Genomic DNA, 263,993 nt, shown 5'->3' on the forward strand with positions numbered 1-263,993 from the left:
TTCATATTGTTTGATTTATTTAGGACGATAAGTATACGCTGCAGAAACAAGAAGGGCTCCATGTGTCGCTATGTTTACTGAAATTTAAAGTAGATCTACTGAAATTCTAGTTGCACTCCTACTGTCCAGCAAGAACTTCTTGGCTACATGTTAAAACTGTGAACTAACTAACTCCTCCCATTAAATCAACGACAGCGCCTTTGGCTTGTGCCTAAATCTTCTTGTTGGACAGTACTTTCACTGTAGACTATTGTTGCTCTAGTGTACGAATACAATATACTATTACAGCAATATTGCCGGGATATACTCACCCTGACATTGCCCAAATATATGGGTCCTACAGTATTACCGAAAATCTTTTCGACAACGTGCAATTTTTTAGAGTGAGTGTAAGTCCAAATGGGCGTTATTTTGTAAATTATTATAATATGATGCCGTTTAACCCAAGCAATGACTCAGTGACTGTTATGTTTTTATTTATGTTTGTATAATTGTCGAATATTTAATGTGATGTGGCTAGAGTTGACAACAACATTATAACATCGGCATCACGAATCGTCTCTCGCATATTTTGGAAAAAGATATAAAAATGAAGTTGTTGGAAATTATTTCCGCTGAGTTGGCAACAGAAAAGTCACCAATTTACCTCAATAATCCATTAAAATAATTTATAATATAATAAACTATGATATATTTTATTATGTTGACACCTTTGTTCCGTGTGCGTACACGCCTTTAAGTTTAAAAAAAAATATTGTTTTCATTTTTTTAATTACCTTTGGTTATGCAATTTTCGATATCCAGGTTTTGTATCACAGAAAGAAGCGTACTAGAGGAACAATATGGCGGAGACAAGATATTCTCGGAAGTGAAGTTGGAAAAGGTGGCGCTTGTCTGCTTCCCCGCAGACGAAGAAGCCTTCCTCTCATACACCGTCATCGGCATCTTGATCTTCATATCCATCATCTTTCTGGTGTTGACTCTGATAGTCTACGCAATAGTTCCACAGCTGAGGTAAGTCAATCTTCCATTATTATTCAAGTTTAGGACGCAAACCCCACATAAGGCGGCGGGTCAGCGGCGCGTGCGCCTATTTTTCGACCGGAGCGACTACTCAGCCAAAATACGATATGGTATAATACTGTTTGGCAGGTCTCGTAAAGGGACGAGATCGCTTTAGGAGGTGAATGGCATGGAGATGACAGTTAAATTGGAGGTTGCTCCGATGAATGGAGGAGCGAGTTGAGATCTGACTGAGTCATTTGTTGATATAATTTACAATTGGGAAATATGCCGGCCTCTGCACTATTGCAACTTCGAGCGTTTCGATGACCAAGCCCGAGGCAGTCGAATCGCATCGAAGAATGGCACGCGTGTAGTATATGCTGACTGTAGATGGAACGATTGTGCGATAGTTAAATGACTTGCTAATTCTTACATTGTCTAAATAATGCTGACAAGACCCGAGGCCATTGACCGCTACAACTGCAAAGTAAGGCAGGCAATATTAAGACTGTTGCACTTAATGGCGAATTACGATAGTAGTGCCAGTTTTGATGATCTTTGAATGCGATGCGGTAATATGTTCGAAATACATGAAGATTTTAGATTGCATATTCCGTTGAAATCATTAGTTTTTATTTCAATGTCCAACAATCATCATCATCTACAAACAGTTGAGCATACCTATTGCATTTGAAGTATGAGCCACAACTAACGCTAACTTCGAAGTTTAAAGATTCGTGTAATGGCCTGACCATAGTGGGCCTTGGGCATAACGCAGGCGGACCACAAGAGGAACTAGTTGGTGATGCATAACAAAAAAATCCATGATGTTATTTATATCGCATAAATGGCTGAAAACCAATAGGCCGGGACATAACAGGACGATTTCCGTCTTGTGGTATTCAAGAAGGTACTTACTTACTTACCTTGAAGGTCGAGAAACACCAACCGCAAAATCAGGTCAAAATCAACTGAAGAAAAATACGAACGCTCCCACAGAATATTTAAAATTCCACGCACAACGAACATAGGGACCTGTTATGCTTTTTGTTTTGTTGGTATTGACACTATAGATAGACTATATAGTATACAGTATAGACTATAGATAGACCGTATTTTGCGGCTGGTGTGTCTCGGCCGTAAATTCCACTGTTAATATGTTGCAGAATAAACTAACGACCTAGATGAATGGAGGAAGTTAGTGTTCTAACCAGCGAACTCAGAAATAATGGGAACTGAAATACCTAACGGGTGTGGAGAAGCAGGCAACCTATCTCGAGTGTGGAAGAATATGGGATCAACTTAAACAAGTGTAAAAAATACGCTTGTCGTTTGTCGTAACTCCTCTCGTTTTATGCACTGACGCTCATTCAATATTGGTGTATTTGGAGTTTCAGCTTCACGTCTATAATAAGTGGCTCATTTTCGTGGGACACTCACACATTCAAAACCCTGCATCTAAGTGTAGTAGGTATATTGGGGAATAGCCAATCGGAATTATATTTATTAATCTGTTCTGTGGGTCTAGCCTTCATATAATACAGCTGGTAATGATTTTAAACGAGCAATTAGAGATTGATAATTCACATGAGATTAAAAAGGGGCGTTGATCATTCAAATAAATATTTTTATGTACCTATTTCAGTCAAATGTGTACGGTTTCAATTTCCCACCTTTTTTTCATAACAAAACTAATACCTAAGTATAATTATGTTGAATGTTCAATACCAGTCGGTGATTCCCAACCTTTTCTAGTTGGAGGAACCCCAATATGACTGGTACATTATCAGGTACGCAATCGCGTGTTGCAATAGTAATATATAGTAATTCTAGTATGTATATCTTTGATTTAAGTTTATTTAAGAATTATGTACCACTTTGTTGACAGGGATCTGCAGGGGAAATGCATCATGATAACGGCAGGATGCCTTTGTCTAGGGTTCGCGCACCTCGCGGCTGCACAACTGTTCCTGGAGGGGTCTAGCTCGATGTGTGTATACAATGGTAATGATAATAATCCATATTGATCAGTGGCGTGCGGTCTATAGATGTTGTAGTTGCGAAGCATCCCCAGAAATAATTGAAAAAATACTATGTAAAAATATTATATAAATATATTACCCATTTCTATTTAACTCAGTGGCGAAGGGTGGAGGTAGGCTGTGGAGATTCGACATAAATAAATCACACTACACATCAGTCATACTAATTATTTGTTTTCATTTAACTGAGAATATAAATTGCAGATGAAATTGGGTAGTTTTTAAAATTAAATCAAACCCTGCATAAAGCAAACCATAATAGATATTCTCCAATACATGGCCCACAAATAAATAGTCAGGCCGTCACACGAAACTATAAATTTCGATCGTATTGCTAGTTATTTCTAACCAATAACTAGCACTACAATTCGAGGACTTAGTGTCAAACAACACTATCTACAAAAGTGCAACTTTACAGAAAAGCCAAAAATCGTTATTTTAGATTCTTGTAACTTAACAAGGGAAATGTTTATTTAAAACCTAATGTTAATATTTTATAATTTATTGTGTATTGTACGAGTACATTTATCTTGCTTATGATGATGTTAAAATTTATAGGGATAGTTTGTAAAAAATATGAAAACAAGGGTAACTTATGTAGTTAGCGTTAAACTTTAATAAGAAATTTGAAAAGATTGACATAACGTTGTTTGACTATCATGTAGCCGTAAATGTAAAATAACGTTATCTCAAAAAAAAAATTTTTTTGTAGATAACGTTGTCTAACTTTATGCACTCGAATTGTAACACGAAATTCAGTTCCCCGGCCTGTCTATAGTCTCCCTTGACGTAGATACAATGCTTACTTTGTCTTATATACATTTTAAATGGGTCTTTTATCTATAATGACCTAAAATGAACGATTTTATAAATAAACCGATAAATAATATAATTATTACATAAACATAAATATTGTTTTGTTACTACATCATAATTAATTATTATGTCTATCCATTAAATTCAATTTGATATGTTTACATAAATTTCAATATAGTCGCCAATTAAGGCTATCATCGCATAGCAATAAACAATTTATTTGCTACTAGCGTTTATAATTTGTATCCAGCTTCGTCCGAAGATTTTACTTGGCACTTGTGTATTTTTATTGTTCCATATAACTTTATAAATACAAAATATCGAATGTGTCGTTAGTTCTCTTACCCAGGGTGTCAATGATTGGCCTGCTCGAAATATGCTGTTCATACTTAATTTTTTATAAATTATTCAAGTTTTGGAGAAATCAGGCTGTTCATAATCATCTCAAGAAACTTTCAACTACAAAGAGAACAAATACCAGCCTATAATAGTTCTTCACTGATAGGTGTAGATGACCTTATAAATTCGAGTAACCTTTTGACATATTCTACGTTTGTGGCCCGATCAAAGTTAATATGTAGGGACATTATCTGGTCCTTAACCCTTTGGCTGCTACGATGTTTTGCAAAATCCGGTCGAGGATTGCTACCAATAATTGTCGATAAATTACAGTATTGTATTATTTTTAGACACCTTACCACACTAATTGATTATGCGAAATCGGAATATTATGAAAACACGTTTCGTAATTAATTTATCGTTTTGAATAGATAATGAGGCAATTAGATATCAAAAGATAAAAGATCTCGTACAATATACGTGATTTGTGAAAAAGATCTTTATGGTGTTTGTTTATTGGAACATTTAAAATATGTATCGCAAATGATTTTATTTCATTATTTTTTTATAAATGAAACTGTTTTTATATAGCACAAATCCACTTTACTTTAAACACTGAGTTGAGTAAAAGACTTTCCCATTGGTTCAAATCCATAAAATAAAATAAAACATTGTCCTTCCACCAAGAATTTGACTGTAAACAAATTTTTATAAGTATTGTATACTGAAATTTGTATTTGGAATTGTTTTTATTATAAAAAGGGTGATGCCATGAAAAAAATATACAATAGTTATAAGCTCTAAACCTACCCAGTCATAAAAGATATATGAATCGGGTTATATTACACAACAATAAAACTAAATAGATAAAACAATGTTTCGTACCACTGGTGCAGTAGTGTGTTCCCAAATTAACTTAACATTTCAGGCATGAAAAGCAAAACGACGATCATTGTTAGCATTTCTGGCCATTATCAAAAACAACGATATATCGTTGTGTAGCATTCTAAGGGTTAAGCGACAACGCACACAGGACGACGCCGGGCGGAGCGCGCTCAAGACTTAAAAGAGCTTAAAAGCGAGTATTGTTTTTTTATACACCTACACACACCGTCTTTTGGAATGATATCTCTTTGATGATTTAATAATATAATCCCAATACAATTTGGGAATGTGTAGAATCATTAAGAAGGTTTTGGACGAAATGAGATAACTTGGTGCATAGTTACCTACTTTAATTTTGTCAGCCACGTTACCTCTTGAAATGAATGGCAATATCTTCACTAAAATCACCAGCAAGAAGGATAAGAATCAGGCCAATTATAATATTATATTACAATCGCTTTATCGAATGTCATACTATAAAATCGCCTTCATTCAAGATCTTGGCTTTTCCAGTTCATAGAATAATAATAACGTAGATTCCTGCAATTTCCAGAATATCATCATCTATCATTGATTGATTATAAATTTGTAAATATTATCAGTGAATTCTGATTTCAAATCGATATATTTTTGACATTGAATCATTAAACAATATCGTTGTTCTGTTACCTAGGTTACCGATTACTAAGAAATTCAAAATTAAGTAGGTACCTGAAATTTGTTTATGTTATAATTAATTTTATCGCATTTTTTCTCCTTCTGTAAATGATAATCACTCATTTTTCTTGCGTTGATCCTAGTTTTGGTCAAGGCATCTTCAATATAAACAAAATCAGCAGTCTTCACGTACAGAACCTTTAAATCACAAACATTTTTTTAATTAAACAAACAAAATAAGGTAAATATATTTATTTACTCCTAAAATTTCAACGATTGGCATCACCATAATATCAAGTGCAATAATTATAAAGGTATATTAAATTCAAAATCCGTTTTCGGACCAACTTTTCTATTAAAACAACTGTGCACAGATCCAATTTGTATTTTTAATTTAAGTTCGATTTTGCCAATATGAGTCAAGTGCCTGAGAGTACCTATATGTATACGACTCAGGTTTCGCCTTTCGATATGCGAATACGTTTGAGCGATACAAATAGAAATCCACAAAGGGCTTAAGGCCAGCATTGCAGTAGTAAATATTGTCACGCAAGTAAAAATATGTAACGTGATTTGTTTCAGGTTACTCCACCTATTTCTGGATGCTGACCACATTTTTCTGGATGAACGTGGTCGCCATTAACGTCATGCAGTCCGCATTGTAAGTTATCTAATCAACATTTACATAAAATGAAAACATACTGGAAAAGTTTTTTCAATTCGAAATGAATGCGACGCCCAGTGGGACTCGAACCTACATCCACTGGATTCGCGGCAATGTTTTTTTTTATATTAAAACATATGCGTGCAATCTAATTACGACGAAATTAACTAGTGGTATTTACATCTCGATCCGCTCAAAAAATGCTTTAATTTTTGGCAATTTACTTCAATCAAGGTATCAAATCGAGGGGTTGGTGTCAAACAACACTATCTACAAAAGTGAAACTTTACAGGAGAGCCAAAAATCGTTATTTTAGATTCTTGTAACTCAATAAGGGAAATGTTTATTTAAAACCTAATGTTAATATTTTATAATTTATTGTGTATTGTACATTTATCTTGCTTATGATGGTGTTAAAATTTAAAGGGATATTTTTAAAAAAATATAAAAACAAGGGTAACTTATGTAGTTAGCGTTAAACTTTACTGACGATTTAATAAGAAATTAGAAAAGATTGACATAACGTTGTTTGACTATCATGTAGCCATAAATGTAAAATAACGTTATCTCAAAAAAAAAAAACCTTTTTTGTAGATAACGTTGTCTGACTTTAAGCACTCGAAATATATTAATCACTAACCGACGTCTGGATCTTTCTATAATTTAGTTATAGCGTACTTGCACTTACTGATAATTTAATAAACTATATATTTGTATTCAACTAATAATTCACAACGATGTTGTATCGGTTTAATTCAGAGAAGTCAAAGAAAACCGTTATTCTATAGATATTCAGATGGAGCCTATACATATTATGAAAGTATTGCAAAAAAAAGGACCACTGTTCTACTAATTTCCATATAAATCTTGAAGAGTTTAATTTTAATTACAAAGAAAAATGACACGACAAACAGAAACTTTCTTCGGTGATTTTAAACCGGCGCTCACATCTGAACTTGCCTCGTCTGCGGCACACCCATAAATCAAACTTTCCAAGAACGTTGATCTGGTGTTGCATATGAATACCGCGCACATCTGCCTAGCGACAGTCGCACGTAACCTTCGAAACGTATAGATATTTGAATGCGGCGATCGGCGAGCCGGTATAGGAATTACCAATTCATAGGTCTTCGTATGCGTTCTGATGTCTTCGACTAACAGCCCGAGAAGCAAACGACTTTCGCATTCGACCAATCTGTGGAATTCCATTTGGCAATGTGTATTTTGTGAATAACGATGAAGTCACATCGACGTATTCGACACGTTGCAGGCGAGACGAGTTTTGATGTGAGAGCCGGCTTAGGAAACGTTTCAGGATCACCGACAAAATAAGAATAGTTTAATGCAGTTACTATTGTCTCCTAGAAGGTTCCTAGTCAATAGCTAATTCGCATGTCACATCATGCATCGAAACTATAATAATAAAATGTGACATAATATGTATTTCGTTAAATATTTTTCTTGTGTAAAAAAACGATTATACCTTGTTTTACTTGACAGAGCTATTCCATTTCGAATATCTGTTGAGAGAATATCCAAAATAAATAAGACGCAATAAAATTGACCTGTCGCGTATTTTTGTTTTATAAATTAATTACCTATGTAGGTATGTATGTATATTTATTACATCACCCATGAATCCTTTTGAAACTTGTTCATTTCAATAATGGAAAAAATCATCTCAAAATATCCTGAATATCGTGGGTCGGCAACATGTACAAATCAGACACCGGGTTGCTATTTATTTTTAAATTAATTTATTGCGACTATGCCCTTGCTTTTCCGTACAAGGCGGCTCTGTAAAGACGTGTCCGGAAACTTGTACGTATGAAGTTCGCCGTATCACACTTCACAGTGAAATGTTATATTGGAAATATATCTCTTCGGGTCGTATAGTAGGTGCTGACATAAAATTCTGTGTAAATAAAACATGGTTCTTGTCGGTTTACACTTTACAGGACGCCAGCAGTAAACAAATTTTGAAAATAGCTGATATACTGGGTTATTTGTTAGGTTAGGTTAGGTTTTCATTCTTGAATTCATGCCAAAATCAGCTATGAAAATTGAATGAATGTTCGTATTGAATCTAATAAAATTGGAGACCGTTAATTAATCGGTCAACTCTTTCCGATAAGGAAGCTCACGGCGAACTGTGCTACGGTGAAATGTTTTACGTACAATTTACAAGTAACTGTAGCTGCATAATAATAGCGATCAGATATCTATTGTTTAGTGTATCAAACTACTCTGCAGTAATATTATTCTAGCGAATCAATTTCCAGCAAACAACTCTTAGCTAGGTCAGCAAGTTGATTGGCGAAATTAGATACGGTATATTATTACATCATATCACAGCACATTATATTATTACGGTATATTAGCCGAATAATCATTTTTCATGGTATCATATTTTCTTACGACTGTAAAAATAAATAATATTTCATTTCGCTACTCGAGTTAAAACGCTGACTCTATAATTAGTCCAATATGATTATGTAACAGAATTTAATGTTAATGTATTACTTTTTATTGTGTAAATAACGAAGAATAATTTATCTAAATGTCACTCGAATCCAAGTACCTAGCTCGTAACTATCTCAGTAGATTATATGTACTATCATTGTATAATATACTATTGTACCGATACGCTGCTAATAAATCTCACCCTGCTACATCGTAGACTTCATTATCATCATCCTCAACCCACACATCGAACACCACAGTAGTGACCCAACATAACCATGTAAAGATAATTGCATAGAGTTGATTAGAGATATTAAATGTTTTGCTAGATTAGAGTTTTACGTGAAGTCTGTAGTGAGTTATGTTCCTCCATTTATTTCTTTAATTTTTATAATCGCCAGAATTAGATATTTCATAGTGGTATTTTCTTGCTTAAATTTCATGAGGTTTTTAGAGGTAAATTTCGTGATTGCACAGAGTTCCGTGAGCCCGTCGCTCTTTTTCTAATATGGGGCAGTCATTAATGACATGCCAGACTGTTTGAGATGTTTCGCCGTCACATGGACAGCAGTTATCATCCCTCAATTCGAATTTAAAAATAAAAAAATAACGAAGACACAATAAAGCTATGGAACAGCAGATACAATATAACATCGGACACGGGATCAACAGCATGAAAATTTATTCCAAACATAATCTCTGCCACCACTCTTGCCAGGAACATAAAAAAACATCACACATTATTATACTAACAGGCAACAGAGCTCTTAAAGCCAATCTTAACAGATCGACATGCTATTGAATATGTTTTAAATAACTACATTTTTGTAAAACAGATAAAAATTGAAAATATTACACACGAAACAGTCGCAAAGGGGAGAGAGGTTTAAAAATATGTTTTTGCATGACAGCCAGTGTACGACCAAAATAAATATTAGTTTTTCATGCCCTGTTAATGGACACGATTTTTACGAAGTTCGGGTTATTTGAATAAACCGGTTCGAATCTCGGAGCTGGAAAATTCACATCCAATGTCTGTTTGGAACAAGAGTATAGGTTGAGCAAGTGCCTAACACCCATTTCTCGTAAAAACAAAACCTGTTAATACACCCTCCACACGTCCGTTCTTATGATCCTCTTAGGATCTAACATGGAAGGTCAGTTTAACTCTGCAATATAATAGTCCAGTCGATTGCGAGGTAGATTTTGGTCGATCACACTATAGCTAGAGGTATAGATAGATTATGCCCATATAAAATATGTGATTAATGTAGATTTTGAAGAAGAAGAATTAACCATTACTATTTGTATTTCATAACCAGCTAACGTAAAAATCATTTCAAATTAATCATAAGGAAAACTATGTAACACAATTCGTATTGATCATTCAGTCTGTCTCGGAAGTAAAAAAAAAAAAAAGAAGATTTTAACCACCACACTTTAAACTGGGGAGTAGTGTCCGATTGCCGTCGCGCAGTTGACTCTGAGTGCAATGAGTATCGACCAAAACTCACTAGGTATTTTCACAACGAATGTAAAACTGGGTATTTCTTTATAATGGCGAAAGTTTTGGCCAAATTTAATACATTTGTTTAAATTGAAGAATGATATTACGAAAGAGTGTGGTAGAAAACTGAAAGTTTCCATAGTGGATAGTCAGCATAGCCTACTTGAAGTTGGACATACCTGTTTAGTGTTTTATTGTATCAATGGCGTCATCTTTATTTCGATGTATTAATGATTGTTTCTTTGTATAGTTTCAGGGCGCGATGGTCGGACAAGAAGAGCTTCACGATTTACAATATATACGCATTTGGATCGCCCGTGCTCTTCCTGGTCGCATCGTTAGTGGCGCACCACGCTGAAGGCTCTCACATTAAGCCAGGAATCGGCGGTAACTCCTGCTGGTTTAGTGGTAAATATACTATACAATTATTATGTCCATGCGGCCAAAACTCGTATCTGACAGAAAACATGGGATGCTTCCACCAAAAGCAGGCACACGTATGTTTTTTCCAAATATCAAATGGCGAATAGAGATAACTGCTTTGACTCCAGATCATTACATCAGTAAATTCTTGACTGGGCATGGTGGCTTCGCTGGCAGGCTCTATGTCTCTTGGTCTTGTTACCCGTTTAACATTTCCATGTCGCGGAGAAATACGGAATGCAAACCACATCATTTAGGAATGTCCTAAAATGTGTACGGAAAGGGAACAGCTACTCAAGTCGGTTCAACCACCCGTTGGGCCCATCTAACGGTCCGACCATTTAGAAAATTTGCGGTGTCATATTGCCAACGTGAAGATCTTTTCATTTAGGTTGTTCGGCAGTTTCGTATTAGCTTTTGTTACTTACTAGTACTATGCGCTTCTCTCTCCCATGATTCTTCCATTCTCATCCCTCTTAACTTAAACTCGTGTAAATTCAGTCAAAAGCAGTGGCATTAATCTTTCATTGAATACTGACCTAGCAAATGCAGTATTTTAAATATTGTCCTCCAAAGATGTGGGGAAGGTACTGTAGGTAGTTTCCTAGTTTTAATACATACGAAACATCTGGATCCATTATCCATTTCCATTCATTTGCGAACATGAAAAGTAGTCACCATGTCGATCGGATGGCTTTTGTGTATATATAGCTACATCTCGAAGGCCTTAGCTATCCATAACTACTTATTATGTACTCAGACATCATATTTTGTACGGGGGTCAACGCGTCCGTATTTTATTGCGCAGTGCGCAAAAACGAAAATGACCGCATAATAATAGGTATGAGAATTCGAACACATTGAATAAGGATGCATTCTACGAATAAATCGCATACGTGGTACGCATTATCGTAATTGTCTATAACGCATCAGAGAAAATATATGAAAATATGAACGCAAACGGAAAAATCTTGAAAAATTTGAAAAATATAGAAATAAAGGAATCGTTGATTTTAATCGGGTCGTGAAAAAAATTACACTCTCATAATAGTTTGAACGATGCTTACAGTGCGGTAATATAATATTGAGTATGTACATTATATAGAAAGTATTAAACAACATTACAAATAATTCGTGACAGATGGACGGGAAGGTTTATAGAAGTATAATAATATGGTGTCGGATAGGAAACACGATTATGAAAAAAAATCTATATCTGTTTTATGTGTATCATTTTCTTTAAGATTATACTTGATGCAAATTAAAGAGATTTCGGGAAGTGGGTAAATCGAAGTGAAAGTGTTAAAAAATCAACAAATCAGCGTTTCGATAAGAAATTAATGTGTTATCCAAGAGGGTGCTGTAACCTACTGTAACCTTAGGCAACATACAATACCTATCAATGAAAAAATTAAAACATGGATGAAGAAGATTTAAAATACTAAATACACTACTCGAAACCCATATTAGGAAAACTTTTCTTGAATTATACTCCCATTACAATAATCAAGTGGCATACTGTGGCAAAAACGTAACACATTACAAGATAAAAAGAACTTTTTATATACAACGTTTTTAAATTTTCTATTGAATAGCATTTGAGCATATTGAGCATAATTAATAATGCTCAATATGCTCAAACTTGTACTTGATATGAAGTAAATAAAAAACAAACAAATATTGAATACTGAAATGTCATTTTGATTTCCATGGTAACGCATGTATATATTAATAATTTAGTTGCTAGGACCACCCTCTTAGCAACCAATAATAGTTTTTTACTTTTTACGGATTTTTCTGAAATAACTTTCAATACAAAATGAAATTAACTGAAAATGAATTCAATTCTGCTTAAAGATGGCTAAAAGTATTAAAAGAATGCATTGGGATCGTGTGCTGATATATTCTAAATGTTTCAAATGTCTAGCTAGTCGGGAAGTTATTTAAAAATCGATTGAAAGATTTGTACTGGACAAACAACCACCGGACAAACAAGAATACAAGCTAATAAAAACGTTGTAAAATATCATAGCATGATATACATAGCTTTCAGATGATAGTATTATATAAAACATACAATTTAGTGTTTGATAAATTGTTATAAACAGGTTATAAAACAAAAAGCTACACTAACGCAACGCAAAATAAATCAGTTTCAATGTTAAGTGTGAATAATTAATAGCTACTTAAATATAATGAAACAAGACCGGTTGATTCCGAAATATTGAACTATATGTACCTATTAATATTATTATGTGGGTTATTTTTTGTATCAAAAGTAAAAATGTTAAAATACAACGTCGTAAATGTCTGCAAAGCCAATCGGTTTTGTGTGCGGCGAACAATGACAACAGTTACGTCTTTCGGCCAATAATAAAAGTTGATAATATACTATGTAACTATATGTAACAATGGGTCAGTGGCGAAGGGTGGAGGTTGGCTGTGGGGATCCGACACAAATAAAGCACACTAAACTTTGTCAGTCGTAAGTACTTATTTGTTTTCATTGAACTAAAAACACACATTGCAGATGGTGTTGGTTAGATTTTAACATAACCTACCTCTACTATTACGGTTTGGTCTAGTTTAATAAAAACTAACCAATACGTCTGTAAAGTGTGTTCTTAGTTCAATAACAATTATTAATAAGTATGACTGACAAAATTTTGTGTTCAATATTTATGTCGGATCTCTACTACCTACCTCCACCCATCGCCACTGAATACTACTTAAAAATAGTAATAACGAGTAGGTAAAAATAACATTATTGCAAACACCTGTGCCATAAATATTTGATATATTTTCCATACAAACGCTAAAAACTATTCATAATATGGAATGATACAAAACGTATGTACCATAGACTATAGATACATCTAGACGCCACCCGTTGCATTGCTAAATGAAGCTACGTGCCGTGCGTTTGGTTTGTGGGCGAGCGAGCGCATTCGCCTACAAATGTTCGAGACCATAGACCATTTCGCTAGTGCTCGCCCAAAGTGCTCGCACTAGACGCTCAGAATGAAAATATCATTTTCTATTTTTTTACGTTATATAGTATTTTTAAGCGGTCAAAATGCAACCATTAGGTAAAGATATCCATAATTTAAGTTATTTTAAAGAAACACTAGGTCACTGATATTAAAATAAATAATAATATACAAATAAATTGTCACGAACATGTATCAACTTACCTATGAAACGTAATACTATCTTATTGCTTATCAGTACGGCTACCATATTTTAATACAACACGCAGAACCACCTTTCCTACTTAATTAACTAAAAATATATACCACTGACTTTATGTTTAACACAAAAAATAGCAAATTTAGCAACACGAACTCGTAGATTATCGATGCTACGTGAAGCGATTCACCACGATTTGCTAGCGATACTTTTGGAAACTGACTCAAAAATATGTAGACCTTTTATCTTACTCTAGCGCGTGTCGCAGAGATTATAAGGGTGCCGAATACTTTCTCACTCGCACTCATGCATCGTTTTTGTTCAGGCCTTGGTATGTACATAAATTAGAATGTATTATCTAGTGTAGTCTGTTCAGCCGTTACGATTAACAATAAATAATTATCGACATACGTATAGATTGTAAAATAGTAAGACTATTAACAAAATTTAAGGGTCCGGCTGATGTATCTATAGTCTATGGTCCGGCTGTAATTTCTAAATATTTGCTAAATTTTTGTTTATCGTTGTCAATTCCCATACACTGTTCGGCTTTTATATGAAGCGCCTAGTTTCAAAAGCCCCTAAAACGGTTTTTGAATTTTTTTGAGTTATATATATATTATGTATTTAGATAGATATTTTTGTTACCTATGTGATGGGCAAAAATTAATCTTTAAAAAATGCCAAAAACTGTCGATACGTATGATCATAAAATATTATAAAGTAAATTTCAAAACCCGCTAAAATGGTAGGGTGTGCTTTTCAAATACCTCTAAAATGGAAAGCCAAAATACTCTTTAGAATGTAAAGAATTAAAAAATAAATACATAAATTTCACAGATTTAATAGATATGATTTTTTCTCATTTTTTTCAGAACTACCTGAAATCGTTTTTCTCATTTATCTCAGAACTACTTAAAATCGTTTTAGGGGCTTTTGAAACTAGGCGCTTCATATATTGACATCTACGTCATGGCACTGTATGCGATGACAGTATTAGTGAGTTATTACATCACACGCTTCTCACATGGCTGGCGGTATTGCAACGGTTTTAGTTCTAAAAACGACCGCAGTGACGTAAAAGTCTCGATATAGAAGTCGAAGTCTACATAAGCACAAAAAATATGGTTTTGTTTTATTCTTGTATGTCTGTTAGTTCCGCTATAACTCGAAAACTACCAATATTTACGAAATTAACACAGCTTATAGACTACGTCATTATAGGTGGAATAAAAGTAAAACTAAAGGGACCGAAGTGAAGATAAAACTCGACAATAACACACTTAAAACAAATCATCACGATTAGACAAAGTTGTCAGATAGCAGCGGTGAATTGGTGAGGTGGGTGCGGGTAAGGGGTCGCGCGTCTAGATCCAACGGTTGTCTAAATCGCTGATTTCAAGACATTGCAGTCGACTGTTTATTCATTGAAGTCGATTGCTTATTCATTTTGTACTAGGTACTTTTGTTATTACATATATTGTTTTCGCTAATCGAGTGAGTTGTGTTGTTGTGCGATTTGCTAAAATATTACAATGTATGAAATTTTATGACGCCACCTACTGGATAACAAATTACTAAGTCCAATACATATTATGACTTGCGTTGTCAGCCCACTACAACGTCTGGCCGTCGTGTTTGAGTTTGACCCCACAGTTTTCCTCCGTAGGAAGTGTGGAAGAAAGACAACGACGCCTGCATGGGAAAAGAACTCAACGTCTTGTGGTTATGCGCGGTCGATTGTCATACAAATGCGGTCGCTATTGGATTGTTTTTATCTCCTCTAAAATAATGAATTCATAAAAATTCAGTCCATCTATTATTGCATTAGTATTACTTGACAGTCATGACCTCAAGACTAATGATCTGAATGTCTGATCGACAAACTCTATGCTATTTCTTTTCAGGACAAGTGGAGACGTGGGCCTACTTCTATGGTCCAATCGCCGCCCTACTGATCTGCAACATTGTTCTTTTCCTCGCCACGTCAATCAAGCTCTGGCGGCAGACCAGCTACGAAAATGTAACCAAGATGCGTAGTATGAAATACAAGTGAGTGAAGAAGAACACTTTTTATCTCTAAAGCGCCGGCCAGACGCTCATGCTTTACCAACCAGTATCTAGTAACAGGTAGGCGCAATAATAATTGTTGCACCTGTCGACTCGCACGTACTCGCGATTCCGACGTGCACGCGAGAGGTGACATGTGGTCAGCTCAATAAGAGCACCCGTATCTCGAAAGCGCGCGAGTCGAATCGCGTCATCTGGAAAGTCTCTTATCATACTTATTTAAGTAGACTTATGATGCCTGTATACGTGCATGGAATTACTGCAATTGAGCTTATTTTAAACTGTCATGACAATAACTGTTTACACGTAAAAGTGCTGACTGTCTCTCCAATCTCATTCTTCAAGAGTAAGCGAGGCGCGATGTTGTCATTTTATAGTACTATCTGACAGGTCGTATTGAAAATCGGTTAAGCTAAAAATGTGTAGTTCGTTTTTTTACCGGCATGTTCGCTCTACTGCGCAGGCGCAGATCGAAAATAATCTTACTTGCGCGTTGAATTCGGAACCTTCCAAACTTGTTTGATTCATACACGCCATCTTGCCAACTGCAGGATAATACATGTTTCCCCATACATTTTCTTACTGTGCACAGTAAATCTATGCACGTGTAAACGGGGCATTATACATTACTAGCTGAGCCAGCTGGCTCTCGCCAGTCTGTCTCGCTAGGTCTTGCAGACGGCTTGGCAGTGTTGGATTTTAATATAATTGATAAGTATGCATAGATGGCGCCATAGTTTTCTCTTCGGGATGGGTTTTTTATTCACGTCAGACAGTTTGACATTTCGCTAATAATAGTAGAATGAGGTTGCGGAATCCTTCATCCAGCAGTGGATTGATCCTAGTTGATGATGATGATGATAACGATATGAGTATGTAGATAAATATAATATCACCAATTTTGATAAATACAGCAATTCAAATGACAGAAATGAGTAGAATATGGGTAGGGAGGCCTTTATCCAGCAGTGGATTGGATCAGGTCGATGGTGATGATGACGATATTAATATGTAGATAAATATAATATCACCGATTTTTATAAATACAGCAATTCAAATGACAGAAAGGAATATAATCAGGCTAGGGAACCCTTCATCCAGCAGTGGATTTATCCTAGTTGATGATGATGATGATAACGATATGAATATGTAGATAAATATAATTTCACCGATTTTGATAAATACAGCAATTCAAAAGACAGAAAGGAGTAGAATCAGGCTAGGGAGGGCTTTATCCAGCAGTGGATTGGTTCAGGTCGATGATGATAATGACAATATGAATATGTAGATATATATAATATCACCGATTTTGATAAATACAGTAATTAAAATGCAGAAAGGTATAGAATCAGGCTAGGGAGGCCTTAATCCAGCAGTGGATTGGTTCAGGTCGATGTTGATAAGGATGATATAAATAGGTATAGTATCACAAATTCGTTTAACTGCTAGTAGTAGAATCAGGTTGCGGAACCCTTCATCCAGCAGTGGATTGATCCTAGTTGATGATGATGATGATAACGATACGAATATGTATATAAATATAATATCACCGATTTTGATAAATACAGTAATTCAAATGACAGAAAGAAGTAGAATCAGGGTAGGGAGGCCTTTATCCAGCAGTGGATTGGTTCAGGTCGATGATTATGATGACGATATGAATATGAGGATAAATATAATAACACCGATTTTGATAAATACAGGAATTCAAATGACAGAAAGGAATAAAATCAGGCTAGGGAGGCCTTTATCCAGCAGTGGATTGATCCTGGTTGATAATGATTTAAACAATATGTTTAACACCAATTATTGTTGAATACCTTTTAAATATTTTTGGGTTATATGAGCTAATTGAATGTATATAAGTTTCATTGTTTTAAAAAATTATCATTTAACAGCCATAAAAATAATGTTACGTTATCAAATTTTGAAATAATATTCTACGGTTGATCCAGTGTTGCCATGTCTACTGAAATTTCAGTAGATCAACTGATATTTTTTTTCGAAATTCAAGAAATCTACTGATATTTGTGTTTCTGCATAATTGTAAATTAACTGATGATTCTTTTAATAATAAGCTTGTAATGATTTACGCATGACCTTTTTTGATGTTATACACTTCTAAATTGACATAAAAAGCATTGTAACTCTACCCAAGAGCGCCATTTTACCCATTAATATCATCATTGCTTACAATAAATTAATATTATTAGTTATTGTTATTCTTATTAGTTTTAAATCATATCTAATAAACCACATTTTTCAAAATCTACTGATATTTTATGAAATCTACTGAATTTTTTGTCAAAATCTACTGAAATTTTAAATTTTGACTTGGCATAAATAATTTATTTATAAATATTTTATTTATATTTATAAAAATAATTGATTTGATATACTTAAATAAAAAGGATTTCAAGTTATACACATTTATATTTTTTATAAAAATCGATGTTTTTTAAAATAGATATAAAAAATATTAAAACTATGAATTAGTCAAAAATCGCTTTGGTGATGCTTAGAAAACTTAATAAAGTAAATTTTAATAATAAATATGACCATAAAATATATGTAATAATAGGGTGCGGTCCGATAGAACAAATTCACATTTTATTACATTTTTTACAATTGTAAGTTTGTCTTTGACTTAAAATAAAAAATATTTTTATTTTTAATGTTTTCAGATACATATTTATTCATTAATACAGTTGAAATTGTAAATTATCAAAAAAATGTCTCAAATTGCAAGCTTCGTATTTTTCCGCTAGGTGCCTCTTTAAAAAAGGCTCAGTGAAGACTTCGCCTTAAGTGCGAAGAACACGTGCTTGCACATATTTGTGCTGCATAATTATTCATTAAAGGTTGTCGCGTATACGCAACTTGCATTCAATATCGGTAATCTTTGAGGTATTCTGAGGGATTTGTATATTGCGACTGACATTTCTATCTTATTAATCCGTTCTGATTTGACTTACTGACTGACCTGACACATTTAACAGTGCATGTTGACATTTATGGAATAAATCGCTTGTCTGACCGCATTGTGGCAAAAATAAATATTTTTCCGAATTCATTATAATATCATTATCATAATAAGTTGGGGTCTCGTCGAGCAGGAGTCCCCCGAAAGCGTTCAAAATGTCATTTCATTTAAGTTACAGATTCGGTTATTTTTTTTCAGATTCCTTCTATACCTGAAACTGTTCATCGTCATGGGCCTGTCGTGGATCTTCGAGATTGCCAGTTTCATAGCAGACAACCAAATGATAATCTGGTACGTAAATCAATAAGCTAATACAATAAGGATGATATTTTTTGGATTATCACGCGCGTGCTCATAGTAACTGTTGTTCTAAATTCAAATATTGGGCGCAACTAATTATTTCTACTTTGCTACTTGCCGTAATAACAGCGTTGCCATGGAATATAAAACAACAAATTTAAAAAAATACATTTGGAACAAATTTACCCTCGATAGACGACCAAACGTTCCAAATTATATTACGTTGGTACACCTACATAATAATATATAGGTACTATTAAAGAATTGGTTTTCTTAGATGATTCCTGGAAATAAAGATCGTTATCTGATACTCGTAGGTATACTAGAACCATTAACTAACTTGGCGACGATTTCATAGCGCTGTATGCAGTGTTATTGACTATAATAGCGGGGAGTAAATTAGTACCTTCAAGTGCGGGGGAATCCGTAGTTCCCAGGATCACCGTTAGGACGTCCATAGCCAAGATAACAATATGATGGTCAGCATTATAGTACCCATTTATTTGGATGGAGGGCATGGAAATAGGTAACCAACAATTGGTAAAAAAAACATCAAGAAATGGTGCCACTTTCAAGTCAGGGTCTGGGTATAATACAGAGTGAATTTTAGTTCCCTTGGCTAAAAACCGTAGCGACGTAATCGCCATAAGATTCGATTGAAGTAGGTAGTCAAAAAATCTAAACCATTTTATTTAAATATCCATAGAAATTAGCACAATACAAAAAAAAATTAAGGATTTTGAATTCTGATTTCGATTTTAGTATAAAATAAGAAACGTTTAAATCTTTGAGGAAATTTTAAATATATTAAGTACCTATTTCGATTCGATTTTCAAAAAAAAAATGAATTACATTGTTATATGAAATATGTAGAAACCTAAAGAATTGATTTTAATTGACACATCTCTTGCAACGAAAAAAGATGTATGAAGGAATTTTTGGATAATTCCTATATTTTCACACATCGATATTGTGACAGCTCACTGTCGTCAAACAGGTCCGAAATAACAACAAACAATTTAATTTTCAGAAAAAAAATATGTAAGAAAAATAGACATGAAAACAAATAAATAATTATGACTGAAAGAGAATCGTTCGCCTGTTTTGTTGTAAAATTCAACCGCGCCGCTGTATAATCATGTCTAATAATGACACACCGAATAATGATTGACCCGTGGGTCATAAGAACTTTCGTGACCTCTTGCCGCTTGTATAATAAATGAATGAAAGTGTCATCATGGCGGATAGAACAAAGATTCTTTTTAACGCGCCATAAAAAGAAGTCGTAGATAAAACAGCATAGCAAATTTAATTGATAATCTTCTTCGCCATCAAGTTTAGTATTGGACGCCTGGCAATGAAAATGTGCAATTGTGTAGTTTCATTTCCTCTTGGTTATCTTCATCTTCCAATACACTAGACAAGTCCATTCTACTGTCCCCATGCTCGGTGGCGTATTGCCATTTTTTTCTTGTCACACAGCAGTGGTCACGGAACACATCGCTATACAACCCAATGACATATTAAATGGACATCTCACTTCATATCGGCGCGCACGAGAAATTGTGCATGAGAGTCATTCACAGATGTATAGGTAGACGTCACGTGACCATATGACGTATCCATTTCCATTATGCGATACAAGCTTCGAGAATTTATAGTCATATAACCTTTATTGTAATGGCGTATTAGTGTCATTACTCATTACGTTAGAAACAGATTCTAGGTTACTTACGACTTCTCGGAGATTAGACGCAAGTGACCCCAGCGCATCACAGGCGTCTGTCCAATGGTTTCTGTCATTCAATTGCATTGAATAAACATTCATCAATATGTATCTTAAAATGGTATTTTATCAATAATAAATAATACTAACACATGAAAAGTGATATCCCATCTTTCTTGGAGTGTTTAGTAGATTTTTTTTACAATTTTTAACTATGCACATTGGCATTTTGTAACACAATAATAACGGCGGAGTCGAAACCTGACAGTCAGAAATTTTGTATGGGCAGACCCAGCGGTGTCGCCAGACCGCTTGCAAGCAGAATGTTCATTTGAGCGTAGGATACCGATATTAAAATATGAATTTCGCCATCCGGCAGACCCGACACAAAGTGAGTGTCATTTTATTTTCCAGATGCTTCGTCCATATTAATGTCATTGATACAACCAAACTAAATTCGACGCCTCTGCATTGTCAAAACTCTACTTATACGGCAATGGTACGTCGCTGTAGACTTTGGCATGAACATTTCGACGTCGTCCAAATATAATGTAATGCCAAAACCTACTCGCGCGTATCGTAGTAAAATTAAATAACCAATTGAAGGGTACAGGAGAAGGAGTCACACAAATTAATGTCAAACTGAGAAACTGATTGAAGACTTTAAAGTCAATGGCTCTGTCAAGGGTGTCGGTTTTTGTCTGTCGTTGTTTATGGCGCTCATCTGTTCGTCCGGCATTTCACATGGGGTGACTTTTGGTTTATAATTCCTATGGACTATAAAGAGTATCAAGTTTGATGTGAATAAATGGACATTTCTTGTTTTTAGCCTGTATGATAATTTGTTTTATTGTGTTAACTGTCAATAATTTACAGTGGAACTGCATTGTATTATTAATTAATTTAATAAAACGAAAAAAAATAGTACTTACTTCTTACACGTTTATTATTTAATAAGTTTAGACCGTGGCGGACGAAACCGTCCAAATTCATTAAATAATAAAAGTGGAATAAATACTAATAAAAATGCGTTTTATTAAATAATAATGTATGATAATTTCCAATGCTCTATAATGCTTTGACTATACTGTTAATACCGAAATTAAAATGCCATCTTGTAGTACTCGGTTCGATCTACGAGACGACTGCATTGTCAGTTTAAAAAACAGTGACAAATTAACATGTTCTTCACCTGTACCCTTCAATTGGTTTCATTGTTATATTTTTCTCAATTACTGGACAAATTTGATTGTGAATTTTGGTTCGGAAATACACTCAGTATGGGAGGCGTTAAAGGTTTTGCAATACGCCATCCGTGTCACATATGAGCAGAACTGACCTCATGTTGATAGTGAGGCAAGGAGCAGGCCACACAATGGGCTAAAAAAATTGATGTCCTCATGGAGAGAAACGAATGTGATGTTCAGGAAGACATAACACACTCAGAGGTACAATGTCCCACCGACGCAGAGTAGAGCACTGTAGATCTCTTTGAGAACGTTGATGGATTGAAATGTGCCTGAAGATTGAGGAAGACGTAAGGTAAAATCATAGCAGAATTTTTTGGAGAGATCAGAAGAAAAGGCGATATGACAGCGGATCGCAGTCACGGCCTCGGAAAAATTGTAAAAAAAAAACTTGGCATAATAGGTATACAATAGAGTTAAAATGTACGACATTGAAAGGGCAATGACATACTATCTAATATCTAATGTCCCGCGTAATTGTAATAATCGATATACAAAAATTACGACAGAAAACAATCATTGCTTTTATCTTTTGTCAATATATACACGCACTCTATTGCGTAAAATACGACATTCGTTATTTTTACTGTGAAGTCAATAATGAGATAGTTAGTATGACATTTCTTGGATTACAATCTATAGTCCAGGGGTTCACAAACTTTTACGTCATAGGGACATAATTTGAAATCAAAAATAATTTTATTTATATATATATAGCGGGCCGCTCTTTCTTTTGTAAATATTTTCTGTTTTTAAAAAACATAAATAAAAAAATATTTCATTTTGTAAACTTATATTTTTAACTAAATATAGGTACATTATTATTACTCTTATTAATAGACTAAAAAATAATATTTTTAAACTATTTTAAACTAAATCCTGCAATCTAGGCTAAAATTTTGTGATGTGAGTACGCAAAACAGATGCGATAATATGGTCGTCTGTTAGTTTTGATCTTAAGTTTGATTTATTATTGCTCAATGTAGAAAGTGTTTTTTCACGAATATATGAATACACAAACATCAAAGTGTCTGACCATTCATTCTTGCCAGAGCATATTTAATTTGAAATGTAATTTTTAATATTCGATATGAAGAATAAAAAATAATAGATTTAATAAAAATCTCGAGGGACACATCAAAAAGACACGCGGGACATACTTTGTGAACCCCTGATTTAGACTCTAAAATAACAACATTTTATATCAAATGCGTTGTATGTATCTATATCGTGTGCACACTAGAGACAACGTGTTATCATATCATTCATTTTGTCGTCATGGTTACAAACATGACTCCCGTTTCACACGCGGTGAATATTATCGCGCGAGCATTTTCCGACAAGCGGTTGCAGTGGAGTGTGAATCTGTATGGAAACTTGCACATTTTAATTATAAACCGGTTTCCATTAATTTTGTGTCCCCTGGGTACAACGAAAACCCATTTTAACGACTATTTACTGAGACTTCCTCTAAGACTTCATTTTGTTCCTGTTCTAATTACAGGGTGATAACCGACATGTTCAACTGCCTGCAAGGACTAGTCTTCTTTTTGGTGCTGGTCGTGTTCAGGAAGCGTGCCCTCAGGGGGCTGGCGGAGCGGGGTCTCCGGATACCCTGCATTAAGTCGCCAGGACAGAGTGGCTATGATGACGAGGAGTGCGATGAGATTGTCGGAGAAGAAGAATCCCCGGCCATGAGGACAGACGCATAATGGCGTTCGTAACGAGTCAAGTGAACAAAAATATGTATTGGCTCTCACTTGACATTTTTCAGTAAGAGTAAAACGCTCGGACGCCTTGCACACAGACAATCAAAGCCGAACTGCCGAACGCCGACCTAATATGGCGGCTGGCACATAGGTACAACTTCGACTAAAACTTATCGACTTTTTCTACGTGATTTAGTTGACATTCACAAAACAGAAGTAACTTAATGCACGTAGAGTCGATTGCTGTTCGTTGAAAATTCCTTTGTTAGCGCTTGCAATAAAGGTAGAAGATGCTCGGAATGAATGTCACTGTCGGTTATAATATGTAATCCAAACTTCAAAAAGTTGCCACCACCATTTGATTAAAACGCACCAAATTCATAGTGACCGAGCAGGCGTGTCGCTTTCGGCTGTATTTCAGACCGCCAACGTCACACGAGTAAAAACTGCACCTTTTGATGAGAGCATCAAGCACCAAACTTTGGCATACATCATTTCCACACCCATCGTCGATATTTAGGAAGGGGAGCCACCTGAAATTCATTCCCCCAACAAAATGGCGGCCATGTTTCCCAAATTACCCCCCATAAAATTAAAATTATTTTAAAATTTGCAAGAATATCTTATATGTTTTTGGGGATGTTGAATTAAAAAAATGCTCTAAAATTTTGTTAGAAGTCGAAAGGACGAGATATCCAAGATGGCGACCAAAATAGCCGCCGTGTAAAAATTATAATACAATGGTGCTTTTTATTATTTTTCGGCTAACATATTTTAAGACAATCTTGCAATATTTTTTTATATAAGTATATTTAAAGTAGGGGATGGCTCCTAGTGAGAGATATCTAATAATATAATCTGTAAATGAGGTGGCAGCCATTTTTATAGAAATTTCATATTAAAATTACTGTTAATTGAATTAGTATTACTATAGGTAGTACAGTTAAAATAAACAATTAAAAATCTGTTTCTTCCATAATCATCTAAGATCATATTCGGAGCTTCTTTTTCCGTGAAAGAAAGAAAAGCTATTGCCATGGGAAGATACTGTGACGTAACGCTAGAATCCAGATGGATTGGGGCAGAGCCATCTTTAGATTAATAAAGCCTGAGCATATCTTTTTGTTCAAGCAACGAGTGGTACACTGTTCAGCTGTCAAAATCAGATCCCAGATTGCTTGACATATTGATTCGCCCTGTCTCGCTTCAAATTCAATTATAAAAAATTCTCAAATCAAATATATTAATAAATTATAAAAACTAATATACATTCCTGTTATTCATCAGCTGTCAAAGTCAGGCAAGTCCTTCACACAAAAACCGGTGGTAATATCGATTTCCAAAAAATATGTAGCATTGATATATGCATTACATTAAATTTGTAGAAGGTGTGTTAATGCTAGTATATTATTTATCATGTAACTTATCTATTCATATCAAACCATTCCCTGTGTGAACACGACATACGAATCAGTATAAGCAATCTATAGAAAAATGATAGGCAATGACAGGCCATCCTTAGACAACAATGGGAGGGGCGGAAGAAGTAGGACCAGTCGTTGTGAATGTATCGGCTTTCGTATCGTATGTATCGGCAATGATTGGGGTCTATATTGTAATAATTATGCTCCCATAGTGCACAATCCGTTTCGCATGGTGAGATAACACCTTCCGCGTTCGCTAGCAGAGCATGATGTTGACAGTGAGCAGGACCTTGCCCACTCGATCTGGGGATATATACTGAAATTCCTTTAATTAATGTAGTTATAACAGTACAAACACATCAGTGTATCTCGACACCGAAAAATAAGTTGAGAAGCACCGACGTCTTAATATAATGTATAATTTAAGTATCATTGGCATCTATTGTACCTATACTATGTTCAGGGTACCTAAGAAAGAATCTCTCCTAAACGATGAAGTCATTTATTTTTATTTTGTATTTCAAATATATTCGTAAATAAAATACTGTGTAATATTGAATATGAATCTACCCTTATTTTGATAGTACTTTGGTTAAGATATAATATATACCTATTACTATATCGGTAACTAAGTTATCATAATTTGTAAGGCCCACTTCACCTAACTACCTAGAGGCCGTCCATAGACTGAAACCGTATAGAACCGTGTGCCATACTAAACTTATGATTTCTGTTCATGAAAATACATTTTTACAAAGTATATTATAAGCATTTGATCGTATCCGTTTATACCATACACTTACACTTACAAACTTAGTGAAAATATATTTTCATGAACAGAAATCCTAAGTTTAGTTATGGCACACGGTTCTAAGCTGCATACAGTTTCAGTCTATGGATGGCCTCTTAATTTAGCTGTACGTATTTTATACACTGTTGTTACAATCTAAATAAATAAAAAAATAAATCCGTAAATACATTAACAATGGTATAATTATGTTTTCCCGAAAGTGTTTTTTTCTGATAGTCTAGCTCTCATGTACAGAATTATTATGGTCCATCATTGTATAATCTACATACATATTGTATTCTATATTTTTTCTGTCCCTATTCTCTATTTAAAATGACAGGATTATTAAAATAAATATTTCAATACTTTCGATACAATATATATTATACAATAAACAATAAACCTATCTACTCGTTTACATTAAATTTAAATAATCGTATTTACCTATAAGTTACCTATGTAGGTATAACAATATAATTAATTGATAACCAGTCTAAAATTATTATTTAGCATATAAAAATAGGTAGGTACAATTCAATATGCAGCAGAATATTTATTTAATAATACATATTCATATTACTTACATTCCACAAATTTAGTTCTTTGTTGATAGTTATTTTGGCTGTATCATATTATGTAGGTACCAATATTGCCATAAGCAATATTAAATCTTTTATTATATTGTCTATGTATGTATGTATATGAATACCTACGACAGTGGTAGTGAACCTTTGCAAAGCACGCGAATGTTTTATTTTGAAGAGAAAAAATACCTATAATAAGTGACATCAAATCGTAGATATAAAAAAATAGCAGGTAAATACCTACTCTTCAAGAATTAGCATTACGTTTAATGTAAATATATAATTGCATTGGTTGGGTGCTTGAGACCACTGTAGCGAGATATTGCCTCATATTATGATCAGACCAATTCTGGTGTCAATTTGTGTGTAAAGAACCTAACATAAGTAACACATTAACAAAAAAAATCATTTCTACTCACAAAATGACTGCACCAAATGAGAAACAAAAACTTGGTGAAGTTAGCAGTAGTAATTCTGGCAGACAGTTTCAAAATTAGTTGACCGAAATGTATGGCGCAAATGAAAAAAGTGATAAAGCTATATGTGTGCTATGTTCTGTAAGTGGTATCTAGAACAATCATTTTTTTAATAGAATTTTTAAAAACTATTTTTTTCAAATAACTGCTTTGCACGTCAAACAGTTGAAAAAATATATTTGGGAAATTTTGGCACGCGTCCGTAAAAAGGTTCGCTAACCCTGACCTACGACATACTGTATAGATAGTGTATACCAACGATTCTCAAAATGACGATATCAACAAAAATATGTTAAATGTCAATGCTACAAATTGTATTATACCCAACGTACAATAATAAAAAATGTATATAATTTGTAATAAATTCAATTTGATATTTGGTTTCCAAGTGCACAAGATTTTTATAATTAATAAGTATATATTTATACCTAATTTAGTTTAAGTTAACGGATTTAATGAAAATGGAAAATATTGAAAAAATATACTTAGATATTATTATGTAGGTACTTATATTGTAAGTAAAATTAAAAATAAACTAATTTTTTACTAACTTCAAGATAATTGTGTAACATATTGTGGAATCGTCGTTGGAACTGCAATACAACGAATAAACCAGTTTTGAAAAAGTTCATGGGAGAAAAAAAATGTTATTACTCGTACTTGCTTTTACGTAATTATATATAATGCCATTACGTGGAAGCATACCCGCATAGTAACAAAGTTTTTCGTTTCTATCGTGATGTATATGAGGTTATTATACAGTAAATACATAGGTTTTCCTGAGGACGTGCAATGCACGGGCCGGGTTTCTACCTGGTCGAGCGTGTGCAGACCAAATCCACAACCTTCGATGTCTTCTCCAGCAGAGCCATGAGCTGAACAGTCCGATGGCTTGCTGCTTTGTGGATTATGAGAATAGCGAATGCTGTGTCAGAATTGGAAACACTGTCACGGAATGGTTCGGGGTCATGACCGGAGTTAGACAGGGTTGTGTCCTTGCACCGTTTCTCTTTATCGTTCTCTTTGACTTCATACTACGGAAGTCAATACCACCCGACCGAGGCATACCTGTTACCCCCACGGTGAAGCTATGCGACCTGGAATACGCCGATGATGCTGTCCTATTCGACAACTCAATCGAGGGCATTCAAGAGACAATCGACAGGTTGCATAACAACTCCTGTCGCGTTGGTTTGAAAATCAACGCGAATAAAACAAACGTCGTGTGCAATAGTACCTGTCCTGATCTAGACTTCCCTCTGATTAGCGATGGACAAAACATCGAGAGCGTCGACAGCTTCAAGTACCTGGGGGTACACATCACGGGAGATGGCATTTTGTAGAAAGAGCTCACTATCCGAATGGGAATGACTGGAGCAACATTCAACTCGATGCGAAATGTCTGGGACTCACGATTGTACTCGGTCAAAACCAAATGCCGCCTATTCGACGCTTGCATTCTGACAGTGCTGCTTTACGGTAGCGAATCATGGCACCTTACGAAGGCTCAGAGCAACCGTATATTGAGCTTCGAAAACAGATGTTTGCGACGAATACTGGGTGTGCGGTGGTATGACTTTAGGAGCAACGAGGAGATAAGAGAACGTACCACCTCTCATCACGCTGAAAGTGAAGAGACGACGTTGGACCTGGCTCGGCCATGTGCTGCGGATGCCAGAAGAGAACTTTAACCTGGCTTGCCTGTTCTTCAAGCCGACCGGATTCCGGCGACCTGGAAGGCCGCTAAATACAATCTACAGAGTGTATACGGCGGAGCTACGGGATGCTGGTTTGACCTGGAACGAACCAAGAAGACTGGCGAGCGACAGGGATTCTTGGAGGCGCCGCGTGGTGTCCATATGCTCCAGCTAAGGGGCGGATATGGCAAAAAAAAAAGAAGAAGAAATAAATAGGTCCACTATATTCAGGCCGTGACACAAAACTGTAAACTTCGATGATAGTGCTAGTTATTGTTCATACTCCGAATTCAATAGTGTGGTAAACGGTATTATCTGTAGAAAATTGTTAAAATACGCACAAGACGGCCGATCAGCTAAACGCGACGACTTATGATGTCGTTGGTCCCAAGTTTGAATCCTGGGTCTGGCAAAAATACAGGTTTTGTTTTTAATTTTTTTTTTTGAGTCAAAGTATAGGCCTAATACGTTGAGTTAATACAAACTTCCACTCTGTGGTGGTTTGTATTAACTTTTTGTTCTTAGGATCGGACATGGTCAAAAAATTGAAATAAATGATAAATAATTTGAACGTAATATGCAATCAAAAATCTTCATGTATTACAAACAGGTATAATAACTAGCACTATCATCGTAATTCGCAATTCAGTGCAATGGCCTGAATATAGTCAGCCTTCATTAAGTACATATTAATCATGATTCTTTACTACGCGGTCAGTATTGATTTAAACGTATTAAAAATTGGCTCTTTCGCGGTTTTGCAGTTACAACGAATTAGTTTCGTAACATATATATTATATATTATATTATTACATATTATATTGTAACGTGGAAATAAAATAATCTGCAAAAAACTTATCTTATAATATTGTGTTCAAACCGAATGATTAAAAATACTACTTATCTTTTAATTAATTTAAAGGAATACTGCGTAGACTTTGTTGAAATGCATAAAGCTAAATAATAATCTTTAAGTATGTGCACTTTCATAATTAATTGTATCCAGGATATATATACCTAATAATAATAATGTTTAATTACGCTTATATGAACTTTGGTTTTAAGGTTTCTCAAAAAAAAAAAAACTAGTCACTCACTAATACCATTGCTTGATAATAGGAATCATCTGTGATGAGATGACTTTCCTCTATAATGGGTCGATAAATTAAAAATCATTATCTAGCAGCTAAGAATATTATTAATTATATAGCAATAATATCATTTGCCTATCTACATTAAGTGAAGAAATCTTGATATGATATGGCAACAGAAATATCCATAGAGAATAGACGAATAAATAAATCTGTACAATATAATAATATACAATTTGGCACATATTATAAATTATTACCTACCTATATATTATTAACGATATACAATAATAACTATATTCAATGTAAATATTTGTTTAAAGTGTCCGTGATTAACAATAAACATATCATTTTTAAATATACAAAGCATTTTTCTTTCCTAATTTCTTAATAATATAATTATATAACAGCGGCGAAGGGTAGGCTGATGAGATCCGACATAAATAGTGCACACATATAAATCATACATAGTATTATATATTTTATAGCTAGAAGATTTTTTATCTATTATGGTTTATTTTAGGCAGGGGGTGACATGAATTTAAAAAAAAACTAACTAACACCATCTACAATTACATTTGTACTCTTAATTCAATAAAAACAATTAAGTATGACTGACAAAGCGTACACTATTTTTGTCGAATCTCCACCGCCTACCTCCAATATGATGGTTTGGTATAAGCAAGGTTTAATTGAATTTCAAAAACTAACCAGCACAATCTGAAATTTTTATTCTTAGTTTAATAAAAACAAAAAAGTATGACTGACAACGTTTAGTGTGCACTATTTATGTCAGATCTTAACACCCTACCGTAACCCTCCGACACTGGTATGTACCTACACCTTACTAAGCTCAGCTGGTACCAACTTGATCAACCCATAAACCCGGAAACGAGTGGCTGGAATATCGGGATTCACTAGATTTTTACAACTACAGGATGAGCCAGAGAGACCCTGATGATTTTCAAATGATTATATTGTCTCAGCCACCATTTTAACTAGAATGGTGAGGGAAGCAATCAGTGGCAGTGGCGCACCCAGGGGGGGGGCCAGGGGGCCCTGGCACCCCCCAAAATAAAAATTATCAGAATGTAATTCACCAGCACCTTTATAGAAAAATTTCTTAGATTTTAATTTCTAACACAAAAATTTCGAAAATGCCGGGGTTTTTTAGAAACCCAATCCCTAATGGAACTGTCAAAAAATTCTCCGTGTCCACCCGAATTTCGGAGTGGTGTAGGTCATAGCTTGGAAGGGCTGACAGAGCTCTAGCCGGGGGGCCCGGGTTATGGGGGGCCCGGCGTGTCGGGTTGACCAGATAAGTGAGATAAACACACATCATAAATTAGCTTTAATAGTAAAAAAAATTCGCCTGCGGCGCTATTTTACTTCATGGCCATGAACATTTTCAATTATTTATATAATTGTGCAATATATTTTTTGATTATTATGTGTCGATACTCGACAGCTCCATTATTAAAGTAGATGTATTAAAAAACGCCAATAATTCACTGTATAATAATATATTTTTTGATTATTATGAGGCGATACTCGACAGCTCCATTATTAAAGTAGATGTATTAAAAAACGCCAATAATTCACTGTATAAGTAGGTACCCTTAATTTGAACTAAAACACAATTTGGAAAACGTTAATTTAGTGTTTCATACTGCCTTTAATCTTAGCGGTAGGTAGGGGGGCCGCCAAATATCCTAGCCTGAGGGCCCGTTTTAGGATGTGGGGACCATGGTGTAGGTACACCGAGTGCAATAGACAAAAGACCGATAAATGATAAATTAGGCTGTGAAGAAGAAAAAGAGCCTATGGGACTAATTTACATTCTCCTCCTTGCCCCCCCCCCCCCAATATTAAATCCTGGGTGCGCCACTGATCAGTGGTGTACATATTAGGGCTGGAGCGCTCCAGGGCGCGTATTGCAAAACGCTACTTATCAGAGAGCTGGCTGGGCTGAGGTAATTTTCGTGTCTACATTGATGTAGGTTTTGGCGACCCCATTTACATTACACCATATTACAGCTCCAAACCCTAAATCGGTAGGTAGGTATATCGCAGTAGCTTTTGACGCGAACGATGCTACGCGCTCATACCCGCTATAGGTATCAAATTATTAAAGTAGGTATCAGTAAAAGAGTATTGTTTCTTTTTTGACATTCCTAGTTCTGACTACCCTGCATCGAAAATTTTTAATTGAAAGGCGGCGCTCCAGCACTTCTCCAAACGGGTTCTAGGCAATATTATTTTAGACCACCGCCATCTTTAGATTAATGGTTACACGCAATAGTTTTGAATCATGTGAATGTTGCTGTTAATTTTAACTTGAAAACAATCGAAAACCAGTAAACTGGTCATAACAATGCGAGAGAATCGATTAGTCAGTTCAATTTGTAGTAATTTGTATTAAGTAGTATTACTTTTAATAAATGTACAAGTAAGGTGCACAATGGGTACTTTTTCCCGCGCGCAGGCCTAATGTATTAATTGTCTATGGTCGCTATCGCCAGCAGTGTTTACGCCGCGCATGTTTTATCGCCTTTTCTCGCTCGGCGCCCCTCCCACTTTATCTTGTTTTTGTCTAATAACTTTATTTAATAATTAAAGAAAATTTAGTTAGTATTTACGGTCGGTAATATAATATCTATGTACTTATCAAAGGAATTATGTTATTTTTGAAGTTTGCTACACAGAAATGGTACGTGTTTTTTTTTTGTTTCGATGGATCATACTCTGCTCCTCACAAATTATAATAACTTTCATAGCATTGTACTTATGTACTTGCATAATTATTATAATTCATGTAAACAATAGTATGAGCGTAAATATTAAATTGTTGTTTCATTTATTAAGTATTGCAAATATATTATTATAATAAACAAACTGAAAATAGCTGTTTTATATATAACTACTTTATTCCTATTCACAAAAATCACACGGTTGCAATCAGTCGATTTTGTATCAATTTTAAAATTCGCGCCTGTTGTCAAAACGAAAACCATAATGGTAAAACTTTAATTACCTACCTAGCTAGTATTTTTGATATTTTGAGAAAATTCGCAACAAAGTTACTCAAGGCAACATATTTATAAATTATTAGGTACCTATAAATATAATTTAGTTATACAAATTATTATGCTCGTGAAACATTGTATTCACCTTTCCATGAGATGGCAACACTACATTTTGTCTAGTTGTTTATTCTATCATTAATTTAATTCGATACGACGGGTCATCATTTTTTTAAATATTGTTTATGAATAATCAGCAATCATAATGTAATCATGTAATTCTCAAAAATACTACGTATGATCAAGTATGACGCATAAAAAGTATTCACTATACAAACATTATACACGTGACATCAAAATACTGTCGTGATTGGCTTAAAACCCTTCAACAAGAGAGAGAAGTTGTCGGCGAAACAGGAAATTTTCAACCATACATAGAAGTTGTTTTAAAAATATGGCAGTATTCTGTCAAAAACAAGGAAGTAGTTTTTTAGTGGACTTGACAATTCAATTTTAATATACGTTTACTTATTGATATATATGACTGATGATAGCTTGTAAATGATAAAACGTTGTTTAAAACAACCATAAACGTATTGTTATGACAGATGAAAGTGCGTCTTTCGAAAATGGAACGTTACAAAAGATCGACAGTCATTTTGTGCCTTCTTCAAATGTCAAGTATTGTTTTAACAGAAGCGGCAACTGCAGCTAATGATCAAAATTTAAATGATATTGTCGAAAAGTTAAATAAGATCACAATAAACAAATGCTGTGAAAAAAATGAGGTTATGATCGACCAGAAGTGCAGGCACGTCAACGAAACGAATACAAGTAAGTATATTATGTAAACAAATCGTGTGACACTTTAGAGCTAGTAAACACTTCACTATAACTCCCATATTATATGAAATCAGAGTGTGTTTCTATTGTTGATCAATACCATTATTTAATATGCTCCAATTATACTACAAACTTCACTTAAAATAATATAATTTATCCACAAATAACATTGTCAAACGATGGTATGGTTTCATGACCCACATCAAACATTATTAATAATACATCTAGTTATAATTCAATGAAAAAGTTCAAGAATTGCCTGTTTCTAGCTGGATTACTAGAATATAATATTTTATGTTTAATATCCCATTTATTTGTTGGGTGGCTAGATTACTAGATAAAAATTTGTCGCATAAATAAAATATTGCACTAAAAGCAGTGTTTTCCATTTGCTTAGAAAACCTTGTCTAGCAGCCAGAGCATAAATACATAAAAGTGAAGCTGACAAAAAGATGAATGACTAAATTAGTTGAAAGTCAATTCACGTTGCAGATTCATTCAAACTTCACACTATATTATCTTGCGCATCTACTACAAGCATTTAAATACAATTATAGACTCACAATTAATTCTACATATTATACATACAAATATTTCCAAGATAAACATTAAAATTTGAATTTGTTATGAATGCATGATAGTGTTTTATATTATGCGTAGTTTCTGCAGAACTGTTTTATTTTGCTACAATTACTTAATATCCGGTTTTACGTTTATTTTACTACTATGCGGAAGCAGACGAATGGTATTATTTCGAATGTAGAAGTATATTGTGAGGAGGAGAAACAGAAAAGAAAGCTTTTAATTCCTCAATAGTGCCAGAAATTGAATATCTGCTATGACAAGTCAACACACAAAGAGCATGTAACGTAATAGTGTCAACGCGCAAAAACCACGTGACGTAACAACAGTGCCAGCGCATTCAATTGTATAATTTTAAAACTCTTGTCTCAATTTTTACTTGCAGCTTTATGGTCGCCTGTATTTGCCAATGACCAAGGAAATGACATTGTACAAGTGAAGAATTTCCGATTCGTAATAGGCCTTCCAGCCTGCGAAAGCACTCAACAATGGCCGGTGTACCATTTCAAGGATTCGCAAGACAAGTGAGTATTGATTGTTGTTGATATTCAAAGCTAATGGATCCCCAAATACTAGTAACCTACACTTCTTCCAAGCAACCCTCGAAAAATCACTGCCGTGCACAGTTGCCAGATTAAATTTCCACTTGTCACGACGCATGGAAATAGCCCGAGGTGAAACCCCACTCGCGAGAGACATATCCGGTGAAGGTTCAAAATAAAACACATTCTACATTGGGATCAATTTGAAGTAGGATGTTCATTCCTTGTTCCTAATGAGAAAATGCTTTTGACAAATTCTCTAATGTTCACTATCAGTGTCATTTGTCAAATTTTATTTTATGAGGCAGGTGTTCATGTAATTCTGCATCTACACCAAATATTTCCATCTATTATTCATTTGTCCAAATTTTTATGCATGTACATACATAATAATGTTATATATACTTCCGATGTCGAAATTATCTTGAAAAGTATATTTTTATACATAGGTATCGAAAAAAAATAGGCCATAAATCAAAATTGCATTGTAATTAAAAATGGCTATTATAGCAAAAAGCTTTATAGCAAGCGGCGATATAAAGAGGTATGAGTATACTGAGGAAAATAAACCTCTGGTTTGCAAATTGATGATTTAAATCAACTATTTTTTTTATTCAACAAATAATTCACAAAATTTAAGAATGTAACATTATTTTTATTGAACACATAATTTGAAAACACTTCTGAGAAATTTTATGACCAATAGAAATAATCTTATTTGAAAATATTCATTGAATAAAAAAAATAGTTCGGTACCTAATCAAATTATTAGCAAGTTCAAGTAAGTTGCAACAAAAAATCTTGAAGTGGTCCGTGACATCGGTTAGTAATTAAGGTAATTAATACCTACTTAGCTTTAAAATACAAAAGTCGATTGCCAATAGTAACTCAATTTGGAAAGCATTTCAAAGAGTATTGTAAGAGCCATTAGTTAAAATTTGTCGCAATTAGATAAGATAGAGACATATTGAGTGTCGTATTTTTTTCAGAAAAGATTTGTTATATTGGTCATATATTTTCTCATTATGTATGACGATTTAAAATTAAGTTCTATGAAAATTGAACACCATCATTATGTGAGGTGTTTAGTCTGAATCGATAATCGCCATATTTCGTCATTTTAAGATAATCGCAAAAAATCTAAAGCACATTTAGGACTTACAAATAGTGAAATAAAATGTAATTAATGTCATTAAAATTAACAAAAAAAAACATGTTTAAAGCTAGTCATACAATATAAAAATGGTAGCTAATGAATATAAACGACTTTGCAATCAACCTCCGTTTAATTCTATTTAATTAGCATATGAAACTGGATTTGATATTTTATGAATTGAAGTAGGTATACTTATGATGGAAAAGTACTTACAGAATCAGAATCTATCAAAAAAGTAAAAATTGAGGTTACCAACTTTGAAACTAATAGCCTCATATGTTATAATAGGTTGGTTTTATTGCCAAACGGCAAGCTAAGACATTACATCCACCACGAACGATATATGGAAAGTCTGGCGGAGCAGAAAGAGAGAACGATCAGCAGCTATGGCAGACTCAACGAGCCGATACCCAAAATCGAGGAAGACGATGAACCTCATTTCTATGACTACGACCAAGGGAAATACTGCATGGAGAAGGTATACTACTATAACGCAACAAATTAACATTGTCTTGCTCAGCCGAATAGATTAACAATAAGTATATTATCGGTATTAATTTATTCATCATTTTTATCAAACAGAGTTAATCCACTTTTGATCTTCCCTCTCAGCATCTCCAATATTGATTCAGCGACTTGCCATTCCATCAATTTACATATGACTGGTTGACTGATAATCAATTGAAAGACCTATTGTTTGCCCAACACATATTGTCGAGTTGTCACAACTCTATTTAAACGAATGCATTTTTCAATAACAATAATGATAGCACGAGAGTGATAAATTTTGAGTTGACGTAACATACTCATTTTTTGTTAGTTACAATACCACAATTACAGCCCTGTGTTACTATCAAAAAATGACTAATATTAATTTAATAAATTATTATTTGAATTATTTTTTTTCCTGCATAAATTCAAAAAAATAATAGTTTATTTTTATGCTATATTCTATGGCTTAAGCAAAGAAAATGGTTTCAAATAGCCAGAAAATACCCTTTCCCTTTACTATTATTGCTCTGAGATAATACGTAATAAGGAAAACATTCTCCTGTTCGTTTAATCCTCCATCCCTGCATACGGTATCATAATTTATACTGCTCTTTCTTTATCGCAATCATTAATATACGACCGATCAATCACAGGTCCTTATAGAAAAGCTAATAACAACTGTTAAATGTAATGCTGTAGGGAAAATTTTTAATTGTCTGCTCAGAACATACGTACATGTTTTTAGAGCACTATGAAATAGGGGATTTTGCCGACCACTGGTTTAGGCCATAATAGTGTGTAATGAAATAGACACTAACGGCTCTCCAATTGGAGAATCAAGTATAAGACGTATTATGCCATTTTTTGTGTTATTAGATAATCCTCACAAGCAAAAACCAGTCGGCGCAGTTTGCACAGATATGTGTGCCAGAGATAATCATCAACTGGAGCGACACGGACTTTCTGATGCGGCGACTTGTCAACCCGCTGTTCCACTGCATCGGAATGATCTGCTTCCTCGTCGTGTCCATCATCTATTTCATCCTGCCCACTCTGCGGGACCTCCACGGAAACATTGTCACCACCATCAACATTTGTCTCATCCTAAGCCAGGCTGCCGACCTAGTCAAGATCTTCACCGAATTTAGCAGTCATGTCAGCTTTATGGTGGCCGGTGAGTGTAACAAATTATGACACACATATTATAGGGTTATCAAATTAGAGATTTATATACTGAACTTTTCTTTCAATAAGTTGATTATGTCACTAGCTGTATGGCATGTTGCATTATCATGTCGGAACCACATATGGTCCAGATCAAAATCATCGAATTCATGTCAGAGAAAGTCAATAATCATGTTTCTGTAGCATTCTCCGTTAACAGTAACTGCATTGCCATTTTCGTTATGAAAAAAATACTGTCTAACTACACCTCCAGAGCGTAAACCACACCAAACTGTTAATTTTTGTGGATGTAAAGGTATTTCAAGAATGCCATAAGAAAGTCCAAGTTCTCGAACATGACATGTAATTGACTGTTCTAAATTTTCTTCCACACTTTGATTCACAACATCGATATTTTCAGCAGTACGTTTATATTTTTGATGTGTTGGATTCTCAACATCACAAACATTACGATTTAACTCAAATTTTCCAATGAAATTATAAATAGTAAGCTCTGGTAGGTCGATTATTTTGACCATAAATTTCACGTAATGCCCAAAACGTAACTCGAATAGATTCTTTATTGTTGTAATAAATTTTAACAATTTTATATACTGTACAACCAATGACATTATTAATGGACGACGCACTCAATACAGTAGCTAGCAAGTAAATTCGCACGTATAGGTAAACGTCACGCAATTTCCATTATGCGATATCACGCATCGGGAATCTATAGCAATATGACCTTTATTGTAATGGCATTAGAGCAGTGTTTCTAATGTCAATGTTCATTTGAGCAAACCCGTTCGAACCGAACCATTCGGCAAACCCAACAAAAAGCATAAGGAATTTATAGCAATATCACCTTTATTGTAATGGCGTTAGAACAGATTATGCCATTCGGCAGACCCGACAATAAAGTGAGTGTCATTTTTTTTTCCAGATGATTCGTCCATATTAATGTCATTGTGTACAACTGTCTTTCCATGATGATTTGCCAAACAATACTGAACACAAATGTCAATTTTAGTGGGAATCAAAGAAAAATGGCTTCTATGACGTTTTAAAAATCCATAGTAGTAATTTGATAATCCTTTGTATTCCATTAACCATGTTTTATTTTTTCTATACAGATATTGTCCTGTACGTCAGTTTATTGGCTGCATTCTTCTGGCTAAACAGTATGGGCTACTACATATGGAAAACATTCAAGTATGTCATCGTTTTATAACATATATAATCGACATTCAGCCCGCACATTTATGCTAAACTACCAACTGTTTATATACTATTTCCATACCAATTATTATGGACTGCATAATATGCATAGAATTATATTGATTGTATAAGTTTACGGGAGACGGGAGTATGCAACGAGGTAAAATACTGTAAAACGTCATAAACCAGGCTGTTGGATTATGTCGGCAATGAAAGATCCCGAACGCAAAAGCAAGTCGAGAACATGTTTTTGTTTTTTTACTATTTTATTTCCGGTGGCACAGATTGGGTCCTAAGCCGACCCCGCAAGCACGACTAAAATGCATCAAATTGATTCATTCACACTGAACCCTTGCTAGCAAACCATCTGTTCTTTCTTTCTAGCTTTCATTTCTTCCATCTATGAATGCAAACATTTGATATTTCGTTCGACATGAACATTTGATAATCAAACTAAGTCAAAGTCAATTATTTTAGTTACGCAAAAACATCACTTGATTTATAAATGTGTGCACATTACAATTAGGATTTTCAGAATTAAATGGATCCAAAGTCATTGGTTATCAAATTGACTAATTCGATTTTAATGTAAAATAAACATAGGTAAGTAATTTAACATAACTGTTTTCAAAATTCTGTAGATGAGATCCTTTTTTCAAATGATTCATTACTATGAAACGCTGTGCTAGACACGTTGCTATGAAATAATAACATTTCATATATTTACAGGAGTTCATGCAGTATAAAGTATATCCAAATACTCATTTAATCATCAGAATTAGTAATTTTCTCAATATCCTGACTTCTGAAGCCTTGATAATTTCAAAGAATACAGTCAAAGCGTTGTCTTTCAGGTCTCGCAATGTGTTCCTGCGTGTGACTGATGGCCGGAAATACTGCTACTATTCATGTTACGCGTGGGGCTGCACAATACTGATGTGTTCATTGGCTCTCTTTGCCCACTTCATGCTGGATACGGACAATCATAGGAAGAAGATTAGCCGACACGGAGCCAATTCTTTCATTACTAACGGTGATCAGGAGACAATAGGTATTTACCAATATTTTTTTATCTACATTTAAAATTAGTAAAAATGGCAGTAATCGTTTTCTAACTGCGATTGTGTTATTAACGGGTCAATTTTTTTAAGGTTACAATACAGTTTAACTCCACAGTAAGATATAAAACCCATTAGAAACAATCTGTGCTGCTGTGACAGGTTTTAGTAAATGGTAAACACTGACTCTGTATAATATATATAACGCCCAATCGAAAACGTAGCTGTCCTTCTACGATGCCACTAATATATATATTTCATGTATATATCTCGAGAATTATTGGATTAGTAGAACTATTAAAATGATCCCGCAGATCTTAGATTCTTAGATCTCAAGACTTAGTGTAATGCTGAGATTACATTATGATCACGTCACGTGCTGTCATATGCTGGTATGGTGACAAATTTAGTCTTATTGTTTCGTCATTCCACAGAATATTTTGAATGATCACTATCTCTATAAATTTAATTATGTAAAGTGCCAACTCTAATTTATTAGTATTTTAAATTATTATTCATTGTTCACGGTATTTTCAATTAATTTTGACAGTTTCTACGTATGCGTACGTTAAAATTACTTACGATATTGCATCCATAGATAATATTTTGAACAGAACCCAACTAGCAGATCATAAATAATAGACTTAAACACCAGACATAGATAATAATTTAATAGAAAATCCAGAGTAAAAAAATAAAAACAAAGAGAGCGACACAGATGTGTGTCGAAAATATGTACTCCTGCAGAAAATAGAAGAAAACCTTCACTGACTAGTGCGGTTCATGATGTAGTTCAAAACGCGCGAGGTGACCTCATTGTTGTTCTGGCGATTTTGGCAGATTTTGCCAACTGACAATGTTCATTTAAAGATTCCAAATATGCTACGGGATGGGAGCATCAGTCTGATAACATTTTAAATACCAAAAAAAACGACATTACACATTTTTTTCCTGTAATGGCAGCTTACTGTGACAGCACATAATGTGATGATAATGTAATTGAAGCATAAGAAACATAAAACAGACCTCCATCTTCTGAATGTCTTGATGATTATTATACCTGGTATCACCAGATGAAGAGATCAGAGTGCCGCCGCACTGTATTTGTATTTTATCCAGTTTCAAAGCAACTAAAAATTGTGGTTTGTTAATGTTTTTTTGTATACGAATGGTACCTAATAGGGGCCACCCTTGTCTCTGCAGAGATCTTAAGTCTATTATATTTAGTTTGCAGGTGTTGTACTGACTTTTTTAGATTCATTCGGACAAATTATCTAACTGTTATATCTACTATAATGATTAATATCTCAAAAAAATATCTAAAATCTAAAATATCTAAAAACGTGGACTACATAGTCACTTTATATTATCCACCAGTATTTTCAATTCAATAATATGTACCCGTATCTAGTCTCTCTCTATCATAGTATGCTTTGTCTTCCCTCCTCTTCGAATCTTTCTGGAGAGGCCGGTAAGGCCTCTCTAGTTAGAGTTTTATACACCTTTTTTGTATTATATATTTCTATCGTCGACATTTTAACTTCATTTTGTCAACTAAATGTAAAAACCTCTCAGATGAATCTTTCCATGATCGAAACTCAGGTCAATAATAAAACGATCAATGTACATACATTAGATTAAAATTAATACGATACAATCGAGGCTCTGAAATAACGAATTATGTACAACCTGATTCTTTGTATCATAAAACTTGCAGTGTTTTTGTTGTAATAATTCATAACTTTCTATTGTTTATAGGTTGGCTGGGAATAGCTGTATTCTTTACTCCGGTAGCATTTACCATCATCATAAATATATTTTTCTATGTTACAACATTGAAAGTCATCAATAGAATGAACACGTACGGACGAATTCATCACAAACTCAAACACAAGTGAGTAAAATTAATAATACAGTGGGTGTATTCTATACTTATCGACCGCTAAAGTGATAAAGTGATAGATATTACCAAACTTAGGATAGGTTTGTATCAAAGTATTAGCACTTATTGTAACAATTACAATAAGTTGGTTGTAATTGTTGCAATAAGTGCTATATTTTAACAGCACCTCTCTTGGCTATGATAAAATTTAGAGTGAGATACACAGTTTTGACTGTTTAGACGGCTAACTTATTGTAACAATTATAATACCTCAATACAAATATGTAATAAATACTATCACTTTAGCGGTCGATAGTTGCCTGTATAGAATAGACCCGCTGTTATAATATTGATTATTATAAGAATGAGACGATTGACATTTTGGCGCCAGTAAAGGTTAATGAAATGTGGAATCATTAATTACAGCCCATGATGGCCGCGCGGCTTAAGCATCGGCCTATAGCGTCGTGGGTACCAGGTTCGAATCCTGGATCTGGCAAGTACACATATTATTGTTCAATTTGTTTATGAGTCAGAGTATGGGCCTAATAGGTTGAGCAAGTGGCTGACACCCATTTCTCGTAAAAACAAAAACTGTTAATACAAACCTCAACTCTGTGGATGCCCATACGATCTATGATTAGGATCGGACATATATTAAAAGGTAAAAAATATATGGGTCTGCGTAACAAGCATGTCCCATATATTTTTTAGTCCGCTCAGACAAATTTTATTCTTTCGTAAACGAATAAATACAGATGAAAATGGTTAAAAAATTAACATTACATGCATTGTGATAAAGGTCTGTTTCTAATTATTTTTGTATGTGTCACTATTGCTCTATATGTGCCATATGTGTTATTTCTGTAATAATATTTGAAATTATTTGGCAAACCCATGAAGCATGTTTATGTTGGTAAACTCCACAAATACTATCATCGCTTTTCTGACACGCAATGGCTGCAATTTTTTTATGTTCGTTGTGATTATGTACTACTCGACTGTAATTATAAAAGATTTCAATCAAATTTCATGGGATCTTTCAACTAAATTATAATGCCTAAGACCAGTTCGGATTAGTCGAGTGGTGAATGATTTAGTAAAGTTATTGAAAAGTTTTCGAACACAGTATATTAGTAAGTGACGTGTCTGTTATCCCTTTTATAGAAGCAACGTAAACTGTGATTTTTTTGAATCTCTTATTTTTCTCAACTCTTGCGAGTAGGTGGATCTAAAGATTAAAAAGAAATATTAATGGCTACTTTTATTCTGATTAAGCTGTTAACCCGATCGATGCTTAAAGTTCCCATACAAAAGATGTACTGTCCGCGGTAGGTTTTTCGAAATGTTATTCTTCGCTGTTTTATAATAAATACGGCAGTTAAAAATTGTGGGTACAACTGTTATCATGCCTAGATACATAAGGATCCAAGTGCCACAATAAAACACATAATGGAGTGTTGAATTTAGCTGTGTTTACTTTAATAAAATCTACCGTATTGCTTTGCTCTGATAAACTCTGTAGCCATTTTCGATGACAAAACACTCAACTTCAAAACAAGTGCGCCGATGAAGACATCAATCACTGACTAATTTTATTTTACTGTGTTAAAAACACTTAGAAATTATTGAAAATAATAGCTTTTATTGGTGACTTTTGAATTTGTTAATTAGTGTAAGTTTTATTGATGACAAATACATTAAAATTGGATGGCTAGTCACCAGTTTTATTTCGTGGCATGGATTGTGTCAGCATTTTACATGTTTTATGGGCCATACTAATTTAAGCGTAAAGGTGAGTCCACTCTGGTTGAAAATATTATAATGATTTTTTTGTTATTTTTTTTTAGTGAAACTTGGATTTTGTACCTAATTACTTTTCAGTTTTATTGAGCATTGTGTTATGTTAGTGATTGTCATTTTATGTTTTATAAAAAAAACAATATTTATTTTTTTAAATTGCGTGAATTTTTTTAAGTGCTATAAAAACATTTTTTTGGGTAAGGTTTTAAAAATTTATAAGCATTAAATTGCACGCGAAGATAATAATATGTAATATAGTTGAAAAATCAATATTCCATGATTTTTATTTTATATTGTATACCTACCCGTGTGTGTTTTTTTATCAAAAATTTATACGTTTTATATATTCCTTCATAGTAATTCGTAATTTATTGGTAAAACTTGCAATCCTCTAAAATATAATAATATATATTTTTTCATTCCGTGTGGACGCATCTTTACTACATATTTAAGACTTTCAATAATGAGCTCGATTTATGACTTTGAAACAATTGGGGTGACACATGAGTAATAAATGACATAATCCAGAACACAAGTTCAAGTACATTTTTGGAAATATTACGACAAAATTCTTTTCGTTTTTTTGTTGTCTTTTTCGTATTCTCGCACATGATGTAAAAATCGCGATGAATATTCAACTTTACACGGTAAATACTCGGCGCACACTCAACTCGAATGAAATATATTTTGTATACCTACTGCGCAGCCGCAGAAAAATACCGCATAGGTTTGAACTGATGCAATCGTACCGGCGAATCTCAATAGATCGAGGGGGTTCGAAAGATCGATGTTTATGAACTTAAAACAACATATTTTTGACAAAGTTATTAATATGGCGGTACGAACACGAATCAGAGCATTTTTCAATACAAAAATCAATACTATGCGTGAAGTATTTCCTACTTTACCGACATTTCAATTTTCGATATCAGGTGTTGCGACATCCGCCCAGTATAAGAGCTTATGTTTAAAACAACATATTATGTCCCATCCGCGGCGATTGGGTTAATTAACTATTATAATAAAAACAAAATATGTTGTAATAAATAAAAACCTATACATACTGACCTTATGTTTTTAATTTTCGACTTAATCTTATCACCAAATCCAGAAATATTCATTTTATTTTCCAAGTCATTATAAGTAGATTGCCAAGCTTGTTTTTTATATAATTATATATTTAGTAGAGATTTAAAATTCCCAAGGCACTCTTGGTTTAAATATTCCGAAACGAATTTTACGGTAGTATCTTCGCTCCAACAAAACGTCATTTCTAATGAACTTCTGAACCACTAATGAACTGTCAACTTGAGTAAAGAAAACGTGCTCAGACTTGTCTTGTGGCGTTTGTTATTTAGTGGATTGACTCGACTAAATGATTTTACTAAATTACTGACTAAATTTGTCTGTTCATACACATTTAGTTACTAAATTACTCGCCACTCGACTAAACTACTCGACTCGATCTGAACCGGCCTTAAGTGTAGCATTATTAGCTGTGTATTTCATCGTGACAGATTGCGTTTTTACAAGTCCTGAAAATTCGCAAATAAATATCATAGAAGTAGTGTGAAGTTCTCTGTAACCTGCAGACCTGAATTCACTTTTAGCTAACTGAATCAGTGTTCTGAACTGAAAAACTTCAACTTCATACATTTAGTTTCCATCTCTACAAAAGAAAGTTTTTTTCAACATCTTTGGTCTAATAGTCAATCTATATCTATCCTACCATAATATATTTGTTGTAAAAATGTTTATGATAAAAGTTTTACTTGAAAAATATTGATGAGTTCTCATAGCTTTATATGTATATTTTATTTATATAATTTCAGCTTCGACATGTTTCTTCTAATATTCCTCGTGATGTCAGTTTGCTGGCTGTTCCTTCTGCTGTCGTGGCTGAAATACGACGGGCTTGTCTACTCCCATATTGTGGTGAATGCCCTGCTGGGCCCGCTCATCCTGTACATCTGCGTCTTCCGCCAGAAGCACGTCATCTTCCTGCTGAGGAAGAGCTGCTGCTACAGCGAGCCCATTCCCACCAGCGACTGGGGCGACGAGATGACGCAGATGAACGGGAGTTCCTATTAAACGACAACTACACTCCATCTCTTTGGTAACAGTACTGTGCATTGTATGTATTATAAATTTACCACAATGACATTCTCATGGGAGTCACCAGTGCTCTGTATACTGAGCCAAGGAAATGATAAGTAATATTTTATACATACATCACAACACGGACAGATTGTGAAAAAGTACTCAACTTAATTTGTATATCAGATGACAATCTAATGCTCTTTTTGGGGTGTTTCTCATTTCAAACGAAGTTCTCACGACTTAATTGACTTAGGTTACGGGTTCCTCATGATTTATTTAGTTTCTGTGTCTTTTTGGTATTCATATTAAGAAATTGTAAACTAAACCAAACCGGATAAAATGTCACATATTTTCTACATCATATCTTGTATCAGACTGTAAAACTACATGAGTCAAAAATTTCATTCTTCATTTTATTACTGATTTAATAAGCAAATTACGCGATTATGAATATTGCAACACTACGTCAGCTGAGTGCAGTATTCTAACTCGATTTGAAATATATCAGAAGGGAGTTCTTTGAAATAACCTACATTATTTATTATTTGTATAGATAAATATATACATCATATTTTAGTAGGACTATTGATGAAAATAATGATGCATAAATAATAAATAACTTAAATAGGATGATTCAAAGAACACTCCTGTAAAATATTTCAAATGTGAGTTAGAATAGTTCTGCATTCAGCTGACACATTATTAGTCACCTGTTGACAATTGGTTTCATTCTGTTCAATTTGCGACATTCTGGTGTTTACGCTCTTTTCGTTGTTGACAAAAACACTCTTTACTAAATAATGTGGTTTATTGACTTATTTGGTTGTACAACTCTGTCCATAGATATATGTATTAATGAAGATAGATTTTCACTATTTAAATTCAAATTATAATTTCGTAGACTAATTTTCCAATGTCTATTCAACAGACATTGATGTTTAAGACACATTTTTTTCAGAATGAATTATTATACTTTATCGTTTATTATTATTTTAGTAGTACAAAATAAATTAAAACCATAAATAGTATGAATTCACCATGTTTTCAAAATATTAATAGCATGAAGAAAAATTCATTTGAATAATAAGAATCTGATGTGTATTAATTTTCGTTGCTTATTTGCTTGATTGTGATGGCAACACCTTTTTTATTTTAGCGAAATTATGAAAGACAATTGACTTATATTATTCTTTAAAATTGACACTAATTTTAATCATCAGGGAGAATTAATGACATTTTTTAATTATGTATTATTATTATATTTTAGAGAACAAATTTTTAAATCAAATTCTGCTGTAATCGGAGCCAAATTCATAAAACTTTTGATAATTCAATTAAATTGAATGCATGATAATGGTGCAATTATGGTGACATAATTATTTATTTGTAAGCGTTAAAGATACCTTACAGCTATTAATTAACAATTATATTAGTAATTTATTAATATAATTTAACTTTTATTTGTATAGTGATTATTAATTTTAAGAAAATGTATTCATAATAATTCCTATTCCTTCCTAATCACTTTTCACTAATTATACGGTAATCATTGTACTCTTAATATTAAAGAAATTCGCATATTATTACGACCCTGTAGTAGTGGTGAAGACTCAACACAAAACGATTATAATTATACTAATAAAGTAAAGAAATGTTAACCACAACATGCAATTAATAGCACAAATCTGCAAATTGATTTATTTGTCCATAATTAAATTAGGCACGGCTCAAGCAAACTAATGACATATGCACGATTTCAATGATGCCAAGTCCTTTCCATGAGATTATTCAACTGTAATCCTCACATATTTAATGTATGAAAAATACTAGCACTGTCAAATAGTAAAATAGAGCAATAACCACAATATCTCCTTCACACATTGCAAACACACGACTTTTTTCTCAAATCATGACTCATTTTTTCAAAACCACCCACCGATGACATGATTTCGGGTTTATATCATGTGTATTTATTTATTTAATTGTAATACTGTAATATTCGTCAATAGCTGTATCGTAAAGTTGATTTTAATATTCATATAAGTTTTAGACATCTTTAGTGCCCAAGTGTGTACCGTAATTAGATGGTTTTGAATCGTTTAACTCCCTCCAACTGCCAGTCTTCACCACTGCAACCCGGCATGAATCGGATATTGAATTTTAAAGCAATCATTGTTGCCTTGTATGATAATTATGAGTGTTTTTTTACAATGTATATTGCGTGCCTTTATATATTATTATAACATAATGCTGTGTTCTTCTAAATAAGAAATTGACATAAGTATGTATCCTTCAGTTGGCTATATTTATAATTGTGATTGTTATAAAAATCCACACATCTTATTCTGGATGTTTAATGACATATCATTAACTTACTAATCATAACAAAGGTCATTTTTTTTCTTTATGCCTTATTTAAATGACTTTGATTGAAAAGAGCTTTGATTATTTTTGCAAGGTGATGGGAGACATGTTTTACTGCAATTAATCAACTAAATAACGCAATATAATCACATTGTAACACTAAAAAAGAACACATTGTCAATACATGACAAGATCACATCTGTAGAGGTAAAATCGTGCAACTTATTGATATATTTGAAATCAAAATTAAAGAATGACTGAATACACCTTATTGTCTATGCAAATTAAATCAAAACAATTTTCTATTTCACTAGATTTAATATGTCCCCATATCATATTATCACTCTAAAATATCTTTATCTAACATTATATCACATATATAATCACATGTTAAACGCAAAATATAAACCCGCCTTTAAACAGTGTAACCGTGTTTGCCTTTTTGATAATATTAAGCTATGTAAAATTAACGTTGTCCCATTATAAACACGCATTTTCGAGTTTGAGAACATGCCCGCCTTATAATTTAGTTTTACTATATAATTGTTAAACGTTGAACATTGTCTGAGTATTGCCAAAAATGTCACACCACAATAAACAAATTTGTTAAAGCCTGGCCAATCATTAAAGACATATTGTGGACATTATTGCCAATCGATTTTATACTTGTACTGATTTTATTATAGATTTGACCCAGATATTATTAATGTAGTACACCTTCCGAGCATGATATTATATTCCCATAAACTAATTATAAAAATATAATTTTGTATTTTAAGAATGTTTTTATAGTCCTTTACAACATTATAGATCTATTTCTAATACAGATCTATAACTCTTGATTGTGTTCAGAGTTTTACTAGAGATATTATTAAGAACAATAATAATTCTAATTTTCACTGCGAATTCATGGAAATTAAGTATGTACACGATGATATTTTCTTTTCCTAAATAATGAGGGCCTAATGCATAGTAATACTCGTTAAAATAAATCGGCTTATACGTTATTCAGCCGATTTTCGGATAAATAAGAAATAGCGTTTAAGAATTAATAGGTGGCACTTGTCAAATAATTTTACGTAGAGAAATCAAATAAATATATCGGTTTGGACAAATCAAGATTGTATTGAGTATCGATTATCTACACAAATACCAATGAAGAAGGAATGAACAATTTGCCATACATTTACAGGATAATTACAAACCTTGTAGATTTTGCGGATTAATCGATGGAGAAGTTTGTCAATATTATTAACCACATTTAAATATCATGTTAACCCTTAACACTCGAGTGCCGCCATATCGGCGGCATTAGAAGTTTCCCGTATTACTCGAGTGCCGCCGTAGCGGCGGCACCGCCTATAAAGTCATTTTTTGTAATATTTTCAGAAATTTTTATAATGCGATTTCAATCAAGTTAGAATGAATAATAATAGGTTATTACATTTATCTGAGAAAGAAGTCGGCAAAAGAATACTGCGTGCCTAATTTCAACATAGTATTTTTATCGGAATCGTCTCTTTTTTTATTCGTAGGTCGTCGCTTGCAAGCAATGTTTTTTTGTCACATAAATTTTATTTATTGAACGTTCCCAGACTAGAGTGAAGTGTTTGTCACGCATGATTTTGAAGTGTGTTTATATTTTTTATTGGTTCTCGTTTGCGCAGGGGCGTCTCGTATAGTTTACAGTTTTATATTTGAATACTGTTTTTGATGACAATACTTACTAGTATATTATGCCGATTCGGAACCTATATAATGTGAAATACTCTAATGAGTCAAATGAAAATTATTACGTATCGATTTATTATTTTTTGAGAAATCTTTTGATAATGTGTACCGCACTGGGAATGAGTTGTTATGAGCACGAAACTAATTTAGGAAATTTACGAGACAGCCGCTTATATTACAAGTGTATTTGAAGGCAATTCATTTGTATCATATTTACAGTCATAATGGACGATTTACACTTTATAGCCAGTTCTCTACATACCGCTATTTCATTACGATTCTGTGATAAGCCAGGATTACATATTGGAGATTGCTTTGTGAAATACCACACAATGAAAAATTATAAATAAACTAAAAATAAGTACAGTATATTCATTATAAATTTATTTTACAGAATAAAAAAAAAAAAAAAATTTTTACATTTTTTTCACCAATTAAATGTTTTATATTGAAATTATGCTTTGTGCGGGAAAAAGTCTCGAGTGGGTGGTATGTACCTATAAAAAAAATTTCGAGTGGAAAAGGTTAATTATATCTAATGGCCAACTTGCGCAAACGCGCCAATCGCGGTGGCAGCACTAAATGAGTTAATGAGCACGGAGAGCGTGTTGCCGTTTTAAAAATAAATAAAAATTATACTACGACACAACTTTATCAGCGGTGTGTGCATTCATTCAATTAACTATTGATAAACCAACTGTTAAATTATTGAAAGTTTATATTAACTAACGATTTATAGTTATTCAATGTATACTATGTAGATTTTATACTTTTAACAGCATATATTATGCATGTTAATTAAAAATTATTTTAATAATTTACAGATATAATAACACTCGTTAATGGGAAGCTACATTTTCATGTTAATCAATGTTTTGCTGTCATGTCACATTCATTTATACATTGTTTTACATAACGTCAATATTCTATGCATCAGGCCCTGATTGTTTACTTTCATATGAATACTACGTACGACCAATCCTCGAAAACTCCACTGGCGAGTAACAAAAGTCAAGTGGTAAATGAGCAAATTTAAAAAGTTTATGCCCCATATTTCGGCTGCATGCCTGACTTATCTGCTCACAGAACTGAATGAGGGCAGACAGTTATTGATGTGTATGTATTGGCGTTTTTCACTATTGTTTCCAGTATCAGAGATTTGCATTAAATACGTTTTAGGCCATTAATTGGTCACCATTATGACAAGTGTACTTTATAGCGATTTTTCGAGAATTGACTAAGAACAATATAAAAATGTGAATTAATTAGGTGATTAAAATATCTGCCCAAAATATCTTATGTGCATTTTTAAAAGATTTTATATCACCTGTAAACTAGGAAAAATTTTACAATTTTCAATTATTCATTGTCTCCTTCGCAAGTCGTTTCGTTTCATTATACATAAATACAAATTTGACTGAAAATTCTGCATTATTAATCATAATAAATCATTTAAATTTATTTAATCTCATTGATTGATTTCGATGTGGATCTGAAATTAAGACGATTTCTAATTATTGTTATTATATCAATTACGAAACCTCTGTGATAAAAAAATCAAACGTCCAAAATAGCATGCCATAATAAACATATTCGTCCAAGTTAAAGATATTACATTCCTGATTTTGTTATTACACCCTGTTTACACGTACATGAATTTACCGCTGACAGTATGTACGTATTATCGCGGCCATAACATGAAAATGCATCGCCGCCTCCGCAGTAGAATGGTGGTGGCAAACCTGACAGAAAAAAATGTGCAAAGCATTTTGACGTTTACCAATTTTCACAATCAGTCAAATAGCACCATACAATGATAACAACACGTCTCCCTTACACTTGAAGAATGAGATTGGCGAGACAGTCGGCACTTTTATGTGTGAACAGTTATTATCGCGATAGTTTAATTTACATACTATTGGTGCCAGTAAATCCATGCACGTGTACAGGCACTATTATTAAAAATCAATATTCTCATAACTACTTCAACAATGTGGTTTTATACTGCCACGACAAATATAATAACACGTATCATTCCTAGCCAGTACTTAAGGAAATGTAATATTTTATATTATCAAATAATATGATTAATTTTACTGTAATAATTATTATTGTGGAACTTATTTACTAAAGAAAGACATTTTCATGATTTTAATTTTAGGAATAGCCATTTTAGATATTTCAATTATAATCGGTTCAACACTGTCAGGTGAAATTGTAATGTTAATATTCACACAATTTACTGCAAGTGGGTCCTATATACATGTACATCATTTAAAGTGCCTCGTTCATTTGCTAAATGAACTAAATCCAATGTTTATCAAAAACAGGCAAATGAAACATTAACATTATGATGTAATTTTTCCAGCTTTTGATTCCTAAATGCGTCCACGATTATTAATTTGATTTTGATTCTATATTATGTATTAGTCACTGCTATTCTTTAGTTGTAAGATCAAACAATAAACTAGATTATTCAATAAAGTTTATACACTCTTTAAGAATGCCTTTTATTAATACTTGCTACAGCCCTGTCTATAAAATTATGTACTTAGGGTAGGGGCGCCCCTACACAACGCAGAATACCACTGCAATAGCCGATTCTTGATTCGATAGTCTTCATAAACGATTTGCGTGTAGTCGACAATTTCAGAAACAAGTTCTTTCTAACTAACCAGTATGCGTAAAAAGGTGAAAATGAATTTTTAAAATATTTTTAAACAATACTAATAATCCTTTATTCAAATTACCCGTTGTCTAACCCATTGTACTATACAGAAGCCAGTTGCAATATAAATAACATTCTAATTATTGAATTTCACAAAGTTAATGATTGGTATTTTATAATTGTTATTACTTTATTTGCTCTAATAGTAAAAAAAGTCAACCGATTTAAAAAAAAAAAAAAAATTGGTAGTTGTTTGTTGATACTCGACAACTTCATAATTCGATGTGTTAAAAAATCGCTAAAAATACACAGTGGAGCATCAGACTGCCTTTAACCTTAGCGATAGGTAGAAGGGCCCGCTACAGGATGTTGGGACCATGGTCACCTGGTTTACATTAAAAAATGGCTACACATAGCGGTTACTTGAGTTGTGGTTTTCTTTGTAACCTCAATATATTAACCACGTCTGAGAACAGTTATTTAGAATTATTCGCAAGGATACTTGGTTCGGTACCTAGATTGTTTAAGAGCACTTACTCGGAAAGTGAAAGATGCATGTTTGAATCCCACTCAGTCCCAGATTTTTTCTACGATATCTACTTCTAATATGTATGTTTCCAAAGGTTTTCCAAGTTACATATAAACAAAGAATTCATAACATCGTATTAGGTACCTACTTCAAATATTGGGTTTGAATCGCAGAAGACGTATACAATATAATATATTATTATCTCTCTGGTCGGTTTATTGACAAAAAAAAAACTGTTGCAGATTCATACACGAAAAGATAGAAGTTGAATGAAGACAACGAATGCATCATTCAATTTCTTAGACCTATGATGGGGATAAGTACAAAATTAAAATAACACTAGTCAACGTTTCGTAATGGAAAAAAATAATAGAATCCGCAACACATTGATTAGACAATTAATAAAATAGAATCCTACCTGTCCGAAGAGGCCGCCTTCTGGTCTCTTGAGCAGGTTGGAGAGTTGGCACCTCACCACCAGATGACAGTCGTCCACCACTGCATTGAAGAACCGGCGAGTAGGCAGCGACGCTTCCAAGTCTATCATCAGCTCCAGAAATCTTTCGCAATATCTGGAAGAAACCATATTATAAATGTGATGTGCAAGAGCTTCTATCTATCACAACAGCACACCTCTGCTTTATTCAATCAAAAGATGAAAAACTATTTTTTATTATTCAATGCACAATAAAAAATACACAAAACTTATAACCAATTGAACATACATATTATTTAGTATCAACCTCACAAGCGTACATATTATAGAAAAAAAAATCTATCGAATAAAAGTTGAACCCACATCCGCCGCAATCTGGCCGGTGAGCCTTACCAATAAGCTACTAATCATGTGATAATGTCCGAACAACTATGCATTTAAGATAATATATCAAATTCTGCAAATAAATCAAGACAGGACCTCATGTTGTAATGTGTACTTCTGACTTCTCATCCGGGGGCTCCGGATCTGATTAGGTCCACAATACATCCATGTGATTTTGAGCCTGGATGTTCCTGTGATTATTTCACCACTACTGCCATTGGACCTTATGGCCTGTTGTGATGGTAAGAGAAAAAAAACATACTTTGAATCCTACACGGCTCAGTCAGAGTCCAAATAATGGAATTTTAAATAATATCTCAAATGTAAAAATGATATGAATCTGCTGCATAATTAGTAGTATCGATAGCGTAATAGGTAAAGGTTTCCACTTGGACTTTGAGAGATGCGGGTTGAAGTCCCATTTGGAATAACTTCGATTTTTTCTAACATACACATGCGTTACTGAAATTCATCAAAATTATGTAGTTACATATAAAAAAATATGTTAAATTCACCAACCTGACTTTATTGAGATCGATTTCTTCCAAAAGTGGGATAGCTTCGAGGATCCTCATGAATTTGATCATAAGCCGTTGCAGGAATTGTCTCTCCCAATTAAGTTTCTCCAGCTGGTCAGGCTTGTCTTTTTTCTGGATGGCTCGCCAATATTTACGCCATTTTGGAACACTGCGAAACTCTTGTTCTCGGCGACCTGTCAAAATTATCAATTTATTATACAATATCAGATCAAAAAATTATTATTTAACGAAACGTAGTTTAAAAAAATGCACTAGCCCACATTACATTAATTTCGAGACGACTCACAAGTTTTTTCATCATAGTATATTCCTGTTTAGTTGTTACTTACTCAACTGTTATTATTGAAATTAATTCACAATAAAAATAAAACTGAAAATTAGTAAACATTATATAATTTAGAAAAACACTTTCTGAGAGAGTATATTATAACCAATAGAAAAAATCTTTTTTGAAAAAAGTAAGCCACCCGGCCTGGAATGCATCTCCACGGGTAAACGCCCCAATCGTCGCATTTATCCAATATGCTACGGTGTGACGCACTAATAGCGACAAATTTTAGCTATTGGTCATTTTAATACCTACTCATCGGCGCTCTTCGAAATCAAAAGATTTTTTCTATTGGTTATAATATACTCTCTCAGAAAGTGTTTTTCTAAATTGTATAATGTTCAATAAGCAGAATGATATATTCTTAAATCTTGTGAATTATTCGTTTGAATAAAAGAAATAGTTAATTATGATAATTAGTACATTTTGCTGATTTGGCAAATCATATTATATGGTGTACATTGGTGTATTTTATGCAATCACGTAACATAATATTTTCGCATGATCATATCGAAACATTGTCATGCTGTATAGGCTCAAAAAATGAAGAGTGGGTTATGTACGCAACCCCTAAGGGCAAGGAAAGACCCTAACAGCCGAAATTGAGAAGGCTGGACTGCGCCACAGGAGATATAAGAATGGTAGGTAAAAGCAACTGGAGAGTGTCAGCGCTACTTTCCAGGATAGTGTGGAAGTTTTTGAGGCAGGCCAAGACCCCCCAAGGGTTATAGTACCATAAATGATGATGATGATGATGTAGACTCAAAGTAGAAATTAATTTTTTTAAAGTTTGGCACAATTGTACGCTACATTTTGAATATAATGATGATAATGAATTTCAATAATCTTAAAAAAATGTTAATATTGATTATAAAGGTAGGCCGGCTCTCACATCTAAACTCGTCTCGACTGCAACACGTCGAATATGTCAATATGATTTTGTTGGCATTCACAAAACACGTGTAACTTAATCTACCGCCGCATACCGCATGATTGCTACCTTTCAGTTTGAAAAAAACAGCTGGAGTCACATGCAACTATTTTCACCTGACATGCAACGCAGTATCATCCCGAAACGACGCACTTCCGTCATTCATTTTGGCTAGCCGTGTGACATTACTGCAGCGATTTCCAAACTGGGAGGCGCAGAGTGTTGCAAAGGGAGGCGCGAAAAGTGTAACACAATTAATGTAGCCACAGGTTTGCAGTTTGCAAATGCATTGTTTATAAAACAGCCGCTAGTTATGATCTACACAAAAAACAGTCCTATAAAAGGTTGTTTGTAAACCTGTCTGAAAATATAGGGACTACTTTTATAATATCTCACTTCTATAGGTACTATTAATTGTGAAGCGCGCTGGCTATCTCGTAAAAAAATTAAATAAAAGGGTCAAATCATAATATTGAAATTTGGGGAAATTTGTTTAGGAACTTTGTTAAACTTGTCAATTTAGTTGAAATTTTTAAAAAAATTGTGAATCAATGCAAGGATCACTAATGCATTCACTGATTTTAAAAGACAACGTGAAGGCATTCATAAAAAATTGGAGCTTTGGAAATCAAAATTACAACAAAAATAAGTTCGCCATGTCTCCAGTTTTAAATGATTTCTACGCCAGATATATTGAAGTAAACAAAAATCTATTTACTGAGTTTTTGGTTAGTTTGCTAATGCACTTTTCACATTATTTTATTAACAGTAAAAAAAGTGGCCTGCGGCGCTGCTTTGTTTCGGGGTTATTAAATATTTAAAATATATGGTTGAAAGATTCCTGCCTGGAGGCCCGCTTCAGGACGTGGGGTCCATGATAGAATCCATTTGTCGATGAACGATGATGAATTTGGATTGACTACTATTGAAATTGATTATGCTAATAAACAAGCACATTCGTCGCATGAAAAACAAATTAATTTAAAAATGAATATAATATAGGTACTTAAGTAGTAAAACTCGTTTATTTTTATATTTTTTTTTTCATTTTTGTATTAGTACCTACATTGTTGACTATTTAAAAAGGTGTCTGTATTATTTACGCACATAAGAAAGTTGCATGTTGCGCTCAGTTTTGATTTATGACTATTATCCTAGTCGAGATCATTTTCAATGTGCGACTGGGTTAAGTCACGAAATCTTAATGTTTAAAAACATAATAACTTTAACTGTAGGGTTGAAAGTACTCTAAATTGATTGAACAATAATAATTTTAAAAATGCGACAATCACAGCTCTCATAAGACCATTCAAAATACTACTATTTTGTGTATATACAAATATTTTATATGATCATTTTGTGTATGATACATATGACAAAAAAAGATATGGCATCATAATGACACAAATATGTCATACAACTTATCGCAAAACCTTACATTTGTACATTTCTTTACCTGGTTGCAAGCTAGCCCACATGCTGAGAGAGACAAGCCTCTTGACCTGATCCCGGCACAGAGCCACTTCCATACTCCCGCAGCAGCGATTGAACAGAACCAGAAGTGCCGTCTGCTCCCGGATGTCCATCTCTGTTTCATCGACCAAGCAGGCTTTCAGTAGCTGCGCAAACAGGCCACCAAAATGCTCAGGTCGTTTTTGGAAAGCCTGCAAAGAGAAGAGATTGATTTCAATACCCAATTCCTTCAAACTTACCTCTTAGTCCATCTCCCGTAAAGTATAACTATCTATCACCGTACATTAAAGGTCTACATAACATAATATAAAGGTTGAAAACAAAGAATTTGAAAAAAAAAATTACTTAGTTTTCATGGACATTCTATTCTATAAAAAAATATTTTATTTTGTTGTAATTTTTGAATTTTAGTGTAGCTTAATCGTACAACCAAGAACATTTTACTTTACCAATCTGTATATTAATCCTGTATAATCCATTAACTGTGACAAAATTTCATTTTAATTAACAACGAGCATTATTAAATGTCCATCGCAAAATGGACTCGATTCGTTCAGGCATGTTTACATGCCCAGCAAAGTGCACGGGTTAAAGGGGTTAATAAGAATGCATAACAGGATAATAACATGTATGATATATTTAGTGGTTTACCTGCCACACTGGTACCCTCTCTCGAAACTTTTCATTGAGCATCACGACAATGGTCATCATGTGTGCGTGCGATGCTTTATCCGTAATGTAATTAGGCCATAGATAATTTTCCAAATACTGCGAAAACTCCAGCATCATTATTCGCCTAGTGGAAAAACTGTAAATAGAGATAATTAGTAAAGTAGTAGAAGTGTCTCCATATGTTGGTTGAAAGGGAAGAGTTTCTCAAGTTGTCCGACAAATTATTCTGCTGAACTTCAACACTACTGTCATATGCATATAGCTAAGTCCGAGCACCTCGATGTACTTGCATACGCTGCAGTGAATTTCTATTAATCAGCTCTTATGGATATATTGATTGTAACTGTAAACGTGTGGTTTGATGATCTGCTGTCTTCAGACTATATCACTGTTGTTGGGTTGCAGAGAGCTGACATCATATGCATGTGACTCGTATATTTTAATACACCTAATTGCGCCTGTACACGTGCGTGGATTTGCTTGCACCAATAATGTGTATTTTAAACTGTCGCAATAATAACTGTTTACACGTAGAAGTGCGGACTGTCTTGCCAATATCATCCTTCGAGAGTAAGCGAGATGCGATGTTGTCATTTCATGGTACTTTTTGACAGGTCGTGAAAATCGCTTAACTAGTTCGCCACTATTGTTCTACTGCGCAGACACAGATATCAAACAAATCTCGCATGAAAATTCAGAAGCTTCCGAACTTCTTGATTCATGTATGCCATCTTGCCAGTGATGTCCCTAGATAAAATACCGCCCCTAGACAGCGCCAAAATGCCGCCTCATTTTTTTACAGTATTTTTTATCATCATTTCATGAATCCAATATCCAAGAAATGTGTTGTATGGATACATTACTCACAAAATATATAGATACCACTAAAACAAATAAAATAAAATTTATAAATATTTTTTCCACAAAATGGGGGATTTTTTGACGTTGGTAATAGTGGTAATAATTTAATTTTTGCGATACGTTAATTTTCTCTGTCTTGAGGAATTAAGGGCAAACCGTATAGCTATTTACAAAACTTGGCAACATTTTTAATAATATCTTAGCCTGATATCGTAAAGGTTTAGGGATTATTAAATCGATAATCGATATAATGACAATGCGACCTTTAATACAGACTAAAATCGTTGACCAGGAGCGGTAGGTGGGATGCTCTGTAAGAAGGGAAAGATATTTTCGTTACTACTAAGTTTAGGTTGCTATTTCTATATACTTATACCAAATGATTATTCTCGATTTGCCGCCCTTCGAGTAACTGCCGCCCCCAAGCGACACTCAATCTGTCTACCCCCACGGGACGTCACTGCATCTTGCAACTTGTACGATAATACATGTTTTCACATGCATTTTCTTGTTATGGCTGTGATAATACGTACTGTCAGCAGTAAATCTATGTTCCACTCAATCCGACTCAGGACAGTCCATATCCGACAACTACTATATTCCGCCGTTATTTTTACTTGTTGAAAGCACAAAATCAAGCTCTATAATTCGCCGGTATTCGATTGTCAAATTCAGTAGTCCGCCACGTAGAAGTATACAACACAGATGAGACAGGATTATTTTGGAAACTTCTCCTACATAAAACGTACGTTCATCGCGGAGAAAGTAATGTACCAGGGAGGAAAGTGCCCAAGGACCGCATTACAATTATGCCATGCCCCAATGCAACCGGGACACACAAAATGAAGCTTTTGATCATAGGGAAAGCCAGTAATCCTAAGCCATTCAAGAACATCTGCATCACTGAACAACTGGTTGTGTCAAGTGATTTACTGATTAATATTAACCCTTACAATGCTACGCAACGATATATCGTTGTTTTTGATAATGGCCAGAAATGCTAACAACGATCGTCGTTTTGCTTTTCATGGCTGAAATGTTAAGTTGATTTGGGAACATACTACTGCACCAGTGGTACGAAACATTGTTTTACCATCTATTTAGTTGTATTGTTGTGTAATATAACCTGATTCATATGTTTTGTTACTAGGTAGGTTTTGAACTTATAACTATTGTATTTTTTTTCATGGCATCACCCTTTTTACAGTAAAAACATTAATTCCAAATACAAATTACAGTTTACAATGTAAAAATTTGTTTACAGTCAAATTTTTGGTGGAAGGACAATGTTTTATTTTATTTTATCCATTTGAAACAATGTGAAAGTCTTTTACTCAACTCAGTGTTTAAAGTAAAGTGGATTTGTGTTATATAAAAACAGTTTCATTTAAGTATAAAAAAATAATGAAATAAAATCATTTCCAATACATATTTTAAATGTTCCAGTAAACAAACACCATAAAGACCCTTTTCACAAATCACGCATATTGTACACAATCTTTTAACGAGGCCACCATGCAAAAAATTTCTTTTCGGCCGGGTAGTTTCCTAATTCCACTACTTTGTATTATCCTTCGTGTGGGATAACCGATTGTTTCCAACAACTGGTAAAAATCAAAACTCCGTGCGCGGATCGTGCATTTCGCTCGCTCTCGCGATCGCCCGTATGATGGAGCGAGAAAGAGATATGTCAATTACTTTTAATAGCACATGCAGCGGACGATATCTAATTGCCTCATTATCTATTCAAAACGATAAATTAATTACGAAACGTGTTTTCATAATATTCCGATTTCGCAGAATCAATTAGAGTGGTAAGGTGTCTAAAAATAATACAATACTTTAATTTATCGACAATTATTGGTAGCAATCCTCGACCGGATTTTGCACAACATCATAGCAGCCAAAGGGTTAAGTTAATAAACTTAGAATATAAATATGTACAATTTAGTAAATACGTCATTTTGATTATAAATAAAACTGTAATTTGCTAGTACAAATTTCTCAAAAAAAACTTACGAAATACCTGTTTTAATTTTTACTATATTTTGTATCTATGCACTATAATCCGCCGCTTTCACTAATTGGACACTTGTCTAGTTTTTGGGATGGTGGATTACTGAGAGAGTACTGTATGTGTAAACGGGGTATAAGATTAAAAATGATTCTGAACAGAACTAGATTACTAAATCTTCACATCGCTATAAAATAAAGAATGAGTCTATAAATAAAAATCAAATGGTCACCATAGATAAGAGAAGAATGGTTTACACATTTTTATTGCCTGAAGAACACAGACATATACAAATTATTGAATTCAGATTGTCTGAAATTATCGTTATTTTTCAAATATCTTTGGGATGGCACACACTAGAGTACGCCTACTTTCAAATGGTAATATTTCTCTGTTATGTTAATCTCACTGATGAATAATCAACTTAACAGTCAACACTCGTAATTATTTAAAACTTATCATTAAACTTACTTGGAACCACATATTTCCTGAACATAGACATCCTCCACTACTTGTGCGTCATATGGCAGGTGATTTCCTTGTGTGCTCGGTGCCCAATATTGGTTGGCCAACTGTAAAAAAACACAACAACCATAATAAGAGCTGAGCATCGGTAAGGGACTGAACGATGTACCTGCATCGCATTATGCCCAGGAAGCCTCGAAAGGATAATTACTTTGGCCAGTTAAACGGGGCAAAAGACAAATACCCATGAAATAAAATAAACCGGCAAAGCTATTCACTGGAAAATCTATAGCATCCACTACAAGATTTGCAAATGATAAGAAAAGATGGAGAAATCTGATCCAGAACATGTTGCTAACAAACATTCAATAATTAAAATATGATATACAGTGAAACCCGAATTTTACGTGCCCGGAATTCATGTTTTCTCGCTGTTTGTCTGTAGTTTTTACAGTCCCATTTCATTTTAATACATTTAATTCCCAGTTTGTTGTGCAATTTACATCTAAGATACATATATTTTTTTTCCGACCATGTCCGATCCTAATAGGATCATATGGGCCTCCACAGAGTAAACAGAGCATAGTGTTTTTTACGAGAAATGGATGACAGCCACTTGCTCAATCTATTAGGTCCATACCCTGACTCACACACAAATTGAAAAACAATATGTGTACTTGCCAGACCCAGGATTCGAACCTGGGACCTACGGCGTGATAGTCCAACGCTTAAGCCGCGCGGCCACCGTGAGTGTACAAGATACATATTATAATACAAGATTATACAACGTAATTGTTTAAGTTTGTTTTATTTTGTTTACACCCATCCAAATAATATCTCCGCAAAGAAAACCATTGTCGGTTCAGAAGATAAAAAACATTCTCGAAAAGGTGAAAGAACACATTGACATAATCTGGTCCAACCCAATTTGACCTTCTGACGTTTTTTTTGTCAGTCTCCTCAAAAACTTAAAATCATAGTTTCACTGCATATAATATGTGGCCTAACTATGTAGACACGAGAATATCGTAATGGCTGTGTTCAAATTTAATTGAATTACAGTAATATACGGTACTGTTCGGTTATGAGGAATACAGCGGAAAACACATTTTTAAAATACCCGATATACTGGATTATTTCGTCTCTGTTCTGGCAGAACACACTAACTGGAGAATACTAGTTTTGAGTAAATTTGACTTTGAAATTGTTAAAATGTTTGAAATGGTCTATCATGTGAGTTTATTAAGTAATCGTAAAAAGGATGACTTTAAAATAAAGACTGTTTATTTATTAAGAAGGTTTCCAGACGGTAAAGTTTGAAATAAGGAACATTTTGGTATAACTAACTCAATATGTCATTTTTTCGAATTAGTGTCTTCTGCCAGAACAGTGACGATTTGTTAGTATGGGTTAGTTTAGGTTAGGTTAGGTTAGGTTGGGTTAGATTAGGTTAGGTTAGGTTTGGTTAGGTTAACCTAACAAAAAATCCAGTATATCGGGTATTTTAAAAATGTGTTTTCCGCTGTATTCCTCATAACCGAAAAGTACCGAACTAGGGACGGCAACTTATATGAAAGTATGGTGAGGCAGGCTGGTAATCAAGTTATGGTAGCACTTCAACGTGCGTCACATTGACGTTCAGTTTGCATTGGTAAATCAACGTGGAAGGTTCACCTGAGCTAGGTAATATTCATTAAAAATGGTTGTGTGTAGTGTGTTAAATTGTAAAAACGACAGCAATGAAAAGAATAAACGCTTAGGAGCCTTGACGTATCACACGTGAGAATATTTAATTAATTTTATACATGTTAAAATAATAATCTAAAATAATCTCGGCTGCATAACGCGTGCTTAAATTCGTTCCGAATTACTCTGTTTACATAGCATTACACAGCAGTCGTGTTTGTATTGCTCAGGACCGCATTTAAGTGAACGCATTGATTATTAATATTATAATTGAATATGAGAAACACATTTTGATTGTATCGTATCTATATTTGACCATTGTTATATCATTGTATGCGTTGATACTTTGATATTAATTCTTCGTGAATACCAGTACACAAGATTTTTTAAGATTGTGAATAACGTGATCCTATATATTTATTTATTTTGTTTACAATATTAGTTTTTGTAAATGGATTGAATGTTATTTCTACATTACTTTGTACTGTATTGCCTATTAAATTTATGTGCTGCTAAAATGCAAATATATTGACTGAACCCAATAAAGTAGAAATAATAAAAAAAAAATCCATCAAATATAGGTACCTATTTATAAAATTGTCACAAATATTATTTCGAAATAGAAAACATCCGTGACAAATGTTCAATTTTATTATTCTATAATAAAATTATTGATGACTGTACACGCGTTGAATTGAAGAGGCATTTCCTGCAAACCCACTTATTTGCACATCTTACTGAACTAGCCTTTTTGATAGTTTTAGTTAAAATTATCAATTTATTCAAATTATTTGTATAAATCACCAATTCTACAATATTTATGATCAATACATATTTTAAATGTCAACATAATAAATGTAGGTAAGTAAGTTTTTACTATAAAATAATGTTTTAAAGAGATTTTGATAGTTATATTTTTACTGATAAGTAAGGTAAATGTACCAGTAGTTGACCTTTTTTCAATAAAATGCCCAAAATAAGAAACGTAGACACGGGATTGCTCTAAATTGTAAAGTTGAGACAAGTGAAGCCATCTGTGGTCGGATTGAGGAACTAACACATCACCATATGTCATAGGAGCGTCATAGCAGCTATTCGAAAACAACACATCACGCCGTAAGCATTTTATTTTTAATTTCTTAAGTAAACTGTTAAGGATATCAGTGGATGTAAGCATATGGCAATTTAATGTTTTTGACTTCATAATATCAAGTTAATGCATTACGGGCAGTCATAACATTGAAGTATCGATATCATTTGTAATTTTTAAGTTATATTTACAAGGAAGCAAGTTTGTGGGGGGGTCAACTACTCAAACTTTTTTTAATACTTTTTCAGTAGTTGACCAGGGTGGTCAACTACTAGATAAATTAAATAAAATTATGTCACTTAGTTTTGAACAATTTTTACATTCATAAGTATGGAATGATGATTATTTATTAATTAGAAGTGTCTAGGGTGGTTCTGTCCAGTAGATGACCTAGGCGTCAATTTTTTTTTTTTGGTTTTTTTGGTTTGTGTATTTTTTCTTCGGAAAACAAAAATTTCTTGAATTATAGCCCTGAATATATAGCAACTGAATGAAGCAGGCTAACAATAGCCGACAACTTACGAGAAATAGCGACGCGCGAAAAAAAAATGCAAGGCATCACGGAGGATTTACTTTGGTCATTATAACGTACCCATATAATTAATAATGTTAACGTTAGTTTTGCCGCAAATTGTTTATCAGCCTACCTCACCATACTTTTTTATATAACCTGCCTGCTTCACCATACTTTCATATAACCTGCCGCCCCTAGGGGAGCAGGGTCTTAGCCAAAAAAGGAATCGAGACAGTGTACCAGCAGGTAAATGCCGACGATAAAGAATGCATAACCGTCATAGTAACAGGGAGTGTCGGTGGGGCTGTCACACCAACGACAGTCCTCTACAAGTACAAAAGAATTCCTCAAGACATTTCCGAAAATGTGGACTTTGTCCATGGAGCCCTTAAGCTGTAACAGTACCAGGAGAATCGTAAAGTGTGCTTTCAATGGTTACATCAGAGGAACCCAAGCGGTATTTAGAGGAGTTCCTGAGTAAAAACATTGATGAGGAAAATCTTGAATCATTCCGCAAAAACAATGAACCTGATAAAGATGATAAGTCACTGTTCGCACTGTGGCGAAAAGTAAAAAATGAGTTGGAAAATATCACTCCACCTGACCCGGTCAGAATCAGCGATGACTCAGCATTGCAAGAAGAGGAATCCGATGATATGATGTCTTTGGCCGCCTGGAATACTATGAATTATTATGATGTTTCATCTCCAATCGCTAGGGCACCTGTGGCTGGTCTAATGACTTGTGATAGTGATTCGTCTCCAATCGCCAGTGCACCTAAGGCTGGTATAAGGATTTGTAATGATACTTCTTCTCCAATCGCCAGTGAACCCGTGGCTGGTCCATCAAATATTCGTAGTCTATTCAAGAGACATTTTTTCTTCCCCGGTGAAGGGGAAGAAAAATTCAAGAAGAAAGCAAAAAAGGGAAAAAACCCCCACCCCACTTGCCAGGAGTATTTCCTAAACAAAAGAGGAAGAAAAAAGAAATGGAACGGTTGAAAAAAGAACGAGCTGCAGAGAGGCAAAGAAAGAAAGAACTATAAGCAAGCAAAGGAAGAAAAAAAATGGGGGAATTGAAAGCAGTCAAGAAAATGCATTTTTCTTCTGAGTCTAACCCAAGTGTTGAAATTTCAGACTCAGCGGAGAGTGAATGGCATAAGTCTAGTGATGAAAGCTTTAAGCCTAAAACTCGATGGCTGCCCGTTATGAAAGTCATTAATGAACATTATATTATAATACTTCCCGGGGAAAATCGTCCATATTTCTAAAGTAAAAGCTACTATTTCATCGACGCAAAGTGCGGGAGACTATGGAAATGGCCAGAGCAATCCGATGTACTTAGCCATGAATGGAAGGCTGTAGTATCCCACATAAATGACCCGACACTAGTAAGCAAAACTCGTAATGTTTATTTAGTTCCAGAATTGGACTTTATTTGGAATATCTAAGGATTTTTATGTTAAGTTTTATTTTGGTAAGTACTGAGCCTATGCGTTACTATGTAGTATGTATGTACTTAGTTGCTAAAATAAATATATTTTTGTATTTTTAGTTTGAAGTAACTAATTTTGCACCTTTTGTTACCCGAACAAAGCTGATGATTGGCTGTCAAACAAAATCCTCTCCTATGTAACTTGTTACTAAACCGCCCATTGCTACCAAGTTGATTCAAGTAGCTATGGGCTAGAGTGGTCTGACAGGAAGCCCTGAGGCAACTCTGATGACAGATTTGCCATAAAGCCTTCGGATTAGACATGGTCAACTACTGAAAAATATAGTGGTCAACTACTGGAACCCCTGATTAGACATGGTCAACTACTGAAACATATAGTGGTCAACTACTGAAACATATAGTGGTCAACTACTGGAACTTTCAATTTTTTGGATGGTCAACTACTGGAACAAAAACATGGTCTAGAAAAATTGAACACAATTTTTTTGTAACAGACCCTTTCTTAATTTTTGTCTTGTCATATTAATTAAGACATTTGATCCATTATGAGTAGACTTGCTTTGCCAACATTCGGTGTAATGCTAAACGTTAATCGTTATTTTTGCTGAATTTTTTTCTTAAATGGTCAACTACTGGTACGTTTACCTTACGTTTTTATGTTTCAATGAATACCGGTATTGATATTTTCATTCGGTATTGCAATCCCTTGGTAAACGTTTTGTGATATGTGATAATGTGATTTTTGTTTCTTATTTAGTTGATGTTGTTAATTCAAAAATTTCTTATTAATTCTCTTAATATTTATCATAACAGAAATTTCGGAAAGTTGTTTATATATTATATATATTGTAAGTATATATATTATATTGTAGTATAACTTAATTAAACCCGAACTAATTACAAATATGTAAGTTAAACTTAATTAAGGCTGAATTAATTACAGTGATGAGATATTTGCAAGAATTTAATAATGTGTTTTCTATATTTTTATGTAAAATTTATTTTTGATTAATATAATATGACATATTATATCGTCGCCGTAGATGTCAAGGGAGCCAGTCCACAAAATCATAATGCTGAGAAATCGGCGCGCAAAGATTTTGTGTGACAAAAAAAGGAACAGTTTTTGTTTTAACTTTTTTATTTTTAAAGATAGAATTGTGAAACTTTGAACTTAGATACTTTGTGATATTATCTTTTTATTATTTTGAATGAATAACTAAAAAAAAATGTATTTTAAAAGTTATGTGTGTTATATCTCTTGACCACTGAATATTGACATGTACAGTTGGCATACTTGTGCGGTAGTCAAAAGAGTTAGGCCTCTTATGCCTGTTGAACACTGAGAATTTGTGGACAAAGCACTAACATTTTGTGGATATACTCTAAAGAAAAGTCTATTATTGACCTTTTATGGTGCCCACCTTAACCTAGAATCTACCTGATTTCATTCAGTATGTGAACATAGTCGTCTCTAAACAAAAAGTTAGCTTTTCAAAAATATAATTACATTGTTGTTTTAATTTAATCAAACGCTTTTTTTGTAGTACTTATTCCATTTTTAATCAATAAATTAGGACCGGTTTCATCCGCCTCAGAGGGACATTTTCAACTTGTTCATTTCAGTTGAAAATGTCCCTATGAGGCGGACGAAACCGGTCCTAATTTATTGATTAAAAGTGGAATAAGTACTACAAAAAAATTGCGTTTTATTAAATTAAAACAACAATACAATGCAGTTACACCATGAATTGACAGTTAACAAAATAAAAGAAAAAAATATATAATTACAATTAAGTTACAATAAAACTAGACACACATTTTAATCATCTCCATCGCTCTCTGAGCTGCTGTTTTTCTGAGTTGGACGATCTTCAGGCTCCAAATTTTTATAGAAGTCGCGATAGGTTGACGGAATGCTACCTTTTTGGCATAGTTTTGACAGATCTTTTAGTTTACCTTGGTCAATTCTAGGTTTGGAACTGTACAGCCTTGGTACTTCTAGGGTAGGTACGTTTCGATGCCGTCTTCGCTGGATTTGTAGTGACTCAAAGTTATTCTGGCTCAATTGGTATTTATAAAAGATAGTCGTGGGTTCACCTTTGCGATATTGGAACCACTTTACCTTTAGCCACTTCATTTTGTCTCCATTTTCCGACAGAGTTTTATTGGTCATCACTTGACTGCAATATTTCTTGTAATCGAAGAAGTCGGAATATTCCATTTCCACAACCTTATGGTAGGGGTTACTAGTTTTCGCGGTACGGGCGACCATATACCATCCTTCTGGTGTGAATACGTCCACTTTCCTTCCTCGGGCCTCTATTGTGGAGTGCACAGAATCGCACTCCATTTCGGAGTGCCCTGATTCCATAAATTTTTGGTTTATTGTGTTGATGGGCAGCTGTTCCACGGCACGTAATAACATTGTAGATACAACTGAGTTGCGATTTTGACCTGAAGCTGTATCCGAATACAGAGTTACTTCTTTTTTGGGGCCTACTGAAACCAAGAGCTTCCACAGGCACGTGGCGACCTCCGAAGCACCCTTTGTACCTGCACCTTCATGCCACATGTAGTTCGTTGCTTGTCTAGTAGCCAGGTCATACACTGTGAAATTGTAGGTTTTCAGCTTTTTGGTATAATACAACTGTCCTACTTGCAAACTTGGAGTCAACAATATTTTTTCCAGATCCATGGTAAAGCAACTAATTGTTGGATCACACATAGCTTGGGCCTTGTCGATTTTTTTGTGTTCTCTCGCTTCCTCTTTTCGAGTCAAGTGCAGTTTGTATTCCTCCTCGTCTTTTGCCTTCTCTTCGTCTGACTTGTTCTTGTACTGAGTACAAAAGTCACTCTGATCCTTTTTAGGAGTGTGAAAGCCGTAGTTAAATTCTGTGACAAAGATCGATTTGTAGAAGCCGTGCTTTTCTGGTTCAACATTATGCACCTTGCAATACTCTACATAGTCCATGTAGATACGAGTCTCGCTCAAACCAGAAGGCAAGTATTTTCTCTTACTGCTGCTCCGGCAGTAATGGGAAGCAACTACGGGCAACGATTTGATGTGGTCCCTGATTATGTTCCTCACTTCCTCTGGTTTTTTGTTGGGCGGTTCTTTGTGACCTCTCCGATCTATATCAGTGACACCTGAAGGAGTCAACTTTTTCATTGCATTTTCAACTTTTTTGCTCGAGATGTCATATGTCGCCAAAAAGAACTGTTTGCACACTTGGGCTCTCAATTCATTACACATCACAGAGTATTGCAAGGTATACTCTCGTTTGGTGCAGTCTGCATGGTACCTTCATTTCACTGGGACACGATTTACACTGTTACCAATGAAGGCCCATCTTGCTCTTTCGGAATCCAGACTCAGATAGTCGGCCAACATTTGCTCCCGCTGTGGTTTTCCTATTTTGGATGTGCATTTATAATGGCACTTACAGTTAACTTCGCTTATCGCCCTTGCTCGAATTTTTTTTCCGGATCTGCTTTGATATTCGCTGCCTGCCATTCTCAATATCTTTTGTGAATTCCGCTTCCACATTTTTGGGTTTCGCTTGCGTTTCCTACTTAAATCATCTGTAGTCTGATCTGTAGGAGTGGGGATGGATGATACAGGATTGTTACTATGGTTGCTCTCGGTTATTTCAGAAGTATAAGTTCCTGAAACATTAATGTTGTGTTGATAATATGCAGGTTCCTGCTGGCATGACTCATTTGAATCTAGTAGTGTTGGTGCCAGGTTGACGTTCCAATCTGTAAAACAAAACAAAGTAGGTAGTTTATTTCTTTGAAACTACCAAGATAAATATTAATAATTTGTTATTAGCAAATGACTCTCTGATGGTCACAGGTTTTAATCAAACCAACAATTATTGATAACCAACAAATTAAAATATTGACCTCCCACGTGTGTGCTTGGAGAGACATTTTGGAGCTCTGTATATATGGCTGGACCAGCAATCTTGTCCGGAGCTTGCATATTCAGCTCGAGGTCTGCACATCCAGCTTGTACGGCATTCCCGTGAGAGTCTGTAAAATAAATAAAACTAATACAGCTTGCGCACACATTACTCATTGCTGTCAAAGCAGCCTGAATCAACATTTTTAACTAGTAAGTGTTTTTAGCTCAATATTTCATCGACACTTACCTTTACGGGTATGTTGATTAGTAGAATTTAAAACGGCTGCAACCATTAGTCTCCCACGTGAATAGTTCATTATTTAGCACCTTTTCTCACTGAATCACAACTGAATACAACAATCACACTAAATACACCGGGCCACAGATTGAGCGGGAAGTCCCAGTGGTCAACAGCGTTAAGTCACATAATCATGTGAAATTATTCGGAAGTCAAAAGACTTATGCGGCTTGTCGTCATTGACTACTTTAATGTATGTGTGCTAGGTCTATTGGCAATTTACAAAATACTCATACATAGGGCTTTTTGTGGCTCAAATCCATTGACCACGGCATCTTTGATGGTTTTAAAATGCTTTTGTGTACTTAACTCATTTTCGCCAAATGTGTGGCTTGACTCCCTTGACATCTACGGCGACGATATTATCCTTTTATAATTTTATTTACTTTAATTACTTTATTGCTATTATTATAATTACTTTATCTTGTATTACTTTTGAAAGACATATCGAGTAAGTACCTAAATAACCTACCTATCTTTTCATAAATTCCCAACTTTCAAATATAATTATACTAAAATCCTAACAGTGTTGTTATTTTAAACCTTCCTTCGCTGAACATTATTATATTATATGAGTACGTAGTAACTACGTAAGGTACTACAGTCAAAGGGCCAACGCAAATCCTCAGTGATGCCCTGCATTTTTTTTACCTAAAAGGTACTCTAGGTATAAGACCCGAAGTCCGAGGTCGTGACACTATATATGTATATATACCGTGGGTGTGTTTTATTATTGAGATTTTTAGGAAATTGACGGTCCACTGGGAGGACGACAACCAACGGGTCTTCCGTGCAACACAATATGTGGAATTCTAATTTCCCCCATCATTTATACCTGTTGATTCCAGAATTTTCTGTTTTCTTCAATAACAACAAGCAAACCAAAACAAAACACAACCTACCGTATCCCAGTATTAAGTAGGTTATATTAGGTTTTCAGTTAGTGTTTTTTGTACAATAAGTAGTTACTACTTATCGCATCACGATTATACGGGTATGGTGCAGGCATTAACATAGGGTTTAAACGGAAAGAATGTTGTTCAGATAGTGATCAACACTTGTCAATATTTCATTAACTTACCATAAAAATACGTTTGATATCATGACACTCAACAAATATACACATTTATCAAACGTTCCATGACGTATTTTTAGGTTATTAAAAAGTTAACTGTACCTGTGTTATCCTGTCAGAATTAATCTGTGACACCGTTGGAGGAGGAAGTTTCTCCTTGTCAACATTAGTGACTGCCGGGGTAGGATCAACTTTCATTTTGAATTATATTTAGTAAACAAAAACAAACTAGCATTACCGCGCTCTCGCTGACATTAATAACCATAGACTAATATTTTGTAACTGACAGTTGAGAGCAGTATTGCCATTAAATTAAAACTATGCAACGCAGCGAAGTGCTGCCCGACCATTTATTTTATTTTCCTTTAAGCTAATTTTTAAGATGACAACTAATACTCGAACAACATCTTCTTGGCTATGTGTGTGAACTAACAAGCTCCTCCCATTTAGTCGACAACAGCGTATTCCGGCTGTTGCCTAAATCTTCTTGTTGGAGAGTAGGAGACATATTTCCCTGATTCTTTACTTTTTACTTACTATGGATACCTAACCCAGTTTTAAATTAAATGTTATCCTTCTTCTACATTCAATTTATTATTTGTTGACGTTAGTGTGCTGACTGCTGACTCCAGTAGCGCACCCAGGGGGGGGGCCAAGGGGCCTTGCCCCCCCCCCAAAAACATTGAAATTGAAAGCCAATAGATTAGACAAATAAAAACACGGCAAAAAAAATATTTGAAATTCTCCAGCACCCTCTAGAAAAATTTCTTAGATTTTAATTTCTAACACAAAAATTTCGAAACACTAATGTCGGGTTGTTTTAGAAACTCAATCTCTAATGGCAATGTCAAAAAATTCTCGGTGTCCATCCGAATTCCGGAGTGGTGTACACCGAGTGCAATAGACAAAAGTCCGATAAACGAGAAATTAGGCTGTGTTCTGTTGGGTAGGTTTGTGCACCTATAAGTTAAATGCAATAATACTTTTTTTTTCCATTTTCAATTAATATTTTGGAACTTCACTATTAAAAAACCCAAAATCGACGATAAAAATTCGGCGAAAAGTACGACCACACCCACCACCATGGGCTGACAGGGCTATAGCCTGGGGGCCCGGGCTTAAGAGGGCCCTGCGTGGCGGCTCGTCTAATTGTGAGATAAACACACACCAGAAATTTGTTATATTATAAAAAAAAATCACATGTGGCGCTATAGATACTACTTCATCAAAATTAACATAAAAAATATGAAGTATGATGAAAATAATATGATATACGTAACTACATGATAATAATTCACGTGTATCATTTTATATTACAATTATTTTTAGTGTTTATATAAAAATAAAAATGTTTATTTATCCAATATCGATGGGTCGAATGCAACTTGGCTACCACAAGAGGGGGTCGTGACCAGTGGTCTATAGTATGATAACGTTCGATAATATGATATGAGGTCCGACAAATCAAGAATTCAAGGGAATTATTTAACAATATAGATAAATCCACGGAATACCATTTGGGAACACTACTGTAGAACATCACATTCCCCTTAACCCTGGTGATAGGTAAGGGGGCCCGCCAAACATTCATGATGTGGGGGCCATGCCCACCACAGTCGGTGGTGGTGTAAATTAAAAAAAAAACATTTTTTCGGTGGAATTCAGCATAAATATTGTGGCTCTTGACCAGTGGTTCTTAACCGGTGCACCGCTGGCTTGTTGCATGTGCACCGCGAAAATAATGATAAAAGCAGAAAAATCCGCAAAATAGCGAAAACCGAAAAAGTCCTTCGTGAAATTATGAAAGCCGATGAAAGATCTAATGTGATTTCGATGTTGCCGAATCGATCGCACGCGTCTAAAATCTAAAATATCATGGAGGAATTTGTATGGATGGTGCTCCGTCAATGTTAGGCTCATTTAAAGGATTTGTTACCCTCGCAAAGACAAGAAATCCTAACATTATATCTACGCACTGTTTTATTTACACAGGGAATCTATAGTTTCGAAAACATTACAGCAGTGCTAAAACCTGTACTAGACCAATATGGTAAATTTCATCTAATCCAGACCTTTAAAAACAGGCATTTTAAAAAAAACTTTGCATTTCTATGGAAGCTAAGTACGATTGTTTGCTTTTTCACACTGAAGTGAGGTGGTTACAGTGGCGCACCCAGGGGGGGGGCAAAGGGCCCTGACACCCCCCAAACATGAAAATTATCAGAATGATTTTAACCATTGAAATTGAAAGCCAATAAGCCTTTGGGCTTAGACAAATAAAAACACTGGCAAAAAAAAACACAAAAATTTCGAAACACTAATGTCAGGTTTTTTTAGAAACCCAATCCCTAATGGAACTGTCAAAAAATTCTCGGTGTCCACCCGAATTCCGGAGTGGTGTGGGTCATGGCTGAGGAGGGCTGACAGGGCTCTAGCCTGGGGGCCCAGGCTGTGGGGGGCCCGGCGTGTCGGGTTGACCAGATAAACACACATTTTAAATTAGCTTTAATAGTAAAAAAAGTCGCCTGCGGCGCTAATATGCTTCTTGGCCATGAACATTTTCAATTACTTATATAATTGTGCAATATATTTTTTGATTATTATGTGTCGATACTCGACAGCTCCATTATTAAAGTGGATGTATTGAAAATCGCCAATTCTTATGTATAAGTACCCTTAATTTGAACTAAAACACAATTTGAAAAACGGTAATGTAGTGTTTCACACTGCCTTTAATCTTAGCGGTAGGTTGGGGGCCCGCCAAGCCTAGCATGAGGGCCCGTTTCAGGATGTGGGGACCATGGTGTAGGTACACCGAGTGCAATAGACAACGAGAAATTAGGCTGTTTTACATTCTCCTCCTTGCCCCCCCCCCCCAATATTAAATCCTGGGTGCGCCACTGGCTGACTCTATTGCTAAACTATTGAAATTCAATCTAATTTCTCAAATTTAATACGGCTGGCTCGTTGATCAATATTATTTTTGTCGTTAAGGTGATGGCTTAGCAAGAATGAATGGGACAACAATTTACAGCATATTATGCAGCAAAGATGGGGATGAATTCAAAATTCTTATTTCCTTAATATTTTGTCGTTTCGTATAAAATATAATAACACTAACGATTACAACATTACATCAGATTTATTGAAATAGTGATAAACAATAATATCTATACATTAGTAAGAAATGAAAATATAATTAATATTAAATTCTACAGGTTTTTTTAAAAAAAGGTTTGTCGATAGCTATTTCGGTTGTAACACCATTATCAAGACTATTCAGATAGGCCGTTTGCCTTTGCTTAAATACTATACGTGTATAGATAGAGACAGAATACATTTTCTTATTCGTTCCAGCAATATTATGAATTTTTACATTATTATTAATTGTAATATTATTAATACTTTGAAAACCCTAAGTGGGTTTTTTAAAATGGATATCGAAATTTTCAAAATTTATCAAAATTACAGTATTCGATGGTTATTTATTGACATTATTGATCAATTAAAATATTATTAGTATAATTGTCTTAATCGTGTGTTTAGATTATATTTAATAGTGGCGACGAATACATTACCAAATTTTCATTAATTATGTCATTACTTTTGGATAATTCGCGATTAATTTCCAACTGTTCAAGTAAATTTAATTTTAAACCTTTATTACATATATGCAAACATTGTGGCGTTTCATTGTTACTGATGCTATGCGAGTTTGATATCAAATGTTTAGCAAACTGAGAATCTGTTTTACCATTCTTAAAAGACCGGAGGTGCTCTTCAAAACGAGTTTTTATTGACCTGCCAGATTGACCAATGTAGCATAGACTACATGTGCCACATGTTATTTTATAAACTCCGCTTTTCTCCAGTTTGTTGATTTTATCTTTACTATTTTTTAAGTTTAATCCTAGATTATTATTAGCTTTGAATGCTACGTTAACGCTATGTTTAATTTCTTGATAAATTTTGTCTGAAATAATGCCGTGATAACCAATGGACTCGTAATAACGATTTGAATCTTTAACGTTAGGGTATATTGTTGATCTAGCTAATTTAAGTTGTTTTTTATATAATATTTTATCTACCATTGATGTTTCATATCCATTACTTAAGGCTATTTGTTTAATGGTATGTAGTTCATCCTCAAAATCTAATTTATTCATGGGCACGCTAACTAGCCTGTGGATCATGGCATGGTATGCCGCCAACTTATGAATCCATGGATGTTGCGATCCTTTATGTATAGTAGTTTCAGTATAGGTGGGTTTTCTATATATTTTGAAGTTATGTTTATTATTAACCCTCTGAATAGTGAGGTCTAGAAAATTTATTCTGTTTTCTATCTCTACTTTGACCGTGAATTTAACTTTAACTCACGCGGATTAAGAAAGTTATTAACTTTTTCTAAATAATCTGCTCTGTTTATAATTACAACGGAGTTGCCTTTATCTGCCTTGGTGATGGTGGTGATGGTGGTGATGGTGGTGCCTTGGTGGTTTGTTAAACTCAATAAAGACCCTACGTCTAAAATCGCATCTAAAGTTAAAACATTAATAAATGATTGCACTATCACTTTCCCCACCGAAGCTATCAAACGTAGTGTTACTCTTATGAATCCTATGGCACCCTTACTATATGGTCAACCGAAGATACATAAGACTAATATTCCTATTAGGCCCGTGGTATCATATACGAATACGCCAACAGTCAAATTAGCATATTATATTAATAAAATTTTTAAACATCTAACAAATTTCAAAGCCAAAAGAAGCGTAGAAAATTCAGTTGACTTAATTAATAAAATAAATACCATATATTTACCTAGCAACTGTAAGCTGGTATCATTAGATGTAACCAGTTTATTTACTAATATTCCAGTTAAAGAATGTTTAGAAATAGTGTACGAAAAACTAGAAAAAGCTAAAGTACACCCATTTGAGTTAGAAGAAATTTATTCTTTAATGAAATTATGTGTAGAAAATAACTATTTCTCATTTAATTCAGAGTTTTATAATCAACTTGACGGAGTCCCTATGGGGTCTCCTTTAAGTCCTTTGCTCGCAGAACTTTTTATGGACAAATTCGAATCGGAATCACTTAAAATAGACTCAGTAGCTGACATATTATATTACCATAGATACGTAGATGATATTTTGATTTGCTGGAAAGGAACTGACCGTCAACTTAACTCGTTCGTCAAAAGGGCTAACGCATTGCACTGTAATATTAAATTCACGGTCGAAGTAGAGATAGAAAACAGAATAAATTTTCTAGACCTCACTATTCAGAGGGTTAATAATAAACATAACTTCAAAATATATAGAAAACCCACCTATACTGAAACTACTATACATAAAGGATCGCAACATCCATGGATTCATAAGTTGGCGGCATACCATGCCATGATCCACAGGCTAGTTAGCGTGCCCATGAATAAATTAGATTTTGAGGATGAACTACATACCATTAAACAAATAGCCTTAAGTAATGGATATGAAACATCAATGGTAGATAAAATATTATATAAAAAACAACTTAAATTAGCTAGATCAACAATATACCCTAACGTTAAAGATTCAAATCGTTATTACAAGTCCATTGGTTATCACGGCATTATTTCAGACAAAATTTATCAAGAAATTAAACATAGCGTTAACGTAGCATTCAAAGCTAATAATAATCTAGGATTAAACTTAAAAAATAGTAAAGATAAAATCAACAAACTGGAGAAAAGCGGAGTTTATAAAATAACATGTGGCACATGTAGTCTATGCTACATTGGTCAATCTGGCAGGTCAATAAAAACTCGTTTTGAAGAGCACCTCCGGTCTTTTAAGAATGGTAAAACAGATTCTCAGTTTGCTAAACATTTGATATCAAACTCGCATAGCATCAGTAACAATGAAACGCCACAATGTTTGCATATATGTAATAAAGGTTTAAAATTAAATTTACTTGAACAGTTGGAAATTAATCGCGAATTATCCAAAAGTAATGACATAATTAATGAAAATTTGGTAATGTATTCGTCGCCACTATTAAATATAATCTAAACACACGATTAAGACAATTATACTAATAATATTTTAATTGATCAATAATGTCAATAAATAACCATCGAATACTGTAATTTTGATAAATTTTGAAAATTTCGATATCCATTTTAAAAAACCCACTTAGGGTTTTCAAAGTATTAATAATATTACAATTAATAATAATGTAAAAATTCATAATATTGCTGGAACGAATAAGAAAATGTATTCTGTCTCTATCTATACACGTATAGTATTTAAGCAAAGGCAAACGGCCTATCTGAATAGTCTTGATAATGGTGTTACAACCGAAATAGCTATCGACAAACCTTTTTTTAAAAAAACCTGTAGAATTTAATATTAATTATATTTTCATTTCTTGTAAAATGGAATTCTACCAAGTAAATGCTAACTCAATTAATATACATTAGTAGTTAAGTCTTTATTTTTACTTTAAAAACGATTCAGATCGTAGCTCTCTTTAATCCACACTCAGTTTAGGTTTCGCCAATAAAAATATTATTTACATTAGGGAACAAATTAATTCTTTAATAGTCACGTGTATATTAAGCTATATATTCACTGACATTTAATTATTACTCGGTTTAAAATATCTATATGGTAGTACCTAAGATGTTAAAAATACGCCCTTCTAGTTTCCCTATCGAAATTCATTCTATGTCACATTATGCAACACAACCACAAAATTCACAAACCCTTCTAACTTTTCAGACTTTTTATTATTATTTCATTAAGTACTTACCTAGATACTTCTTGCTCTTCGCAGTTTGTGTAAAGATCAATGTCGTAGTTGGCACTATATTGGGCCCCGTATGCAAAAATCATGCAACCCCCAGAGTTTCTAAAAAAAATCGTTCAAAATTAAGTCGAGGTTTTTTTTATATCTTCATCCCAAAACTTTCTCCGATCTCATCTAATCGGCCTCTCTTTTTATTTTTTCTCAGATTTTTGTGAGATTTAGTTTTATGTGAAGGTTGAGATTTAGTTGGGGCACTCCTTATCCATCTGCGTCCCTATGCTTTACATACTTTTGTGATGAGGTTACGAATGGAAATTAGTAGACTACGAGGTCGTTTTTGCTTCAGTTTTATAAATGTTTAGAAAACTTTCCTCAAGAGATGAAAGTTTTCCTCATCAACTTTGCTACATAAATAGGTAGAAACATGCAATATTTATTATTTGCGATGATATACCTACCTAGGTAGTACTAGATACCTACTAATGTTTATAACAGAGCCTAGATAACTTTATACCTACCTAATATTAACATCATGACCCCCAAATCATGAAGCGGGTCCCCAGGCCTGGATTTTTGTCGGTCCCCCCTACCTATCGCTAGGGCTAAAAGCAGTGTGACACTCTACAAAAACTTTTTCCAAATGGTGTTCCAGGTAAAATTAAGGGTATTCAGTGTATTTCTAGCGATTTTTTGTTTTTTTTAATAAATCCACTTGAGTTATGAAGTTTTCGAATATCGACATACAATAATCAAAATTTGCATCCTACAATCACATTTAAAATGTTATTATTGTTAAAGTAAAATAGCGCCGCAAGCGACTTTTTACCATTATAGCAAATTTGTTATGTGTGTTTATCTCATTTATAAGGTAGTCGCACCATGCGGAGCCCCCCAGAGCTCGAGCCTAGCTAGCCTAGCTAGAGCCCTGTCAGCCCCCCCCCCCCCTTGTGGCGGCCATGATTAACATCGTCTAGGTATTAAGAATAGGTAATAATATACTTAAGTAAACATAATAATAACATTTAAGTACCTACTTATGTAGATCCTAATATGTTATATTGACTCAGTGCTTACTTATTATTTGAATTATTTCTTTTCCTAGCTAGACTATTCACGGGGTTTTTCCAACCAACCTTGCGTGACGTTATTTGACACGTAACGGATGTAGGTATCTAGTATTGACGTAGGTAGGTAGTCAAAAGATACATTGGTAAATTAATCGTTTATACCTATGAAAGTTTTGTCAAACGCGTCCTAAACAGTAAGAAAATAATTATGTCCTATTTAAAATAGGTAGGTAGGTAGATTATTATTAAATTTCACCAACGTATCAGAATAAACAGTATACTAGTTTGAATTTGAATGTGAGTGTATGTATACCTATAGATACGCGAGTATAATGTTGTGTGCTTGGGTCAAAGTTATAGTCTGGTTTTATGTACCCGCGAAATATTACACTGAGGTATGCTTCCGTGTTGAATAAAAACGAAAAGAACGTTAAAGAACGCAACGAACTTTTTAATCTTTAGTCAGAAAGTCAATCAAATTTTAAAATACGTATGAATGTGCTACATACAAGCTACATTCTACAGCGTAGGTGGGTGTTTTAAAACGACATACATAATAAACATACTTTTTCATTACTACAAGGTCACTTTGTTAGATGCGATGTATCTAGCTAAATCTAGAGCTATATATAATTACTATAAGGTAATATAAGACTTTATATCGTCACTATTTCACTGGCACTTGCAGAAGACACTAATTCGAAAAAATGACATATTGAGTTAGTTATACCAAAATGTTCCTTATTTCAAACTTTACCGTCTGGAAACCTTCTTAATAAATAAACAGTCTTTATTTTAAAGTCATCCTTTTTACGATTACTTAATAAACTCACATGATAGACCATTTCAAACATTTTAACAACTTCAAAGTCAAATTACTCAAAACTAGTATTCTCCAGTTAGTGTGTTCTGCCAGAACAGAGACGATATATAACTATAACCAGGGCTTTTTTGTAGTGTAACGCGGTGGAACGGCGTTCCGGCACCTTTTTTCATGGTATTTTTAACGTTTCAATAGCAATTAGACGAAACAATGCTCGCGCTTACATAGTACAAGTTAATTTTCCCGAATCATCTCAAATGAATAGACAAAAGTATCTGAAAAACTATCGCGTTTGATATAATATGCATTGAATTCTACTACCATTTCTTCAAGTGAATGTGAACGATAATTTTCGCAAATGAATCAAATTATTACCCCAATAAGAGCTTCATTGAAGACCAAAACAGTTTCGGCACTTATGGTTATCAAACTCGTCGGACCGCCTTTGACACTTTTTGGTCCTTCAAAATACGTTGATCGGTGGTTACTCAGTGAAAGACATTCGGCCATAAGCTCTCTTTTCAACACCAAGAAAATGAATCAAGTCGATTTGCCAGACGAAAATTGGACTGAACTTTGGAAATCACCATGGTCCCCACAAAGAGGGGACTGACAAGGTGGAATTTACCAGATAAGTGAGATAAACGTAATAATTTTCTTCAGACGTATTAACATTTTAAAATATGTGGTTGTGTAATTGTATTTTTGGTAAATGTTTGTTGATACACTTAATTTTACCTCGAACAACATTTGAAAAACGCTACTATAGAGCGTCACACTGAATTTAAGCTTAGTGATAGGAGGGGGGCCCGCTTCAGGATGTGGAGGCCATAAAAATCACTGTATATACTTTTATTCAAATATAAAAGATGTTTTTACAACTTTAGTTGTTTATTTGTATATATGTTTATTTTTTTATGCGCTTCGTGGCATAGGAAAAATTGTTTTAAATTATATTTGAATGCAATTTTCATTAGTAGGTAAGAAGTTTGGCAAGAAGTGAGTTCCGGCACTTTTGTTTAAAAAAAAAAGCCCTGACTATAACTATACACTCCAGATGAAACGAGTGAACAACGACATGATGAACGCAGAAAGGCTGAGTGTGACTGACTGCAGAGAGAAAGGGACAAAGGGAGAGCGATATATAAATTTCTGGAGGACAATTGAATGAAAATGAATCTGAATGGTTTGTAGCAGGAGACTAATTATCTACGTTAGTTTGAGTGAAAATCTCTCCAATTTAATTCTTTATGTCTACGGAAAATAATGTTGTATGTAGAAACAACTGACATTATCCAACGCATTTAAATGCGATGGTACCTATGTGCGTTTTATAATTCTTAGTAGGTACAGGCCTGGCTGACAGTACTTCCATTGACGTGTCGGAACAAGGACAAGCGCGTATTTTTAAGTAATTCGTAAGGATCAACGCCACGCGTAAATTCCCGGTCGCATTGTTAATATGATCGATCCACCGTGCTGGTGTTCGTCGTCTTCATATTCTACCATTTACGTTTCCAATCGTGACCAAGATCTCTCCAAGATTTTGGTAGAGTATAGTTCTATTCAGATAGAATCGTTAGTTGATCCTGGATAGGTAAATACCACATCTAAAACGCATCGATCTACTGTTTAAGCCAGGTCTCACATCAAAACTCGCCTCGTCTGCAACGCGTCGAATACGTCGATTTGATGTAATCGTTATTCACAAAATACACGTTATCTTATGGACCTTTGCACACTGCTGGAATAAAGCATTTTAGTTTGAAAAAAACATCTGGAGTCACATGCAACTATTTTCACCCGACATCAGCGCAGGTATAGTCCCGAAATGTTGCACTTTGTCATTCATTTTGGCTTGCCGTGTGACGTCACTGTCCTTGCACGGTCTTGCCTATACGCAGATTAAAAAAGTTGTATGTTGTGCTCAGTTTTGATGTATGACTATTAACCCAGTCGAGACGATTTTCAATGTGCGACTACGCCAACGTTTAGGTTGCATACATAATATATTTCGGTAGGTACCTACTATAATATTTTTCATGAATAAAATTTTCATGGTAAGTAGTTATTGTAGGTACTTAATAGATTTTTGAATTGTCTCCGCATGTTTTTCGTTCTTCTTTCCTCAATGGTGATCACCCAAATACCTATTACGATATTTAGATACTTACCGCGAAACAATACTCTTGAATTTTGTACCGTGCACCTTCGGGTATGGAACAGAGAGCGATTTGAGTGCACAGTCCGTTCGCTAAGCCCCGCGTTCCCCCCTGCCGCCTCGTCGTCAAAGAACAGTTCCCTCACTACGGCCCCCTCATGAATAAAAGCCCCGCGCCCCTTCAAGAGAAGCCAGGAGCCCCCTTCGAACTGTTTTTACGTTTTCCCCCTTTTCTATATTGCGCGTTTTATACGAATAGCAGTTGCCTTATACGTGAGACTCTCAATATTTTAGTTCGGTAACCCTTAGAATACCCTAATATTTATTATCATCGTTCAGCCACCTTCGATCCACCAAGGTGTATCCTTGATGTATCCAGTCTCTTCGATCTTGACTCTTGAGTATTCCGTTAGAATGTACTTCCGTTGATCATTGATCCACTGAGCTCTTGGTCAGATTCATTGGTATATTATCTTGTCTTGAGTACCGTTGAATGATGCCATCTATCCAGCGATAGTCTCTTCTTCTGACGATGAGGATTCAAGGTTTTGATGCATTGTATTATGTCTGTCACGGCCGTCCGTTTATAAATGTTTTATTATAAATTATAATCCTCTTTGTAGTCCGCAAAGCTATTCTAGCTAGTTAACACGATAACATGTTTCCGATATTTTGTCGAGTCGATATAACACGGATATCGCTCGGGTAAATTCTATATACTTACATGGCGATTATCTAAATTGCATGTTAGTGCTTAACACCTACTGCGCTTTCGCCATGCCACTGTCCCTTTTTCACTATGGCTTACGTTTACATGGTTACGCCTGACAGATCATATTATCTCGAGATAATACATAGCATAATAGTAAAGTTATCACTTTTTTTGGAGTCTAATGTTGAAATAGCCTTACATGAGATAGGTAGAATGCAAACGCCGCATGTTTCAATGTGCGAGTGCAACGGTTAGAATTGCTAACTCTTGTTACCTAATTCTTTGAGAGCTTTTTTTGTGATTGTTTATAAAAATATTCGCCAAGTATCTTGGCCATACATATCTACACATTTTCGGTAAGTACAGTTTAATGAAAATAGTACCTAAAGTTTTCTTACAAATAAAAACGCAATGCGAAATGAATTGCACCAAATTTTAAAAGTTCTCCAAGAGTTCCTTTTTCAGCTTCACTTTCATAATAATACCTATATGTATGGTACTTTTTTTTTAGCAGCGAAGGTTTTCTTCAACGTAGTTGGGATTAATCGATTACGCACTAGGCATATATAGTGTCGTGGGTCCCAGGTTCGAATCCTGGATCTGTAAAATACACAACATATTGTTTTTCAATTTGTGTTTGGACCCAGAGTATGGACCTAATATGTTGAGCAAGTGGCTAACGTCCATTTCTCGTAAAAATAAAAGTATGTTAATAAAACTTCCACATTGTGGAGGTCCATATAATCTTCTTAGAATCGAACAAGTATCTATAATAATATATTCCGAAATTTGGCGTTCCCGAACCTCGTCACTTCGGGGGGGTCGTCCTTCTAATACAGAGGGGGGCAAACTGCGGCCCGCCACCATTAACTGTACTTCTGATTACGAATAACTTTTTTATAATTTAAAAAAAAAATATTGACATAGATTAAAATTTGTTTAGCAATAGTACGCGATGCATTTTCAATAGATATTGATAGTGTACCGACAGAGCTACAACTTGAGATTATTGATCTGAAGTGTGACGCTGATTTAAGAAAATTGCATCGTCGTGAAGAAATCTCCAAAGTTTACAATGCCCTTAATTCAGACAAATTGGACCAACTTATGCAAGAAAAATGTTCGTTATTTTTTGATCAACCTATATATGTGAACAAACATTTTCGATCATGAACCTCAATAAAAATAATTTACGATCAAATATCTCCGATGCCCATTTACAAGCAGTTTTGAGAATATCGACTACAAAATTAACACCTTAATTTAAAAAAAAATGTACAACAGTTTCATTCTTCTCATTAATTTTTTTGTAGTGTTTATTTTTCGTGATAATAAATAGTGTTTATCTAAAAATGGTATTTTACTTGCGGCCCGCCGCTCATTTTGAATTTTTGAATTTGGCCCTCCATCTAAAAAGTTTGCCCCCCCTGTTCTAATAGGTCAACTCTGTGGGTGCGACACGTCGCTGTCACTCGTAGGTGAGAATCCTACTAGTGATTATAACTTCAAACTATCTCTCGGAATCAACGCGCGGAGTGCTTAGGCACAGGGAATGTACATGATAAAGTGCCACCTTCCCCCTCCTATAAATAATAAATTAATTTATTACCTAGGAATATTTTTTTTAGAAATAAGCCTCCTCTCTATATCTACTTATCATTTTAACGTTATTATGGACTATGGTTGTATTCCCGCTAGATGTAGTTGTAGTGACGTTATTTAATAATATATTCTACAAAACTGGCGGGCCACAGATGGAGAAGCATTTATCGTCCAAACCATAACGCTGAGAACAGTCTGCGCAGTCGCCGAGAAATAACAATGTACTCTCTGGATTGATATTAATTAATTAGTAATTAATAATTTAATCAAGTAAATAAGATAGGTACACAATTATATTATTATAGGTAGGTCCTACTCAATGTGTCTTGATGTTTTTAGTTATTTTGAATTTGGTGACCGCCCAGCGACGATAATCTTTGTCGCGGATGACGCAATCGATTCGTCACAAGATTTAAAAGGAGACCTCGAAACAGTTCAATAACAGTACATATAAAATATTACACAAAACAAAAAAAAACATGAAACTAACATCCAGCCTAAAACATAACCGCTCAAACAGATATTATTGAATACAAAATAAGTAAACACTGATATTATTGCAGAATGTATCATCTTCAAGTATTATTATTCTAAGATATTATAATATCTACATATAGGTATTTTACCACGTTTTTATTAGCTCGTATTCTTGTTTGTCCGGTACAGATTTTTTCTTGCGCAGTACAATTTTTTTCTTGTTTGTCCAAGATTTTTAACTAACTTCCGGACTAGCTAGACATTTGAAACTTTTAGAATATATCAGAACACGACGATAATGCATTCTTTTAATACTTTTGGCCACCTTTAATCAGAATTGAATTCATTTTCAGTTAATTCTGTTTTGTATGGAAAGTTATTATTGTTGGTTGCTAAGGAGGTCCTAGCAACTAAATTATTAATATATACGTGCGTTACTATGGAATCAATATGAAATGTCAAAATGACATTTCTGTATTCTATAATATTTATTCAGTATTTCTATCAAGTACAATAAAAAGTTTTTATTAATACATAAAATTGTCAAGTTTATAATTATGATTCAACAGAAAATTTAAAAACGTGGTATATAAAAAGTTCTTTTTATCTTGTAATTATTTATTAGTTAGTTGAATTTTATAGTTTTTATTTTATTTTATATCGTGGGGGGGGCTTAAAATCGGCCATTACCGCAGGTCTGCAGCCCGATTTCCTAACTATCGTCTCGTGTGGCACCAGACGACATGACGTAATTGTGACGTCAGCCAATACACGCTCGAGCGGGCGGCATGTATTGGCTGACGTCACAATTACGTCATGTCGTCTGGTGCCACACGAGACGATAGTTAGGAAATCGGGCCCCTGCTCGTCCATAAACTCGACACTGTGACTGGTGGACAAGGCTCCTCGGGAAGGTTTTCGGTTTTCATTTGTAATTATATATTCTTCGTTATGTTTTGAACTTTAACTTATTATTTGTGAATGGATGGAATAATATACTTATCACCTTATCAGATATTCAAATACTTCACAATACCTATTACATACTTACTGTTTCTCTACCCATTTAATACGTAGGTAGGTACTAACCATTGTTTTTATTTTAATGGTCACTCATTCCAAAAGAACATAGGAGGTAGGTAATCGCCTTTATTAATACAATATAATAAAAAAAATAGTTTCTAATAAAGAATCTAAATTCTATCACCGTATTAATACGTACGACAAAAAACTTTATTTTGAAAGCCTCAGAAACTGGCGTATTGGAAAAATCCTAGAAAATAATTTTGAGCTGAGTGAGACTCGAACACGAATCTTTCACTCGCCGAGTGAGTGTTCATGAACAATAAACTTAAAATACCTATTTAACTTAATATGCAAAGTACATCAACAAAGTTATTGCTATTGTATTTTATATTTTAATATATTTATATAGGAGTCAGTGACGTCCCTAGGCAATGTGCCGCCCTTGAGCAAACTTATAATTCCGTTCCCATCTAATTTATTTTCAGTTTAAAATTTTCTGATTCGTTAAGTGCGTACTTACCTATTTTATTATTTATTTTAATCAAATACAAAAAAATATTTTAAATTACATAGACACAATCTACTGAAAATTAGAGCATTTTCACGAAACATACCTACTCTCAAACAGAGGTGGTTTTTAGGTACCTACGTGGGGGTATAAGGTATAATACAATAATATTTCGATTATTTTTTAAACTAAGATGTCGATTAGTACTTTATAATGAAGCCATCGCATCGTCTACTAACTACTTCATGGAAAATCCCACTGCTCTCAAAAATTGTAATATTTGTATCATATCACTAAGATTAAAGTCAGTAGTGCATTCTATAGTTTTATTACTTTTCCAAATGGTATTAAAGGTAAAAGTAAGAGTGAGTATTTAGTATTTTAGTATTTGTAATACATCCACTCGAATTATTGAATTGTCGAGTATCGACACACATTAAAAATTGCATCGCATAACTACATGTTTTAAACCATAGTCAACATTAACATTGGAAGTAAATTAGCGCCGCAAGCGACTTTTTTTATTATTAGGGTCAATTTGTGAAGTGTGTTTATCTCACTTATCTGGTTGACCCAGCACGCCGGGCCCCTCCTGAACACGGGCCCACAAGCTAGAGCCCTGTCAGCCTCACCTTGTGGGGGCCATGACCTACATTATAATTCTTGTCTACACATTATGTGCATATCCTTCTGAATAAATATATTTTAATTATCTATAGGTAGGTACCTACATGTGTTGTAATTTTACTAAATTCGATAATTATTTTATTGGTGCAGATACCTGCTTGACAGATTATTAGATCTATTAATTTTATAGTATTTAATTACAAACCTCTTCTTCTTCTTCTATTGTAGAATTATTGCAAACTATTTGGTTTTATTTAGATTATTTAAATTCCGAACAGCGCTACCGGTGTGGTTATTCAATAAATTGATCATTTATTTTATTCGTATTAATATTTTAAATTATTATTAAAAGCAAAACTCGTCATTGTTTAATAAATTTAATCTATTAATATAAAATAGTATATTAATAATCCAGCATTCAAGTGAGAAAGAATAAATTAGCAACAACATCGTTGTGTTGGTAAAATTGCCGACCAATTCTTTATTTCACTTTTGATTTTTTTTTTGCTATTGCTTTGCGCAGACTTCCGATATCAACATTCTTGTTGCTCAATTAGATGTCGAGGCAAATAGGTACGGTACGCTGGAAAAAAGCGCCTTGCGTGAATTTGGGGAATAATAATTCTATTGACTGACAACATCTACGACCGGTTGCGAATCTGAAAAAATACAAGATTCTAAATTATAAGCTGATTCTTTTTCTTTCTGGCATTACAATCATAATAATATGTGAATATCGATCTCCTTCACCGCCCTCCACCACCAAGTACCCACACGTGCTATGCAGACGTTTCCTATTCAGATTTATTCTTCAGACCTTCTCGTCCGTCGTAAAACCCCGTGAACTTTCTGAAAGCTGAGAAATCCATCCATGTCTGTATGTTTGTCCAAAGCAGCTATCCAACAGTTTTGGGTACCCAAAGTCTTTAAATCTAATTCAACACTTTTCTTCCATCTTGCAGGAGGTTGACAATATTGTCGTCGTTCATCTTCTATATTAATGTTGTTATTTTTTGTCATGCGTGCGTCATTCATCCCGCGTACATGGCGCAGCCGTCTAATGCGACCAACTTTGATTGAATATACGATGTGATCATCCACAAAAGAACATTGTTGTATCTCTGTCTTGATCCTGACTACTTGTCTTTAGTGGGTTCGAAGATACCACACGGCATACTCCGTTCAAACTCTCAGCAATACCACCATGTTTTTGGTCATGCACCAGGATACCGAGCCATACATGACAGCTGGTCTTTTCGTGTTTTATAGACATACGTGCACACAGAAAAGCGATGTCGCTATCGTGTGCGACTTGTCAAACAGTCATACTTATAATGCCCGTTTATGTCATCGGCGACGCGGTGTCGTGTCATTTCGTCGTACCGTGCGAGAATAATAAATTATGATAACACTGATGTTCATAGCTCGAAATTCAACAGGACCCTAGTCTGCTGCTGAAAGCTGATATAGATGTAGTCAGCAGTCAGCACATATTCGCTGACCACTTCTATGTCTTTCAGCAACACTAGCAGCAGTATCCTGATTCCTAAGTCGAGTATCTCTGCTAATATCAAAAGCAAAATAACATTTGCAAAAATCTCGAATCTGCCATCATCCAACAATTATTATACAGTAATGTAATATAGCCCGCAGAAAGAATCGCAACCCGAAAAAACCCGGATATTTGGTCAGATAGAAGGTAAGAAAGGTCGAAAAAGAGTTCCCTCCAGATGGGCGCACCAAAGAATATTACAAAAATTATATTTTTCTGGTTTCAAAATTTAAAATCCTAGCTTTCGGTTAAAATTGCAGCACTGGTTGTCGACTTCAGATATTATGTTTTATGAAATTTAAACTTTAACAAAGTACTTACCTACCTACTTACTTATTTTTCAAGAAACTCTTAAAAATGAGTAATTATTATAATTTATTTTAACGTATGGGTTCAAACTTTAAGTTTTAAACAATAAGTTCATTTTAATTACATTTTTTCCGAGTTTATAATTTGTTGTGTTTCCGTTTTTATGATGTTGTCAACTTGTGTGTGTGCAAAGACTTACAGATTAGCAATAGTATTCAAGAGATTTAATGAACATTGAAGCGACACTCAAATCTCAATTACAACTTTAAGCAGTTTTTATTGACTTTTTTCGATTTGCGGCAACGATAAAGAGCGAAGAAACGGGAAAGCACACAAAGAAAACAATAAGGCCCGTTTCAAACGAGACACCGGTGTCGCACTTGACATAATATAGGAGGCCTTTGTATTCTAATAAAGGGGCCTTTGTATTATATTTATGAATGCCCCAGAGCTAATGAGTCAACGCGTGTCCGGTACACTTTTCCGTCGGCCGCTACATTCTCAAGCCGCCGATACACTTGGTTTTATTACCGCAGCCAGTTTTATGTTCTAATTTATAACGCGACATTATGCGTTGACTCATTAGCTCTGGGCGTTCATAAAAATGATACAAAGGCCCCTTTATTCGAATACAAAGGCCTCCTATATTATATCGAGCGCGACACCAGTGTCCCGTCTGAAACAGGCCTAATAGTGACACAAAATCATACTTTAATTTCGTAAACATTAATGCCAAAATGCAGACCCCCTTTTTCTCTTCTAATGTTGCTTAGACAATGTATAATTATATTTAAATTTAGTCAACTTTCTACAGTACCATGACCGTAAACTTAATAAGAGTAAGTAGATACTCTACTTCCAGCATTTTCCGGGATTAAGGAGTGTAATCCATGACCTTTTTCTGACCCCATGATTTTGGGGATCAATCATTTTCGTTTGGCGGACCCGCGGGATCCTTCGGATGGAAAGAAGCGACCCTTTACTGCTTACTGGCCGTTGAAGCTTTATTTTTCGGGGATTGTCCCTGAAATTATAGATTTTTCAGTCAGAAAATAACCATTATATAACTTCTACAGTGCTCGAAATGGAAAATTTAACGAACAGGAACGCTAATAATTTTTCAAAAATGTGCAATATTAGATATAATATCTGTAATATAAAAAATCTTAGTTTTACATAATGTACTTTATAAAACATTTCCATCATCACCTTCACCCGAATCAGTTGTTGGTAACATAAAAATATATAATATCTAATATAAGTTTACGAAATCGTTTACTCAAAAATTTAAAAAAAAATCATTTATAATAATAATAATTATACAAATACCTAATTAGTATATGAATCTAATTGGAGTAAGAAACATAAAAATACATGAAATAATGGACAAACCAATACAATTTTCCATTTGTTTCGTCAGTAGTTTGAATAAAAACATGTGACTAAGTGTAGATGGAAACATGAGTGAAGATACCTTATCGTTATTGATTTTTTGGGTTTTCACCACGTGTACTTCTTCCTTCTTTCCTCGATATCATATAATATCTCTTAATAATGGCCTCTGCAACAAGCCCGAAACGTCGAGGAAAGAAGAAAGAATTACACACGGCGAAAACCCAAAAATCAATTACCATGACAAACAACCGTCTCAAACAGAAGATAGGTACATTGGTTAAACCAAGATACATGCTACTTCATTTTTAAAGCTTTGATTTTTAGTACCTAAATTGGAAATATTTTGATTCCACTATTTTTTAATCACATCAAAATCCACCATGTACGAAAAGGCAAGAGCTTATATATCATAATAAATTAATTTAATAATATTAAATACTTAATAAATACACAAGTTTTACGAATGTAGCATTCTTTATTAAATATGCATAATTTTAAACAACCTCAGACTTGTAGATATTAGAAAAAAATATTTAAATATTTACATCATGTGGGCATGTGGGATAATTTATTCTAATAGATATCTGATGTTATTGAAATTATTAATTATTATATAAGTAAATATTTTTCCAATTGGATTGTCATGATTTTATTTAAATGTATTTTACCTATTTTATTTCGAGAGTTTTCGCAATGTACCTATTATTTGCTCAATGCAATCTATATGTTATATTATATTATAATATATGGGTACATATTTTTTGAGATTATATGAATTGAAATTAGAAAAATATACATGCAATACTCTCAGTCATGGAACACGAGAAGATGGTAGCAAAACACCCAGTGATGTTCTTAAATAAAATGCCGCCCCAATTTTTCTACAGTATTTTGAATCTCCATAATTATAACGACTCAAATACCTCTGTAATAAGGAATCTGTTCTATGAATATATAACAAAAAAGACCTTTGCGATAATAGGTATATGAAATTAAATTTAAAAAAAACTAATACATAATATTTATTCGCTTTTTAATATGTTACTATAATATAGAGTTTAGAGTGTTTAGACCAGCGCTCGAAATGGACAGGAACGCACCGGAGCGCCGTTGTGGTTCGTGGAATTCCAAAATATACCGTTCCGGCTCGTGGATTCATTTAAAATTGCGTTGCGGTTCGTTAGATTGAGGTATTTATGTGTGAGTATCTTTTAAAGTTTTTCTCAAAATTAAAAATTAACGAAGTTATGTCATGCCGGGCGTGCAAGGGTTAAAAATAAAATTTATGACATCCCTAAATTTCTTTCAATTTTCTTTTTTGTGTCGATACATCCGTGTCTAAATGCATTGTCTAAACACTCCAAATAATTGCATACTTACATAAAAAAAGTAACTACAGCTGCAAGCTACAAAAGAATTGTGCCTTTGCTGACATTGTTTGAAAACCTTTTGTACTTAAATAACTTAAATTCAATAAAAAATAAAGATGGCACCTACATATTTGTATAATAATTTCTAAAGTATGAAATATCTCAGTATAGTCTCGATTTTACCTTTGACTGGTATGCATTGCGAATTTACTTACCTACTAATTTATTACTTATATTTTATTGTGAGTGATAAAACTTATTTATTTTCATCGCCATCTAATCGCCGTGTTAATTTTATACCCACGTCTATTTTTGCGGGCAAAATTTTCGGTGGTAAAATTAATATGATAAAGTTTGGTAATTTAATCGTACCTACAATTCCGCTAAAATTTACTTATTAGTGATAATCGCTTGTTTTTTAAAACATTTTGTATTATTTAAATTTGTTCTCTTGAAATTTGGTTAAACATCTCAGCAGGCGATACCTTTCTATATATTACATATAAGTATATTTTTTGTCGTTGGTATCCAAACTGATTTAACATATAATGCTGTTGACCAGTGGCCACAAGCAGAATTTTTTCGTTTTGAAAATGATAAATATGAGTGGATATTTATAAATTTTATGAAGGTTTAATTAAGTAGTAGGTACTTCGTGTAAATCTGCTAAAAAATTAAGAATTCACTCCGATAAGCATTTAAGATCGACAATACAGTTGAAACAGGGTTTTCTGATTCAATGTCATTTCGACAATTGACTCGACGTGTTAAAAATATTTATGACGTGTCGTAAACCCTTATTTTTACAATGAGTAATAAATAAATGCACCATTATGCCATTTTCCTACAAAAATGTTTTTGGTATGAAACTATTGAATAGCCTACCGTAATTAGTTTATTTTTAAGGGACGTTTCTATTGTGTTATTACATACGTTGTAACTTGCTACTTTAAAAAAATAGAAATAATAGATACCTACTATGTAGAGAACTTTTAGTTAATTTTTGTTTGTAAATTTGTTTTAAAAAAAAAGATCCTCCAATAAAATTTTATTACTATCATAATAATAAATTATTGTTCTGTATTATCATTATTCATCACCGTGGCAATAATAATGACTATAATGAGACTAGGTAAGGACAAACATCACAAATTGAATCGTTTAGTTTAAAATACACTCACAAATTAGGTAGGTACGTGTTCAGTGCAGACAACAAATAATTTTAGATGGTAGTCATAGATTAAATAAATACGGTGGTAAGTTCTTTAATCTGAGGTGGTAAGTGTACGTATATTACAATAATGGTAACCAAAGCATCATCATTGTAACATATATGTCATGGTCTCCACAACGAGGGGCTGAAAGGGCTCTAGCCTGGGAGCCCGTGCTCAGGAGGAGCCCGGCGAGGCGAATCGACCAGATAAGTGAGATAAACACACATCACAAATTTGCTTTAATAGTAAAAAAAAAAAGAATTTTCTTACAATACTATTATTTATAGTTATGTGGTTATACGAAACAATTCTTAATTGTTTATCAATACTCGACATCTCCATAATTCGTATGGATGTTTTAAAATATACAATAAAACACTAAATATACAGATTATTGTTACCCCGTACATACTGCCTTTATTCTTAGCGATAAGAAGGGGGCCCCACCAAAGATCCTAGCCTGGGGGCCAGCTTCACGATGTGGGGCCTATGGTATAGGTATATACATACACTACAATATTAGTCCTTATAATGTTGAATATAGGTAGGTACCTACTGATTAATGACAATTTTATATTATTCTATAGGAATCGTGTTTAGCAACTCGAGTTGCACCTTCCGTCATGTTTTATCTTATATAATTAATGATACTTCTTCTTCTACCCTGTCATGTCTTAATATTGGGGCATAGGGCAAGCATTGGCGCCACTTCCCTCGGTCCATCGCCATGAGCCTCCCGCCACGTCAGACCTGCAGCAAATAGGTCGCTTTTGTAGCAACGCTGCAGGGTGAGGGAGAGGCGGCCACGGCGATGGAACCCTTGAGGCTGTGCCACAAGGGTACGAAGTGCCGCACTCTTTGGCGGCATCCGGAATACGTGTCCCAGCCACGTAAATCGTCTCTTCGTGATAACTTCAATCACCGAAGGCTGCTGTGCTCACGAACTCGGGTATTTGTAACGCGGTCGTACCAATGTACCCCTAAGATTCGGCGGAGACATCGATTCTCAAAGCTCAAAAGCCGATAATTAATGATACACCATTGGTAATTTAAAATGCTATAATTACGTAGTTTGGTGATGATGGCTTGAAGCTTTTCTTAGAAGTAGGTATGGCCTAATGGCCCTTATGGTGGAGAAGGTCCAAAAGAAATCTTTGAGGATCCTTTGTTTGAAGCTGTGTGGATGCCATCCATGGCTTTATCCGATTGATTTATCTTAAGAACGCTTACACACTGTGTTCAACCAAATCGCTTCGGATATTGGTATATTCCTCCTGCGTGAGAACGAGTTTATGTGAACGATTTATAAATTCTTAGTTTGATAACTTCTTAAATAATTAAATGGCGTAGTTAGCTCTATCGGTATACAGATATGTACTGTATAAATTTTGTATTTACTCGTCTCTGTATAGGTACTTACTATTTTTTCTAATAGTTGCTGCATCTATTTCTTTATTTTTAAACACTATTTTAATACTATTTCTTTAATTTTTTTAAAAATATTCTGTGCTCGTCTTGAATCTATAATCTGTAAAATTTGTTATATGTAAATTAATTTTTAATTTGAATCTTTATGGTAGGTATGTGGATATGTTGTTTTTTAAGTTTAATTAATTAACAAACTGAACTATCCCAAATGAGACAGTAATATAAGTTATAAGCAGTGACGAGTGGTGGTAGAAGTAACATGCCTGCTGATTATGGGTGGTAGATAAAGTAAGAGTAAAGAATAATACAATTCTTGACGGTATACTTTGTTGAGACGAGGTTCTTTCGCCTGCGGCGCTGACAATCCTTGCCCACTTGCTCAATATACATCCGCGTAAGAAGTTCAAAGTTTATTGTTGCATTTATACATCCAACGTACGTACGTATGTAAAGAAAAAAATTAAGCATACCGTTTTTTCGGAAAATTATAGAGCGTTCCTGTTCGTGAAATTTTCCATTTCGAGCACTGGTTTAGACACTTATCCAAATCACCAGAGTGTAAGGTCCTATTCGATACCCAACTTCTATAGAGAAACAACTCAAAATACCTTGTTCTAAGATTTCGTCGTTACCACTTGGCAATACCTACACAGTTTTAATATTTTTACTCATTTGTACTTTGCTATTATTGTACAGTAGGTACCTATATAAATATCCTTAGTATGTTCGTGGTTTGCATAGTATGCAACATGTTTCCCCAATCACAAGACAAACAATTCAAAACACCAACAAAAACTCACAATCAAGACACCATAATTATAATGGTACTTACTTGATTTAGATGGGTATGCACTTTTTTATAATTACTATGGTTTTATAAATAAATACTACGACGATGTAAACGACCTCTAGATACTCCAGGATTGTTGGTTAAACTAATATTTTAGTAGGTACAAAGTAAAAATTTTAGTAGTAAAAAGTACATATGCTATTTATTAGCTATTGTTTATAAAACCTTTATTGAGACAAAAAAATCTCTTCCTTATGCAACAGTTTTGTGAATTTGAGAGCACCGACAATATTTTTTTCAATGCCCAGTAGATAGGATTTATTGTAGCTATTATTATTGAATGGTAAACAGCTTTGCTACGCAGAAGTTTTGTGAAACAAAAAATATGAACTAAGTAGGTACCTACCTATATTGATTTATTTCAAAGGACCGCATTACTGTAGTTAATTTAATATCCTCAACAATATATTTTTCCATTAGCTTTATGTTCTGTATAACATGAAGGGATACATATAGATAGAGTTTAGGAAGGTACCTACCTACGCGTATTTTTTAAAAGTATTTCTGCCGAACTAAAATCGAAATTAAAAATAAAAGTAGCTCGGCATGATATGGGTCTATGAACGTTTAAATTTGTTCGTTATCTCTGATGAAGATGCCCATAGACGCAAAAATTTTACAGAGACCACTGATATTTTAATTTACTTGCACAATAGCGATATAAAACCTCCTCGGATGTATATCGCTCCATACCAATGGGAAAACGCCTCGTTGGTTGCATACCATCTAGTATCAACAGGTCGACTAATGAACGGCCTCGATTGTCTTATGATGTATTGTCAAAACTATGAACGCGTCAAGCCTACATATGTAAAGTTAGCTATCCTATATCCTATATTTTATGCAATCGTCAATCGGACAGTTACATATGGTTTAGTTTTTCCCATTCATTTCTCTCCCGTTTCATTCCATAAAATATTGTGACTTCCACTCCCGTATTGAATACAAATATACTCAAAATGATAACTATTTAGGAACCCGCGATTTACACTCTTAACCAAGTCGATTGCTCTGTGATTCATACCAAAGGGTCGAAAATCCAAGCCTTGGTAGATACCTACTCGGAGGTAGTTTATTTATTTATAAAACATTAATTAACAAATGAATTATTTTTGACAATGTGTAGATATTTCATGTGTTTTAATTGAAAATCAAATACTTGAAACAATATCAAAAAAAGGTACCTAATAATTTTACGTTATTATCGTTATTAGTAGTGTGTAGTAGGTACCTACCCTAAATAAATTATGTATTTAGTGATATTGTCTGCAAGCAAAAAAACTTGTTACTAAATAATAGAATAATATACTATTATCTCATATTGTCTTAAAGAAAACCGGAGAGAGCAATAAATGTAAGGGTCCTTTCTTCAATAAAAGCTGTATTTTTTATTATCAGACAGACACATGGGTTGTCTAAAAATGCATTGTTAGGAAAAAATATACCTAGATGCATTTATAAGAAGAAATTTGGCTTACTGTGGCACGCATTTGTATCGACATTTACGAATTATTAAAAATCAGGGGTAGTCAACAAGTAAAATCATTGTTTAATAGAAAGATTTTTTTTTTTAATATATTTTACTAATTCATATTCCTCAATTTCAACACATTCTGAACCGGAACGCTATATTAAATAGTCTGATGAGGCTCGAGAATTTTACGAAACATCTCGCTATCAGGATTCCACGAGAAGGAACGATAGATTCGAGGATTCCACGAGACGGAACGGAATTGTCGAGGAATTCACGAACCGGAACGGCGCTCCGGGGCGTTCCGCTCCATTCCGAGCGCTGAACTTCTATAAATACTGCAAATAATTAAGTACCCATACTTACATTATTTATACTAATCCATACACACACGATGGCCCAGCGGTAACGTGTCAGCTTATAATGTCGTGGGTTCCGGGTTCGAATCCCGGGTCTGAAAAATTCATAGCTTGATATTAATGTGATTTTGAACCCCGAGTATTTATATACCTACATCCCTACTTGTAAAAACAAAAAATTGTGAATAATATTATAACCTGCTAAATTGTGGCCCATATTATCGTCACTGTTCTGGCAGAAGACACTAACTCGAAAAAATGACATATTGAGTTAGTTATACCAAAATGTTCCTTATTTCAAACTTTACCGTCTGGAAACCTTCTTAATAAATAAACAGTCTTTATTTTAAAGTCATTTTTTTACAATTACATAATAAACTCACATGATAGACCATTTCAAACATTTTAACAACTTCAAAGTCAAATTACTCAAAACTAGTATTCTCCAGTTAGTGTGTTCTGCCAGAACAGAGACGTTATGATCTTAGGATCGGGCATGGCAAAAATTGTTCTGAGATAATGGCGTTTGAAATTTCAGCCTTGATTAAGTCTTGATTTTTTACGAAAATGATTTTTTTTTATATTCAGCCTAAAGAAATATTGTAAGCAAATATGTACGTAGTGAAATCAGTTTTACAAAAAAATATAATTATTGAATTAATGGTTAATCCCAGGGAACTGAAATACCTAATAGGTGTGTAGTAACAGGCAACCGATCTCAAGTGTGGAAGAATATGAGATAAACTTAAACACGTGTTAAGAATACGCTTGTCCTTCGTTCTAACAACTGCTCTCAGTTTATGCAGTGACGCTTATTCAATATTGGTGTATTTGAAGGTTGCAAAACACACTATTACACGTCTATAATGTGTGGTTCATTTTCGTAGGACATTCACACATTCAAAACCCTGCGTGAAAATGTAGTGTTCTGTTAAGTGGTTAATCGTTAATCCCAAAAAGATATAGTATTCCATTGTATGACTCATTGATTTTTTTTTACCTGGGTAGCTTTCTATTGAATTATAAAGAAAGACATTTCTACATCGAATATAACTCAATACATACCCTATAGCAGGGGTGGCGAACCTATGGCACGCGTTTGAAGAGAGAAAAAATACTTATAATAATAATAATAATAATAATAAATGACAGATCGGATTGTACCTATAACAAATAGGTAGCTGACAAATACTCTTCAAGAATATGCATTAGGTACGTTTAATGTAAATATATAATTGCATAGGTCGGTCCTTAGGCTTTATGCGTTACATATAATATTATCGTACTATCCTCATCAGGCGGCGGGGGATGCCGTGCCCAGAACCTTTAAGTTTAATCGATTTACAATGCTTTTGACCACTGTAGCGAGTTAATTAATGCCTCATCTGATCGGAGCAATCCTAGTGTCAATTTATGCGTAAAGAACCAAACTAATTAGTACATTAACAAAAAAATTCTTGTCTACCCACAAAAAAATGGCTGCACCAAATAAGAAACAAAAATGTATAGTAATTCTTTTTCAGTTTCAAAATAATTATTGGTGGACCGAAATGTATGGCGTAATTGAAAAAGTGATATACCTACAATATATGTGCTATAATATTATGTTCTGTGAGTGGTATCTAGAACATCATCATTAAAAAAAACTATGTTTTCCACATGGAATGCTCCCCATGCTCGGCTTGTCAGACAGTCGAAAAATAATATTAGGGAAATTTTGGCACGCGTACCTAAAAAAGTTCGCCAACCCTGCCCTATAGAATATTCTGTGAGGAGACTTGGAGACTATATAAATTACTATTGACTAGGATGTTGTCTCGTCCAATAAATATAAATAGTATTAGGTAGGTACCCATTAGTTCATCGATAGATACATAAAAGTAAAAGCGCTTACAACAAACATTGTACCTATAGGTTTTCTTGTACACACGTATTCCCACTGCAGCCAATCTTAAATCTGAAAGATATTTTTAATTCGGTCATTATTTAAAACCTGTTTACGCTTAGAATTTTTCCTCATATCCGGGATCCTTCATATTACATATTATACTAGCTATACTTATCTGGCTGATAAATAAAATGACATACGTATCCTAGCTCTAGCCTAGCAGATCACGAGTTAACGTGACCGCCGAAAAACAAAATGAATTTCAAACATTAACAACATAGACTAATATACTTATTAACAATATTGATCAAAAATTTAAATAAGAAATGAGCGAGACTGATTGCTGTGTTCTTTTATTTTATCTCTTTGAAGTTTTCCACAACAGCTTGCAGGGGTACGCAATAGATGGCGTTGTACGGCGGTTTTCATTGCGAGTGTGTGTGCTTGAATAATTACGCAACATATCCTTGATAATAATTATTATCTGCGCGGCGCGGCGGCTTCTTCTAAAAATAATGATATGAATGTTTATAATTATTTATATGAATACTACCTAACTCGAGTTGTATCAATACTAACATAATGTTATTATTGTGAGTCGGTTTTATGTAATTTTGTAATTTATTTTCAAGACAGAATTGTGGTGGTTTCTTTTTAGGTATAAAACAAAATTGATATCGCCGTATTGAAGTCAATTTAATATTAAGTATAGAGTTTCTTGGTTTTTGAAACGTACTGACGTCGGACTTCTAATAGTATCTACAAAGTTTAATTATTACTGCGTTATTTGAAGTTTTACAAAATATTCCTCTAACAAACAAAAGTTTCGGAATCGCTGGCATAACGTAATTGCACTAAAACTAACTGCTTGCCTTCTTCCCTATAACGTCAACTCCAACGCTACAGCTGTTGTACGGGTTTATTCTGTGGCGCAACCAAGTGGTTGTTATTCTCATGCATATATTGCCGAACTTAGTCTCTTAGTCTTCGGTTACTGCTCCTGAAACATTCCCGGGCGTAACAAACTGCTGATGCTTCACAACAAACGTAGGGCCTCGTGATCGCTCCAGTAGGACCGAGTGTGGTGCGGTGGATAAAGGTTTGATTTGGTGGGTCTAAGCTTGTGTTGGCTCATCATCCACCCCCCGATTCACCTCTTCTAACTTTCTATCGGCATCAAAGGGGTAGGTACTCCTAGAGAATGTGGATGGCATCATACTGTATCCCACATAAGCAAGGATACGAAGTGAGAACTTATATTAGAAAGAAATGGCATATATAATAAACGTAACAATAGCTTCACGAGAAACAATCTAATATTATCCAATATGATAATCCACCATACTCCGAAATATTTGTGGCGCAGACAGCGTATTATAATGTCTAATTTAATAATATGTAATGCTTCTATTTAATATTTTCTTGATTTTTCCTTGCCATCGATTCACCAGAATCACACTATGGGCGACAAAACCACTCCCAATCCCAGCCAGTAATAATAATTTTATAGAAGTGCTGTACTATGTATACCTACTTAATATCTACATAATAAAGTGACCTTTGAACTTAGGAGTGCAGATGGCAGTATTAATTTTAAAACAAAATCAATAATATCAAAATAAAATAAATAATTTCAAACAATAGTCATGTGAAGAGTTTACTAGATACAAGAGAAAAATAAATATTTGTCATTTTTAACAAAATCTTTTTTTTTTGTTTGAATCAATTCACACTGCAAGTAGTTATGATTATAATTCTGAGTTTTGCGTAATAATATTTGTATATTCCTCGACAGAAAAAAACAGTTCTTTTCAATGTCTACCCGATTTAATATAGTTTTGTTTTTTTTAATAATATTCGTCTTATAAAATGATACATAATTTAATATTTTTGTAAAAAATAAATATAGGTATAAGTACAATTGATTTACATTATTGATTTCATTTCTTAATAAGTTTAGATAATATATTCAATAATATATTATGTTGGTTTTTAAAATATGTAGGCAAATATTACGATATATTATTATCGTTCTTCTTTGTGTGCTCTGTTGAGCGGGAAACATTTGAATTCGTCGAATGACGGAATAATTTTTGTTGCATGTGCCGCCATCTGACGGCAAAAGGGAAAATGCGTTGGGGCTGCCAGGAAATAATATTTCTTATTCCCACGCGAACGTTAAATTTACAAACAGTAAAATGGATGTTTCAATTCCTACTAGGTACCTACTTCAAAAGTCATTGTGACTGTCTTAAATATAAAATCACAAAGCAATCTATTATTGATAAATCTAAATGTAAATTGTAAATGTTGTTAATAATTACTACGTAATTGATTACATTAACTGATTTTGAACCATAATTTAGTGAACCTTGTAAATAATGCTAATGAATTCAATTTAGTGAAGCCATCAAAAATCACAAAGGTTTAATGACATTGATGAAATTCATGTTAAAAAATCATTACCGAGTGAGTCAATAACATCCCTTGTGTAAATTATTTATAGCCACTAGAGCTAATAAGGTATACTATACACTAGTGAAAGTGTGAGTTAAAAAACACTATTATTTTCCGTGTTTACTTGGTCTTTGGACTACCTAATTTAGAGCATTTCAAATAATTCATGACAAAAGAAAATAGTAGGTAACAAAAAACACATTTTAAATTATAATTTATCACATTATATGTACGGGCTGGGTCAATTATGTTTCAAGTAATTTTAAAACACGTGATTTTATAATTAAAAATTAGGTATTTGAATTATATTTTAGAATCTAGCTGTGATAATAAAATAGATAATTGATTAAGTATGTCAGTATGTATCGGGATTTATAAATTTAAAAAAAGTTATGGGTTTATATTATATATTTGATTAGTGTTCTGATAGAAAAATAATAAATTAACATAACAATATAAATTCTTTCTTAAAAGTCCCATTTTTAGGGAAAATCGAATCGTATCAAAAAGTGGCAACCTTAATATATTGAGCCGCGCAAAAATAGGTATCCAACATTTCAACTTACCTACGTGTTATTTGGTACATGAATCGATTTTGTTTTGGTTTAGGAAGCATTTTATAATATCTAATGATTGCTTATATGAATTTGATCATATTAAATAAATTTGTACTCTACTAAGATCAATGCTAATATTATAATATAGGTGGGTCCCAATCCCACCCGGGTGAACAGAGCGAAGGCCTCCCCAAATGTACTTAATATCTACTCTGTTGGTTGTAATCAAATAATCAATTGTTATTTTGAACCGTTTTGATGTTCAATAATGTATTGCAGGAATGATACCGATTGCAATATAAATGGCTGTGTTGTTACAATTATGATATAAATTAAAATTTTAATGGCATGTTAATTAATAAACAAATAATCATTAGGAACAGGTCATAGTAATATTTAAAAAAAAAAAGTTTTTGCATGCGATGTACCTATTATTAATTTACTCCTGTTAATATTTAGTAATTTCAGTGAACCAACACGACGTCGTTTGTGCGAGTAGGTATACGCTCATGCGCAGAAGTTCTACCTGGAAAGTTAAAATAGGTAGGTAGAATCTACCTATAATAATATCTATTTATCGTCCGATAGCGGATTCGCTTCTGCCGGGGAACGTTATTGCGAACGCAGGAATTTCATAACAACAATATTAACGCACTTTTCAAATCTATACTTAATCCAAAATAATAAATTAATTGGTATACCTGTTTATAGGTACATAACAGTAATTTATGAAATATCATACCTACTTCATTAATAATCTGTTGACAAAATTTAAATACTATTTTGATTGCCCGCAAAACAAACCATAACCAAAACTACATAACCTAAATTACCACATAATAAAATAAAAACTATATAAAATAAAAAAATATAGTATTAAGCTACCTACTTTTTTCATACGTATAGTTACAGTTAGGAATTTAATAGGTATTTTTTTTACAAAAATGAAGCTCCATTTTTAATAAATTTGGGTAGACCTAAAATAATGAATTTTTTCAAAAGACGAAAATTTAATTCTATTAGTAATTTAATTTACAAACTACCTTTTTTAATGATAGCATGATATAATACATAGTTATAGATAATTTCTAAATAGGTAGGTACTATATACCTATTTTATAACAATTAAAGTAGGTGCCTTCCTAATGAATAATATTATTATATTCAAAGCAAGGCAATCGTAACTCTGGGTTGAAATGCATAGATACGATGCTAAAGACTCCTTGTTATAAAATGTAATGTAGGTAATTTCCATTTGAATTTTCCCTCTCAGCATTTAAATATTTGCATGCAAAGACGTCACTGCGCAAGATTGCAAATAAATGCCAGCGACGAGGAGCGGCGCCTTTTTTCAAAAATACGACCACAGGTTATCTTCTGAGATAAGGACAAAATACTAACTAATCTCAATAATATTCCGCTGCGACATGTTTCGAGACAGTGCACATCACACTGCATTCAACCAGAAGTTTATATTTAGATAATTACTGTAGATTCTGCTTTAAAATATAAGTATTTTATTATAATATTCCAGCTAGGCCTTGTTATATAAAATAATAATAATGTCAGAGCTGTGTGGGGCTGTTTTTCACCCATACGCAGGTGGGCAGAGAGAATATTGCTAACCGAGCTTCGTTCACTCGAAGCCTCCCGAGCGGATCCGAGCTTGCCCGAGCGGACCGGTCCCGAGCCGAGCGAACGCTTTCAGAGCTAGAAGGTCGTATCGTTTCATACATTTAAAATGAAACTAATTTCAGTATGGCTTTTGCTTAGATGTTTATATGACGTGTGTCGCTTGAAAGTTCGTACTACGTTATTTGACAGTTCGCGTGTGTCAAAATTGTGAATCTGTCATGGTTTTATTATGGAACAATGTTTTTCGATGGTGATAACTTATAAAAATGTGGGGTGATATACAGGTAAGGTTGCCATTATTATATCGACCGTTTATTTCACTTTATCGCTCACAATTTATCACTATAGAAATATTCATTCCAACTATAATCGTCTTGAAATATCAGTAGGATTTTTCCTGTGAATACAGTAGATCGATAAAGTTTATTGAAACTTCTAAATCTAACGTATATTGGCGGTACAGTGAATTTTAAAAGTATTGTTTAACAAATATTCGAACTTGTGTAGTGAGAGGTGATCGGTCAAAAGTCCACATCTTATTAGTTATGTTATGCTTTATCCATGAAGAAATCTAAGTGAAAAGTTTGTGCTTACAGTTGTAGATAGTTCGTCGAATGGTGATTTTTATTTCTATTCACTTGAATATTCCTGCTTCAGTACAGTTTTTCGCCATATTTCACACATAACTGACTAGTGAGAAACTAGCATAGTGATAATATGAGAGTTGTATTCTCTGTGTAGGTAACACATTTAAACAAAATTCATTAAACTCACATAATAACGCTTGCCATCTAATTCCATGTAAAAACATCTTTCTTGTTCCTACATAATATTATCTGAATACTTATAATATATATTTATTTAAATATATACATAAAACATACCTATAACTTCATTTTTATTTACATGGTAACGTATTTCCATATAAGTAATATTCTTTTACAACTGTGTAAAAAAGTTTTTAAGTATTTAACCAATTTTTCCCTGTATGTATAGGTATATAAATATTATTTAAAAGTGTCATATAATACTTATAGACTCACATTGAATTCTATCATGCCAAACATTCATGTATAGTAGGACAATATTAGACCATTTATAATTGTTTTAATTAATATAAGTTTAAGTGGGTTTTTGTGATTCAGTTATTATTACTGTGAGTCTCGCGTGATAATATTCAAATGATTGGCGCCGAATGTTGTGTTTAATATTGGCGGAAGTGGCCATAAACAAATTACGATTCGAATCTGATTGTTTCCCGCCTGTATGATCTGTCAAACATCTTGCCATGTGATTGGCGGCCAACAATGTCGCACATGTTTTGTTTTCTTCTATCGCCTGTCGAGTTTTAAATTCTAGCGGGTTTCTCCGCCCCCCCCCTCACACCGTGCGGCACTTCGCCCCTTTGGCCATTGCCGTACAAAATATGGAAGGCTTTCTCAAATGTTTTGTGTAATGAGAACCTCCATACGTATCTACTTTTTAATAATTATAATTCAAAATTACATTCAGTTATAGCTCTGTTCGGTTAAACTACGTAGATTAAGATTTCTGCGATTTATGCTATTGCTAAAGTATTGTGTTTATTTAGTAAATTGGAATTGGTAAAAAATATAAGCCTAACATTAAATTAACTATCCTTTATTGATGACTTCGTAGGTAATTTTCTTAACTCATTACGTGCGTCCGACGCAACTATTGCGTTGGCCATTAGATATACTTAGCATGCTATTTAAATGTGGCAATTAATCAGTAATTAACAAGTCCGCGCTGAATGAGTTAACTTACATGTTCAATAAAAATGAAATTGTTTTAATAGGTACTTACCTACATATAACATTTTGGAATTGAAATTATATTTGGGATGATAATAAGTTGTAATTAATATGTACCGCTAATATTATTTGGGCCACATCAAAATATTAACTTCGCACGTAAAATAAATAGGTATCTAGAATGCTTTAGCTTCAGTGGAGTCAAACGTCAATTTTAACATGGTAGGTAATTTAGTTTCGGTGTTGCTATAGTTTGAAATTAAAACAGCTTCAAATGCGCTGGTTTAGCAATGTCTATTTTTCCCTAGAATCGTTTATTCAGCGACTGGAATATTGTGGGCATTCTAGCTATACCTCTATGTGTGCGGGGCTACGTACAAATAATATTTCGCTCGGCCACAACGTTGCAAACGCGTTGCTACTGCCGTTCGAACGTAGCTCTTTGGTGTTAGGAGGTTTCTAATAATCACCATTATTTCTTAGTCATCTTATACATACATTAAATGGTATCTTTAAATCGTTAATATTTCAAACACTGCATATGAATGTAAATTGGCATTAATTTTAGTGAGCTTTAGGTGTTTGATGCTTAACAATATATACCCGTATGTGATGGTATGATCGATTCTCGGTAATATTATCAAATAAGTCTGTCTGGCAAGCGATTCGTTGTTTTTACGTTACATAATATCTGTTTTTTTAGTTTTATTTTCTGAACGTACTTATATAATATTTGTTTTGATCTATTGGATCTTGGTTAAAATAAGAAAGTAATCGTTACTATTCCTACAGCTAGTTGGTTAACCATGATTTTTCAGCTGATCATGTTAATCGCCCAATGAAATTGAAGCTTTTGACATATTTTCATTATTTCGGTACTGTTCGGTTATCAGGAATACAGCGGAAAACACATTTTGAAAATAGCCGATAAACTGGATTATTTGTTAGGTTAACCTAAACAAACCTAACCTAACCTAAACTAACCCAAACTAACAAATAATCCAGTATATCGGGTATTTTCAAAATGTGTTTTTCGCTGTATTCCTGATAACCGAACAGTACCATTATTTCTTATACCTGTAATATGTCAGTTATTTTCGATTATCATTCCCCAGAATTTAGCCAAAAGGCTTTCATCGTCCCCCAATTCGAGAATCCGGCCATTCGCGCATCCTGGGCCTCGCCATCCAACCATGGCAACTTCGGTCTCCTAACACTAGACGACTTCGCATCAAAACATTCCCGGGATGGTCTTTCTTTGGATTGGTATTGAAAATATTGCTTACCAATACATAATTCTCCAGATTCCGATACCTACCGTTTTTACTGCTTATTATTTTATTTGCGAAATAAAAAATACCGCATTATTATGATGACGGCTACGCCAAAATTACGTACACACAAATACATTACGTTGATAATAAAACGAGCCATTGAAGGAGAAGGGGAAGGCGCCAGCTCGCATTTGCTGTGTCTGAATAAGTACGGTATTATCACAGACTTACGTTTTACCGTATCCGTTTCAAACCCTGCTGTGCGCAAGAAAGGGAAAATTTCTCCCCTGTCCAATACTAACCACTCGGAGATTGGAAACCTGCCAGTCCACACTGGCGCTCAGACCTACGTCGATATTTTCGATTATATCCCTTTCTACGTGAGACAGAAAGAGACAGAGCGATATTTTCCAGTCTTTGAGCACACCGCACGAAATTGGAAACCTGCCAGTCAGCTAGCTATTTCTCCGCGCTCGCCTAATATTCCAGCGATCTATGCATTTTTGTTATAAGGTCTACTATAAAGTATAACCTCAGCGTTTCCATGGCAACTGAACAAGCTTCGGGGGCGTTCCCTGTGATTGCTCTATTTTTTAAACGAATGTCTCACATCTTGTGGGCAACACTGACTGGTGGACGTCACTCGCATTGTGAAAACGCAGGAGCGAGGTCGCGAAAAATGCAAAATTAACCTCTATTTATTTCACTCCGCGGAAAACGGATGTGGCAAATTCTGACACGTAATATTGTATCGATCATACCCGGATCATCTATCTATATTAGCTACCTACCTAGGTATATCATTTCAACATGAAACTAAACGATTATTCTCTTAACATGAATCATCATAACTCCTTGCGTATACACTGAAAGGTGTAGGTTTTTATTAGAAAATCTCCTTCAATATTTCTGGTCCTTGTACCTACTACCCCTTGTCGAATTTTATCAATAAACCAGTTCCATGGTCCTAATGATACTAATGACTTCGCATATTATGTTTAATACTAATAATTAGCAATGTTCCAGAGATCCTAATGCCTTTTTTCATTTCTATTACCATACTAAATATACGTTCTATTGTTACCATTCAATGGGAATTCCCGTTGGCAAATGCATGTTGAGGAAATCCGGGAAACCGCAATCATATCCTTATTATGATAATGCATGAATCATCAGAATTTTTGCTATGCTCCTTCACATCTCCAGGATCGTAGCTAGGTAACATTGCCCTACAATTAAAAAAACCCAAAATATTACAGTAATATCCCATCTTTATATTCAATTTGGCGCCCTTCAATTCCCGACGCTCTACCTACAATTTTGTTCCTAGTTACGGACCTGTACTCCTGTGGATCCAAACCAAACTCAATTACGTAGTAACTTTAATATTATTTACAGGGCCTTACAATTTGGTAGGTACACATGGGGGCGGTCCGGTACTCCAAACATGGTAAATTCTGAATTAATTAATAAAAATGCCACAAATCTATACAATGAGATGTAACGTACAAATAAAAACCCTCATCTATGAAGGTGTTATAATAATGATGGACTTAGATTTAAAAAATATATCAATCCATATCTTTATAATAATTATTATAAAATAGTCAACAAAATCTATGATAATAATCAAACAAATTCACTGAATGAGCAATGATTACTCTTAATTATTCAACATCTTGCTATTTTCCGACGTTTGAGTCCCGTTAAAAGGTCAGTGTTTTGAAAACTTATACTTATTTTTTTTTAAGTTAAGTATATAATTTGACTGTTCGCCCGTTAGGTTGTCATTAAAAAAAATAGTAAATATTGTTTGATGTATGTCATCTACCTAGTTCTAATTATTGGCGCAAAAATTTGTGATATTCTAAATATTCAAATCTAAATCTATTGGCGCCGATTTCTGCCCCCACGTCTTTCTGCGCAGGCAACTTGTTTTCGTAAAAATGTGCATGCGTACACATAGGATTCGATACGAAAGCCAAAATGTTGCGCAACTTGGTGTCGCGAAACTGTTTATTTTTTTTTGTTTAATTTTGTTTTGGTGTAGGTATATACTGCTTACTGCTCGCACCTCTCACCGGTTGTTGATAATGTGTTACGTGATACAAGCTGTCATATAAATTTATCTGCATAACACTGCAACATTCGTGAACCCTAATCATGCTGTATATAGGATGAAATCCCAATCACTCATCTGTTTTCCTCCTTGGATCCTTGTAGGTATGTCGATACTACATAAATATTATAATGATGCTTTTATATTCTTCTTCAGAAGAAAAATCGTCATATTCGGGTTTATATTAACACTATAAGACCTATTCTTCAGAAAATGTTCATTGAAACTTGTTTTTATTTTCTCAAGCGTGTTGTCGTAATATTATGTTAGGGGCTGTCCATATATGACGCCACGCACTAAGAGAGTGCGGCTTCGACTTAATGTGTTTGGTTTTGATTGGATGAATTTGATTATTACAACTTTTCATATCTCTGTGTACAAAATATCTGGGTGTTTTTCTTCTTAAAACTTCAAGTTTTGCGTATGGTATTTTGAAAGCTCTCTCTAAATTTCGTGAGAGACCTTATTACCGTTCCACTAAGTACATGAAAATGCTTTAATCAATATTACAGTGCGACTTGTATATCAAGTCTTCTACGTCACCACGGTAATTTATGGAACTAAAGCCCTCCCCCGCATTTACTTTCCCGGCTAGTACATTCCCAGCGGCCATAATTCAGTGACTAAACCTTTGCTGAAACAGACGAAGATCATTATTTCGAAAGTATAAGTATTATGAGGAGTGAAACAGAGAAGAAAGCTTTTATTTCCTCCCGATAGTGCTAGAAATAGAGTATCTGCTATGACAAGTCAACACCCAGCACGAGCACGTGATGTAGAAGAAACTGACATTTTACACTCATTCAAAACCTTTATCTCCAGCGTCTACAATATATTTTGATTACATACCATTCATATAGCCATCAGTTTATTATTCTTCAGATGGTTTCTGACATTTGTTCGCAATGCGTCATTAAATTGTTGACTACTTGCTATCTTCATTGTATGCATCAGTCACAGATCCTCGCAACAAATGATAATTCATTATTATTATGAGCAAAACTTCATTTTCTGATTGCACACATTTGAAAATGCGCGCGGGATACAGCAGAGGTGTGACATACATACCTACAACAAGAACAGGAAAATAACATAATAATATAACAGTTCGAGTAGGTATCTAGTTAGAAAAAATAACGTAAAGTATTCATAACTATACAACACTTACACACAAATCTATAAAACATTGACTGGATATTATAGATAACCTTTTAAGACCGATGTTAATTTGTTTGTGGGACTAGGTGCATTAAAATCAATACAATAATAAATAAACTAGACGTTTTATAGTAAAATTATGAATAAATACCATATAAGTGTGTTGCCATGGATACGTATCTTATTTCGTATGTATGATTATTTTAGGACTTTCAGCGCGAAAACTATTCAAATTACATGGAAAATAGGATCCATACAATCTTTTCCCATTACCTACAACATTATTTGACAGCAATTCTAGAGAGATTTTAGTATGTATTGTTGAATTGGTAACCATAGAGTGGTTAATAATATTCATTCTGGCAACCGTTACTGCGTATTCTTCCTCTTCTTTTCCTCTTATATCGTACTTATATCTTACTCTGTGGTATACAGTCTTTCAGCGTCTAAATCCGGTTGGCTTGAAGAACAGGCAAGCCAGACTGAAATTCTCTTCAGCCGTCCGCAGCATGTGAACAAGTCAGGGACCTTATGTTAGAACTTGCGAGTTGTAGTCGCCCGGTCGACATGACGTCATATGACATCATTATGACGTACTACCGGAGTGATCATAGCATTCGAGAAAATAACGCTACTAAAATAGTGGCGTTATCGGCACATAAATGTCTTAAAGAAATTAATTCCATGTTATGGTGAAACATTAATATTTTATTTACTTTTAACCCATAAATAACCAAAGCAATACAACATTGCGTACATAATTGGGAAACACCTCAGAAACATACCTATTAGAAAAATCGTTTAAAAAGATAGTGTTAGGTGGGGACTCGATCTCGCATCCATTAGATTCCGACCAATGTGCTTTAACAATTTAGCCACCTGCACCCTACGATGTGACGCCCGCAATAGTATGTTTTTGAATTATGTATGTTTAACCGGTTAAGTGCCCAAAGCGTCATTGGACGCCCCAATTACACCAATTCTTATGTTAATTACTATCAATTAACTAATTGCGGCATAGAAAGGATTAATAAAGAATGTTGCATTCTTGAATCGCATTAATTATTTAGTTAATAGTATAATAGTTTAAAAAGTATAAGATTCTAAATACCTGCCTATTGAATCATTTAAAAGACTCGATACGAATAATATTGTTTGAATGGAAACGCGTATGGTACTGCTTTGGTATATGATATTATTTCGAAGCAAAATCCGAGGGTGACTCGTTCTTTTAGGTTGGGGTTATCCGACAACCCCTATCCTAGCAGTCGCTGAGTTCACGAAAGACCCTTCCTGTAAAGTTTTCTCTTTGTGAACATCATAGTATTTATGGGGTACAATCGCTCATTTTACTTTGCTAAGAATATATTGAAAGATATATATAATATAATTTAAATTGTAATTAGCGAACTATCTACTCTGGACATTATGTCGACATTGAATCTTGTTTATTGACTCAGGAATCAGTCAGTGGATCTACTAAAAGACAGCCATTTTATAGATCCTTGATGAATGATACATAAATTAAAACAATATCGACTAACTTTTGTTTACAAGACGACATATATTATTATAAAGAACCAGCTGTTGAATTGAAGGTATCTCATTAAGTTTGTCTTATTCTGTACCTAGTCATTGATTTGGATGCTATTGATTTTCGTCTCCACTCAGTAGTGAAGCTGTGATTTTTGGAAGCCACTGATAAAGGTAGTCGTGGCTACTTTTATATTTTATACTAAGTACTTCATAATAATATGTAAATGGACGCTACACGCATGTTCATTTGCTGGTAACCCGATAAACTGTTCAACAATATGCATGCACTGCAAATAGGTAATTCCCATAGTAGTATAGGTACTTAACGAGTGGTCAAAGCAAATGTGCTCGACTAAGACCATGCAGCCAAAAGCCAAATATAGTAAAATAATATAAACGTATTAATTGAATTAGCCTATTATCAAAATTGTTACCTTCAACATAGGTACATAATATCTACTCGTACATCATTCATTAATAAGAACTAAAAAAAATACAAAATGGCATTGCCACCTGTCAACATTTTTGGATGTGGCTTAGATCTGTAACAGAAATTATTTTAATTAAAACCACATTAATTATACTTTGTTACTGCCTTACCTTTTCCTCAATCTTTCACAAAAATATTGTAATAAACTAAAGTTTAATACTTTTAATAAGTATACCTACTCGATATGCTAGTACTGCACTGTAAGTACCTACCAATATGTCAAACTTAAAATTATGACAGAATCTTATCATTTGTTTTCTTTCACGACCATATTAAAATAAACGATTCCTTTATTTTCTTGTCAGTTTATTTTTCAAATTTAGAATTTGCCTTTTCGTGTATCTCCTTCACCTTACCCCATATAAAACTTCCTTCCTTATCTCGCTCTCTCCTACACATTTAACGTATTTGTTTTCTCTCATACCTATATCTTAGATATAATAGCAAGACAATTAATATATTGAATAAAAAGTTGAATTTACCGACAGTTGACATTGTAGAATATAATGTAAAGTACCTACATAGGTATTCTTCCCGTAATTTGGCAATGATCGACACCACTAAGACTGCATTAGAATATTAGCTGATATTATTATACATATCGAGATATCACCTAAACATGTGATGTTTTTTGCCGGTCAAAATGTGACATATCCACCCCCTTCTTGCGCAATGTCTTTTTTCATTCACAAACAACTGAGACATTTCCCTATACGACGCCCCATCCGAAAATGTGAAGGCATGTCAGGACGGGACTTCGCGGTTATTTTTACCCCGTCATAATGAAGGATGTGAATGCGTCATGCATAGGGTTATCACTTGTCATAATTCAGAATACAATATAATGTACGTATTCTTGCATATTAATTATTAATAATCCTTACTACGTTTGATAATTAGCTTTTACAAATAAGAATTTTGACCACAACTGTGTCTAATACATTATATATTTTTTTGATCTTTATCATAAAAATTTGGTTCTTTTACTGTTAGGGTTTAGTGAAAGCCAGCGGCAAACAAATTTTGAAAATAGCTGATAAACTGGATTATTTGTTAGGTTAGGTTGTCATTCTTGAATAATTATTTGAATAATTTTGTATTGAGTATCTATTATATATTTTTAAATAAGTTAGTTGTAATTGTTACCCACGGTGGCCGCGCGGCTTAAGCGTTAGACTATCACGCCGTGGGTCTTAGGTTCGAATCCTGGGTCTGGCAAGTACACATATTGTTTTTCAATTTGTGTGCGAGTCAGGGTATGGACCTAATAGGTTGAGCAAGTGGCTGACATCCATTTCTCGTAAAAAAAACAAAATCTATTAATACAAACCTTTACCCTGTGGAGGCCCATATGATCATATTAGGATCGGACATGGTCGAAAAAAAAATGTTACAATAAGTGCTGTTTTAACAGCACCTCACGTGGCTGTGTTAACACAATCACTGCTGACCTTTTAATTAATATTTAATTACCACATTTAATATCATGTTAATTATATCTAATGGCCAACTAATGCAAACGCGCCAGTCGCGTGTTTTAAATAGATACGCCGTACCTACTTCCATTCTGATCATTTACAGTATTTTTCTCTATGTTTCATGCTATGGATTATTGTCATAATATCAGACAGCAATCATTAGATAAACGCATTTTGAAAATAGCGGATAAACTGGATGATTTGTTAGGTTAACCTAACCAAACCAAACCTAACCTAAACTAACAAGTAATCCAGTTTATCGGCTATTTTCAAAATGCGTTTTCCGCTGTATTCCGTATAACCGAACAGTACCAGACATTTTATCCTATCAACTTGGTTAGCGTTAGTAATAATTTTCGCTATCCTTCAGAATATTTTCTTGTTTTATTCACGCTGGCAACCCTGTCGTATTTAGCGGTGTGGGCTCGGCATGACGATTGGATAGTGCCTTCTATGCTAGCTGACTCCGAGATTATGTGAGTCACAACTTTGCAAGAATCGGTGACTAAATACTGCTCGCTGCTGTTTGTTGACTGGCCGGACGCGCAATCGTCGGGTAAATTTTATTTCACTTGCCCCCGACGACTCCTGCTGATAAAGTAAAAAACTCGACTGGACGACAACTCTATGCTGCGGCAGTGGTGAAGATTTCAATAATTATATAACAATGCTTCTGATGATTCTTGATTATGCTGGTAAAGCACCAGTTAAATGGATAATTATTAATGTAGTTCCTTACTATAATCCAAAACCATGACGTTTGGTGGATTTACTATTTAGCATTAAATTTATTATAATATTATGTACTATTAAACTTCAATTGATTTCTTCTAGTGCGTCCAATAAACAATAACTTGGGTGGAGATTCTCCACCCAAGTTATTATCTCCACTGGAGAACGGTTTATATTTTGAAGATCAAGGCAGACAGTGTAACTGTATAGTTTACAGTAAGTATTATTCAGAGAATTAAAATGAAGTGGGTCGGTGCCATGCACCTATTTAACCTTCTCGGAAATGGCTCACCGGCAGAACATGCAGGCATAATATAGTTAGTTATCATCTTCCGTCAGGTTTTGGACTTTTTTAACATTACTTACATTATCTGTATTGAACTTTGCAAATTACAAATTCAAGACTTTCACAATATGACATTTGAAAACAAAGAAATATACGTAGTACTTATTAGAAAAACCGTGTAAAGAGTAGATACCTAAATACAACAATTATAAAGATATGGAGTTACGCCTAATGAGTCAAGTAGGCCATATTTTAAGAATTCATAAAACAACATCCACCTCATCCTCACGTAGGTAGAATTATGCCTATTAACAATTGGCGTCACCAATGACTGGTTAGTTCTGTACCTTGGGAGAACAAACGACTGACGCTCCCGATTTCTAGGACACACGGGTCAATAGATACCAAGAATGTTAGATTTCTCGTTTACACCGCGTACCTATCAGTCAGAATTGTTATAATAATATATTGTGTCCAATCGCATCTACTCCTTGATGTGCCTCTGGATGCTACTAGGTAAGTCAAACTTTTGATTGATCACCCACCCATCTTGCATAAAATCCTTTTATTCTTTTAGAGGGTTTTTTTGATACCATCACCGCACGTAGATTGGTTGGACCTGCTGTTGATATCAAGGTCCATCAGTGAAATGATAAGAGCTGATAAGTTTCTGATAATAGTGAAATACTCCTAACAGCGAACGTTTTCCAGTTTCCATTTATTTTCTCGTAAAAGTAATTTCATATGCATACCTATCTACTTTTGTTTTAGTTAGAATTGTTACAAAATTTGCAGACCACTTGTTTCCTCTTTTAAGACAATGGATGGTTTTGATGACTTATATGTAAGATATTATTTTCCTTGGGTCAGCAAAATGCTATTTTTTCGTCACAATGTTGTTTTGTGGGACAAAATTTTAGATAATATTTGAGAAAAAAAATAACGAGCAATATCCTATGTACCTACAGACCATATTCTTAAGCAATTTACGTACCTATGTATGTCATCATCATCATCATCATCAGCCTGTATCTATCCACTGCTGGATGAAGGCTTCTCCAAGCTGATTCCACTTCTCTCGGTCCTGTGCGTTGCGTTGCCACGTAGGTACTTCCGCAGAACTTTATCATTTCATCGATCCAGCGGCCTCTCGGTCTACCTTGCGGACGTTTTATAACTCTTGGGTACCACTGGATGACTAGATTTGTCCAACGATTGTCCCGTCCCTTCTTCGATCTATGTGTCCAGCCCATTTCTATTTGATGCCTTTAGCGAACTCTATTACGTCGCAAACCCTATGTGTGTCACTTCACATAACATTGTATTGTTCATACCTACCAACCTACAATATTATTTTTTCTTCACCTGCCCGCCTCGATTCAAAGGCTTCTAATCTTTCTTTGGCGTTGTTCATGATTAAACTCCAAAGTTCACAAATTTTATTTACATGAATTTTTGTCATCTTCGGGATATTTATGGCTGTTGAGTCCGTAAAGTATTACTACTGACTATAGACAAACGTGGCACATAATTCTGAATTATGATTGTAGTGCTAGTTATTAATTATCTTCGAATGCAATACGGTAATACCTATGTTCTTAATAATTTCGTCCAAATTATTACTAAGTATGTAGTATTTCAGTATGCAACAATCATAACTAGCACTACCATCGAAGTTTACAGTTTTGTGTCATGGCCTGACCGTATAGTGGGCCTTGGGTCCTAATTAATTATTGTTATTTCTCTAAACTTTATTCAGATACGCGTCTACTAATAATTTAATTTAATCCATTAAAAGTTGGTGATTCTTCATTAATCCTAAAACATGCATAATACGTATCACAATATAACTATCGTTACTAGGTACCTACTTAACTCCTATATAGTTTAGTTCATTGAAAGAGCCCATTTTATACCAAAAGAGTACCTACTACATCAATTTTTTCATTTTGATTTTTCCTAACAATTAATGGCAAAAGATTCTTAGTACAAATCTCCAACCCATACTTTCATAATAATTTAGTTTAGTACATGCGTACTTACCTACATGGTTCATTTTCGTAAAAAAGCCGCTGAAATATTATTTGACTGATCACTAATGATCTCTTACCAACATTAAAATAATTAAAAGCAGCTTTGCGATACAATCAAAGTAAATACTAGTTATCGGAAAAACTTTATATTAGGTACTTGCCTAATGTTTTAATGGTTCATTAAGTTGCCGGTAATGGTATTTTTGTCAACGATGTGTTGACAGCTCACTCGGTACAATCGTACCTCTAATGAAAACAGCTGATGTAATGCACGTTCGATTGACGTTTCATTTGACAGCCGTACTCGCTTTTGTTCGAATTTCGAATCGAAGTACATAGTCGCGGGCCGTTTTGGCGCGAACTAGTTTCCAACTTTGTGTACCTACAGATTATGCAGCCCGTCTTCTGATAGTTTCTTAGCAAGCCAGTCGCATCCCTTAGCGGCGCCCGTTCGGACGTCTATCGCCTGGCACTCATATCAGACTACAACCCACGTGGTTTTCGTGTATATAAATGCATACCCACAGTAAAACGTCTTGCGTACATAACCTCAAACTACGAATACAACAAGGGCTTATATAAACACATACATCAACTGGAGTGACGTCAGCACTCCCTATGTGCGCACGAACACCGACGAACGTAGCTATAAAGGTACCGCCTGTGTATTCCAACCAGTATAATCGGCGGGCTGATGTACTTGGCATAGCTGTGTAGCTCTAGGTAGGCGGCTTATAGCTTCTTTCTGTTTACGACAACGTTTCTAGGCTGCCTCATGACTGCTCCTTCTCCTTGTCTGCCCCACGCCTCCGTCTCTGTCGCTCTTTGACGTTATCGCCCGTAGCTTTTTATCTTCGACCATACTTGCGAAAAACATTTCGCTATGGGAAAACGCCTCGAAAGTTTCGCATTTTTTGTTTTTGTTTGTTATGTCAGTTTTCCTCTTCCGAAAGCCTCATGCTTTCAGGAAGTGATGTACTTAATAGTAATAATACTCTTAAAATTTTATTCATAAAATAATATCGATTTCCTTTGTTCCACTGGTTTCTGGAGAAAGCTCCGTTCCACGGGCACGTTACGGTGAAAACTGTGCGTGAATTTAGCAAAGATTCGAACCGAAAATTCACGCAGCAGATCCCTTCGTCGGACGACGAGGAAAAATTGGAATAAGTAGACGGTCGTAATAAAAAGGCCGAGCGTCGAGCGTTCGCTCGTATCGCCGCCGTTCATAAAGTTCACAATGGAATGCAGAATGTAACGATTGAAATCCGGTGCCGGCGATACGGCGTCTTTTCGCTTGCAGCGGTCCGCGCTCGCAAGGCGTACGTTTACTTGAACGGCGTTCGCATTCCGTAGATCGCCAAGCGACCTTTATCCTTACGGACTTATTCTTGCCGAGCGAAATTGGTCTCTACCAGCTACAAACACACGGAGCAGCTTGTAGATAAGAGAAAGGCCAACTAACGCGCCACTCGCCACGATTGATTGTCGAGTGGTATGCTTCTATGCGAAAAACGCTCTTTCGGAAAATGATCTTTTTGTATAAATATTTTCATCATTCAAAAAACCATTGGAATACAATATTAAACCATCCAGATGTTTTTTTAAAGTGTTGTTAACAATGTTCACAAGATCCACTAATAATTCAGATGTTTCGTGTTCAGGAATAGTAGTTCGACTCAAAAATTTGACACCCACCAACTACTTAAGTCTTTCACTGCTAAACACGCCATGCGCGTGGCTATTAGATATAATACTTTCACTGCTGACAAGCTAATTACCACATTTAATTATGCTAATTGCTTCACGCCAGGCGTATCTTTAGCAGTGAACGTGTTGTGGTAATAACTAGTCAGCAGTGAATGAGAAACAAGGTAACTAATCGGGATTGGTAGTTTTTCTTCTAAGATACGATTAAATAGGAATTGGTTTCAGGAATAATATGTTGAATACTTAGATTATAGAAAAATATAGATAGAGCGATAGTGAGTGTTTGTTCCCGAACAGATGACGAATTTTTTCTCGCGCTTGGGTCAGCCCCACCACGCGTCCTTCACGCCCCTTTCAAGGGTTTTTCGGAAATACGTGACAGTGTGCGTGAACATTTGCTTGGCGTAGTGTTGCCAGATTTCGAATTATTTTACAAGCGATTTAATTTTATATTATATTAATAAATATTAGCAGAGTGAATTTTGGTAATACGAAATATATTTAGGTAACACACAATCTCAAAAATACGAATAATATTTATTACATTCCTATTTATAGTGTTCGGAGAAATAAAAAAAACATGTTTTCATAAAATTTTATTTATTATTAATCAAATAATACATTCAATTAACGATTCAAACATATTTGCTAAATAAATTATGTAGCTGGTACCTACCGACTTAGAAGTATAAGTAAAGAAAAATATAAAGCGTCAATTACATTGAGCTACTTTACGAGCTGTTTGTTGGGAAATTTAAAAGCGGGCGATTCAGCTACTGCGATTGTGATGATGACACACAAAACTTTCCATTCGCTGAGAAGCCACAAGCCAGCGACTATTTTGACAGAACGTAGTTCGTTTTTTCACCGGGAGGTTGCTACTGCGCAGACGCAGTAGGCCCACACGCCGGCGTGTAGCGTGTAAAGTTGACCGGCTTTCAACTTTTCTCGGTAGATTGTTTACAATCTGCTTGTTCGATGATGACACTAAGCGACTTTACAGGCAGATTGTAAATTCGGCAACAAGCAGCTCGTAAAGTAGCTCCATGTAATTGACGCATAAGTAAACACAAAAATACCACAATCTATAAAGATTTTAAAAATAGACCCATTATGATAAAAATTGGTTTATTCTGAATTTTAAATATCGAAACATTGGGTAATGATTATATTGAAAAAAAAAGAATTACAAATCTATGGATACATGCTTTTCCATCCACCACCCGCCACGTCTCAACACCCTTTCAGGCATATACCGTGGCGTAACGAACGAGAAGCATCCTTCAAAATTGTGCTGGTAGCATTCCCTTTCAACCGATGAATGGGAACACTACCAGAGGATGTGATTGGCACCCTGCTATTTAAAGCATTCTACATAAGCATGTATCGAATTTTATAAAACCAAGCTGACAGAGCTCGTTGACGAAGCCACCGTGACCGGTTAAGAACTAGGAAGTCCAATGGTCTGGAGTCTTTTGGTCATCTCCATGCGCCACATACTATTCGGAAAGAAAAAAGACGTTTACACAAATCTAGTAAATCTAAAAAAATCAGACACATAAAACAAAATTACGTAAATTTACAATCATATAGTAGGTACATCGGAGATGGCACGTTTTAAAGAGGCAAGTGTCGCGTTCGATAAATGCTGGAGAACACGTTATGAGCAGCTAACACTAAAAATGAGACATATTTAATTTAAATGCGAATAAAATATGTATTGGAATTTGCTAGGAATATAATTCTGAAAATTAAACATGAATTTTAATATAAAACGAAAATTCATATAGACATTCAAGGAATAAGAAATTATAGCCCTTGGTTTTGGATTAGTTTTTTTTTTAAATTGTCGTTTTGTATACAAGTTTTTCAACAAACTTTGACGTTTCGAAATATAGTGTGGTACTTACGAATCCGATAAATAAGTGATAAATGATATTTAAAAACTACCGCTATATTTTATACACCAGCAGCCGTAGCTGATTTATTCATACAACACGTCGCTATAGGATTTGTTTCCCGAATATCCATTTTTGTCGAAATCGACATTTTAATGCAGTTCAATTTCTTTTATCGAACTCTACCGAAATCATTTATAAAAACAATATATTTTTATATAGGAACAGAGATATTTTTTTTAAAGCCCGAATACGCCATGTTAAGTTACAATTACTCCGTGGTGTGCTCCCGAATGTCCAACTATTCGTACCTGAATATCCAAGTTAATTTCGGTCGAAAAATATCTCTGGCTGAGTGTTTATTTCCCGAATATGACTTCAGCCAATCAAACCGCGCTTACGCCGTGCATCTCGCTCCCATATTCACGCTGTCTAGCTCTAAAACAATCACGCCCACTTTCATATTTTTCGGCCGTCCGGGGACTTCTTTTAAATTTCGTCTTATTGATATTGTTTTTAACGTTACTATTGTTCTAATAGTGAATTCATCAAATTTGAAGAGATCATTCATAGCTGATACATCACTAGTTCGCCCTGAACTTACAGTAGAGTTGTGGAAGTGAGTATTTTAACCTAAATAACTGCATTTTGTTTTGATAAATGACACAAAATCCCAACGGTTATATGAATTCTACAGTATGACCCGGCAACTACTATGACGTAAAAAATAATTATTATTTCAAATTATTATTAATCAAACATTGTTTGTCTTTATTTTACTTTTAATCTAGGTATTTCTATGAAAATAAAGGCGATGCTATTATTTATTTTTGAATGTGCTGATAGTTAATTTAATTTAATATGTATGTTAGTAACTATTTATTTGGTGGATATTATATACTTAGGATATTGGTACCTACCTAATATTAGCAGCCAATGGTAATTAATTTATACATGCTATTATTTTGTGTTGTTATTCCTTACAATAGTAAATATATAATATTTATTTGGTGGTTTGTAATAAGTTTAACTGTCAATTATAGAAATATATAGATATAATAATATATAGATATATATAAATAGATTTTTTTTTTTTGGAAAAAGTATTAATATAAAATTGTTAGCAAGTACGAGTAAGTACCATCATAAGATATTGGAGAAATGACCGTGACGTCGGTTAGTAATTGAAGTAGTAGATACCTTATAATATATTTTCTCAGAAGTGATTTAAAAAATGTATGTAAGTATGTTAAATTATTAGAATGGTACATTCTTAAATCTTGTGAATTATTCGTTCAATAAAAAAATAGTTAATTACTTAACAACTATTTTATTACTTAATCCGAAAAAAAACCGAAAAAGCGATTGCCGCATGTTAATATTACATACGAACTTGGGTAATTACGATCATTAAGTATTTAAATAGTATAGGTAATTATTAACAATTATCGTGTAAATAAATATAACGTTTGAGGCGCGTACTTTTTGACCACTCAGTAATCTGTGGGCCGTGCAACAATACGCTACGGTCTTAAATCCCGAACGTCCATGTTTTGTCCCGAATATCCATTATTCTGAGAGAGCGCTTAAAATTTCCCGAATATCCACAGTGAGTACTTGTAAATAAAACGCATTTTCTGTGCATTTAATGATTTATACCAGTATGTTATTCTTGGAATCTATTCTTAGATAATGTTGCAATCATACAGTGTAGAAAGAATGATTGATACATCTACTGATATTGAAATATACGACAATGAAATTTGTTTTTCGTCTCCTGTAAAATTGACATTTGGTCTATTCGGGAAACAAATCCTATAGCGACGAACAGATAAGCTTGAATACGAAATATTAAAATATGTGTATAATATCGCAAAATGTGTAATATTATTTTAAAACAGATGAAATCAAAAATCACAAATCTGGCAACATTTTTACCCACACTTGCAGAATTCTGGCGTGTACGCAACGAAATGTAAGCTAATCAAGGAAATGATTTCAGATTACAGAATAATATAGAATAATCACTGTTTATGAAGTACTCATAAGTGGAAAGTAATCCCATCTTCCTGTTTTTGGTTCCTAGATGTGTTTTGACATCGTTTTATAGAACAAGACGGCATATTTTCCGATTTTCTTGTAGATGTTGCCGGCACAATGTCAGTTTATCGACTGACTGCCATTTTTGTGGCGTGTTGGCTATGCACTTGCTAAAACATGACTCACTAAAATCGGCTATTGCGGAGGGCTTGGTTGAATACTACAATAGCGACACTACAATTAATTTCTTAATTCAATTTCCATAAATTACTCAATAGTATTTATATTCTAATGTTTCTTTTTAGAATACACTATGGAAAAAAGTTTCGTTAGTTTCAAATTTTTAGAATAGAGCCTAGCAATATAACATAAAATTCTTCATTACAGTCAGTTTTAAAATATTTGAATTATACCGTTTGAAAACAAATATTTAGCGGTAGATGTATTCTTTTAGTATGCAACATTTTTTGCTACGATTGTTTATTTCCCATATATCCCGAAAACCTTTCAAGATTCAGAGTATCTCAGTCTTCGTAAGTCATGTTAATATTGACTGGATTGTTGTACTTTTAAATTAATATAAAGTAACAATATGAGATTTGTGTGTTTTGTTTATTCTGAATTTTACAACAGTTTGAAAGCATACCCAGTTGTCGCCTACCGCGAACACGTGTGCCGCACTGTTGGAAAGAAGGCCAACCAACCGAATGGCGGGAGGAGGCCGTCGCTGTCTGCCCGTGTCTACCCAAACTACCTACCTACCGAGCTATAAGCGGCCGCTCTATACCTATCTACCTACCTATTTCTACCATTACATTACCAACCTAGCGATGTTGTACCCACGGGCTACCAACACGACGGTATTCTTCGTACATATACCCGATGAATATACAGGGCGGTCCGAATAAAATATTCACATCACTACACCAATGGTACCTATTTGAAAAAAATAGATTCTCTACTTAAGCAATTTCTAAATATTTCTGTAATAGAGATTTTACTGCTATTTCTATCATTTTAAAATTATCACGTACCAATTATTAAATTATTATACTTATTGTGACACCCTAGCGGAGGTTTGCCACCATAAAGGCGATCGTAGCTTTGTTATCTTCTACCCTGAACAGTTCAGTAGAGCTGCACTTGTACCGATCACAGGGGTTCTTAAGCCACGAAATGCGGCGTTGTCCTCTGCTACATTATCTAGTTTAAAAAAAATCTGGATAGGTACACATTGGTACTTACTCTTCCAATTCTCAAATATACTTGTAAATACATTACATGCCCATGTATTATATGTATATAATCCGTAATTCATCATTCAATTATTATGAATTGTTAACGAAAACTTGAAACCGCTATTATCGATCTTTATCACTCGAAGTTATAAATATATTACTTACTATAATTTTCTTTGACAACGAGTCTAAACTGGTTTGTTTTGAATGTTTTTACGCTGCTGGCATTTCTTTAAAAATAATATTTAAAATTAAATTAAAAAATAATAATAACCGTTTTCGTTAAATCGTTTTGCAATTCTAATACTTATAGTGCAGTATGTATTAATTACTCTTCAACATAATATACCTACTTACATATTAATGTTAGTCATGACGGGTAAAACAAAAGGGGTAAAGTAGTGCGAGATTGTCTACAACTGTGGAGAAACCCTGGAAAATACAACGACGGCGGGCCAGTTTCCAGATTGTGACGTTCAAGGACACTGAGAAACAAAACGTGGATTGATTGATTCAATTATATTCAATACCATAACACGTGATTCTAAAAAAAAAACAGATTTTCTTTATATAATTCATCAATGTACCGCTTCTCCTTTTATTCACCCGGTATTTCTCACTGCCAACCTTACGATATTGTGTACCCACTCCTACCAACACACTCAACCGATAATACTTTTCCACACGAATGGCATAAAATAACCTCAGGCACGAGAGGCGAGTGCGGACTTTATCTTGTTTTTGTCCCAATTTTGAAACATATTTATCCGTGGGTTTTCTTCATTTGTCTCATGCGATATTATATTGTTGACAAAAATTATTTAAAAATAGTATAGTTCTGCAGCGAATTTACGATTCGGGCGAGTTGTCGCATTGGTGGAATACTGTTTCAGCTGACTCATTTATTATACATAATATATGTCATTATTGTAATACATATAAGTTCCATTTTTAATGTCGTTATTAATCTATCCAGATATGAATTATTACTAAACAAACTATAAACAAAAGGTGATCAGTCACATTGTTGGCTTTTTTTTAATGTTAATTTTAGCAAAGAAAATCAAAAAGCTATACGTCCATATTTTGGCGCAATTGGCGACAGATTATAGTATATTTAATTGTCATACAATTAATGCTGGATCAAAATTATAGTAAAATAAATTGTAGGATTTTTATTTCAAAATGCTCACCGATATTTGTGAATTTGTTTCCTATTAATAAGTTAAATACGAGATTTTTGTTACAAATTAAAACAAAATGTAACGATCGCTCAGGCTCTCTGCGTCAAGCTATGATTACTAACACATACGTATTTCTTGATTTCGCCTTTATGCCTACGTATTTCGTACCTATATTCTGTTTACGACTTCGTATATAAAGCGACTTTTTATAAGTGAGTGCTACGTAATTTATGAACAGCTTGTTATTCGTTAAGAGAAATAATTTATACGCTGCGTCAAACTCTGACAAGTCCAATAGAGTTTACGTTTATTGACGGTATTTTGTGATAGATACAAGGAGGGAAATGTGTAATACTACAATGTTAAATTATTATTTCTCATTTTGGCGCTCACGTATTGAAAACCGTCCAATATATTATGCTTACTTCGAGTATGGAATTAGTGACAAGGAGATCTGGCTCTATAAAATATAATATTATTTATTAATTTTATAAATATATAGAAATGGAAGAAATTTATGAGTTATTATAAGTACCTATCCATTTTTAAAAAACTTTTTGATTAGGTAAGTAACCCACCTTTCAGCTAAAATCATCTGGAACCAAGAACTTAGAAGATTATTTTTTTTTCTATTTCAAATAATTTAGCACACCCATAAACAATATGGTAGACACATTTTTATATTGTATGACGTGAGATGGGTGTCAGTGGTGTCCATAGACTTCGTATGGCAATATAATATTATATTATATAGATAGGTACCTAATATAAGAAAAATAAAACTAATAAATACCTACCTACCTACCTATTCTTTCATGATTGACTTATTCCGATTTTGAATCATACCCTGCATACAATGCACGAAACTGATATAATATTTTATGGCTAATGGGTTGTCCTTTTTCAGTTTTATACTTCATTGGGAAGGTGTTGTTCAATTTATCAGAATCTTACAATATTGTGATCGATTAATTTTTGCGTAAATCCTTGAAGCCTCCAAATTTTCTTTTTTGCCATCTACTTCCTGCTAGCGAGAGTGTTGTTTATCGAAATTCAAATAATCCTTTTTGTTTTTGGTTTATTTATAATCTACATTTTTTGTCTTTGGTATTTTTGTAGCCAAGTCTCCCCTCCTCGCCACAAACCATCTACGCTCAAGTCTGCTACGGTTACACTGGCAAGTAGACTGAAATCAACTTGTTTCTACGATATAAATACTTGCGTGTTTATTTCACTCAACAATCTAGGTACATGGATATAACCAGGATAATATCTGTTCTGCAGCAAATCATGTTAACACAATCCACGCCCAATGAAATAGGATTATATTGTAATACTTGCTATTATTGGATGTCCTGCGAAAAGGTTTCACAACAGATTTTTTTATTCAGACGTTATGATAATAGATTTCTTGCCAGAAAGACTATATACAGTTCTCTATGTTGATAGGTAGCGCTTAACTGTGAAATGATTTTTACTGTTCTCACTTGTGGTATGAATATTAATTAGTTACTCAGATTATTATGAAAGATTACATTTTATTTATATTCCCAATAAAATGAAAGTAGGTATATACATCTCCATCGCCTCCCGAACTCTATAATATATGGTACATATTAAAAAAGAAAATCATTAGTTATTGACGAAATATATAATCACGGTAAACTTTGTATGTCATGTCATCATTTTCAGTAAAGCTTTTGTTTTTTTTTGTGCTTTATGAACAAAAACAAATGGAATAATGGAAGTTACTGAACTTAATATCTCTTAGTTTGAGGCATTACACAACAGCTATATAAGTAAATGATGGTATGTCGATTTCTAAAATACTAAAATCATATTTATAAATGAATGATCTTGTTCATTATTCTGTAATGAGTTACAATTTACGAGACTGTCACACTGTAAACATCTCCTCAACCCTACCTATACCGTTGACACATATTTGTCGAGAATTATCCTTGAAGATAGGTAGGTACAGTTTTTCATCACCTTTATAAATCCAATCGCTGAACATATTATTTAATATTTTTACCGTTAAGTTAACTTTGGACCGTCTCTCAAATGTATTTTTATTAAATCAACTGGAGTAGGTAGCGAATTCATTTGATATGATACATTTAATGTTCACCAATAGCTTTGCCCGTGTAAACGCGCTTGATACCTATAGTGAGTATGCATACACGCACACTGGATTGATTATAGTGTATGCATGTATGGGTACGTAGCCTTCGGGTCTACGAATACAGAATGAAAAAAAACTTTCAAAAAGTAAAACAGCTGAAGAGAGAGTCTCCGACGTTTTCGCATCGGCAGTTGTCGACCGACTGTCGAATTTTCTCAAATGATAATGTCGCGATCCAGCACCCCATGTGGAAAAATAATGATAATAAAAACAATTTGAATGGAGGAAAATTTATGCGACAGCGCGGGAAATCCTCAGTTTGACGTTTCGAACGACTTCGGACCATAGACATTTTAGATAGGTAAACAAACATAGACGATTATTAAATTTATTATTCGACAGCCGCGCATTGTCGGCGAACTTCAGAACTATTTTATTTGTAATATGTCACATTTAATTAATGCGGTTATTGCCACGATATTTATACTGAACTTTGTTGTATTTTTGCTACCTTACTTACTACCTATCTATGTACTTTTTTTAAAAATGATTAGTGACGTTATACTGACGTATTTGCTTTTAACCACACGCATTTGCGTAGGTATTGTACATGAGCGGTTATCCCTCAGCCGCAGGAGTCGCCGGTATTAAAAAGTAGCAGACAGTAGCCTCAAAGAGTTCTAGTCAATTTCAAGTTATTGGATTCTGTGTTTCGTATTGAGGGTTCGTTATACATAATTATTATTTACATGTAGATCGATGTAGGTAGCCTGATTTCTGCCATTGCCCTTTTCTTAGGTATGAGCAATGACATGAGGCATTTGTTTACAATATTGATGTCTACGTTTCATGGTGATATTAGTCAATTGAGACACGTGTAGTTAGATGCTTATTTTATGCACAGCAACTGCTTCATAAATACAAAAATTTCGCAGTTGTCGCAGGTTGCTGCTAGCTTCCGCGTTCGAATGAACCGTTAATAGTTTCTAAAAAGTCTCTTAAAAACAACTTATATGCGTTGGTACATCTCTACTAAAATAGCTTAACGTAGATTTTTACCAGCTGGCATAAAAATAATTAAAATTATTCTAACACTCCCATTATATTGGCTGCTTCCAGTGATGACTGTCGAAAGTTGTGCCTCAATGACATTGAGCTACTTTACAAGCTGCTTGTTGGCGAATAAACAATCTGCTTGTATATTCCACCCAGTGTCATCATCTACCAAGCTAATAAGCGGATTGTAAACAATCTACCGAGAAAAGTTGAAAGCCGGTCAACTTCACACGCTACACGCTGGCGTGTGGGCCTACTGCGTCTGCGCAGTAGAGCGATTGTAGCGACCTCCCGGTAAAAAAACGACCTACTCAATACGTCCTGTCAAAATAGTATCAAAAATGACGGTTTCAACTCCGCTAGCTTGTTGGCTTCTGAGCGAGTGGAAAGTTTTGTGTGTCATCACAATCGCACTAGCTGACACGCCCGCTTTTAAATTCGCCAACAAGCAGCTTGTATAGTAGCTCAATACCATTGAGGCATTAGCGCATCCCTGTGCAAGATTCAAAACCTGTTTGGCTACAACAGAATAATATACTCTATTGGAGATACTCAAAGCTAGAAAGACAACGCATATTTTTATTGTTCTCACCATCGGGTTCATGAAATTGTCCTTCGCTATGGCGAGTCAACGGCAGTTGTGGGCTGTAGCGTATCTCCTGACATGGTGGTATAAACATGTCAAATAGGTTAGTTTGGAATATTTTTAGGTAGGTATGGCGATAATCTTTTCTGATGACCTGTTGATTTCATTACCTACGTACGAGCTTTCGAGAAATTTTAATTATTATGAAACCTTGTATAGTGTAACAAGTAACAACTTACTGTCAGAAGGGATTTTCGTGGAAAGGAAATCAATTCATACCGGCCGTGCAATAAGACGGAAGTTACCGCTGGTCACCGGCGATAGTGATAATAAAAAAAGACGAAAAGAAGCAGAAGATATTATGTAACCGATAACGTTATAAATTGCCAACAATGCCGTCTGGTAAAACGAAGAATAACTCCATATTATTTACCGTTCGCAGTTTCCTATCACAGCGCGGCGTGACGTATTTATTGTCTGTGGAGATCGGAGCCTGCGATCGGAACTAATCGAAAAGTGAACGAATCAACTCGTTCACGATTCAGGAAGCGAGTTTGTGTTATGGCCATTGTATGTAGATAATATAGGAAGTGCCTGCTCTCTCGCTGATACATGCGGTCTGTTCACTGACATATGGATTGGGGGTAGGGCGAGGGGCAAGGCCGCCGACACACGTTACTCCTTGCATGTAATTCGGCGGGAAAGCGCGCCTGTTGCTGCCAACTTAACCTATATACCTATTTCAATAATGGTGTTATTGAATGACAGCCGTCGGCCGGCGCCTCATGTCGATCGTTTCACAATGTTGTGAGCGATGCACTCACTATTTTACTGAGTTTTCACGGAGATGCGACTGCGATTCAGCGTCGCATTTCTTTATTAAATTTGGCGTCAATGCGGATGACTTTTAATAAGTCATACAGATATTATAGTAGACAGGTTGTCTATATTTTGTTGTTTTCAAATCTTGAAAAAAGAATGCTTAATATGTATTTGAGGACGCATCCTCAAAATTCCTTGGAGTGACCGGGTGACAAGTAATGTTGAAGTTCTCAATCGAACGGGGAAGGACCGAGAAGTTCTACGTAGTATCAAAACTAGGAAACTACAGTACCTCGGCCACATTATGAGAGGAACTTGTCATTCATGAAAGATCAATGGTAAGCGTAGCAGAGGACGGCGCCGTATTTCGTGGCTTAAGAACCTCCGTGATTGGTACGAGTGCAGCTCCACTGAACTGTTCCGGGTAGCAGATGACAATGCTAAGATCGCTTTGATGGTAACCGACCTCTGCTAGAGGATGGCACAATAATAAGAATATATATTTTATGTTACAAAACTAAATAGTCTGTAATTATAACCAATATTAGATATGTATAATCTGTGTGTATAGGCACCACACAATGACATTAGAGCTGATTAATAAGTTAGAAATGCGAAAGTCAGGCATTCATTGATTGGATGGAGGATAAGTCGTGAAAATGTAAAACTCGTGTATGTACATCGTTTGTTCAGGTTGAAGACTGATAATAATTGTTGAGTGTGGTAGATCACTGCTAGTATTGATACTGGATAGTAGAGCACAGCCTACTTGAATACTTATACCAATACTTTGAAACCAGCTTTGGTTTTTGGACTCAATGACGGTCAGGTCATAAAATGCAATAAATACAATGCCCGTTGAATGTTCTCAAATATTACCAATATTAATTGTGAGTTTCGTTTACGTGACAAAATTTATGATACAGATGTAGGTAACTGTATTAAAAAGATATCTCATCTCATAGGTATTTCTCCACACTAGAGAATTATACCTTCTTACAGCCACACGCATAAGGTAACCCACTTCCTTTATTTTTGTGTTCCCCGGTGTGCACGTATAAGACTTTCATACGGTCATTTTTCTCGTATCGACTTGGGTCGTTTTCTTTCATCTTTTTAGATTTTCGGGCACGATGTAAAAGCCATTTTAATGTTTTACTGGCGTGGCAAAGTGCACTTTCACACAGGCATGTGCGTACTAGAGCAAAAGAGTAAACTCAAACCTTATCCGATAAGTTATAAAACCTCTTTAAATACTTATAAAACTATGAATTATTCATTTATTTGTATAGTAAGATTAGTAAAAATTAGTTATTCCTATGTATCTATTAAATCAATGTTGTGTGTGTTACGTTGCCTTGGTAACGTAACCTACATATCTCAATGTTTCTATAGAATATGCTCTGACTAAGTTGAAACCGAAAATATATTTGAAAAGTACTTATTGTAATTTAATTCGCATACGACCGTCCGCTCTCCACCGAAGCCGCAATAAAAGTGAACCGATTACGTCACTGATCACTTTCATTGATTACCATAGACATTATCCGTACACCGGTATAAGCATTCTCATTTCCATCGTAATTGAAATTAAACCTCTGTGACACGAACGATAAAGAAAAACCTCTGTACGGAAAAGGACAGAGCGAGGAATTTTCTTGTCTATGTCCGCTGAAAAGGAAAGAACAAGTGGCAAGTAAACTGCGCTCGGGGCGTGCGGGATAATAGCGGTATAGGGGTTAACAACTATTGTGTTGAGCGGGTCAGAATCGATGCGTATATTGATACTACACTCTTACACGTGATGGAGGCAATTAAAATTCATCTGGGAGGGCGGCGGGACGCGTCTTTGAATGTCCGTAGGCACATCATAGGAAGTAAGCCGCAGAGCCGCGCAGTGGTTCTGCAGTAATTTTATTCGTATTGTCAGTATGTTTGGTGTGAAAAATATGCAACTAGAAGATCAATCATAACGTAAGACAAATTCGTTTAGTATATTGCATATTATATTACATTATGTCAGCTTACCGAAGGAACCAGGATGGTTACGATATAAAAGTTTTTAATATACTCAACCATTTACTGGAGCAGTTCTATCATTCTTCTTCTCAGTTCATGTCCATTCATTTATGCTGTAGTGCTATAGACAGTTACGTTGTCGGTTAAGATGTTGGGAAATGAAATCTTCACATTGTTTCCTGTGAGTTCGGCTGAAATTAAACAGATAACTCTTCTAAATCATGCTGCATCACTAACACATTTGATGCCACAGAAGACGATAGTTCAAGAGAAAATGCATAGATCAATGACCCTGAGTCGAATTAATGTGATTCAGACAAATCTGAAACCGAATCCGAAAAAAATCAGATTCTGGAGGAAAATATACATTATTTAAATAATACATATACGTTATTCTTCTTCCGGGCGCTACAACCTTGTGTGGGTCTTGACCTCCTCCAACATCTGCCTCCATCCAGGTCTGTCCAAAGCCGCTTCCCTCCAGTTTAGGACGCCCAAGATCTTTAAATCTGACTTTACACAATCCCTTCATCTTGTACGAGGTCGACCAGGTTTTCGTTTGCCTTCCGGATTCCTGATTGTCAGTTACTTTGTCATACATGACTTGTCCAGCCTGTGTACACATGGCATAGCCATCTAAGACAGCCCAATTTGTTAGACTGAAATGTGCCTGAAGCGTACAGCTCGTAATTGTATCTTCATCTCCACCCCAACTGTGTGTCATTGCTGGTTCCGAAGATACCACGCAGTATACTCAGCTCAAATGTGCCCAACACACTTTCCATGCCTTTAGTCATGTACCAGGCCTCCGAGCCATACATGACAACTAGTATTACTAGTGTTGTGTACAAGATCCATTTCAAATTTCGGTTGGAACGTAGAACTTTCATTAATTAGACCAAAGTGACATTGTTATTACCTAGCGTCCTAGCACAATAATTCTTATTTTATAATATATACGTAAGTACTGTTTGTTTATTGTTATTGTTTGGCTTTCATATTCGTAGTAAAGTTGGTACGATGGTATTACGAATAAGGACGCCTCTTAAGAAGGATGCAATACGGTAGGTAGTGTATGTCCTGCGTATTTAGAATCACCCAGTTTGTATCTCGGATCCGGATTGACATAGGTCACTGCGTCGCGATTTAGGACCACTGCCCTAACGCGATTTACGGCGTCTTCGCTTGCATTCCCCGCGTCGCTTTGTGCGGTTCGCGGCCCGTGTAGTTGCAGAATGGCGAAACACTGCGAATCTGCGGCGAGGAGCATAGTACACAACACAACATAATTGGTCTGGTAGGTCAGCGATCTCGTTTTGCGAGCACGTGGCCGCGACACGTAGATACGTACTACAACTCTATAACCACTACGGGCTAGTAACTCACCGGCCTGTCACTTTGCCTTTGACGCATTTCCGCTACACGCCGGGACGTAAAAATCGCCGCGCGGCTATTTTTAGACGGCCCATTTGAATGCGGTCCTAATAATATTTACATTTACACTATGACCTTCACTCATATTTTGATTTATTCACCTCTGCACCTACATACTGTCATCTCGCCTATGAATAGGGAGTCTCCTCAATAGATGTAAATTAAATTGATAATTATTATTACACCACCGACATAATATTATTATGAACACTTACGGACATGATAGGCATGATATGATTACTGACTTGACAACTGGGCGCCAGGACAATTGGGCGCCGCACTGTCGAATGAAATAAATGGACGTTTGTTACGATTTTATACAAAAAGTAGACGAGGAATTTTAATCAGTTTCTATCTATAGTGCGAAAACATCTTCTTGGCTACGTGTTAAAACTGTAAACTAACATGCTCCGCCCATTTTTAACCGCACTTCCATTATAAACTAACAAGCTCCTCCCATTTAGTAAACAACAGCGCCTAGAAGCGTAGCCAAGAACATGTTTTCGCACAGTACTACTTTTTCTTTTGCTCTTATCATGCCTGATGCTTCATGTAAATTAAAAGAACCTCCTTTTTGTTGGAACTTACGTAATTTAAATAATAGTGAATCTTCTGTATTCATTAATATTTCCTGACTTCTTCGATTTTGTTATTTTGGGCTAGAATGTACGTTTACTAATAATTACAAATAAGATTTGCTTGTTAGTACCTACAACAAAGCATGTCACTTCGTAAACACGAATATCATTGTCGCTCTCCTCGACATAACATTTATGGACGTAGCCTTCATGACTGAGGATCCTGGCCAAGCCGGTCATCCTGATGCCGAATTTGCAATCATCTTTCTCTATCATCAGAATTCTATAATTTCTTCTCCTGGTCACTCCACATCATTGGCATTCGCCCTTTGCCATTTTTACTTAGCACACCTCTTTCTTTAAGCACTAAGGTGCATGGTTGTTACACCAGTCCGGTGCAGCATAGCTTCGGGACAAGGAAGCGTGGCACTAAAATCTTTTAATTCTGACACGTTTATAGCGTCATGGAAGGCGACCGTGTACAAACCGCGACTGCATATAGGTACATGGCGGGTGGAGATGGGGTAACTCAAATCAAATCACTCCCTAAAACAATAAACCCTTCCATACATAGTAAGTGTATATTGATAGAAAGAATATTTCAATAGTAATATACAATATTATCGCAGTTGTCCTGAAAAAATTGCACATTACGAAAAATATATCAGAAGAATGGGCATACATGAGCATATTAGCATGTGGTAAATTCCGCTTAATAAACTTTAAAGATTAAATGTCACTGCTAGAATAGGAAAGTGTAACTGAGCAATGTCAATGTTGTCAACACAGCCGAAATAAAGTAGTTTAGATATTTGAATTTTAGAGAAAAGTATTGTTTAAATAGCAGCAGTATGCATGTAGATTATTATGTAAACATTTCTTGTATTGATAAAATGACTGAGAATGTTGTGAGTGCGTAAACGTTACAAATCTTGTTTAACTGAAAACGCGACTGCTAGAATAACCCGCTAAAAGCTTTATAATATCTGAAGATTTCCTCAATATTGTTACTTGCCTTTATTTTATACAAATCGCGTAAGTATGTATATTAGTCATGTTAATAATAAAATTATGTATGTCTGCTGTATTCCCGACATTATTTTTTTTTAACTTTTTTATCAGTAAGTATGTCTCGGTTTTATCGCTGTCAATGCTTGCTTATCAGTGTTATTTTATCATTCGATTCACCGAAGTCAAAATATAATAATATGTAGGTATTATCATATTTGAAATATGTGTGAACACGGGGGAAATTATTTATGACAATGAGTTTTATAATTTATGCTAATGTATGACAAAACTCGGACATTTCGCAGACAAAAAGGCGCCAAACTAATGCCATATCTGTCATAATATAATATTAACATATAATAACATATTATACCGAAAATTCAGTGTGTCAACGTTTTAAATTAGTCATAGCTATCTATTTAGTAATCATATTTATTCAATTGACGATTATTTTAATATATTTACATTTATTAAGAAAATATCTAAGCATCTGGTTTATACCTATTATTGATCCAAATTATGTATATCATTAATTTTAACACAAAAAGCTGAAAGGTCAATGGTCTTTTATTACCTACCTATTTTATATTATATTTGGTACTGTTCGGTTATACGGAATACAGCGGAAAACGCATTTTGAAAATAGCCGATAAACTAGATTATTTGTTAGGTTAACCTAACCAAACCTAACCTAAACTAACCCAAACTAACAAATAATCCAGTTTATCGGCTATTTTCAAAATGTGTTTTCCGCTGTATTCCGTATAACCGAACCGTACCTTATATTTTATTTAACGAAAAATTGTAATATATAAGCACGGTAAATAATAGAATAGTTCTGATAAGTGCACACCTGTCACCTACCATCCACAAAATGTTGAAAAATGCATGCAGATGATACCTACGTTTATTATGAAAGAAGATGCAAGTAGGGTACTTAGTAAGGCTAATGAATTAATCAGCTACATATTCGTTTCTAGGCAAATTCACTCTTGTGATCTGAGATAAGGTTAAGGTCACACTAAGATAACACAGCTTTAAACTAGAGTGTTATATTATAAAATAAACATAAAATAATGTTTTTCAATGCTAAGATTAGGAATTATGTAGGTACATTAACAATTAATAACAGTTTGTAGGTAATCACGTAAATTGTAACCAAAATGAGGTGTCAACAGGAGGACACCATTGTCTTTTGTATTGACAATTAAACATTTCGATGCTGTCAATGCAAAGAATTCAAACCATACTTTCGATATGACGTGTGTGTTGTATTTCAAAAGGTCCGTTTGATTTCCTTTGCAAGCGATAAAGTAGGTTCAATCTCTTCGATAATATCGCAGTCTGCATTACCGACCCTGCGTCAATAAATAATAGTATCTGAGATTCACACCTCCTGTAATGGGCGGCGGACAACCCAATCAATCACGCAGACTCATTTAAAATATGAAATAGCGGGCGCAATTTGGCGGCGCGGGCGGTCGTAATAACGGCACGTCTCGTGAACTGCCACTACACCACGTGGAGTTAACCATAACAATAACAGCTGTTGAATAATTTATAATATCAACAAGCAATAATAATATTTTCGTGCCGGTGCGATTTCATTGCTTGATTTATCGCCGCATCGTTGAGTCGGTTGATTTGGCGCGCGATCGCTTATAGCAGGGCGGATGAATGATCTTGCATGCGTATCGGTAGGGTTGCCAACGTTCGAGATTCAATTTAATTTTTATCTCCAATCGCCGCGATACAATTGACGTTGGTTATACATGATCAAAAGTTATCTTTTTAAAGACTTTCACCGCAATCTACACAACTCTTTTAGTCGGATTAAAACATTGTACCTACCTATATTAAATTATTCGCTGTCAGTGGTTTATCACAAGTAGGTAGAGCGAGGAATGATGGTTTATAAACAAAAGAGGGAATGAATATTTCTGACATCAAATATTCGGTGTTTTATTAGGGAGATATTATAATAAAGAATACTTTTATACATTTTTTGTAATCGGAGAAAAAAAATTCTCTTATCAGCATATTGCAATATAATGACAAAACTGAAATGAGATAGCTACATAGATGCGAAGACCAGACAGTAATGATGTTCATGTATCTCTAAATTGGTTTTTAGCTACATATACCCACCTAAATGAAAAATGACGCGTATTTAAGAATAATAAATGTATGTCAACCTTATTAACAGCAGATTAATTTTTAAAACAATTTAATCAATGCCATTACACGTTTGATTATCTACCAAATGATAATTCGAAATACCTAAGATGATTAAAATATCGTTTATTTTCATTTTTGGCACTGTCCGGAGTGTTTAACCGTACCCTTAGCCACCTCAATCATACTCATTTTCCATAATATTTAATTTCATAATATTATACTTCAACAAGCTGAATAAATTAATATTATTATTAACCAATCCCCACTGTGACTGATATAATCCCATACAGTCAGTTCATTTAAAAAAATATATTAAATAATATTTCATTGTATTAGTTCATTATGACTAATGTTCATTAGCATATTTGATTAAATAAACGGGCTATGATTAATAAATATTATAAAATAATCACTATGTTAATATATTCATTTTACAACATAGACGTCAAAAAGTGTCATTTCTAATGACAGGTTTACAATCTATGTATATGGTTTTATTGTCTATTTGAATTATGAACAAGATTTTATAGTAGTCTGATAGTTTTTCATGAATGGTCGTTTCTCGTCTTCAAGACAGGTTGCCATCCTTCTCGTAATTGTTACCAACGCAATAATAATAAAATAATATTATATTCCAGTCGCGGTCGGAAGTTGTAAATATGTAAAGTGGCGCCTTGTAACAAATATTGGAACTAACTTTTTTTTTTAATGAAAAATCTCCCATTTACGAAATATACCTATATCTAATCTATTGGGTATAGTACGATAGCATTACCTAGCTAGATATAAAGATATTCATTTATTAATATGTATACACCTATACATACATATTATTATAATCCTGTCTTTTATTTATTAAAAGGCGATTAAGGGATTTGAATTCATCCTTACGTATGTATATATTCAAAATAAAATGTCTTGTTATTTACGGCTTTCAAATCTATCTACCTCATTTACCATATTCAACAAAAAAATCATCGACTATGAAGTAGCCGCCCCTCTTATAAATAAATCAGTTGGAAGGCACAACAAACCAATGATGATGTAATATTTTCTTCACAATCCATTTTATAAAAGACGAACTGTGACTATTAGCTTGCAGTGTGGGCTCTTGGACAATATTGCGTTCTCCCACCGGTGTTTTTGTCACACCTGACAAAAACACCGCCGACAAAATGTCTCGTTTATGATCACCAGACACCGGATATCTGGAGTCCTTTTTTTTTTGGGACGGACTCGAATATTACAACATTTTTTAATTAAAAAATGCGTTAATAATTTATGGAACCTATGTTTTTCAGAAAAATAAGTTGTACGATGTAGTAGGTACAATGAAATATGAAATAAATGATATTGATAATATGTGCAAGAGACTTTATCGATACTTAATTATATAGAAACGCTGCTATTAGTAGATATACTATACTATTTAGAGAAATTAATGAAGCGCTTACGTATAGAGTGGAAGAATTAGTTGTTAATAGTAATATCTATAATATTTAATAATGTTCCACTTTTTATATACCTATTATTGAAACCAAAGTTTAAAATTTCCACTAAACTACTTCTATTTTCACTATCAAATAACAAATCAAACTTGCTCCCATGATGAGAAGGACCGGACAGCTAGTGTATTATTAAAATCGAACTATTAAATGATACAATCATAATTAGTCGACATTGACACATTGTTTATATATAGTACATAATACCATTGATAATAAATTATTTTATCAAGAAATATTAGATATAAATAGGTATAACACAGTTGCAGTGCCTACCATTTCTTAACAAGTTGACCTTCCCTAATAGCTCATTGCTTTATCCAATCTGGGAGTTCACACATGAAACTATAATTTGATGTTATAGTAATATGGTAGAAAAAACAAAAAAAACTTAACCTGCGCGCTTGTTAACTGATCTACGTATTTTCTTAAAATCCGACATCACTTCAGTTTTAACGATTATAGATTATAGCTTAAAATTGTTTATTTGTTTTTTATTTAGTGAGTAGGTATATTTCGTGATATTTCACATTAGCTGGTTCCATTGTTTACGGGAAATGACGATTTAACGGGCTTACTTATTGACTGTATTAATAGTATGTAAGATATTCATTACGGGTTTTCACAAACACTTCAGATAATCAAAATTTGTTTTTTACTTGATCCTTTACTAATAGGTAAGAAGGTTTTCACATTCTTCTATTATATTAAATGTCAATGTGCATTTACGATCGGTGAGTGCGCATAGTGCACAAAGAAGGCATACGCCGGGTCGTAAATAATGACTTAAATAGAATACCTAGTACAAAACATAAATCAATTAGAATTTATTGATTAATGTTTTTGCCACTCGTACCCGTTAGATATAGGGACCATTATACCACGTTTTCCTCTAGAAGGTATATAAGGTACTTTTAAACACTTTTGAACTGATTTTTTGTCCACAAAATCACTTTATATTGAGACGTCACACAACTATCACAACTTACGATGGTTATTGTACATTTTGCATTTTTGTTTATTGTTATTAAATCTTAGTTGATATTATTCTTTTGACTTATTAACTTAAAAATAACAATAATGGATGAAATATAATATTCCTAAAAATTATAATATGGCACATACAATATATAATTATCAAACCTCGATAGTGAAGGCTGCGTGACTATCAAATGCACTATGTAAACCTGCTAATAATATTGTTTTAAAAGCACATTGCATTGTTATTTTTTTAAGATTATCCCTTGCTTTGTAATGTTATTCTTGTAAATCCACGGTAAACATAAATTTATATACAATATTGGTATATACTACAGCTGATGATGATACATACTATCGTATGGAAAATAATTCATTTTTAAGTAGTGGACTTTTTGTATTCATCATGCGATTGAAAACAATAAAACCACATTCAAAATTTGTCATTGGTAGGGAACCTTTTTTAATATCTGAGGTAGGTGAATTTTAAACACAGAAAATTTTTCAGTGATGAATTTACGCTATTTCATAATGTATATTATAAATCAGTCATTTAATAAATAAGGACAAATATCACCAACAAGTTAGTTCAAGTAAACAACGACTCCCACGTTATCTATACTTAATTAATTGACTTTTTATGCAATATGTACCTACCTATATTTTGTAATGTTATTCAATTGAAAATGTCCATTAGGATAAAATCGGTTAAATATCAAAATTATGAAATAAATGTGGAAAAAGTACGAAAGTACATAATAAAGTGTTTTAATGAAATATGTATCTAGGTACCAGTCGTTTTATGTGATGAATAGTTCTTTACACTTTATAATATGTAAGTATTTAAATCAAATACATAATATAATCATATTAATTACAACATTTAAATATAAAAATATAATGCTAATTGTGTCGAATGGCCACCTAATCGGCGCGCCTTTAGCGTACAATGTATTAAATGGGACGGCAGGACTTTTTTAACGTTACACACCTACAAACTTACCTGTAGAATGGACAAAAATGGAACTACGAACTACCATAGGACGCCATTTTGAAAATTTCATTCGAATGTCAGATTTTGTCCAGTTACGAGTCTTGATTGGGTAGTTTTCGACAATGGCTCCATTTTTTTGTAGTACTTATTCCACTTTTAATCAATAAATTAGGACCGGTTTCGTCCGCCCTAGAGGGACATTTTCAACTGAATCTTCCCTTGTTCAGTTGAAAATGTCCCTCTGATGCAAACGAAACCGGTCCTAATTTATTGATTAAAAGTGGAATAAGTACTACAAAAAAATGCGTTTTATTAAATTAAACAACAATAAATATTAACGTAATAGAATGACTAAGTGAAAATCTGAAGCAATATTATATTGCAAAACCATTAGAAGAATGCAATTACGGCTTACGCAATACATGATATTATAATAGTAGGTTCAAACGAATATTTTCAGGGATGTCTCGCATCTACAGATGTACGCCACTGGTATTTTGAAGATGAAATTTCTTACGATCGATTTGATGAAATTCTTCAATGTCAATAGTTTATAATCAAATAGACCAGTTTGGGCAGAGCATCCTCAAAATACTTAAATATCTAAAGAAATAAACAAGTAGGTATGTGATTTTTTATCGATATGTAGGTACGGTATTGTTGCTTGGTAATACTAATAGGTATCAATATGATACATTTAGAACATAAAACGGGTTAGCGGACAAAATCTTTCAATATTTGTACTTATATTAGTGTAGGTACGCAAAAGCTATTCGATATTTAATTATGAAAAAACATATTCTACACGCATTTTATAAAAATGGTTTACCATTACTTACCTGCAATAAAACAAACCATCAATTTTGTAATGCGACCTTTTTAATTACAGTTTGCGAATTTGAATTCGTTTGGCGTGGCCCGCACGTCGCGTTAGCTATTGGCAAGACGATTATTTTAATTACAATAATTACCATCGCACCTGAGCTGCCAGAAAAAACAACTGACTAATTGTAGAAATCCATACTAAAAATCATTTGGGCAAAAGTCTCCTTAGAATATTGGATTCGTCCACCATTTTAATGTGTTTTTTTATGGGTTGACGGTTAAAAACTTGAAAGATCCGGCCTTTAATGATCACGTTTTCGCATGAATTATTTAAGTTCAAACCGCGAAACAACTCGGTCACGATTCTATTACAATTACGTCAAGCACGTGACACCTTTCTGGAGACCATAACAACAATCAGAACGATGCCAGACTTCTCTCGTGATAGAAAGGCAGACTTGTTTCTTTCTGTACCTACCTATAATATCTTCAATCCTGCTTTTTTATGCACGTGATGATTTGTAATCACTGCATTTACGTCACACGGTGTTAAATCGTTTTGTTATGCCACACATTTTTATTTTTTTTGCATCTTCAAACTTTATCGCAGGTTAAGTGATTTACAAGTAGTTACAAGTACAATAGATACATAAAATAATAGAGAGACATTTTATAATATAATAACAATAACATAAAATATTGCAGTGTTTTGGCCAAGGCCCATATTAATTGAGCTATGAAAATAAAAATAGGCTGTACATTTAGTTGTAGGTAATATGATATACCTAATTTCGTTGATGAATTTGAATGGGAGGCATCGACTAGGTACACAGAATTTTATTTCCTTAATCAGCTTAGAGCTTGTCCAGATGACGCGAGTCTCGCCGCAAGTTCACGTGGACGACTCAATGAGGTCACATGTACCTGGATTGCGCGTTAGTCAAATCGCGCCATCTGTGAAATTTATTTGCGTGACCTCGTATTGCTTTACTCATGGCCTGTCGCAAGATTGAGAGAAAGATATGACTTGAATCCCCGTGTTTTATTTAAACTGAGGCGTAGTCACGTTACCGTCGCGGGGTAGTCTCTTTTACCCAACGAAAATGATTTGATGATGAGTGCAATGGGTGCAATAGGTGTCCAAAATAAGACCAAAACACAATTTTCACGACGAATAGAAAATTGAATAGGTAGGCACTGATTTCTTTATAAATGGTGAAATATAGTGTCAGTTGGTCAACATGCATGTTTGTTATTATACATAAAGCCTGAATATGATGAAAGGATAACATACGCTAATACGTAATAACTTGGTATAATATAATGAAAACCATGTCTACAGTTTTGATAATTTTACTTAAAATAAATATTTTCTTTAGACTCTTTGAATATTGAATGAAAAAATTCAGAAAACCCTCGCCATATGAAAAAGGTGAACTAGAGCTAATAAGTACCTAAGTACCTGCTAAAAATCACCATAAAAAAGGCCTCGTGATTACTATTTTCCATAAACATCCGTTATAGTGATATGAGCCTTTTATAAGTCGATGTTGAATAGTTGTTATGGGTTCCCTTCTTGTTGTCAAGACGGTGATGGTTGAGGGAAGAAAAACACCGAGGCTGCAAAGAAAATACTGTGTCTTGTAAATCAAAGTGAACCGAATATTCCTCATTAATAACTAATTATTTTATCAGATACTCGAGTACTTCTAAAGTTAGGTTAGGTTAGTCTGTTGCTTTAGAACTGGATTATATGCGATGGATGAACGTATTATGTGTTCATATTATTATTGCTTTTGAAACATTAAAGTAGGTACGATTATTAATACTGACGTAATATTAAAGGTCTGTTTACACCAGCAGACTCTCAGACCCAACCAGATTCAACGACCGTCTTTAGTCACGTAACGATTCAGCTACCAACTTGATCGTGTTGGTTGTTGTTGATTTGATTGGTTGCTAGTATTAACAATTATAAGTAAACCAAAAAATATGTATTGGTCAGCTTAGTGGCAATACTAATCAGTCTTCCTTCTATCTATATCTTACTTCCCAATTACTTTAAATGCCAAAGGAAACTGTTGGAGATGACATTTAGACATGAACGAGTTTGTGTTGTTATTGTCTGTTAAAATAATTAATAAAGTTAGACAGCCTTCATTACGTAAACTTCAAATTTGTGTTATGTGGAATGCAAAATGCAATACATGATACGTCACGTGCGGTCATACTCAAGGTTAATTCGGATATTTTCGTACGTTCTCGATAATCTTCGGCATGATTTTCGGGTGAATCGTGACCAAAAATATGAATTGTTCCAATTTGGGAACGACCCAAAAATGACTTTTCACGATCGTGGCAGACGGTGGGCCTGAGAATCGTGCCAATGTAATTTGAGTATAATAATGTGTACTGGTAATTTTCAAATTAGTAACATTTTAATAATGAAATAAAATCAAATGTACACACCAGGTTATTAATACTATATTTTTTCCTCATTTAAAATGTAATTAATGTAGGAAGGATGTACCTATAAGTAATAATAATTAGTAGTTACTAGTTCGGGGATGGAAAGAAAACTATACGCAAATTACATGCACACAAAATAAAGGGTTAATTAATTACCGGTTCGTGAAAAGTGTAGGGAAATAATTTTGGTGTATAAGCGGGGCCTCGCAAGGAAAAGTCGGCCCCGTTTCCAGGGCAGAACTTGGTGAGTCGGCCACAAAGCCCCCTCAGTCGGTGGATGGAGCCCCCTCTTGCCGAATTTTAGCCCCCCCAGCCGAAACAAAGGGCGTGCTAGGAGCGAACGCCGCGCGTGTTCAGTTGGTGCGTACAGAACTTAAAATAGAAGTTGAAACATTGGGCCAAGGCTTCCCAAAAGCTATGTCTACATTAATTGTACACCCCCACGTCACTTTTTAATTATAATTTCAACACTTGAGTAGTTTTACACATTCTTTAAGTCGAATGTGTGAAACGCACTGAGTCCTCCTGTCCTGTTTCCTCCACCTGTACGTCAAATAGTTTTCAGTTTTTCAAGGGAAGCAGTGTTGTCATCTTTTTATAATGATGATTTTTAATACTTACAAAGATATACAAATTATATATAGTATTTTGAAAAAATATAGTAGGTACACATAACATTTTTCGCGGAATCACCGACGTGATGTTGAACGAAAATCCATCGCTGGTCATCACGAAAAGCGGTTGTGATGAAACTGGTTTGGTGCAGGCAATGCGTATGCTACGCATGCACTGCGAACGAAAAGATGCCCGAATGTATACAGCTAAAGCGGTATCACGTCAATAATACTACACTTCGGTATTATGATTTAGTTAAATTTGTGTAAAACCGTTGCACTCGTGTAGAGTTGGGTATTTCCGAGAAAATCTCAATCTCGAGATTCGGGATTTCCCGAAATGATGAAATTTTGAATTCTCGAGATTCAAGATTTCCAGAAAAGAATTCTCGAGAAATTTATGTAAGAAGACAAAGAAGTGGGAAAACAAAAATCATTCAAAACATTACTTATTAAAATAGATTTCAAAAAACACAGACTGACAATCGTGTAGGTACGCTTTTGAGACGCAAAATTCTCTGATGTTGCAAAAATTGCGCTCATTTTGAGTCGACGTTGGCTTAATTGTCTTTAATGCCCCGATCAGTCTTTCAACGTTTTGTGTTTTCTGTCCATTTATTTTATATAGAAAATCGTTTTTTCAATTAATATTTGATAATAAAGAAATCCCGAATCCCGAGAAAAGATTCTCGAGATCCGGGATTTCCCGAAATGTGAAAAATTTCAAGATTCGGGATGGAAAATCTCGAGAATTCCCGTCGGGAAATTCCCTAATTCCAACTGTACACTCGTGTGAGTAGGTAATCGGGATGAACATAAAAATGGCCGCAATTGCTTATGTAAGACGATCATAATAATGGCAACTGAGTGATCTTAATATTTGTGTAGTTTACCAACAACCATGCTTCATGCGATTTCAAAATAATTTCAAATGTCAAAACAAAAATAACGTATAAGAATCCTTATTATACCTAGTCCAGAACATACATAATTAACAGAAATTGGCGTTTACTTATTCACTATAATTGCTTTGTCATTTTTTTTAAACTCTGTTCGTTCCTAAGAATATTATAATATAGGCCACTGTAGAGTGGATGTTTTATAAACAAATTAAAAAAAAAAATGAGTCCAAACACACATTGAATGTTAATTTGTTAATTTGTAATGAAAACATGTTAATTTTTTGCCAGACCCGGGATTAGAACCCGGGACTCACGTCATTATAGGCCGACACGTTTCCGTTCGGCTATCGTGAGCGTCGACTATCAATAATTATATTAATCCATCCGTGTCAATAAATTAATGAACATAATAATTATATTGGGTGTACCTATAATAGTCCCCGCTTGTATGTAGGTAGGTACATAGATTCTATATTCGAATTTGCACATTATAATAATGATCATGAAACAAGTATCTATAGGTATGTACAATATTTAAATACACGTAACAGATATTTAAAAAAAATGTTGTGTCCATAGTTTGACAATCGCTGACTTAATTTGTGGCTGGCGGCGTAGGGCGGGGGCTGTGGAGGTGGGCGCCGCCCCCGCGATATCGAGTAGAGCCCCCCTGCAAACATAACCTATATTTTTTGACAGGCAAGAGCGTAATGTTTACAATGTTGGTTTCCATGCTTTTACATTCGTGGGATGAAAGTCAATCTCTGTTGCAGCGTTGCCATGTCTACTGAAATTTCAGTAGATCTACTGATATTTTTGGCAATATACTGAATCTACTGATATTTTCTGAAATCTACTGATATTTCTTCATTTCACAAAATTCCCACCAGCCGGGAAAAAAACTAGCCATTTTTGAAAACTTGGGAATCTGCGGCCCGCGGCGAAATTTTTTCTCCTAAAAAAACGATCCGACCATGAAAAATAGGGAACCTGCGGCCCGCGGCGAAATATTTCTCCTAAAAAAAAACAAGCCGACTATGAAAATCCGGGAACCTGCGGCCCGCGATGAAATATTTTTCCTAAAACAGAAATCTACTGATATTTTGTCGAATCTACTGATTTTTTTTTACACATTCTACTGAAATTTCAAATTTTGACTTGGCAACACTGCTCTGTTGATTATTCATTATCCAGACTTTGCGTGGAGCGGACGGGCTTATTCTATCTAGCGTTGGTGCTTTATGAAATCACCACTTTCGACGCCGCGGATCGATAATAATAATTTATATAGTTTAGGTACATGTTTGTCTATTGTCGCTGACGCTTTCTACGTAGTATAAAATAATAAGGTTTGAAGTACGAATGCATTATTTAATGACAGTAAAAAAGGCGGGAAATTTTAATATTTAAAGATAAGATATTGCCAGAAAACAAAATTGTCAAAATATATCTTATTTTATATCTTATATTTTTTTAACATTTTTTTTCTTTTTTTTTTCAGGTAAGGATTTGTGAAGATTCTTGATGGACGTCAAACAAAGGGTCGAACTACAATATTTTAATATCAATTCTATTATTAAATATTGAAACATTGTGGTGAGAAATAATTTTGCGTAGGTAGGTACCTATCTTCATTCTATATTTGGAACGTAAAAATCGTTTTGAATTTATCTCAAACACTGTACTTATGGTTTTCACGAACGTTGGTACTTATTTTTTTTTTATCTAACTGGCTACATCAAAATAATCTTATCTCATATTTTTATCATTGTAACAATTATTACATATCTCATGGATTTTGGTCTTATTCGAAAAACGAACCTACCTACCTCCCTACATTTTGTTTGGTAGTGTATAATAAATAATGAAAACAGGAAGGTATGATATTAATTGTAGAATGTTATGTTTCAATGTATTAAAAAAAATAATCAGTAATCTAAAAAGTAAAAAATGTTGATCGAATTACATAGTTTTGTAATTTGTAATTCTGTTCGTAAGTAGGTAATCTGTATGTATGTTTAATGTAGAAAATGTTTTGGTTTCTTTGTCTCCAATTTCCTTTGTCTCTATATCGAGTGTTGTCACCCATTATAATATAATATATAATATCCAGAATAATTTTTATATCTTACATTATAAATCCACGAGATTATTAAAGTTTGCGATAAATATTTGCCGCAAAAATGAGCGTTTGAATATTCAAAATTCGAACGTAAACAAAGGATGGTGTGGGGCGGCGCGTTGCGGACTTTTCCCGAAGTTTAAGCTGGCTCTCCCGCCGCGGCAGTGCTGCCAAACGCCCGAAGGAAACGGGAAGCTCTACGATCACGTCATTGGGTTTTCCATACATACATTATGCGAATTAATGAAAAGAAAATCGTAGTCATCAGCCGTAAGTCGTTTCTGTTAATGTAGGTGCGTAGGTGCATATTTAATCGCTTGCACTATGGAAGAGTCACTGAATCAAACGCTACCATCAAAGTTCTATATACTGACCAACATAAGTCGTACGTTAACTAAACTCTGCTCGGAACTAAAAACACCATTTACCAAAAACTACCAAATAACTTGCCTATCTTAGCCAAACTGCTGAATATTCGTATTAACGTTTCTTGGAAATGTTGGCAACGTAATTTTTCTAGATAGCATATCACCGCCTTTACTGACAGACGAATAATGGTAGTGCCTGTCTCATCTGCTCTCCCCCTTTGTTTTTAGCACATTAATTTTTCAATATTTTGACTGCTTAAAAGAAATTTTAACAGATTGACGACGATTAACGGAAGGTACCTAACTAAAAATTGGACTCCAATCATAGTTCTTGCATTTTCTCGGAAATAAACTGTATATAAATGTAAGCCTTACGTTGTAATGGATAATTAGGAACTAAGTACAGGGGATGATAATAGATTGTAGGTATGATGAATAAAATTATTGGAGCTGGATCCGTTTTGAAAAGAAACATTTTTCCTACAGAACTCCTCTACTAAGTATAAGATTGGGGCGAACAATAAAATTTTTAAAAGGATTCTTGATAAATTTCCCAACATTCCGTATAAGAATGAAATTAACAGAAGGTATACAAAGTTTTATTTTGTTTCTTGTCTTATTTAAGGATTAATGTTCCAAAGGCAATCATTTATAAAAAATCTACACAGTTCCTTGGTCGGTACGTAATACTTATGTCCAAAACGATCATTGAAATTATACTTATTGAAATGGTTGTCTATTTTCTAACAAATTTAATATAATTCATCATTAAAATTACCGTAGTACAAGAAGTCCAAAGCCTTCTGTTTTCTATTTATATGATAAAGGCATATTGTATAAAGACATGTTCAGTGTTATCAAAATTCTCATTGGTTTTCATTCAACCTTTGTCACCGCGCATTTTCATTTCCGAATGACGTGACCAAAGAAAGCGTTGCGGACGAACGGTGAACTATGTATCTACCTCCAAAAGCTTTCCGCGCAAATAACCTCTAATTCATTCATGAGCCCCTGATACTTCGATACTATTTTTTATGGCGGGCCGAACCGTAACTTTTCATTGTCATGCTTCTTTTTTTCATTTCCTTTATGATGGCTCCTCTATCCAATTAAATAAATAACTCATACCAACCTCAAAGGCAAGATCAAATTATTTGACATAGGTAGGTATCTTTTATATTCAAACAAAGAAAATTTCGTTTTGCGCTAATAAAAAATATATGGCTGTCAAAACTTTGTATTATGAGGATAGCTAGAATTAAAACAATTTTATTCATTTATTTTATATATAATATTTGGTTAAATCTGTATATTTTACGGTTTAATTTACACCCAGTAAATATTTATTTGAAGGACTGTCGTCTTGTCACGTATCCCCTGTATTTATTTGTTAACGAAAAACCTCCCATTATTCCATATAATAAAAACTCCAGTTATGTACTTATATTATTAATTCTTTTAATGTTACGTAGGTATATCTACTTAATTTCCAATTAATGAATTAATATGCTGACATGTTTCTGAATTATTTATCAACTGTTTTAATATCAATTGATTAGTTACCTATATATTTAAATTTACTGTATACTTACTAGTATATAATATATGTAAGGTATACCTAGGTCTAATTTATGTAATTGGAAACATAATTCATGAAGACGCAATAATGTTCAAATGATTTGTTAATAACACAAATCGTCGAAAAGTAATATTCATTACTCGGGAGTTTTCCTTAATTTCGCTAGGCGCAAAATGTACGGGTGCAAAACCAATTATTTCCATCCTTCGCCATTACAATTTCGGTCTTGACGTCAAAGCCTAAGCAGTAAGCGCGCACCCTTCTCTCTAAGGATCCTCCAAAGAGTGAGGAGACCTACCCTGGCAAGCTTTCCAGATACCTAAGCCATAACGAAGGGGGAAAGAGACGAAGCAACGATGATGACTAATGCGCAAAAACAAATCCAATTCCGTAAATGGTGTACGAGAAAGTACATAGGTATAACTTCGGAGGGCCGGGTGTTCGGAAAATTTCCCGAAAACTTCGCCAAATGGAGGTTTTTTCGAACAAAGAATACTATCATGGCAAGCACTGTTCATTTCATTTTAATATAAACACGTCAACTTTAATAACAATAATGACTAATGACGTTTGCACACAGAAGATCGTTTTTAAATTAAATAGTAATTTTACTACTTATTAACTTTTCTATCTCTACAGTCAGCGTAACTAATGCAATGGCATGGTGAAAAGCTATCATCTGAGATGTATTTCAAAACTAAAATTTCGAGAGATGCTGGTGCCAAAGTAATCAAAGATGCTTTGATTTGAACATTGTTGCCAATATGGATAACATTTACACCAGAAGCTTAACTGGTAAAGCTTCTCGTCCGGATTACGATAATACGATAATTTTTTCTATCAAAAAGTCATAAAAATTGTAAACTTTGACTAAATCAATTTCCTTCATAATTCCCAATTCCCAGTATACCAATCCCAAGATATAATTGAGTTTGACTAAATAAGATATATGAAAAGTTTAATCTTGCACTAATTTTAGGTTGAGCAAGTGGCTGACATCCATTTCTCGTAAAAAACAAAAATCTGTCAATACAAACCTCCACTCTGTGGAGGCCCATATGATCCTATCAGGATCGGACATGGTCGAAAAAAAAATTTTACGTGATTTTGCATATTCACTGATCAGAATAATCGTTGTCAAAAAACTTATCCACAATATACCTATTTCACAACACTTTTATAGACACATTATAATATTATGTCTTCTTTCTTGTATCTGCTGGACTAAAATCCCCCATTCTTATAAGTACATTATCTATAATAATGTTCGCATATCATCGGTCTCTTGCACCCATATTAATATCACAAGTAATCGTTTCAAAAATCAATCCAAAAAAACGTGCTAAATCGTTTCCATACTACAGCGAAAAATTTGCCTACATCCTAAATACCGGGAATCGTAATTTTATATATAATAAAAGGTCCTTATGTGTTCTCAATTTCCAACTTAAGGTTTTTATTATTTCCTGAAATTAAATTGTATTTGATGTAAGGTAATTACATGATAGAACGACGATATTACGTCAGGCTATAATGTTTATTATTTTCATCTTAAACTGAAACTTAACATACGGAACTGTATTAGATAATAACGACCTATATCTAAATGTTTCCTAATGAAAAACTCTCATAACAAAAATAATATTTTTCTGCGTTAATTTCTGAACACGCGCTGTTTTTGTGCCTTTCTCTACCATTACGAACAGAGGGTGTATGAGTGTGCTCCCTGTTCGTATACGACACGCTCTTCCAGGGGTAGTTAGATGGGTAGGTGGGTAGGTATGTACGAGAGTTGGTACCTATATACTACTAACGTAGGTTCGTTCATTTTCTAGCATGGCAACTCTGCATTGCCTCTTTCTATAACGCTCCGCGCGAGTAGGGCGGGAAAATTGCTTTGTTCATAACAGGGCCTGTATTATTTGTTTCACATTTTATTCGAGATTATCATTATACAACTAAATTTTCAGCTGGGCGGTCGTGCAACTGTACATCGCCGCTTTTTGTATTAGTTTCAAATTAGTTTGACGTGATTTCTTCGTATTATTACTTGAAATTTTCATCAAAAATAGTTGTTCACAATTTAATGACAGTTCTCTGTTCCACAGACAACTTACATAGATCAAAAATTCGAATATCTTTCTTTATAAGTAAATTATTAAAAATATTGTTTTCTCTTGTGATTAAAAAAAAACCAATTCGTATAAACAAACTATACATATTTAGTAGTTATCAACATTTGTTATACATATACCATCATTATATTATTGAGAAGTTCAAGTATACATAATTTTATTTAATCAACTAGATGTAATTCATTATCCGGTATAGGTAAACGTAGCACATTATTTAATTAAGCTCGCTAGTTTAAACAAATAACAAGAATGAGTGGGAGAGGCGCCGAGCGACACAACAGGTCCTATACAAACACTGTCGGTGATAACGACCATAGACAATTAACACATTAGCCGCGCCTACTTCCTGCGCATGAGAATGATTATGATCTGCGCAACTTAATTTGTATATATTAATTTATATTATATATAACGATTTGTCTGATAGGTATTATTGCTACATATATAATCTATTTTTTCAATGTTATTCCGTAAACAATAAACACATTCGGTTCAAAAGGTCATATCATAAACTCATTCGGTCTTGTTCTGAATTCAAATACATTAAAAAAATAATTTATGTGGATTTGATTTGGACGCTAGATGCGAATCGGATAACTAAGGCTTCTGTTTTGAGTGCACTACAATTATTAAAAATACTTATACCCAACATGTTAATATTTCCCTATGAATAAAATTATCAATCAGTCTGATACTCAAATAAGGATGGGACATCAACAGGTTTCACTAGTCACAATAATTTCGATCGAGTTTTTTATTGTCGATACACAAACTATAGATAAAATGTACGCACCACATAAAATTGAGTAAAATGTCATTTGGATTTTTATTGGCCTTTAGGCTTAAACTGAGGGAAAAGTTAAAGAAACTTGCCAATTTGGTTTGCATTTTGTGTAAAGAAAAACAAAAACTTCCCACAGCGTGGGTATGTTTTTGTACGTTTCAGTGTTGTTTTCTGACAGCACCGATAACGGGTTGTTTGTTTTTCGATTAAAAATAATGTTATTTTCATTCAGCAATGCATGCATTTTGTTCAATGTACATACATATATCTTACCTACTATATTATGCGCAGACACACTGTCTCGAGACGTCGCGAATGGCAGCTACTTACCTGCTCTTTTATTTTGAAGTAACTTTTTGAAAGTTTGAAACTTTGTAATAAGAATTGGCAATAAACCGCCTCGTATTATCTAGTATTGTCTTTGACTAATCTTCCATAGTAAATCTATCATTAAAACATACATATTAATATAATATTATTAAGATTTAAATAATCGATAATTGTCAAAATTATTAATTCAGTTTACCATTGCAAACATTTCAAGATAAAAATAGTTATCGATAAATGATTATGGTTTGTTTAATTAAAAAAAAGAAATACTTGATAATTGATATTTATATTATATTTAAAGATGAATTTATTTCGGATTGGGTCCTGGTTTATTTGTGAATACACTATTTAAAATATTGGCGCCACCATCTATGTAATCTGTCAAAGTTTGAATAAAGAAAATTATAGTTCAAAATATTGCCACACCGGCAACATAAAGTCTCCATAGTAATAAAAATAACGATCGGTGTGATTATATTTAATATTTCTAGAGAAAATGTGTGTTTTTAAATATTACTAATGATTATTTTTAATTATTTCCATCGATCTAAATACCTAAATGATCACTATATTGTGAGTGGAGTGAGCGCAATCGGCTTACAAACACCCCGGCGCTGGTGGGTGGGCGGGGGTAGGGGGCGGACGCCATTGCGGCGGCGTCGTCATGGCAACGTGTCGCGCGGCCCGGCCGAGCACCCGCCGGGTTTCAACCCCCACGCTCTACAACCCCCGACCTCCCCAATAATCCCCCTTTCGCGCCCTTCCGCGCTCCCCTCTCGCCGTCCCGCCGAGCAAGTGTTGCCTAGAGTTGGGTATAATGCTGATGTTCAAATAACACCGCTCTGTGTTGCTGTCTTTTTTCTTTCATTTTATTTCAGGAAATTTTCTTATTTTCTTTGTATGTAATATAACTTCAGCTATGATCTTTTAACCTATTATAACACATACTGCAATTTATGTCACCTAACAGTAATCATAATTATTCGCAATACTACTTTTTGATAAAATATATTCCATTAAAAAAAAACAGTGTATATCGACCATTAGGTATTGCCATCTGAATATATATTTTTTTCATCTGAAAATAGAGAATATTTTTTAGTGACAACACAAATAATTGCAAGTATATTGTAGTTACCTGAATATTACGCATATATAATATTATTATCCTTCACACAGACATTTTCCAATGCCAAGTCCTGCCATGTTCCAACGTATCTTATGAGTTGACCTTATTAATTGAACGCCAACGAAATGTTACCATTGTCCTTGATCCTTGACATTTTTTAAATGGCAACATTAGTCATTCCTATTCGGGTAGTAAATCGCGCACAGGAATAACGATTGCCGTATTTTTATCCCACCTCTAACGTCGGCCAGTCGCCGCGTGAATTAGAAACGTCCTTTGCTGTTTGTTGGAGCGTCTCAAATGAAGAAATTCTTCGCAGCGCCCTCTCGCTGGGCAAGAGAAGTCATAATGAAAACACCTCACCCCGCTTCGCTCAAGTCTGATCGATTTTTTTTCATCTCGTAATTTGATTTCGGAAAATCCTTCCCTACTATGCTGCCAACCTAACATACTGACCCGATATTAAAATATCCCGGGATAATTGCGATGTTTTGTGCCCGGCAAAAAACGCCCCGTTTTAATTAAATTAATTCTTTCGTTCTTATTTTAAAATATGTTATACATTTTATTTATTTAGCAGACAACGACAACACTGTATGTACCTACCTACTAGGTACTTAGACTTTCGTATCAATACATATAACAGTGGAGTTGGAGGAAGGCAGAACCCACCATACAAACAATGTTTAATTAATGTAGGCATGTAGTTAATGCATAAACTACGCGATTATTGTTTCTAAAAAAATACAGAAGGTCCAAATCCAAAAAGTACCTAATCTTTTTTCGGAAACTACTAAACCACTAACCACAGACACCGATGCTAACTTCTTTTCTGAACGGACTGCATTTCCCATAATGCTTGTATGGGATGTCCGCATATGCTTAGTACCACGCCCAACTCCTTACAGTGTCTTGTCATTTCTATAGTCTGTTTCGGGTATATTCCCATCCCCAAACACTGAACACCTGGCTTGTAGCCATAACCAAGGATGGGATCGTCGATACCCGTCGCACCCACAACTGGTTATCATGTGCGTGTGGCCTTTTACAATTTGATGAAGTAATACTAATACCTATACCTTGAAGACTTATTATAATGGAATAGCATTTTTATATATTTTATTACTGTAGTGTTAACGGCGAATATAATTTATGATGATTGGATAGTTAAGTTATTGGTGATATGGAGCTTTTTTTATGGTGTTAACTACTGTCAATTTTATGTTGGCAATGCAATATTTAGTACTAATTCAACTAGTTGACAATGTCCCTCTGAAACGGACGAGACCGGTCCAGAATAATAATTAGTAGTAAATATTGTTTTTTATTTAAATTATTAAAATTGGTAAAGGTAGGTACATTGGAATGAACGTGTTTTTAGTTATGGAAAGCTAAAAATAATGTTATTTCCATTAGATGCATTTTTTTATTTTTACGTCCAGCCAAACAGTGGCAACACCAAAAAGCTTTAGCACACATTTATTATTCCTTTCGATTCGTTGGCAACTTCATTAATAAAATGGCAGCCTCAATCAAGCCACACTGTGATAATGTATCATCCTAGTGTGCAAAATGGAAAAATTCCGTCCGAATAAATAAACAATAATACGCACGCCGTAAAAAACAAAATCGCACGAAGTGGTGAACGTTCGCGGCAGCCATGCTCGGCAGGCAGTCCTCTCCTCGCCTGGTACCGTTCGAAGAGGAAACCAGACCGAGTCACATCGCGCGAGCGAGCCGGTAAGGTTGCGTGCGGAACGCGAAAAGTAATTTTCTACAAATCTATTCTTAACTTAATTTCCCAGCTTTCTCCCATCCCTATGGCGCTCACTGGAAAGAGAATGAATACAAAAAAAAACGTTCTCTCTTTCTACCGAACGATGCTTATAGACGAATATTATAACATATGTATGTATGCATCAGTGGCGTGGCGTCATGGATCGTTTCTGAAGATCCTGACGAAAATCCTAAACTTATTTTTATAGATGAGTAGTTACTAGTTATAGTTGATGTTGTCGCTTTTGACATATCCAGCGTACATCCTGTGCTTATCACATATGTCAATGATGAGGAGGTTTTAAGACGAGCCAATACGACAGCATAACTTAAAGCTTCTACCAAGGGTAGAAAAGACGACTGGCAACACGATATGTGGGATCTTAGTTTCGCCCATTTTCCACGCGTACATTCCAAAATATTCTTCGTTGTCTTCCTCATCTGACCATATAATCAGTTTATAATATCCTAAAAAGCCTAGACATGGAAGTAGGCGGGACACAGCTCGAAGAGACAGTCTAGTCATCCAGTGATACCCTAGAAACGTACAAGTAGTGACTGTTTGATCGAAAACATAATAAAATTCTGCGTAAGTACAAGGGAGCGTCCCCATTGTAATATCAGTTGAAAGGGAAGATCTCCTCTAGTCATTGCGACCTTCCGCCGTTGGCGACTTGGGAAACTTTATTAGCTTTTAAAAAGTTTGCGACGTCTTACTTCGAGCGAGAAGGTCTTTGTCATCAAGGGATGCCTATAACAGATTAAATCATAATATGAATCAAACACACTAGCGCACGTTATCTAAAGTCGTGGGAGTTTGTTCCTGGGACACTCAATACAGCATTGAAGGATGGTTAACATTCGTTACTGCACAGTAAACAAGAAAGTATGTGACAATAGTGATAGTTACATGACTGAGAGGAATTTATTCAGCTTAGAAAGGTCTTAATTCAGCAGTGAATGCTGATGACAATGAATGATAATCGTATTCAATGGGGTAAAATTCCATAATCAATCTAACATCACAATATTATGTGGATGTCTGTATAATATTTTTCTTTTTTATTATTGAACTAGTTTTTTTTTCTGCGTGGAGTAGCAGCTAAATCATGAGCATCTCGTATCTGCTTCAATATAACATCGATCTTAGAGACTTTATCCATCCCATCATTATACGAAAATGATTTCTTTCTTTCTGCTCAAGTATAATGATTTTCTTATGTTCTATATCCAAAGTGTAATCTTCATAATAATTGCGTTGGCTGTCGTATGAGGTTTACTAAAAGTGATTCTACGATATTCTCGTGGGATCAATAATTTTAGTAAAGTTATTTTTTGATAGTCTATTCGTTACAAAATAACTACCATCGAAATAATATTAGTGATGTTTCGTTCACGTCATCGGTAGTATCAATAGTATCTATTTATTATCTATGGTCGACGCGCCACTGCCACTCCGTCTTGTCTATGTATAGAAATATTGTATATGTGTGTTTGTGGATTTCCCATCGTCGGGATTGAATATTCTAATGAGAAACGCTTCTTTTAGACGTGCATTTGTTGCAATAACGAGGATAATTTGTTAAATGGAAACCATACCGACATCATGGCATAATTTTTATTCAAAATCACGGAGCTGTGTTGTTTTTTTTTCATATCGACTGAGACGAAATGTGTGTTTAGTTTTATTCCTTTTGCAATATTCGTTTTTGGTACACCTTCCACAATGTTTCCATAATATACTTGGGTGCAAGCCGTGGAGTAAATAACGAGAAGCGCTCCTCAAAATTACTCTGGGAGCATCATATTCTTTAAGCATTTTCTATGTGTTCGATGTTCGATGTGTTTTATCTAGATTTACATTGAACATACATAACTTAAAAACACCTCAGATATATATATACCCACTAGTAAAAATCATATTTGAAAAAAATACGAAACTCGACGGGATTTGAACCCGTATAATCGTTGGTGTCACGCCAATCTGTTCATTAACCAATTATGCTACGAGCCTTCTATGTAATTATGACAATTTAAACTAGTAGGTCATACATGAAATGCTTATCAAATTGCGTTAATATTGATTATCGGTTTTTGTGTATTAAATCAAGGAATATTCTTTATCTTATTTATATAACCATATTATGATGATTGGGAGATGGACAATCGTTAAGCTGAATGAATGCTGTATGCTGAATACACACTATATTTGTTGATAACACAAGATATTTTTTTCACCCAGTCAATGGTATTCAAATCTATGACACACCGATTACAAAAGAAACCTCATCTCTACACTACGTTATAGGTATAATTTTTTTCTTATTCTGAATCAAATACTATCTTACAAGGCGGTTCTGGTGGTACAGTGCGTAAGGCGCTGGCTTTCCATCCGGGAGCTCTGTATTCGACCCGGTGAGGACACAATATATTTATGTGATTTTCTCAAAGCCTGGGTGTTTGTGATTGTTCAAAATTAGTAACAACCACCTTGTAGTACGAATAAGCAAGGACATGGTTATTAATACCATTAACTACCTTACACACAAAAATAAGGGACCAATTTAGATAATTGTGTCAAACGTACCCGAACTCTGCAGTGATAGCTTTGTATGAATCGCTGTAGCTTTCTTTGTTGATAAAGCTCCGACCTATAGATCCATCAGTATAAGTTGTCATTATTTGAGTAAGGGCGCCACATACTAACATTTGACACATTATTCAATACTTTTTATACTGTGATGCATGGCCCCTACAAGGGGGGGGGGGGGTCTGACAGGGCTCTAGCCTGGGGGCCCGGGCTCAGGTAGGGCCCGGCGTCACGAGTCGACCAAATAACTGAGATAAACACAGTTCACAAATTTGCTCTAATAGTAAAAAAAAGTCGCCTGCAGCGGTGTTTTACATCAATATTATTAATATCTTTTATTTTGTTAACTGTCAATTCGTGGTATAACTCTATTGTATTATTGTTTTATTTAATAAAACGCATTTTTTTGTAGTAGTACCTTTTCCACTTTTAATTAATAAATTAGGACTGGTTTCGTCCGCCTCAGAGGGACATTTTCAATGTTGAAAAGTGGAATAAGCACTACAAAAAAAAATTGCGTTTTATTAAATAAAACAATAATGTTATTAATAATTTAACATATTTGGTTGTACGATGCAATTTTGAACTGTGTGCCGATACCCGACAACTCCATAATTGAAATGGATTTACATATTACAAATACAAAAAATTTGGAAAACTCTACTACAGTGCGTCACACTGCCTTTACCCTTAACGATAGGTAGAGAGGCCCGTTTAGTTCTAAACTCGAACACCGTACGATTTATGATGGTATGTACAGTACTCTCTCTGTAATCCGCCACCCCAAAAACCAGACAAGTATCCAATTAGTGAAAGCAGTAAATTATACATATTTATAAACTTTATTAACTAAATATTGAACAGTAAATCACTTGACGCAACCAGTTATTCAGTGAGGAAGATATTCTTGAATGGCTTACGATTCCTGGCTTTCCCTATTACCAAAAGCTTATTTTTGTGTGTCCCGGTTGCATTAGAGCACGGCATAATTGTGATGCGGTCCTTGGGCACTTTCCTCCCTGGTACATTACTTTCTTCTCGATGAACGTACTTTTTGCGAAGGAGAAGTTTCCAAAATAAACCAGTCTCATCTGCGTTGTATACTTGTACGCGGCGGACTACTGAATTTGACAATCGAATACCAGTGAATTATAGTGCTTGATTTTGTGCCTTCAACTAGTAAAAATAACGGCGGATTCTATAGCAGTTGTCGGATAATCGAGCGGCGGATTACTGAGAGTGTACTGTATATCTATAGTGTTCAGTAATTCTCTTATTCAAATCCCCAGTTTGATTAATTCCCTATTGTTTTTTCTACGTAATATTTTATATGTAGGTAGTTAAAAATGCGATAGTTCAGTGAAACGGCAAATAATTTTCAACTAGACTCGCTGGCAGTCTGAGAGCGAACGTGGAGGTGTGAATAGGTTAATTTGTTTCGTGATGGCGACGAGGGTATTAATTCTTAAATTGTGTAAAGATGACTAAAAACGTTACCCATTTACTTTTAAAAGAAAACATGTTTATGAATATATTATTATTGTTACTAATAGAACAAATAAATGGACGCATGTTGGATTTATATGACAAATTATATTTCGGTCGGCATGCATCATTTGCACCCGCGACCCGCAATCCGCGCATCGCCTAGCCACGATCTTTTTAGACCATGCCTCAACTGAGGTATAGCCTTAATAAAATTGTCATGTCATGACTTCTTTAAAATGCGAATGCTATGGAAAGACGACGTTTAAATAATATTAATAGATCTCTCACTCTTCCAGTTCTGTTTATTTAGTGTCGTGGGTATCATAATTGAAAACCAAACATTTTATCTGTCTATGTATCCTTTCCGATCTTTATGTGTGTATATCGTTGTTCTGTAATCAAATATAAGGCAACATCGCCAATTTAGACGTAATATCAAAATGTTTGTTATACTTAGATACGAGTAGGCACTTTATTTACCTGCCTACTCACAGCTAATTATTATAGTCCCTCCCTGGAGAATTATTTTATAATATCAAACATTGGTACAAATCGGATTGAAGCGACATAGGGTATTTTATGCAAATCTATGTAGATATACGCATTTTTCCAGCTTTAAAAACAATGTATTATTATTGAACCGGAGTGTACTCTTTCTGTCTCCAACACAGTTAGTTATATACTTCTCTACGTCAGAGTCTGGAGGTCATTTTATACTTCGTTCAGCCACTGGGGCTGTAGTCTCCCGGTCTGTCTTCGTTCCTCCAACTAAACTCTTTTATGCTGTTTCCATTTTCTTGTTTTTTCATGTAGTAAATAAATTTATTTGAAATTGATTTGGCCAAACCGTGTTCCCGGGATCTTCATCAACGCATCTTTCCCTCAGTGTCTCAGAGAATGTCTGCGTAGAAAATGACGATCATCGGTGATATTTCTTCTTCTGCGAGAAGTCTTATTTCCTTTTAAATTCGCTGAATCAAATTGCAGTTTGTCGTAAGTGGCATTTTTTTAATGCAATAAACAATGATTTTCTTCTCTTTTTCGAATTTTTATGAAAATTAGTGGACCGGGATCTTTTTTGCTTCACTTTCATAATATAATGTGTAGAGTGCAGACTGGATCTCTATAAAACAATGGTGCATTCAACATCTTTGGTTGAATTAATATACGATGCTTTTACACGTTCACTTGTGGGGATTCTTGGTTATATCTTCTTTCCAGTATTCTTTCTTATCTTGGATATCCTCAAATCATCTTGTTGCATTTCTGATTATGTATGCTAATTGCGATAAATTTTCAATGAATTCGTGTTTTCTCTCTGTGTTTACTTTTCTTGGTGGTGCTTTTTAGATCAAATCGCTTTATTTTGCTCTCTTGCCCCCTTCAGGACATGTGTTCCGAATGTTTTGTCTCGTTCTCCATTTTCTTCACATACAGCAAATAGTCTACGATCAATCCTCGCTCTAATACCTTCACTTTTTGGAAGTCCGATTTTTACAACTTATGTATCTAATCGTTATTGACATCCATGTCCATGTCATATCCATGTCAATTAATCCCTGGTGCTTATCAGTAGTTTTACAGAAATTTTGACCCCGTATAAATTTAGTAATATTTGGACACACTACTAAACAAACAGAAACTTGCCTAAATAGACGAAAATATTATCGGAATTGTTCATATATTAGTAGATGTATATATTATATGTATAGGATAAAACTCTAAAGCCTAGTTCATACATACCTACATACGCCTGCCCGCCAACAAACGGAGTATAAAAACTTCTGTAAACTATTACAAACACTTGTATAAAAACATTTTTTTCTATTACATGGCAGATAGAAAACAAATACACTGGACATGTTTGCACAGGCAGTGCAGCTCTGGAAAATGATATCTCAGAACAGAACACTCATGTTTAGTGCAGGGTTTCCCAAACTATGATCCGCGAAAACCTGGAATGGTTTTATATTATGCTGCAACGCCTGCAACAAATTCAAACATCTTTAACTTTGTTAAGAACTTCCTTCACTTATTTTTATGTGCTGTGTTCTAAAAATAATTATTGCGTTTTCTCATTTTTTTAATTTTTTTTATTGATTACTTATGTATCTATTATTTTCCTACCCTACAAAATAAACAAGGTGTTCCGTTTAAAATTCAAGATTTCCTGTGTTCCATTGCAGAAAAAAGTTTGGGAAACCCTGTAAGTTTCCTACCACAGAACAGATTAAGTAATAAGATATACAATAAATGCAAAACCATTTACGATGGAGCAAAAGTTTGAAGCCAGTTTCGTGTTACAACTTTATTACAGTAAGACCATAAAACGAAAAAGATACAAACCTGCCTGAATGTTCACGAATATTACCAATATAGAATGCGCGTTTCATTTACTTCCTCATTCATTCACCTGTTCTGTGAAATTATCATATAGATAGACGTATCTATCGATTGATCGTGACATATTATTTAACACGTTTATCCCATATTTTTTCTCGCTCAAAAATTTTACCTTGCAATATCACCCAGAAAGCAAACCCACTTTCCAATAATTTTTGTGTTACATGCTTGCTACGAATGAACCTGCGATGCGAAATGACTTGCAGGTAATAATCATTACAATTTGACTCAAGTATCGAACATGATAGGAAGAATTAATAATGATACCTATGTCAGTCGATATAAATTTATTATTGACAAATAAACAGACCCTTTTTGTAAAGTGAAATAAACTAAGTGGGTAAGATTTTTATCAGCTTCGTATAGTATATACAGAATAAGATATTTCTTCATTATCTCTTATTAAAATCATTTATAATAACACTTTCGCGCCTGCGGTCGAAATACTAATACAATATCTCGTGATATCAGCTATGGCCGCACCGAGAGCAAAATGGCTGAAGTGTGTCATTCTCTATCCATAGTATTTTAAGACAGGCAGTAGTAGCAAATAAATAATTGGTTACGCGGTCCAAAAAACTCTCACACTTTCGTCTCGGCCGCCTGGTTTTTGGATCCAAGAAAGTGGCTCCATTGGCTGTACAAAAAACAGACAACTACCATTATGTTTAGTCCCCCATAAACAATAAGCTTATCATTTTGGTAATAGACTATTAACTAGACAGTTTTTTTATAATATTTATTATATAAGTATATGACTATAATATATACAGGCCGTGGTACTGAATTGCGAATTACCATGTTAATGCTAGTTATTAATTATCTTTGAATGGAATACATCAAAATTTTCGATTGCATATTTCGTTCAAATCATTACCATGTATTTCAATATGCGACAGTCATCGTTTTCTACAGTTTACCATATTATTGCATTAGAAGTATGAGCAAACTACCACTATTATAGAGGTTTACAGTTTCGTGTCACGGCCTGACTTATCTAATAGTGAATATTTACGTACTTACTTCATTTTGTTTGAATGCGAATCATAAATCTAAGTAAATCTATCTATTAGGTATTGTAAAAATATATTTTGGCATTCATACTTCAATAGGCAGTAGGTACCGACATTTTTTCTTAGTTTTTGATTATAGATATAGAATAAATTCAGTTACATACACAATTCTTTTGGACACATGTCAAAGACATAATATTACATTTATTTAGCTGTCCATGTGGAGATGTGATAGAGGAATAAGACAATAATGATGCATTTACACACGCTCGATGGCCTAGTGGTAACGTGTAGGTTTATGATATATCCCGGGTCTGGCAAACTCTTATCTTGTTTTTCAATGTTTGGACCCAGAGTTTGGACCTGCTAGGTTGAACAAGTGGTCAACATCCATTTCTCTTACAAAAAATCTCTTAATACAATCTCCACTCTGTGGAAGCCAGTTGCGAGGGGTGGAGGTAGGCTGTTACACACTAAACTTTGACAGTCATACTAAACTTATTTGTTTTCATTGAACTATGAATACAATTTGTAGACGATGCTGGTTAGTTTTTAAAATTCAATTAAAGGAGGTAGGGGCCCATAATATGATCCTCATGAATAAAACATAGTGAAGAAGTAGTGATAGATGTACTTAAAGAAATGATTGCAGATTGGAAAATTAACCCTTATTACAATGTACCACTTTCATCTTCATTTATGAAATAAGTTTACGCACCCAGGCATAGGTATTAAGATTGTATGGGCTTAGTAGTGTATTATATGAGAGGCTTTTTATTTTACACGCACTGCGTCCATTTAGTACGCCAATGCGGTCAGCTTAGAGATTCGTGTTTTATTAGTGTTAAGTAAATATTGAAAATCCCTGGTTTTGCAGGTATAACTTTTTAATTTGTTGAATGCACAAAATCCATCCCTTTAGACCAGATTCACGTGGTTATATTTGTAATGCGGAACCTGCTTAGCATTTGAGATGTTCTTTTCTCGTCATATCTACATGTCTCTTAAGACCCCCTCTGGAGTTGGGAGGATATGGGGTAACCTTCACCCCCTAATAAAACTGACTCCACTGCTGCATCTCGCGGCGACGGCGTTTTCATCGGCCGCCTGGCAGTGTTTCTAAATATCTCGCGTAGTATTTTTAAATCTCGCCCGAGACGTCGGTCTACCGTTGGGCTGCGACGTCTCGCTGGCGGGGATCCGCTACCAGAGGCCTACGTGCCATCTCGGTTTCCAGGGGTTGCCAAGCTGCACTTCGAAAGAGGTTTCATAAGTATAATATAATCCAGTGGCGAAATGTGGAAATCCGACATAAATAGTACACACTAAACTTCGTCAATCATACATATTTGTTTTCATTGAATTAAGAATACAAATTGCAGATGGTATTAATCTGTTTTTTTTAAAATCAATTAAACCCTGCCATAATAAATGGCATTAAATCATTTCAAATTAAATATGTTTTTTTTCTCTTTTATGGGTTGGTTAGGCAGAGCTTAATCATATTTTGAAAAAAATCTTCTGCAATTTCTATTCTTAGTTCAACAAAAACAAATAAGTGTGACTGACAATGGGTGCTTTGTTTTTTTCGGATCTCCATAGCCTAATTATTCCACTATTATGGTTTAGTCTAGACATGCTTTAGTTAAATTTTAAAAACTAACCAATACAATCTGTAATTTGTATTCTTACTACACTGAAAACGAATAAAAGTATGATTGACAAAGTTTAGTGTGCGTAATTTATGTCGAATCTCTACAGCCTACCTTCACTATTCGTCACTGATATTGAGTATGCAGTGGGCGTCATGTTCTGTCCACCTGCAATTTAGTTGTTTAATATGTATGGAGATCCTGCGCATCTATTATATACACAAGACTACTTTCGGCCGCTACAACAGCTATCTAGGTTAGGAAAGTATCAAAATATTAGCACTTATTGTAACAATTATTACAATATGTTAGTTGTAATTGTTACAATAAGTGCTATGTTTTAACAGCACCTTGGCTATGATAAATTTCAGAGCGAGATAGTCAGTTTTGTTTATTGTTACAATAAGTGTTAATATTTCGATACTTTCCTACCCTAGTTAGCTGCCGTAGCGGGCCGAAAGCAGTCTTGTGTATAGAATAGATGCGCTAACCCCTGAGTGTATTTTATGTGCCTATATAAAATAAATACGACAAGATGAGAACCTCATTCATTCAATGAATTTTACTATTAAATAGACAATAGTTACGTATCGATCGACGATTTTACAAATAAATATATACGTGATTAATATTGCGTCCCTTCTACGGCCGGAGTCGCAGGTTTGGTGTGACTGGAAGTTGGCGTGTTTGTCTGTTCGGAAACTAATGTGGCAGGGAGCGTCTAGAGGGCGTCGCGGCGCCCGCTCACGCACACAACCTCGCCACACGGATACACCCCTACACCTTCAACGCCACTGCGCACACACACGAAAATACAACACGTGCACGCACATTGGCATACCGCCACGCATTTACACTCTTTTGCCGAATACCGAAGTGGGTTATGTACGGCCTCGAGGCCTGAAAGGAAATATAGCTACCTACTTTCGCGCGAGTAATTCAAAAAAATGCTTTTAGTTGTATTAATAACAATAATAACTTATGTTTTTCGTCTGTATTACACTGTATCTCTTCGTCCTTCGATATCATATTATTGTAATTAGTAATAGTTACAGCAGTATGATTAAAGTGTTGCCTACAAGAAAATTGCATTTTCCCTAATCCGTGTCCGGAAAATTGCACTTATTCAGTTTGCCATAACACAGTTTACTGGAACTGTTTTATCGGAAACCGATGACCGTATAGCATTGAGATCAAATTCATTTCTAAATAAAACACTTAAAATATGTACTTACTTAATAAAATCTACCGGAATACAAATAAAAGACGTGGGAAAATTAAATAACATAACTTATATATATATATAAAATTCTCAATAATTCAAAAGTAAGTCGTACCTATTAGGTGTCGGATCGGATATTTGATACCAATCATTATCAAATTAATGTTCTTAATGAATCTAATAAAATTGGAAACATTAATGTCTGTTTGCAATGCTTCACGAATAACGCTTCATTTTTCGATCTAAATGCTATACGGCAATCTGTTTACGGTAGAACAGCTCACGGTGAAATGTAATACGCACAATTTACATGTAACCCCGATATGGTTTTGCGCACCTAACAATTTTAGGGTATGAAGCCGAATTAATGATTTTTGATGATAATAATATTATACCTATACCTACATTTCATTACAGATGAAATCAACAAGAGAATCATGTCTGCGAATAAATGCTACTTTGGCCTGTTAAGACATTTTAAGTCCCGCATACTATCTCGTCGAACTGAAAGCACTCTTTACATGACACTTGTAAAGCCAGTGCTCACCTACGCATCGGAAACCTGGACATTAATTCTGCGAAATGAACGAACCCTGAACATTTTTGAAAGAAAAATTCTCCGCCGTATATATGTACCGATCAGGGACGGCACCAATTGGAGGAGAAGAAATAATGCTGAGCTCTACGGGCTGTACGAAGATTGCAGCGCAGTTCAATCAACTAAGATTGGGAGACTGCGATGGCTAGGTCATGTGCACCGTATGAATGACAATGAACCGGCAAAGAGAGTGATGTCCAGCAATCCAATAGGGCGTAGAAGAAGAGGCAAGCCAAAGATTCGCTGGTTGGATGGAGCTGCCAGTGACTGCCGAATTCTGGGGGTACCGAATTGGAAAGCGGCCACACTGGATAGGGACAGGTGAAGGGAGCTGTTGGAGGAGGCCAAGACCCACACCGGGTTGTCGCGCCCCTGATGATGATGATGACCTTCATTTCAATATTGTCACTGATCTACCCAAAGAAGAGTTTCCATAACTCTGTGGTAGTATCAATTCTTCTCCTCGCATACTCTCTTTAGTATCTTTTATCGAACTTTGGTTACTACGTTATCATGTACCTGTAGTTGCATTAGTTCGCCAACATCCAGAACGTTGAGCCAATTTCTCAGGCCCAACCGATTATATCTCTGCAGCCATGTAACTTTCCCTGTTTGACTATAGTCTTAAATTCTCATTCAGTCTTAGTGATGGATCGAAGTCAAGCTTATTTTCAACGTTGTGATGCTGTGCATTAAACTTTTGTGCATGTTTGTCTCTCCGAAGATCTGGGTTGGTGTATTGTTTGTTTATGTTTGCGGATTATGTGCAGCTATTTTATGACAATCATAATACGTATGGAATTGGAGACTTTGTTATTATTCAGTGTGTATTCATTATCAAAGTTTATTAACATTTTATTATTAATTTGTATCTTTACGATATTATAGTATTTTTTATACATTATCTAACCTCATTATGACGCGTCCTTCACCTAAATTCATTATCGTCACTGGCGTACAGCTGGTATAAACTCGGAACAGCTGATAACACAATTCAATGACATGTTAACTAATGATGAAACTTTTTTTTAATACTTAAGTACTTAGCAACTACTTAATTATTTATAAAAGAATGATATTAGAAAAAACATTCGTGAATAATAATAAAAAACAGTGGCGGAATCAAATACCATAATATCAAATGTATCGATTTTTGAAGTTATACTTCTTTAGGCGCGTTTTGGAAAATCAGAGTGTATTTTTGGCGTGTGACATTGTAACACATAATTTATTTTTAGAAAAAAACACTCGATTGGATTCGAACCAACGATTGTTCGGTTATCAGCTGAACGCACAACCATTACGCCACAGAATGATACTGCAATCGTGACGATTATACAGTATATAGTTTAGAATTGTTCCGTTGCTAGGCAGCAAATTTATTATTGTCGGCTATTTGCAATTCCTTACGTAAACAAACTATTAAACATCATAGTGGCAGTTGTTACTTTAAAAATAAAAACAACGATAAAAAATTATATAATTTAGTAATATAAGTTAAAGTGTATAGAAATAAACCAACGGCGTTCCAATAAGCGGCCCTCTTTCTTCAGTGTGTAATTTAATGAGATAATTAAAAGCTAGTCGAAGAATCTAGTTTATCACAAGTTTTGTTTTTATTTTGTTACTCCAAATACGCGTAACTTCTAACGCTCGTACATAAGTCCACACACCGATTTTTTTTTATTTACTTATTTAAAAACAAAATATTGTATCCAAAATCTAGTTATACCTAATTCTAATCAAACGAGCATAGCTAGCAAATATTACTCACAAGAGAGAAAAAAAAAAATAATAATATGTAATGTTAAACATTGATGTTAATGGGCCCATCAAACCACGGCCGCCCCGCACCACACCCGGTCTTAATCGGTCGTATCACAGGACCCTCGTTTGGATGTGAAGTATCGTTTCTTGATGATTGGGAATGTCTCAGGAGCAGTTACGCAAGACCAGAGGTCACCATGCACTCAAACGTGCTTTGGCTGAATTTACATAACTAAAGTTAAGAGTAACCATGGGAGAGATTAGCTCGTAGAGGCAGTATTAAAAATTGTAGTAAGCTAATGCAAAACTGCCGAACATTCAGCAAGTGAAGAGATCTGCAAAAACAAGATACACAGCACATCACTGAAAACGTCTGTCACTGGGGAGCGCATTGATTAGTCTCGCACCCCTTGTTAATCGTGCCTGATAATTCTGACACTAGAAAACGGTTCTGATCCAGAAGAGGTCATGGCTGCGACCACGTGTGTAATTGACGGGCGTATGTAGATTCACAAACCTAAGGATGTCAGGATTGGAAATCATCCCTTGTGAGAGCAGACAAAAATGCCTTGAGAGCAGAATTAGTGATCTACGAGCTTCAAAAGAGTGAAAAGCGAGGATAGCTCGAAGAAAGACAGTTGGAAAAGAAATAATACCTACCTATACAATAATAGTGTAATGAAGCAAGCCAGTTCACCTAAATGACAGATATTTAGAAAACGTTATAAGTAGGTACCGACCTCATATTTTTTTCTTATTCAATTGAAATATTTATAATACAGTCATGTAAAATGGAATGATTGGATAAAGGAAAAGCAACGGGAATACGATGTACTTAATAGAAATAGAGCTTGATAAACACTTTAAATATCGATGGATAGGTACGTCACGTAACTCCGAGAAGACATAATTTGTAGATACCTTTAGTCATCTAGTGGTTCCCTCGAGTTAGAAAACATTCCAGTGACCGCTTGATTGACGAGATAGTTAAGTTCTGCAGAAGTGCAGTGGATCGATCCAGATTCCAGACTTGATATTGATTGATATCTACTAATTCGTATGATGTATGATCGTTGATTCGAATATAAATGCACAATACTGCCAAATAACAGGATATACCTAAATAATATTAAATTTTACAGACTAACATTATTTTTCAGTATAAATCGTGTCCATCGATAAAAATAAGGAAGAATATGGTGATTTGATTTACTGCTTGAGAAGCCATTCACAAGTCGAGTGGTGATCGGCTCATTATTTCCTCCGCCGACGCTACAGCGAATTTAATCGCCGGGCAACACTCGAAAGTGCTTACTTTTAAAAAGAGAATCCTTACCCTACCGATCGCGATGGCATAGTAATTAATGGTTCCGGGGAATCCCGCCAGGGCCCCGTTGATTGTCAGACGATACGGCAGCCTTTGTAGGTTATGTCTGCGCCGCGTTTGACGTATACGTCAATATATTAAAATATAAACAGCTGGGCCGGCGGGCGTAGCTCTTCTTTTATGAATGAATTAAACGCTCAAATAAAATTGTAAACAGTCATCATTTTGTGTTTGAACATTATGCCGGGTCCACACCGAAAACAAGTCGCGCGACAACTCGTTAAATTTTACGATAAGCATGATAATTATCGTAAAATTTCTTAAGCAATTATGATAATTATCGTAAAATTTAACGAGTTGTCGCGCGACTTGTTGCCGGTGTGGCCGCACTTTTATACGCGTAAACTTCTTTGTAAATGTAAACAATCGACGTGAGATTTGTCAGATTGATTACAAGTCGTACCGCGGGGCGAGTTGTTCTCTATCTGTCTCGCTTTCCCTTTCGTTTTGGCGTATTCGTTACAAATTATAATAATGCGGTTGTAACGTAGGTGGGCACTTGTCTTGTTTTTAGTACATAATTGAAGATTTATCGGAATGTGGAAGGGGTCGCGTAAAATTTTTACTACTTTCGATTGCTTGTTTGTTTCGGTAATGAGCTGCAAAGCGTCCTTCCCGGTCGTGCTCTGAATTACTTATTCGGATTGTGAGTTGGTTCTTTTACGTTGAATACGTAATTATTCAAGCACGATTTATAATTCAAATTAGGAAGGTGCCTAATCGATATTATTATGTATTTATAATGGCACTGACTGAGGTTCAGTTCATTCATGTCGCATGAGGACGTAATATGTATGTAGATAAATAATACTCCTACATTAGGTACTAATAAACCAATTTTTTCACTCAATTTTCTCTTAATAATGTGAATATATACTAGGTACAAAATGACATATTATACACAATCTATTAGCATTAGTTTTTTTACCTCCTAAAAATTTGAAATAAGAATATTGCATAGACAAGATTTTCATGGCTAACGAATGCAAATAGCATTCGGTCGATTTATTGATATTTGTAGGCACTTATTCCTCACATTAATTTTGATAATTTTAAAGCTTAAAAATAAGTTTAGACAATAATATATCGCAGATAAAATTCTTATCAGAGATCACTGCGGATACATTGAGGATGTGGTCACACGAGGAAGAAAAAGATAACCAATTTTGTAATACACATGTGGAAATGGTGGGTGAATCTAGGATCCCAAACGTCGTGGTGCTGGTAACACCCGATGGACTATTCCTCTCAGCAGAATATATACTATTTAGAGTTAGTTAGGTCTCAATATAGTAAAATCTACCTAGATGTCTGTCTACAATAAGAATATCAGGGAACTCAGAAATAATGGGAACTGAAATACCTAACGGGTAAGGAGAAGCTGGCAACCGATCTCGAGTAAGGAAGAATACGTGATAAATTTAAACGCGTGTCAAGAATACGTCATACGTCGAATACTGATAACTGCACACGGTTTATGCATTGAAGCTCATTTAATATTGGTGTATTTATTACACACATTATTTCACTATATAATGTGTGGTTCATTTTCGTAGGACACACACATTCAAAACCCTGCGTCGAAATTTACTGTATTGGCATACCTATAGCCTTTCGGAATTCTGTTTATTTGTTTTGTGAAGAATACATGTATATAGTATATAGATAATATGTATACCTATCAACCGCGTTAAAATAAGTGAAACGTTTAATAACGTATTTTTTTTTTGGAAACATTTTTACTTATTCTTGAATTCCTAATAATTATTGGTTGAATGTATCTATTCTTTTGTACACATTGTAAAGTCGTTTGATATTAGGTCATTAGGATAAGATTGTCAGCTTTCGTATTATTTATTCTATTCGTACTTACGAACAACCTTGGTGAACCGTTGGGATGATATTGAAATTCTCGAACGGAGATATAAATAATCTCTAAGTGTAGCAGACAGTTTTTCTTTTGACAGACTTTCCTCCATTCTCCTGATTTTCTGTTTCGCATTTTTTCACGTCGTAAAAATCAACCCGCCGAAGGCCGTGCGGAAGGGAGACGAAGCTGCTCGCCGGATCGTCTGCTGAAGCGGTGGCGAGATATATTATGTTTGACGTATAAATCACTTGTTTATTTTTAATCTGTCAAATGGCCGGCATCACGTGCGGCCGGGATTATGAGTTTATGATCTTGGAATTTATTCGATTTATGAGTTTGTGCTCGCGAAGGCGTGTAATGTTGTGTGTATATGAATATTATGAATATGCCATGCGAAAACGTGTTTAAAAAACAGCTGATCGTAAGTATTTACGCTCAGACGTAGTACGCTCGTTTTTATTGAATTTGTTATTACGCAAATTTTATATTGTGTCTGATGTAATGCGGGCATGTTAACACATTCAAATTTAATGTGATTCTTTGACGTTTCAAATGGCCTGAACTGTTTTGACTGCGATTATAAATGTTTTATAGTTTGTAAATTTACGCTACAATATTATGTTGTGATTAATTCATTGATACAAACTTTACTACTGCCAACAAGAAACTGTATGTGTATTAGTAGGTATCGAATATAGTAAAAACATATTATTAAATAAGCACACTGTAAATTAGGTTTGTTAGTTCGAACAGCTGATAAGGGAGAGTGAGGGGATTGTAGCGAGACAGGAGTTCAAATGAATCCAATGTGAAATGATTTTAACCTATTTTCAGCTTTACTTCCATACCTATATTTTAGCCCAGTCTATAGAATAAGGTTTTCTTCAACACATTATTTTGGTTCACCCATTTATTAAAACTGATTAAGTAGATATCTACGTTGTTTTTCGCTGCGTACCTATGTGTTGCTATTTTATTATGACACTAGGATAATAATAATTTAAATGCACTATGCATGAGTGTGCTTAAGACTTCTAACTATAGTGCGAAATCTTTACGGTGATAGGCGGCGGGGCTTGGAGAACTAGATCCCCTCCTGTCGCGTTTCAGTACTTACAATACTTCGAAATCGAAAACCATAGACAAGATAATACGACACGAGCGCCGCCGCCAGGGGTCCTATGTTAGAACTTGCGAGTCCAAGCCGCCCGGTCGACATGACGTCATATGACATCATTGTGACGTACTACCGGAGTGATAATAGCGTTCGAGAAAATAACGCTAGTCAAACGGTGGCGTTATTCATTGTCACCATACACAAATAGGTGTTTCATCATAATAATATCTATGGTGAGCACTGTGTTGGGCGGCATGCCTCGAGCGTGTATTGGCTGACGTCACAATTACGTCATGTCGTCGGGTGACACACGAGTCGACAGTTAGGAAATCGCGGTGCAGGTCTCACGTTAAAGATTTCGCAGTCTAATAGAAAATTTAGCAGCACATATTCAACTATGTATATTCTTACTACTTATTATACCTACTTATCGTGGCTGCGGATGTATTAGCGGTGATTTGCGAAATTAAAAATCACCCTGCTCTCTTTCACATATCACTCGCTGTCGTCCTGTACATATTATAAACCTCTTAAATCACAACTATTGCATAGTAGCCAAGTGGATGCTTTATCTTATCACTGCATAATATGCCATTAAAATACCTACTATGCAAATGAAATTAAGTCCTCGAAATTGCTAATTATTCATATATTATTAACAATTAACATACCAACCGCGTTACCATGATGTTCGATGGTTATGGCACGAAACAAGACATGATAGGGAATGTCGAACGAGAGAAAGTGATGCAAAGTACACTCCACGATACCGATCGTAACAATGAACACATTTGCCTCGCCTAATACCTGCGCACAAGAAGAAATCGCTACTGCGCATATTCATGCTTAAATTCTTCCACTATACCTACTTATGTGGAGTTTTTGAAATTTTTATTTTATGTCGTGTCCGCAGGAGAGATGCGCGTAAATTCCTTGGTCATTTTTACTTCTGCGTCATGTCATCGATGGCAGAGACATGTACCCAGTGGCTACTTTTTTGTACACTTAACTAAGTAGGTAGGTACGTAAGCATTGTACGAGTGGTTATATTTTAAGCCCTGTTGATGTTACAGAGATTTATTATTCTTTGGGTAATACCTACATATTGTATATTCAATTTGTGAGAAATTACTTACTTCACCTTATCGCGCCCCGGTATTGGGGCATGGGGCAAGTGCAGGGTCGCGCCAATTCCCTCGGTCCATCGCCAAATCTTACGCCTCCTGCCATGCGAGATCTGCAGCGCGTAGATCGCATTTAAAGCACCACCGCAGGGTGAGGGAGGGCCGGCCACGGCGACCTAACCCTTCCTCTGGGGGCATCCGGAATACATTGTGAGGAGTACGGCTGATGATTTAATGATTGGTATTAACAGTTTCGACACCACCTTTTATTTCTTCTGAAGAATCGATTGCGTCTTCTGCGTCAAAGAAAATCGTCACTGGATGTACCAAGCAAGCAGACAAAATCACGTGTTTCGTTTTGTCGTCATCCAAACTGCGAAGTCTTTCAGAAACCCAGCTGAAAGCTTTTCATCTGACACCATTGAGAAAGCTGTGTGGTCCACGCTGCTATTTCCATTATTTTAATCAGCTAAGTGAAGGCATACAAAACATAACATAGGTACCTACATAGATCTTCATAATCATATATTATACAAAAGGTAAATTTAATACAGTATTGCGATGACCACCTACAAGAATTGTGTATTTATAGTAGGTTCCCATCTACCTACTACTATTATAACTATGTACCTAATCGAAATTGTGACAGACCAAAACCAAACGTCGCATTTAATCTGTATAAATACGCTCGTTCTGAGAATTAAAAAAAACATCATAACATAACTAACTGTTGTCGCGGCTTGCCACTGTTATCTCATTAATTGCAGGAAAATTCTAATAAAAAAAACCTCCCATTGACTGGATTCTTTAAAGCAAAAATAGAAAAATTTCTCACAATGAAAATGCGCGCGCATTTTATAGCCGGTCACCCGTGTTATTTATTATTTTATTTTATGTTTTCGATCATAGACAATTATTTTATTGCCGGGCAATCATAGATTAAAAATACTACATATTATTATTTATTATGACTACATAATTTTATTTGCAATGCGCGCCATCTCTGTTTCGGTGTTTCTACGCAAAATTAATGACAATTAACAATAAAAGTATTTTTGTATCAACGAAGTATTAATTATTATTACATTCTGTGTATTTAATTTACTAAGCATTAGAAGATATCCAGCGATATTTGTTTGGTATATTATATTCGTTATTATTAAGTACTTTAGTCAAGTAACTGAATAGTGCCGAGCAATATAGTCCATACCTATCGATGTTATACCTACCTAGTCTGCATATATCATAAATTAAACGTTCCTATAAACCTCATCATTTGTATGTAAACAATTTTGCGCATCTAGTACGATATCTACTTTCCCAGCAATTTTAGTTATCATTTGATTATAATAAAAATGATAACAACGAATTTGTTTCGCATGCTTTCAAATTTTTTGAACATACTTAGCCGGGCACAAAGTTTTGTCGATGTATTCGTATTTTGGGCGACGTACTTGTTTACTGTGCTACTTATTCTTTATGGTATGAGTGCTACGCGAATATAAAATAATTTTATTGTTTATTGTTAGCCAAGGGACTGATAAGATTAATAAGTATTGTTTGTATGATACAAAAAAGGAATTTGGTGATCCCCAAATTTTATAATGAAGTGTTGAAGCTAGTCGAATAATATAGTTAACTATCACCATAATAAATTAGGTAAGTACTTTACAAACTTTATTATACTTACATATTTCATACTTGGTAGGTTGGTCCTTAATTTGGCACTGCAGACCATTCAGTTACCCAGTATTCCAGAATCTATATCTCGAGCTTTTTGTCCAGTCGGTCTCACACACTTTATCTATGTCGCTTCTTGACATTATCGGCCAAAATCCTCCGGGATGAAATCGGGGCCTAGTGACTATTTAGTAAAATTCATTGTTAAATATGTTAGTGCAGTTAATATGTATGCAAAACCACACCCTTACACAGCAAGCAATATAACAATCGGCACGTTAACAGGATAATATGTGAAATACATGAACGCGACTTTACAGATTTAACTGTTATTACAATGCAGGTATAGTTAATTTCTCAATCATAATGAGTCCGGGAAAAACGAATATGTTCAGCATGGAAAGATGATTAAAACGCAGATGAAATATTGGAAATCGAAAACCACTATGTTAAAATTGTATTAATATAACAGTACAAACATATAGTTCAGTGATCATAAAAATAGTTTCCAAAGCCTGAATACGATATGCAGGACTCATGTTAATTTATTAAAAGATTAACGATCAGCTCTATTGGTAAGAGTTTTCAAAATTATGTTGAATATTATAGTCTTACTAGCAAACTAATCACACGCTAAAAAATCTCTAGGTGGTTTCTTTGCTGTGCTGTGATCAGCATTTCTCACACCAGCCTTACTCGAAATATTTTTAGTCCAACTGACTTACTTTTGGGCAGCTTATACGTAAACCAAACTAAACAATTAACGGTCTCCCAATCCGATTTGCATGGTAAATTCTTTTTTTCCTTCGAAAACATCGGTTAAAACCAAATATTAATAACACCCAGCCTACAATATAGTAAATATCTCCACCCGTCATGTACATGGCCACCCCATGACGCTATACATGTATCAAGGTGAAAAGATTATAATGGCTCACTTTTCGTGTCCTAAATAATATTTGATGATACCTATTGCCATGGACACGGCGCTGTCAATTTTTAGTGCCAACTTTCAATTTTCCTACGTGGAGAGCTCAGCCGCGAAAAATCTCACTTTATTGTGATGGTATGCGCGCGTACTGTAGAAAGCGTGATGTGATGTTGCCCGATCGAGCTCGCCGTTCGCCGTGTTCCCACACAAAGCGGGCGAGGTTGCCAGTTGCCACACTGGCGACTGGCAACGCCGCGCGGCGCTGGCGTCATTACTAAATTTAATGCGGCGAGCGGGCAACCTTGTACGCGCGTCCGCTACTCAGACGGCGGCGGGAATATGTGACAGCTACGATTCGAAATTTAGAATGTTTGTAGTTTGGAAAATTGCCGCCAGATGATTTATTTTGTCTCAATCTGACGTTTTCACAACAATCTCGCAACTTTTCGCAGCCTATGAAGTTTTGATGGGACCTTTATAACGAGTCAAGTTGAAACTTTACTTGGACAACCCTCTCAATATAAATTTTGTTTTACGTTTTATAAAGTTAGTAATGTACCTACCTACGAATAGGATTGGCAGACTTATCTTTATATTATTATGAATTATCTTATTATGAATAATGAGAAGTAGGTACCTAAGCGTTTCATTTTGAAATTAATATAAGTACTTACGTAAGTGTTTTCAAATCATACCTTCCATTGCGAATACCTACCTACGCATTGTTTTACTTCCATTAATAATTTAATTATATACCTACCTAGGTATACAAATAACTATAAAGCATCCACCTATCCATTGAATATAATTAATATTATTATCATTTCGTAAGTAGACTATTACTTTGGTAAATGGTTATTAATAGGTACCTAGGTATATTGTTTTTTGGGCTTCAAATTCTTGTTAATATATTATATAGCGCGTTTCCTAATATATTTTATTCAAAATAAATTATATAGCTAGCCAATGTTGATTCAGCGCGTTTATAAGTAAGTTTTCTACGTAGAGTTGGTATATCAGCAAAATATATTATGTAGGTATGTACGTTGATAATATAGCAACATCGAACCGTTCTCTCTACCGCATCTACTGTGTATGTGTGCATACGACGAGCCGCGTGGGTATTAGCACGGAACGATGTAAGCACCACCGCCATACAAACGCTGAGTAATTAGAGGCGAAATTCGCTTGGCACGAGAAAAGGTTCGAGTCTAGAATTAGAACCGAGAATATTGCCAGCCGCACTCACATCTTGCCTTGCCGCTAGCGACGACCGGCGGCCGATGAATAAACTACGGCGCCCCTGTTCTCTTCCGATGACAAGAACTCTACTCACTACTGCGTTCTAAAATTTGAATTTGGAATTGCACATCTGGCGGGCGGCTGCGACTGTTTCCTCTTGTTGCATTTAAAAAAAGAGCATACCATACGTTTGGGTTTGAAGAAAACTAAAGGAAAACCCTGTTAAATTTACATTATTTAAAAATACATATATAGTATTGAATATTTTTAAGTATTAACGTCAAACTAACTTTCTTCTGTTTGTTGTATACTTACCTACATAATCTAAAACTTGCAAGAATGTTTGAATCGCAAGCGAACGACTGCTTATGTCCGTAATTAACACCACCCGTTTTTAATGTCCTAAATTTTGTATGCCATACATTAGGTACGGTAAGTCCAATTTTGGTGAAATTTATTTAGTAGCATGTTAAAATTTATTTTTTCATGCTCCAAAATATGAATAGTAGGTACGTAACTCGTAATGTACCTATCAAAAACGATGAAATAATATGTAAAACTGTATGAAGGATAAACGTTAAAAAACAATTTTGGGTAACTATTAAAAACTTAACAAATATTTAATTACCTAGGTAGGTACCTACTTGATTTAAAAAAAACGCGAAACAAACATTTTTTAATTGGCCCTACAATCTTATGTGGATCTGCGCATCTATTCTATACACAATACTGCTATCGGCAGCTATCGAGGGTAGTTTTTCATATTTTAGTATTAGCACTTATTGTAACAATAATTACAATAAGTTAGGTAGTTGTAATTATTGTTACAATATGTGCTATGTTTTAACATCACCTCTCGGCTGTGCTAAATTTTAGAGCGAGTTTACAACAGTTTTGACTGATTACTTTAGACTGCTAACTTGTTATAGCAATTATAATACTTCCATACAAACATATGAAAAACTACCCTCGATAGCTGCCGATATCAGTCTTGTGTATGCGCTGGACCATCTCACGAGGTTTCCTAAAAGTATTTTGTTTTACGAGAAATATAATGTTAGTCACTTGCTCAATTTATTAGGTCCACACTTTATACATACTCTGCGTCCAAACACATATTGAAAAACAACATGTGAATTTTGGCCAGATCCTGGATTCGAACCCCACGGCATATAAAACTGACGCTTAGACGCCCGGCCATCGTAGGCGTCAAACATCATATTATAATATAATATAAAAAAGAAATGTTGGTATTTATAATAAAATTATTTGTCTCCTGTAAAGTGTCAATATGGACTTATAGTTTACCTTTTCACAAAGAATTTAAAATACATAGGCTGATTAAATTTAAAAAAATGCGCAAATAGAATAGCGCCCATGATTGTGCTGTTATCCTTCCACCATGAATTTTTTGAATAACTGTCCCATCCCAAGAAGATGTTGGAGGTTATATATACAGTTGTTTTTACGAGAAATGGATGTTAGCCACTTGATCCTCAACATATTAGGTTCATTCTCTGGGTGTTTGAACCCATTGAAAAATCCTGAATTCGATCCCGGCACCCACTACATTACAGGCCAACACGTTATCCGCTCGGCTACTAAGGATTAACAGTGAATAAAATAATGTGGGTTTCTATTTTTTTAACTGTCTTGTGTGATCCTTGATCCACGAGCAAGCTTCGTTGTTATACGATGACCAAAGACTAGGCTGGATACTCCTACAACGACAACCTCTTTCTCTTTGATACTTCATAATGCGGTGCATAAATTTTGGTACGAAAAATGGACGAGCGTCGAGTGTGGAGTGTGGACACGCAGGGCGACAGCCGCTAGAGCCGGGTGCGCGTTGCAGACAGCAGAGGCAAGGAGTCCACACCTCGAAGCACCTGTCGCAATACGTATAACGATTGGAATAATAACCGGCCGAACAGCCGGACGTCAGACGAGTCTTTCGGATAATAATACTTGTGTATTTTTTATGACACGACTGTCCTGCCCCGCGGAAGTCAAAACGCTGCTTATTTCTCAGTCTTCGCAACGTGTTGTCCATAGCACCTGTTGTATATTTAATGCTCGATGAAGACCTGCACTAACATCTTAAAAATAGCCTATGAAAGCATTGTTATATTGTGGCAATATTATGTTTATCGTTCTTCTCCATTGTGGGTGATTTAAAATTTAAATTAAGTATTTAAAATAAAGGAAATCTTATTAACCAGCTGACTTCTGTAGCTCAATGCAATAATTTACCACACTGATGTATAAATTATTACAGTGTAATAAAAAATTTACATTACCCGTTTCTCTAGTCAATCTTGTAGGTTAGTTTTCACGTTATGTACATAATTAGTACCTAATAGCCATCGATATTATAATAGTCATCATCAACCGGGTCGATCGACTGCTTAAGGGGGTACATGCTCGTCGAAGGTCAAAATTGAGTTTTTATTGTATATTCAAACCATGATCCTGGACACTCCTTAAACGTTGTAGATGATCTATTTATATACTTTTGAAGCCTTATTATCCTTTATAGTTATTTTAAACATTTGATGACTGCATGAAGTATTTTTGTTACATAAAATAGTATTCTTTTAAACCTCTCGCTCTAATGTTTTAGAATATAGTCATATTTCGGTACATAACTGTGCAGTGGTGTTAAGATTTTTTACATTTATTAATTTTTAAACGCATTTATAAAGCCATTAGCATAATTTATTACGAGATAATTTTTGTAAAATATTCACGATAAAAAATTATATTGATAATCTCTGTGATCCCAAATTTGACAAGAATTAGGCATTTTATTATTCAAAAAATCGGCAAGATTAACACATTTCAAGATGATTCTAAAGATATTTATTATAAGCTATGTTTTTGACCATTCAAGTGTGATAAACATCTTATGAATAATGATTGCTTTATAATAATTATTGACCTAAGAATAAGGTAGTGTTTTTTTGAAATACGCCATTTCTTTTGTCATTCCCCAGTGGTTAAGCTACAACATACGGCCGTAGCCATAAATTGACAAACTATAATTGAAGTAAAGAGTAAAATGATATTGACGCGCGTGTTTGAACATGTACCGTTTAAAAAAAAATAAAAAAAAATTCGGTTAGCTACATGTTCAAACACGCGCGTTAACATAATTTTACTCCCTACTTTAATTATAGTTTGTCATTTTATGGCTACGGCCGTATGTTGTAGCTTAACCACTGGGGAATGACAAAAGAAATGGCGTATTTCAAAAAAACACTACCTTATTCTTAGGTCAATAATTATTATAAAGCAATCATTATTCATAAGATTTTTATCACACTTGAATGGTCAAAGACATAGCTTATAATAAATATCTTTAGAATCATCTTGAAATGTGTTAATCTTGCCGATTTTTTGAATAATAAAATGCCTAATTCTTGTCAAATTTGGGATCACAGAGATTATCAAAATAATTTTTTATCGTGAATATTTTACAAAAATTATCTCGTAATAAATTATACTAATGGTTTTATAAATGCGTTTAAAAATTAATAAATGTAAAAAATCTTAACATCACTGCACAGTTCTGTACCGAAATATGACTATATTCTAAAACATTAGAGCGAGAGGTTTAAAAGAATAATATTTTATGTAACAAAAATACTTCATGCAGTCATCAAATGTTTAAAATAACTATAAAGGATAATAAGGCTTCAAAATTATATAAATAGATTATCTACAACGTTTAAGGAGTGTCCAGGATCATGGTTTGAAAATACAATAAAAACTCAATTTTGACCTTCGACGAGCATGTCCCCCCTTAAGGCCATGCATTAGTTGAGGCACGGTCTAAAAAGATCGTCGCTAGGCGATGCGCGGATTGCGGGTGGCGGGTGAAAATGACGCCTGTCAAACGAAATATTAATTGTCATATAAATCCAACATACGTCCATTTTATGTTCTGTTTATTGTTCTATTAGTAACAATAATAATATATTCATTGACATGTTTTCTTTTTAAAGTAAATGGGTAACGTTTTTAGTCATCTTTACACGATTTTAGAATTAATTGACCCGTCGCCATCACGCAGCAAAGTGACGTGTTCCCGGGTCAACATTCTCTCAGTGAATGGCAGCAAGTCCAAAATTTCGTCGCGCGTACAGTTGAAAATTATTTGGCGTTTCACTGATGCGTCACCTTAATGAAGATGTTCCCTAGCGAATACGGGTGCTCTTCTAGGTCCGCTACTTCCGTTGAAATTGATAGTGTTCATTTACCCGACCTACCGTATGACTCCATTCATACACAACGGATTTGTTTGACCGAGGTTTTGAAGCCTGGTTCGGTTTATTGCTTTATGACGGTTCGAGTGTCCTCAAAATTATCAGTATTGAATGTGCGTTTCGTTTACGTGAAAAACTTTAGTTCATGTTATGATACTGACATAACTATTGAAAATACCTAACAATATTATTATTCTGTCACGTCTTTAAGTTTGTTCTATATTTATCCACACTCAAGATTTAAACCTTGCACTTTTCATTATTTTTCTATTCCCTGTTCAAGAGATACGTCCAATTCTCATTTAAATCATTTAAAAATATAGGTAAGTACCTACCTAAAACGTAGAAGGAAATTCTTACATTTAGCTATATTTTGTATTCGATTGTTTTCTCCAGGTAAAGGACACACCTGACTGCGAAAGTTAGGTAGATCACCGATTTCGGGTTCGCATTAGTTAAATATACCTGTCGCATTGAAAGTTGTAAATTGCAAACCTTTGTATTATTATTATTATTACTACTTTATGCATTCCGACGCATGCAGTCACAGATCATGATAATTATTATTGTTTATGGTGTGCCCAAGTATAACAATATTAATTCTTTTTAGGCGGGAACTTTTTTTTAAATACACCGGCGACAATATGTCTGGCATATAGTATTATGAAACGAAAGGAGACAGTGTAATACAATATACTAATAATTCAGTAATAATATTGTCATGTTTATTGGTTTATTGCCCGTTCACACAATAAACTAAGTAATTATCTCCCTGTCAATACTTTTTTTGATTTGTGTTTATTTATTTACTGACTCACTGCAGCCATAAATGTCGTAGTATTGTATTTTTATTGCGATAGTAATTATTACTATCTTTACCTGTCTATCGTAAAGTAATTAATATCTTGTAAATTATTTTGAATATTCGTACGCATGAATACTTTTGTTTGGACATTCATATCTCCAAACATTTTTACCACACGACAGATTAATAAGATAGAAATGTGAAATCAACTTGTAATGGTCCAAGTCTTTGAAGCGAGATACCGTTTATTACTCTATGAAAATCGGGACATAAATTGCAAGAAACATAAATCGCGCCGAATATCCTCAAATATTACACATAATAATACAAACTTTAATGCAAACAGAATTAAATATTAAAAATAATATATTCTTTTAACACGTGTAATAAGTTTATCCCATATTTCTTCAAACTTGAAAATCGTACCTTGTTACAACCACACCCATAAGGTTACGCGCTTGTTTTTGTGTTACCTGAGTTTTATAGACATAATCGTAAGTATGTAGCTAAATAATATATTGTTGCTCAGGGGATTCGGATAGTGCCTTGACTACTGACGTAGGTATTTGGTGGACGCAGCAACTGAAGAATATAGGATCTGGTAAAATAAAATAAGTATACGTTTTTCATTAAGAGCATACTTCAGTGAAACGGAAAATAATTTTCGAATATAGATGCGACGAAATTTTGTGAACACGTCAAATTGTTTCGTGATGGCGTCGGGGGTATTAATTCTTAAATCGTGTAAAGATGACTAAAAAACGTTACCCATTTACTTGAAAAAGAAAACATGTCAATGAATATATTATTATTGTTACTAATAGAACAATAAACAAAACATTAAATGGACGCATGTTGAATTTTTATGACAAATTATGTTTTTTTCTGCAGGCGTCGTTTGCACAATCTTCCCGTCGCGTAATCACGATCGTTTTAGACCGTGCCCCAGCTGAGAGCCTTAACAGATAGATGTGAATAAAAAATGAAGTCTACCTAATTTGCATTAACGTTGCATGATGCAAATTCGCTTTTGCTCTTTTTCAACATTGTTGTGTTCCTCATATTGTAGATATGGTGTTGAAAAATCAACGTTACCTACATTGCAATAAGAGCGCATATTTTTATTCTGCTACCGTGTCCACTTTTATATTGATATTGAATATCTAACGCAACGACAATGGCGACAACCCGTTATCGTAAACGTAAAGCAACGAATGCATATAAAATAAACGGCCTTGCAATTTCTTCAATCCGACTACAAATTGATATTGTGGAACTCCTGGAAGGCCGATGAATACCAACCACTGCTAGAGATAGTCGGCATGATATGTACGAATCAAGAAGACAGTAAAGTCGGAATGAAGAAGAACTTTATCGTAGTCGACTGAAAACGTCGTGTTTTCTGTACCTAATTGAAAAGTTCAATTAATATAATAAAGATTTTAACTTATTTATTATTATTATTAACTTATATAATATGTAGGGAATCCAATCCCGAGCCAAAATTCTGATCCCGGGATTTCGGGATTACAATTTGACAATCCCGGGATCCCGGGACTAGTCCCGGGATTGGCACTTTTTCCATTGTTAATACAAAATTTTTATATTTACAAATAACATTGATAAACTCGGTCAAAAATAAATCAAGTATAATTTATACTACTCGTATTTAAGACATTTATTGTTAATATCGTATACGATCAATCTTGGAAATACACAAGTTTAACGGAGTAAAATATAATATTGTAATATAAATAATAATGTGAATTTAATAGGAGATTGCTGTTTCTGATAGTAAAGACTTAATGAATGGATTAGCGAGATTTAAAATAGTAAAGCAAATAATCATAGCGTACTTATGGCCTTTCCGCTTCATAAATCTAATTAGTCAGCCAAATATGAAACTGCTGTAAAACGTATGATACTCGTATCATAGTGGAATTACTTTGTTAAAAGTGCCAAGCATTGTTTTTTTCCAATGTTTCCATTTTTAATAATTTATGTGAAAAAATAAAATGAATCGGCAACCTACACATGGGTATAAATCAAACTTCATTCAAACTCAGTTTATTTCTAATGTAGTTATTTTTTATTAAAAGTATTTTTTTCTGTTATATTTTCGCTTTTATTTTATTTTCCATAAAAATTGATAAAAAAATCAATCCCGAAATCCCGGGATTATGTTAATCAATCCCGGGATTCATAGGTATCGAAAATAGCTCGGGATCCCGGGATTGGAATCCCTAATAATATGGTATTGTGTAGGTAACACTGCCATGTACCAAATATTTATCTATCTTTTAGTAATTAAGATTATAATATGTAATCACTAATTATTATTCTCAAAAATAGCCTAGTACGCACAGCTAGTTGATTACGCGCTTGTAGTTTTAAATTTCACAATCGCAGCCTCGAAAAGTATGCCAAATTCGACACTGTGTTGCGTACTTACCTACCTACTGCAAAACAGTTCAAACTCAAAGTCCCCATTTCGACTCTGCTATGTTTTACCAATACAGCCTTGCGCCTTGTCAAAATCATCGGGTGCTCGGAAAGTAAATACCATAAAATACATCTATCATTAACAATTAATTAGGTAATTAATACAGTACCTAATCAGTTTTAATCCTAATTATGGTTGAGTGGAAGCCAGCGTGAAAGAAATTTTGAAAATAGCCGATATACTGCATTATTTATTAGGTTAGGTTAGGTTAGGTTAGGTTAGGTTAGGTTATCATTCTTCAATTCATAAATTTACTTCCAGTAAATATACCTGTACCGCCTGTACCCTAAGTATTTATGATACGAAGTATTGACTACGGTACCAAACTAACCAAGTAACTTCTACTAACTTTTAGAAGTAACTTTTTATCCACAAAATATAAGGAATAATGAGCTAGGCACAGTGATGCCAACCGTACTATAATTATAGTACAATACTATAATTTTACGCCAAATATACCAAAATACTAAATACAAAAAATGTTCCTGTACTATATATTTTTTAGAAATACTTAAATTTTTACGCGTTTGTACTATAATTAGCATAGAAAAAGATGGCAACACTGGCTAGGCAGTAAAAACAGATATACAAAAAAACCGTTAAATTTAATTTACCCAAACTAATTTGTCTAAAGGAACTTATCCAATGATCGTATTAGGTATTTGGACTGTAACTTAATTATGCATATACATAGATACATATTATAATTATAATATAAAGTATGTTTATTAGTTTTTTCTCTCCTATTGTCCATTTTTACTATAGATTTCGTTAACATTTTGCTTAATTTGGTGTTCTTTTGTTTGACTTATGCTTGACCTGCCGTCTGAATTATTTTTATTTTAACAAATGGTATGTCTAGAACAGTTGGACGTATTTCTGCAAACAAGATCCAACCCTCGCGTGTAACTTGTTGAGAAAATACAATATTGGAGTTAGGATTGATTTAAAATGATATGTGACTATTTGATTTTATTAAAGTATCCCAGCAGATGTTTAAATTAAACAATCACAAATCATATTTTTTAAATCAATCATCCCTCAAATATTGAATTTTCTCAACACGTTACATGTGAGGGTTGGATCTTGTTTGCAGAAATACTTAAAGTTATTTTGTTTTTGATATTGAAAAATGTAGTTATTATTGAATTTCGATCAACGAAGCGACCTCGTGCGAAGCCGGGTACTTCAGCTAGTGTAATATAATAATAATCTACATACTTATTTGTCAATGATAATTAATTGTTGTTAGAATAAGTTGTTATTATTTCTAACAGGTATGTAAGCTGGTTACTTAGGTCCTACCGAAAGTTACATTGTAAACGTAAACAATTAAATATGTATTATTATCATGTGTTGCTTATTATTATAAAATAAATATTGTCCTAAAATTTGTAATAAGTCATTTAATTGTATAAATAATATTGCCCGTTATTAATTTTATTAATATTGTGTTATTTTAAAAATTCCAAAAAATGGATTCAAATAACAGTTTGTCTGTGTCTATGTTTAATTTGATGTTTATTCCCAGTGTTTCACTAAATAGAGATTTATTTCTATTTTTTCAGAACTGGGGACACAGTAAGCCAAACAAGGTAATAAAAACTGAATTAGTTTTCTTCCTTATTTTGGCAAAAGTGTTTTGTTTTATTTTTCATTAATATAAATTGAATAATTATGTACATAAGATATAACGATCAAATTATATTGATTATATATTGACAATTTATTTTTCTCCAATTCATCGATATAAATACACGGATATCTTATGTTTTTAGGCTTTGTGTTTCTTTTGAAATATTGATGTGATTATGAATTAAAAAACAAATTCATCCTTATTGCTTTTTTGTCTTTTAGATATTAAATATTTCACTCTGCACTCTATAATATTGCAGTTTACTTTACTGTTGTGTTGAAGGTACCATTTAAATCACCCTTTTTGAATTATCGTGAATCAGTGCATTATAATAATTTCGTAACAATACTACTTTCAATTATTTGATAGGACAAATTATTATTATTTTAACGTACCTAATTACTTTATATCACAATCAACTACATATTATATTGATATCAATAGCATGTAGGTACCTACCTAACTAATTTGTTCATAATTTATGAATTCCAATACATAGCTGATGTCTTTTCTGATATAATATATATATATATATATGAATATATGAGATAACTTTATAACAATAATTGAGGTGATGAAGATTAATAAACCAGTACGTACAAATGGTATAATATAAACATAGTTAGCAACACTTTTTACATCTTATAATGTCGTATATAATATATCCGTGAAATATGATTCAAACATCCAACATAAAAAAATATCCTAAACATATACCATGGACATGGAGTAGGTATAACAAATAATGTCGTTATTATATAATTTAATGTTTTTGTCGTGATACCGCGACCCGAGAACTACAGGGTTCTAAGTGAACAACTGCAGCAAAAAAGTTATGGGCTGTTGAAGTTTTGAACGCTTGTATTTTGTTAATTGTGAATGTTTTCAATTATTTTTTTGATTGAATATATCAATGATGGTACTGCTATGTTGTAACTATCAATAAAACTACGTTAAAACTAGTTTTTAAGGGTTAATTTTATATATCATAAATTCAGTTAGAACTTTGTCCACCTGAAACTCAAACAAATCGCCTTTACTACAAGGTTCTAACTGAAATTTGTATGGAAATCCTGGTGATTCAGAACACACAGTTTCACTTTTCATGTTAAAATGAATAAAATTCTTGAAAGTTATCTAATATAATATTATTTTCCGGAGAAAATGTATGGAAATTGTTGGGAAAATGAGAAATTCGGAAAAACTTAAATATTTATTTGTAATTTTAAATTATGTTGAAAATTAAATTTAATAAAAATACAAAACTATTGTTGATGCAACAAGCCCAATGTTTATTGTTCAATTTCAACTGGCTTGTTGTCTTCACATCAGATACATTTATTGTAATTGTGTATACAAGATTGTTGTTACTAATGGTTGAGGGAATGTTGTGTAAAAATTCTTCTATTAAATTATTCGCCTCAGTTTTAGAATAAACTTCAAGCCAGCAATCTCAGGAATAGGGATTTTATAATACAACATAACCATTTTTTCACCTCTGAGATTTGAAACATCTCAAACATTTATATCACTTCCAGGAAGACTTTTAAACCTAAAACATTAAATCAATGAATGAAATAACCTTAAAATACTCTCAATATTTTTTTTTAAATAACGATAATATAATTAAACCTTAATTATGTTTCATAATATTATAATTCATCTATTAGTGAGTTCACAATTTACTGTTGATATCAAATATCACGAAACATTTTTTTGAGGTTATGTATCTCAAAGTTATAGTAGTTTCTTTAAATACTCGTGGTTTCTAGTTAAATATACTGCATGAAGTCCTAATAATAAATTTAAAATACATAACAACAAGATTTTACTCTTCATATTGCAATTAAAACCATGTTAACAACTTTAAATGTATTCACAACCACGAAATGTCAAAGCACATAGAACTTTGTAGAACGATGGATCTTTTTAGATTATGGTAGAACTCTGTAGTTCCACAGTTATTCTGTAAAGTGCACATAGAACTCGGTAGTATTGGGGTTTAATGACAAAATATAAGAAATATCAACCTCATATTGATATAGTATGTAGATAATGTGACTTGGAAGACTGCCTCATTATTACTTTAGTTTGGCCAAAAATCGACACTTAGAACCTTGTAGTTCTCGGGTCGCGATACGTCCTCCTTATAAACAATAAATAATTACAAGATAAAAAGAACTTTTTATATACAACGTTTTTAAATTTTCTGTTGAATCATATAAACTTGACTTGACTGGTTTAAAGATCAAACAATTTATACTTGATAGAAATACTGAATAATGAAAATGTCATTTCATATTGATTTCCATAGTAACGCACGTATATTATTATTTAATAATTTAGTTGCTAGGACCCCCTAGCAACCAATAATGGTATCGAAATAACTTTTCATACAAAACAGAATTAACTAAAAATGAATTCAATTCTACTTAAATATGGCTAAAAGTATTAAAAAAATGCATTGGCACCGTGTTCTGATATATTCTAAAAGTTTCAGATGTCTAGCTAGTAATAAGAAAAACGTTGTAAAAATGTTGTAATAAAAAATATTATAAATGGCAATAATTGTAAATGGAATAGTAATAGACAATCATTTAATAACGAGACCTCATTTACAGAATCTTGAAAACAGTTATGTAGATTTTACAAAAAATGAATAGGTATTAACTTTGAAGTCGATATTCTCAACTTGGTCACTTGTATTAGTTCAATCTTTATTAAGTTAATAAAACTATTAGCAAAGCTAATTAGTTTCGATATAAAACTAATTGTATGGTCCAAATTAAGTATATTATTAATAAACACCTTCTGTTAGTGATTGATAAAATTTTCCGTTATATCCAAGAAAAGTTTTTTTTATAACATGGAATTTCATAGTTTAAGTCTTTTAGTAGAGGCCTGTAAAAATTGGGCATTGAAGTTTACAATCTGATAATTATTATTATTCCTCTGTAGTCTGTTGATGTTACAGGTTCAATCATTATTTAAAACAAAGTTTGTTTACACGTGTAACATCCTTGTAAAGGTATGTTTTTAATCTTTTCGTAAATTAATATCTGATGTGTTGCTCCTCACAGTAGGTACTTATACTATATACATAGGATACGTGGAGTCTACGGAGTAATATTTAGGGAAAACCCACTTGTGAGCATTTGTTTTGCGAACACTCGATATTATTATATGTATCTACCATCAACCTACGTTATATACAGCCTTTTGCTATATAAGCTGTTCTGCTTGTGTGCCGTACGCGTTTATTATAGGCATATTTATGAAACGTGAGTAATAATTAATCAGTGATAAATTATTTTACCAGAATAAATAACATTGTGTATTAAAGTCATGTCACTCGAGAGCAAGGCATGATAATTTTTCACTTGTTTTCTTTTACAAAATGCGACAGCTCCCAGGAAAATTATCGCAGATTCTAAAATAGTATATAACCGTAACCGGCGTAACCTAATGCAAGATAGCCTTAATATATGTTTATTATTAATAATCATTCTGATGGATTTTTAAAATGATTGTTAGGTTCATGGTTAAAACTATCCACGAGTTTTGAATGTATCAAATATAATATAATTAAGATTTTCTAATGTTCAGAATACAAGTGTTGCAGTAATAGAAAATTAGTTATATCTATCTTTTTCATTGCTTATTTTATTGTGGATAATACAATACTAAATATGCGAAATCAAATCATTTATAAATTAATATAATATTAATATACAGCTGAATGCAGAACTATTGTAACTTACATTTGAAATTTTTAAGGAGAGAGTTTTTGAAACAACTTACCGACTGAAATTATTTATTATTTTTATGGATACATGTACGCATCATATTTTAGTAGGATTATTGATGAAAAAAATGGTACATATATATGTTTATATTAATAATAAATAACTGAAGTAGGCTGTTTTAAAAAACACTTCTGAAAAATATTTCAAATGTGAGTTAGAATAGTTCTGCATTCAGCTGTATATTGCAATGACGACGGTTGATGGAATTTAAATTACAATCAATTACAAAGAATTCAAATAATTAGTACTTAAATTTAATAATGTGAAGTATTAAATGCGTTAATAATAGACGTCTAGAAATTGAATGTTGTCCAAGTGTAGAATAATGTGAAGTATTGAATGCGTTATTAATAGACGTCTAGAAATTGAATGTTGTCCAAGTGTAGAATAATTATTTGTTGCATTAATGGTTATATTCTTCTTCCGTTGTTCAGGTAGATTTTAGTTACAGTCGTTACAGAGATACTTAGTTGCGTTTTCACATTCATCAAAATTGAACACTAATTACCTATTGACTTATATGAGCAAGCGTCAATACTGAGTCACCAGCGTAGATTATATCATAATAAATAAGTTAATAGTTTATTCTCTCTGGTGTAATGTAGCCTTTATTGATGATGATTGGGATATTATATTATTAATTTAGATGAAGCGGAGTCAATTTATTGATATTTCCCTTAAATACTATTCCAGGTTGTATCTTATAAAGTTTAACCTATATTCATAGATGTGTTAATCATGTTATGTTTATTATGGCATTTTAATTTTCTGGTAAAACTGCACCAGTCGATTTTTGTCGAAAATTAGATTAAACCCATTTAATATTTTTTTTTCGTTTTAACACTGGATTGGTAAGTCATCCATAAGTTTTACGAATTGAAATTGTACTTCAGTAGAATATAACTATTTTCAAGTTAATCATAAATTTACTTGTTTTAGCCATTCCAAATCATAAATAAAAATAATAATTCGTTAGGAATACCGTTTTATTTAGGTATTGTTATAATTATTTTAGTTTCATTTACGTAGGATCAACAATTGCAACGTAGACATTGCAAAAGTAGCTTATTTTTAAATAATGCGCTCCTAAGACGTTGTTATTTTCGACTAACCTAGTTTTACCCGACAACCATATTTCTTTGTAAATGCTTTGCTGGGCTCAAACGTTCGCTTAGTTGGTTTAATTATTTTATCAATAAACATTAGTGTAGTAGTTGGAGAAGCTCAATTTTTGGAATTATGACTATTTGCGTACATGTGTAGGTATATTATAAAACCAAACATTCACATCTATGGAAGCCTACGTAGAACGTAGTCTTCGGGACTAAATACGTAACGAGAGAGCGAGACGGGGATTATACCTGTAGAAACAGTCAAATAACTTTGTGGGACTAAATACCTAACGGTAGAGAGGGACGACGCCATACAGAATGAACGTAGTGCCAACTTGGCGTACTGGAAAACTGAATGAAAGAGCGAGACGGAGGGTTTAACTATAGAGAAAGCAGGAGCGAATTTAGGCCTTGATGGACCCAAGACTAATAGAGGAGGGTGGGTCAAGTAATAATTGGACACACATCCTGGGCTAGTGGACATTATAATTTGCCAGTATTTTTAATTCTAGCAAAGTGGGTATTAATTTGAAATTCATTTTCAACAATCTAATATAATAATGTTAAAGAATTTATTAGAAAAAATTTTATGCTGTAAAATCATTTGTAACATATTCTGAAGAGTAGTGTTTCAAATACGACGGCATATCGTCGCTGTAGGATTGGTTTGTCGAATAGACCAAGTGTCAAATGTTCAGGAGACGAAAAACAAATTTGATTATCCTATATTTAAATACACGAAGGTATTTAAATTGTTGTTTTTACAGCATATGAATGCTGTTTTCATTACAAAGCAATTTAAAGAAAAGGATGGTTCTGGTCCATTTAGATACAAAAATCATTCTGCATTAAAAGATCGATTTCGACAAAAACGGATATTCGACAAGCCAATCTATAGCGACGATATGTATTTTCGAATTTGACAATGTACAGATTGGGCACCCAAAAAATTCCGAATAAATGCTGCTAAATAATGGGTCCGACCGCAGATTTTCAAATAGATAAAGTTCATTTTTAACAAAGATTCTGAAGAAAACTGCCACAATGCAGTAGTTTTAACAAGTTTTATGCCACCCTTTTTTGCCCTTTCCTTTAAAAAGTCTCTGTATCGTCTTTTCTGAAATAAAAATCGAGAAATTACTCATTTTTAGGTCTTCCTTCTCTCTCACAAATAAAATTGTTTCCATCTAAAATCAAAGTGTGGCATTTTTGAGAGTTGGCAAAATTTTCCCGTCTAAAACTGTAGAAAAATTCGAGACCTTTTTCAATATACGAACGGCGCCGTGGCGTCCCTGAGAGTTGTTCACCATGCAGCAGGGCTGCACGGCGCTCAGTTCGAATACCACTATTATAATAATATAGACTATATAGATCTAGAAAAGAAATCTATATGACTACTAGTTTTCATACCAACTCTCAAGTGGCGAAGTCCCTACTCCCATATTAAATGCACTTATGTCAAACAGAAATATGTTTTATTGATTTTTGAGATATTATTATTGAAAACCACAAAAGGCTCCATCTTGAAGAAGATTTATCATCTTTTGCTTCAACCTCATAATATTCTTAAAATAATCTTCAAAATCTCAATAATATTTTCTTTTCGAACGATTTTTTATGAGCAGACCGACATGTATATGGGCACGGTTGTTTTCAGAGGCTCTTTTCTTGTTCATACATAGTGTCCAATGGTTTGTAAAGACTGGCTGTTACGCAATGCAAAAGAACGGCGACCTTTCTACACTAGCTTGACAGAAAATGAATAATAATATCGCATGAAAACGTCACAATACCCGCAGTGTACTATCGCTGTTAATTTGATTGCCTGATTCGTGTCTGGATCGGAGTACGAATGAAACTAAATACGCAGCGGGTGCGAGCGGGACGGAAGACATTATCGGCCGTATCGAAATTGGAATATAGCGGCAACCTCTCGTCGAGCGGCCGTGTCAGTTTTTTGGGTTACTTTTGCCGCCCGTTGGTTGTGCCGCCGACATCATTATTTTCATCTAATGATTCTGGTCACTTACATACTTATTTACCCCAATAAATTTGCCCACACAAATCAATTGAAGAGTTTGTTAAATTTATTTATTTAAACTTTAAGAGACAATTTTATTTATTTATTTAAATTTGAATTAAAATAGCAGTTTATAAAATTCCAATAGATTTTTTTAAACCGTTAATTGAATCAACCCATGGCTGGGTAACAGCTTTGAAAACCCGTTAAATTAATATTTTATCTTACGGCGTATAGTAAATGCTATTAAAATGTCAATGGTAGCAATCGGCGATTGCCAGCTGTTTTGCTAGGCCTAGCAGCTTGAGATGGTGCAGACGTTATTTTGAAGGCCAGACTCCAGAATAGACTACGCATATGAGTCCAAATTTATATTGGCAGTGACGACTTGCAAATCGTAAAACTGTCAAATCAGCGAATTGTCAAACTGTCTAGGGTGAATGAAAATCCATCCCGAAGGGAAAACTATGGCACCGTCTATATATTATTAGGACGCCAAGCCAAGACCTAGCGAGACAGACTGGTGACCGCCAGCTGGCTCTGCTAGTTATAATTAAGTAGGGAATGAAGGGTGGCAAAGTCCTGAATGTAATAATCCTTGTCTGTTTGGGTCTAAGTTTTATATACTTATGTTATTCCTGGCTTAATCGTCAGATTTTTTTTTTATTTGTTTACTGAAATTATTCTATTTTTTGATAACTGGTATACTTGTTCAGAAAAGGAACAATAAACATAATATGCAGTAATACCTAATTCGTGTGTGTATAGATGTTTTATCATGAAAACGCGTCACCAACCTGCTAATTCCGTGAGCAGACCAAATAGAAACTATTTCTATTGTGCATTTTCCTCTCTACATACATAGTAGGGTGCGCCTTCATCAGATAACACAGCTATGCTAGTTTTATAAGTACAAGAACTTGATAAAACTTCTTTCATCGAATGACAGTTGTTACACTGTTTGTATTGTCTTGGGTAACTGCTCCTGAGACAATCCCAGTCCCGTGATACGCCAAATTAAAACCGGGTATAGTGCGGTGTGGCTTGATGCGGCAATTAATTTCAATGTTTGCACTAGCTGGTGTTGTGGACAGTTTGGTGACACGTTTGGCTCACGGGAAATGCGAATTCCTACCTGGCCCAACAGTCCAAACTATGATCAAATAATAACTGGACAGCTTCATAGTATGAGGTTTGAATCTGATTTAGAAGTAGTAGCAGTGATGCCATATTTTTATATGCTGATTATAGTACAAAGGCGTAAAAATTATAGTATTTCTGAAAAATATATAGTACAGGAACATTTTTCGTCTTGTTTAACTATAAATACATAACTACATTTAACAAAATGGTTGCTATTTTAGTAAGTTTATATCCTCTTTGAGGAGTAGTTTCATTTATATATATTATAGTTGTTTCATGATGCGCTAATGAAAAATAAAAATCCTGCCCGTCTATGGTTTCATTAGAGCTTAGACGAAGATGTGTATTTTATTTCCAATTCCACTCGACAGACGGCGAGTGTCAGGACTAGAATCTGAAAAAAATATGGCAATGATACATAATGGGGTCAATTTGAAATTTTGATAGTCTTAATCGTATGGCACTTATGTGCTGTACGTATACATAAAATCTTTATCAGTAATGTCAGTACCTATCTTACTTCTACTTTTTGTAATTTTGAACAATTGGATTTATTCCTTAGAACCTTTATATTTTATAAGTTATTATATTGCTAATCCCAATGATTGTTGGAGTATACTCGAATGTTACGTTATATTCGATCCCGAATAATATTAATCTCCACACAGGTCGGAATCCAACTAGAAGACCCGACGTTACAGTTCCATCAAAATCGATCTCATTAAATATTGAAACATTTGCCGCTGGAAATAAACCACGCGGTCGCTTAATTCACCCTCCCCTAACTCCGCCACTGCTCGCCCCCTTCGCGCCAACCCTGGCACGTGAACCCGTGCCCCACACCCCTGGCAACCGCCGCTCAAATTCAACCCCCACCCCTCTCATTTGCGACCCCCCGCTCAGTGGCGGCGCGGTGGAAATGCTGAAATTGATAAAACTTTCAACCCCCCTACGTCCAAAGTTGAGCACGACCTTTACAAAGAACGCTTACAGTATTTAGTACGGGAATGTACGTATTTTATTGAATTCGTTTCAACAATTTCCAGAATTAACGTTATGAATGATAATATGTTGCATTGCATGATGCGTTTGTGAACCAATGTTGAAATTAAGTCTGAATTTGAGACAATATTATTTATCTAATTAACTGTTTGTCTAGTATGGTAATTATTTTTACTTTACCCTTTCTAATTCAGTACCATACTAATGGGCATAATGAAAAATGGCTGTCTTAACTGGCCACAGACACTAAATTTCCTAAACAGATGAATGTGATTGAAAAATAAATTCTACATGCATTCCAACAACGGTCATTATTGAAAATCTGCGTACACATTATCAACATTCGACAGCATTGTTGTCCTATTCTGTTTATACGCCTATGACTGTCGTGCTATTGAAAAAAATGTTATAGTTAAATTAAAAATAAACTGTTGAGATGACAGACATAGTGGCCTATTCTGCTAATTAGGGAATATACTGGGATTATAATATCAATCCTATGTAATATTATGTAAGTAGGTACCTACCTATCTGATTTTAATTTTTCTGAAAATTATTTGGGAACATGCATGTTTAATCCATACGTACGTACGCTTTCTTCAGTTCTGACGGACATTGTCAACTAAATAATAATTATTGAATTATGTCGATGAAGTACTTACCGTACGGCCTATATTAGGTGTCATTAAGTGTGGGTGCTGTTGTATTCTGGAGAAATATTACAATTTTAATTTATTTTAATATCATCAATATTGTGGGAAAACATGAGGAATTTTTCATCATAATTTAATATCTATTACAAATTCTTTCAAAGTTTTTTGTTAATGATTAATTTAGTTCAAAATTCAACCGACAGATTACTTCTTTTGGACTGTATATTTTATACATAGGTACTGTATTTTGTTTTAATTGACATAATTTTATTTATTTAAGAAAACAAAACATTGTGCACATAACAAATCAAAATTCAGGACGTTGACAAAATGAGATATACATTAGAACAAATATTATACTCACACAAGAGACGCGAAAAAAAAACATAAACAATTTTACACTAAAATAGACTTCGAAAACAAAATGCACTGTACCTACAATCTACATAATTGAAAATGTCTGTCTTTAGGAAGCGCATTGACTAGTCCTGCACCCCTCGCTAATGGTGCCTGATAGGCTTGACTCGAGAATATCTTATCATCAAGAATTGATAGTTGAAATCCAAAACATTCAAATTTATTGATGCATGTGGTACATTGAAACAGCCAACACTATCAAAATACCATTAAATATATTTATATTTTAATTGATTTAAGTTTTGTACTATTTCATTTGAGTAGTTTTGTTGGATCCCGGGTTTCGCCTTTTTGCATCTTCAGGCACTATCTTATTACACTCAAATGGCAAGTGCTTATAATAGATTCATAGAATAAAATATGGTAAAAACCATTTAAATTGACATTACTCATAAACAATGGAACAAATTCCAACAAGCACCCCTTGGTGGATAGTAATATGTTTTTATTTATCTTCATTTTAAAAGCAGTGAAGTCTCGACCACTCTCAAGGGCTGCTAGTCACCTACCAATAGCCATTTAACCCTTAATTTGCTTAATTTTGTTACACTTGATACTATAACCATTCGCACAACGTTAGGCTTGTTGCACAACTAGTGAATAGGTAGGTAGGTAGGTACACGGAACGCATTGTGCAAGTGTGTCTAAATATAGCCCATGATTACACAGCCATTCAAAATTCTTCCTAGAAGACATTTAAATAGGTAATAATATATTAATTGAGTTAGCATTTACTTGGTAGAATTCCATTTTACAAGAAATGAAAATATAATTAATATTAAATTCTACAGGTTTTTTTTAAAAAGGTTTGTCGATAGCTATTTCGGTTGTAACACCATTATCAAGACTATTCAGATAGGCCGTTTGCCTTTGCTTAAATACTATACGTGTATAGATAGAGACAGAATACATTTTCTTATTCGTTCCAGCAATATTATGAATTTTTACATTATTATTAATTGTAATATTATTAATACTTTGAAAACCCTAAGTGGGTTTTTTAAAATGGATATCGAAATTTTCAAAATTTATCAAAATTACAGTATTCGATGGTTATTTATTGACATTATTGATCAATTAAAATATTATTAGTATAATTGTCTTAATCGTGTGTTTAGATTATATTTAATAGTGGCGACGAATACATTACCAAATTTTCATTAATTATGTCATTACTTTTGGATAATTCGCGATTAATTTCCAACTGTTCAAGTAAATTTAATTTTAAACCTTTATTACATATATGCAAACATTGTGGCGTTTCATTGTTACTGATGCTATGCGAGTTTGATATCAAATGTTTAGCAAACTGAGAATCTGTTTTACCATTCTTAAAAGACCGGAGGTGCTCTTCAAAACGAGTTTTTATTGACCTGCCAGATTGACCAATGTAGCATAGACTACATGTGCCACATGTTATTTTATAAACTCCGCTTTTCTCCAGTTTGTTGATTTTATCTTTACTATTTTTTAAGTTTAATCCTAGATTATTATTAGCTTTGAATGCTACGTTAACGCTATGTTGATAACCAAGTCCATTGGTTATCACGGCATTATTTCAGACAAAATTTATCAAGAAATTAAACATAGCGTTAACGTAGCATTCAAAGCTAATAATAATCTAGGATTAAACTTAAAAAATAGTAAAGATAAAATCAACAAACTGGAGAAAAGCGGAGTTTATAAAATAACATGTGGCACATGTAGTCTATGCTACATTGGTCAATCTGGCAGGTCAATAAAAACTCGTTTTGAAGAGCACCTCCGGTCTTTTAAGAATGGTAAAACAGATTCTCAGTTTGCTAAACATTTGATATCAAACTCGCATAGCATCAGTAACAATGAAACGCCACAATGTTTGCATATATGTAATAAAGGTTTAAAATTAAATTTACTTGAACAGTTGGAAATTAATCGCGAATTATCCAAAAGTAATGACATAATTAATGAAAATTTGGTAATGTATTCGTCGCCACTATTAAATATAATCTAAACACACGATTAAGACAATTATACTAATAATATTTTAATTGATCAATAATGTCAATAAATAACCATCGAATACTGTAATTTTGATAAATTTTGAAAATTTCGATATCCATTTTAAAAAACCCACTTAGGGTTTTCAAAGTATTAATAATATTACAATTAATAATAATGTAAAAATTCATAATATTGCTGGAACGAATAAGAAAATGTATTCTGTCTCTATCTATACACGTATAGTATTTAAGCAAAGGCAAACGGCCTATCTGAATAGTCTTGATAATGGTGTTACAACCGAAATAGCTATCGACAAACCTTTTTAAAAAAACCTGTAGAATTTAATATTAATTATATTTTCATTTCAGGTAATAATATATTTACAGGTATCCAACATGACGAATAATAAGAAAATTAAAAATTCTTTAATCAAATTAACCGTTCGGAGGATTTTATGTCCAATAGGTTGCAATAACGAATGAAAATATCAATACCGGTATTCGTGAAATATATTTAAAAAATGTAGGTAGCTTCCAATAAATATAGATATAAATAAAATATTTATATTTTATAGCAAAAATATCTAAATACGTACATATTTTATATGTAAACATTTAAAAACAGACAACGAAGTTATGGAAGAGATACTTATTACAAATACCTAGAACTATGGGCACTTTCTTCATGATTATACAAACGATTAAAAATACACCTGACAACTTTAAAACCCGCGAGCGACCGGCGAAAATATTTCGATAAATTTAAAATTGCTGAAGTACCTATCTTTAATGCAAATGTATTTCGCAAATCTCCACGTGTCATTGCTGGTCACCGAGGATGTCGAAGGGCAACGGAGGTAAACCAGACATCGCGTAACCCGACAAAAAATTACAGTACCTTTTATATTAATATTATTACTTATATTATTATAGGTACCGAATGTATCGATATTACCTATCTGATTTTTAAAACCGGTATTTCAGTATCGAAAAATACTGGGATACCGGTATTGCAATCTCTATATGTATAAGTACATATTCTTTGTTGAACTTTTTAATGCGGATATTTCTTTATTTGTTTCCTGCTCATTACTGGTGATTAAACAAAACTGCATTCGGTGTATCAATCAATGCCATTGTCGATTACGTCAATTATTGTTGTGATCGCAAAAATTTGCAAACAGAGTACATTTACCTCAGGATCATTCAATTCTTGCGCAATTAATTTCGTGGCACTGACATTGTACCTATTCGACTTTGCTTACCAGCAGTAAATAGTTTGGCTTCAGACGATCTCGTGATTTCCGAATGAATAATATATTTCACGAAATTACCACTGACATCATTCATATACCTACATGTCTGGAACCTGCTTAGGCTTTAGACTTACGCCTCCAGGCCAGGATCTTTGGCGCCCCCCCCTACCCATTGCTAGGAATAAATGTAGTATGACGGTTTACAGTAGCATTTTCCAAATGGTGTTTCAGGTAAAATTAAGGTGTATTTTTAGCGATTTTTTTTTAAATAAATACACTTGAATTGTAGAGTTGTTAAGGTGACGCATCAGTGAAACGGCAAATAATTTTCAACTGTAGGCGCGACGAAATTTTGGACTCGCTCGCATTCAGTGAGAGAACGTCGAGCTAGAAACACGTCACTTTGCTTCGTGATGGCGACGGGCCAATTAATTCTTAAATCGTGTAAAGATTACCCGTGTAAAGAGAAAACGTTACCCATTTACTTTAAAAAGAAAACATGTCAATGAATATATTATTATTGTTACTAATAGAACAATAAACAGAACATAAAATGGACGTATGTTGGATTTATATGACAAATAATATTTCGTTTGACAGGCGTCATTTGCACCCGCGACCCGCAATCCGCGCATCGCCTAGCAACGATATTTTTAGACCGTGCCTAAACTGATGTACGGCCTTTTAAGTCACACAATAATAAAAACATGCATTGCACAACTACATATTTTAAAATGTTGAAACCCTTCAAGTAAAATAGTGCCGCAGGCGACTTTTTTTTAGTATTAGATCAAATTTGTGATGTGTGTTTATCTCACTTATCTGGTTAATCCGCCTCGCCGGGCCCCCAGGCTAGAGCCCTGTTATTCCCCCCTTGTGGGGGCCATGCACCTATATCGATATAATATTATGACAGAAGACTTGAGGCTTTAGAGATATATCGACGTACCATGGAGACATCCTGGACTGATCACATTACCAATGAGGATGTTTTAAGGTGATCTAATAAGACAAGAGCACTTATATGTAATTACTACCAACCGTAGATCAGCTGCATACTTTGGAATTTTTTCTGCAATGATAAATACGATATACCTACTTCAACTCATAATGCAGGGGAAGTAGAGAGCAGTAGACGCGTAGATGGAAGAAGATGTTCTTGCCTACGCAATCTCCGTAAGTAGCTCAATATATAAGACGGCGCCAAAAGAAGAAGATAATATTATAATTTGATAATTATTTAAAATGATTATCTCTTCCGTCTTATGTAAGATGAGAACGAATGGTATCATGATCTCTCATGTTGCCTTGGAATAGTCTAATGCTAGTCCATGCCAAGAGTATATGTATATGCACAATTTTTTGGTCCAACTTTCGAACAGTTTGTATACAGTCAAACCGATGTATCTTTGTCTGGACTAGGCATAACTGTGTTATGTTTGTTCCTCCGAAGTTGATATGGTATATCCTCATCGGTTGAGTGTGGTATTTCTAATATGCCTACGGCACATCGGAAGGAGGACTTGTTGTTCTGAACTTCAAAATGTGCGGCTGACTAAATGGCCAGAGAAGATGGTAGTTGAAAATCCATGTTCGACAAGGATTTTTGATAATTAGTCAATATGACTTTGAAATCGTTTGCGTCCTCCGCATAGACTATTGTAGTAGAACCAGTATCTCAGATTTTCCAGGCAAGACGCTCTTCTCCCAGGGTTCTTCCTACCAGATTTTTTTGCCACATGGTTAATATGTGTGTTTTAGTTATTTTATCCTGAAACATCATGCGATTTGAGTGACTTGCATTAAAGAAATCACTACGGATCTGCCATTGTAGATTCTGCAGCGTCATCTGAATATAATAATGTCGTTCGCACGGCTAAGTTAGAAATATCTTTTAATTCGACGTCATCAATCCAAACAAAGAAACAATCACAGACTTGGTGTTGTATAATCTAACGTTGCCAGCACAGCACCAGTCGGATGCGATATTAAATTATTGCGAGTATCAGAATTAGCGGAGCAGCCAGTGCGGCTGACGTGGGACGAAGCTCGTTCCTTCCTACGCCCTTAATTTCTAGCACTGCCACTCGCGCCCCCATCCCCGAGCGGGCGAGGGAAGTCCCCCTCACGCACCTCGTTCGTTTCGCGGCGAGGGGATTCCTTCTTTCCTCTGCTTTCCCTTTCAAGCCCACGCCGAACTCGAATCCGAAACCCCCCGCCTCTATTTTCATCTCCCGAAAAACGCGTCCTAAATTCCCCTCAACCGGAAAATTCGTCTCCGGTACTATTATTATATTAAAACAATTTTCCGTTTTCGTTAATTGTCAAAATAATGATTGCCTTCAGGATAGTTTGGTCTTGTGGAGAAAACTGTGGTATCATCTATCCACCAGGATCGTAATTGTTGAGTGAAGACTGTATAAATAATCACATTGGCATCAACAAGAAAAAAAAACCCGAAAACTTTTTTTTAAAAGTTTTCTAAAGTATGCGAAGTATGTTTGAGTCAGGAGTATTTATAGATATGCACGTGAACGAACTGTGGGATTTGGAATGAATATCTTTTATTCCATACTTAGTTTAATTGGTGCACTACCTGTGGTATATTTCGTGATTCTTGATGAAACACTCAGTCCCACCTATCGTCACGTGAAAGTGGGGTGACTCCGTAGTCTCCACTCTTGGCCATGTCTCAAGGATAAAAAACACCCTATTACACAAGAGCCGCCTCGCTAATAAACCGAAAAGGAAAAGCATGGTCGGCATACCTGACTGCGATGGTTGGAGGGACATTGTGCATCTTTGACTGGCTAAGGCTTGCGCCAGACAGGAATATGTTTCATGAAAACAGGAAGTACCTACCCTCATTGAGTCAAAGTGACGATGATGAACACTACACAGTCTCTACGTTGGAGGTGTAGCGTTATTAATTATTATATTCCACACAATATTGTTGATTCACGTGAATATAGAAAATTGTGTTTTTATTATTTTTAACTTAGAAAATAAATCCAGTAGGTACTGGAATGAAAATGACAAAAAGCAATTAAAAAGTCTAATTCTGAAGTGATTATTGAAAAAAAATAATATGATCTTTATTGCTTCAAGCGTTTTACCCGATTTGACCATTCACACATTATCTTACCTTTATACACTGATCACTAGGGCCCGGATTTGTATGCAACAAAAAACATGGTTATATGCATGCACGTATGCACTTAAAATCAATAAAATATGCACTAAAACCGAATAAATATGCAGTTAAAAATTTTCATTTTTTGTGGGAAATAATTGTAAATACCCACTTTACCCAATATTACTGACAAAAAATCGAATAACTAGTTAATAATTTTTCAACATAATACAATATCAGAACAAAAAACACAAACAAAGAATATAAAGTTAATCAATTACAATTTTCAAAATAGTTTTTTCACAAGTATCTACAAATAATTGAATAATAAATGCAATGTAAACCAAACATAACTTAAAAAACAAAAACGACACACTTAACTATTCCTAAATATTATTTTCTGTTTTTTGCCCGAAAAAAGATAACACCATTTTTTCAATATTATGCTCTGGCATAAAATTTTTCCGCATAGGTATCTGTCAGTATTTTGTTTATGTGCGGAAAACTAACTCTCAACGTCCACTTGGGCAAACTTTAAATAATAGTGCCCGAGTTGACTTCACTTTTTCCACTGATAAATCCACAGTTCGGAGATGGCATTAAAAATGCAAGTGCATCTAAACCATCTTCCTTCCTAACTTAGTTATATTTCGATAAAATAATTTAAAAAGACTAAAATTATACATTCAAAAGCTCTAAAATATGCATTTAATTATGAAATATGCACTAATGTCTCAAATATGCTCTAACGTCTCAAATATGCATTTATATGCACAATAAAATTTTATTTTTGGATTCTGTGTCTTTCAAAACAGATTTCTGTGCAACTCTCATATCTGTGCATACACCCTAACAAAACATGCACTAGCATATAAATCCGGGCCCTACTGATCACATGCCTAACTTCTGACTGACGTCGTTCTAAAATTCTTATAAACATAGACAGTGGGGGGTTCTTCAAATATTTTTTTATTTAGTCGCTGTATAATATTTATCAAACATTGTTCTCGATATCCAGGGACCGGTGACATGTGGAAACCTCATTAGTTCGAGAGGAATCAGAAAATGGAGGCATGGGTGGATTTAAATGTCGGTACTATAATTTATAGGTACATTCATTTAGCCTTCGTGAATAGCTAGCTATACATATAAAAATGGATGATAAATATATTTTTCCGAAGCCAAATCTCTCCTTAGCAAATCATCCGGCGACGAATCATCCGCATCCTTTCATCCCCCATCCTTCGCCTCCCGCCACCCCTCGCAGACAACAAAAAATTCTTCTGTGAGTCTCCTTCACCGGAGCCAGCCAGCTCTTCCCACTCCTGGCCTCCAGGAGAGGATGTGTCACATATGAATCACGCGCGTGCCTGCCAACGCGGCCACGCAATGTAGGGTGTAGGTCAGCGATTGTTTTTGGCGTCTTCCGCGAAGCATCGCAAATTATACCGCGTCATTATCATGTAGACAGGTTGCGGCGATATTGTAGCACGTGATATATTGGAAAGGTGCAATATGTTGCCCTATATTTCATCGCCTAACTAAATCCAAATATATTTTGATTTACATATTAACTAGAATATGGATTAAAGATTGCAGTCCCGGATAGAATTTTCCATACTGGATTTTAGGATTGGTGAAAACAAAGGAATTTCCGATCCCTCAATCCCCAAAAAAAACACGAGTGCCTAGGTATTGTTACCATATTTTCTTGGATCGATTCCGAGAACTTTTTAACCTTTTCTCAGCTAGTAATTTGAAATTCGAAATTATTTTCATAATTAATATCAATCTTAATAAAATGTTAATATAAATTATATTAAATTCTACGGATTGGCTATTTCGAAGTAATTAACCAACATGTAGGTAGAATTTAATATAATCTATTGTATTATTTTGTAAAGTGAAATTCTACCAAGTAAGCTATTATTCAATTATTAAAATCAATGCTTTTCCGTTAACATTTAGAAAATACTTTAGTTAGGTACTTACCTACCTATAAAATTATTAATAATTTTCGTATATTTTTAAAATGATTTAGTAAGAAACTCGAAATATACTTATATAGTTCACAAAAATATGTTATTTTTTATGAAAATCATGTGAAATCTAATCCCGAAATCACCGGATTCCAGAGTTTTCAATTCTGGGTTGGATCATGTAATTGTAACAGTTCCTCCAAGATGGTAACATCTACAGAAGTTATATCCTGTGAATGTCAGTTAAATGTAAAACAGTGTTTTTTTTATACATGAATATTTTATATTACAACAAAGCTAACGTTTGTAACTTTGTTCAATTAAGAGGTTCCGCTTGTATCTAAAAATTGTTTTATAAAACGAATGGCTCTTAATTATTTCATACTGTAAAAATTGATATGAAACAATCCGTACAGAAACTGGTACATAGGTACTTTTGAATTAAAATTTTCGCCTGCGGTACTGTTGTTCTGATATTGGTTTCCCTTTACATCTTTGTGATATACCTATCTAATCTACTAATAGCATAATTATTGCCCTTTTGAACAACCACTGTGTTATTGCCCGTGTAAAATTCCGAAATGTTTCTAAATATATATGTTTTTTTTTTGTTTCAGGTAAGGATTGATGAAAACCCTCAACATAATATGAAAAGAAGTCTACAGTACAATCTACCTAATCGAGAATTTCATAGCATTTGATTAATGTGGTGAGCATAATGAAATACATACATAATAGTTTACAACTTTTAACAGATAAACGACATACGTTTAGTAGAAATGTCAAATGTTTGATGTATCCACAACAGATTAAAATCCATAAACAAATGACACTAGAATTGTGTTATAATTATAGCCTTTGATTTAAGTATGCTCTACATTTTCCCCTTTACATTATAAACGTCAGTTCCTTTATTTTATTTCGATTGTGTTATACATGTAGTCATTTAATATTTTTTTATTTAATTATATATTTCATTCCAAAAACAGCGTCATATTTTGGAACATGTGTAAATGACATGTTACCATGTAAATGAAAAGGATTCCAGGACATGATTCCAAATTTAAAAATGACAACGAAAACATTACGTACCTAGCGAAAAGTTAGAGAGATATTATAGGTAGTTAAGATGAAATAAATTCTTGAATTATTCATTTGATATTGAAAACCTGCCAGCTAATTTAAAACAACAGCGTATCCATTATAAAACTGAATATATTTTCATGAATTTTCTCGATACAACCGTTATCCGAATGCACCTCGAAAGTTTAAATGGCCTAAATGCTAATCCTAACCTATTTGTAACTTGTCGTTTTTGATCGATCTCGATCGAGAGTTGCTAGTGTAATAAAATAATGTATTAACACCTACCAAGTAACCCTTTGTTAGACCATCTACGGCCGGGAAGAAAATATAAATAGATAGTATAAATAATATATTTGTTGTCATGAACTGCAGGAATACTCTTTCAATTAAAATAATGTTGAGCATATGTAAGAAATATTGAATCATATCTAACTATCTTCCATCAATTCGTAATTTTTGGTGGCCATAAACGGGCACCAAAATTGCAGCGATAATCGTCACTCCTAGAATATTACCAAATAAGATGTCAGGGTCAGACCGCTATCTACGCAATAATGGTAATATTATTGTTGCCATTGTTGAAATTGTTCTTCATTAAATGAGAATAAATCAAGTTTGTGTGAAAAAATCTTTGAATTGCAATTTAAAAAAAAACGCGTCGGAATTTTGGAACCATTGCCTTATACCTAGCATATAAATATAAAATTAATATAAAATATCAATATTACAGAAGTTGACAGAATATGCCAAATACATGAATACAAATTTATAATAATTAAAGTTTATTGCAAATTGCAATGTAGATATATATTTCATTTTCACATATACCTAATACAGATTTAATGCATTTTATGTGTGACAGCATTTTAAGCGTAGGTATAAATACCAGCCACCGCGTTGGCAGAACAAGACAACATAGCAATGGCGAGGGGTGGAGGTAGGCTGTTAAGATCCGACATGAATTAGTAGTGCACACTAAACTTTGCCAGCCATACTAATGCAAATGGTGCTGGTTTGTTCATTTAAATCAATTAAACCCTGCCTAAGCCAAACCATAATATGCTATGGGTCATCTGACAGTGCATACCTTTTCAGTCATACATGTTTGTTTTTGTTGTAATAAGAATACATAATAATTATTACAGATTGTTGGTTAGTTTTTTTTTTAAATTCATTAAGCCCTGTCTAACCAAACCATAATCGATAAAAAATAATCTTATATCTATAAAATATCTAAAATTACGTATGATGTAAAGGCATAATATTAGATATTTTTTTTATCTATAATAGTTTGGTTTACGCAGGATTTAATTGAATTTTAAAAACTAACCAGTGGGTAGGTAGGTACTATCTGCAATTTGTTGTCTTGGTTCATTAAAACAAATACGTATGACTGACAAATTTTATTATGCGCTTGTTATGTCGGATCTTAATAGCCTACCTCTACCCTTCGCCACTGCAACATAGCTGTAAATAAATGAACGCGAATTTTTAATAATTAATTCCAATGTAGATAAAATTAATTTTCTATATCTGAAAGAATGAATGCTAGAGAACTAGATATCGTTTTTAATATGAACTGTATTATTATTATTATTATTGTATCGCTGATATGTTATTGACTGCATTAATCAATTATTATTTTATATATTTTCGTACTTTAGGATTATTAACAACGTGTACGCTACACCAAAAACTATATTATGAAGTGTGAACCATTTTCCCTCACTCTGTCAAGATTTCATTCGTTTGGTCAAAGCTTATACTCACAATATCATGATAATTATTAGTCTTAATACTTAGTGCTCTGTCTAACTCTAAAACATTCAAGTACTTACTTGGGCTACATTATCGTCACCGGGAGAGGAAAAAATTCGAGCCAGACGTAACTGTGTCCGCCGCCAAAACTTTTGGAGGTTATATATATATTAGGTATGTTATGTAATATATTATTCCTCGACAGTCTACTCTGCCGTAGTACTCCATAACATAACGAACGGATAAGTACGGACGTATCCGAAGTATAGCAAAACTCCGAAGACGGTATTACATTGGGGAGAACGGCAGACCCTGCGACGATTCGTTCCCTTTCAAAATCTCGCGCGCAGTGCGTACTTTGAAAGAATCTAGGAGCTTTGAGAAGAAAGTTGAAAGGTTTATCAACTGTGGGCAACAGCAAAGATTGTTCACTATTCTCCTATCAATATGTCATGTATGCGATTTCATAGAGCTGTAGGTATAATGGACGGAAACAGGGTTCGGCAAGTCACAATCTATCCATGTTTTATTCATGGGTGGTACCTACGCGAATGGTTTGAAGCTGTACGTGGTACGGTAGGACCCTATCGTTTAGTCATAATATGCGGAAGAACAACTCTCTGAGTAAAATAAGCTGACTTAATTTTGGTTAATAATTCGTTATATCATTTTAACAGTGACAATATCACATATGAATACGTGTATTAATTAAGGCGCTAAGTACCAAAAACATAAAAACTGACATTTTTATAGAAAAATGTTCTACATACCTACGCCAATAACTTCAACTATAGTCTAAGTGCCTCAAGCAAGTCAAAAAAATACAGCAACATAATTAAACCTGTCGACGTTGTAAGTCCATTGGCGTGTTTTATTTATAATGGTGTAAGTAGCACTGCAGTGGTCAACGGCATTCAATATAAAATAGCTGACGATGGTGTGTTGACACTTGCGAGTTCTTAATACCTAAAATTATAGAAGCTGCCGTGATTGCTTCACACTGTAAAACTACATTTTTCAAAAGGTCTGCTTCATGAAATTTTACTGCAATGACTCAGTATTTTGTAACTACAGGCAATACTACTTTTTGGTACTTAGAGCCTTATTTAATACACGTATTCATATTATGATCTAAAAAGTATTAGGTACCTACATTAGAATCGATTTTGAAAAAAGAGGTAAAAAAATTTATACCACTGTGGAAAAGGGAGTCTCCTGACGGTAAATGTCTAGTTTAAAGCGGTCAGAGGTCAGACCCTCAAGGCCGGTATGACGGATGGGGGAAAATAGGCCTCGATAATTTCGTTTCTGTGGCCATTCTACTGATTCGGGCATTTACGTTGTGCTATGTAAATGTAAATCATTCATCCATTAAATAAACAAAATAATTTCAAATTCGCTAATTTCGACCACTCTATTCATTTGATAATTCTCTAGCTCACATCGCTAGTGAATCTCACCTTTTTTGCCGAAAGTATTTTACACAGGTAAAGTCTGTGCATGTAACGGGGTACGAGCATGTTGAAAGTTTGGGAAACAATTAGACGCTAATTGGAAGTTATCAAATTTCAACTCTATGTGGGATATAATATTTGAGTGGGTTATAAATCATCCCTTGATGTTTAAAATTACAGTTGTGAAATTCGAGCTAACTATTTTTTCTTTAAACCCACGTAGACCCACTTGCTGTTTGGTTCGAATTTTTGGAATTGTGTGGACATTGGTCTGTTAAAACTGTCCAAATAATCCAGACAGCCAGTGTCAAATAACAAAAGCTTACCGACATGGACGAATATTTTTTTTTTGAATTTGAATGTTTTGATGTTGACACTCTACGAGTATTACTGTAAAATTCCAAGTATCCCTTTAGTGAGTACCTATTTAAAGGTTCTCGTTGCAAATTCGCCCAGTAATAAACCGACAGGCCCAGTCAGAAGCGCCCGTGTAATGTAGGCCCGGCCGAGTCTCGTAGCACTATTATCCGTAGGCCGGCGAGATAGCGTGCGTAGAGGGTAGGCGCGCGGGTGGTTCGCCCTACATTTGGAACACCCTCCCCCACCCCGGCGCGCCATCCTGCTACGCATGTCGGGGTGGCGTGGGGGCTCGCCGCGCCTGGGAGGGGATAATGAAAATCAGGGTGGGGTGCGGCGGGGGGCCGAGAGAGATAGAACAAAGTTAGCGCATGGAACGGAACTGGATATAATTATTATTAATAATAATTCATTTTAAATAATAATATATTAACATAGGTTTTTATTAGTTTGTCAGAAAATTATTAAAAGTAACATAAAACAAAGTAAATAATATGTAGGTAGGTATTCATTTCACCTATTTTTTATTGGTCTTCCTGTTTCTATAACTTTAAATTAGATTACCCATATATTATTCTTGGAACTACAAATAAATCTAAATATTGTGTTAGTATCAGTATTTTAATATTTAACAGAAAAACATTTCAAAACATTACAAGTGAGAACAAATTGAGGTTTTTTCCTAGATTAGTTTCAAAGTCGGTAACCTGGATATTTCGTCATTTTGAGATAATCGCAAAAAACCGCCAAGCAGATTTAGGACTTCAAATAAAATATTTTCTATTTGCAAACATATTTGTTAACAATTAGAAAAAGCGAAATAAAAGATCCTTAACCTCTTAAAATGAATAAATCATTCGTAAAATATAAAAATGGCGACTGATGAATATAAGTAGTATTATAATATATGACATTGCAATCAATCTCCGGTCTAATTCCATTTATCTAACAAACCGGAATTTATATATGTAAATATAATATACCTACATACGATGGAATCGGAATCAAGAAATATATCAAAAAATGTAAAAATTGAGGTTACCGACTTTGTAACTAATCGCCTAAATTAAGAACATGCCGAGATGAAGAAAGTCTCTAAACTCCAGATCCATAGGTAACTAAATTGGCAAATCATCTTCTAAAGTTGAATATTCGATTATAGTGTGCCTAAACGAGGTGTTGTTCTCGAACGTACCGTACCGTTAGGCATTCCAAAAATAATATTTCTATATACAGACCTACAGATTTATCTAAATAATGTCGAAAACTACCCAATCAAGACTCGCAACTGGGCAGAATCTGACATTCGAATGACGATTTCAAAATGGCGTCCATATGGTAGTTCGTAGTTCCATTTTTGACCGTTCTTTAGATAAGTTTGTAGGACTTTGTTAGGAGTTTATTAGTGTTTCGACGGGTACAAGTCTTGCAAAAATAGACATTAATTGTGGAATTTAATATTATGTAATTTACATTATCTTTTTGTAGATACGTTATCGTGAAAATAATAACACCACAGTATATAAAGGAGTTCATATGGTGTAAATCCAATATTAAGAATAAAATGTTATGTAGGCATGCGTCATTATTTATCAAGCATTGATCTGCTCCTAAATAGTTTTATTTAAAACTTATATATGACACGTACCTATCTACCCTTTCAATCCTCAAACCGTCAGTTCACTTTTCAAGCTTTAATGGACGAACTACTTTCGACAGTTTTTGTTTTCTTATTTAAGAAAGTTGTTTTTTTAGTTTTCCACCCTGGTTTTCCATCGTTAGTTAAATTTAGGCTGTTTCTATTTAGATAATTTGAATTACATTATATATGTCTTGATTTGTCTGTCTGTAATGCATGCACGTGTCTTTATTGCGCGATCGTATAAATATACCACGTTGCATCCCTCTCATACGCGCCACACTTATTCGTTTAGTCATTTCGCTCGTCAAATCGACGTGTTATTTAGTTATGAATATTGTTACCCTATATTGCTTTGCTTAGGTACGATATAAAAAAAATACCTACCATTATTGCCACTGCCACCTGCGCATCTATTCTATGCACAAGGCGGCTATAGGGGTAGTTTACCATATGTATCTATTGATGCAGTTAATTGTTACAATACGTTGACTGTCTAAACTGTCAAAAGGACTATTTTTTAACAGCCCCTCTCTTGGTTGTGTTAGCTTTTAGAGCGAGATAGACAGTTTTGACAGTTTAGGTTTAGACGATTAACTTATTGTAAAATTTATAATACCTCAATACATACATATGATAAACTACCGTTGATAACCGCCTATAGCCGCCTCGTGTATATAATAGATGCGCTAGTATTGTTTTCTAGTTATATTATATCATGTAACATTTACCAATAACTACATATTTTATTTTTGTACCTTAATAACCAAATTTGTTTCAAAACCGAAACCCAATTAAAATCATGAGTTATTTATTAAAAAAAAGTAAGTTAACATATAAAATACTGTACTATTATTAAATAATGTTGATATGATTTTATTGAAATTAGTGCTTTTCGGAAAATTATTTGTGTCTCAAAGTTTCACTGTCTGTCTTAATAGATATTCATGTAAGCGAGTCGTCTGTCAAACAGATTCGTAAATTGAGAATAAAAAAGAATATTGTAAAATAAAGGCATAAACAGGACATCTCTCATATTATTATCTGTCTGTTTCTACTTACCGTATATTATTATTATGTGGACTTGACCATCAGATATGATAACGTTGAATGATATTTTGATCGCATACTGTAGCGGATCTTGCAGAAGTTCGGTGGGAAATTATTCCAAAATGTGACAGAAGGGGAACTGTACCGAATATGGGATACGTTCCTAATACTGGATACCAGACTTCCTGGAGAAGTAAGCAGTATTAACTAGCGAAAAGTTTACATAACGTTTGCTACTTGGTAAATAACACGACTTGCTGAGATATATCGAAGTATTTGTGAGAAATGGTGATACGAGGTGATTTACAGATTTTTGTCGTCAGCAGAGTTTTTGAAATAGTGGCCTTTTAGATACGATTTGGCACAGGTAAGGTCTTAAATTAGTACTATTATGTTTTTGTTGCTATAGTATACATATGTTGGATGGGTTTAGGGTATGTTATAAGTATGGAAACGTATTCATAAAAAAAACAATGACAGTTTCATTTAGGCGTACTTGGTTCTCAATATTGGATACTAGGTGCATCCTAATATTGGATATCCAGTATTGGGATACAGCATTATGGGGATTTAATTTGGTCTACAAAGTTTATTTTTTTGTTGTTGTTTGTTTCAGTTTAAGCATGTCTCCAAACCAAAGAAAAAAGTGGAGCGCTGAGGCAATGGAATACGACGATAATGCCATTAAAACAAATAAATGGGCAATCTAAAAGCATCGAAAATATTTGCTGTAGGTACCTCGCTCGACATTGAAAAAATATGTTAAAAAGAAAACAATTACTGTTAATCAATTGATAAACTCAAAGTTGGGACATAAACCAACGCTCAACGCAGAGCTAGAGGCTTAGCACGTGGATTCTGACTTCGCCGTGCAAGAGTTTCAAAACCAATATAATTTGAGCACGAGCAATCTTGATGTGGTCGATGCAATTGATGCTGGCTTGGGAGAAAAACAAATCGAAGGAGCAACAGTAGCACCACCTAAATTATTACCATCAGGACCTTTTTCGGCTTTCATTACCCCTGCAAATATCAGTCCAGTGCCTCAACTCACATCCCACACTGCAGCAGGCAGATCCAGACAGAGACCATCAACCTTGATCACTGGTTCACCATACAAACACGAACTTGAAATACAAACAAAAAAAAACAAGCTCCGGTGAAGATAGACAAAGGAAAGCCTCTAAAAGGGAAAACTATTCAAAAAACCTAAACGAAAACGTGCAGACTCAAGCTCATCAGAAAGTCAAGATGAAGAACTGATTTTTCTCGAAAGTGGTGACGAAGAGACTAATGATGAAGACGTTGAATGTATTTTTTGTAACAGTTCGTACTCAAATGACGTTGACAGAGAGAAATGGATACGATGCATTGTTTGTTTTAAATGGTTTCACGAGTTATATGCTGTGGTAGATTGTGATTGACTTCATTTGTGAAATATGCCTGATCCAGTAAGCATTTTCATTGTTTTGTCACCAAATCATTCTTATAAGACAACATAATATTATTCATTATTGTGTATGCGTAACATTTTCTCCGATAAATAAATAAATAAATATGGTAACATGTTTTCTTATTTTTGCGAAAAAGTTGTTTCCTAATATTGGATATCCAGTATTAGGGAACACATGTCCCTAATACTGGATATCCAATATTAGGACACATTTTTTTTTGACAATTTTATTCTACAAATGCCTTAAATAAATAATAATAAATCTAAGCCTCTTATTAACACTTTGATTAATGTAACATGTGATTATAGGTTAAATTCCGAACATGTATGCAAAAATTCAATGCTTAATAATGTCTACTACTATTTTTAATTATTTTTCAACAAAAAGTATCCAGTATTCGGTACAGTTCCCCTACATTAAATAATAAACAATCTTAATTATTATCTGAAATAAAATAGAAACTGACGGTTTTACAGTGGTTTCACAGAGAAAATGGCGACGTTAATTATTATTAAATGACGTTATAACTATTAAATACGTCGCCAAGTTATAGTGGCTTTGTACAGACCAAGATGCATATGTCCACATTCAAATTATACAATCGTATGTATAGTTTTACCCCTAAATAAATTTACGTGCATAACCTTTTGTTTGAAATTCGGCGCACGTCCACGCCTGTAAATATTGATAACAGATTAAATGTAGATTGGACAATCCACATCGTACAAATTTGCGCGCTTTAATACAAACAACATTTCACTAGACCAATTTTTCAAAACATAGCCACACTTGGATGTTCGTCAAAAAGTAGCTGATTTCGTACATCTTTTCCATTCCACGTGTATAAAAATATTTCAAATATTCGTCGACAGTTTTTATACAGCATTTAGCGTAAACTGTATTATTTATCACTTTATTGTTGGTTCGCGATGATCAGAACCGGTTCCGTGTGTTAATATTGCAAAGTATTTATTGGCTCTGGCAAAAAAGGAAAGATAATATAATATGTCATCCGTGCAGTACAACTACTTCTACTATTATATCGGTGATCATGTGTAATTTTTTTGACACCAAGACAATTGTTGAGAAAGTCGTCTTTCGCGGTACAGAATTAAGTTCGTACACGAAGAGATGAGAAGATGAAGTGAATATAATTATTTGATATTTTATTGAATATTATTTAGATTATTATTATAATTTCTTATTGACCGTTCACACATCTTTTTCAAAGATTTTCTTATTATGATTACATTATTAAATTTATACTTATTATTTTAACATTTTAAAATAGGTACAATGTACATTACATAAGTACATAATAATATACAATATAATGGTTTCTATAGCTTTTGGGATGAAAGGCATTTCTCCGAAAGGTCCAAATGAGTGGTCGGCTGAACCCGATCCGCGAGCGTGTGCGCCAAATTTTACGACCAAAGTTTTTCTCGATTTTTCCTCGCCCCGGACATATCAACAAGTTTGAACCGATTGAAAGGGAATTTCCCGGCAATAATAGGACAAGAGCGGACCGGGAAATACCCGCTTCAGCCTACAATGTCTACTAGAACGAGCCTGATTAATGAGCCGTGATATTTTTGTATTCTTTCCACTGCAGAAAGAATAATATCTACTAACGCCTTTGTTCATTCGCTAAAGGGTGAAGTGGGTAATTCTTTATTGGAATTTATTATTAGAAACTGTACATATTAACTGGGTCCAGGCTCAGTCTTAGGATGATTGGACCGATTAGACCCAACCGGGCCTTGCGCTTGGGGGCCTCTGTCATAAATGTGTCAACAATAATAAAATAAAAACCTAGTTTAATCCATCAAATGCAACATAGTCATAGAATACTGAGAAATAACCGAGAACGACATGTTTCTAATACTAGATACTCACAGTTATTCAGGACCACTATTATAATTATTAATATATTATCCAAAAACATATTATATCGGTATGTACACTGCATATTTACCTGCGTACAAGAGAGGAAATAAATTTAATGAATTATATGAATGAGATAGCAAAAGAATTTTAAAAAGCTTAAAAAATAACAATTGTTAACCTTTATAATTTTTGTGAGGGTTGTGAACACCATTGATCGAAGCATCTCCTTTACCCTCGACCATCATCTGATATTCTCTCCTGCACTTCGTAGGTCTGAAGGTCGTATACTCGAGTCGGTAGCCTTTCACACCCTCTTCGTCTTTCGATTTGTCTTGTGACTATCAGTTATTCCATATATCGTCGCTCATACATGCAATATTGACAGAGAAACCGATTATGTATTTTAAGAATAACGTCGTGAACCTTTCCTAGTTGATATCAGGCTTGATTTTTTTCCATACCGTGAAATGTCTTCTTTTTTAATACAGGCCACGAGGTCATTGAAACACCCAGGCTTGAGAAAATCACACCTCACCGGGATCGAACCGAGAGCACCTGATATGACAATCCCGTGCATTTCACATTGTACTACGAGGATCTAGTAATTATATATGTATCTGAATTATTGTATTTCTCTCTCCATATCGATTGCCGGTTTGTCCCATTGCAGATGATGGTGAACACTGTAATTACAAGCGTTGTCAACAATCTCTTTCCATATAGAGCGATCTTGCGGTGATGTTGTAGATTCAGTTATTGGTAATTCAGTGGTAATTCAGGCACACGCTACCGTAACCTCCCCCTTTAACGCCATCAGAGATCACTTTTTTTCTCCAGGCTGCTCGGACCTCTTCTTACCTTATTATGCTCATTGAAGAACGTGTTTCTTGCAGCTGACCGAGAAACGTACTTTTACACCAAACTCTTCCAGTACCTATATACATTTGTACGACTGACCATTCATGGAATGCGGAGCACAACACTTATCGGATTCTCTGAAAGTTCAGATTTCAACATCATATACCTACCTACCTAGCAAGATTGAAAATAACAGCGTTTTAAGGAGTCCTTTTTTATTGTATTTATGACGATAAAATAATGTCATGTTAGAAATTACAAACATCCAATATGCGAGATTCCATCCCTGTGCAATCCGTTAAGTAAATAAACTAAATAATATACTAGTTTATTTTATAATCTATCCGAAATAACTCAAACTCACTTCCATTATTTGAAATTTTTGGCCCTTTTTAAGAGCGGATACCTTTTTTGCTCGTTACCTACCTTCGTATATTCGCATTCCTGAGGACTTAAAAACTTTGAATTTGGACCCCCGGTATCGCACTCCTGCCCTTTACACGGCTAAGCCATCCCATTTACCCCCTGAAGCCCTGATACTTTTCAAACCCCTACCTACCCTTTTAATTCAATGTTTTTGCCTAAATATTGAATCGCCCGAAGTCGTATCTTTTTACATTTGAAACTCTGTCATGGAAGCTATAAAAACTACTAAGTATTTAATTTATATGAAACAATTTTTCTAATTTTTATTTTCTGACGGAGTCGAATCACGTTTTCAGTACTTACTTCTTCTTCTCTCCGCTCTTCAATTAGAGCATATGGGCACCACACGGCGCCTCCAAGAATTTCTGTCGCTCGACAGTCTTCTTGCATCTTCGATGATGATCTTTCATGATGATGGTCCGCTCTCGTCTTCCCGTTACTCCTAAAGTTATACCATCGCATTCCCAGTATAAGCATCTGTTCTCGATCTCAGTATACGGTTGCTCTGAACCTTTGTAAGGTGCCATGGCCATGGCCCCTACATGCTGAAGCGGGCCCGCTACCTATCGCTCTGGCTATAGGCGTAGCGTGATAGCGGGTTGCGTTTTCAAAACAGTGTTTGAGATCAAATTGAGGGAGTTCGGTGTATTTTTTAATACATCTACTTGTATTATGGAGTTGTCGACATCAGTACAAAACCATCAAAAATTGCATTTCACATTCTCATATTTAAAAACATTAATAACCCTTTTTCTTACTATTACAGCAAATTTGTGATGTCCGTTGAACTCATTTATCTTGTCGAATCTCAACGTCGGCCCCCAGGCCAGAGCCCTGTCAGCCACCCTCCCATGACTCACTACTGTAAACCAGCACCGTCAGAATGCACGCGTTGTATAGACGACATTTGGTTTTAATTAAGTACGTCGTGAGTCCCAGATTCTCCAAATCAAGTCGAATGTTACTCCACCCTCTCTTTGTAGCGCTATCTCCTGTGACTTGTGCCCCAGGTCAACCGACGGCTTTAATTAAATATCTGTTATTATTAATCTATTTGAATAATAAAGATGGAAGAACTGCTGAAAATGGTGTTCATTTCATAACATACTTACTTCTTTTGTATACCTAATATCTAACCGTTCGAAATTTTATCACGTAGGTATGCACAGGTTTTATTTATTTTTATTTTATCTAAACTACTTTAATATGCCCAATAATACTACAGTGGTATTCCAATTTCAAAAAATCTTGACAGTATTAATTCAATACGATTTTGTATTTTAACTGCCTATCCAAGATCTTTCTGAATTTAATGTTATGAACTCCGATCCATGGCATAACTGTCAGCGATGTTCCACTTCATAAAATTTGATTAAACGAAAAAATGACCAGCACCTATCTAGCGGATTAAACACATCAATGATGGCTGATAATGCTTTGCGCGTATTAAAAATACATTATCTCTGATATTATTTTCAAAATTCGGTTCCCGAAAGTGTTAAAATTCGGGACAAAAAATTGCTACAGTATTCGAGAGTGGGGTCGGGTGTTCATATCCCATTTTGGCGCTCGGCTTTAGGATATACCATTACTGGATCCTTCCAGCGCGGAGGGGAAGAGCTGCCATCGTCCCCCAACCCCTGGTCTCTTCTCATCGCTCCCCTTTATTATATTCATGCCCCCCTAAGCAGAGGCGTGCTACTTTGTACATGTAGCAGATTCGATTTAACAATAATTACGCATCCTGAAACCTTCTAGAATATAATAATTACGTAAGTAGGTACCTCTGCTTTGAAAGTAGGTAAGTATACAACGAAAATCTATTTAAGTACTTGAAAAAAATACCAAGTTTGCGGTCTCAAATATGGAGATGGCTTTGATAATTGTCAACCTTGACAGATGAGATGGCACTTGAAACAGAAGTAGTAAATTTAATATACTATTTTATTCCCTCGCTTCTTTGTCTTCAATGCAAGTTTCTTTGCAATCAGTTATCACAAATAGGTGTAGTTTTTGCTTCCCGCGTATACATAGCGAATATTATCTTGCGATGTAAAGTTGCTCGACCAGTTTCCATCGAGCGGTTGCAGGCGGCTTTTAGTCGCGCAATTCTCTGAGGTTTCCATCGCCAGGCGTCAGCCGCTAGGGTTTCGGTATACGTGACCTAATGCACGCTTTCACATAGTGCGAATATCGTCGCAGTTCTCGTAAAACCGTGATTGCTTAATGTGAAAGCGTCAAGATCCGCCTCCATCAGCGAACAATGATCGCTGCGAATGAAACGGGGGCTACCTGATTTTCTACTCCTACATAATACATTCGATCTTGATCTCAAACCTAATAAATCGCACTTATAATAGGTAATTATTGGGATCACGACTTACCTAATATTATCATTTTCAATATTCGCAAAATATTTCCTTTTTCGATTGTTGAGGCATGCGTTGAGCTCATTTTATTTTATTGTTTTAATTCGCCACCGTGCGCCACTGCTTCCACCCCAGCAGAGGTGGCACAATTCACGAGAGGTGGGCGTTGACTCATCGCGATAAAAATTCTCATTCCACTCTCGCCACTGTCTCACTGCATGTGCAAGAACAACGAGACGATGTCAGTTTATTCCGTTTTAAAAAAAAACACCCATTTCATTGACGGCTTGTGTGGGCGGAAGTCTACATAACCTAACCTAACCCAACCCCGTGCGTTATTATAAAACCGATAGAAGCGTTGTGAATTATGCAATATAAACAAAATAAATACTAATATGCAAGTGTACAGTAACACATTTGAACACTTTCTTTATATCTTTGTTGTCGGGGTAAAACTACGTACAGTAAAAATGAAACAATGATGCGGTTCGTCGATTGTATTTATCACGGCTCCCCATATGCACACACACTATCGACCGACGGCATTATTGTTTCGTTTTTACTGTATGTACCTACCTAAAAATCTCGATTGTTGCCAAAAGTTCCGTAGCACAAAGAAACTCGTCTCGACTACGTCACGTCGAAGTTGTCGATGTGATTTTGCTATCATTCACAAAACACATGTAACTTAATGTAGGTACCTACTGCCGCACATGGCGTTGGTGGGACATTTTAGGTCGAAATAAACCTATGCTAGTCGCGTGTAACAAAATTCATTCGATGACAGGGGCGCAGGTTATAATAGCAAAATGTCGCATCGGCGCATGTGCAGAACCTGCTTTATATTTCGTTTCGGCTAGCGGCCTGACGCCGGCATTCCCTTGCTTGTGCGTACGAAAGAGAGTTGCAACATTATGGCTGATTTTGATTTATAACCATATCTCAGTCGAGATGATTTTCAAAACCTATGTGAAATACTGCGACAATAAAATATACATTTTCAATTTGAGCATAGATTCACTTCTGCTGTCCCCCCGTTGTACGTAGATGCCTACGGATGTCTTTAATTTAGTTTTATTTGTGTACAATTTTATTGTATCCGAGAGGAAAACTTAAAATTACTTATTAAAAAAAATGCACTTCTGTTGATTTCACATTTTTGACGTAGGTACTGTTACACCCCCGTATGGTCCCCATTTGGGGATGTCTCTGTGTAATCTGGAGAGGCCCGAGTCGGTATCAAATCCAACAAATAGTAAAGCGCTGATTACGAAAATAAATAATAAATAAATCGCAAACACGTACATTTCGTCCTCCGTAAAATAAATTATTAAAAATGTAACTATTATATAATATTAACTTAAATATACCTTGCCGTTTCCAAAACAATTTCGGTGTGTTATTTGTTCACCTCCAAGTCCTAAAATCCAGACGAAAAACCAGACAACAAAATAAAAGTGACAGCTTGCTATTCACTTTCGAAAATGGAGTGAAATGATAGTACATAGTTACTAGTTATAAACATACCACAATGGCGTGAGATTTAATAGTTTTACAGAAATCAATTCGACGATTTAAGCAAACCGTAATAATAATCACATTAGCCCCGCATGATTCCTGCGTACTATAAGAAATCAAGAGTTTGTTCCACTATAGTCTTTAAAGTCTAATATTTTGTAACATGAGGGAGTTTTGTTTGGAATTTAAACTTTTACTGTAGGTATTCTCTGGTTTGTTTTAGGTACCTAGATATGTTTTTGAAGTACCTAATTGAATTAAACATTATCGAATATTGTAGTTTTAAATTGTCATGTTTGCTTGTTCCCATGGTCTGTTATATACGGTTCGTATGCTTCTGGATTAGATCTTAGCATATTTTCATTTATTATTTTGATCAAACCGAGCATGCATTAATAATATCTGTGCATAAAACGACAACATATAAATTAAAATCTGATCTAGTATGGTGAGTAATTTCTTATAGCTCCTAACAAAGGGTGAAGTCAGTAATATAGCAACCCTACAGCGAGTGTGCCCGGGCTGAGGGAAGTGCGGGCTAAATGGGGCGCGGGCGGCGCGCGGGGCTATTCCAGAAATGGTTTTCGAGAATGAAAAGGGGTGTTCCCCGCCATCACGGCGTCCTGTCCTCGATGATTTTTGGTTATTCTTTGTACCAGGGCGGATCAACTCTCTCCGGTCATGAACTAGCCCAACATACGAAATATGTATTATAATTATTAGTCATATTATATTAGAAACTTTCCAAGTTAAATCGTGTAAGATGTGCCAGTTTTGCGATGTCTGCTATTGTTATCTTGTACTCAACTATTTTTCATGGTTTGTGGACGTCTAAAGAAAAATGCTTGACTACAAAGGAAACCTACCCTCATATTTTATTATATTTTTGTTTTATATATTTTTGAACCGTTATTTGCAACCCCAGCTTGCAATACCCAATCAAGACTCGCAACTGGACAGAATCTGACATTCGAATGACGTTTTCAAAATGGCGTCCATATGGTAGTTCGTAGTTCCATTATTGACCGTTCTTCATATAGGTTTGTAGGACTGTATGTGATTGGTTTATCTATTTAATCCATGGTTGTTGGGGTAAATTGTACCTCAAATGAATTAAAGCAAACCCAGAAGAAATCACGGTTTTGTTAGTTTCCTTGATGTGATGTTTTGGTCAACAAAACAATATCAATAAATTATATAGTTCTTAGAGTACTAATCATGACGATAGTGTAAGTGTTTGAGCATTGATGATACACGAGAATTTTGCAAATATCTTCGACTGAGCAAGTGACAAACGAAGCGTTCTAGAAGAATTAAGGACGGTATACGGTATACACAAATGCGAACTGTTTGCACCACCTGGGACTGTTTCGAATCGTCCCCGTTATCGTGAGTGTGTATCGGCGAATCGAGTACCTATTCGTATCGAATTTAGCAAGTTGAAAATGGTGAATAAGGCGGAAAAGTTAATAGAAATGGTTCGAATTATTATATTTATATGATTAAATGTTAAATATGACGTGCATATACGTCGGTAGTTTTGGGGCAAATACCATGCGAAACGAACATTATATCACGGTCTCTTATTCTGACAGTTAGCGACGTGAGAGAATGAGATTTTGCTAGCCGTCAACATTGTTGTTTCATACATAACTTGAAAACACCTCAGACACACCCACTAGAGAAAAAGATATTTGACTCGACTCGACGGGATTTGAACCCGTATAACCATTGGTGTCGCGCCAATCTGTGCATTAACCAATTGTGCTACGAGCCTCCTATGTAATGACGACAATTTAAACTAGGTTATACCTACATGAAATGCTTATCAAATTGCGTTATTATTGACTATCGATTTTTGTGTATTAAATCAACGATTATTAATTAGGTACCTTAATTACTAACCGACGCCCGGCTCTCGCCAAATATTTTTAGTTATAACGTCTACTTGAACTTGCTAACTTATGTATGTTTAGTATATGGAATGTTACATTCTCAAAATCTTGTGAATTATTCATTTGAATAAAATAAATGGTTTATTAAAAATTGTTGTTTCAGTAAGAGAAGATTCAAAACACCCAAATTCAACAATTATGGAACATACATAATTTTGAAAAACACTTCTGAGAAAATATATTACAACCAAGACACCCGGCAGGAATCGAACCTGCATCTCTTTGGTTTACGCCCCGTCCGCGCATTATCCACTATGCTACGAGGTGACATACTAATTACGACAAATTTTAACTTGGTTATAAAATATTTTCTCAGAAGTGTTTTTCAAAATTATGTACTTATGTTCAATAATAAGAATGGTACATTCTTAAATCTTGTGAATTATTAGTTGAATAAAAGAAATAGTTAATTTCAACAGTTATTATTCACATAATTAGTCTGCAATCATTTTTTGACTATTTAATATAAGAAATTGTCGTTTTATAATGTATCAATTCGTCAACGAAACTGTCTCTCCGGTATGAAATTCGGTCAGCGGTGACGTTATAAATATTTCTGATTGGTCTGCGGATGACATTAATCCTGAGAGAATCCTCGTCACAATTGTGATGGAATTCGAATATTTACTTCTTTCACAGCTCGAAGTATGTATATATATATAACTTTTATTGGAGGGAACATAGAGGGACAATTACTACCGAATTATGCTAGTGAGATACTCTGATCTGATACAAGAAACCGACGCCTGAGTCGGGCGTGTAGATTTCCCATAAGATACAATTATTATAATATAATATACCTAGTCGATTTTCCGTATAGTATTAATATTTTCACTTTCGTTTGAGTTAGAATCACAACCCTTTAATAAAGGGTTCGCGGGTTTGAATCCCCGTTTTGAATTATATAATGTAAACAGCGCGATGGAAAATATGGCCCTATTTTTGGGGGGATTCGGGGAAAAGTTGTGTACGGGAGTAGGCGCCTAAAATTCGTTTGTTTTTCTCGAAAAGGGAAAACTGTTGAGCGTCAAAGGTGTTTGTTACACATTAAATTAAACCGAGAGTGTGTAATATTTTCTGTTTATTCCTAGGCCACGTCCTATTATTTTGTGAATTTTGCGATTTTGAGACAAAGTAGTGATCGAACATGTTTTTTGAATTTTCATTGTAATTACGAATATAGACAACATCTCTTAGATTATTATGATACCCATTAGGCGATGTTTTTAAAAGCCGATTTTATTGATTTATTTACATATAATAAATACCTGGAAGAAAATGATTAAATGATAATAATATTATGTCTTGACCATCTTATTACTATATAGAATGGATGCGAGGACACGCAGAGACACAACGTTAAGGCTATACTTCAGTTGAGGCATGGTCTAAAAAGATCGTGGCTAGGCGATGCGCGGATTGTGCAAATGACGCATGCCGAACGAAATATAATTTGTCATAAAAATCCAACATGCATCCATTTAATGTTATATTACTAATAATAATAGTATATTCATTGACATGTTTTCTTTTTTAAGTACATACGTAAAGTTGTTTAGTCATCTTTACACGATTTAAGAATATTTTCATCCGACGCCATGACAAAACAAATCGACATGCGGACGGACACATCGACGATCGGTCTCCGATTGGCGACTAGTGAGAAATTTCGTCGCACCTATTGTTGAAAATTATTTGCCGTTTCACTGAAGTACGCTCTTAATAAAAAACTTTCGAAATAATATGTAGGTACAGACACATGCTAACATATACAGTTGGATACACAAAACTACGAACGTCGATGCGATGCAGTTGCAAAGGGTGGAGGTAGGCTGTTATGTTATGGAACAGCGGGACCATTTTCAAATAATCACCTTTTGTACCAATAAATTGAATTGAAAAGCTATTTTTATTAAGTGTAAAATAAAACAAACATTGATATTACGTATGGTATTCTCAGAGGACAATATCCGTTAGAAATAAGTTTAAAACAATGAGCGAAATATCAAATCTTTATCAAACGCATACCAGACATTCATTGTATTGCTTACTAACACTTCATAAGAATAATATAAATATTGCGGGGCTATAACAATTAAGACTCGACATAAATAGTGCACACTAAACTTTTGTCAGTCTGCAGATGATGCTTGTTAGTTTTTAAAATTCAATTAAATTAAACCCTGCCTAAAGCCATAACAGTTTAGGTATGCTTGCTATGTATTTTCGTTGAATTGAAAATACTTATTAAGTAATTTATGGTGTTAGTTAGTTTTTTTTAAGATAAATAATCTTATATCTATAATATTATGTATGGTTTAAATGGCATAATGTTAGATATTTCATAGGAAACGATAGACAAAATCATCGCCAATATTCGATAACGGAAATGGCACAGAAAGAAGAAGAACATGTAATAATAAAGAAATAATTAAACAATAACCTTATCTTAATCACTGACTTACTAGTGTACACGGCTTTACATACAAAATCTCAGTGGACACTTTAGCAGAATATGTATAATATATTGTCCATTGATTAGAGTTCAGTTGAAAACATTCGTATAAACGGAATTCTCATCGTGATTAAAGATAGAAATCTCATTAAAATGATTTAAAACAATTACTATATCAGTGTGTATTAACCATTGCGTTACCTTACTTTGAAAAGGTTCCAATTGCAATTGACCATGTTTTGAGCTATGAGCGTTTGAAATTTGGAATGGTCATATTTTGAATATAGAAAGACATGTAGATAGAACTCTGGCATACCTACTGCTAATTCCCATATTTGACAATAGATGACTCTGAAATGAACGTATATGATAGAATATGGCTAATGGAACCTTTTCACACCAAAAAGTCATTTTAGGCCAAAATGTCAGTTAGAACCTTTTCAAAGTAAGGTAACGTTTGTTGCGTGCGCATAATGCCAGAAGATGCCGATAGGCGAAACCCGGGTCGCAAAAAATGACTCAATGGAATACTACAAAACTTAAATCCATTAGAGTTTAAATTAAAATTCAATCAAGTTACCATCGGTCGATAGTATTAATATTATAATATTATTCTATTTATGAAAATACATAATAATTTTTTTTTATATTGGTGGTGGTATGTAGGTACGCATGACAATTTTATTTCGATAAAAAAGAAAACGTGCGAAAGAATCTCAAACGTAGACAGAACTGTTGTTCCACAACAAAACTTTTACGGTAGACACTTAAATAAGTTGTCGAGTGCAACTCGCTTTTCCACAACTTTTGACCGTGAAAATGGAAAATCCTTCACGGAACTTTTGAAAGAATATTATTCTTATTATTTGTGTTTCGTCCGCTGTGTTAAAGTTGTTACAGCCGGCGTTCTACGCTAGACTTTCTAGCCCACTCATGCAACTTGTTTGCAACTTTGTCGAATGCATCTATGGCTATGTAATATTGTTGTCTATGGTTACCGGAGAGATATAATTGTGATTATGTAATGAAGTTTAATATTCAATACGTTTTATTTTAATAGTCAATTTCATGCCGGCGGTATTTGCCTGAACAGTTTCGAATTTTAAATTAAGAACACACTAAGTATATTGGCTAAACACAGTACTAACAACATTAAAAAAACTATGCATTTTACTTTTCGCCCTGACAGAACATTCTTTGTAATTAAGGATGTTAAAAAAGTATAGATAATTTGATTTTAACACAAATATAATACTTTTATCTTGAAATCGAGAAGACTGAGATGCGCAGAGAGGTATGAGTGTGACCGACTGGAGAGAGAGCTCATGATAGAGATTTTAACAGACTGTTATGCAGTCGGCCAGAAACCCGAATGGTCTGTAGCACAATATTAACAACGTCTAATATAATGGCTCTACAATCCGTTGTGGATCTTGACCGCCTCACGAAGAGATTTCGTAACATGTTTTTTACGAGAAATGGATGTTTGCCACTTGCTCAACTTATTAGATGCATGCGCTGGATTCAAACATACATTGAAAAACAATATGTAAATTTTGCCAGACGGGTATTTGAACCCTTACTTATCAAGCGGATATGTTATCTTTTTATTATTGAATTTAACCAGGGATTATTGATCGCCAACACATTACTTCTTAAACCATTTGGGAGTATCCAATATCCACCACCGTCAGCTTACCCATCAGTTTCATGTTTTATTGAAATAGGTAGATACTTATTCTTACGTGTTATGCCCAGCATGCATCAATATTATACTTACATGATTTAGGTAGGTACATATATGTTACGTTGAACGTTGAAGTATTATTCGGTTTTGGACATTCGCGACGACTTCATAACATTTTTTGACGAAAATGTGTAGCAGCAAAGGATGAAGAAGTAGAGTGTAGACTTATCAATCAAGAGATCGATTCCCGATGACGTTTTATAATGATAAATAATGTCATAACTTGTAATATTATAAGTTTATTCTAATATAACGCTAGTCGATGTTCCTATTTCTAGTGGAGTTTGGGTTAGTTTACTATGCCATTTTGTGTAAATACGCGAGGAATAGTTCTCAAGTTCACTGTCACATGAGTGGGCGAGATACCTACCTACCTCTATATGCGATGCATATTATATTGTACGGCGTACTGTATTGTCAGTGCGGAGAATTTGCAGTCATTGTAAACAAAATATTAATGGTTTCTTATTTCATTACGAAGTCGCAGCGAGATAAGCCCTGTTTTCTCTGCCAGGAAAGACTGCGATTCTGAGAAATTTAATATTATTGACTGTTCGTTATCTTATCGCTGTAGAAAAAATACTCGTCGGGATATTTATTTTTTTACGACTGGTCATACTGGGAGTCCAATACGTCATAATATCAGTGCTCTAATTATTAATATTAATTCAATCTATTCCAGAAACTATGTAGGTAATGTAATGAATGACGCTAAATAATAGGGCTTTTACGAAAAATAGAATATACTCTCGATAGGAAGGAGTCATATTATGCATTCTATATTATAACTTTTGAAGGCAATTCGATTTTCGAATCGAACGATTATACGTTTGGTTGTATTGGTAACAATTTCATTATTTTCTTCTTCTGTTGACAACCACAAAACAAAATGGCGGCTCGCGTTCTGGTTAGAGCTATGTTTACATAATCTACGTAGGTACTCATTTTTCGATATTTTACTTGATTATTCATCTTAAAAATAATGGTCAATGTATTGTTTTTCACTGCCTTTGCATAATTGACGAGGTAGCATCTTTCCACCAAATTGTGTATTCAAATGTGATACGGAACTACGTGAGATGCGTGAAATGTCAAATTGAAGTCAAATTTAATTACTTGCATATACACTAAGTAGGTATATACTTAGGTATCTAATTGGGTGAAAATTATATTACACTTAGTGAAATGTCATGGAAGTTTGAAGCAATCTTCATATTCAAACGAACATGCCATGCGAAGTTAGTTAACTAGTTAGGGCAGAGATCTTTTTTATGTTTCATTTTCATACATTCAGACTCCGTCTCTAGATTATAGTGGGATATTATTTTAATCCTGGTTGGTTTTACCATTCCGTGAACCTTTTTCACGAGCTTGTCAACACAATAATAGTATTATACCGTTGTTTTAGCTTTTACCATAGTAATTTCTCTTGTTACACCTGAACCAATTAATTTTCTTTGAAATCCTTTCAATGTATGCTGAAATATAATAAAACAAAGTATACGTGGGTGCCATCGCAAAGCGCAAGGAAAAAGTAATGCACTTTTGTTTTTGAGGGATGCAACATGTAAACGGTCATCTAGTTAGGGAGTTTATGAACAATAGTGGCGGTCACTTATGTTGACAGTGTCTCGGCCGAGTGCAGCCGCCTACTTGAGTTGAAAAAAAGGATGGGCGGACAATTTAGAATTTACTACTCGGCTCAACAAGTGGAGGCCGCCCATGCAACTAACGCGATGTGTGACTGTCGTTTGACAATGTTGTGTTTGCAAATCTGGATAGAAGTGACACGAATAATATAATCTATCTTTCAAATATATTTAGATGACTCTTAGTTAATTTTATGACATCTTGCTGATTACTTGTAAAACAATCAAAATATTCAACCATTCGGGTAATAGGTAGGTATATAATACTTGTAACGATTGTGCTAAGTATAAATTTCTATATCTGTGTAGATAATAGATTCCCTTTGATAACATATCGTCGCTATAGTACTTGTTTTCCGAATATCCATTTTTGTCAAAATCGACATTTTAATGCAGTTATATTTCTTTTGTCTAACTACACCGAAATCATTTATAAAAATTGTATATTTTCATGTAGAAACAGAGATATTTTTTTAAAAACTCCGAATACGCCATGTTTCGCAACGATTGCTTTGTGCTTTTTTTCCGAATGTCAAATAGAATAGCTCGGTCTCACTCTCGCATATCGCTTTCATATAGCGCTGTCTACTTCTAATGTCGCTCACTTCATATGTGACTGATGTCTGTTTTTCGTCTTTCAAAGCGCGCGATTTTGAGTACTATTGTGTTATTTTGAGTTTCTATCGTTTAAATAGTGAATTTATCAAATTTAAGGTTATCAATCTTGTCTGGTACATCACCAGTTCGCTCTGAACGTACAGCAGAGTTATGGAAGTAAGTATTTTAACCTAAATTACTGTATTTTGTACTGAGAAACAGAGATAATATCCCAACGGTCATACGAATTGTACAGTGTGACTCGGTAACTACTGTCTTAAAAAATAATTATTATTAATGTCTATAATCAAAACTTTTTCTGTTTTTAATTTACTTTTTATCTATTCATGCTAAAATGTACGCGAATATTTAATCTCATTTATTAATAAGATGTATGTTTATACCTATTTTTTTTGTGGATTTCCATTGAATAGTACATTTGATTGTATTTTCATTAAGTATAATTATAATACTATTGGCTATCCAATAGATATTTTAGTAAATGTACGATCTATTAAGATTAATTCTGGTTTCGTGAGTGAATATTTTATATAATAATATTATACTCAGGATAGAATATTCGCAATCAATGGTTATTAAATAACACATGCCCCTATTTTTTGTTCCATGCCAATAAAACATAATACCTAATATGCAATATATGGTTTGTAATAAGTTTAATTGTATCAAGTTCGATTAAAATCCATAATGAAGCATTATTTGTGACCAATAAAAATATCATTGCCACCGTTTTAATATAGAAATTAGGAAAATTTTACTACCTACATTATTATTACGTAAATCTATGGATACAGATTTTTTATAACTATAATTAGGTATATAATTTTATGTTGATTCCCAATTTTGTAAACAGAAAATGGTGAATGGCATATTTTATAATTACCTATTAAATTAGGTAAAAACGATCATTGATATAACTTGATCACCTATTTACAAAAAATCATGTACCTATCAGTAAATTTATTAAAAATTACGTAAATAAATATTAAGTTTTTAAGTTTGTACTTTTTGACCACACGGTATACCGTGGTCCATGCAACGATACGCTACGGTCTTACATTCCGAATGTCCTTGTTTTATTCCGAATATCCACTTTTCGGAGCCAGCGCTGAGAATGATCCGTATATCCACATTGCTTACTTGTAAATAAAACGTATTTTCTCTTAGTTTAATGAATTATACTAATATATTATTCATCAAATCTCTTCTTGGATAATGTGGCAATCATAAAAAGGAGACAGAGTGCTTGATATATAAACTGATATTTAAATTAAAGACAGGGAACTTTGTTTTTCGTTTCCTGAACAATCGACATTTGGTCTATTCGGAAAACAAGTACTATAGCGACGATATATCTACAAGCAAGATTTTTTTTTAACAAAAGTCTCTTCTGAAGATCAAAATGAGATTTGTATTAAAACTACTGCGCTATGTAGACTGGAATCATTCTACAGTGGCACTATGGCTACGATAAAACCAATCGCAATTAATATATTGTTTTGTTATTATTAAGCATTGTAGCAAAGAATACCAATGAACCTGCGAATCGCCCATGGTTTCACTGTTGGAATTGAACAATATTCTTTGACCGTTCTCATTCAGATATATTTATGTAATGTCTCATGTAATGGAATTTGGAAACGTAGAATGAAAGTTCTTAAACGTGTAATTTTTTCTTCGTTGGAATATCGTGGGAGTCATGACTAAAGATTGTGGTCCGGATGATTTGACCTCTGAGAGCTATTAATTCATCGTCGTCTCCGAAATCCAACTCGATCAAATACCACGAATTTTTACACGTTATATGTCATCCTCCTTGCGGACTTTGTATAGATATCATATCTAACCCAAAAAGTCCGGCGCAGGCAAAGCGAGGAAAAACTGTCTCGAATTTGGATTTTGCTGATGTCCAATGTGTTCAGTTCGTTTATCTCTTGCTTTCACCGTCCAAATCTCGGAGGAATATCAAATACAAATCTGGAAGACAAGATATCGATTCTTATACCTAAAATATGAAACTATATTGTTATTGTCGAAGTTCAACTGTTTAATTCGGTACGCATGTTGGATTCCGATAGTCGAATTAATATTATGTAGCGTAGCAAAGTTTACGAAAAACAAAACGCATTCGCGCCGTTGACGTCTCAGCACATCCGGTGAAAGTTTGCTTGTATGGAAACATCACGCGCTGTGATTGGTCGACGGACGATGCAAACTTCACGTCGCACTCGCAATAAACCGTCGTAGCGTAGGTTAAAACGTCTACGATGACACCGTAGAGCCTCATTAATATTCCGGGTACGTCCTCAGCTATATCTATCCATCTACGGCGGATAACATCTTACAAACTACTTCTTACTACGTCCGGCCGACTCAAAACTACGTCGTGTTTGTTTATTTATACCGTAGGACGTAGGTAAATAAATACCTACGTAAATTCTGCGCAACTGGTTGGTTGTATGGTGATTTCAAAACAATACGTCCCTGTCATACGTTTACAACATTATGGAAATACCAGTGGTTATTCAATGAATTTAATACTTAATATTATATGTAGTTATATTTTTATTTAGTGTCTAACACTCTAACCATAGTAGGTATTCGATCTAAATTCTCAAATTATCTTATTTTTCTAAATATGTAACTATAATATCGTAGTGTTTCTACAGTCAATGTTTTTATTTTAATATTATTTCGGCGATCCCAATACTCACTGATTAGACAGTATAATGTTATTTCGACTTTCTGGATAGCTTCAACCAACTATTCATTCGTATTATGCAATGCGAATTTCTAAATATAACTATGCTTATTTTAATATTGCACCCAAATGCAACTGGTTTCTTTATCTTGTCTTTTTGCTGGCCAAACTGACAGTGACGCACGTCGTTGGGCGCCTCTGGGGATTTTTTTGTGAACCATTCTCCGCACTGACAGCCGGCTGCTAGCGTTTTGTCTATGATCGAAAAAGTTTTATATTATTATTATTAGTATATTGCAATAACTTTTGTTTTTTTCCTGGCAACATTAGTGCAATATTGTGTTGTAGATGTTTGAATTTTATTTTTACCTACCTACGATAGGTATCAACATAATATTATAAAGTGGAAATTGATGTTTACGTATGAATTATTACGTGTTATATTTTTTCACACAATTTTTATAATAAATTTCATTAAAATTTATGATATCTACGCCTGAACAGCGTATTAAAAATTTTCTCTAGATTTCTCTAGAACTAGTTTCGATACATTCTTCTCCGAAAATCGAGCAGTCAATCAAAAAAAATCCTTCAACAAAGCCACAATGGAAATGATTTTTTAGTTTTTCCAAACAGCCAATCGAAAAATTCCCATAGGTGGTACGGTCTTGCATTTCACAGCTTTTTCTGAATTTCAAAATTATTGTAATTTGTCGTATACACCTCAAATAGTAACATCGTTCAGCTGTCATTGTTATTATTATTTACTCGAGTGCTTTTATAAAAAAAGTCATAATATGTAATATTGGCTGATTATGTACTCATTGTGACGGATTGTCTTTTTATACTACATGCAAATTGGCAAATAAATATCATAGCAGTAGTGTGAAATTGTCTGCAAACGACCATCCAATGCGAAGTGACTTGCAGCTAACTTAATCAGTGAACCAGTGGTTCTTTTTTTGCATCAATTTCATACATTTAGGATCCATCTCTATAGAAGAAGGTTTTCGACATAGTTGATTAAATTTGTATTTTCTCTATGTTCTTGGCGATTCAGCATCTGAAGAAGAAATTATACGAGTGTTGTACCTACCCATATAGTAAACAGTGAACCAAGATATAATTTATGTTGCTATCAAGCATTGTATTGATGATATCAATATGTATTATTAGTTATCAGCAAAACATTAACAATCCTACTCACTAATGAAGTCGATAAAGTATGAAAGTATTGTTCTTATCGTTTCTGCTTTAACAATAAATTGTTGGGATGCTCTAGAACACTATTCAATATTTCTTGAAATCGACTTAATGTAGAATGATATAGATATCCCCACACGTGTCCGGAAATTTATATGTATGCAGTTGGCCGTATCACAGTTTAGCGTAAACTGCTGTATATGAAATATATGGCCGTATAGCATTGTGTTGATTAAATTCATATCTAAATAAAATACTTGAAAAATATGTAAGTAATTAAAACCACCGGAATACAAGCAAAATACAGAAGACAATAGCAAGTAGGCAAGTAAATTAAAAATTCAATCATAATGACAACATTATTATGAAATATTTGATAGTAAACTCGAATCTAATATAATTTGAACATTGCTGTCTGCAATGCTACACGGGAAACCCTTTCCGGTACAACAGCTTATGGTGAACTGTGAAACGACGAAATATGTTACGTGCAATTTAGGTATATATTCTAACCGTTCCCACATGCATAAAAATATTTTCTGATGGTTTTTATTAATTTCTCGAATGATTTATAGTGAAAATATTGCGACATATTGGTTAATACACCTAATGTTGAATCCCACACATACTAGATCACCTAGTTATGCACGTATTAGGTATATTGTATAGTTCGTTATCCATATTAATTATTTTTTAGATCCAAAACGAAACTGGACGTTAAAGATTGTAATGATATTGTACCACAACCCAGTCTGCTGCTAGATATAGAGGTGGTTAGCGAATATGTTTACCTCGAGCATCACTGACATAGTATGAGGATATCAGACTGATATCAAGAGGGAAATAGCAATGTTGAAACTGCAATCAATTTGGAAGAGGAAAAATATGACAAAGTGCGTCTAGTAAGATCACTTCCTAATATTGTTATGCCCCTGAAACTGTATGCATGGACATTGTATCCTGAAGCGGCCCCCTAGATTTTTATATTTGGCGGGGCCCCATAGCTATAGCTAAGGTCAAAAGGAGTGTGACTCTCACAAGAGTCACAAGTAGCGTTTTCCAAATGGTGTCCGAGGTACACATGATAAAATTAAGCGAAAACCGTGTATTTTTAACGATTTTTTTTGTATTTTCGTAGTAGTTGTAGGTATAGTACAACCACATACTTTAAAATCTTAATATTAAAACATTGAAATAGCGCCGCAGGCGATTTTTTAAAACTATTAGAGCAAATTGTTGTGTATCTAGTCAAGCCGTCACGTTGGGCCCCCGGCTAGAGCGTTGTCAGCTCCCTATTTGTGGGGACCATGGCTATATGCATTGCGCGGTGAAGGCAAGAGAAAGAAAAATGACTAATATGCATTCATAATGTGGATAAGTATAGATTTATAGCCAAACGAACCAACGATTCCATAAACAGCCTATTGCAAGAGAGACTTCTGTTTTTTGGCAATATTATAACCGTTAGGGAGTATGACAGTCAGGTTTACAGATCACAGGATATATCAAATCAAGAATGCCTCGGGCTATGTACTGATACCCGAAAGAGATGAATCCAACCTGCGGAAAACACTGTCAGTCAGTAAAATCATCCGCGTCACGATCCTCAGTCATGAAATCCCGAAGAAGAAGGGTTATTTATTTCACGCTTACGTTAAAATTTCACAGCATTCTGTAAGTTGACAAGTGTATGCAATTAAGATGAGAATACCGTCTCATCGAGCCTTTATGTTCAGATATAAGCTTGAAGCCGAAGTTGGTGTCGGTACTGTAATAAGTTTTATTCGCTGTAGCTTGTAGCTAATATCATTCTGGTTCGGGTCTAGGTATTTCAAAATATTTACCGCTATGATATCTTACGTCCGGCGAGCGAGCGAACTTTAGCAGATAGAATAGCTGTTGCGTAGCTATTCCGCTTTGCTTGTGCTGCCAACCAACAATATTTTACATTCTTATGCTATGAGACGATTCAATAATGAAACGGCGGACGATTACACCGCTCTCGAATCCATCTGCAGGTGGAAAACTATCAAATAATATTGTCTTAAAGTTTCCTTAAACCTCGATAGAGGTAAGGATACAATTCGGACTCAATAAGCAGCTTGTAGATAGGATAATCTGTGTGAAGTGGTAATTGGTTTTGTTGAAAAAACCTTCTTCTATAAAGATGGAGGGTCTAGGACCTAGGTCCTAGGACGATTCGGCGCCTGGACAACTGGGCGCTACGCAATCGAATGAAATTCGAAAATAAATAGACGTTCGTGAATTATAGGCACTAAGTATATAATATATATTTAATATTATTATTTAATACTTGGTGAGAATTTAAATATGCACACGTAAATAATGATTGAATTGTGCATACGTTTAAGTTCCAATGACAAGAGTTCTCGCAATAAAAAAACATTATGATAAGAGCAAAATGAATTAAAACTACCAAGTAGTAGATAGAAACTGATAGAAAATTCCTCGTCTACTTTGTGTATAAAATCATCAAACGAACGTTTAATTATTTCATTTGATAGTGCGGCGCCCAATTGTCCTGGCGTCCAGTTGTCCCATTCCCAAAGATAGAATCTAAATGTATAAAATTAAAGCAAAAAAAGTACTACTGGTTCACTTTATTACACACAGGTTTACAATTAGCTACAAGTGACTTCGCAATGGTAGTTCATTTGCAGAGGACTTCGCACTACTGCTATATTTATTTGACAATCCACAGGGCATAATATAAAAACACAATCAACACAACAGTGACAGTAGATAAGCAGCCACCACATACACTTCGGCATTCTTATTTTGTTGAAAAATCATGTAAAATTTGTCTAAAACCGTATATAATGGATATAAAAATGGGCGCCATTGTGTATGTAAGAATAAAGGAATGACAACTGATCGATGTTAATATTAATTGTGGAGTTTACTATCTTTACCATGTTTCATGCGCTTGCAAAATAATTTCAAAAGTCATAACAGAAATAACTTATAAGACTACTTATATTTGTAGTTATTCTTTGAATTCTACATTATAATGGTCAAAATGTAAATATTGTAATGTGCGACTACCTGTCTATATTCTACAATGTTGTATTTTCACTAAAAATATAGCGCATTCAATTTTAAAATTAAATGGAATGAATGCTCACTACATTAAAATGAATGAAAAAATAAATGTCAAAGCGCTGTGGCTTAAAAGGGCATTTCTAGGAATCTTGTTGTTTTTAATTATTCATAACCAGGAAAATGTACTATAGTAATATAGTTTGCCAAGTTTCCGGATTTGCATCAAAGCGAAAAACCGTATTCAAAAGTCTATTACTTAGAATCAGTATAAAATTTACCCTTGGTTATTAAATTTGTCAGGCTTAAAATAATTACTAAATGAATGTTATACCAACACTGCCTACTTTGAATGAATTTACTTAAAATGTTCCCCTACTTTTATAAAACGAAAATAAATAGTTTACGATTTCATGTTTAAATGGTATGGTTAAATATTTTACAAAACCATTCATGTTTATTAATAATTGAACCTTCTCGTAGTTTTGAGCGCAAACATGTCTACTTGCGTTAATTGTCAACCGATGTGAGTGTTTTTATACTTACAGAAATACTACTAAATACCTACATAGTTTGCTAGAGACTAATTCGAAAAATTGACAGCTTCTCTCCTTTTTCAAAAAAGGGACGAACCGTCCTACGGCCATGCTAATGGCATGGTAAAAATGAACAAGTTTTTAATCGATCTATGCCCCTTGAGTCCTGGAACTTACATAGTACCAACGTCCCTGCGCCTAAATTGTTTAGTGTCTTCTAAATTCACTTCTTTTTACCACTCCTAAATAAAGCCACTTCTCAGCGACCTTCTGCATCACCTTGTGGTCGTCTGTTTTTTTCTTATTACAGGGTGAAGGCTCCCCTCCGAGTAAGTTTTTCCACTTGGTCACTCCAGCATATCGACATTCTTCATCTGCTTCTATGTACCTATATGCCTAGTTATTCTAATTGGAAATTTAAGATAATGGGTGACGTCAGAAGTAGTAGCTGATATTTATTGTCTAATGAGTGTATATAAACATTGACGTTTTTAATTTAACATTTTTTTAAATCGAGTTTATAAGAATTTTTATTCGTATGTAGGTGGTAACAAAATATAATTGTCGATGCAGAACCGTAGATTGTAAATTTTAATTATCACACATCGCAAGTATGCCAGAAAATATATGACGAACTGTGTGCGGGAACGATGATCACGAAACGACGTCTGATAATTTTCCTGGATGCGGACAACTCATGAATGGATAGACAAGGGGTGCCGTGCCCATGCTCTGAAATGGATAAAAAGAAGTTCACAACAATTTATTGTCAATTATTGCTGACTGACTAAGTTTATCTAGTTTGAAATAGTGAGCGAGGCACCGATACGCCTCTGCGTGAAAATTGCTGTTATTTTTTTGCCCAAAAAATCTAGTTGTTGCCAGTCGAAGACAGCCGACGAAGCGTGAGGTAAATTCGCCTCACCCTAAATTCGCCACTGACGTTGTTATAATGATATTATGCAGGCCTCGCGGGCACCGTTCCTTTGCCAAGAGTATTTATTATATTTTTATTGCAATCCCAGCGCACCAGCACCGCTTTTTGATCGAGCACATAAAACATATTTTAAATGTTAACGCGATGCGATGTCTCTGCATTCAAAAATATTTTAGCATTTTTTTAAGTATAACTTTTGTCGCTGTACCTAGTATACAATCGCATGAAAGATATGAAATAATGCGAGACCATTTGTCATAAAATATTTAAAAAGTATCAGGACGTCATGTGTGAGTAGGTAGGTATTCGATTCTGAACAAAATAAATACAAATTTTAAATATAGAACATGTTAAACAAGTGAAATGAATTTTCCTGTCAGATCAATGAACTTTAAATGTAATAGGTTTTGTTTGTAACTTAAATATTTTCTTCGTATTTAAAAACGTTTCAAAAAAATAATTTACACTGCAATCGTCATTAATAAGTTTAACTTCACCCTTGAGTGGAATCACACACATTAAAAAATAGGCTGTTTTATTATTTAGTAGATATCATTATAACCGGATTATTCGTGTACTGTATATCCTACTTCTACTGCTACACCCTTCATTTTAATAATTGCGAATTACGATGGTAGTGCCAGTTATTGATTATCTTCGAATGCATGCTCATAAATGAAGATTTTGGATTGTATATTTCTTCGAAATTATTACCATTTATATCAATATGCAACAAACATCATTTTTGACAAATCACCATCGAAGTTTACAGTTTTGTGTTACTGCCTAGTGGGCCTAACTGCGAACCATCTGGAGACGTTGGAAAAATCAATAATTATCATTTTTTATAATTTATTATTAATTAGTAATCAAACACCGCATGAAACACACCACCAATAACACCATATGAAATCAACGCTGCAACAATATGCTGCACACAAATTATAGGTAAATAAATACATAATATCTTAATAAATACGTTACCCAGTTTTGATGATTTATACGCCTTTTGAATGTATTATTAGTGATTCGGTATCTAATTAAAATTGTCTATTAGGTAGGATTTTTTTACAAACACAAGATTCTTGATTTTTAATTTTTATACTTGATCCTTGACTTAATAATTATCCTAATCACTGCCAGCCAATTTTTACTAGGTGGACACTTGTATGGTGGATACTTGATGTTATGGAACGGTGGAATCATTTTCATATAAACACCTTTTATGTTTAAACTGATTTTATTATAAGTTAATTAATATAATATCCTATAGCAGATTACATTTTTGACGATAACTTGTTACAGTATGGTTTTATATACAGTTAATGCAGTCGACGCGTTTTTTTCTAAGGTTGAATTTAAACTAAATTGTAAAGCTATTTTGATTCTATATAAAAACAAATATTACGCATGGCATTTAGACATTTTGATAAGGAAAGTGGATAACAATGCCTTGAAACAATGAGCGACAAATCAAATTTTTATCAAACGCATTTAAGACATTCATTATGCTGCTTATTAATACTTGATTAGAATAATATAAAGATAGGCTCAAATTGTGGGGCTATAATACCGAAAGTCCGAGCTCCTGTAAAAAATGTGTGAGACATTGCTCTAGGACCAGTGTCCGGTGGTGATGCCAACAACCAATTCCTGCTCAGGAATATGGCGTTCGCCTGATTATCCCGTCCGCTACTATTTGCTATTATATGTCTGAACTTGCTTTCTGACTGGAAATAGCCGTCGTAAAATCCAAAACGCGTTTGCTATTCTAGTTTTATGCTGTTGGATTCACCGACGATTCGTTTTTGACTTCGCGCCAGTATGCTGTGTTGTCTCATAACAGGCTGGATTTCTATATTCTCCGCTTAATATTTCCATTTCGTATAATATACTTAATGCGTTTCCATTGGTCAATTTAATTTTTACTTCAGTTTGACTGACTAATCGGAGTATAGATTTTTATTGCCATCCAAAAGATGGGAACAGGTTATCTTATTTTTTATAGGAATTTATTATATTTTATTCGTTCCTTGCTTCTTTGCCACCGGCTTCAATGTATACAATTAAATAGGATCTTTAGCGTACCTATACAAATGAAAATAATTCAAATGATGCCCGAAGCAGGGTTTTTAAATGCGAAAAATCTACATTAATATTATCGGTTACATGTACGTACAATATTTCACAGTGGCACAGTTCGCCGTGAGCTTTTTTCTTATCGAAAAGAGATAACCGTATACTATACGGTCTCCATTTTTATTAGATTCAATATGAACATTAATTCAATTTTCATAGCTGATTTTGGCAAAACTCATGTAGGTACTCTCAATTCAAAGAATGAAAACCTAACCCTAACCTAACAAATAATCCAGTATATTGGCTATTTTAAAAATTTGTTTGCTGCTGGCTTCCTGTAAAGTGTAAACCGACAAGAACCGTGTTTTATTTAGACATGGATTTTATGTCAGTACCTACCTACTATACGACCCAAAGAAGTTGGATGGTCTTTGATATACGGCCATATATTTCCGATACAACATTTCACGGTGAAGTATAATACGGCGAAATGCATACGTACAAGTTTCCGGACACTACGATTGGGTGTCAGTGTTGTAGTTTTGAGGTTATGTATATTATTCGAATTTACCGCCGGTCGAGGGAGTCAGATCCGACCCGGTCGCTTGTCCGGTGGCTCCGCGGCGTGTCGCCGTGTGGCAACACCACGACGCCGCCGAAGGCCGCTCACCGGTTCACCTATGATGGCGGCTCGCGGGCCGCTTCTCGCCAGCCTTCTGCGTCGCGACCTTGCCTCCGCCGCCGCTCTTACAATCAACTCGCTGGGAATAAAAAACAATTACTTCTCGGCCTCAAGGTTGCGAACGCCGTCAGCTTTCTGAATCCTCGATGCAACTGACAATCGACGCCTTCTTCGTCGTGACCCCCTCCCCCCACCTCTCAACATTTTTTTATATCACTGCCAAAAATGATAACAACAAATCGGAATTTGTATCAAAGACGAGACCGTTGAAATGAGAAAAACTTGCAACATTAGATTCAAAATAGTTAAATCTATTCCGACACATTATCCTAATTTATAAGAAGTATTTCAACCCCCAACGATTTATTTCAACTTTCTCTATAATATCCGAAATGTTCCATTTATTTTTGACACACAAAATTTACGTAGGTACCTACATTAGTTTTTACTTTTACATATGAATGGTTATGCATAAACGAACATATCACAATGACAATAAAACAGTAAAAGATATTTATTACATATTTATACAAGTTGAGTAGTCGACACAAAAGTTGAGGTATTGAACATGTAGGTAGATGGATGAACTGTTGTGATGTAGAAGTTGAAGAAGAAGAACAAACACAATATTTAGTAGTATAGGTATAATACCACTTGGTCAAAGTTACACTAAGTGGACTTAATACTACATAATAATGTTTTTAATTTACCATAAATGAAACGAAATTACACCTAAAAATACGTAATTATCAAAAAAAATGTAGGAATATTCACACCGATGGACGCTCATTTTATAAAAAAATAATTGTCAGTCTATTTTCGAAACAATATTTATTTTTCTTATAGTATTCGATACATTGATTTCGATTGATTGAGATTTATTTCAATAGGTAATAAATAATTTAATTTTTTTAGTTAATTTCATGCTTCATAATCCTGTCTATAGATGTCACTAGTGTTGTAACTTTAAACGTCATTTTAAAGTTTTTAAACAATATTTTAAATTACATAAAATTTAATAACATTCCTCTAACCGTCTAACTATACTAAATTCTATGTTACATTTTATTAACACCCAATAAAATACATCAAAATATTATTTTTGCAGTTTCAATTATTTTAGAATTTCAAACTTTATCCAGGACTTTGAAACAGAAAACATACTTATTACTAGATATTTTCTGATGGAATAATAATGATTATTTTATTATTTTTATAGTTAATAGACAATAAATAGTACATTCGTAATTAATTATCTTCAAATTATGTATCCCTATGCTGACATCTGTGACTGTAAATATAAGCTAGTCATAATAATATTTTTCTGCTACAAAATAATATAAATTTTAGCAGAATTCTTTACCCACAAAATATCGAATGACACCGATCCTGAATGTAGAGTAAAAATTAATAGACCATTATTTTGTTCGGTTGTGCGTAAAAGCAAAAACAAAAGTAGGTGGTTGTATGTCATATTTTGTCATCCAGTGCATGGCACTGCCATCTGCAAATCATACAGCGTAGCGACTTTGACAGATACGAAAGCGCGCGATAATTTGAATGTTTCAAAAATGTTATCTTGCTTATGTTCTAAAATAATAATATTATGAATTATGGATCAGAATCTCTAGATAATTTATTGTAAAATATTATTCAAGTAATAATGTAGGTATTCATATATGTAATGCTGTTTAGCATCTGGAAAAATCACATAATTAAATATTACTTACTATCAATATTCGAGGGACTGTAGTAAGTATTTTGTTCGTAGTGTTGATTCGCGATTTGAAAGCGGCAGTCGGCAGTCGGGCGGCATTCGGCGAAGAAATGTGAACGTCGCTTCGACCGGTAACGATTGCGATAAGAGCTCACTTTCTCCGACTTGAAAATCGCTCGACTACGGTGAGAATCGTTCGCCCGAATTTAATTTTCATAGTTCTCCCAAAATTTTATTTTCACACGATGATCTTTCAAAATGATAAAAAGTTTTTCTCTCGATTTCAGAACACTGGCATGATGGGCGCCGGCGGAAAGAGGAAAATGTGCAACGGCGGCGGCGCGGGAGCCGGAGCGGGAGGAGCGGGCCCCGGAGGGCCGGGGGCCAAGGCGGCCCGATGGGAAGAGAGCAGCCTCGCGCGGCTGCAGGCGGTGGCCGTTCCCGGGGAGCCGTGGACGGCGTGGGGCGGAGGGCACGCGGCGCACCCGCAGCCCGCCGACGACAGGGCGGAGTGCGGGTGCTGGCGGAACGCCCGCGCGTGGCCCGGCGGCTATCCGCAGGAGACGATCCGGTGCGCCGAGAACGGCAAGTCCTACCTGGAGCTCGGCAGCGGCGGGTGGCCGAGGCGCCGGTGCTGCGCGAGACAGTGCCACCGGGAGAGGCGGCTCAAGGTCATGAACCTGTGCGTCTTCAAGCTGAGCAGATTTCGCCAGTCCGCCGATCCTTCTCTGCGGCGTTCGGTGCTCGTGTGCAACACGCTCCGGCGGATGGAGCGAGAGGCCGAGCGGGAGGCGGCCGAGGAGGCCGCGAGAGACGGTCTGCAGCCGCCGCGGCCCTCCGCGCCGCGGGAGCCTCCCCTGCCGGCCGCCGGCCGAGCGACCCCCTTCCCCGCCCCCCTGCCCGACGCCGACTCCGGCTACGGCGAAGAGGAGGGCGCCCGCCCCATCGACTGGGGATCCGTCCTCAGCCTGAGCAGCCAGTCCGCCCTCGACCCCCTCAACAACAACGAGCCGTGCGGGGGCTGGGAGGGCGGGGGCGTGGGGCTGGACGTGGACCTGAGCCTGGCGGGCGCGTGGTCCTCCCCGGCTTCCGACGACCGCTCGCCCGAATCGGAGCCCGACGGCTTCGTGCGCATCCTCGTGGGGTCCAGTTAGTGGGGAGAGAGGGCGCCGCCCTTCGCCCCTCGCGACTTCAGGTTGTGAGGCCCGAGCGGGAGCGGAATTCCCGCTCGGCCCGGACGATTTTTACTCTTAAGAAAACAAATGCAGGAATTGCGAGTGATGTACTTTTGTGCTATACTTGTTAGGGAATTATTATTTTTAGTAGGATAAAGGTTGCGAAAGAGGCGGCGGACGCCCGGAGCCCGGGCCGCCCCGATGCTCATCCGCGGCGGACGCAGCCGCTCCCTGTACAGGTTTTTATTTAAGCGACGACGATATAAATATACTTCATTTGTACATAATATTGTAAATAATTAATTTTTACAAATTTTACTATAATAATATAATTACTTCAATTGGTAAATAGTGAACTTAAATTATATATGTGAAAGGGACAGGCGACGGTGGCCGTTTTGCAAAAATGCCGTAGTGGCGCGACCGCAAATTGAAAGCACCCGTTCAATTTTACCCTTAGTCTAGCCGAATTTGCCGCTTCATTTGTGGGCCCCGATCCAGGCGCCCCAGACAGTCGTCACCCTATAATTTTTTCCGAAACGGCCTCCGACCCTGATATATTATATATACATAAATTTATTGATTAGATCTATCGAGATATATTTTAAAAATGATGCATTACGCGGCGATATTTTGGTAAAACGGATAAAATAAAATGTTATAAATGAAAAAAGTTATTACAAAGAGTCTAGTCTTTTCCATTTCATACGGATAGGGGGCGCGAGCGAGCGTGCTCGATTTGAAATTGACAGCCGGACGGATGCGGAGTCGGAAGAATTTTACCTCATAGACGTTCATTAATTGTTTGTATCGTTGTTACAATGTTGAAAGTGTGCGGAAGGATGTCTCGGAGAAGCGCTGCTCCCGAACGCAATAATAAATTTGAATACGTAAATACACCTTCGAGTAATATTTATCAGAGAGCAATGTCTTTTTGTCGGAAGCGAATTTAATAATATAGCGAATCGTTCTCTATTTCTTATTAAACATAATATTAAAGTAAACGGAACGCAGATTTGTGGGGTGCGTCACTTTCGATGAGCTGTGATTTAATAATATTATTTAAAATACGTTAACAGTAATTCTTACTATTCTATCGTATAGTTCTACGTCACATTTACGCAGTCCATGTGGAGTGATAGTCAGTGCACCGTTATGAGACCACTCTATTTTGACACTGTTCATAAAATGAATTCAATTCTTATTATTAATAACTTTTATGCTATTACAAGTCAGTATAACAACATTGATTTTTTTAAAAATTTAATTGTGTAGTGATGGAAGCAAGGTACAATTATTGCGTCTCATTCATTACACATAATATAATAACACAAAATAGACCAATATTTAACTAAACAATTGAAACCCGTATAAGTGTTTTAATAATAGTGAGAGTCTTTATAATGATGTGTTGACTATGCGACATAATAGGGATCTCTTCTTGAAATGTGACATTCTTTTGTTTTGTTTTCTTTTGCATTGTTCCGCTTTTTATGTGACCACTCTACACCTCTGATTAACCGAAAACCTTGCGACCAAATCTCTCAATTTACAAAATAAAAAAAAATAATATTAAAAATGTAACACTCACACATTTTAGATGTTCAAAATTTGTACAATCATTACCCGTAATAATATACATTATTGTTATTCAAAATGATAAAAATGTATTTTAGAAGTATACAAAAAAAACCTTTGCAAATTGGAAAGTCAAATTTATGAATTTTAAATTGCAAAAATTTAATGTGTAGTGTTTTATGATTAAATATTCTAGCTAATATAGGACGAATCTTCAGCAAAATTTATTGATAATATGTTTCCCGGGTAAAGTGCTCCGAAGCTATCCAGTATTCAAGATTAACCCATTGCCGAAATGTAAATCTTCCAATCTGTCCGAAGGACCCGCCTCCCCGTCGAGGCGGGCGGCTTTGAGCAGACGAGATGTTTAAATGCAACGAAATGATGTACAGAATAATGGTATGGAAACGCGTCCCGGAAGGTGTGTTATATATAAGCAATAATTATATTATCCGGGTTTCGAGTGACCCGTCCGTCTAACTGTCGCAGCCTCCCGCCCGTTTCCGCACCAATATTTTCTTGCCATTCGCTTTATAATGATAATTGATATTTTTGTAACGTGTCACTTCGGTCCTGTACATTCTGAGAGTTTTCCCTTGTGAAGAATTTCATAAAAGAAGATGTATATTCTGTCCATAATAAGTCTTTGTAGCTCTAATTATTTATTAGACCTGATAATTTTCATTAACTCAAATGCTCCACTTTTAAAATGAAACAGATTTATAATAATTTTATAATGTGACATTTGTTATCTGACAAATCAATTTGTTTTGCGCTTTATGTTAGATTCAGGATTGCCAACGGATCATTATACTAATGCAACATATTGTGATCCATGCATTGATATACTACTGGATGAATCATATGCTTAAAATGACGCCCTATTTTCAGCGACTCGGCCAGTGTTAAAACTTACTGTTTTAATATCAGCGGACTTAACTCGATATAAGCTCACTTAATATTTGTCTCGAAAACGACCTGGCAATAATTATGAGTAAGCCCGATCTAGCTTGCATCTTATTCTAACTAATAGTTAGCGCATGACGACTTGCTCTGTCCGCTCAGACATGAATTTTTGGTAGCTTGCAAGCTTTGGTTTAGGGTCACTATTCCAGAACGCAAATTTAGTTTTACAGCCAGGGCAATACGGGTGAAATTCGGGTATCCATGTTAACGGTCTTAACGCATTATACCTACAAGGAAATATTATAAGACGATATTCGTAATATCCTCTTTTGTGGTACATTTTTAAAATGACACTTGTATGGGAACTCCTCATCTAGTAGTATATCAATGGATCCATGTGTATAAAAAAAGTCTATAGACCTTTCTTATTGTATCATATCTATTTCTAATGCTCTCTTCACAATAGCCTGAGCAAGATAAATCTTGGCACTATGATGCATGTTGAAATCCCGACACTGTGTCGAAGTATGGCGAACATTTGCCGGCCATGGCCACATAACGTGAATGTCACTCTCCTCACAATTGTGACCGCGTACATTCGCATTGATTGGGCTATTATGAAGACATAGCATCACAAGTTTTTGAAAGAATATGGCAACACGCTACCAAAATATTTTTAGTTTAAAGGACAACTTATTCAAATGTATTTATTATCCGGATTTCATTATGATCATCAGTTTCATATAAACATTAGAAAAATTTAAAAAATACTCAAAAATAATCTTAATTTTTTGCAGACTACCTTCATCACTAATCAGTCTGTAGAATTACGGTTCTACAATTATATTGCAGATAATAATTTAATAACAATTGTTAATGTAATTAAAACATAAGATATATTTTAAAAATAGCTTTTCCTTTAAACTGAAGATATTATACCGAAGCAAAACATTAAGGCATTTCGCACATACAAAATCGTCTCGTCTTCAACACAGCCGTAAATCAAACCTAGTATGAATGTTATAACTGTCGCCCGCTCACATAGCTATGTGACAGTGACACTCGCAACCTTTCGAAACGTCAACAAAAATTTAAACCGGTGGGAGTAGCAGATAATATGGCGACTGGTGAGACTGACGGTTGAATTAGGCGCATGCGTAACCGCAACAAGGATATGAGACATGCAGTCTGTGTCAAGTCAAATTTGTTGCTTGCGAAACCAGCTGTTTTTTTCATACTAAAATGTTGCATTTGAGCAGTGTGTAGAGGTACATTACATCGACATATTCGACGTGTTGTAGTCAAGACGAGTTTATATATACGACCCGGCTAAGCGTGTAAAGCAACATTGGCAATTCTATTTGTTTCTTTTTGACTTTTTTAATAATCACACAAAGTGCTAGGGTATGTAAAATTTTAGTAAATTGAATCGAAAGTTAGTTAAATTAAATCCGATAATTTGTCTCGCTCATAACAGCTTTTTTTTTAAAATAATAAATCAACTATATTATATTATACAAAAGAAATACCTCAAGAATTGGTTGTGTATTTTGATTGAATACGATATTTAAATTTTATCAATATGTATTAATTATTACTATCTATTTTCGCTGCGAATTGTACAAAAATAAAACTGTCAATTTAGTTTCATCACAATCATTACCATCACAATCATTACCATATAGTTGAATGTAGATTAACTCTTTTGTCAAAACCATAATAAATGTTTAAGTGAATGAATGTCGGGATGGAGCTAATTGTTAAGAAATTTTTCATATTGTGGAAAAGCTGCAGACTCGAAAATGTTTGTCTTATTCTAATATTAGTCTGAGAAATATTATAGATTTTACATTATTATTCTGTTGTAACATTTTCTTGGCAATATTCATTGAATTGAATCGACGAAAGACTCTACTACCATGTTCTTTATTATTATTCTCGTACAATTCCAAATCATTATTTTTTTAAATATAATTTTACCGAGGCTTTGACTGCGACCCCCTGTCATGTCACCTCTTTTCCTCTGAAATAGGATCCTGTTGTCCAGGCTCTTTCTCAAAGAACTTTATACGATTTTACCGAGCTCTTCCATCATTCCCAATGCCAGGGTACATTTCTGTTCTCAAAGATATCTGTAGCTCTACTCTGTATCGCTCAAATTTGGGGGATTTATACAACATTATGTCAATGTGTGCAATGTCCTCCAGAACATCACAGTCAAGACATTAAATCTTTTACCGATTGTGTCGCAAGATTGTGGGGTATTTGGCTTCGAGAGGTTTGTTGACAGGATGGTGATCTTACAACCTGTTATTGTTGCTTTCAAGCTGGCAAGAATCTATATGAAGCTAATAACAAAGGCTAAACCTAATAACCACTTTATTTCTCATTTTTTTTAAAACTATTGTTCAAGGTTACAAAGGTTGATTTTTTATATGACTTAATTTTAAATGAATCAATTTATTTACTTAATTAATACCACAAGATGAATTATGGTTTTTTTTAGCCATGCTGTGCAGTATTAAGTAATTATTTATTTTTGACTTTTTAATAATATAAATATTAAATAAATTAAATTATACATAGAATTCCCTAAAACTTATACATACAATGAATTGAAATCGAATGGAATTGACTATGTTTTAGAATAATGCAATAAATGCAGTTAATAATATGTATAGGTCGTAATTTTCTACGGAAAGCAATATTTCTATGATCCCTTGTTGTCAAAATAAAACCTATTCAGACCATTGCGTAAGTAATTAATAATAATCGTGGTTAAAGCTTATATTGGGAACATTGTAATAAATAATAGATACCTAATACTACAAAGAACCGTGAAAACCTCAAATAATATGGATACATTTTTGCTTGCCAATCTACGTACTGTATCCTGATCAGTTTTCTTCGAATTGAAATAACACATACAGCAATATTTCCTATTGTTTTAGATTATTATATGCACGTAACGATATTGAAGTTAGGATATGATGGTTTTTGATAAAACTCCTAATATTTGAATACAGACAAACATGAAATGGACAAATTAAACGAATCTATTAAGACCTAAATCTATGTGATTGTATAAATTAATAAATAGAGTTTGTTATGAATTTTAAAATGATCAACAAGGTAAATGAATACCTCTTGTACCTGTTTTCTTGTAAAATATGGCAGGTTATGTTTAATCACTGTTGTTACCTCGTGAAGTATAGGACCACGAAAGTTGAGACACAACTTTTCCTAATTTAATACCGTGCAAAACTTCGCTATTAAATCGAATTGAGATTATTATGTGTGTTAATATTATAATATAATATACACAGATGTTTTAAACAAATAATAATATGATGTGAAAATATTATGTAATAGATAATTAACAGAACAATGGTGTGTTATGTTACTTGATGAAAGACAAACCAATATGTCGCAATCGATGGCAATTTTTTTACAATAAATAAAATTACTGTTGAAGTATACATATTATATATATATACATAGCCCTTTGTTTTATTTTGCCCCAAAACACTTACTTTTTTACCCAGATATGCCTATTCTTAAATCTGTAAGCAAAAAAGGATGATAAGTACAATACACTCTCAGTAATCCGCCACCCCAAAAACTAGACAACTGTCCAATTAGTGAAAACAACGGTTTATAGTGCGTACATACAAAATAATATGGTAAAAATAAAACAAGTACATATTTCGTAAAAATAGTTTTTGTTGAGAAATTTGTACTAGCAACTATGTAATGGTTTTCTTTATAATCAAAATCAAATAAGTATTTATTAAATTATACATATTAAATTAAATAAGCTTATTCTTACATGTATTAAACCATGGGCGGGCAACCAACATTGTACATTTTAGCAATGTACTCTTACAGGAGAAAGGCATCGATGCAAGAGACATTCAACTGATAGCTAACTTATATTGGAATCAAACAGCGAATATTAAGATTGAAAACGAAATCAGTGGAGAGGTAAAAATTCGTCGCGGTGTAAGACAGGGGTGTATATTGTCACCTTTGCTATTTAACATGTACTCGGAAGCTATTTTCAAGGAAGCCTTACAAGGTGAATCGGTGGGTATTATGGTTAATGGCAAACATATTAACAATATACGATATGCCGATGATACTGTGCTGATTGCTGATAGTTTAAAGAGTTTACATCAACTGGTAGAAAAGGTTAATGAGGTCAGTAATTCTTATGGTTTAAAAATGAACCTCAAGAAAACAAAACTATTACTAGTATCAAAAGCAGCGACACCGAACGTGTGACCCATTATAAATATTTAGGTACATGGGTCAATGAGAAATGGGACCAGTCTCAGGAAATAAAAACTAGAATTGAGATCGCAAGGAGCGACTTTCTCAATATGAGACGCTTCCTTAGCAATCGAGATCTTAACCTAGGTCTGAGACTGCGTATGGTACGTTGTTATGTACTCTCAATTCTTTTCTATGGTATGGAAGTATGGACGCTAAACCAAGAGATGTCACGGAGACTTGAAGCTTTCGAGATGTGGCTGTATAGACGCATCCTCAAAATTCCTTGGACTGACCGGGTGACAAATGTTAAAGTTCTCAATCGAATGGGGAAGGACCGAGAAGTTCTACGTAGTATCAAAACCAGGAAACTACAATACCTCGGCCACATTATGAGAGGACAAAAATACATCATTCCCCAACATGTCATTCAAGGAAAGATCAATGGGAAGCGTAGCAGAGGACGGCGCCGCATTTCATGCCTTAAGAACCTCCGTGATTGGTACGAGTGCAGCTCCACCGAACTGTTCCGGGTAGCAGATTGAAGCACCGCTATCTATCTTTTGTAAAATTTCCCAATTTTTGTTTTAAGAGAAGACTCCCATTTTGTTAACTTATTCAAACAAAGAACGTGGCAGAAGAAACGAATAAAAACACATGCGTCAGTTGCTAGAATACACACCGGACTAACCTATGGGACTAACTGAAAGTAAACGATAATATTATTAACTCAGGTTAAATTTAATGGTCAACGGAACTGGGCTAGACGGCAGACAGCTCATAAGAGTCGTAAGTCATAATATTGGCATGCGGCGGACTACTGAATTTGACATACACATACCGGCGGATTATAGAGCTTGATTTTGTGCTTTCAACCAGTAAAAATAACGGCGGATTATAGTTGTTGTCGGATAAGCGAGTGGCGGATTACTGAGAGTGTACTGTAATCAATTTTAACTATGTTGAAGGAGTCTTATACACTATAATATTATTATCTATTATGACATTTGAACACATTTACCAAATGAATGAATCATGGCTAAGTTGGTAAATTGCAAAGATATTAATTCCGCTAAGTTGACAATTCCCTGCTCAGTGATGGGTGTCACTTTTTGATTCCTTTTTATAGAGATGAAGACTAAGATGTATGAAACTGTAGCAAAAAAGATTCTTGGTGATTATGTCAGCTATAATTTATTTATTTAAGGAAACAAAACATTGTGAACAATTCAGGGCGTTCACAAGATGAGATTTATTTATTTTATTTAAGTATTTAGAAAAAGAGTATTACGGCGATTGGCTAATGCGCCATACATAATACATAACAAATACAAAATTATAAAAATATCTGAATTACAAATATCAACTAATATAACAAGAAAGTAGAAAAGACAGCATGTGTTTATGTAAATATTAAAGAAACATGATAATATATACAATTACACTATTACAATTGATATTACTCTCACAAGAGAGGAAAAAACACTAATTGTATACAGTAAAATAAAGTTTCAAAAACAAAATGCACAGCGCATTGACTAGTCTTGCATCCCTCGCTAATGGTGCCTAATAGACTTGACCGAAGGAAACAGTTCTGACCCAGAATAGGTCAAGGCTGCGACCACGTAGGTAATTGACAGGCGCACATAAATTTTAATTCTTAAGGTCACCAGAACTGGAAACCATGCCTCGTGATGGCACGCAGAAGTGACCTAAGAGATTCAAGATAGTAAAAAGTTAGCATGCCTTGTAGAAAGGCAGTCGGAAAGTAATCGTTTGACGAATTATTAAAAGGAAAATAATTATTTATCATTAAAGAAATTCCTTCTGGACACCTCTAAAATAAGCTTATAGGAAACTTCATAAGGACTACAGATGATAGGCCCATATTCAAGAATACTACCCACTAACAAGACGTGTTATTTTAAGAGAACTTCACACTTTTACACAAGGTTTTCAACAACATCTTTGGAGATAAGTCTTAAAAATTGTATTTTTAAAATTGACAGTTATCCAAAGCTCATTTTCCAATTGGTTCTGTAGTGATTTAAGACTTATTTCCCTTTTTATATAGGTGTATGATAAACTGAGAACGGAAGGGCGGTAAGTAACTTCGTATAAATGTGCAACAACAATAAAATTTCTATTACTATTAGATCTGGCGAAAGGTGGAGGTAGACTGTTAACACAATCACTGCGTACCTTTCAATTAATTTTTAATTACAACATTTAAAAAGATCCGCCATAAATAGTGCACACTAAACTTTGTCAGTCAAACGTATTTGTTTTCATTTAACTAAGACTACAATGAGCAGACTGTTGGTTAATTTTTATATTTCAATTAAACCCTGCGTAAACTAAGCCATAATAAATAACGTGTCAAAAACTAGTCATATATGTATCGTTACACCCCCGAATGGTCCCCATTTGGGTCTAGAAATGAAATGCCCGAACCATTATTAAGCCGACGCATAGTAAGGGTTGATTGCGAAAGTAAATAAATAATGTTAAATATCTAACCGGCAACATTGTCTGAATGCCATTAAAAAAATGAGAACAGCAACGCAGTAAGCAGTGTTAACCTCGCTATCCGCAAAATTAAATTGAAAAGAATTTGTATAAAAATGTAACCATTGGTAGATATTAACGTAAATAAATCTCACCGTTTCCGATTATATTTGTCAGGTATACTTACGAGAAATAAGATAATACTATATTACTACTAATGAATATGTACACACTAACGACAACGACACACTAATTTAATGAAACTTCAAAAACTCACTGACGACATAAAATTAAGCGATCAGTTTAAATTACCTATTTTTTCAAAACATTTATACAGATAAAAAATCATTAGATAAAGGTACTTTTTATTTTTAAAAACAGTCTATATTGATAAATATTCAATTAAACACCATAGAAATTATTTTTTTAAATTATCTAATTATTAATTATTTTGGATAAAGTGCAGTCATGAGTCATGACAACAATATTATGCGCGACGGTGAGCGAAGCCACACGGGCGCTGTGATGTGGGACTGCTGTATTCCGACTGCGAGTGGGAGTGAGGACGCATCAGCTGGTGCTCTCGTTTGACCTAAAACGGTTTTAGGCTTTGCAATCGGAGCTTACCTTAGTTCATACAATTCGATAGACTGGGCGGGGCTACGTGACGTAAAGTCCATATGAAAAAAATTGAGAATTATTTGAAAGATAATCTGACCTTTATTTACATCAAGACCATGGTGTGGTATATTTTTTTAAAACCTTTGCAGATTGTTTTGTAATTATCTGTGTATCTGTGGGCTTCAAATAATCGCCTAGTAAGGAGTCTTCGCCACTGGAATATGGCAGATATAATAATAATATGATGACTAGTTTGCATTCATTCAGCACTTATACCGTCTGTACATGTGCATGGATTTACTGGCACCAATAGTGTATAAATATAACTATTGCGATAATAACTGTTTATACGAAAAATTGCTGACTATCTCGTCTTGCCAATCTCATTCTCTAAGCGTAAGCGAGACGCGTTGTTGTCATTTTATGGTGCTATTTGACTGGCTGTGAAAATAGGTAAATGTCAAAAATGTGCTGCGCGGTGTAGTTCGTATTTTTTCCGTCAGGCTCGCAACCATGGTTTTACAGCGCAGGTGCAGATATCTTACAAGTTCCAACGGTCGCGTGAAATTCTGACATGCATACAATCTTGCAACTTGCATGATAATACGTGTTTACACATGCATTTTCTTGTTATTGCCGCGATAATACGTACTGTCAGCAGTAAATTCGTGCATGTGTAAATGGGGTATAATGCTATGTGGGTCTATTCTATACTTATCGAACACTAAAGTAATAAATAGTATCAAACTTAGGGTAGGTTTGTATCAAAATATTAGCACTTATTGTAACAATTACACGAAGCCGGTTTTTATTGTTGCAATAAGTGCTATATTTTAACAGCACCTATCTTGCTGCTGTTAAAATATCGCACTTATTGCAACAATAAAAACCGGCTTCGTGTAATTGTTACAATAAGTGCTAATATTTTGATACAAACCTACCCTAAGTTTGATACTATTTATCAATTTAGTGTTCGATAAGTATAGAATAGACCCACTGGGATAGCATAGCTGATAGTAAATAGGTACATACAGAATGGTACGTGGTACACCTTCATAATCAGAATGATATTGTTACAAGGTCTAAGGTAAAATAATAATATCCCAAAATATAGGTAGTTAGGTATAATATAAATTAGATAGGTACCTAATTATGGCTTACCTGGTTTTAAACATGTAGGTATGCTATAATAGGTATATGTACAATGAAAACTGAATAAAATAAATGCTAATTGTGATAAATGATTAACCATTCATTTTAGTTTCAATCATGTGTACACTGAACATTGGCTTTTTTATTCTGACCATGTCCAATCCTAATAGGATCATATGGGAAGATTTTTTATTTTTACGAGAAATGAATGTTAGCCACTTGCTCAACCTATTAGTTCCATACTCTGACTCGCAAACACAAATTGAAAAACAATATATTATGTATTTGCCAGACTCAGGATTCGAACCTGGGACCCACGACATCATAAGCCGACGTGTAAGGCACTCGGCCATCATGGGTTTTTCTTTTTACCACCCACGAATTCATCACACCCATTCAATGATTGATCAGTCCAACTGAGAGTCAAATTGACCTAAGAAGCTTTATAGCTCTGAGACGCTGTAGAGTTTTCTGTAACATATTGATCACAATTTGTCAAAATAGTGTAAAAGAAAATTTCATTTCTTTTTCTTCGTAGGTACTAATTAATCTCTTTGGTAGTTTCCTACATTTCTAAAATCTCTTTTTATCTTATGTTTAATATTATATAATACCTAATCAATTCTTGGTGGAAACTCAAAGAGATTGGACTCTGGAAACTCGATATAATATAATAATTGTGAAATCTTTATATTTGAGGTAAAGTTTTCCATAGGTAGAGAATAAAAAAATATCATGGGAAAATAAATTTGAGTAACAACACTGCATAGTTGTCAAAAGTTTAAAAATAAAAATTATATACTTCTGGCAATACTTATTATCGGTGTCAAGTGTGCTTGCAGTTTTGTAGGTTATAGTGGAATTTAAAATTACAAAATTGTTTCTTTATTTTATCTATTAACTGCACTGGAGTGTAGAATTAAAAAATGTCGTCGTGTTTCGGTATTCATTTGGGAAACAGTTCAATCTGTTTAGCAATACACAGAGATGGCAAAACAGATATTGTCGCCAACGACCTCGGCGACAGAGTCACTCCGGCAGTACTGGGATTGAACGACAACGAGTGGGAGATCGGGGCTGCAGCCAAGAGTGCGATGTCAAGAAATAAACCGACCATCACCAACAATAAACGGCTTCTCAACGATGACGTTTCGGAAACAGATATTGAAGCGTTCGTGAAGGCGAGCGATTGCAAGGTTCTCGTCTATGACAATACCGTGAAGTATGAACTTCAACTGCCGAAGAAGATTGTTACTCTGTCGCCCGAAGACGTGACTTCAAAGCTTTACGGTAAAATGTATAGCATTGCTAGTCAAGCCGCACGTATGGAAGGTGAATTGCAAGCTGTACTGGCTACACCTTTATATTGGTCTGAAGTCAGTAGGCAGAGAGCTATGACGGCAGCTGAACTCGCCGGATTTACGGTGCTTCAAGTAATCAGCGAACCGGCGGCTGCGGTTTTAGCCTATGGAATAGGCGAAAGCAAACAACACGAAGATAATTACGTGCTCGTTTATCGGCTAGGAGGCTCGTCATGCGACGTTACCATAATTCGAGTCGTCGGTGGTATTTATTATGTGGAAAAAAGTATACACGACTCCACGATCGGAGGCCAATGTCTCAGCCACGATTTGAGCGATTACATAGCTAGCGAATTTCATCAGAAGTGGAAGTTGGACCCGCAAGAGAGTCGACGCTCTATGAATAAACTTTTCCACTACGCCGACGACTGCAAGCGAGTGTTGTCTTCGTTGAGTTCGTCTCATGTCTTTATAGAATCGCTCTGCGAAGGAGTCGACTGGAGTCAAAACGTTACACGTGCCCGATTTGAGAATTTAATTACACCAAAGTTAACCGCATACATGAATCCAATACATTTAGCGTTAGCTGATGAAAATTTGAAGAATAAAGTGAATAAAATAATATTGTGCGGTGGAAGTATGAAGATCCCTAAAATACAAGCCGCTGTTACGGCAATACTGCCGGACGCCGAGTTGATGATCGGGTTAAGTCCCGATGAAGTCATCGCGCAGGGTTGCGCAAAGCAGGCTGCGCTTCTAGTCGGACTTCCCGAATTAAATTTGAAGGGAGTTAATATTGACGTGGAATGCATAACAACTCCCATACATGCAAAGTATTTCAATGAAGATATTTGCCTGTTTCCGGAAGGGACGCCTATTTATTCAGAAGTGGTGCTGCCGCTGAGAAATGCAATGTGTGAGGACAGCGATAAATTGGAAATATCACTGTACGAGTGCGGTGAATCGGAAACTTTATTAGGCGAATATTCTTTCCCAAAACTCACTAAAAAATCCAACATCCATGCCGCTATGAATAATAAAGAAATAACTGTGAAAGTGTTATAAAGTAGTTGATTATCATCATTTTAGATAAAAAATCTCATTAACTTTATATTGGAGCATATACAGAAAATGAACTCGGCAATATTGTATTATTAACCGGTTCTATGCCTTCTGCGAGTTATCTGTCCGACTTTAAACTCAAATTACTAGCCACTGTCGATTGATTTGGATAATCTAAAAAATTAAACACACAGTGACATCTGTTTGAATAATTATGAAATACTAAGCCACAAATTATCGATATTACAGCGATTTTAGTAAGAGCTTCGCTCTACATTCAATGCGTGTCGTTAAAAATCTCCGGCCTGTCAGATACTGCCATAGTAATGTCGTGAGGCATAGGAAAGGTTAATAAACAAGTATTATTCTGTTATGTGAAATAAACTGAGGTGAATTGTGCGTATTCTTATAATAACCATGGCTAATAACTATTATTGTTTATTTTTTACGCAGAACCTGATTTGCATACAAGATAAGAATTTTTCTGTCTTTAACTTTGCTATTGGGACCTATTCTAGCGTTTGCTCTTATTCTTAACCTTCCCTTTACAATGCTTATAAATTCCTTCCATTCCGGTTGTCACCTTGGGTTACTGTACTTAATATTACAGTAAGTAAAAAAAAAATGTCTATTTTGGCAACACAAATAAATTTAATAAGGTTTCATCATCATTATTTACTATTTTTTTGTGATATTTATAAAATTATTAAAAAGGGCATCAAAACATAATTATTTTGATCATACAAGTATTAATACTATCATAATACTATCTTGATCTCATTCCTACTTTCAAATCTCTTTCTCACAATTATTGAGTATGTCTTTCTTTGTCGCATATACTTTTAGATCTATATTTTTTATTCATAATGGCATGTGACACTCTTGTGCATTTATAATTTATGTCAGTTAAATGAAATCTGATGGATATACCTATATCAATTACAGTCAAACTTGGTTATTACGATCACGGAAATAGCGAGATCTCAGATGTAATGAGGAAACATTCGTTGACATTTTAGTTTATGATTTCTCCATACACTTATTCACTTTTATAACAAGCTACTTCTTGGGTATACTGAGCAAAACTGTTAATGTGTTGATCGTTTAAAAACATTTTCGACCCTAAGCAATAAAATCCGACCGGGCAGTTAACTAGCACAACGCCGCAGGGATCGGATTACGTTTATGACACTAGTTAAGTGTCTAAGTACCTAATTGGTGTTTTTGCCGACAACATTGAAAAAGTATCCACGCATATGGTTGAAATTGCATGTAAAAAATCCAAGCTTTGTGAAGTCAATAGGTACCCACCAGCGCCAGCGGCTCAGCACTTCATTACAATAGACAACTTCTTCTGTAGTTTATGAATGCCATGCTTGTTTCGGGGATTTTTACGATGTTTTTCAGATTTTTTATGTTCTATGCTTAAATAGAACGTGGCGCGAAAAATGTTATATAACGTTATAACGAGAAAATTCAGTCTGTCCCATCTTCCTTGTGATAACCAAGTTTGACTGTAGGTGTATTTACTGAATAATGCTATCGATTTTGAAAATTTAATTTTTAGAAAATTTTTAATAAAGAACAGTTTAATTTCATGCAATATTGATGATTCTAGGAATAGCTGACATTTATGACGAAGTGCTTATTAACTGAAATATTTGCAGTTTAATGGGCTGGGTAACATTACAGTAATGGGAGTGTTAAAGTGGTATTTAGCATCTTAAGCCTAGCACCCACGCATGTTCTTGCTCTACGGTTTTGCTCGATCAAGCATATTGACTTGGAAGCATGGTCGTCGTTGCGTCCACACAGTCGAGCAACTCGACACAAGACGCTGTAAGGCCACCGTCGCACCGCCAAAACCACGAGTGAGAGCGAGGCCACACGAGCCATGCCGGTGCGTCCTCACTCCCTCACTCAAATTGCATCGAGCAAGAATTACAGACCTTCAATCTTTTTTGGATGACGCAAATTGTTCGATGTCGAACAAAAAACCATCGAGCCAGGTGTTACACACGTTGAGACATGTTGGAATGAGCGTAAAACCATCGAGCAAGAACGTGCGTGCCTATTCTTTATTACTCTGACAACGCTCCATGTGTACATGTGGCACTTTTGGCTTTAACAGTGGATACAATAGGTCTGCTGCAATAATACTGCTAAATTGAAATTTTGTCTCATCAAATCTCCGGTTCAAAAATATACCATTGTGACATAATATCATTTATAATCTGCATAAAATTTTCCATGTAATTTGAATGTTAGATAATTAAATTTGTATTTTGTTCTTTTACAGTTTTATTACCATGTATTGTTTTATAAATACAGTGATCTTTATGACTACATAATAAGTAGGTATATAGATTTTTTATTATCTACCCAATCCAACTGCTTATTGCCAAAAAGTAATCAAGTTGTGTATGTAGTACCAGAATGAGGTTTTTAATTTATTTTTCTATAATAAAATTAACTGAACTACAAATTAAATGAAAAATATATTATATAGATAATTACATCTAATCGCCATTTAAAGAAAAAGAATAATAGTACTTAATACTACATAAGACAGTATTGATCATAGAAAGAAAGGTATTGATATTAAAATATCGACATTTACACTGATTATACAAATTTTTTTTGTGAAACAATGATCACTTCTAATTTTCTATAAGTAGATATTATTATCTTCTATAAATCTATACCTACCTATATAGGATATATTCTTATTTATGGTAATCACCAATCGGTAATAAAAATATACCGATTAGGGAAAAGGTAAGGAATGATCCAATATTGACAAAAAAATATCAATACGATCCAGGCGATGGAGGGAGTTTGCAGCGAAGTAAAGAAGTTTTCTGGAAGCGGCCAAGACACGATGATGTTGAATGAATGGGTATGCATTTCAAATTAAATATAATTTATCTTTACATACAAAACAAATCTGGTTAATTTTCAAATGTTCATAGTGTTGTATAAGCCAGTGTTTACCAACTGACGGTAACAGTCCGCAATTAGTTGTCGCCTATTTGAAAATGCATTTGCCAAAAATTCTAAGTAAATCATCATTCAAAAACAGATGTACAGAAATTTGAATACTCTGTGATGGTCAAATATAAGAGGAAGATATAGAAATATTTTTACTTTTGCAAGAATTTATAATTGCTGACAGCCGAAAAGTTATTTTAAATACAGTCAAACTTGGTTATTACGAGGAAGATGGGACCGACTGAATTTTCTTGTTATTATAAGCGTTACTCGTAATATCAGAGAATAGGTATTTTTAAATGGGTCACATAACACAAAAAGTCACAATTCAAACAAAAATACACAATTAGAATTTTATTTTTCCCCAAAACAAGCATGGCATTAATAAACTACAAAAGAAGTTGTTTATTGTAATGAACGCTGGTAGGTACCTACTGACTTCAGCTTGGATTTTTTACATGCAATTTCAACCATATCGCACCGTGAGTGAAAAACCAAGACATCTGCAAATTTTTCAATTTTGAGATTAAATGCAAAACAACTGCAAAAGTCGTGAACTTGACTCAAATGAATGAAACACTGAAGTCCATAAGTAGTAAATTAACCGATATAGCTAATTAAAAAATCACTTTAGTGCATAAACAACGGATGTCCTTTTTGCGATGTTTATGCTCTAAGAAAAATGTTAATAAACCATTATAATAATTCCATAAACATGGAAGTCCAACAAACGTTAGGTAGGTACATATTATCTATACTATAATTTTCGTTTTTCTTTGTACAAATCCACACGCGGAGTCGGATTTCGACAAAATTTGGACAGTAGACGGAGGCCGAAGAGCCGGAGTGCGTGGTTGGGGTCTCGAATTTCAGATTTAACCCCGGGGACAGTTTTACGGTTTTTGCGGAAAAAAAGTCGCCGCGTACAAGGCCTTGAAACGCGGAAGTTAATGCTGCAACCCCCATTTTTTATTGAAAATGTCGCTAGAATGTGTACATTTAAAAAATATTGGCGTTTATTTCAGCTTGATCGGAGGTCAAATGGCAAAGTTAGATGCAAATGACGTGTTACGCGTAGATCGGAATGCTTCACTCACGGACAATTATTAATAATTGTATGTAGTGGCATCAGAGCCGGAGTGCGTGGTCGGGGTCCCAAATTTCAGTTTTAGCCTGTTGCACCCCGGGGACGCATCAGAGCCGGAGTGAGTGGTCGGGGTCTCGAATTTCAGTTTTAACCCGTTGCATCCCGGGGACAGTTTTACAATAATAAATTGAATTTGTACTACTTTTTAAGATATTTAAATGCAATAAACATTGATATACTACTGGATGAATCATATGCTTTTTAAAATGACGCCCGATTTTCAGCGACTCGGCCAGTGTTAAAACCTACTGTTTTAATATCAGCGGACTTAACTCGATATAAGCTCACTTAATATTTGTCTCGAAAACGACCTGGCAATAATTATGAGTAAGCCCGATCTAGCTTGCATCTTACTCTAACTAATAGTCAGCGCATGGCGACTTGCTCTGTCCGCTCAGACATGAATTTTTGGTAGCTTGCAAGCTTTGGGTTGCAGACACCCTTAGGGTCACTATTCCAAGAACGCAAATTTAGTTTTACAGCCAGGGCAATACGGGTGAAATTCGGGAATCCATGTTAACGGTCTTAACGCATTATACCTACAAGGAAATATTATAAGACGATATGCGTAATATCTTCTTTTGTGGTACACTTTTAAAATGACACTTGCATGGGAACTTGAGATGTCTGGGGTTCCAGCGGCTAGCTCAGGTGTCCATCGAACCCCGGATTCACAAAAAAAAGGATTTATATATGTTGGTAAAATTAAATAAATCACTAAGTCTTTCTCGTGCGGTGTTAGTGTTATATATTTTAATATTTGGTTGGACAACGTCACTTTTTAGTCCTTTACATATCTTGTTTTTACAATTAGTTACGCAGGTCCGTACACGGTTTACAAAGGACGCTTACTAACTCTCTTTTTCTTTTTCAAATTCCCCGTACCCACGCCATCCAGCAAAAAGGACTCTCGTGATTGGCCAAATTTTATCGCGTGATGCTTTTGATTTGACGAATCACGAGGACCACCCTGGCGCAGGCGCGTGAAGATTTTAACGTTGCCGGCAAGCGCGGCAAAATTTATTATATATGAATACTTATATTTAGTCTTAAAATTATCTCTCTCTTTCATCATCATTTAAACTTTTTAAATCAAATTAAATTTATCTTAATTACACCTCCGCCCAGTAAGTGATTTTCACGCACCGAACGAAGGCCTTTACTCATGAATAAAAAAAATACTTACGTAGTTGAGCAAGGAATCAGATTAGATGTTTTATGAAGCTGTTTCTAGAGGTCAGGGTTACATTTCGACTTATGACTACTAAATGATTATTTTACACCGGGAGGAGCCCGCCTGTAACAGGGGTGTATCAAACTCCTCATCTAGTAGTATATCAATGGCAATAAATGTATAAAAATCTAAAATATTATATTTTTTTAAATTCAATCCTTTGCACTCTACGTAACTCCCGGGCAGCGCCAGGTGATACAGCTAGTTATACATAAATAAGTATGATCCACGATGACCGCGTGGATTAAGCGCGCGTCTATAGTGTCGAGGGTCCCAGGTTCGAATCCTGGGTCTGGCAAGTTCACATATTGTTTTTCAATTTGTGCATGAGTCAGAGTATGGTCCTAATAGGTTGAGCAAGTGGCTGACATCCATTTCTTATAAAAATAAAATCTGTTAATACAAACCTCCACTCTGTGGAGGCCCATATGATCATATTAGGATCGGACATGGTCAAAAGAAAAAAAGAAAGAAGTATTACAAAAATGTTTGATTTATTCTTCAAAGAATATAACTACATGAATGAACCCAAAATTGTGGTTCTATCGCCATATACCTATTCAAATGGATTTTCAATTAAATAAAATAAAAATTTAATTTGGGTTTCATTTGCCAAGCAATGATACCTGTGACGCCTGCGATAGCCCTAAGATGAGTCTTAAAGATGTTAATATTTCTTTTGAAGAAAAAGAAATTCAAAGACACCTTTTGGAAGATCACATACAGAAAGCAGCCGCAATTAAATAAGATTGATAAAACCCTTGCAAAAGAAAAATTTACCAGTATGAAAGTAATAATGGTTGACTTGGAGAAGTGTTTACCTACTCCATATAGTTTCCATCTGAGAAAATTGTGGACTCTGAATTTTACAATTTACGATGATGCAAGTGGTGAGACACAACACTGATGTGGATGAAATAAAAAGTGGAAGGCAGTCGGCTGCTGCTTGATGAAATGGGCATCTAGCAATGTTTTAGCAAATATTGAAGAGCTTACGATTTGGTATGATAATTAATTTCCCTGGCCAAAATAGGAATATCATGATTGTTTTTCATATACCTACCTGGTTTCTGAAAATCATTCCTACGCTGAAAATCATAAATCACAAATTCCTATTACGAGGCCATACACACATGGAGATCGACACTGAACGTCAAAAAAGATGCTGAACGGTATGCAGATAATTGTTATTCCATGGGATTGGGCTCAGTTTGTAGGGACATGTAAAAGAAACAAGCCTTTTAAAGTTATTAACATGGAGTTAAAATGATATAAACAATTATTGCTCTTTGTATGCATCATCTTCAGCTCCTTTTGTGGCTCGAAAAAAGAATATTGATGGCACACCTTTTTTATTTCTTTTTTATTTATATCTTAAGATAGCGCTGGTTATCTACGTTATAAGGCGAAGTTCTCTGATGAAGATTTCCAAACTGAGGACCTCCGTAGAAAAACAAGGTCGCAAAATATTTTGTTTCACATTTGCATTCCACATGTTCAAAACGTCCAATTAGCACGTCCAAATTACAAAGATCTGCAAACTTTCTTTTCCATCTACGTTTCTACTCCCGTTATGTAGGGTATACCGTGGCGTAACGAACATTAGGAGCTCTTAAAAATTTGTGCTGAAATTGTCCCAGGAGTAACTTCCCAAGACCTTGGTTGGCGTGCACTAGAGTGTGTGTGATCCCTTATTTGATATAATGTATTGCGGTTCTCGATGAGAAAAGACCTTCTCGCTCGCCGTAAAATGCCGCAAACTTTTTAAAAGCTGAAAAATTTTCCCTCGTAGATACCAAGTTGCAATGGCCGACCGGTCCAACTGAGGGTTGAATCGACTTGAGAAGCTCTTCCTTTTCAACCGACGTATGGGGACACTCCCAGAGGATGTGATCGGCATCCTGCAATTCAGAAATTCTATTAGGCCAAGCTGACAGATCTTGGAGGCAAAACCACCGTGTCCGGTTAAGATCTGCAAACTGTGAAACAATGGATATCTCGGGAATTTCAAGAATTTTATGGTAGAATTCCACATAATTCCTCATCAGCTGATGTCCCGGAGAATGACCAGGAATAATTCTCATTACGTTGATTTTTTTTCGAGAGCAGTAATAAATTTC

The 263,993-nt window shown here is 34.5% G+C and overlaps 6 protein-coding genes and 2 long non-coding RNA genes across 14 annotated transcripts in view; 4 read left to right on the forward strand and 4 right to left on the reverse strand.

Moving 5' to 3' along the window:
• LOC147071349 (G protein-coupled receptor Mth2-like) overlaps positions 1-24,028 on the forward strand; it is an 80,100-nt gene extending 56,072 nt beyond the window's left edge. For all 4 annotated transcript variants that reach the window (XM_085947942.1, XM_085947941.1, XM_085947940.1 and 1 more), the window contains exons 3-9: positions 805-1,014; positions 2,894-3,009; positions 6,327-6,405; positions 10,629-10,786; positions 15,898-16,042; positions 19,242-19,334; positions 23,821-24,028. In XM_085947942.1, coding sequence (XP_085804068.1) covers positions 805-1,014; positions 2,894-3,009; positions 6,327-6,405; positions 10,629-10,786; positions 15,898-16,042; positions 19,242-19,334; positions 23,821-24,028 — 1,009 coding nt within the window. The remainder of the gene's footprint in view (positions 1-804; positions 1,015-2,893; positions 3,010-6,326; positions 6,406-10,628; positions 10,787-15,897; positions 16,043-19,241; positions 19,335-23,820) is intronic.
• Positions 1-71,660, reverse strand: part of LOC147071347 (RNA helicase aquarius) — a 163,512-nt gene extending 91,852 nt beyond the window's left edge. Inside the window, exons 1-6 of the mRNA XM_085947925.1 lie at positions 71,479-71,660; positions 61,355-61,455; positions 57,988-58,144; positions 57,320-57,527; positions 54,585-54,777; positions 53,664-53,817 (exon numbers count right to left, since the gene is read on the reverse strand). Of these exons, the coding sequence (XP_085804051.1) occupies positions 53,664-53,817; positions 54,585-54,777; positions 57,320-57,527; positions 57,988-58,144; positions 61,355-61,455; positions 71,479-71,574 (909 nt within the window). The 5' untranslated portion in view covers positions 71,575-71,660. The remainder of the gene's footprint in view (positions 1-53,663; positions 53,818-54,584; positions 54,778-57,319; positions 57,528-57,987; positions 58,145-61,354; positions 61,456-71,478) is intronic.
• Positions 32,825-52,542, forward strand: mthl5 (G-protein coupled receptor Mth-like 5). Of its 2 annotated transcripts, XR_015070749.1 has the most exons (9): positions 32,825-33,944; positions 34,921-35,059; positions 36,522-36,711; positions 37,602-37,899; positions 39,026-39,104; positions 39,965-40,161; positions 41,927-42,062; positions 45,686-49,589; positions 50,573-52,542. XR_015070749.1 is itself a non-coding variant. In XM_085947938.1 (8 exons), the coding sequence occupies exons 1-8, from the start codon at positions 33,719-33,721 to the stop codon at positions 45,942-45,944; spliced, it is 1,524 nt and encodes a 507-aa protein (XP_085804064.1). In that variant the 5' UTR covers positions 32,825-33,718; the 3' UTR covers positions 45,945-52,542. The 2 variants fall into 2 exon arrangements, 1 of the variants encoding a protein (XP_085804064.1); XM_085947938.1 differs by having other exon boundaries at positions 45,686-52,542.
• Positions 67,150-70,662, reverse strand: LOC147071351 (uncharacterized). Its single transcript, XM_085947939.1, has 3 exons — positions 70,251-70,662; positions 70,003-70,131; positions 67,150-69,855 (listed from the first exon to the last, which is right to left on the reverse strand). Exon 3 carries the CDS (start codon positions 69,347-69,349, stop codon positions 67,916-67,918), a length of 1,434 nt encoding a protein of 477 aa, XP_085804065.1. The 5' UTR covers positions 69,350-69,855; positions 70,003-70,131; positions 70,251-70,662; the 3' UTR covers positions 67,150-67,915.
• A 32,142-nt stretch (positions 71,661-103,802) lies between the features above and the next one.
• LOC147071352 (uncharacterized) lies at positions 103,803-243,190 on the forward strand. 3 transcript variants are annotated; one of them, XM_085948338.1, is made up of 4 exons: positions 103,881-103,943; positions 186,158-186,184; positions 205,346-205,437; positions 242,214-243,190. In XM_085948338.1, the coding sequence occupies exon 4, from the start codon at positions 242,223-242,225 to the stop codon at positions 243,078-243,080; it is 858 nt and encodes a 285-aa protein (XP_085804464.1). In that variant the 5' UTR covers positions 103,881-103,943; positions 186,158-186,184; positions 205,346-205,437; positions 242,214-242,222; the 3' UTR covers positions 243,081-243,190. The 3 variants fall into 3 exon arrangements, with proteins under 3 accessions (XP_085804463.1, XP_085804464.1, XP_085804465.1); XM_085948337.1 differs by lacking the exon at positions 205,346-205,437 and having other exon boundaries at positions 103,803-103,943; XM_085948339.1 differs by lacking the exons at positions 103,881-103,943; positions 186,158-186,184 and adding an exon at positions 146,215-146,302.
• LOC147071353 (uncharacterized) lies at positions 118,834-123,012 on the reverse strand. The gene is made up of 2 exons (XR_015070800.1): positions 122,835-123,012; positions 118,834-119,749 (listed from the first exon to the last, which is right to left on the reverse strand). It is a non-coding gene; the product is annotated as an uncharacterized LOC147071353 (long non-coding RNA).
• On the reverse strand, positions 187,426-188,362 carry LOC147071354 (uncharacterized). The gene is made up of 2 exons (XR_015070817.1): positions 188,256-188,362; positions 187,426-187,777 (listed from the first exon to the last, which is right to left on the reverse strand). It is a non-coding gene; the product is annotated as an uncharacterized LOC147071354 (long non-coding RNA).
• Positions 243,191-254,935: 11,745 nt separating the features above from the next.
• On the forward strand, positions 254,936-258,983 carry LOC147071355 (heat shock 70 kDa protein 14-like). The gene has a single exon (XM_085948195.1). It carries the CDS (start codon positions 255,065-255,067, stop codon positions 256,502-256,504), a length of 1,440 nt encoding a protein of 479 aa, XP_085804321.1. The 5' UTR covers positions 254,936-255,064; the 3' UTR covers positions 256,505-258,983.
• Positions 258,984-263,993: the final 5,010 nt, after the last annotated feature.

Source organism: Rhyacophila brunnea, unplaced genomic scaffold (genome assembly GCF_057557595.1).
Source record: "Rhyacophila brunnea isolate RB1 unplaced genomic scaffold, BYU_Rbru_1.0 scaffold_20, whole genome shotgun sequence".
Classification (NCBI taxonomy): domain Eukaryota; kingdom Metazoa; phylum Arthropoda; class Insecta; order Trichoptera; family Rhyacophilidae; genus Rhyacophila; species Rhyacophila brunnea.

Bases quoted from the DNA above. Each gene is read 5' to 3' on its own strand.
- mthl5 (XM_085947938.1), top strand. From the start codon at position 33,719: ATGAAAGTGCGTCTTTCGAAAATGGAACGTTACAAAAGATCGACAGTC. The intron at 35,060-36,521 runs GTGAGTATTGAT...ATGTTATAATAG, and splicing joins TTCAAGGATTCGCAAGACAA to GTTGGTTTTATTGCCAAACG. The intron at 39,105-39,964 runs GTATGTCATCGT...GTTGTCTTTCAG, and splicing joins TACATATGGAAAACATTCAA to GTCTCGCAATGTGTTCCTGC.
- LOC147071351 (XM_085947939.1), bottom strand. From the start codon at position 69,349: ATGTGTAATGAATTGAGAGCCCAAGTGTGCAAACAGTTCTTTTTGGCG.
- LOC147071352 (XM_085948337.1), top strand. The intron at 186,185-242,213 runs GTAATAAAAACT...TCTCGATTTCAG, and splicing joins GACACAGTAAGCCAAACAAG to AACACTGGCATGATGGGCGC.
- LOC147071355 (XM_085948195.1), top strand. From the start codon at position 255,065: ATGTCGTCGTGTTTCGGTATTCATTTGGGAAACAGTTCAATCTGTTTA.